At 47.7% G+C, this 243,793-nt stretch overlaps 7 protein-coding genes and 2 long non-coding RNA genes across 44 annotated transcripts; 6 read left to right on the top strand and 3 right to left on the bottom strand.

Annotated features, from left to right (window-relative positions):
• The first annotated feature begins 395 nt into the window (after positions 1 to 395).
• On the top strand, positions 396 to 34,868 carry PPARA (peroxisome proliferator activated receptor alpha). 3 transcript variants are annotated; one of them, XM_051772557.1, is made up of 8 exons: positions 396 to 861; positions 3,116 to 3,238; positions 18,104 to 18,348; positions 19,997 to 20,157; positions 21,497 to 21,635; positions 23,752 to 23,954; positions 26,762 to 27,209; positions 27,387 to 34,868. In XM_051772557.1, exons 3-8 carry the CDS (start codon positions 18,141 to 18,143, stop codon positions 27,632 to 27,634), a joined length of 1,407 nt encoding a protein of 468 aa, XP_051628517.1. In that variant the 5' UTR covers positions 396 to 861; positions 3,116 to 3,238; positions 18,104 to 18,140; the 3' UTR covers positions 27,635 to 34,868. The 3 variants fall into 3 exon arrangements, with proteins under 3 accessions (XP_051628517.1, XP_051628515.1, XP_051628514.1); XM_051772555.1 differs by having other exon boundaries at positions 3,112 to 3,238; XM_051772554.1 differs by lacking the exons at positions 396 to 861; positions 3,116 to 3,238 and adding an exon at positions 15,246 to 15,467.
• A 743-nt stretch (positions 34,869 to 35,611) lies between these two features.
• On the bottom strand, positions 35,612 to 50,568 carry CDPF1 (cysteine rich DPF motif domain containing 1). 5 transcript variants are annotated; one of them, XM_051772584.1, is made up of 6 exons: positions 50,310 to 50,394; positions 48,044 to 48,307; positions 47,274 to 47,368; positions 43,043 to 43,165; positions 40,722 to 40,833; positions 35,612 to 36,482 (listed from the first exon to the last, which is right to left on the bottom strand). In XM_051772584.1, the coding sequence occupies exons 4-6, from the start codon at positions 43,153 to 43,155 to the stop codon at positions 36,333 to 36,335; spliced, it is 375 nt and encodes a 124-aa protein (XP_051628544.1). In that variant the 5' UTR covers positions 43,156 to 43,165; positions 47,274 to 47,368; positions 48,044 to 48,307; positions 50,310 to 50,394; the 3' UTR covers positions 35,612 to 36,332. The 5 variants fall into 5 exon arrangements, with proteins under 5 accessions (XP_051628544.1, XP_051628542.1, XP_051628540.1 ...); XM_051772582.1 differs by lacking the exons at positions 48,044 to 48,307; positions 50,310 to 50,394 and adding an exon at positions 50,492 to 50,568; XM_051772580.1 differs by lacking the exon at positions 48,044 to 48,307 and having other exon boundaries at positions 50,310 to 50,438.
• Positions 36,492 to 48,802, top strand: LOC127463300 (uncharacterized). Its single transcript, XR_007900768.1, has 7 exons — positions 36,492 to 36,847; positions 37,654 to 37,716; positions 41,144 to 41,238; positions 44,290 to 44,425; positions 44,955 to 45,006; positions 48,373 to 48,454; positions 48,758 to 48,802. It is a non-coding gene; the product is annotated as an uncharacterized LOC127463300 (long non-coding RNA).
• Positions 50,569 to 51,670: 1,102 nt separating the features above from the next.
• PKDREJ (polycystin family receptor for egg jelly) lies at positions 51,671 to 57,823 on the bottom strand. The gene is given in 6 exon segments (XM_051772611.1): positions 51,671 to 51,789; positions 51,792 to 51,880; positions 51,882 to 52,392; positions 52,993 to 53,575; positions 55,700 to 55,806; positions 56,752 to 57,823. Coding segments are annotated over 6 exon segments (2,481 nt in total).
• TTC38 (tetratricopeptide repeat domain 38) lies at positions 57,819 to 87,094 on the top strand. 11 transcript variants are annotated; one of them, XM_051772565.1, is made up of 17 exons: positions 58,914 to 59,014; positions 59,537 to 59,655; positions 60,708 to 60,875; positions 61,029 to 61,106; positions 61,582 to 61,663; positions 61,982 to 62,153; positions 63,134 to 63,307; positions 65,185 to 65,260; positions 66,140 to 66,259; positions 68,622 to 68,681; positions 69,697 to 69,735; positions 70,495 to 70,576; positions 71,491 to 71,656; positions 73,173 to 73,332; positions 73,618 to 73,691; positions 74,487 to 74,600; positions 75,710 to 76,386. In XM_051772565.1, exons 6-16 carry the CDS (start codon positions 61,984 to 61,986, stop codon positions 74,578 to 74,580), a joined length of 1,215 nt encoding a protein of 404 aa, XP_051628525.1. In that variant the 5' UTR covers positions 58,914 to 59,014; positions 59,537 to 59,655; positions 60,708 to 60,875; positions 61,029 to 61,106; positions 61,582 to 61,663; positions 61,982 to 61,983; the 3' UTR covers positions 74,581 to 74,600; positions 75,710 to 76,386. The 11 variants fall into 11 exon arrangements, 9 of the variants coding, with proteins under 9 accessions (XP_051628518.1, XP_051628519.1, XP_051628520.1 ...); XR_007900753.1 differs by lacking the exons at positions 58,914 to 59,014; positions 59,537 to 59,655; positions 60,708 to 60,875; positions 75,710 to 76,386 and adding exons at positions 57,819 to 58,165; positions 83,782 to 84,028; positions 86,983 to 87,094; XR_007900754.1 differs by lacking the exons at positions 58,914 to 59,014; positions 59,537 to 59,655; positions 60,708 to 60,875; positions 75,710 to 76,386 and adding exons at positions 57,819 to 58,165; positions 83,782 to 84,028; positions 86,704 to 86,900.
• On the bottom strand, positions 77,121 to 98,047 carry LOC127463287 (zinc finger CCCH-type antiviral protein 1-like). 4 transcript variants are annotated; one of them, XM_051772547.1, is made up of 15 exons: positions 97,597 to 98,046; positions 95,045 to 95,177; positions 91,719 to 91,971; positions 91,506 to 91,622; positions 91,098 to 91,160; positions 90,475 to 90,543; positions 89,117 to 89,218; positions 88,703 to 88,826; positions 87,350 to 87,515; positions 85,455 to 85,575; positions 84,810 to 84,906; positions 84,302 to 84,380; positions 81,699 to 81,829; positions 79,653 to 79,804; positions 77,121 to 79,046 (listed from the first exon to the last, which is right to left on the bottom strand). In XM_051772547.1, exons 1-15 carry the CDS (start codon positions 97,875 to 97,877, stop codon positions 78,763 to 78,765), a joined length of 2,172 nt encoding a protein of 723 aa, XP_051628507.1. In that variant the 5' UTR covers positions 97,878 to 98,046; the 3' UTR covers positions 77,121 to 78,762. The 4 variants fall into 4 exon arrangements, with proteins under 4 accessions (XP_051628507.1, XP_051628509.1, XP_051628510.1 ...); XM_051772549.1 differs by having other exon boundaries at positions 91,719 to 91,884; XM_051772550.1 differs by lacking the exon at positions 91,506 to 91,622 and having other exon boundaries at positions 97,597 to 98,047.
• Positions 89,207 to 103,094, top strand: LOC127463298 (uncharacterized). Of its 4 annotated transcripts, XR_007900765.1 has the most exons (7): positions 89,207 to 89,801; positions 90,824 to 90,985; positions 94,642 to 94,770; positions 94,953 to 96,809; positions 97,085 to 97,203; positions 99,845 to 101,040; positions 102,565 to 103,094. It is a non-coding gene; the product is annotated as an uncharacterized LOC127463298 (long non-coding RNA). The 4 variants fall into 4 exon arrangements; XR_007900763.1 differs by lacking the exon at positions 102,565 to 103,094 and having other exon boundaries at positions 96,717 to 96,809; positions 99,845 to 102,333; XR_007900762.1 differs by lacking the exon at positions 102,565 to 103,094 and having other exon boundaries at positions 99,845 to 102,333.
• A 656-nt stretch (positions 103,095 to 103,750) lies between these two features.
• LOC127463293 (translation initiation factor IF-2-like) lies at positions 103,751 to 211,410 on the top strand. Of its 14 annotated transcripts, XR_007900755.1 has the most exons (25): positions 103,773 to 104,623; positions 107,225 to 107,326; positions 120,203 to 120,599; positions 120,704 to 120,805; positions 121,263 to 121,658; positions 136,265 to 136,366; positions 136,824 to 137,220; positions 137,325 to 137,426; positions 137,884 to 138,279; positions 152,776 to 152,877; positions 153,335 to 153,731; positions 153,836 to 153,937; positions 154,395 to 154,790; positions 154,895 to 154,996; positions 173,314 to 173,612; positions 173,717 to 173,818; positions 174,276 to 174,671; positions 189,198 to 189,299; positions 189,757 to 190,153; positions 190,258 to 190,359; positions 190,817 to 191,212; positions 209,104 to 209,197; positions 209,655 to 210,051; positions 210,156 to 210,257; positions 211,087 to 211,410. XR_007900755.1 is itself a non-coding variant. In XM_051772574.1 (4 exons), the coding sequence occupies exons 1-3, from the start codon at positions 103,844 to 103,846 to the stop codon at positions 122,880 to 122,882; spliced, it is 1,071 nt and encodes a 356-aa protein (XP_051628534.1). In that variant the 5' UTR covers positions 103,758 to 103,843; the 3' UTR covers positions 122,883 to 122,889; positions 148,787 to 150,022. The 14 variants fall into 14 exon arrangements, 8 of the variants coding, with proteins under 8 accessions (XP_051628536.1, XP_051628534.1, XP_051628537.1 ...); XR_007900756.1 differs by lacking the exons at positions 120,203 to 120,599; positions 120,704 to 120,805; XR_007900758.1 differs by lacking the exons at positions 103,773 to 104,623; positions 107,225 to 107,326; positions 120,203 to 120,599; ... (16 more) ...; positions 190,258 to 190,359; positions 190,817 to 191,212 and adding exons at positions 207,687 to 207,830; positions 208,343 to 208,381; positions 208,926 to 208,999 and having other exon boundaries at positions 209,753 to 210,051.
• Positions 123,911 to 223,797, top strand: LOC127463292 (uncharacterized). The gene is made up of 14 exons (XM_051772568.1): positions 123,911 to 125,257; positions 125,727 to 127,206; positions 143,923 to 144,226; positions 144,741 to 144,852; positions 145,174 to 145,303; positions 162,253 to 162,367; positions 180,517 to 180,648; positions 181,163 to 181,274; positions 181,596 to 181,725; positions 198,676 to 198,790; positions 215,795 to 215,926; positions 216,441 to 216,552; positions 220,261 to 220,390; positions 222,863 to 223,797. Exons 3-14 carry the CDS (start codon positions 144,163 to 144,165, stop codon positions 222,866 to 222,868), a joined length of 1,290 nt encoding a protein of 429 aa, XP_051628528.1. The 5' UTR covers positions 123,911 to 125,257; positions 125,727 to 127,206; positions 143,923 to 144,162; the 3' UTR covers positions 222,869 to 223,797.
• Positions 223,798 to 243,793: the final 19,996 nt, after the last annotated feature.

Here is a 243,793-nt window from a genome sequence, read left to right as displayed (position 1 = left end):
TGTGAGGACAGTGAGGGGAGTGAGGAGTCTGACGGGAGGGTTTGAGGGGAGTGAGGACTGTGAGGGGTCTGAGGGGAGGGTGTGAGGCATCTGAGGACTGTGAGGGGTCTGAGGACTGTGGGGCCCGTGAGGAGTGCGAGAGGTCTAAGGACTGTGACGGCTGTGAAGGGAGTGAGGACTGAAATGGGTGCGAGGGGTCTGAGGACTGTGTGAGGACTGAAATGGGTGCGAGGGGTCTGAGGACTGTGTGAGGACTGAAATGGGTGCGAGGGGTCTGAGGACTGAGCGGGGTGCGAGGGGAGCGGAGCCGCCCCCGCCCCGCCAATGGCGCGCGGCCGCGGCGGGAGGTGTGTGCCGACCTCACTTCCGGGACCTGTCACCGGCCGCTCCCGCCCTGTTCCCGGTCCCGGTCCCGACCCCGATCCCGCCTCGCCGGCAGCCGGGGACGCGGCGGTGCCCGCCCGGCCCGGCGCAGCGCAGCCCGCAGGGGCAGCGATGCACGGTACTGCCCTAAGGGCGGCCCCCGCCCCGCCGTGCCCGAGTCCCGCGGGGCTCCGGGGAGGAGGCGGGAGCGCCCGCCCGGGGCTGGTGACGGCCCCGCCTCGCTAACGCGGCGGCGGCTTTGCTAATGACCTGTCCTCTCTTCTCCTCCCCTCCCTCGCTATTCGCTGCTCCTTATCTCCCTCGCCCCGCGGTGCGAAGCCCTCGGCGGAGCGGCGGAGGCAGCGGGCGGAGGTAGCCGGCCCAGGGAGATGCTGTAGCGGCTCCGCTGCGCGCTCGGCTCGGCGCCGGCCGCCGGCTGCGGGGACCGGGCCCAGGGCTGCGGGACGGGCAGAGCCGGCCCAGCGCGGGCGGGCGGAGGTAAAGAGCCAGCCTGGGAACCCCGGGGGAGCGGGGAACGGGGGGGGGGTGATGTCCCGTCACACAGGGTGCTGCTTGGCAACTGTCATGTGTCCTAAATGGGGCACATCTGGATTGTCCTTAACCTGGAATGAACTCGGGCACTGGGCAGAAAGTACGAGCCTGGAGGTTCCCGCTGTTGGCTTGGCTGGGCCAGGCGGGTTGTGCTGTTCCCGGTCGGCCGCTCGGAGGGAAGCCCTCTGTCCTAGGAGTGGGGGCTCTCTGGTTTGGTGAGTTCTTGTTGTCCCTCTGGGGCTGGTCACTTGCTCTTCAGAAGGCATTCCAGAAGTACTGATGGAAAAGAGCGCGAAGACGTATTGCCTTGTATTTATATTAAGATTGGCACAGTCTCAGTAACACGGGTAGCTGTTCCTAAGCTCGCTGAGGGAAGTAGTATGAGTACAGGATTCATCAGACACGATTATCTGGAATGATAATGTCTGGCACTTTGGTGGCATTGGATGTCTTAGTAGTACTGCACTAATAGGGGTGTCACATAAGTTTTGTTGTGAAGGAAAGTGGTGGTCAAACTGCACTTGTGTTACAGAACATGCACAGATTTTCTCATTGGCATCCTGCACCGATCACTTTTAGATATTTACTTTGCAGGCAGCAAAGCCGATCAGCTTTAAGAACTGTTTCCTTTATGAATTCTGAATCCCTGACTGAGCACTGAGGTTACCTGGTCTCATGCTGGAACCAAGGGCAGTTGTGGTTCATGTGATGTGGTCACACGTCTGCTCAAAGCTAAACCAGTGTCATAACCTTTGTTAGCTGGTGTGAGCTGCCAAGGGACCATCAACTCCTAGTTAATTTAGTGGCAGATTTGGGGATTTTGAGTAACATGATGTGGTGTTTTGGAAGGATGAGGGTGTGCAGACCTTATCAGAGGTTTGTGGAACTGTGCAGGCAGCATGCGCCCTCCCTTTTCCCATGTTTGGAAGGAACTCTTAGTGTGGTCCAAAAAAAATTCTTATCAATCTTTTGCTACTTTATATTGACTGTCATCCTCTGCAGTCAGGTGCACAGGGAGTTCTGGCTACCTACTGCAAACCTGCACATCCCAAACACCTGGTGGTTTTGTCACTTGCTTTTCAGTGGTTCTTTAAGGTCTTTATTTCCTGTTCATCCTGTAGTCTTCATAAATGCTATAATGAATTTTAAACCATGGGAGAGAGGGTTACATTTCAGTTGTGATTTCGTCCAGTTATACTTTTAATATTTCACATGTGGAGTGTTATAAAAATACTAGGGGAAATTATGTCCTACAGGAGAGTAGGATATATGGCCTAAGGTATTTATCTTGTTCTAGAATATGGATTATAATGCTCACTGTTGTCCCAAGATGGACGAGGAGGGCAAAGGAATTTTTCTTAGTATTTTTTCTTTTTAGAACAGCTTGTACTTCAAAATTGCAAACAGCACTATTTTTCTCTTTAGTTTATTATAACTTTCCTACTGAGATTTGAGTTCTGTTTTTCTTGCATATTTTTGCAAGGGGAAAAAAGGGGACACCATACTTGTTTTGGAAGATAAATGAATTAATATTTACTATATGTTCAAGCATACTTTCCTAAAGAATTTTGGAATTTTAACTTCCTTTTAATCTGACTGCTCTTTCAAAATCTCCCCAAATCTTTAATTTTTTGCATTTTAGAGGTATGTATAGTTTTTGTTGTTGTTGTTTTTAATGGACCTTGTAAAGTATATAAAAGCAAAATCTGTACCTTTGGGGGTGTAAATGGTACTTAAAAGGCCCATTGCAAAGACATCTTATGCCCCTTGGAAACCATAACAGTTTCTCCATTGAAAGGCTTGGACGTTTGTGGGAATGCTCCTTATGAGTAAAAGTATTTTGCTTTAGAACAGATAATTAAAATAGCACAGAGCTTTCACTATAATATTCTTAGTTGAGTGGTTTTGAATTTTTCTAGTATGAAGAAAAAAAGATCAGAATGATATTGGGATATACTAGTCATATTCCCTAGTTAGCTAGATGTCAGTGTGGTCCTGCTGTAAAACTGGTGATGTATTAAAAGCCTCAATCATTTAAAATGTAATTTTAGCCCAAGTGAAATGACAGCGTTTTTTTTCCTGCAGAAGCATTAAGGAATATTTTTTGAAAAGCCTTAAATTACATCATCTCAATATAAAATCAGAATAGTAAGCTTTGGGAAATTTTGTTGACTCTTTATTTTTATTTTTTTTAAGAAAGGATGTCAGCAGCTTTTTATTGATGAAGAACCACTTGTTATCACCAATGTGCACATGAAATGGAAAGGGAACAGATTCTGGAAAACAACTTCTGTTACAGCCTTGCAAGATACTACCTGAAGTGGTGAGTACATATGTGGGCTGGAGTCTGTCCTGGCATTGTTCTTGAACAGCTAGGGAAGAACAAACATTTGGGGGAGAATCGCTGTCAGGAGTGATTAATGTATAGTCAACTGACAAGGAAGGAAATCTGAGCAAGCAGTGCCAATAAATAATTGATAAACAGAAAGCAGTAGCACAATCAGGAGAGCAGAGGAAATAAAACTTCCTTATGTTCTGATATCTACTATGGTCTTAGGCAATAGTTATTAGAATTCTGAATTCTTAATATTTTAGAAGTAGAGTGATCAGGATTTCACTGTCAAATTAAATATTGAACAACTTGTTATGAAGCAGAATGCTGTTTTTTTCACTGAATTAAAAAGTACTTATCTGGTAGGGTTAGGCTCTAAATCATCAAAATAAAACTAAAATCTCTGAAAGAGTGTGATATTTGGCATGTCTTAAAAACATTGAATTGATATGAGAAGATTGTTGTGTGACCAGATTGCATGTGGCATTGAGATGTTGCCAAGTCTGACTCCACTTCCTCATACCAGTTCTCATAGTTTCTGCTTATGAAACAGTATTTATTTATAAGTGCATTGCATGTGTCTTTAAATATCTAGGAAGTGTAATTTCTGTGTCCAGTGAAGGGCTTCTCGTGCACAGATTAATACAAATTATAAAATACAACTCATTGGCATTCCAATGCTGACTGAAGCTTGAGTTGTTACGTGAGTAGTTTGTGTGGGTCTTTGCTGTGTCTTACAATCCACATGGGGTTGAATTTTTTTTTTACTTTGGAGATTGAAAGCTGCAAATTACCAAAGAGGCAGAGTTTGTTCTCTGGTATGATATTCCTCTAAATTTATTAGTTTAAGTTCAATTTGTCTTGTGCCTGTGGAAACACTAGGAGTGGCCAGCATTTGGCAGATTACCCATTCCTTTCTAGAAATGCTGATATACTATCATGGCTTTTAAAAAATATATAAACTGAGAAATTACTCACTTAATCTTTCCAAATAGTAAAATAAACTTGTTCAAAAATGTGTCTGCCTTGAGGAACTCAGAGGAGTGAGCAGCTACTGAAGTTGTTTCCAGGCAGATGAAATACATGTGAAAGCAAGTTAGTCCAATATTTTCATATTTCATTTTTTGGTATCTCATTCGTTTGCTTTCAGTTTGTTGGTAAGTACATAGAAAGGAAACCAGAAATGCTGTTTGGTGTGCAAATGAAGTGCAGGTTGAGTAACACCTTACTCATCTGTGAGTGTATAATATCCTGGAGCTGAGAGAATGTATCATTATGGATAGCTTAGAGTTTGATGTATTTTACATTAAAAAATGGTACCATAATAACTCACTGTTATTTATATTTAACAAAAAAAAATGATCGTAAAAATTGATCATTTGAAACTATTTCACAGCCTGTGATTAAGGTTTGGAGGCAGGATTACTGTTTTGTTGTATATATCCATGCAGCCAGCACTGTTAGGCTGAGTGAATACTGTTATTTGCATACAGAATGGCTTGTATTGCCATTCTTTTTTTTTGTTACACAAATAAGTGCTACATGCCTGTTCTGTTGTAAATAATTATTTACTGGAAATGATTGATATAACAAATCACAGAACAAACCACTGAATGTGAATGTTCAGAAGGTAAGAAGAACTTCTGTCTGTTTGCAACACCTATTTGGAAGTGAAGACTTGAATTAGTGATGATATGTCCTAACCTGCTGTTAGTGTTACTGCTTCAGCAAGAATGGTATGAAGTACCTGACACTGGAGTCGTGGGGCAGGGTGCCATTAAACAAAAGAACTCCCCCCATCTTTATGCAGCATGTGTGAGGGGGAAGGTGGGCCTCGTGTCAGCAGACTTCTTTGGAGACTCCTGCATTCATCAGCAGGCAGTGCCTGGTGGCTTTCTGGCCTAGGGCTGGGGAATGCTCCAGCACAGATGTCCATTAATGCACTCACTCTGATGTTAAAATAAAAATAATTGCAGCCCAGAGGTCATAGTGACTATTGTTGCCTCGTTGGCAATTTTCAGGGGAAGATTACAATATGTGTGTGTGTATATATATATATATATATATATATATATATATATATATATATATATATATATATATATATATATAGTGAAATTTATTTATTCTTACCCCCCTCAGGATAAAAGACTGCTGTGTGCAATTAAGCAGGCCAGACTGATCAAATCAGGCAGCAGCCTTGGTACCTTGTAAGTAAGAGACAAGCAGCACAGGATACTGCCTTTGAAAAAAGCAGCAGCTGTACCTGTTGTGTTCTGTGCTGCCACACAGACATAACTGCACATAAACATGCCCATGTTTTCAAAACACTGTCAAATGTTCAACTTAAATGTACATTTTGGGCACCTGATTCTCAGCATACTGAGCTGCCATAATTCCAGCTGAATTTGCAAGGAGTTGCATTTTCTCAAGATTATAAATCCTGTAATAAATCCTGTGGAAATGTAGAAGTGATTAGCCTTTAAGAATACAAATTGTTCAGTTTGCAGCTTTCATTCATTCGATTTCTCTTTTACATGGCAGGGGTGTGTGTGTATGAATGAGCACATAAATGCAAAAAGGACAGAAAATAGGATGTCTTCTCTCTGTTGTTCCTGATAGCCCTGCAGATATAGACTACAGCAAGAAATGTGGTTACAGAGCGTGATAGATCTGGTCTAGGCCCCTTCTTTCCATCTACCACCCGTGTGTTTCTGTCCCCCCTTTTGCAGCCCCTCGGGGGGTCTGTCCAGCCATCTCTGGCTGGTTTTCCCGTGTTACTCAGCGAACGGGATGGTTTCACCGAGGCCGTGTCTGCCCGGGGAATAACCCGTGCCAGGGCCTGTTCTCGGGGGCTGGACACAGCCGTGCTCCTCCCCAGGCTGCCCCTGGCTCCCGGGCACAGCGCTGTGCTCCTGGCCTGGGCTTTTCCTGGGAGCGGGCCAGGCCGGTGTGCCCAGGGTGGTGTCCCGGGGGACGCTGACACTCGGCTTGGCCCCGCTCTGGGCTCCCGTACTAGTGCAGGGTGGCCAAGGGCGGGAGCCAGCGCAGGCACGGGGGTGGCGTGGCTGGGAAGGGAGGAGCGAGAGGGAAGGTGCGGGGACCTGTGGAAGGGATGTCCTTGTGATTTGAGGGAGCTCTTATGTTACTTAAGCTTGTCTAAGTACCCTTTAGGTAACATTATTTTGCAATCAGTGACTCAGTTTGGCTCTGCAGAGAAATGCTGTGTCCCCATAACTGCTCTTTCAAAGTCTGGTTCAAGCCGGCTGAAATGCCTTAGAAAGTGAAGTAAAACTGGAATATGAAAGTACATATATTGCTTTTTAAACAGGCTTTCTTATCCTGGCTGTTTCCCTGGATTCATGTTTTAGTTCCACCTTTCTGCAATTCAGATGCTTCCTCAGTTAAAAGGAGTGGGGTGGCAATGCTGGTATTGCCGTTAAACTGGTGACCAGACACCCTTCTTGTCATGGGAAGGATGAGCCGGGAAAATAATGGCAGGAAAATAATTGTTTATGTTTTAACACTTTTGGATCTCGCAGGAGTGTGGGGCTTGTGATCTCCATGCTGTAGTGAGTGACCTGATTTAGAGCTGTGAAGTCATGTGTCCCAAGAATATCCTCTATCTGTCGTGTCAGGAGCTTGCAAGTACAAGTACTTGATGTCCATTTGCCAAAAAATGTAGATTAATTGCATTCATGCCAGTTGCCAAGGCTCTTGTCAGCAATGCTAATTCATTGTAAACTTTGTTTTTGTGTGATACATTTGTTGCAAAGAAAAACTTTTTAAGGTAGGGATGTCTAGGTTATCAGACTAAAACTGAAGGCCTTTGTCATAACAAAAAAAATCCAGAACAAAACCCAAACAAACAAACAAAACAAAAAGTGAAAGAATTTTGTTTCTCATTCCACTTTGGGTACTCTGAGTTGTGACATGGCATTAAATTGAAGTTAGATTATTTTTAGCAGGTTTTATTTGTGTATTTATTTAAGTGTAATAACTGAGCAACAAGAGCCTGTAAAATACTTCGAAGGAATGAGTGAAATAGTAGCACAATGAAGAATAAGTAACCTACACAACTCCAGGTGCTGTTTGTAGAAGGCACTAGATTTTTTTGTGCTAGTAGAAGAGTGTGAAAGCTAGCCCATTGGAATGACTCAGTTTGCAAAAGTACACTTGCAAGCAGAAGGGGCCTAAATCTGTTATACCTTGTCTGAGGATCATTCTTTTTGATAGGATATAAATTCTTCTGTTAAGCTGAATTAAGTTTATCAAATCAGTCATGTTACTATGTCTGGGCAAGGGAATGGAGTTTATCAGTGAAATAAAGCCACTGAAAATACACAGTGGTGATGTTCTCTGCTAAGAAGGCGAATTCAGGCTTCTTGAATCTCTTCCAGAAACAGATGTAAATTGCTCTGTAGCTTTTCAAACAGTGAATAATCCCGGTCTGTTGTGGTGGGTGATGAATCATGCAGGGGGCTGCAGATGGTGCAGCTGTGCAGGCGCTGCAGGAGCTGGGGTGGGAGACTGCAGGGCCCCAGGGGGTGATAGGAGGTGATTTGGGGTTGGCTGATATGGCTGATGAAAGAGTATTGGAAGGAGCGTGCCAGGGCAAAGCCCAAACTGTAACCTGAGATTTGGGATGGGGAGACGGAAAGGGGGCACTCTTGAGGCAGAAAGATATTTTTCGTTGTTATTGGTCTTTGAAAAGAAAGTTGCAGCATGAAACACCAAAGTAACTGGACTTTGTCCCGAGCCAAAACAAGAAGGAGCCCGAGCTTAGATGTAGGAATTGAAGCTGTAAACAAAAAGAGAAAACTAAGAGACTTCGTGTCCCTTTTAAAGGAATACTGGTCGTAAGTAGGAGAGCTGTTGCAGGGACGGGTACAGATGCAAAGCTGTGGGCTTTTTTATTTCAGTTTTTCTAAGCATGACCTGTGTAACGAGATCAGGGTCGCAAAGTTTGGGAGTTTGTGAGGTGGAGAAGTTGTATCTGAATAGGCAGACTAACAATGGGGAGTTGCAAGGCCTAAGTTATCATTAAAAGGCAGGTAAGACTCAACTGAAGCTTTTCACAATCTTAACTCAATATGTGAAACACACCAAATCATCTTTCAGCCTTTTGCATTAAGTAATTTTAACTTATCTTTTTCTTTTCTTCCCCTCTCCTTTTAGATTTAGAAGTATTGTTCCAGAACAATAGCTCTTTATTCAGGAAGAATGTTACCATTAAGATGTCTGTAAGAACTAGTATTTTTGCTCACGGGTCAGGAATTTTCAGCCAAAGTGAATATTTCACCACTGTTTCAAGGACAGCCAATTATCTTTTTCTTAATAAAGTATGTGATTAGGAGTCCAAGTGAGTTCCAAGTCTTGGAAATTGTAGAATAATCCAATACTGACATAACTTCAGGCACCTGTTGAGCACTTATGTGTTCTACAAAACCTAGTAAATATAAAACAAATACTGAAAATGAACTGGAAAAAAATGTGGGGGAAGAAGGCAAAAATCCAGATCTGTCTTGGAAGAGAGTTATGCTCCAAAAGTGCTAAAGCGAAAGCTGTTTTCAGGGTTGTTTTCTCATGTCTTTTGGACTAGTTACCTGTCAGGTATATGCAGAATGGTCTGCTGTCCTCTCCCTCTACAGAGTAATTCTGAACCTGCAAGCCTTGGCAAATCAGAGAAAGCAATAATGGCTGCAAAGGCATTAAAGTCCTCTAATTGTTATGGAAGTTGGTAGCCTGGGAGAAGAAAGGAAAACCCGTTATTGAGCCTCCTGAGGAAATGAGGCAATAGGAGTTCAAGAGTTCCCTGTTCTGTTTGGCCTGTCCTGTGCCAACCAGCCCAGGAGACAAGGAGCCCCCAGCAGCACGGGCTGCCCCAGCTCCAGCAGCTTGTGGGGAGGGGGCACCGTGAGCACAGCCCTGGGAGGGGAGCAGGGAGGCATCCCAGCACAGCAGGAGTGCCAGTGCTGTGGAAATGTGGTGTCTCTGGGAGCAAAGAATGGAAATTAAAGCTTTTTTATCCTTCTCCCCAAAGTTTTAATTTAACTTAAGGTTTTGTTTGCTTGTCTTTTTATCCTTTCCCCAGTGTTTTAATGCTGGCAGTAGTAAACACCCATGAATGCTGCTTTTTGAATTTGGGTACTGTCTCGATGCTCTCCAGCTTTTATCATGCTGTTTAAACAATTGCAAAAACTTCACTGCTGCTCAGTAAACTCAGAACTACTTGGCACCTGTCTGATATGTGACCTTGAATTAGGTTGTATTTAGCTAAAGTATTTATTTCACAGGATCAGTCCTTTGCTCTTCTGTCAAATAAGCAAGGTTGAAATCATACCAAAATATTAAATATACTCAGAGAACAAAAGATTAGGTGATTATTTCTTATCCTTCATTTTACTGTAATTTTCAGCTGAAGACAGGTATTTTTATTTATAACACAGCAAGGATTCTAAGTTCTAAAGAGTATGTTGCTGCCAATAAGGTATTATCAGCAATATATACCAATTGCTGTCACACATAAAGGTCTGCAGATATAAAACAAGAGGGATTCTTATCTCCTAGTTTATAAGAACCTCATTTTAAGTTATCCATACATTTACATGAACCCTAAAGATTGATGAAATAGTATTAAGTGTCAGAAAGTGCATTAAAGGCCTTGTTTGACTCTTAAGTTAGTGACAATTGTTTTTATATCTTTTCATAAATATAGTATGTCTGAAATTTCATATTTGTTACAAAGAGTTACTAGACAGCTGTGCTTGTAAAAATTATGATGTCTTTCTTGATAGAACAGTCATGTAAATGTTCTTGTGTTGGTTTATTTGGTTTTATTTTATTTTAATCAAGCATGTGAGCAAGTAAAACTTCTGAGTGAGAGGTTTATGTAACAGCACAGTCAATATGTTTAATGGAAAATGGCCAAAAATTTTGCCTGGCACTACCTCTGTATGTATTAGATTATAATTTTAATTGACAATTTTAGTTGCACAGATGTCTTTAATTTGTTATCCTATGAAGTTTATTTTTACCATATGTAGTAAAATGTTCTCTGCAGGAGACTTAGCAAGGGGTTTACATTTTATTTACTTCAAAAATTGATTATATTGGAGATAATCATTTAGTTACCACACTGAAATACAATTTTTGTTTACCTTTTACCCTCAAATGTCTTTATCCTTCAACAAATGAGGTCTCTGTAGAATATCAGGGGTATAGTTAGAAGGTTGTTGAGCAGGCACTTTTCATAATCTGAGATGCTGTAATCACATGTGTAAGGAAACAATTGCAACATTCCAATTCAGTCTTAAGGATCTGGTTCCCAGTGAGCAGCATGTTGGGACAAACGCGTGGGCTGTTTGTAAACCCTGGACGTGTCACAATCAGCTTTGACTTCACCACTCAAACTTACTTTTGTGTATTATTTTTAGAAAAAAAATTATAATGGTTTAGGGCATCTAATCTGTGCAGACAGTTTATAAGACACTTTTTGTGGGGTGTTTGGTTTGTTCCTTTTTCTTAATTCTCTTAGTTCTGGCCATAACATGCAACCAGATTTAGCCTCAATCTGAGCACTGATCTCTGAAGCTGAGGTGTCCCTGACTGTTAATCAATTCAAAATCTTGGTTAATGTAATTAGCTTGTCAGACATTTGTACAGTATTGCAAAACTTAGAAAAAAGAGGTGACTTTCAAATGAATGGGTGAGGAGTTCTCAGGCACACCAAACAAATGGGTAAGGATTTTTTGGGATACATGGGGAAAGTGAAAGAGCTTTGAGTTCATCAGCAGGGTAATAAAAATATAGCAAATACTCAGATGACACATTTGTGTGAACGTGACCTTGGGTCTTGGATCAAATAGCAAATACATGTATGTCATGTTTGTCTGAATGTGACCTTGCCTTGGTTCAAATATCAACCATGAATCAAATCCCAGCTTTCGATGTACGTGTAGGGAGAACAGCCCTACATGATCTTGGCTTCTCAGCAGTTGTGGTCCCCACGTGTGCATGTTCAGCATCTGTGTGCTGAGCAGTGTGCTGTGAGCCTCACAGCCCACAAGGGCTTGTCACAAAGGATTTAGAGTCCGGAGAAGTTTGGAGCACAAACTGCTGTGGCTGATATGATTAACACATATAACCATTCGAATCCTCCTCAAGTATGGAATGATTTGAGTGGAATGTAACTGTGACCTGAGGTACTGACATGGAAATGCAAAACCTGGAGATTCTTTGGAGAGGGGAAAAGAAAAGGGAGAGTGTGTTGCAGGTGTAAAAGTTTATAGAACAGTGAAGGGTGTTCTTTAGAAACTCTGGTGGGCTTTGAGAGGTACTGGTGGAACTGAACTTGAAAGACAGCCCATGACAGAGAACACGGACTACTCAAAAACGTACTGGTTACTACAGTGTTGCCACGGCTTAGTTTCTTGCGGAAAAGAAATGATCGTTGCTTTTTTTGGAATCTCTTGTTAGTAAAATACTTTCTTCAGTGGTCATGCCTCAAAAATATTGGATGTTATGAACTCCAATATGAATATTTGCATTAAGTGCATTAACAACTAATGTAATGAATTGAAAAATCTTCCTTCATACTGTTGTCCAGGCTGATTTTTTTCTAAAGCCATGTTAAAAATAGTATCTTTATTCTATAGATTTATAGATTAAGCTTCTAGTCAATTCTGACCCATGTGTCAGAGCTCATTATTGACTATAAAAATGGAAACAGAGGCACACAATTACAAATTGCCACTTTTTCAGGACTTCTATGCATCTGGATTTTAAAAGTTGAAGCAAGATGAAAGACTTTAACAGAAAGTTTTCCACTTAAGTCTTTTACAATGTTTGCTTGGTTTTTGAATCCTCTAAAGATTAGACTGAGTTATAATGTAGTTAAAGAAATACAAAAGCCCAGAAACTCAAAAAATGCAAAGCAACCAACCAACAACAAAAAAAAAAGTGCAACAAAGACTGCTCCAAAAACACTTCTTGAAGAAAATAGTAAAGTGAAGGAGAACATTATAGGTTGCCAATAACCCTAATATAGTATTATACAGTTTGTTAACTAATATTACTGTTAACTTATACTGAAGTCCTGACTAGACAACTCTTTAAAGAATTCAGCAGACACAGATTTAAAAGAGATTTGAAAGCTTTCCTTTGACATATAACTCCTTCTGACTTTAGTTTCAGTTCAGCATTCACTAGAAAGAGAGGTCAAGTCTTCCTATTCCCAGTTGCAGAAACCTCCAAAACATTTACTCTTGGGATGAAAACTCACATTTAGAGGAGGGGAAAAAAACCCAAACTAACCAAAAAATCTCCAGGTCCTCCTGGTGTTCTGTGCAGACTTGAACCTATTTGAGCTTGAGTTCAAGCAACAACTCCATCTCCACTCTTTACAGAAGTGAGGTAGGAAGAAGATGTTTCTGTTATCAAAAGGAGCTCGCTGCAGATCTGAGCGATGCCGTGTGATACAGCTGGTGGCCGTTTGTGTGGAAGAGAGCAAGCATGGCTGCAGAGAGGTGCAGATTTGAGGTGATAGACCTGTAAGTCTTGTCTTTGGAGCCTGGAGGCAAAGATTGCACAACCTTTCTGTCCCATTGCTGATGAAGCCTAATCTGACTCCTGTTGTTAAGGGGGGTGGCAGGGGCTAATTTAAGTACAGGCTTCAGATCTCAGTGTGCCAGTAACCCAGAGCTGTGGTCTGCCTTTACATCTGAAGTTGAGCTGTCTGCTAGAGTGACTGGAGTTACTAGTCTAATGCTGTGGATGAAATGTGATGAAATCTATTTCTGGTCTAATGAGAAAGTGTAAATGTAAAGAGTTCTGAGCTGGGTTCCTAGTTACCAGGTTCTTGAGGGCCTTGTTGAATTTAAAATTCTCTCTTAGAAAGCCATTTGCTGCTAGGATGTTGTTTTATTCTTTACAAGCAGCTGAAGACTTTCTTTGAGCTAGATTCTAGTCTAAGCTTGAGTTTCCAGCATTGGAACTATTATTTTACTTCCGTTGTTTATTGGAGCATGTTGTTTCAACTCAGAGTAAATGCCCATATCTTCCATTTACTGGGTTTCTGTGGGAGCATGATGAGTATCTGGGGGATGTGCCCATACCAGCCTGCATGATCCTGACCTCCATGCCCCTGTCAAAAGATGATAATACCACTTGTCTAATAAAGATGCTGCCTGATCTGCAAAGCAGTTTTCACCTCTCCCCGGGGCCTGAAGAGGCACTGGCTTCTTTCCTGCAGGCAGTGCAGGTGCCAGGGTTACAGACCCATCAGGCAGTGCAGGTGCCAGGGTTACAGACCCATCACTGCATCATGCAGGGGAGGCTCAGCCTGCACTGGCTTCTTTCCTGCAGGCAGTGCAAGTGCCAGGGTTACAGACCCATCAGGCAGTGCAGGTGCCAGGGTTACAGACCCATCAGGCAGTGCAAGTGCCAGGGTTACAGACCCATCAGGCAGTGCAGATGCAGGGTTACAGACCCATCAGGCAGTGCAGTGTTTGTTGGCCATGCAGCACGTGTATCCCTCTCCCCAGCTGCTTATTTCTGCTCCCTGCATTGAGCCAGCACTAATAGTTGTAAGGCTCTGCAGTGAACTGGATCAGGGAAGGGACCTCATTGAAAAGTACCACATCTTTAGTATGTAATCATGGCCTGGAAGATTAGTCACGGCTCTGGAAATTCCATTGAGCTCCACTCAACCCAAACATGTTAAGTGAGCTGTCTGACACTAGGTGAGCTGAATTACCTCTCTTATTTCTGTTTGCTGAAAATTAATTTCCGCCTTGTCATTTTTTGCTCCCTTAGTAACTGCATCTGTGCGAAAGTGAGAGGATATGATATTTGAAATAAATAGTTTAATTATCTCCTGCATGGTTTTGTTGCTGTCCTGGTATTAGTTACATCTTAAACAGTAATCCTGGCAAAACAAACAATTTTTAGAACTATTTAGTGTATAACGAATGTGTTAAATAAGTAAAAGAAAGTATTGGAGGAAATTGTGTATGTGTAATCACGGGTTGGGAATGCAGCTGAATAGTTAAAGCAGAAAGGTTGCATTTAAAAGGGGGATGAGCGGTCCTGTTCAGAGACACTGATCTGTAATACACACCAGGCAATGTCTTTTAAAATCCAAGGGGACAGAAAATCCTGGGACCAAAGAAATGCAGCTTCCTGTCTCTGTAAGTTTTCCTTGGGTTTGCTTAAGTGATATAAAACCAAAAAAGAAATATTCCCATCTTGTTTTTAGCACTTTGTCATGGCTTTGCCCCAGTTGGCAACCGAGCCCCACGGAGCCTCTTACTCCCTGCCCTGCCGTGGGACTGGGGAGAGAGTCGGAATCATGGTTGATGGAACTTTTCCTCACGTAGCTTTTAAGATCTTACCTTTACAGTTCTACTATCAATTTTCAAAATTAGGGTATGTGAATTCTGGTTTCTTTTAAAGGCAGGGGTACTTGTAAGTTGCATATGCTGTCTTGGAGCAAAGACAAAGTTTTCCAGTGTGAGTTCTTTCAGGAGAGGGGTGTGGAACTGGCAGTTTTGATGAAGGGGTTGCTTAGGAAAATTTTTCATCACAAGCATAGTAAATTCTCTTTGTCTTAGGTTCTTAATATTTTGTAAAATATAAAATATTACTAGTATGTAAGGTTACAGAGTGTGGAAACTGAATCAATTGTCATGTGATAGAGAAGAAAAATGTGCATCCTTTCCCAGATAGAAGTCTGAGCGTCACATTTTAGGTGCCAAATTTTTTATTTTCAGTTGTTTTTTATGTGTTGTATCAGGATATTGGAAATATCCTGCAGCTTACATATTCAGGGCTCTTCCTGTTCGCCTAATTTTCTGGAAGTATCTACTGCAATCACTAGTTTTACATGTGCTGTTTTCAGCCCCAGCATTCTCCAAGTGACCTGGAGGTAATGATTGTTTCAACTTTAACCTTGCTATTTGCACGCAAGCCCTTTACACGATCAATTTGTGTATGCAATAAGTTCAGACTTTGGCACTGCTCCCCAGAGACCTTTGCATCTCAGAGACCTGCTTCCTTGCAGGGATTACCCCTGCTGGGGCAAGTATTAAATGTGGAAGGGCCGGGGATTCAGTGTCCCTCCATCCCTTTCCAAAACTGAGGCAAAGAGCCGATAGCTGCACAATTAGGTGCTCTGCTGGGATAATCTGTGAGTTCTGTGAGACCTGTGCCAGGTTTATAGGTAAGTTACTCAGTGGATATTTGCAGTGTGGTGGTGGGAAAGGCTTCCTTTGAAAATTGGCATATTTCAGAGATAACGGGTTGTGAGAGAGCACCAGTAAAGCCTGTTTAACCTTAAAACCATAATTACATGAAATTGTGTCCTTATTTTTCTATGTTCTATTCTCTTGTTTTCAGTTTACTTTGTGCATGTTTTATGTAGGGGTAGGAAAGGGGTTATGGAGACTAAAGTATTATATGGGAAACTAAGTAAATCCTCTGGGAATATGTTTGTGACACAGAATTTTTGTAAAGACTTAATAGACACAAGTGTCTGAGTGGAATCATCATGCTGCAGCTACCACATCTACTGTTGTAATACGTACAGGTTTTTGTAAAGCAGAACACTGTCTGGGAATATTACTTATATGAGCTTCATACTCACTACCCCTTTTATTTTAGAAGCTTTATTTTCATACAAGCAAGGATCAATGCCTATTATGTGAAACCTGCCAAGGAAAGCATATGCATGTGGAAACATGCCCAAAACACAGAGAAGCCAGAAGGCAGTTTACTGCATGAATACTAGACATATTATTTAAAGTTTTTCTGTGCTTTTAAAAAAAATCAGTTATGACTTTTTCAGTAATGAAAATATGAGTGTATTTTGACAGTCTTCAGAAATGGGTATGCTTGCTAAGGTACCAGTTAATCATTGACAAGAGCTGTAATGATTAAGCAGCTGTAATTTACTTGTAGTGTTTGAAAGTACAAAAGGGTATGTAATAGTTAAAACAAGAAGCACCCAATTTATGTTTCACTAGCTGTTAGGTTGTTTTTATGTAAATTTAGCTCAAAAGGCTGGTGAATTTTTCATACTGGTTGTACATGTGGAAAAGGATGGTGCACTTTGGGCGATACCAGGCAGCTGTTGCCATGTTCAGAGTTCTGCTCCCACACCTTTCCTTTCCTTTCCTTCCTTTTTTGTTGATGCCTCCTTAGGGAGACAAATGTGGTAGTCTCGTGTGGATTGCTGGAGAACAGTTGTTCTCAGCTATCATCACAAAACCAAGGTACATCGAGGTTTCTTTGCGCTTTTCCCTGGTCACAAAATTGCTCCATCTCAGGGATGGCAATGTAACTTTGTTTTCACAGGGCCATACAGGTGATTTCTCATTTCTCAGATTGAGTGTGTTCTGCCTATGTCAGGGACTTTGATAGATAACCAAGAGCAAACAGCACAGCTAGTTCCGGGTGTGACTGGGCTTGCTCATGCTGCCTCAACAGAGAAATGGTACAAAGATGTTTGAGATTGAAAGTATTGCCAGAGAATAACTGGTGATGTTAACCAGGAGTGTTTGCAGTTGGTTCCTTTTCTTTCTCTCTTTCTTTGTCAAAGTAACGTTTTGTAAGGACTCTTCATCTGCCAAACGTCTCTGTATCTTGAGTCTTGGTGAGATTGCAGGCGTTGTTCTGAATGCATGCAGAAGGCTTAGCCATAAAATCTTTGTCAGATTATCTGCAGTAATCTGTGCCACTTGCCTTGGGGATGTGATCATACATTCCTGAAGAATCCAACCTGGCCTCAGACACTTCCAGGGATGGAGCAGCCACAGCTTCTCTGGGCAACCTGTGCCAGGGCCTCACCACTCTCACAGCCAGGAATTCCTCCCCAGTATCCCATCTAACCCTGCCCTCTGGCAGTGGGAAGCCATTCCCTGTGTCCTGTCCCTCCATCCCTTGTCCCAAATCCCTCTCCAGCTCTCCTGGAGCCCCTTTAGGCCCTGCCAGGGGCTCTCAGCTCTCCCTGGATCCTTCTCTTCTCCAGGGGAACCCCCCCAGCTCTCCCAGCCTGGCTCTAGAGCAGAGGGGCTCCAGCCCTGGCAGCATCTCTGGGGCCTTCTCTGGGCTCACTCCAGCAGCTCCACATCCTTGTGCTGTTGTTCCCAGGGCTGGAGGCAGCTCTGCAGGGGGGTCTCAGCTGGGGGCAGAGGGGCAGGATCCCCCCTCCCTCTGCCCAAACCGTGGGATCAGCCCAGGGCACGGGGGGTGCTGAGGCGTGTGAAGCTTCTCACTGGCAGCACAGCTGGGACAGAAACACACCTGTTGTCTGTAACTGATGTTGGGAATCACAGATAAATTCCCTTCATTGGTCTCCTAGATATTCTTATTTGCTGCACTGTGTGATACAGAATAATTTTCCTTTTCTAGTTAAAACTACCCTGTTTCCAAAAAGTTGGGCAAATAGATTAGTACTAAGGTCTTTGTAGTATGAGATGGCAAGTTAGTGACAGCATCTCATTTTTTCTCCTACTCAAGAAGAGTGAGTGGAATATTGATGTTTGTTATAAAATTTTGGTGGGAAGTGCATAGTGCCTTCTTACACAGTTTGTAACTTTTCTCAGCAATGGAGAGGAAACAACAATCTACAGATTGATCTTGTCATAACTTTCATTCATATTGAAGTCTTTTGGGGAATTTCCCCCCTCCCCCTGTGTTGTTGATGATTCATATTGCATAAAGCTTCCAGAGCAACAGAATGTTGTATAATATTCCACTGTTGGATTAGAATTCCTGTATCCAGTGTGCTGCAACTGGTTCAAGTGTTTAGAAAAAAATTAATATTCTGATTTTTTTTTAAAATTATTCTTTCACCAGTGTAAAGAAGTTTAAGTGACTGCTCTGCTTGATCAAAATGGTGGACACTGAAAACCAGCTCTATCCCCTTACTCCCTTGGAGGAGGAGGATATAGACAGCCCTTTGTCTGGAGAGTTCCTACAAGATATGGAGAACATTCAAGACCTCTCCCAGTCTCTAGGTGATGATAGTTCTGGTGCTTTAAGCTTAACAGAGTTCCAGTCACTGGGAAATGGTCCAGGATCTGATGGCTCAGTCATAACAGGTAAGAGAATTTTGGTTTATCACAAACCTTTCTTTTATAAATATAGTCATAGAAATTAAAAACTTATTTAAATTGGTTTTTATGGTGAAGAGACACTAGAAATATATAAACTGATTCTAACACGGTCTTTCAATATTTAAGTTTAAGTTAGTTTGTTAGAAAAATGTCACTGAAAAATGACTGTAGCATGAAGTTTCTGATGTAAATTACCATTATTATCAACACCTTTTTCAAGATAATTTTTAAAAATCATTATTAGTAGCCAGTTGCAGTCTCAGTGCTCGTACATTACATAGTCCAGAGTCAAAAACCTTTGTGAGAGGCTTTACTGGAGAGATCAGCATGGGAATCACTGCAGGGTGTGGGACACTGGTGATGTCAGTGAGGTGTTCCTGTTAAACCTGGGGGGTTGCAAACCTTTTAGCTGTAGAGCCATTTGAAGTAGTTTACAATTAAACTTCTGGTTGGTTGACATTAGGGTTTGGTTTTAGGGGTTTTTAGCTTTCAGTCGATTCCCAGCCTGTGATCCCTGTTCCACCTTACAAAACCTGCAGTAACAGAGCTGTGTGAGTTTGGAAGGGAGCAGGGGGAGCTGCCTCTTGGCACTATTGGCCAAAGGGATGTTTGTAAACTACGATTTGGTTCCCTTTTGGTTGCAGACATTCTCATTAGAGGGGTGCCTTGTACAGGAGGAGTTATGATGTGCTTTATGTATGTCTGTATGTGTTTATAACATAGTCCTTCAGACAGGTTTTGCAATTATTTGTAAGTTTGTACAGGCCCTACAATGATTTAGATCACCTTCTAGTGTCACCTTCTCATTTGAGTATCCAGTGTTCATTGCAAAATGTTCTATTTTTGTGATTAAAGAAGATGCAAAATGTAAACTTCCAAGGCTCAAATTCCATAAGGCAAGGAAAAAGAAACCACACTTTAAAAAAATTCTGGGGCTTAGGCTGTTCTTGATGACTCTGATGCCTGTGGGCTTGGCAGCACTGGCAATGCCGACTCTCAGTTCTATGCCAAGGTTTTTTCCAACATAATACTTGCTGACCTACATTCATGAGTGTTTCTTAATCTGTCTGTTAAAATAACACACCCATTAATTTGCTGAAGTCTTGTGGTGCAAGTTGCAAGATGGAAGATAGAAGAAATCCTGGCCTCAGAAAATATTTTCCTTACACAAGGTGGAAATATTAATTGAAAAAATTAAAGTTGGAACTTGTTAGTTTTGTAACATCTTCATCTACTAGTAACACATCTGGAGAGTTTATTTCATTGTACAATTCAGAAATGCTTTTCCCATTATAAGCAAAACATAAAATATCTGAGTGTGATGTGTATTTACTGAGTCCATTATCGCCCCTCTAGTTCTTGTTTCCAGAGTCACTTCAGCAAAGCTTTTTGTTTGTTGACATTGTATGTCCCATCAAAATTAGCAAGGTACACCCTGTGTTTTGTGTGTGTTTGCACTGGTAATATGAGTTATTTTTCAAAGACTTATGGTTAAATTATTAGTTCATTTAATGACTGTTAACTCAAGATTATTTTTTAGAAAAAGCTCATTTTTTGTGTGGTTTTAATTTAATTTAGAAATTGTATCAACCTGGATAGTATAGTATTTATGAAGTGTTCCTTTTTCTTTTAGACACCCTTTCACCAGCATCCAGTCCTTCATCCATTAATTTTGCCACAGCTCCAGGTAGCATAGATGAATCATCCAGTGGAGCATTAAACATTGAATGTAGAATTTGTGGGGATAAAGCCTCAGGCTACCATTATGGAGTACATGCTTGTGAAGGCTGTAAGGTACAGTCATCATTTTCTTTTTAAGAACCTAAATCACATTGCTTTATTTACAGGGTAATATGAGCATAAACATTTGGCACAGAAATGTTTGATTGTGACAGTTCTAGCCATTACAATTATTTAAATATAAACATATCTGTGGTCTTTTTTCCGAAGTAAATTGTTCAGACACCGTAACTCAACAGCAGACCTTTGTCAAGTAGGAGCGATTTGCAATGATCATTTTAACACTGCTTTTCTGGATATAGTTAGTTAAGCACTAAAACAACTTGAAACACCAAACTGTGACCAAAAATGAAAGCCTTCCTGCTCCACTGGTGTTTGGTTTGTGTTGGCAGTATGGCTGCAAGGAGCATGCCAGTCTGCTATGGCTCCATTGTAACAGTGACAAGTCCCGAATTTCTCATCTCCGCCACATTGTGCCTGAATCACTTGGCATTGTGCCTCTTGTAGTTTTGGGGCCAGGGCACGTCTCTGGGGCAAATTACTCTCATCATTAATGTATCATTTTTGGGATAATATGGCCCATGAATCATTAGATTCTTTTCTTTTTCATCTGATGTTTTAGTTTTCGATTTTTTTCTGCATTACAATACGAGAGGAGAGAAGTAGTCTCTGTGTACAGTTTTCTTTCATGCACCATGTCAGAATATGATCATGTGAATATAAATGGTAGGGAATAATGCAGAATATCTGCTCAAGGTGGGGGAGCAGTCCCCAGCCAGGTGTGTCCCCAGCCTAAATGCCGTGTTGTTGTCATGTGACACACAAGGTTGGGTTGGCTGTGGGTTTGCTGACCCCGTGGTTTCAGAGTTTGTAGCCAGCACTGAGACGTCGTGGTGAGAGCTGTTGGGGTAGAGGCTGTGCTGCAACACTCAGCTGTGTGTCCTTGGCACTTCTGTGCCCTGTGCTGTGTCCTCATACCCCTCACATGCGCTGGGTGAAGAAAACCTGGTGATTCTCTGTGTGTATGTGACTACCACCGTGGAAGATGAAGGGTATTTCTGGCAGAGGACACTGAGAGAACACGAACAAAAGCAAAATGTGACTGTTTTGCTTCATCCCTAAGTGCAAATCTGCTCAGGTACTCTGGGTTCTTGGTTCTTTCCCCCAGGAGAGAGGGCTGAGAGCTGCTCCCTCCTTTCGTGTTCTCCACTCTGAACCTGCCCTTGGACCGCCACTGCACCGCGTGATTTGTGCTTCTAGACAGGTTACACCTTGGGAATTGTTCTGCGAGTCACATCAATAAACAATGAAAGAAAAAAAATTACCTGTATGATTGAAGCTTAATAGTCAGCATTCTTTAACATTACATATTGTTTTTTTAAACTTTTTATAGGGCTTTTTTAGAAGAACAATTCGTTTAAAACTCGTCTATGATAAATGTGATCGCAACTGCAAAATTCAGAAAAAAAACCGTAATAAGTGCCAGTACTGTCGTTTTCAAAAGTGCCTTTCAGTTGGAATGTCACATAATGGTAGGTAAGAGTGCCCTTAATTTGTTTGTTCCCACCCAGAGCCTGCTGCTGGAAGCAGGCACTTGGATAATGTTTTTACTCATACGCGTGGATTGAACCTCAGATTTTTTACGGGACAGATTGCGGCAGGGGACACCAGTTTCCCTGGTGGGTTCATGTGGTTGGTACAGAGCTGCCAAATGTGCCACTACGAGCTTTACACAGTTGTGCTGGATGTCAGTTTGTCCATATGAATGTTCATTTATTTGCTTTCTTCACCCAGAACTTTGGCACCAGTACTCCAATTGAAACAAATTTCAGTACTGGAAGAATTCTGATCAAGGGCTTTGTAGAGGAGTAGGAGGAGAACAACTAGCTCATTGTGAGAGGGAATGACGTAGGATAGAAATCTGTAGGAAAGCAGACTTCATTATTTTTCAGGTTACAGTGCAAAAGCTCTTGGGCAGATGGTTCAGAAAGTGGGGAGGGGGTGGGAGGGTGAAGGTCTGTGCTGGCTGTGGCACAAGAATCCAGTAGGTTGTTTGATAAATAGAATGGTAAAAATTCAGAGCATTTAGATACCCAGTTTAAAAGTTATATTGTTGTTTGTGTTAGTGATTCAAGATAAGGGTGGTAAGCCTGTGGCTTACAGGCCAGTTTCAACCCACGAGGCAGGACGCAGCTTGTTGAGCAACATGGGTGAAGAGGGAGAGGCTAAGCCATGAGAAAGCACATTTTGTTGGCCCGATGACTGTAGTTTGCTTTTCCTACATAGGTCAGGTATTGCCAGGGCTGAACTTGGGGGCAGGTGCAATTTGGAAATGAGTGAAAATGCTGGGCTAGGTGAGAAGCTGTGGGTTAGGAGACAAACTTCCTAAGGAAACTATGCAGTCCGGATAGCTGGGGTGGGAACATGGCTGGGGAAGCTGCTTATGACATTGTAGTCAGGAGTCCCAGCAGGAGGCATCAGGAGAGTTGACTTTCTGGTTCTGCTCCCTTGTGGTGAGTCCTGACTGAGGCTGAGGTCCATTGGGAGGTGGTTGATAGTCTCTGCAAGACTGGTGATAACCATCCTGAAGCAGCAGACTCGGGGAGAGCGTGCCAGCCAGGGGAGTGACATCTCAGGGGCAGGAGCTGAGCAGGGAGCAGTGCCAGTTGGCAGGCATTGACATCCATTTGAAGCTGTTTCACTCTACTAAGACACTGGCAATATTTCTCAAGACAAAAGCTAGAACTAAATTTACAGCCACGACCTTAAAACTGTACGTTTGGGTTTAGAGCAGGTGTTCTTCCACTCTTCATTAGATTGCTGTGATGACCCACCCCTAAGGGGAAGGAAGCACCTAAGCCAGATTCCAAACAGGCCTTCCATGTTGGACTTCCACTGAAGTCCACAGCTGTATGTCAGATCATGTCTAGAGTCACCTCCTTCATGAGAAGATGCCCTAGGCACGTGTAAGGCCTAGTGCTGCCCGTGCCCTGAATGGCTCAGTCCAAGCAGCGAGGTCCCAGCCTGGGTGCTGAAATGCAGAACGAGTCACTGGCTGTATGAGCCATCTCAAACCCTTGCACGCCTCCCAAGGGTAAGGCCCTTTCTAAAGTGGAGCTGGTTTGGTTTGAAACTGAAACCCAAGGTGGACATACCTGGTTTATAGCTAAATGGCAAGAGCACTTGCCCAAGAACCAGGAGATGTCCGTACCCAGGCGTGTTCAGAGCCAGCAGCAGGTCTGGGCCGGGCTCTGCTGCAGCTCTCCAGCTGGTGTGTGTGCTCCCTGCCAGCTCCTGCCAGGAGTTCACTCAGCTGGTTACAATTCCCAGCGTGGACTTTGAGTTTCACGCTGGGAGCTGTAGAACACAATAAGGAGAAAACAAAATAAGAGTACCTAGGTCATGTAGGAGGGAAAAGGCATGTGTTCTACCTCACTGCAGATACCAGTTTGTGTGCTGAAACATCTCATTTCCTAATACACTAACCTACTGTATTAGTCACCACTAACTGTGTTGGAAAGGAGGAGATTTCTTCACCTCCACCTCAGTTTTTCTAGACAGGAAGTCTCACTACTCTAATCAGCAATGGTAAAAGCCTTTAATTTCTTTATAACTGAAGTTTGTTTTACATTTGTATCTTCCCATCAGCAATACGTTTTGGAAGAATGCCAAGGTCTGAGAAGGCCAAGCTGAAAGCAGAAATTCTAACAGGTGAAAATTACGTAGAAGATTCAGAAATGGCAGATCTTAAATCACTTGCCAAAAGAATTCATGATGCTTACCTGAAAAACTTCAATATGAACAAGGTTAAAGCCAGAATCATCCTTGCAGGGAAAACCAATAACAATCCGGTAAGTACTTTTTCTGTTACTTTAGGATAAAGCTGGCAAGTACAAAAGGTGATCATAATAATTTGTTAAACTCTTTAGCAAATCTTTTTGAAAATAAATATCATGCTCCTACAGGCATGAAATATTCAAAAAGAATATCTGTACTAATATGGTTGTTTTTAACCCCTAAAAGAATAGTAAGAAGCTTTAGGAAAGTCAGAGATTGAGTTGTAAGTGGAAACTCATAATATTAAATTGTAACAGACACACAAGGGAATGAAAATTAATTCTTAATCAAAAAATAAAGTGACATCTGAATGTCAATAGCTCTTGATAGGGGAGAAATGGCTCAAAATTAATTTCCTATTATGACAGTGGGAAAAAAAATTATAATGTTTTTCTGTCACAAATGCCAGAATAAATACTATTATCTTGTAGGCTGTACAGGAGCTCTGCATGACTTTTATTGTAATCAGAACAATATTAATAGCTGAAGGGGAAAGAAGATGAGTTTATGATTTTTTTGTTTCCAGTGCTGGCCATTTCCTCCCCCAGCCCTCCTGCTCTTTACTGTACGGTTACTTTGAGAGGCAGGAGTGAGGCTGTGAAGACACATATGCTGTAGAAGTTATTTTTCTTTCAGGATAATATAGGCAAGGTCTGCCTAATGCTGTCCACCTGCTTTTTGTTTTGTAGCAGAGGAAAGTGTATAATCGTTGTAAGGACTGGCTTGTTTCACTTTTTGCATATTTATTTAAGTTCGGTTGTGGGTTTTGTTACTTATATGTAGAAGATAAGTATCTTATTTTACCAACAACTTCAGTTTCAGTAAAAACTTGCAGGGAAGAGGTTTTTGTATGCCATAATGAAAACCATGTAAGTGTGGGGATGAGTGTTACAAAAATTGCAAGCAAGCTGTCTTCTACATTATGGAATTTGGCATATTGCAGTCTAGTCTAGCCAAGCTTACAGCTTTCTGCATTAAAAGAGAGACACATGAATTATCTCAGGCTTTTTCATTGGATTAAAGAGATGTATAAAATTAAGCACAGGCTTAAACATTTTAGGGGGTAGAAGCTGCCATAAGGCTACAGCAAATACCACCTTTAACACCTCAGTGAGTGGGTTTCTGCAGAAAGTCCCTTTCCTGCTTGTCCCCAGCTGTCAGAACCATAAGGCACAAGGTGTGTCACACATGCAGGGCTGGGTCCCAGAGCACTGCAGCCCAGTCCTTGTGTTTGCATGTGTGTGGTCACAGCCACACGCCGGAGCAGCCCGTGGTGCCTCACGTGTCAGGGGAATGTACACGGAACAATTAGGGAGAAATCAGACCTAGTGTTAAGCTTCCAAATTTTTCAATGTGCAGGGAAAAGGAGAAGGTTTTTAACCTATTTCATCATCTCTTGAGAAAACGAACGTTTTAATTTTCTTTCGAATTTTTAGCAGAAAAACAAATTTTGAAAGAAGGGGTTTGTTGCTTGTAATTAGCAACCCACCTGTTTTGAAGCTGTACATTAACAGCTGATTTCAGTGAATCCTAATTTATGGCACAGCTGCAATTAATTTCAGAATGAACAAGCGTTTCTCGTGATACTAAGGTGTAATTTTTTTAAATTTAGCTCCTAAGTCCTTGGCCATACCTTTTTTCTGCATAGTGAAATGATGATAAATTCCAAAAACTGTGTGTAAGGTAGTGTACATCTTTGAAAGGATTTAGAGATGTGCTGGGTTTCTTGCTTTGTCACTTTGCACTCATATCCACCTGCCCAGAGAAAGTTCTGCTCTGTGCTAGTGAGAGATGGAATATGTAGTTGGGTTAAGCATTTCAAAAGTGGACAACCATAGGAAACTCACCTGTTTGACAGTTTGCTGAGTGAAATAAATAAATCCCATGAGTTTCTAACAGACCACCAAGTGCTTCTCGTGGTGTTTAATCTGAGATGAGCAGAACAGCAAAGGAAAGGTGCTTGGTGTGTATGGAACTAGATTTCTGTTCAAGGTCAGTTGCCATGACTCTACTAGGCTGGGAAGCTTTGAGGTTTGTTGTTTTTCTTTAGTGGATTGCCCTTTGTTTGGATTATTGCTCTGCAGATCTGTATCAAAATATTTTTGAGTTCTGCTTATTCTGAAGAAAGGCTGAATGCTGCTTTTGATAGGATGTTTTGAGAGAGTGGCTTGTCAGTTTGTAATGCACATACCTCTCTAAACAAAGGGGGCTATGGAAAAGACCAAATTTTGTGTTGTCTGACATTCTGGTGGGATTCTGTGTTTAGAGATGATGCAGCACCAGCTGCAGTTAGAAAGGTGGGACAGCTGGGACATGGTTTCTGAAAATCTGCTGGCGAAACACAGGAGTAATGCAGGGTTCCCATTCCGGTCCTCTATTGAAATGACTGTCTGTATTCCCCCTAGGATACCTCAGGAGAGCATCACGATGTGCATCAGGTGTAGTTAGTTTAGGAATCGATAGGAGTGTAGACAGAGCAGCCTGGGCTTCTGGAGAAGGTAATACAAGTCTTTTGTGAACCTTCTGGGACTTGCTCTGAGATGGGTATATGCATACTAAGCCCAGGACTGCTGGATCTTCACTATAACTGTTAGATCAAACTAAATTAAAGACAGGCCATACACTTTGCAGTGTTGTTTGCAGAGCAGACTTGTTAGGTATTGCAGTTTGTAGTTCTGTCATGCAGTGTTTCTCTTGATGCAGAAATAGGAAAGATTAGCACGTAAATCAAAGTTCATCAAAATTCCTACTCTTTAGGAAGCCAATGATTAATAGCCTTTATTTAATAACTACATTAGTGTTTTTTTTTTTTGCTCTGTAGCCATTTGTTATCCATGATATGGATACCTTATGTATGGCAGAGAAGACCCTGGTGGCAAAATTGGTAGCCAATGGGATTCAGAACAAGGAAGCAGAAGTTCGAATCTTCCACTGCTGCCAGTGCACTTCTGTAGAGACCGTCACCGAACTCACTGAGTTTGCCAAATCCATCCCTGGCTTCTCCAGCCTGGACTTGAACGATCAAGTGACGCTATTAAAATACGGGGTTTATGAGGCCATATTTGCCATGTTGGCCTCTGTGATGAACAAGGACGGGATGCTGGTGGCCTATGGGAATGGTTTTATAACCCGGGAGTTCCTGAAAAGCCTGAGAAAGCCATTCTGTGATATAATGGAGCCAAAATTTGATTTTGCAATGAAATTCAATGCACTGGATTTGGATGACAGCGATATATCCCTTTTTGTTGCTGCCATCATTTGCTGTGGAGGTAAGCATTACATATTTGTTCTCTAAGGCAGTACATCTTACAGTTTCCCTCACATGAATAATTAATTTTAATGGAAAAGCTTCTACCCTTCTTGAAGATTCACTTCTACCTCTAACTGTACTTTCATGAGTCATTATAAAATTATGACATGTATTCTTTTACTTGTTTTGAGAACAGATCGTCCCGGTCTCGTAAATGTAGGACACATTGAAAAAATGCAGGAGAGCATTGTGCACGTACTGAAACTTCACTTGCAGACCAACCATCCTGATGACACCTTCCTCTTCCCAAAACTTCTCCAGAAAATGGCTGACCTCCGACAGCTTGTCACAGAGCACGCTCAGCTCGTTCAGATAATCAAGAAGACTGAATCTGATGCACATTTACACCCTTTACTACAGGAAATCTACAGGGATATGTATTAAGGATTTTTAGTATTTTTTTCACAATATTTAAAGACACAGAAATACAGATGGGAGCAAAACTACTTGCACAGTCACGTGCTGTTCACTCAGCCCAGAGCAGGAAAAATCTAAGACTGGGGAACTGGAGTGTTACACTTCTTTTGGTTTGGGATCTTTTGCCTTCTTTTGAAAGAGTTCTGCAAAAAAGTTCTGGTCAGAGTGCTCAATGAAGTGTCTTACAATGGTTCTTTTATTTGGAAATTTGAAGATTGGTAAGGAATACATATTTGTGTAATAAATCAGAATATTAAGTAACAGAAATGAACAAAATTTTATTTCCTCTTGGCTTAGTCATTTTAGAATTAATATAACAAATTCAGCCATCTCCCTCCAGGTGTATGCACAATCAGAAAGACGATGCACTTTTGCCTAATGGTAATTACTGAAACCAGCTAACAGTTTTTCCTAGTCTAGGTGTACCAAATGGCTGGATATTACTGTCCATACACTTCTTAAAGATTGGAAAGACCTTTGATCCACTGCTGCTTTAATTCCATTAGATGATGCACAGCTTCACATAGTGTTACCTTGGCATACCTTAGGACTAGCATGTTTAAAAGATGGTTCTTTTATGAAATGAAACAAAATCCAAATAGTTATCTAAAATACTGCAGAGCTGCTCCAACGGGTGTTTCTTTGAAGAGTAAACGTGATAAAGTGATGGAACTCTTTTTTTCGGAAGTGTTTTAAGGAAATGTGGAAATGTCCCTGAGGTGAAATGTATCATATACCCTGTATATTTTGGAGAACTTGTTACAGCTCAAGATGCAGTTTTGAATTAGAAATACTCTTTTGAATTAGCAAGAGTTTTGGAGAGATTGAAAAATCTGATCCTAGCCCAGAAAAAAAAGAATTTTACCCTCACAGCATTCTGCTGCAGTGATTCCTGCTGACTGTGAAGGAATGATTAGACAGAAAAAGCACCTTCTCATACATACATACAAGTGTATTATAGTTGTTTGGACCTGTTTGCTTTTCTGATGAATACACTGCTTCATTTTTTCCAATTATCCACCTGGATATATTACTTTCTATTCCTTCTTAGGCCTTGTTGATAGAAGTATTCGCTCCGTTGTTTTGTCCTCGGGGATAAGGTGACAATATTACCAAGAACAGTGTCTGTAGGTGTCGGACTGTGTAATAATAGGAAAGACAGCACAGTTGAGAGTAAGTCTATCGTGTTCCTAAGATAAACTCTGATTTTTACAATTGCACCTTACTCCTGATACAAAATAAGCCATAAGGAAATGTCCTCGTTTCTTTAAGGGCTCTTTCCTCAGACAGTACTGCCCAGAAGTGACAGCTGCGTGCAAGGCACTGCTATTTCTGTTCCTTTTTGTTTCTTTAATATGGTAACTGCACATTATTATTTCCTAATTTTACTTTCTGTTTCATAGCACCAAGGTCTCAGGAGTCAACCTGAGCATTTTCACTACAGCTGAGCTTTCAGTGGCACAGGAGGACGCTTTGTATTTGTTTAATTGTACACATTTGGAGACACCAGAGTCTTCCCTGCAAGAACTGAGTGAGACTGATGAAGTGAGAACATCCCAGTGTGATCCTTATCTCAGTGGCAATGCTTGTTTCTGTCCAGGCCTATGGACACTGGATAAATTACAGGTTTAAAGGCAACTTGGGGTTTATCTGGGAGAGGGTCATGAGCAGAGGCTTTAGTGTCAGGTATATTTAGTGTAAAATACTGAAGCATAGGCCTCAAATTCTGTGACCATCTAGGGCAGGATAGGAAGAGTAAATGCATGTGCACAAAACTTCCTCCCCTTGGCTGTTGCCAACCAGCAGCAGGAAGAACAGGCCCCAGACACTCCATCGAGAGGCCGTTGGCCTTGCCAGGAACCCGTGGATGGGAAAAGGGCTGCCTTTTGTGTCTCAGAGCAGCAGGCAGAGTGCCCTCAGACACACAGACAGGATTTCAGCTAAGCTGCTGCTTCATCCTCCCAGTCAGCCTCGTGGCACTGAGGAGCTATGGGCTCTAGGCCTACAGCATCCTGCGTGGAAAGAATTGATACACAATATTGCTACTGCAAAAAATTGTCAAAATATCAGCCCTTCTGGGCTGGCATACTGAAACTCTAGCAGCCAGCTGTTAAGTTTATCTTCTAAAAAAAAAAAGGGTAACTTGAGTTTTTTTTCCCACAAAGCTTTGATTTTTGCAAAGGGCAGATTTCAAAGTTGTGTTCCATAGTCTGGGTGTACTGAAGGTCCTCAGGAAAACCAGACGCAGTCAGTGTGGCCAACAACTATTCTTTCTGCTCTTGTTCTCAAAGGTGGCTAAAACACTTTAGTGAAACACTTGAAAAATGTGGAAAATTTAATCATTTAAATATTTAATAATAATAAAACCTAATAATTTAAGAATACTTAAATTCTCAGCAAAGCTATAAAGAATTGAAAACAGAATAACTCAGTTCAAGACTTAACATTTAGCTATCTTAGCAGCTGCTTGTTACAGGGTCCTATTATCAGCATTAGAAAAGCACATAATTTTTTTGTTATTTGAAAACCAGCAAGCAATGTTTGACTAGTTCCTTGGACACTGAAGTTTTATTTCTGTTTTAAATTAAATTGCAGACCTTTTTTGAGGAAAAAAAAAGAGAAAGAACACATCTCTGAATTACAGAAATATGAACGAGATGTTAACACAGCCTAAAATTCTGGGTGGGTTCTACTGCCCACACTGCTGCCCTGTGCACATTCCCACAGTCACTTTAAAGAGTGACACAGGGCACACGATTCCCTTCCTGAGCATTAAGGGGCAAAAGAAGTTCTTCATTTCTACATAACGCTTTTAAAGAATTGCATTTGCTCCTTCAGGAGGTGTCTGCAGCAGGCTTTGGCCAAGCAGATTTTAACATTACTCAATTTGTGTCCTTTTTTCTAAAGTTCGGAATCTGAACTAGTCTGAGATCTATTTCTGATCTATTACTTCAGCATTTGCCCTGTGTACAGATCATCTAGTATTTTAAAATACCCCTTCTATGGAGGGAAATAAAGTAATCAGATTTTAGGATTTAAAATGTATTAAAGAATTACTGTCTTGTAAGGTACAGTTTGGATCAGATTCTTACCAACATAACTTGTTTTACTGTCATAGCACAGAAGAGCTCGGGTTAGCAACCAGGCACCACAAACAGCTTAAGCCAAGAGACAGCAGATGGATAGAGAAATATCCTGGGAGACAATGGTATGACATAAGTTTTCAGCAAACCTACAGTTTATTAATTTTTGAGGGTTGTTTGGGGGGTTATTTATTTATTTATTGGGGTGCCCTATGTACTTTGACAGAGGGGAAGGAAAAAAAGGAAGGTTTTGTGCCAAGTATTAGGGAAATCTGATGTTTGTTCTTCTCTCCTTCTGAAATATTTTCTTTAAAGGTACTTTTTAAAAAATCAGTTACTTTGTACCATTTTAAACTTCAAATCCCACTTTTGTTTTAAGCACAAATTGGCACATCGTAGGAAAGTTTCCACTTACAGAAACTGCATCTTTTGTAGCATTTAAAGAAACCACATTTCGCATTTAATTGCCATTTCCATGTGCCTTTGAGCTTTGGTTCAGAGCTGAAGTGTTGCCAGAGAGCAGAGTTTTGCATTGTTTCTGTCCTGCACAGATTTCGGAAATCCCAGCGGCTGCACTAAGCCCGTTCTCATGAGAGAGCTGGCACAGGGCTGCACATCAAAGAGCTTATAATAAGCATCTAAACATTTGTTTGTTTATTCAAACTGCTGAAACTTGGGGAGATTTATTCATCACGAGAGCTGGGGCACATATGATTGAATTTGGATTTCCTCTTCCTTTCTGCTGGGGAGCCTGGACAGACTCGGGCACCACCTCAGGCAGAGCCCCTGAGGAGGATCCTGCCGTGGCTGCAGAGGAACAGTTCCAGCTCTGTTCCTCCTGAAAGGCTCCCCGGGACTGAGCTGAAAATCTGCAACTGCACTTCACAAATGCATTTGCAGCTGCTGTGATACTGTTCAAGCACAAGGTCTTACAAGTAATGGTCCTTCCCAGAAACCCCTCGTCCCTTAGGAAGTGTTGGATCCGGTGGAGTGTGGTATCTGGTGCTAGCTTATATCTCAAGTGCTTTCCTGATAATCGGTTGCATATAATTTTTGTATCTGGGTTTATTCAGCTTTATTACCCTTGTTTTACCAGAGATTTAAATTATATGTGGGTTTGATCTCAGATTATTGACATTGTTATGTGTTGTGGGATTTTTTTAATTTAATGTAATACCATTTCGTCATGTTTCAGTTTGTAAAATACAAGAATATAATTGCAAGGTATAAACTTTGACTAAATTAATTATGGAGGTGCTTAAAGAAAAATTTGTAAATTATTTAATTTAAATATTTGTTACATACTTTATCTTGTGAACCCTTTTGTACAGTGAGGAAACTTTTACTTCTATGGGCTAAGGATGAAGAGGCTGAAGTCAAATTGCTATTTATTCCTGTCTGGTCTTTATTGCTGTATCGTTTGTGAAGAAACATCACAAATTCTGCAAGTTACCAGTGTTTGGTGTTGACAGTTGTAACAAAAATTTAAAATATATTTTCACATAGAACATAGACTTCCTTTTATTTGATTTTAATAAAAGCAAGTCTAGTTGAGGAGGAGCTGTAATCCCAAAATCAAGGTTTTTAACTTGAGTTCACCAATACAAAAGTTAGTTTGTAGAACTGAATTAATCTTTGCTTTGCAGCCTGGTGGCTCGTTTTCCTTTGAAGTCTGAAAAGAGCTAAAAAAAAGCTGCACTCAGTTGGTGTGCCAGTGCTGGTGTTTTCTGAGGAACTGACTCGTGGCTCACTGGCAGTGACAGCGTGTGCTCAGGATTATTCCCTGCCCCCTGCCCTGACGGCGAGCTGCAGCTTTGGTAGATGCATTTTCAAACCTGTGATTTGGCAGTGCAAAACACAATGCTGAAATGCCACTATTGGCTTTCCTTATAGGAGTGTTCCTGTAGGATTTTAAATAGAACTGAATTCGGAGTCTGCTCGTGGGGATTCTGTGTCTTGTGATGCAGGTGTGCTAGTCTGTGCCTACAGCATGCTGCTGAGGAAATGAGATACAGGGACAAAGGTACCTTTCAAAGGTATCTACCTTTTATCTTGCTGTAATCCCAACACAGCAGTTACCACAAGCACAATCTGTTACAAGTGCTCTAGCAATCGTTTGTACTTCCTGCCTTTTATTTGTAACAGAAAATTTGATTTCCTCAAATTGCTGCAACTTGACATTCACCTGATCAGTGTCACCATAGAGGTGTGTTGTCTCCTGAGGCATTTGTGTCCCGTCTGTCAAAGCTCTACTGGATTCCCAGTGCTCACCTCCCTCAGTCTGGCTGGCAGCAGGAACACCGTGTGAGAGGTACTGATGGAGCCACTGCTTTACACTGGGACACAGACCCGCTGTAACAGCCCACCTGAAGGAGGGTGTCTCCTCCTTTCTTTTCTCCAGTGCACTTACAGAGGTTTTTTAATCTATTTTCTGCTTCTGAAACTGGGGTGGTTTTTTTTCCTTGAGCTCCTTCACCAATTGTGTCAGTCAATCTTGTCAGATTCCATTGCGAGGGTGTTTCAATACAGAATTCCTATTGCAAGGACCTCAGTTCCAGATGAGCTGCCTCTGCCAGGGGATAGGCAGCATGCATGAAAGAGACTACTCTGATTACAGGCTGGACCTTAAGTAAGGACTGCAAGATCAAGCAAAAGGCACTTGAAGTTGTTTTTCAGTATTTTGGTATATTTCTCAGGTTGGATATGCAGGTACCATAATCCCTATCATGGTAAGGACACCAGCCTTATGCTCAGTGCAGGGAGTTTCATGGCATTCTTTACACTTGAAAGAAAAAGGATTGGCAGGGTGGAGAATCCTGACCCATGGACATACTGGCAGCACACGAGCAGCGTGTTGCCGCCGTGTTGCCGCCGTGTTGCTGTCATGTTGCTGTCTGTCGTGTTGCCGCCGTGTTGCCGCCGTGTTGCTGCTGTGTTGCTGCTGTGTTGCTGCTGTGTTGCTGCTGTGTTGCTGCTGTGTTGCTGCTGTGTTGCTGCTGTGTTGCTGCTGTGTTGCTGTCGTGTTGCTGTTGTGTTGCTGTCGTGCCACCTGGAGTGCGGTGTCCTCAGCCCGCCTGGGATGTGCTGCAGAGCTGGGCAGGGCTCCACACCCCGGGGTGACTCACCCACACACCACACAGTGCTGTCCCCACACAGCACGTCCCCACGGGACACAGTGCCTTGGCCCCCAGGAGAGGAGCACCATCCGTGGCTTCGGTTGCCTCTGTGGTGATAACCAATCTAATCAGCGTTCCAGCAGGATGTGTTTGCACAAGAACTCCCCCTCTGCAGCTGGACAAAGTCTGGCTTAGGAGCTTCTGGGGTGAGCTGCATCCTGTGTGGCTCCTGCTGTTTCCTACTTGCTCAGAATCTTCTTTAGGAATGCAACACCACAGCTTAATTATGTCATGATGTTAAGGCCCCCTCGCACATCTTAACTGGTCTGTTAGCTGGTATGACACAGAAAAAGCACAGTGTTGTAATGCTGCCAAACCCTAATCACTAAGCTAATGAGTGTTTTATTAAATCAAAATAGTAATATTAAAGAGGAAAAAAAACCACCAACCAGCTCACTGTTTCCAGTCACCTGTTTTTAGAGGTTTGGATACATTTAATTGCAGTAAACACAGAACTTAGAAAGAGCAGACATTTCTTGCATGGAGTAGTCAAAGCTAATTCTCATGGAATGCTTGTTTCCCAGCAAAAACCACTAATTCAAGCCAAGTTCCCAAGTTTCTCTCTGTCAGAACAATGCAAATGACACTTCCAAGGACAAATGAAAGCTCTGGTCTCACAGGGATTTTTAGGAAAGAAAATGTATCTTGCACTTGTGAATGTAAAAGTTACATTTAGCTAAATACAATGACACTTCTCAAACCTTACCAGCCTACTGATCTAGGATAAAAACTTGAACTAAACATTTTTTTTCTTTTTTACATTCTGATTTTTTTTGTCTTCTTTAAAAATAAGAGGTTGAATTCACAGTGTTTGTATAGAGCCTGGTAGGAACCTATGTGCTTTAAAAAAAGTAATCCTTTCAGACTGAATGTAAACAACCTTAATTTGAAATACGGTTTTGCCTTAATGGTTGTAAGAAAAATAAAGTATTTTTAAAAGTGAATTTAATGTTCTGTGCTAATCTTTTATTTCCAGGAAAGGAACCCACTGCAGAAAGGTATCTGAAATGTTGACTTCTAACATGGATCTTTTTTTCCCACAATTAGAGACATATATATTTTTTATGTCTTAAAGCACTTGGAGCTTAAAAAGGCTCCATTTTTAAAAGGAGCAAATAGGTCCATTATTGCTCCTCTAGTCACTGCAAGAAATTCCAGTCCTTAACAGAGGACACCAAAATACTAAGTCCACAAAAAAGAAAGGACACTCAAATGTCCTAAAAACTAAAAATAACATTGAAATAATGATGACTTCTTTTAACAGAGACATGTTCATTCTACTAAAATGATCAGGTTTAGATGTTGTCCTATGACAAATTATATGCATGGATGAGTTGAAAAAAAAAGAGATGCTAACCAATGCAGTAACAGGTTCTGAACCAATGACCAACAAAAACTTGAGTAAAAAAGGTGATTTTGTGATTAGGGAGCTTTCTAAATATATCCTTAGGGTGTGTGACTGGTTTTACGTAAAAGCCACCTAAATCATCTTTTAAGACAGTCAAAACAGATAACTGAGAAGCTAACTTTTGAGCTAAAGAAACTGCTGTTTCTGTAACATCTTTTTACTCTTTTTTTTAACTGAAACTGTTTCTGACATCCCTATTTTAGGTGCAGTTTAATTGCCCAGTTCAGAAAGAATTGAGTTTATTAATGGAACTCTTCTATGTCCAGATTAACTGATGTGAAAGTGAAAAGGAAGCCACCTTTATTGTAAAGCATAAACTTGATGTGTTCAGGGTCCTCCCCAGTTGCTGTCCTGACATGGACCTGAAGGTTGAGTGACTGCAAGTGCAAAGGACTTGTAAGTATTTTTATTGGTATTTTATTATAGGAGCACAACCTTCAGGAGTCTCAATGCTACGATAGTATCGAGATTATCATATTGAAAAATTCAGGTATTTCTATGAGTATCAGTGACATTTTCTCGTAAGAGTTTTATTTTAGACTTAAAGCTCTAAATTCCCTGCCTACTGTAATCTTACCAGCACAGCACTGCCAGATAACGACTGGTGTATAGTGACTTTCTTGGATGTATCCTGAATTGAGCCAGTTAAATGTGTCTCAGATTCTCATAACACTGTAGGAGTGTCAAGAACAACAAAAAGCATCGAAGTAGCAAATGTGTAGAATTGGACCTGGTTCCTCTGCTGTTTGGTTTTTCACTCCAAGCACTTTCCATGGTGACAGCAGGCTCGTCTGCCTTCCCTCCTGGCTCCTCCACCCTGGGAGCCGTTCCGCTGGCCCGCGGCTGCTGCGCGGTGACGCCGGGACCCAGGGTAAGGAAATGTGGGACTCTCTTCAGTAGTAGTGAGCTGATGAAGGTCACTTCTTTAAAAGGAGCAATATGATAGTCTCTGAACAGAGAGGAGAAACCCCAGCCAAAGAACTGTCACTCTTGGTCCTTCAGGATTTATGTTTTGTATGTGTTTTTTTGGAGGATTTCTGCTGGGGCTTCCTTTTATCCATGTCTTCTTGTATTTCCAAAGGAAAGGCCTTTATGTTTTCCTTCACACAGGGGAGACAGAACCTTTTGGAGTAGAACAGACTACATTCCTGTAAAAAAAAAAACCCACCATTATTAGCAGGATACACAAAATGGAAATGCTTAAGTTCTAGTCTCGTTAAACTACATTTATATTTAGAATTCTTCTAAAATTAATTCTTCTTCTAGGCTGGAATATTTCAGCAATTTTTCTTAATAATTCTAAGATCTGGTTAGAGCTAACTGGGTGAAAAATAAAACCTAGGTCTGAAATAAGCACTAACCAAATCAACTGTCCCACTGCTCCCATTAAAGTGACCTTTACCAGTTCCCTGCTGCAGGGAACAGCAACACATCTCCTTCGGCTGCCTTGTCCTTCCAGCATCATCCATGTGTTTCCTGGCCTGAGGACTGAATTCCAGATAGGATTTCTTGGGTAAGCTGGTGCTGCTGTTGCTGATAGATTACTCTTGGAGAGTTAGGCATGAATAAAGATGCAATGGATTCCATTATATTTTGGTTTTACCAAAACAGCAAAGTTTTCCTCTAAAGCTAAATCTTGGCTTATGAAGATTTCTCCCTTCTGGGAGGGTCTTCCAAATTCCTGCACTGGTATGTGAGACTTGCAGTCTCAGCACTCTCTTCCTCACCACTCTCCACAAAAATGGCCTGGAGGCCAACACAAGTACCAAGTAGATATGCAGGGGGCTGTGGGCTCTCACAGACCTTAGCTGCCACTTCTCCATAACTCCCTAAAACCTACACTTCCTTCTATTAATCCGTGCACCTGTACTGTCCTAGGAGAACACTACAAAGTATCACTATTATATCAATGTCACAGAGGTGTCCAATACCCAGAATAGCTACATGAATTCCACTCAGCTGAGACAATTCAAATGAGATTTCACCCATTACCCACCTTTACCCTCAGTGAATGTACTCACTGGTTAAAACCTCTTCTCTGAACTCTTGATGGCAAAGTATAAAAGCTGCTGTGCCCATAGAAGGTATTTTCACTGTCCCTGGAATGACACTGCGACCAGACAGGCTCTGTTCACAGCTGGTTTGGTTGTCAGCAAGTGCTACAGACCCAGTATTTATTTTTCACCCAGGAGCTGTCACCAGATGTTAGTTACTGAATGGGGAGAAGCAAAACCTATGGAATATTTTAATCTATGTGCAGCATAGAGTTTGAACAACTAGAAGAGAAGCTTATTAATGTATTATTCCTTTGCCCTGCAGCGAGACTGACGTCCATGGTTCTCCTGACATGCTGATCACCAAATTCCAAATAGGATTTCATGGGTAAGCTGGAGCTGGTGTTGCTGATGGATTATTCTTGGGGATTTAAGCATGAATAAAGACATCATTTTAGATAGATCAGGACATCTTTTGGGGAGAAATGGATTCCCTGGGTCTTACCTAAATAGCAAAGTTTTTCCCTTGCCATGGTCATTTGTAGCTGGCTTTCTTCTGGGAGCTTGGCTTGGCTATTCCTGTGTTTTTGTCCTTGCTTTTGTTTCCTATGTCACTATCTGGACTTTAGCAGCAGATTCAGCTGGTAATTATATCAAAATCACAATCAGCCTGCTTCCACGTGACTTGGAAGCTTGAGGAACAACTTCTTTCATCTGTTGTCCTTTTCTGCACTGATGCAAGGCCCCTTCATATGCAGGAACTAGTGTGAGGCCTTCGTCTCTGAAAAGCCCTGAAACTGGATTTCAGTTGCACAACCTCCAGAGCCTATTGGTTTTTGTCTTTTGGTATCCTTAATACGTTAAGCTGCCAGTTGAAAAGGGAGATTAGGTTTGAGTTGGTCCTGCTATTGTTGTCTGTGCTGCAGCCCCCCCACCCCTGGGTAAGCTCAAGGCTCCCAGTGGTGGCCCCTGGGCCATGGCAGAGAGGGGAGAGGCTGTTCCCCCATCCTGCAGGTGGGATCTCCAAAATTAAGATTTCCTCACAGGAAACACAGGGGCTCAGCTTGCATTCTTTTGGCTGAAATGAATTGCTAGCTGGTGCTGATTTTGGCCGATGGGACTTAGGCACATTGTGACTATGAACCATTGCACACCTGAGTGCTGGGTCCATGTACCCTTAGTCCTCCTCTCTGTCCTAACTCTTCTTTTAATGCCCTATAAATTAAACTTACTACGTAAAGTCAAGCCCTTCTTTTATACCATTATCCTGGTGCAGTTCTGTGTTTAATTGGATGATTCTTTAATATATTTTCCTCTTTCCATGACCAAGGCAGGAGGGAGACATGGAAATTTCAAACTTAATAGTCCAATTCAGGCGAAACTGAGGTGCCAGAGCATGCTGCCGGAGTTTATTTCTGTTTTGACATGAATCATGTCTGAAAGTAATGTATACAGGGATGGTATCTTTACCACACTACGTAAAGGAATGGTTCTGCCTGTCCGTGCCCAGGACTGACCCTGCATGACTGGAAGCTGAGTGGAAAGTAGCTGTAGTATTACATTTATCACTTAATACCTACACTCATGACCAAGGTCAGTGGTTAGTCACCTTCTGCTGAGGTGAGCAATAAGGGATGAAACTTGCTCCCCTTCCTCCTTTCTTCCCTCAAAACCACCTCTTTTCCTACCTTTAGAAAGCATTGCAATAAAACAGAAATAACTGTTTTAAATTACTAACATGGTCAGATTATATAATTTTTTTCTCCCCTTTTCTGAAAGGGAAATAGGAAGAAGGGTACTCAACCTGCCCAAGGACTTTCAGAAGCCTTTTTATTCTCTTCCTTTTTGTGGGGTTTTGACGGGTTTTAAGACATTACAGATAGTCATTAGAATTATTCCCAGTTGGACCAGAACTAATAGCACTTACCAATGCACTGTGTAAAAGACTGGTTGGTTGAGCAGGGTGATACATGCTGCAAGATGACTGGAGTAAATTAACTGAGTGAAACTTCAGAGGATATCTGAAGATGTGAGTTTATGAGCACTATATAGAACAGTTGCTAAGTCGTGACTTTTATTGGCACAGCAACTGTAAGGAAATACACCTCTGCTAACATGGGCTGTCTCATGAAAAGCCTAAAGTCTGATCTGTATCTAGGCCTCCTTAGGTGCAAAAGCTAGAATATGAATCCAATCCCTTTGCCAAATCTAAGGTCAGAAAAGTCTTAATTTTGTCACATGTTAGCCTAGCACTGTTTTGAATTTCCATAAAATTGAAAGCAACCTGTCACTAAAACCTTTCCAACTGGTCCAGCTTCTTTGCCAAAGAGGTCCAAGAAAGCATGATTTTCTTCAGCTTCAATTCTTATGTTGTAACGTTGTAGAAACAGTCAGCCCAGGGCTGAGTTGATCTACTTGGGTCAAGCATAAGCAGGAACCAAAACCAATCCACAGAGACATTATCCTAACTTTGTCTCTCTCTATTGGCTTGGATAAGTTTTTACTTCTCTGGACTTTTAATTTTCCCTACATGAAAGAGGAATAGAATGTGTTTACTTACTTTGTGGTGTGGGTGTTTCAAGCACTAATTATCATTTCTGCAGATCTCTTTCAATGTTACCTAAGCAGTATTGCTAAATACATTTTGAAACCATAGTCATATGTGTGATTCACTATCTGGCCTGGCCAGTTGGGTAAGAAATTTATTCTCAATTATTTACAATCAAGGTTTTACATGCAGTGATACCATCAAGGGAATCTTGAAAACTCAGATAACAAGCAGTAAATGATTGACATATTTCCACAATAGGCAAAATAAGAAGGACTGTTAAAAAGATTGGAAGAGGCTTCCATTTGGCTCACTGCAAGTGTCTTCTATGCATTGCCATGGCCTGGGTTAACTGAAACCAAGACAAGAAAAAGACCCACCTACATTCACAAAAGCACACTGTGTGCAAAGATCCTGAGAGGCTGAAATGCTGTATTTCTGACAGACTGAACTGCCACACTTGGAAATATCTGTTGAATCCTTCATAAATTCAAGACACTTCATTTGGGAATGAAAATAGCTAAATGTGCTCAGGTTTGTCCAAAATGTGTCTGTGTTGCCTCTGCTGTTAAAAAGGAAGGCTAAACGTGACATTTTAAGGTTGCCTACCAGCTGCTACTCTAATTCAGTTCTTCTTCAGAGAGCGAGCACGGCACGGCACGGGCAGAATCCACAAGAACATACAATTATGTACAATTAACACACGTGCACTGGTAGGACAAGGGGGAATGGCTTGCCTTAAAAATAGGCTGTTTGGGTTTTTGCTGATTGATCTTTCTCTAACAGGTCACTGGGACTGAAACAAAAAGAAAAGATTGAAGCAACTTGTTTTGCTTGTTACTTACTGTACCGACACACACTGATCTGCCACACAAACTGCAGTGAGAGCCAAGGATGAGGAATTTGTCCTTGTCAGGGGTGAAAGGATCCTTCATGACATAGGCTTCTTCCAAAAGCCTGTAAAAGAACAATTTCAAGCTTTTGAGGGTAGATTTCACAGTAGGGGACAGTTAAGAGGGGGAAATTGTGGAGGCTAAAAAGTTATCAGCCCTTTGTACTTGATTTGCTCAGCATGCTGTTGTACATGAGGCAGTGGAGCAGCTCTGCAGCTCCTTTTCTCTTCAATGCTGCAGCTGCCTTCAGTCCTGTACTGCACTTTCTGTCTTCCAAAATTAGGGCAATTGGTGAGCCTCTCCATGTCGCCTTACTAAGTTTTTCTGAATGCTCTACCTTAAAGTAATTGTTTCTCTTCCATTTTTTATGGCAGGCACTCCTCTGCACGGCCAGCTTCAGTACTTTGTCAGGTTACCATTTCAGCTGCACAGCTTTCAATGAGAGGTTCTCTTCCCGAGCTGCAGGCACGTGAGTATGAAATACAAAGGTTTTACTGCTCTGAGGTATGGCACTGCTGTAAAGCTAAGGTTCCCACCTCTTGAAAGCAGGAGCTACTGCCAGAGAGCCTTGCAATCACCTGCAGTGTGCTTACTTTATGTCACAGACTGTACTGGTTGCTCCAGGGTATTAAGGGAGTGCATTTATTAATGATTTGGCAACCTGCTTGGGAAACACTATGGCCTTACTCTTCCTGGGAGCTCCAGGCAAAATATTACAGAAGTCAGTTGGGTGTCTGTCTGCACAGGGCACCCAGCAAGGCTGGCTTACTCTTGGGCTTAAGTCAAACTTGGATTCTGGTAGTGATATGGATAAAAGGTATCCTGTTAACTCATACTACCTTCTCCTGCCTATGCACACACACACACAGGTATGTGTGTGCCCATGAGCGTGTTCCTCTCTCCTTTTCCTGCCCACTCAAACAAAAAATGGTATGGCCAGAGCCTTCCACTGCTGGGAAAGATCAGGCATCTTAACACGGCAGATCACTTTGTCAGCAAGTCTCCTGGGACACAAAGACTGGATTACGTGTGCAAAGCTCCCCTTGCAAGGTTCACAGCCCTAACGTAGCCCTCATCATGCAGAGCCCTGGCCACTGCACAAGCCCTCCCATCCAGCACAGGTTTCCTGCAGCACTGCTTTTGGGATGTGTGAGTAAGCCAGGAAGCCAGCCAAGAGAGATGGGGTGTGAAGCTGTTTCTTATAAGCCTGTAGAGAAGTGATATGCTTCAGCATTATTCATTTGCTTTTGGCATCTGAGCAACCCAAATAAAGCTGAGATGTTAATGCTGAGCTTGGATAACCTAAAGTTAAGATTCACATTCGGCTTCAACTCAGACTCTTTAGGAATGGACCTGATCAAAGGTGAGCCATTGCTCTGCTGAGTAGAGGAGGGAAAAACCAGTAGCACTGTGGGATCTGAGATTATAAAAATACAGCTGCCCAAGGAAAACAGCCCAAGCAGGTCATCAACAACTGTTTCCATTCTGTAATACACTGAGTGGTTTTATTGGGGTGAAATGCTGAGTACACACCTGACTTCCAGTCCCAGTTAGCTCCTGACCATGTTTACCTGACAGGTTCATTTACCAAGATGGCCTCCACCAAGCTACTCATGCATTTAAAGCAAAGTGCTTTATTTTATGGGGACTTTAATGTCTGCAGACCAAGTTATAACTGCATAGTTTCTAGTTAAGCTAACCCTACTTAGCAGAGGTGGAAAAGGCTTCAGTCCCTTAAAATTTAAATATGTACTATATATCCACACATTTTAATGCCATACGATATGACAAGGGATTGTCTAAGTCATGCAAAAAAGCACTGCTGTTAGAACTCCAGGTTGTGTCAAATGGCTCTTAAAAAGTGTTTTTAGCATATATATTTCATTCATGCTGTGTGTATGTATTGCCCAGCTGAGGGAGGCTACTGTGACGAAAGGGCTATTCCCAGAAGTACTAGGCTGGCAGTCAACAGTATTATAGCAAGAAAGTACTGGTGTAGGTGGATAGCAGAGTGGTCAGTGGGGCCAGGAAATAGGTGAAATACAAATCTTTGCATGGTATTGAAGCAGGACAGGAAGGCTGATTTTTGCCTTTGCTATTAACGCTGACAATTTTTAACATTCCTTCCCTTTGGAAAAAGATCATCCCTTTAAGTCTCATGTTCAGGGGCAATATGGCACGTTGTTGGGCTCATGCAGTGCACACTGTTGCACAGTACAAGGACTCTAATGCTGGCAGCAGCAATGAGGTCTGTGACCCCAGAGTGCACTTACACGACAGAGCGTGAGTTCGGCGGCCTCGGCCCGTAGTACGTGTAGGGAGCTGTTAACCCACAGAGCTGGCACTCGAACTCTCCTGTAGGCTGAGCTTCTTTAGGAGCATCCATCTTTAGCTACCTACAACAAACACAAAAAATCTTTTAGCTGGCAGCATGCCTGTAAGGAGATTAAAATGACCTGAGACATCTGGCTATGCAAATTAAAATCCAGTTAAAAACTGATTATTGCAAACCTCGATTAGTAAGTCTTTTCTCCCAAATCAAGCTGGTTTCCCACATCCCAGTTAAATTTTCAAATTTGCTAGACAGGTCTATAAATTGCAGCCTGGGAGCGTAAATATAAGGTTCACCTATTAACTTGGAACTTGATCCATGAAAGAATTTAGGTGGCAAAGCACAAGGCTTTGATCTGGAATGAGATCTATACTCCCTAAGTGCTTCTCAGCACACGACTCCCTGTCTGCTGCTGTGCAGAATCCCAATCCAGCTCTGCAATGCCTGTCTCCTCCCTCCAACTGCAGACTGGGAGCCATGAAAGGGTTTGGAACCACGCTCAAGAGGCAGGTACCAGAAAGGTGGGAGTTGCAATGATTTACTATGTGTTTTTCTTTGCTTCTGGTTTACCTTCAAATAGAGTTTTGGAAGCTTACCCCTGGCTCCCTGTTCTTGTCTGGCTTCCCATGGAAATGAAGCACCTAGACAGTGTTGGCCCACTCAAGCCACACAGGACAGAGGAGCAGGTACTTTTCAAAAGGTTTAGGTCCTCTAATTTTTATGCAAATAGGCAGAAGGGGAAGACTCTGCTTTATCCTCATGAAGGATGCCCCTATATTTCTGCAGAGCAGAGATTGTGCACACAGGAAAGCTATAGTCCCTCCTTCTGGCAGACTGCAGGCCCGCCCTGCAGAGGCGATCAGTCCCCAGGTAGAAAACACAGCAAGTCGTGCTTCATCAGCTTTGGTGCTTACAAATTACTTGTTTAAAATTGTGGCCATTGATTTACATCTGGGAGCTTACCCTTCACAAATAGCACTAATATCAGTTGAGAGTCACACCCTGAGCTTTTCCAAAAGCGGGGTGTGACGAGTAGGCTTTTAGGATTGATTTTGCTATGTATACACAATCCTATCAAGCACAGCTAACCATGTGCCTGCCCAAAAATTGCACCAATCCATGAATGAAGTGTGGTTGCTTGTTTGCAAACCAGGTATCATCCCTCACCTGCACCACTTTCTTGTACAGACGCACTCACTTTGCCATCATCAAGAAGACTACAGCTTTTAGCTAAAAGCCCTCACACTTTGCATGGCATACTGTGTTCTGCTGCCAACTCATCAGCTTTTCTAAGTGAAGTGGAGCTGCCTTCAAGCTGAAGAAGGTAAGCACTAGGAACTCAGATTTGGGCAGTATCTCAGCAGGCAGGTCGTGTGTGCTCACAGCTGAGCACATACACAGCCTGCCAAAGGACAGCAGCTCATTCCCACTACCCCTTCCCTGCAGAGCTGATTCAATCCACTAAGGCCATGTCTCTGTGCTTTAGCTCAGCTCAGGGGTTTTCTTTAGGAACAAATTGCCTGACTGTCCCTCCTTACCACACTGGCTTTGCATCGCTGAGCACACAAACCAGACAGTTTCAGACAAAATAAAACCAAAGATGTGCTCCAGAAGCACACCTAACACACACCAACCCGAATGCCCAGCTGGTGGCCATGCAGTCTACAGACTGGAACCAGAGGTGAAACTGAAACATCCCAAAACACAGAGAGTGGGCAGCTGGTATACAACATCCAACACCTCGGTCCATGGTTTCAATCTCACTACATCACACTAGTTACTAACACAGTAACAAATAAAAAAATATTTTTTTTTCTTCTTTTAATGTCTTTTTTTCCCTCCTCTTTCTTTAGGGAACTAAATTGGCTTGCAGAGGAATCCAACAGCTGCCAACAGTAGCACAAGGTAAGAGGCAAAATTGCACCACCAGCAGAAAGGCAGGGCTCAGCTGAGGGACCTGTACATCCCCCCTTTAGTGACAGTAAGCTGCTATTTCTGCCCACCCAGCAGGGTGAAACTGAATCCTTGGAGACATATGCTGCTAAGGTGAATTAGGGGCAAGGTGAAGCAGAGTTGTGACTACTTGTCATCTAATGTTCCAGACGAGCAGGGAGACCCTCAGAGGTGACAGAGGCTTCACAACAGACACCCAGTTCAGAAAGTCCTAGCCTTTTAAACCCTGAAATTTCATTTTGGAAATCATCTCCCTTGCCCCATCATTCCTTTACCACCAGCCTTTCCACTGCCATTCCTGGCATTTCAGTAGTGCAGAGAGTTCTTCAAAGGTAACACAAATGGGGCTGGACACTGGTTTGGTAAGTAAATCTGCCTTGTGAATACCTTAGGAAACGACATTTTTTCACAAGTGATATGACCCTTGGATATCATGTATTTTCCCCACCTCATGGGATGCATGAGGGAATTTTTTAAAGTGCTTGCAGATTTTTCATTTAGTTATAAGGCATGCATATGCTACCTGTTTCTCTCTGTATATTAAATTTAGATTCTTCAAACTATATACAAACTCACCTTAGAAGCCTGCATTTTGGGATTACCAGGTAAGTCCCCCTGACATACCTAACTCTACCTTTTCTGTAGGCAGTCAGTAGCAATACCAAGACACCCACCCATCTGAATTAGATTCAGATCAACACTTGTATGCAATTTTTTTGTAATCAGTCTTTTTTAAAAAGGGGAAATCATGAACCCCATAGAAGTAGAGTATGGAAAGTCACTTGAATCAAATAGAGTAGAATATAATGGTGATCTTTTCTTTAAAATAATGCAAAATGCTAAGAACCACCACCACAACAACAACCAAAAAGTATTTATGGCAGTGAGGATCACAGACTTCGGAATGAATGTGTCCTGATCCCAAGTCAAAATAACAGCCCTGGGTTCAGAGCTGAAGTGCGTTAGATATAGAAACACCTGCTCTCTTATAGACCATTGGCATGTAGAACAGAATCTGTTCAATGACTAGCACTGGGAAGGAATGATATCTATGTACAAACAGATTTTTGGCTATGCCAGTTGAAAAGCATATGATCCTGCCTGCAAGGCACAGATGAATTTATGATGCTTTCCAGTTTGTTCCCAGCTTACAAGTCACTGGTATCAGCTGTACCAAGTTTTATTTCACTGGGAACATCATTTGTCCTGAGAGCTTGTCTACACATGAGCACTTGGGAAAGTTAAGGTCACTAAAGGTATGAGGTTAATGAGCATACAGATTTCAGAGCGAATGCTCCCACTCAGAAGTTAAGTTTGATGTACAACAAAGTGAAGCCATTCTTCTGAAGAAAGATATCTAATGGCAAGTGTATTAAGCTTTCAGTTTCTGCATGTGCTTCACCCCTTTAGTCTAACCCACCCAGCAGACAAGTCCCAAGATGCACTCTTTCACAAAGGGTCACTTCCAAAAAGCTCATTTGCTTTATCTTAAAGAACCGTGTCTTTATGTCATAAACCCATAGTCGAGACAGGCGTTGGCTTATCACAACAGCAGTTCCTTGGTCTGGCCCTACACACCATCTTAGCAAGGTGCCTGATGTGACAACTGTCATGAGGGGTCTGTGTCCCCTCCAGGCACATGAAGCATGAATGGTTTCCCTCTAGCAAACCAGAGCAGGATAAAGGATCTCTTGAGGAGAAAGTCTAGGGCACTAATCCCTTCATAACGAGGACAGGCAAATTCGTGACCACAAGTGATCCAAATCATCACCAGTGCCACCACTGGCTTCCTCTCTCTTCCTTGGAAATTCCTGAAGCAGCCCCATGTCCTAGTAATGTGTCAAAAGTCTTACTGGCTGACACGTGCTGAACAGGTCTTTTACATTATCTTGTTTAGAACTGAATTCTGCCCAATTTTTTCCACTTTGACTGGAAGCCACAAGGTACTTGAACACATCCTTGCTTTAAGCACATGCCCAGCTCTTCCGGAGAGCACAGTTACCCACACGTGCTGGGTTATGGAGCAGTCATTGAACCAGCACGCAGAAACCTGCCAAGTCAAGCCCAGAATGCTGCAGGACGCCTGTGAAGTTGGCCCACATGTCATGGCCAAGGGTGAAGCACACAGATTTCAGTGCCATAGCAAGGAAATGACTGCAGTGAAAGAAAGGCATGGGTTAGATAGTGCTCTGTTTCTCCATGCTGTCTGCAACTGATACCTGATATGGATGTGGGGAAATGGCTCTCAGTGCAGTTCTCTTGAGACTCCTGAAGACTTCAGAGCAGTTCTGCTTGGAGCACTCTGCTAAGAGGCCTGGAAGGCATGCCAGAAATAATAAATCACCATTAAATTGTCAGAGCCAGTGGCAAAGTAGTGGCACAGATAAGTAATCTGATTTTCTTTGCTTCAAACCTCATCAGCACAAGTCTTTACAATGCATAGGTTAAGCCCCTCTCAGGGGGAGGAGACTCATGTATTTCTGAGTCACTGATAAACTAGAGAAACTACACAAGAAACAAAGTGCCTGTAAACAGAACCAGACTTTAATTTGAGAGGGTGCCAGATAAAACCAACATTGACACACCTTTAATCCTCTCCAATCAAATCCCTGTTTCTTTTACCTGCCAAGATTTTCCTGCAGTATCCACTGTTGATGACAATGACCTATTAAAATAATCACAGCTTGATTTTCTGCAGAAAGGAGTGCTCTCTAGCAGAAGGGCAGGAGCCACTGAGTTCATAGCCTGGTACATGCCAGCATTTGGTGTGATGGAAATTTAAATACATCAGGAATGCACTTGCCGTCTTCAGAAAAACGATCTGTTGCCTAATTGCTCAGGTAGCAGATGAAACAGCAGAACATTCTTACTTGCCAGTTAATCCCCAGGGGAACAACTCTCTCCCTCCAGTTCCCTCATGCTACTGCCCCAAAGGCATGTTCAGGTCACCTGTTGGCTGCCTCCCTGCTTTTCCTTTGAGGTGACTTACCTTGGTTTCAGTGTAAATTAGCCCAGGAATGTAATTGCACCAAGCGTAACCATTTGGAATTTTATCCTTATTCCCTCTCCCAGAGATCGAATTTAACCTTGACTTGTTGCAGCACCTTTTCCCTTTGGGCCGGGGGGTTGTGCTGGTATTGCTGTGCTGTCTCAGCTCAGAAGGAACAGGCTGATCCCTGCAGGCTTCCCTCTAGCTACAGGTCACAGAGCAGGCCCCGAGCCTTGCTGTTCAACAGTAGCCTCTGTGGCTTCCCTGTGGCAGCAGGACAAACATTCTAGGTGGTTGCAGATGTGAAAGGGAGCATGTTTCTTCAACAGGTGTAGGGAATGACTGAACAGGGTGTGCCAGAAGAAAGAGAGGAGTAACACAGACAAGCAGCTCTACAGGCTACAGCTCTAGGTAAGGCTTAAGAATACTGTTTGTTACAGATCTGAGTGTGTGCTGCCTTTCTGCACGTGGCCCGGAGTGTGGTTGGTGAGTAACAACATCACTAATGTTAGGAAAGTTATGACAAAACAAATGACCAGTGGGGAAGAAGGTGTAGTGTAAAGTTACTATGGCCTGCAGTGAAAAGGAGATTTTAAAGGAGGCAGTGGTTCAGGTGTTAGATAGGCAGTAAAATGCTGGTGAAAATGCTTTCATCAGGCATTGAGAAAAGGAATATAATGAAACATCTGCTGATCCTTTCTTGCTTTATCCTAGCCTGGAGCAAAGAACAAAGAAGCCAAACCATTGCAACCACAAAGGTAACTAATTCCTTTCTTAATCCAAATCTCAGGTGTGTGCTTATCTATTGGGAGTTTGGGGGCTCTTTACAGCTTTTTTTTTTAATATATATATTGATTTTTGTGCCAGCAAAAACAGTTTTAGCAAACAGACCGTTGCAAAGGCAATGCACAGGCTAGAGAGCTTGGCATCTCAACAAGCCTGTGGAGCACGTCTCCATTCCAAGTTATTTTAACAGCAGAATCCAAGTATTTTCATACAAGTATCATCAAACTAAAACCTTTGGTCTAAACAACACCAGATTGCTACATCTGTGTGGAATAAAACTTTTAGGGGATCCTTCATCAGGTTCTTGATGTAACCTTGTCATATCTGTAGAGACGACAGACTCAGGCAAGTCACAAAGTAAGAGAACGTATCACGTAATGCTCTCGTTATAACAGCTACTTTGCCTGTCATTTATGTGAGAAATTAAGGCAGGAGGGAAACATTTTTGGCATGGGATCCGGAAGCATCTTAAATTTTGTTTATATAAAACATACATTTCAATTGCAAGGATATAGTTATATATCCTTAGTAACTGCTAGTACACAGATTCAACTCTGGCTCATAGGTGCCTAGAGTTGGAAGACAGCTTAAGAAATTATTTGGTCCATCACACCCAAGGCACAACTGGCTTTGTTCTGAAGGCATTTTGCAGTGTTTATAGAGACTCCTACCAACCCATGTGTCTTAGAGAGCAAATCTGGATGAAGTGTGAAAGGAAGCCAAATGATTAACCTCTCTAAGCAGAGAGACCACTTCTAGCATCACTGAAATATGGAGGTATTTATTTGGGTTCTTAGAGCAGATTTAGAGGGAGGTGGTGGTACCTCATCTCTTATACATCTTGCAAACTTCCTACTCCCCCTCACTTTTCAAAGTGAGATTGTTTCCATGGCTCTGTGGTCCTGTAAACCCAAAGCTGTGACCCCTACACCACTTCATTCAAGTGCAGCCTCATACTGGAATTGTCCACATATGGCAGGAAACAAGGGTTTCCTCTAAGTTCCCCAGACTCCTTAAAGCTCCTTCTTTGTGGATCTCCAAGAGCTGTGTCCTCAAACAGCTCTGAGCTTCTCTGCAATCCTCTCACCAGCCCCTTTGAGGCTCTATCCTGTAGCTCAAACCTCAACTTGCGAAGCTCCTCAGAAAAAGCACTCTGTGGCCACTACGCCCAATTAAACAAGCAATATACTTTATATCAAACCCCTCACCAAGAAAAAAAGAAATCATATTCCAGCTTGGCCTCCGGCCCTGGAATCCCGAGTGTGTGTCCCGTTAAGCAGTGCCCTGGTCAGCAGGTGGTTCGCCCCCTCCCGGTTCCCGGCTCTCCCTCCAGCCGCCAGTTTCTCACCCCTGATTCCCCCCACCCAGTTCCCGGTTCCCTCCCTGGCTCCCCTCCCTCCGCAGTTTCCTTTCCCCCCAGCTCCCGTTCTCCGGTTCCCCCCTCGGCTCCCGGTTCCCAGTTTCTCCCTGGCTCCCTTACCGGTTCCCGTTTCCGGTTCCCGCAGCTCCCACTTCCCCCGCCGTTCCCGGTGTTCCCCCGGCTCCGGTTCCCCCCCCGGTTCCCCTCCCCCCGTTCCCAGTTCCTCCCTGGCTCCCTCCCGGTTCCCGTTCCCGGTTCCCGTTCCCGATTCCCCCCGGCACGTCCCGGCGCGCGGCGCCCACCAAGTCCGTTCCGGGTTCGCGCGCGGCCGCCGCGCCTCCGGCCTCGGGCGGGCGGCAGAGGGCGCTGGGGGGAACCGTGCGGGGCGGAACTGTGTGCGGGGGGGAGCTGTGTGCGGGGGGGAACTGGACTGTGTGCGGGGCGGAACTGTGTGCGGGGGGGAGCTGTGTGCAGGGGGGAACTGTGTGCGGGGCTGAACTGTGTGCGGGGGGGAACTGTGTGCGGGGCTGAACTGTGTGCGGGGGGGAACTGTGTGCGGGGCGGAACTGTGTGCGGGGGGGAGCTGTGTGCGGGGGGGAACGGGACTGTGTGCGGGGGGACTGTGTGCGGGAGGGGGGAACTTTGTGGGGGGAGAACTGTGTGCGGGGGGGAACTGAGTGGGGGGAGAACTGTGTGCGGGGGGGGGAGGAACTGTGTGGGGGGAGAACTGTGTGCGAGGGGGGGAACTGTGTGCGGGGGGGGGACTGTGTGCGGGGGGGGGGAGAACTGTGTGCGGGGGGGGGAGAACTGTGTGCGGGGGGGGGAACTGTGTGGGGGGGGAGGAACTGTGTGCGGGGGGGGAGAACTGTGTGCGGGGGGGGGAGAACTGTGTGCGGGGGGGGGAACTGTGTGTGGGGGGGGAGGAACTGTGTGCGGGGGGGGAACTGTGTGCGGGGGGGGAACTGTGTGCGGGGGGGGAACTGTGTGGGGGGAGAACTGTGTGCGGGGGAGAACTGGGGGGGGGGAGAACTGTGTGCGGGGGGGGAGGAACTGTGTGCGGGGGGGAACTGTGTGCGGGGGAGAACTGTGTGGGGGGAGAACTGTGTGCGGGGGGGGACTGTGTGTGGGGAGGGAGGAACTGTGTGCGGGGGGGGGAACTGTGTGCGGGGGAGAACTGTGTGCGGGGGGGGGACTGTGTGCGGGGGAGAACTGTGTACGGGGGGGGGGAATTGTGTGGGTGGGAGAACTGTGTGCGGGGGGGGGGACTGTGTGCGGGGGGGACTGTGAGCGGGAGGGGACGGGACTGTGTCCGGGGGGGGGGGGGAGGTGGCAGAAGGCGCTGTGCGCCCGTTCCTCGGCCCGGGTTTCCCGTGGGAACACGCCGGCACTGTCAGGTCCCGGGATACTTGCTCGGCCTAAGGGCAGAGTCCTGCTTAGTAAGAAAATGGGGGCGAGGAAAGTTTTCTGAAAGAAACGTCTACTTAGAGCCTGGCTGTAGTCAAAGCCGTTGTTAATAGCACTGATATAATGACAGGATGACTGATGAAAACTTGCATGAAAAGAAATGCCTTTATTTTAATTTGTGCCCTTTTCAGCATGTTTCCAGAGGCTTCTGCTGCCTGGTCCCTCTGACTTCAGTGGGTTTAATGTGCACCTGTCTTCTCACCAGCTCTCTTAGTTCCTTCAGCTGTGTTTATCTCCACGTGCTTTTCCTGGGTAACCCAGGTGATGTCTTCACAATATCTTGGGCGCGTTGTACTCAGAGCCGAGAAAAGCACCGATTTCAGAATTGAATGGAGTAACACGTTCTGAAGGAAGGAGGCTCCAGATGCAATAAGCCACTCCCGTGAAGTCTGGTAGCCATAGGACAGGCCGTACAACACAATGAGAAACGAGGACAGGGTAGTTATAGCTACAACCAGTGCCCATGAGACAGGCACACACCACCACCAAAGAACAGGCTCTGTGGCCGGGGTCTTACGAAGTTCCCTGATGGTACTGCTTAATGATTTCCTTCGCTTCAGAAAGATGCTCCCATCTGCATAACTACTGGACGACTTTGACCTCCTCCGGGAGGATGTAGCCCCTGGAGGGGATTTCACATCAGTCATCTGCTCCTCTGTTTCGATGACATTTGCAACTTTTTCAGGTAGTACGCAATTATTCCAGAACTCAGGCTTGGCCTCTGGGTACATCTTAGTCACTACAGGAGTAGGTTCCTTCTGGGAATACTTAAATAAGGCTATTATTAGCATTTCCACAGGGATTGTAAGCAAAGCACATTCAATTCCTACTGCTATTGATCTCAAATACCTCAGGTATATTGGAGATTCTTCAATCTTATCAGTGTTAAAGAACATAATGTTAACAAGCAAGTTGAATAATATTACTGCTAAACACGTAGACAACCTTTGGAATCTGGTGAAAGCACCAGTGACAGTGGGAGCAAAAATTGAGAACCACAGATGGTAGTCTATCATCCTCTTGTTAAAGTTAATAAGAAAATAGTCAATTTTGGGTAGGGGTGTTCTGGGGTCTGTGACAGAAAATTTCCACTCTTGTGGGGGATCGTCCTTGGCACAAGAAAGCCATTTTCTGCACATAAAGGACCAGGCCTTCCTGGTGGACGTGTTCTCAATTTCAGCTCTGCTTAAGAACCAGCTTGGAGATGAGCCATCGTTATTAAGCCTGACCCTGAAGGAATGAATGTCTCCCAAGGCTTTCTTAGTGGTTATCAGAAAGCAATCAGTGCTTCCTCGCTGGAAAGCTGGAGAAGGGTGGTGCCATAAACAACGGAATTTACTCTTGCCATCCTCGCCGATGAGCTGCAGAGCGACAGCTGCTTTGGTTCCAGCGTTACAGCGACTGCCTGTGTACAAAGTGACCAAATAGCTCCCTTCATCAGAGGGGCTGTTGTCTGGCAGGACCATAATGTATTTGATCTCTTTCTCAGCTCTGTCTTTTAGTATGGCCCAGATGCACAAAAGAAAGTAGACAGCAAAAATAGAGGCCACTGTTATGAGGGTCAGTGGGTTTCTAGGTATGTGTGCTATCAGGTTTCTTCCTAGATCTACTGTGTTGGGAAGAACTACTACTTTGGCTGCCAGGAACTTGATGTTGGTTGCAGTTTGGGCTGACACGCTCCTGAGCTTCTGCACCGTGTCGCAGGCACAGTGTACCTTCTGCCAGTCAGTCTTGGAGCCAACCTTGCATGTGTCTCTGCTCCACGGACTTCCAACCCCGTCCAGAAACAGGCACCGGTCATTAAAGACGTATATGCCCACCAGTCTCCGGTTCGGGTACCTTACAACATAGCGTGTCTCCAAGACAATGGAGATGTTCTGCCTGTCTGTGCCATTTGCCTGAGCTATGGCTGTCAGCAGTGACTTTGGGAGACAGACAATATAGGGACCCTTAATGCTACACTCAGCACTGGCTGTCTCATTTCCACTGGCAACTGTTGACATGTTGTGAGAAGCAATAAACAAGGCTGTGGGCTGAGCTTGAGTGACATTGGTACCTGTAAATATTTTCACCTTGAAAGTAGCTTTTAGTTTTGTCGTGATCTGGAAGTATATGCTCGTGGTATTCCTGCTGACCTCAAAACGAAATCCTCCAGTTGTGTAAGATTCTGTTGTGTCGGGTCCCATTATTAATGGAAAAGTTGTAGATCCATTACCTTTCCTGGCAAGAAAAACGTCTGCTCTTTCAGGCACGATCCCAACTAGATCCCCATTAGCCTTAGTCTCTGCCATTTTAAACCCCAAGACCATTGTTCTGATTTCTGCTGTGTAACCTAACCAAGGGAAGGGGGTCTTATCAAACTCAAAAATGGCAGTGGAAAACACAGTATCCTGAGCAAATCCTGAAACATTTCCTTTTTTCAGTGTTGGATAAAAGCAATTCCTGCAGGTGTCACTGGTAGGGAAAGCATTTGCAGTGTTCCAGGCTTCATCTTTCTTCAGAGTGATATTCCAGTCTTTCGTTTCCATTAAAGTTTCTATTTCTCCAGGGACTTTGCCCCGGAAAGCTACCTCTGTTACACCTTCCATGATGGAAAAGACTTGTTCGATTCCATCTGCACTGACATTCTTGAGATCCGTAAGATCAGATCTCAGGATGTTGGACAAGCATCTTAGTATTCCACTGGTTTGAATTTCTGCTTCCTCAGACCAATGGATCTGATTTCTCTGTGTCTTCAGAATTCCTGTTACTTCTCTCAGTTTTGCAATGGCGAGGCCTTGTGACCTAATGTTCACTTTATCAACTTCCTCTGTGACTGCAGCAAGAACAGCCACTACTTGATTGACTCCCATAATGCTCTTAACCGAAATATTCAGGGCTGTTTTAATCAGGGTTTCCCGAAGCTTAACCTGAGGGAGCTGGGGAGTTGGTATGGTTTTAACATAGTTTAAGATCGAGGCTGCCAGGTAAGCCAAATAACCAGCTCTAAGATTATCCCCAGCCTTCGGACCAGCTGTGCTTAAACTGCTTGCTGAGGCCAGCAGTTCATGAAACACAGCGGGGAGTAATTGAGGGTTTGCTGGGTTCCGGATGGAGGTATGCAAAGTCACTTGGGTAAACGCCCCAAGGGAATCACGGACTTGAACATAAATTGTCAAGGTGTTCCTGTGAGAGGGCGCTCCAGGGGGGAGAAAAGATAGAGGACTTTTAGGCTCAGATCCAAAGTACAGAATTGTGCCAAATGTGTTTTCCACCACAGAAGTTACTTTGGTAGTTTCGGGTACGTTGGAAGCTACTATCACTTTATATGTCAGAGGTAAATTGCTGCCAGAAAATCCCTTGCATTTAACCACAAATTTTGTCAGAAAGGCTATACCCCGACGTGGGTTCAAGTTACACCTGCCGGCCCGAGGAGGAGTATTTACCCTAAATTTTCTACTGTAGACTGAGGTCCTACCATCCCAGGTACTTACTCGTAAGTGAAGTGTGTAGGATGGAGATGTAGCCCTTGTGAAAGTCAGAGCATGTATAGACATGTAAGCCCCAGACCTCCCCGTTGATGTTTTGGAAGACCAGTCAAAGCTAATTTCTCTACCACTGCCAGACAAAAGGGACCAGTAGTAGACTGGCTTGTTGATTGGTTTACAGTTTAAGCATTTACCAGACAAGGCAAATCTCTCCGTTGGAATTAAAGTGCTACCACAGTTTTCAATGCATGCCACATTCAGATGGAGTGGGGGGCCAGCCTCCACCTCTACCACTTGATCAGCATGGCTTATCCTTCTGCCCTTTTGAATCACTAGGCGAAAGTAGTATATGCTTCTTCCTGGGAGGGATTCTGGTGCCATTCTTTGAATGGGACCTGAGGGTGTTAACCAGCGCAAATCCTTCTGGGATGGATGGCATTTGTTTTCTGGCCTGAATTTCATGGTATTATAGTCTCTCAAATCTCTAGTGCAGTACCAAGTAAATGAGATTGATCCTTCCTGTGAATCAGGATCAGAGGATGCAGAGCCATCAAGAGTCCAGCTTTCAGAAAAACCCACCATGCGGAATTCACCTCCTGAAATATTTGCCATTAGATTAGCTCTCTCGATCTGAACATAAATTCTGTCTTGCCCCCTGAGGATTTCTCTGGTGGTCATTGGCATTACTTCAACAGTGAAATAAAACAGATACAACCCATAATCTAAAGTATTACTGGGAATAGTTAAATGTATCATTTCTATGCCAAAAAAGGCAGAACTGTTCATTGGTTTTGACCAGTCCGGTGCAGTTTTTGTGTCCTTAACAGGATAGATGCGCCAAAAGGGCTTCACAGATATAGCGGTCTGGCATTCTACGAGCAATCTGACAAAGAGGTAAAAAGATTCTCCCCTTTTCCGGTACAGGATAATTGCTCTGCGATCAGTTCTCTGAATCCACACCAAGGCTATCTTACACTTTTTTTCCTGGCAAACCACTGGTGCTTCTATGGTTTTTTCAGTATAGTTGTTGACTCTGACTCTTAGAAGAGCCGGTGTAGGTGCACTGCCAGTACAGTTCACCTTTGCCACAAACCCCGTGTAATTCTCTGCGTCAAAGGGTAAAGCAGAGCGACGGACAAAACGTGTGGCGTTTTTTACATGATCGCTGTATGTGTATGTGCTGTTCTGGACAATGTGGTCTTTTTGTGTTCCAGGGACCTGCAGATGGAAGGTCCACTCACACTGCAGCATCGGATGTTGGGTGGGGATAAACCACACTAAATAAGTAAAGTTCTGCAGAAAAGAAGGGTGGCTACTGAAAACATGTACTTCAAGGTCTCTTTCTGCCAGAGACCTAAACAAAGCCCTCTTCTGATTCATATAAAGGTACATATTGAACTTGTACCACTGGAAGGCCACAAACTCTATGGTGAGTAAGTAGGAGAGCTCTTTGTGTTGGTAGAAGACAGTGTGTGTATTAGGGCTATCTGTGGAAACAGGGCTGTTGTTTTCTTTAGATGTGTAAAATGTTCCCTGGCTGTACCTGAAAATGTAAGTTCTGCTGTTGGTCTTCCCTGGGTGAAGGTTGATGTGGGTGTGAGTTTCTCTGCCTGCAGTTAGGATCAAAGTACCATTGAGTAGGTGCAGTTCTCCTGACAGTTCCTCAAACCTCCTTCCATCAACATGAAAGTAAACACTGGCCACCACTATCTCGCTCTTGTTCTGAGGTGCAGATATGGCACAGAAGTTGCTCGGTGTCATAAAGGAACTGTAGGAGCGGAGCCAACCTCCTATAGCCTGTGTGTCCACCAGTCTGTAGGCAAGTATGCTCATGGTCAGGGGCTGAAGCCTCCAGGACAAGCTAAGGGGCTGCTGAGAAACACTAAGGAGCTTGGAGCCAATGCTGAGGACATGCAGCAAGTCAGGCTCCACCTTGAGAGAGAGGCTGAGGCTTATCTGAGGCATCTGCTCGACAGTGACCGAAGCAACGTGGATCCCGTGGTTTCCGTAGCGCACAGTCAAGCGGTAGCTGTGGTAGGTGGCACAGGTCTGTTGCAGCTCAGCTGTTGGGTAGATAGCAGGTGGCGGTGTGTCTTGGTACTCGCTGCTGGGAAGGAGAAAGGTGGAGGGGCTGCCTCCCCCGCTGCTGAAGCGGTACTGCCAGTGGGCACTCTTGAGGCGTGCACACCAGCCCACCTCCACCGGCTGCCACACGCGGATCAGACGTGTCTGCGGCCAAAGCACGAACAGCCGCACGTCCTGCACGGAGATCTCGATGCTCACGTTGTGGTGAAGGCACTCGGGTGCAGCGCAGGAAGCAGACCAGCATTGCACCGTAAGGAGGCTGGAGGCCCCGGGCGGAGGAGCGTGTCCTGCCTGCAGCACCACCTGCCCTGACCAGCTCGAGGTGTTCCTCACACAGGCCGAGTCCAGGTACCAGAAGCAGCGAGGTGGGGGTGGCGGCTGCCCCTCTGTCCACTCTACCTCCGGCCTTGCTCCCGGGGCGGGCCCGTAACGCAGGGTCACGGTGCTGTTCCACAGGCACGAGACCCTGTGCTCATTGTCCTGCCGCTGGGAGACTCGGCCGTGAGGGCCCGGGCAGCTGACCCGCAGTGGGGATGGCTGGAGACGGGGACGGGACGCCCCCGAGCCCCGGGGGCAGCAGGCGAGCAGCTGCAGGAGCAACAGGAGGTGCGCGGCCATCGCGGTGAGAAGGGACGGGGCGCGGGGAGCGCGGCCTCACGGGCGCTGCCCAACAGCCGGACCGGGGGCCCGAGAGGACCGGAGCGTCCTCCGGGGCGCAGCCGGTGAGAACGGTATATAAGGTCGGACACCGCGGGCCGGAGGAGGGTCCGGAGCAATGAACGAGGACTTTGGGCCAGTGATGGCCACGAGCTCCCTCAGCGTCGGCGCGAGGGCTCCGCGCGCGCCAACCGTCCACGTTCGGCGGCCGCGCGAGGCCCCGCCCCCGCCGGGCCCGGCCCGGCCCAGCGCGAGGGACCGCGGGGCTGCGCGGAGACCATGGCGGCGCTGAGGGACTGCGAGGTGAGGGGCTGCGGGCTGAGGGGCTGTGGGCTGAGGGCAGCGCCGAGGAAATTGGGGACTGCGGGGTGAGGGCAGCCCTGGGGAACTGAGGGGCTGTGGGGTGAGGGCAGCGCTGGGGAAATGAGGGACTGCGGGGTGAGGGCAGCGCTGAGGAAATGAGGGACTGCGGGGCTTTGGGGTGAGGGCAGCGCTGGGGAAATGAGGGACTGCGGGGTGAGGGCAGCGCTGGGGAAATGAGGGACTGCGGGGCTTTGGGGTGAGGGCAGCGCTGGGGAAATGAGGGGCTGTGGGGCGAGGGCAGCGCTGGGGGACTGAGGGGCTGTGGGCTGAGGGCAGCGCCGAGGAAATTGGGGACTGCGGGGTGAGGGCAGCGCTGAGGGGCTGTGGGCTGAGGGCAGCGCTGGGGAAATGAGGGACTGCGGGGTGAGGGCGGCGCTGGGGGACTGCGGGGCTGTGGGGTGAGGGCAGCGCTGAGGGGCAGCGCTGCGGACACTGAGCCGTCCCGCCCACCGTCCCTTCCGCCGGGTGCAGCCGCGTCTGAACATCTCTGGGTGGTGTTTACGGGCAGGGGTCCCGCGGCACCCTCCTGCTCTTTCCGTGGGCAGCAGAAGTGGGTCAGGCCTTCGCTTAACTTTAAACCAGCCTCAAGTCCAAGGGTCCGATGTCGACCTACAGGTGCTGGTTACTGATTAGTCGTTTGCGCGCTTTCTTCCGGATGAACTGTTATTGTTGTGTTTTGGTTAATTAGGCAGGGGCGGGTGAAGTAAGAAGTCTTGACTATTGCATGAGACTGTGATGGGTGCGTGATCGCCAGAGCCCTGGGGATCTGCCCTGCAAGGAATACAAGAGGTACCAATGCAAAGAGCGCAATTCTCAGAGCCAGCTGTGATTCTAGCAGGGAAAAACATACGAATAAATGGTCACTAAATCTCGTGACAGAAATCTAATCTTAGAGTGGGGAAAGGGCAAGGCTTTGGTCTTGCCAAGAAGCAGTGAGAAGAGCCAAGGCCACGGCTCTCTCATCCAAGAGGCATCATCAAGAAGGGTCTCTTCTGGAGTTAGAGAGGAGGGATGTGGGAGATCAGTGTGACAGAAGTCAAAGGCAGGCTCTGTGGGAAGGAGAGCTGGTAATTGCTTTATAGATTCTTGAGGCTGATTTTTACCTACTCACACTCCCCTCAGGATTTCTTCAGTCAGTTTGATACCTGAGTGCAGACAAGCCCCAGGACATGAGTGTCCCAAGTAGTCTGGGCAGGACCCGTTGTGTACGACTCAGAGGACAGGGTGTGTTGGCTCCTCTCTAGTCGCAATAGCTGGTTCTCGGTTGACAGTGACAGATTAGGTTTGTAGCACATCTTTTATGTCTCTTAGGAGCCAGCAGCTGCTGTGAGGTGGTTCTTCATTGCAGCCCATTGTCCTGGTGTGCTAACAGGGAGAGGAATGGCATCCCTTGAGACGCAGCCTTGCTGCCATCGTCCTGTTGCTAGAGTGTGAGTCTTCCCTGGAGGAGCGAGATGTGCAGGGTGTAACCGTAGCAGGACAGAGGCTCTCTAGAGCGGCTGGAAATAGCATGTACCTCAGCTAGATCAGCAGTGTCCTTAGGGATGGATGCAGGCCCATTTTGCAATAACCCTTGCTCTGCTGGTTTGTTCTGATGCTCACAGACATTTCCATTCCTGTGAATCAGCATTAACAAATCTTTTCGGAACAGGACACCATTTTCTGTTGGGCAGGGATCTCAAGCTGTTGTGTAAAATGGGCGGTGGCACACAGCCTGCTCCAAATGGAGCTTGTTTTTGATGACTGGTGCTGAGGGTGGCTCCTGGCCTAGTTTGCAGGGCACCATGGAAGGTAGCCTGTAAGTAGCAAGCCTAACCTTGCTACCTGCTCGACTTTTTGCTTTACTCCTTTTCTGGATATAGTGTGAATTGTAAAGAAAATTTGTAATTTTATATTCAGGTCTACTCTTTCAGGCTTGTAATTCGAAGCCTCATGTGCTCCAGCTGCTGGAATGTGAGCCTTTAATCCAATCACAGTGGGAAAGCTTTAGGATATATTAACAAAGAAGTCATCTTTGCTAGGTTACTAGCAATTTTTGACAGTTGGGTCATTATAGCCAGGAAATACATTAAAGTGTAAAATGAGACCAGCTGAATTCTTGCAGCATCAGGAAGAACTAAGTCCCCATTAGGAGAAGTCTGAATTGGCTTGCCCCAGGTCTGTTTTTATGATGTGTGTCTATCCTCTACGTTCTGTGTACTGGAGTAAAAGTAAAGCCAGAAGATGCTGTGCCTCAGTCATGTTAGCTTATTAGAAACTGTGGCAGCCCAATTCTGTTTAGTTTTTTAGCTCTATCTGTTGCCCGTGTTCTTACTTCTGTAAGGCTTGCATAGAAATCTGTGGTCCAAATTTTCTGCTGGTTAACTCGCGTGATTTGGTGGATCTACTCTGCCAGGCTGTTTGGGCTGCAAGTTACTTAAGGTATTGATTTCCATTATAAAAGAACAGAGTTTTATTTTACCATGTCTCTACTTCTCACGAGGTGTGCCTGCAGCAGAGGGACTAGTCAACAGCTGTAATGAAGTCAGAATGGCTCAGAATGTGTAACCCACCAAGATCTTCTATTACACTTCATAATTGTTTGCTTCCTTAGTCTCACTACTAGCTCCAACTAATTGAGTCTTGGGATGTAACTGCAACGGAACAAAAGGTTTGTGTCTGCTCACACTGTCCTTCCAACTTTTCTCTTTAAAACAGCATAGTTGATGAAAACATCAAAACACCCATCGCTTTGAACATCTGTCAGTGTAGTCTGGAACATGAGGGTGTAAAATGAGCAGGTTTGTGTTTGTTTGTTGTGCAGGCCTGGCGGGATGCTGGACTTGTCCTGTCCACGACGAGCAATGAAGCCTGTAAGCTCTTCGATGCTGTGCTCACACAGGTATGACCGACAGGTGTGAGAAAATGTGATGTGCAGGGACTTGAGCATGAAACAGCCTTTGCTGTAGCTGACATTTAAATTTCTTATCAGCTGGGAGAGCCTCAAAGTCAGGCCACCACAGGAGTCCAGCTTTTAGGTGGCAGCAGGAAACCCTCGTAGCAGAGGGCTGTGCCAGATGCTGTGGTGAAAGCCTCAGCCAACGTGCTCATGCCACTTGACACTGCTAAATCATCCAGTTGACATAAAAGCACACAGAAATCCAGGGTCATTGGTCCTGCTGGTGGCCGAACTGTCTTAAAACCCTCCAGTTTTTCTGTTTTCCTACTGCACTAAACCTATCTGAATGCAACGTTTGTCTTTTAGTCATTTGCCTTGCTTATTTTTGAATTTTAAATGTCTGGGAGGAAGAAAAGAAGCCCAGTGTCATAGAAGATTTCTCAACCCTCAGATCTCTCTTGGTCTGTCTCTCTTACAGTATGCAACCTGGACCAATAATGAGAGCCTTGGAGGTATTGAGGGATGCCTCTCCAAGTTAAAAGCAGCGGATCCAAATTTTAGTGAGTATAACCTTTAATTCTGAGCATGAGAAGTGCTAGGTAATACCTGGTGTCCTGGTAGTTAACTGACTTTGTGCAAGGGCAAGGTGATGGCTTGTAGAATTCTGTAATGTGAAGCTTCCTCAGAATCTAGAGCAGGCAGGATGGTTTTATGAGGGGTTTTTTTTCATGAAAAGCCTCTAAGAACTTTAGGCTTGGGAGACTTTCTGGATTTCTGACCCCAAGTCAGTCTTGCTTAAAATTCTCAGGTCCTCTTGTGTAATGTGGAGCTGAAGGTGATGCTGTAGAGCTCAGCTTCTACTGTGCTGTTTTCTGTAGCAATGGGCCATGTCATTGCTAATGGTTTGGAGCTGGTTGGCACTGGAAGCTCCGTGCGACTCGACAAAGAGCTGGACCGTGCCATGAGAACGATGGTGGCACTTTCCGAGTCCCAGCCACTGACTGAGCGGGAGAAGCTTCACGTGTCAGCGCTGGACATGTTTGCCAGGGGGTGAGTCCACTGTCACCCTGTGCAAGGGACTGAAGGGTTTTTGGTACCACAGGCAGAAGTGGTGGTTGGAAGTGGGAGGTGTGTGACACTGGCTGACATCTAGCAAAGGATCGGAGTGAGATGTCACAGGTGGTTCCTGCTTTTCTCTCAGCTCTAGGTGCCCTGTCGAGTTAGTGAGCAACACTACACTGCAGGAGTAAAGTGCTCTATTGCCACCATTTCCTAGCAGTAAGCACTCCATGTTTTAAACCTGTCATAGATCCATCAGTGGAGTATGTGGTGTAGAACTAGGAATAAAAGTATTTGGCTACAATAGGGTCCAGACTCAGGTGCACAGGAGCAAAGTTACAAACAGACTTTTCTTCTCTCTGTTGTCTTCCTATGTCAAAACCTATTTCCTCTGTAAAACAGGGAGATACCAGAGTAGCACAAGTGCTGTAGAAGCTCACGGTTTCATTCCATATGATAAATCTGTGTGCACTGCAGAAAGTATGGGCTGATTCACTTCCATTCATTGTTTGCCAAACAAACGGATGAGCATGGATTTATCTCACATACTTCTCAGCAGAGGTAAAGAGGAAGCTCTTGAAGCCCTGTCACTATGGGTTTGATTCCCACTAGAAGAGAGGGAAGCTGTCTTTGCACATATGAAGTTAGATTAATTATGGCAGATGTCTGTAAGAACTGTTCAGCCCTGTAGGAAAATCTTCAGGTTTATGGTTTAAGCTTCTTTCATTTTCCTTGTGTGTTACAGTGACTTGGTGTAACCCAAGGACATTTCTTTCAAAAGATTCCTCAGAAGGTGTGAAGCAAAGATAATGCCATTATTACTTTAAAAAAGACTAAAAATTCCTTCAAGGAAGAAACAAGTCATTTGGTGTTGAATTTTCTATTTTTCAGCATAGTGCGAGCTCAGAATCAACAGTAGCAGCAGGTGTGTGTGCCTTCTTTCGGCAATGGAAATAATTTTTTATTTCTAGCCAGCTTCCAGAAGCTTGTGATCTGTGGGAACAGATTCTGCAGAGACACCCAACTGACCTGCTAGCCCTCAAATTTTCCCACGACACTTATTTCTACCTGGGATATCAGGTACAGATGCGAGATTCTGTTGCCCGGGTTTATCCTTTCTGGACACCTGATGTTCCACTGAGCAGGTGGGTCGTGCTTAATTTTGAAAATTGCGCTTCACCTGGTGTGCACATACTTTGTGGTTTTTAATTCAGACACACCTAAGTAACAGGATCTGTTGGAATCAGACATGTAGACAAAAACCAAGGGCTTAGAAGTGAATCAAGCTCGACCGCAGACAGAACGTGTCTCCAGTGTCCCTCTTGACACTGTTGTTGAGGGATTTTTCTAAAGGGAGCTTGTGTCTCACTGCTGTCAAATACAGCACGTGGCATGGAACTCACAGGATAAAACTGCGTCCTCGCCCAGGGCAGTGGCAAAACTTCTCAGGCTTCGTGGATCCACTTTTTTACCTGGGGCTCACATTGTGAGTCATAGAGCACATCAGTGGAAAGAAGAAAGGAGTTGTAAATTAGAATACCAAAGTGTGGTTCTGAAACAAAATTTGGAAATATACAATACCAGCTGTTACAGCCAAGACTGACAGGAAGGCCAGTTTTAAAAATTTCTGTAGTTCAGTCCTGAAAGTTTCAGTTTCCAAAAGTTAGTTCAGGATAATCTGAATCTGTTGGTAAGTGAAAAGTTAATAAAAGCTAATTTGGCATAATTTTTTAAATTATCTTTTTAAGACCAGTTTTATTATTTGAAAGATTTTAATGTTATGTAAAAGTTAGTGTTACATTGTAAGTTAAGACATACATTTAACATTTAGAGACAGCTGAATAGATGATCCACATGCTTTCTGAATATTTTTGCATGTTGCTGTATACGAGTGTGCTTTCCCTCCATATCCAGCACAAGCTGGGCTCCTTATTTCTCCCAGGAACAGTGCAGAGAGTACAGACTGGATGCTGATGTAGCAGTGAGGTGCCCTTATGGCTCAGGATCTAGTGTCAGGAGTATCATTTTTCCAGCTGTGTTACCTCAACTCAGAGAAATCTAAAACTTAGTTCTTTTCAACTACAATGTACTGGTTTCATTTAAGAATTTTCTAGACATGATGCTACAAAAGTTTAGGCTGTTGTCCACTTAATTGTAAAGCAACAGAGAACAATCATATGCCAAGCATTTCTAAAGTAAAAAAACCTGGCAACTACACCTTGCCCTGAAACTTACAGGCATAGAGAGTTGAATTACAAGTGAATTGATGAATTGAACGTTGATGAAAAAAAAATCAGTATTTATCTTGATGCATGATCAGGTGCAACATCCCCCACACTTTTTAGTAATCCCTCCAATACCCCAACACATATTTTGAGAAGCAGAAACTTACCTTGTGGTGTTTTGCCATCCAGAAATCTGCATGTAGAGTAGCAGTTCAATATTTCTTAAAATGACTGTATCAGGCATATGTGTAAGACCATATAACATCCCTGATTTTCCTTTACATTGGGCCTTTATGGCTTAATGGGGATGATTTATAACCAGTTTTAAAGGGCCACTTCACATAAAAGTACTCTCCTGTACTTCTATTATTTTATTATATATATTTTTTACGTATGGTTTTGTGGGCCCTGGAAAAAGTGGAGAAGGTTGCCTTTGAGATGCTCAGATAACTTTGGTGACAACACTGTCTCGCTTCCAGCTTTCTAAATCAGCATCTTGCAGCTGTTATGGAGATGAGCAGCTTGTTCTGTGCAGCTCTTGGTTCCATCTCATCCAAAAATGAAAATGTCTGTTCTGATGTGCATCTTGTTACTGTTTCCCATGTTGGTGTCTCTGGGCCACTCATTTCCTCTGAGAACTAACTTAGCAGTTCTGTATCCTGCAAGCTTGAACTCTCATTGTAACTTTGCACTGTAAGGACTGTTTTGAGACAAATGCTATTTCTAGTATGTCTTTTCAGTCCTGGATTAAATCTAGTTATAAATGCATGATGTGCTGTTTTCCCCCCTTTTGTTAGTTATGTGAAAGGCTACTACTCTTTTGGACTCGTGGAAACAAACTTTTTTGACCGTGCTGAGGAGGTTGCCCGTGAGGTAAACTGCCTGCTCTTGGTGCTAAAAGGTTTCAGAATTCTCAAACATGGTCCCTCTCGCTGGGTGGTGGTTTGTGCCAATGCCATGAACTGACTCTCTCTGTCGTCCCAGTTGTTAGTTGAAGTAGCAAGGAGATAAAGCTCAACATGGAAATGCTCACAGAGCTTCATGAGACTTGCTGGTAACTGTTCTCACGTTTCTGCCACACCATGGCAGTTGCAGCTGGACTGTATTTCCCTCAGTTGCTTATGAGCATGCCATGTCAGATGGGGTCAGAACACCCCTATGAAATCCATCTATCAGCCCATCTGCCATTTCCCCTGTGTAAGACTGACTGTTTGCTCCTGTTAAAGAATGCTGGATTGCCTCAATGTAGTCTGCTCTTGACAATCCATCCTGTTTGGGCTCCCCTTCCCTTTTTTGTCCCAGGTACTTGTTCCTGAATTATTGAACAATTAACTGTACAATGGTCCTGAGCATCAGTATTAGCCAGCCTGTTTCCTTTTATGAAGATAGTAATTATACTTGACTTTCTCCAGTCCACGGGATTAGCTCTGTCCTACAGGAGTCTCAGATACAATTAATCCCTAATGGGTGTTTTTGACAAACTTCCATCTAATTGCTGGAAGTCACAACTAACACTTAACATTTACTAGGTTTATGACTAACCTTGCAAAATGCCTAGAGCCTAGTGGGAGTTGTTGGAGCAAGGAGGAGGAATTGGCTGAATACTCAGACTTCCAGGCTGTGGTTAGTTGGAGTGGTACAGGGGTGTACTTCACATGCAGAAAGTAAAAAGTAGTCTCTTGTTTGTAGATCAGCAGTGATAAATGTTCATGTTTGTAAGGTTGATCATGTTTTCCTGTTTTTCGTTCATAGGCTTTGGCTATAAATCAGACAGATGCATGGTCTGTCCATACTATAGCTCATGTAAATGAAATGAAAGCAGATGTGAAGAAAGGCTTAGAATTTATGAAGGAAACAGAAACCAACTGGAAGGTAAACATTCTTGTGGCATCTCTAAAAAAGCTCCTTCTAGATCTTCTTTAACTCCTGTAGCCAAGTTCTTGAGTCCTCTGCATGCAATTCCTTCCTATCTGCAAACGTGTTACAAGCAATGCAGAGTTTGCATATTAGAAGAAATCCTCACTTGAGGTGTTGTTATTATCCATGCAGCTTTTTAAGCAAGGGGCAGGAAAAAATGGCATGTTATGAGGAACACATACTGTGGACCACTGTAAGTCATCATTAGTATGGCTGCTGAGATTACAAAAATGGCAAATGTGTCAGTAGGCCAGGATTCTTACCGAGACTGTCTGTCCTCTGCCTTCCTTTAGCTAGGAATAGCCTAAAAAGTACTGCTTTTCAGTAAGTGTGGGGTTTGTATGTGCACATGTTGTTTCTTTTTCCTGGTGGACCTGTGCAGGTATTTTACGTCTCATAGAGGCATGGCCATGGCCAGGTGAAACATCAGATGTGAAACTTGTGATTTATGTGTGTGATTCATGGTGTGGTTATAAAAGTAAAGTGATCACTGATACTTTCACAAGCTTCTTGCTTAGACTGAGATGAGCACCGAGAGTCACTTGAGGGACCTGGCTAAATCTCCTCATGAGACCTGGGATGAGGTGGGAAATGACACAGGCAAATGTTTCAGAAGATTCCTAAAATGCTTGTTTACTTTTGGATGGGGAAGTGTTTTTAGAGATCAACTGTAAAGAGAAATGATGCTTTTGTCTCTTTTCTAGTGTACTAATTACTTTCTTGTGTACCTGTTACCTTATATATCCAACATGTTCGATCCCATCTTTCAGAGTATTGAGGAGGTTAATTAGTCTGTCATACAGTCCTTTGCTGCAAATGAAGCTTAAGTTTTGTGTTGGACAGCATGTGTTTTCCCAGTGATTAAGTTTGTTATATTCAGAGCAGAAGGCTGTGAGGTTTGAAATTGTTAGAACTCACGAGAGTCTATCTTAGAGTCACCTGAACTGACCGTTCCACCTCACCCAAAGAACAGGGCTGGATAATGAGACTAGAAAGACTTGGGTATTTTTAAGTTAAGCATTGGAAGTGCAGGCAGAAAACCCTTGCTTGAAGTTCACATCTGTCATTTCCCAGGAAGCATTTTGTCCTTTAATATGTTAGTTTTAATGAAACAGTGATGCAGGGGATTGACAGTTCGGATGATACCTTAAAAACCCCAAGGACTTTTGGATTGATTTTTGAAGTCTTGCTGCTTCAAACAGTTGCACATCTCTGTGACTTATACTCTTTATCCAAGTAAAATCAAGTGCAAGATCAGTAAGTAGAACTGGCTAATGTACCTTCATGCCTGACCCAGTGCAATTAAGATTTGTAAGAGCTGGCACTGTCATGTCATAATGTGCATCATTGCTTCTCTTGTACAACCTCTCTCATCTTAAGCATCACGGACACCGAACATTATAAATGCATGAAAATAAGCAGGTCTGTCTAAGTACTTTATTAAAGTTGCTTATATTTGGCCTGGTAATTTGAAATGTTTATTTATTTTCTTATAATGACCAGGATCAGCTGTCCATACTGCCACAGTGTTTGTGCTTCTTCTGCTGCTTTTAATTCATCATTCTATTTCCCAGTAAAGGTTTTGTACAGGTTTTCTTTACAGTGTACTTTACTTTGTTTGTTTCTTCAGCCTCCCCTGCAAAAAAAAAATAAATCCCAACAGATGCCATGGTTTTTTAAGTTATATTTCAGTACAAAATCAAATTATCTTACCAGAGGAGACCTCTCTACCAGTGCTGTGTATTATAAAATGGCAATTGTTTTTCTCCTGAGCTGTTGTGGTAAGATCCCAAAGCCTGCTTGTATTGATTTATTTCAGTTACCTACAAGACCACTTCTTATTAGCAGTTTAATCTTATTCAGAACTCAAAATTAGGAGCAGTAAAAAGGTTTTGCTTTATTTAGTCAGGTAACCCCATGTTTAAGAAGTGAATCCTCTGTGTCTAGGAATGAATGGCCCTCATAAGGCCTACATATCCTCCTCTCTCCACTGTCTGTCCAGGTTACTTCAGACAAGATGCCTAAATTTTAGATGAGACAAATCTTACTCTTGTTATAAAGAAAAAAAACGTGCTGTGGAAGGGTGAATTCTGAGGCATCTGAGTGAAAATGATGTGGGGGAAGCCTTGGGTTTGAGTTGTCTCCCTGAATAGCTGCAAGGACAAATGTACCCTGGCCAGTCGATTGTCTCTTTTGTCTCTCAGTAAATACTCAGTTTTGCTGAAGAAGGAAACAAAAATCTGACTACATAAATTTAAAACGGAAGTTATTTTGTAAATAATTTCTTTCTTTTTTCTTTTTTTTTTTTTTTTTGCAGAACAGTGATATGCTTGCTTGCCACAATTACTGGCACTGGGCTTTATACTTCATTGAAAAGGTATGAGATATTTTCATACAGGTGTTTTATGGTCCAGATAGATCATCTAATGCTGTTTAAAAGGCAGACCTAACATATCCAGGGGGGTTCAACTACTTAAAAGAGTTGTTTTTATAAAACAGCACATTGCCACACTAACTAAAGTTAGTCCTTTATTACAAATATTTTGAAAAGTGTTAATTGCATTGGTCAAAATTCCAGGATCTTTGTTAGAATGTTGAAATATTATTGTGAAATTACTGCACATTTGAAGATCAAATAGTCTCACTAATTACATTTAGAACAGTTATTTGATAGAAAGATGAACTTGGATCTCTAAGTTTCAGACAAAAAATAACAAAAGTCTTACCAAATTGGATACTAATTATCTGGCCCAAAATTTTGCTGACTATAAAAATGAGGCAGTAAGCTCTAAATTGGGTTGCCAATGTTATTAATGTTACTAATTCTTATTATTTAAACCCTTCAAAAATGGTTGCAATTTTACCCAACCTGTCAGGTTGCAATGCAGAATTTCCTTGAATTTAATGCTTAGCACTTGTGGGGTTCAGCTCCATAGGGAGACAAAAGGGGCATGTTTGAGAAGGCAGCATACCTTCCACAGAGGACAAAGTAACTGGCTTGTGTTGAGTGGTAGTAGCATAGAAGGAACATAATTCTCAGGAGTAGTTTGTTTATTTTGCCACCTTCTATCTACACAAGTTCTTTGGAGGCGGCTTAAATTTGTTTTTCCTCCCACCTCTTTGCATACACTGTGGGATGCACTAATTTTTGCAAAAATCCCTGAAAGGAACATTAGAACGAGAAACAATACCTGTTTTTTTCTCCTTCATGAATAACTTGTAGCAGTATTGGAACGTATTTTTAAACAAACCCTCAACATACTGATCATTTTGCCCTGTAAATGGAGGTTTTACTTAGACTCCATTCCTGTTTTCAGTACCTCAAGGTTTCTTTGACTTGGTTTGTTTTGATCATGTCACGTTAACCATGCAGTTCTCGTTTGCTTTTCCAGGGTGAATATGAAGCTGCTTTGACAATTTATGACAATCATGTGAGTAGGGGCCTTTTTCTTTACTGAGAACGTGCTTAAGGTCACGATTCATGCTTTCTTTCTTCTCTGTGAGATTGAAACCTATCACAGTGTGTGATACATGTACATATATTGTTTACATCTGTCATTACAGCTTTTTAGGGAAACAGTTTCTCAACAGTTTTGGGTGAAATGCCCCAAGGACTCGTGTGTTTGAGTGTTTGAGTACATAGTTTGAGTGTTTGAAAGAGCTACAGTGGTACTGGTTTCCATTCTGTCCATGTTTCTTATTCGTGCTTTTTAAAAGGGTGTAAAATAATTTTCTTATAAAGTCAAATAAAAAAAACCTGGTTTTGCATGTTAGGTACTAAGTCCACTGCCTGGATTTCAAAACAGTCTCTGTAAATAAGCAGTATCAAATTAGATAACACATTTTTGTGTGGATTGTGAAAATACTACAAGCATTAAGAAAGCTGCTGGGTGGATTTGTATCAGCTAACCTTGACAAAGTGAAGTAATATTTGTGGCACAGTTTTGGAAAAAATAAAATACCTTGGTGACTCTCCATATTTACTGAGAAAAACATGTAAAGCAATAAGAATGTTTAACATTGCAAATTCCTGTATTCAGGAAAAATGCAATTAGGACTATTACAAAACAGGTAATTATGAATTAATAGAAGGATAAAATTAGACTTGTACTGTGTAAAAAAGTTTGATAACATGAGTAAGTTTGCAGTAGCACATCAGTTGGCCAGCTCATGAGCCCCTGTGATTGCAGATTGCTCCGCGGTGCCTGGCGAGTGGAAGCATGCTGGATGTGGTCGATAACTGTTCCATGCTGTACCGACTCCATCTGGAAGGTGGGATATCCCCTGGCCATTCTTTTTTATAACCGTAAGGCAGTTTTCTTTCTCTCTTTCCCCTCCTCCTGCCTTGCATGTTGAGGAAGTATTTAAATGTAATTACAAAACAAGCTTCATGAGTGTTTCAGAAGAAAATTCTGCTCTTGAGAAAAGCATCAATGTAAAGTTCCTAATAATGTCCATAAGCTTTGTTCTTCCCAAGAGCTTCCATTTCCCATGCCAGTATGGTATTGCAGTCAGCTCAAGTTAGCATAGGTCACATAAGTCTTCTTTGAGAAATTCACTTCTATTGTCCCTGGAGATCTGAGGCTGAGCAATCAAGTGCATAAGCCTCTAAAAAGCTGTAGCGCTTCCCTGAAGTAAATTTCCAGTTAGATCCTTGCCTTTCTTTTTTTATTCCAATTGAAATAGCTAGTGTGTGCATACTAGCTTTTGGCTTTGTGTACTCTCCTAGCTCAGTGGCATTTCCCCTTAACTTTTTAAGCTAGTGTTTATACATTAGAGTTCAGGGTGGGGGCCACGATGGGCAGACATCATTTTCACACTGTTCTGCTAAAACACTAAGATGCATTGTTTTTTTTATTAAATCCATCTTAACACACTGTCTTTTGGTTGCTACAGATGGCTCATGGTGAGCATCACTTCCAAGAAGACATTATGAGCACTCTCATAATAAAGTCAGAAGCTCACATAATGCAATCTAAAATATTGGCTTTAAGCTCCTGACAGTCAATAAACTCTCCTCCTAAACACAGCTGCAGCTGAGCATTGCTGCACACATTTTGCCACATCAGGGTGTGTTTCCTTGAGTTCTGTAGGAATGCTTTTTATACTTAGTGACTGAAAGTGCATTGCAAAGTCATGCTTCTGCGTGTGGCATTTTTATTGAGACAAGTATTTTTTGCTCTTAGGTGTAAAGCTTGGAGACAGGTGGAAGGATGTTCTCGCACTCACGAAGAAGCACACCAAAGATCACATTCTTCTGTTCAATGATGTGCACTTCTTGATGTCTTCACTTGGAGCCAAGGACCACAAAACTACCCAGGAGCTTTTAACAACTCTTCAGGAACTTGCCAAGTAAGCAAAGGAGTTATAGTGTTGGATTCCATAAACAGTTTGCCCTCTGAGCTGGAGGGTGGTGATGTCTCTGGCTTGCTGAAGCACTACAACGTGCTCTCCCCTGCTTTAGCACGTCACTGGGACACATCTGGTTTAAGCAGGCCAACCTCCAGTTAGGAGATCCGTATCATTATTGATTTTTGGAGTCAATGTCTACAGGGGTTTCTCAGCTTGTTAAGCAGAAATCTTTCATGTTTGAGGTCGTGGACACCAACTGAACAGTTGTTTATTTCCTTTCAGTGGGATCACACATACAAGGAATAAAGTATATTATTAGTGAGGTCACTACAGTATAAGTCAGTGGTATGTGGTGGTTCTTTTGTGCTCTGGTTTAAAAGGTTCTTCATAGCAGAACATTAGCTGGTAGTGATATTCTAATGGCTACTGTTTGATGTGAAGTACATCTGCAGGAAATTAAATTTCAAGTACTACTAAAGTAATAATTACAATATTTTGATTTCAAATTAAACTATTTGAAAAAATTGAGTATTTAATACTCAATTTAAAAAAATTGAGTATTACATCTAAACAATGGGGGTATTTCATTCCCTTATGTATTAAATGACTGTAAATTGCCATGATTTTTTAAGGGGTTGATTTACAGATGCTTTAAATGCAATTTCTTTCCCCCTCCACCCTTTTTTTCCCTTTTGTTTCAGCATCTATTCCTCCCTCTCTAAAAAGAAGGAAGGAGATCCTGAAATTGGCACTATTTGTTCCTGACTATATGTAGTTTTTAAGAACATTGTAATTTTTAAGAATACTTACAAAAACAAATAACCGTCAAAGCAAGGCTAAATGTGTCTGATTTGACTAAAGTAGGAAATGGCAAATATCTTTTATATAAGTTTATATGTCAGTATATATAAAGTGTAGAAAACTGCACATTAGGGAAGCTTTAATGAACATAGATGTTCATATATGCTACTTATCCTTTCCCCCAGTGCTTCCTTTTGCCTACATGTTCAGCCTTTTGTAATAATACAGATGTATGTTTTTAGCTGTTATAAAGCTTAATTTCATTATTTGAGAAAACAGGCAGTGAGATGAAGGGGTTATATTAATGACTGGATTAATTTACATCTCTCACAAATTTAGAATATATAAATGATACCCTAGATGCATTTTGTCTGTGTTAAAAAAGCAGTCATGTTCTGGTGAGGTCAGCAGAAGAGAAACTGCAGTTTTCTTATTTTTTAGGCAAAACTGCTTATTGCAAAAATAGGAGGGGCTGGGCTTGTGCCTTTTGTGGGTATATTCAGGAGAATGAAAACTGATTGATGGATGAGTAACAAGAAGGTGGAAGTAACATAACCACACCAAAGGGTATGATCTAAGTCAAGGACCTGAAACATCAGGCTTTGTACAGTTAAAAAAGAAAAAAAACCTGTCTGCAGGCAGTGACAGACTGGCACTGAAATACCACATATTTATGCTTTGATTTAAGGAAGTTACCCACTCTTTCATTCTACAGAGCACCTTGTGAAGACCACCAGCTTTCCCTGGCTCCTAGTTTGGGGTTGCCACTGTGCCAGGCTTTTGTGGAGTTTGAAAATGGAAATTGTGACAAAGCTGTAGACCTGCTGTACCCAATCCGTTATCAACTAATCCAACTGGGAGGCAGTAATGCCCAGGTAAAGGAGACAAGAAAAGACTGTTTCATATGATTTAATCCCCTTTCAGGAGCCTCCATTAGGCACTTACCTAATCAACAACATTTCATTCTTAGAAAGTGAAAGCTGAACTGTGCTTGTGACTGAATCCAGTTTGCAAACACTTACTAGCAGGGTTAGCTATTTAATTTAATGTTGATATGTTTCCTCTCTGTGGATTTAATAATTTGGTAAACAAGACATTGTAACTGGCAATACATTATAAATTACTTATTACTTTGTATTTTGCTGACTCTTTTTTTTCAGAGAGATGTTTTCAGCCAGTTATTGATTCATGCTGCTTTAAATTCTAAATCACAGGCCAAACGAAACCTTGCAAGGTGAGTGTTTTCCCTGAAAAATATTTGTGGAAGTAGTGTTACTAAAAGTAAAAAGTAATGAGTATACCCAAATCGATAAATTTAAAGCTAGAATTATATGCAGCCATTTATGTGAAATGTAGAAGCATATAACCAGGATAAAAAGTACAATAGCTTCCAATTCCAAAAGTACACTCTTGCAACCTGGATTAATAATCTGTATTTGGTCAAGGGTAGTTGATTTTCAAATGGTTCTGTCTTAACCTGTTCATGAGTGTAGATTATGGACTGCTAAACTTGTGTGAACTGCTGCAACTGCAGTCTGTCCTGCTGCTGCCATCTGCACTGGGACAGACGAGGTGTGCTCTGGCACGTCCAGCTGTGCTCTGCTCCGTGCAGATCACAGGAGCCCTGCTTGGTAGAATGGTCCGTGTGGTTTATCCCCCACACTGAGTTCTGCTGACACACAGTGCATGGCTCTGCCTGGGCACTCGGGAATGGATCCTTGGGACAGTAGGAAGCCTTGCCTGTTCCCCTCCTCAGGTCTCTCTGAAGCATTGCAATTGGGTACAATAGCAAAATGATGCTTCTGTGCCCTCTGAGCTCTGGGTGCTCGTTTTCAGTCTGTCAGTGCTGAAAACAACACTGTTCTGTCTAAAAGGGATTCCTGCCCAGGTCCAGTGTATCCAGTAAGGAAAATCTGTGCCTCAAGTACAGGTCTTTATGGACTGATGTCCTCTTACAAGGACACTGCTGGTGATCTTACAGGAAAACTGATGCTGTGCTCATGAATGTCCTGTTTCTCTCCTTTCTCAGGTGCCTCCTGAGAGAACGTGATGTGGTGAGACCCAATTCACCAATGACAGAGCGACTTATCAGGAAGGCAGCAGCTATCCATTCCATGGCATAAGGCTTTCCTCCATGCTTCAGGTGAGAGAGCAATGTGCTTACCACAAAGTCTGGGTGCAGGGAGGGCAGGGGTGCTGTGCTGGAATTCAGGGAGGTTCCCAGGGATCAGAGATGTGACAAAACAATTTTCTTAAAAAAAGGACGCAGCTGTTGCGTTTCAGGAGGTTGTATCTTAGATGATTCCACAAAGAAAGAAGAAAACCTGCTGATAATGCACAGCTTTCTGAAGCATCCCAAGGGCACTGCTTCTCTGGTATATTTTCCTGAACATTCCCTCTGACCCTGATTGTATACAGTCAGTAACAGTGCCTGGATTTCAGTCATTCTCTGGCCCAGTTTGTTACTTGGCTCATGTGTTAAGTAACTAATAACTGCTCAGGTAATTCAAAGGGAGCTCTTAAACAAAGCTGAGAGGAAAGTGTGGAGTCAGAGCCAATACAGGCTTGAAATGAATTCCATATTAAGCTTCTAGTCTATTCAGGAATGAGTCACAGACTTGGGCATTACAGATCTGTCTACATTCAGGATCTCTTTCCAGGTGCACATTTTTAAACTCCCTCTCATAAAATGTTAGGATTTTCCTCTCAATATAGCATGGCAGAGCTTTCTAAAATTATTATGTAGATGAAAACAGACAAGAGGGATAATAGTGACTATTCTAACGTGGGTACTCCCTTAGCACTTTAAAATCTTTGAGAAAAAAAGGAGAAGCCTGGACTTCAGCTAAAACAGTACCATCTCTGCAGGGTACTTTGGACTGGGGTCTTTGTGCTTATCTGAGCTTTTGGAAAGTCAGGCCTCACTATCATCTCATTACAAGTCCCTGCACGTTAGCCAGGTTGTGTTTAAACACAGTGTGAAAGCGCACACTCTCTCTGAGCAGGTGAAGACTGAAAGGGAGCTTCTGCCATGGAAAGAGAGCAAAGCTCTGTCCCAGCACATGTGATCTGATAAGCTCTGGTGCTGCAAGTGAGGCACAATATGAGCCTCTGTCAAGTTCTGGTGCTTCTGGATTCCTGCAGTGTACCAAGTTAACAGATTGCCTTGTAATAGTATTCCAGAAATCTGGGATGATGGGAAAGATGGTATTTCGAACCAAAACTGAACCAACGCCTCTTCTTCCCGAATAGAAATGCCACACTCTTCAACTGCCCAAGCTCTGGCTTTGCTACCACATCTGCAAACTCTCCTGGCCACAGATGCCTTCCCTTCCGTCCTGCCCAGCTCAGGCTCTTCCCCATGGTCCACAGAAGCCTCTTCCTACACTGTTTCCTTTTGACCTAAAAAAGCACTTCGATAGCTGGCCCTGCGCTGCCCCTGGAGTTTCTGCATAGAGGAACAAGAAGTGGAAGTGCCTTGCTGCCATCCTGCTCCCAGCCCTCCTCTGGGGCAGAAATCGCTTATTTTCAAAGCAATAGTAATTTGTGAAACCAGGTGAGCGGTTGCATTCTTTTGTGTAGTCTTGTGACATATGACTACACCGTTCTTCAGCTTCATCACTGCTTTGTCTGTCCAGCCATGGCTGAGGGTGACTCACTCTGGACTAAAATTACACTGGATTTTTACTCTTATTTTTAATCAGTGCATTTCAAGCAATGACTTTAGACAGGACCTTTTTACTCAATGAATATAACAAATCTGATTAGGGAACAAAGGCCTGAGGAATCTCTGGCTGTGTTTGCAGGGTGTAGGTTATGTGATCCATTGCTACACAAGTTTAAGAATGACAGTTGAAGTACTTTTGATATAACATAATTGAGAATTTTGTCTGCTTTACATCAATAAACTCAAAGATGGATTTAATTGAGCAAGCAAGTATATGACTTCTTTACATATGTGAAGTTTTAAATGTGTTATTCAGCTTAATTTCATAAACCTGTAACAGTGTGCATCCACTTCGCTTCCATCCCTGGGACTAGAAGCACCCCCTGGCAGCAGGGCAGTTTTGACAATGTGAACAGCACTGCAATTCCTGTTTCTTCCTTTGTCCTTCCTCTACATGTTGTGATTTGGACTGATTTTAAGCTGTCAGCATCTCACTGGCACCCTCCATCTAGTGGGCCTGCCTTGTAGCTTACAGGAGTGTGGGGAGCGCTGTGTCTGGGAGGTGCCTCATTCACATTCCTTTAAAGTCAATCATCTAGATATTAAAAAAGCACACCCTTAGAATGAGTCAGTATCTCGCTACTTCAAGATATTAAACCCAGTAATTTTGATACTACTTCACTTAATTATTTCCCCTTGTTTTAGGACTTCAACAACTGCTCAGAGCAGCTGTTCAATTACATGAAATCCAAGCAAATTACCCCACCACATTAATATTAAACGTATCTTAGTTAGGAAGTTAATTTCCAGAAATATTCTCCCTGAATCAAGACTATTCTCTCCTTTGTACTTAGCTAAGCACCTGCACTATAATGCCAACCCACATCTGTGCAGTTCTGGTTTAGACATGTGGAAGGAAAACACAGAGCACAGGCAGCAGCTGGTTCTCTGCCGTGTTTACGTATAGAGACAAACGGCACACTAACAAGCAAAAACTGACTGAAAACACATTTTATTTGCAAATACAGCAAAGTCAGTGATTCAGGAACTCTACAGGCAAACGAGAGAGATCTTAAAAAGTGGCAAAATCTTCCCCTTATAATGCTTTACTGACACATGTTTTCATTTAGTTTTAAGACAGTCATTTTAATAAGATTTCCTGGGTTTATCTTTTCCCATCCTCTTGGGAACTTGCAATCTCTGAGTGGTTGACAGATTTATATCACAGATGCAAAAAACTGGAAGGCTATTGGTGTTACTGTAAAGCTTATCTGAAAGTAAAAATTACTGCTCCTCTGTCCTCACCAACAGTTTCCCTCTTAACAGCTAGACTGCCTGAATAAGACATCTTTGTACAGAGGGTCTTCAGTTCCATCAGCTTACAGAGTCCTTATTAAAATCCAGTGGAAACTCTGCACAAGTTTCTGGTGGGGTGTTTTGGGAACAATAAAAAGCAGGTAACTGCAAAAAAGGGCTCAGACACCATAGTTAGGGTTGTACATCGTGGAGAAAGCGAGTTTCTCCAAAGCAGAGTCAGGGAAGCAGTATGTGGGATCACCCACAGCTACCTCAAAACACAAAGGAACCTCACTTGTCAGCGCGTTGCCCAGTGCAACGTGGGCAACAAAACGTGAACAGTGTCTTAGGACAGCAGTTCAACCACTGGCCTTGAGAGAACATAACCGGTCTCTTCCAGTTGTGTCCTACATCTGGAAAAACGAAAATTAACGCAGACAAATAGGACAGAAAATCTCGATGCTTCTTAAGAAGTTTCTCCTGTCCTATCACATTCGCAGAGCAAATGTTCGCACTGAGAAACTACGTGGCCACATCCACTGCAAAGCCTGGCTTGTTGGGACACAGCCTTTGTACCCTTACAGCTATTAGCTGCAGCCAAACCCTCAGTTTCAGTGTCTGCTTACTCACAGGTTGTGGCTTTCACAGCTTCAGTTCAGCTCTCTTTTTGTAGAGGTCAAAACAAGTTACTGCAGATCTCCACAAAGAATTTGATCCAACAACTTTCTGATCCATCTGCCATTGTACAGATGAAAATTTTCCGCTCAGGAATGAACGACGTGGATTAATATCCTAAATATAGGCTTTTTCTTTTTTTACCATTTGAACTCGAAACTCGTATCAGCATTAACAAGCAGTATTTTGAAAACAGACTCTTCATTCTTACCCACACTGAGCTGTTTACAGTAATGACAGATTAGAGGATCAAGAACAGATGAATTCTGCACTGAAAAGAATCTCTATAAAAACCTGAAAGCTTCCTTAAAAACTACTCTACTGTTAATTTTTCTTCTAACAGTTTACAAAGAGAAATCCTCTCTGTTTTGAAGACAATGCACTTATAATTATTTGCCCACAGAAGTCATAACATTCAATTTCCCATCCCACAATTCTGATTTTCCTGCTACAGTTATCCAAATGTCTATGCTTCATTTAAAAGAGGAAGAAGAGAAGAGAAGGCAGTTAGTCTCAAGTGTAACATCTGTTTTGCCAGCCCTCCTCAATGCAAAATTTGTTTGGATTAACATTCCAAAGAACTGTATTAAGAAGAAAGAAGTCACCAAGTATGAGAACACCTGCAGTACGGAAAACAAGATGAGGGATATAAACTGCCTCGATCCCTCTAAGATATAACACATTTTTTTTCATCCTCTTTATACTCTATTATGTACTCTGGGTAAATCTGGTGTTTTTCAAAGACAACAAAAACAGAAGGATTTAACTCATCATCCACACAGCTGTCATAAAACCAAAGGCCGTCCGCAGACTTCCTTGGAGGGCGAACATAGGCTGCATTCCCTTTAATGTAGTCTCCAACCAAAACACGAGCCACGAACATCATGTGTCCTTTCTCCGCAGCCGGGCAATATGCATGGGAATAGGAAGCATCTCTAGCAAAGTAACTTCCTGGAAAACAAGATGAAAACGTAGTTGTAAGGAGCATCTACACAGAGACAGCAAAAACTGAGCATCCCCTTGGTTTTCAGGAGGTATCTGACCTAACTTTCAGGACTCCTCTGACTCAGGTTACATTATATCACCAAAATTTTTGCAAGAAAAAAGATTTCACCATATAATTTCCATTCAGAATTCGCTATTTCAGGAGTAATTTTTTTAAAAGCAATAAATATAAGCTCACTACAGGTATTGTGTGTTACAATGAGAGGGACAGACAAGAAAACATGAGGACCCTCCATGATCACACTGAGGGAATGCACACCCTTCTTGCTCCCTGCCATAAAGACTAATTTCTCTTGCAAGTTCAAATTATTACCTCAAGCATTAGAAGATCCCATCTACAGCAAACCCCTACATCAATTGTCTGGACAGCTTGTGAGAAGATTTGCCCCCACACAAAGCAAATCCCAGCCCTCTTCAGAAGAAGGAAGATCATAATACCTATTCTTACCTTTTTTTTCCACCTTCTATAGTTAAAGGCTTCAGGACTTTGATTGTTCCACTATCAGGGGACTCTGGGTAGACATCTAACACACCAAGTCACTTCCTACATACCCATTCCATAGTTACTTCCATTTTTTCCACAAATCCTCCAGTCAAAGTTCCGAGTGCAGATGGATTCCATGAAGGAGATGTTGGTTCCATGGAACAGGAGCTTTTCCTGCACTTCCTTTCCTCCATTTTCCCTTTTCATCTTCTCCTTTTGCCTGACAAAAATGCAGAGGAGAATGTGAGCCATGGAAGAAAAGGGAGAAAGAGGTTTTAAAAAAAAATCAAAAAAAGTAAACCTCAAACAACTCTGTAATGTGCTTGTAAATGTCAGCTGGATGAGATTTCCAGCCTGCCTTCTCCTCTCAGCTCGGAAGATGAGACAGACCAGAAGCATGCTGAACAAGTACCAGATAAGTACTGTACTGATACCACTGCTCAGCAATTCTAGATAATTCTGACTTTACTCTGAATTTAAGTGAGCATTGACACAAGTCTCCACTGTACCACCCTTTTGCTCCTCTGTAGGGTCCTACTGATGCTGCTTTAAGGTCTCCTGTTCCTCCCCACCCTGACTCTCAGTGCAGTGGAGGCAGCACTAACCATGGAGCCTCCGTGCTTCTGCGGTGGCTGAAAGCTACAGGCAGCTTGTTCTTCGTGCCAACACCCTGAGCTCCTGCCCCTGGGGGAGATCAGTGCCGCTGAGGAGACGGGGCCAGGAGAGAAACCGAGCCTGCTTTCACCACTGCAGACCTCACTGATTTAGGCCAGAGTCAAACTAAGCTATGAACAGGGTCAAAAGAGAAATCACAACAAAAGGCTCAACTAGTACTTCCCATCTGCCTCCAGACATCCACTATTCCACTGCCTCCAGACATCCCTCGGGTTTTCAGAAGCTGTTGAAGTGGACAAGACAGTAATATTCTTCAGAAAATGATCAGCTACAAAGTAAGCAGGGCTGGGGGGAGGGGAGAATCCTTCCAACATGTAAATTACAAAGTGAAAAGTTAAAAGCAATGGACTGAAATTTGTTCATTGAGAACTTACTGTGAGGGTGGGGAGGTCCTGGCACAGGTTGCCCAGAGAAGTTGTAGCTGCCTCATCCCTGGAAGTGTCCAGAGCCAGGCTGGGCAGGGCTTGGAGCAACCTGGGCTAGTGGGAGGTGTCCCTGCCTTGGCAGGGGGTGGCACTGGATTAGCTTTAAGGTCCCTCCCAGCTCAAACTACTCTATGATCCTATGGACTTGGCAATGTTAAATTCTGCCTGCTTAGTTTAATTATCTCATTGGAGTAGGATAAAAAGTATGCACTGTTACATGTTTTGAAGTCTCCTGTGGCTTGCTAGATGAAAAGGTTTTATGCAATCATTAGCAGATAACTTCCTGGCTTCTGTCACTTTGCAGGGGAAAGCACTTATTTGAGCAGTATTTTTACTCCATTACAATTCCATACAGTCCTTGAATACTTACTCTTGTTTTAAACTAGACAACTGTGCAATGCAACAGCTTAATCTTCTACCCAATTAACTTGAATCTGGTTGAGCCCCAGCTCAAATCTGTTGGTATCTAGCTTGGCATCTACCTAGGGCTCAGTATCACTGATGCAGATGTTGAAAACCAGAAAGGAGCCCTAGAACTCAGAGATCATGAAATTCAAACGCAAGGATTCTTTCTCAGTGAGTACTGACTTCAGTCAGCAAAAGTACCTTAAATAAATCTGACTGGAACAAAAAGACCCAGGCAGCCCTTAGCTTTTTTAGCATTTCATATACTCTAAACAGACAGGGCATGTGTGCAGCAGGCAGTTACTGCTCAATCCCTATTCTGCATCCCAGTGGGTATGCTCATCCCAGATTTGTGTCACACATATCTTTCTCTCCATGCTCCTCTCCCCTTCTTCCAAGGAACCATGCAAAAAGAACTTCCCCACAGGAGCATGACATTCTACGAAAGGCCTCCGACACTAATTTCACTCCTGAAACTGCTCCTGAGTAGGAAATAAGCAGTCATGTTAAAGCACAGGTGATAACCTCCTTTCTTTCCTAGAAAGCAGATACAGGACACCCTGTTCTTGGAGACCCCCTCCCCATAAGGGTAAGGAAACAAATACTAACCACTGAAACACCTTCCAGAGGGATGGATTCTGAATCCTCTGTATTTTAAGGATGCTATAGGTTTTCATAGTCTGATGGAACAGCTGCTTTATTGTGTTGTATTCAGAGGTCACACTACTGATCACCACTGCCTATAAAATACAAACCAAGCATAAGAAGACATGAGGCTTCAGTTAGCTTGTAACATGTGGAAGCCTAATTACAGCAGGTACACTTCCAGATGGGTCCCCAAACTATGCTTATAAGGGTAATGTAATGCTTTATATAGTGACTATGTGAATAATTAAATAATAAGTAAGTCAGTATGTCACTCCTGCTTTGCAAGAACACCTCACTTCTCTTCAGAAAGGATGCTGAAAGCATCGGTTACAGGTTTATCATCTCCAAGAGCTGACACTTGCAACCTTAAATCTCAGTGAAACAGAAATCACAAAAAAGAAAACTTGACTCATTATTCCAGATAGTGTCAGTTTTATATCTAAAGCTGATTAAGAACAAAAGATGTTAGATAACAGTATCATTTGTAACCAGACATTTATGGGAGCTTCAGCTGGGAAACAAAAAGCACACACACCCTCCTGGCATTGTAGCACCTTAACTTTTCAAAGTTAGAATTTGGAAAGCTGCACTTAAATATAGACCTAAGAAAAGAAGCTACAATTCTAAACAAATGTGACACTAAATACCTGCTTAAGCAAATACATCTCCTTTCCTGAAGGTAACTAAGTCTATTAATCTATTTTCTTTTATTTATCTATTTATCCCTACTTTTCATGTTTAAAAATCTGTTAAGAAATGCACATTTTTTCCCAAGGAAAAGTTAATGCAAAATATAATTAAAACATTATTTGAGCTCTTCTGCTTGCTTATGTCATACATAAATTTTCCATTTTTTCTCCAAAGTAACCCATGTCTTTAATCTTCTGGAATTAATGATGAGGCAGCCACAGCTTCTCTGGACAACCTGTGCCAGGGCCTCACCACCCTCACAGGGAAGGATTTCTTCCTAATATCCCATCTAGTCTTATTCTCTGTCAGTGTGAAGCCAATCACCCTTGTCCTGTCACTCCAGGCCCTTGTAAATAGTCTCTCCATCTTTCTTGAGGGCACCTTCAGGCACTGGAGAGCCACAATTAGGTCACCCTGAAGCTTCTCCAGCTGAACAATTCCAACTCTCTCAGCCTTTCCTCCCAGCAGAGCTGCTCCATCCCTCTGTTCATCTTAGTGTCCTCCTCTGGACTTGCTCCAGCAGCTCCATGTCCTTCTGCTGTTGCTATGCTGCATCTTCCAGATGGTGTGACTCTGGGGGTGTCCCTTGCAGGGCCAGGAGTTGGAATGATGATCCTGATGGGTCCCTTCCAACCCAGTATATTCTGTGATTCTGTGATCTTTTCCTGAGGAACTGTAACCTTCTTAGGTAAAACAGAGGCTCAGCCATGTGGCACAAGGCCTAATCCTGTAAGAAGGGTACTGCTATTATTTTATAATATGTTGGCCTCCACAAAACAAAGCCTGTTCTCCTTTCCATGAAAACTTTGTGGGGTTGTCCTCATTTCCCCAAGGATGCTTCCGCTGCTAATAAAGGGTCATAGCTGGTGCAGGCTGATACTTCATAACTACACAACTTTTTCAGAGTTTTTCACCTGCAGGCCTGAAAAGGAAAATCCTGCTGAGTGTGAGAATTTGCTGTCCCGTTATCAAGGAGAGGAGCTCCCGAGGTAGAGCAAGAATCACTGCCCTGACAATGATTTCCATTAGTGTGTGACTGTACAAGCACAGTACTCTGTGATATCACACTGTGAGCTCTGCTTCCCTTGGAGTTTGGAGGGAGCAGAGTTAGTATTAGTGACAGTGACCTGACCAGAACAAGTCTAATACAAAAAAGCCTTTTTTCTAGCGTCCTGTAGTACTTCCACAAACTGTGCTGCTTTTCCAGAATGACTGCTGGAGGTAGTAAGCTAAAAAACACCCACACATTTTGGCCCTGGTAAACTAAAAAGGAACGTACACTTTGGGCTGACAGTGGGTGGGTTTGTTTTGTTGAAGAGATCACTCCAAATGTTCTCTTATTTTATTGCCATAGCTCTTTATTTCTGCCATTCCTGGAGGCCAAGGTCTGTGCTCAGATCTGTGATGTATGCGACAGTGCTGGAGGATATAGAGATTTCCTTTCCTAGGTTTCCAATCCAAACTTCATTTACCAACTGCCACGACAGGATTACTGGACAGCCTGTTAACGGTTTGCAGGGTCTGGTCTCAGTCCAGCTTCTAGTGAAGAAATACACGCTTCATAAAAGCCCTTTGCTTAACTGGTCCACTAAGTAACCAAGGTAAGGCAGTTTTTAATTTTAACAGTGAATCTTTTTGTCTCGAACTTGGCAAGTTTTGGGTTTGCATGTAGATAAATGGCTAAAATGCAGGTGAAGTTCAAGGGAATTTGGCACCTTTTTCAGGAGTTCTTGGGAGATCACCAAGATCTTTAGCACACCTCACAAGAAATCAGTCCTGTCCCTTTTCAGCATCTACACAGTTAGAATTGATTCAGTTAAGCTTTGAATCCTGCCTTTCCATCAGAATTACAAGTATGGAAAGAAAAAAGATACCTTGTATCCCAAGTCAGGCAGTGCAGATTGATCCCAGTGGCTAGGACAGGCTTGATTTGGAATAGAAGAATCCCTCTGGCTGTGTGCAAACAGACAGAAAATTAAGTAATTAGTAAGTCTAGTACTGCTCTGAACATTCAAATTTGCAGCATGCCCTTTGGCTAATTCCCGCATTTAAAAATTAACAAGATAAACCACGAAGAAACTGGGAAATGGCCTCAGACTGTGAGCTGGGCTTTGCATGATGCCACTCCACTGTCACAGGCCTCTTGCACTTGCTTTTCTAAGTAACAACTGTGGACGCAGTACCCGCAGTAACAAGTACCCCAGATGCCAGGTGATGCACCAAGCCAACAGTTTGTGATACAGCCTCTGTTCAGTGCCAGGGATGTGCTTCCTCCCTCAGCAGCTGTGTTCTTTGCACAACTACTGCCAGCACTGGCTGCCATTTTGCCCTATAATCACTTCTGAAATATGAAAAAACAACAACATAAAGAGCATCATTTACCCTTTCTTTATCTTCTGCACATCTTCAGAAGACACAAATTTTGGTCTCCTGCAGACCTCTCTTCGAGTTTTAAAAGCAATGTTTGTCTGGGTCATTTCTTGAGGAGAAAAAGAACAGGAAAAAAAATCATGAATAAATCTACAGGATAGGGTCATTAATTAAGGACAGGCATTCTTTAATAGAAAGTGCATATTCATTACCAATTCTACCTGCTGAAGAACAGTTGCATAAAGCCTATGTAAGCTTGTCCTTCCTGTAACTGTGATTGAACCTGTGCCTATCTTGCTTGCTCCCTCAAGCCCCTCATGCTCTTTAAATGTTACTCCAGCAGCACAAAGATGGCTTGATTTGTATTTTTTACCATCCACAGAGTTAATTCACTTTACTTAAGGTTTACTATGACTTTATGTGAAGACTATGAATCTTTTTATTTCTGGTCATATGTGAGTCTGGAGAGTGTCAAGGAATAAGGGGGAAGAAGGTTATTTTTGTAAGGAATTTTCTCTGGACGGTCACTACCTCACTTCCCCTTCCAATAAGTGAAATGGTAGTGTCAGGAAAGGAAGTCATAGCTTCTAAAAGCTGGGAGAGTTTGCAAGTTAAGTCTTCGTACAGCACTGCATAGTTGTATGTGAGAATGAGTACCTTTAAAATTGAGGTTGTAATGATGCTGACCAGCCTGGAAAGATATGGTGGCATCTGGATCTGCTTGATACAAATTCTCAAGAACAGCAGAAGATGGCGAGTCCACACTGTCCCCTTCTCCCTTTGTGGGAAGAGGAGAAAAAAAGAGAGAGAAGGAAGAGTATCACAGTCAGGATTAAACCCTGGATAACTAGGTTGGGTAGAGGGAAAGAAGAGGCAAAGAATAGGATGAAGAGGAATCTACTCAGAACTCTGGTGGCCTGAAGCATGCATGATTAAGGAACATTCATAACATAGACACAAATACATAAGTAGTAATGACAGACAGGAGTGTATCCTCTAAGAAGCTGTGTTGGTTTGGGCTGGGGTAGAGTTACATTTCTTCCCAGTAGCTGTAGGGGCCGTGCTTTGGGTTTGTGCTGGATAAGTGCTGGTAACACAGGGATCTTTTAGTTCTTGCTGAGCAGGGCCTGCACAGAGCCAAGGCCTTTTCTGCTCCCCACCCGCCCCACCAGCGAGGGGCTGGGGGGCACAAGGACTTGGGAGGGGACAGGACAGGACAGCTGATCCCAGCTGGCCACAGGGACATCCCAGACCACGTGGGGTCATGCTCAGCACATAGAGCTGGGGGAGAAGGAGGAAGGGGGGGTGTTGGAGTGATGGTGTTCATCTTCCCAAGTCACCGTGACCCTGGTGGAGCCCAGCTTTCCTGGGATGGCTGAGCACCTGCCTGCCATGGGAAGGGGGGGATGAATCCCTTGTTTGTCTTTGCTTGTGTGCATGGCTTTTGCTTTATCTCTTAATCTTTATCTCATCCCACCAGTTTTCTCACTTTTACCCTTCTGATTCCCTTGCCAGTCCCGTGGCAGGGGAGGGAGCGAGCGGCTGTGAGGGGCTCAGCTGCCATCAGGGTGTGACAGCTGCACTCGGCTCCTCACCAAACTAGTGTTCATTATTTGGTTCAGGCCCCAAAGGAAGTAATGGCCTAGGCCATGACAAGGCCATGAACTTTTCCAGTTCCAGCCTGTTCTCTGAAAACCCACAAAGGCACAGGGTGACATGGTGAGCATTGATGCATATGAGCTTGGAAATGAGCACTGACCATGTGATTAACACATGAATAGCAGGTGGTTGTTCCAAGACTAATTTGTCAAGGAATAAAGAAAGTTGCAGGTTTAAGGAGTCTCACGCTTCTCTTTTACTTCACATGTAATTTAACTCTGAGCCAACCGCTTTATTCCACAAATAGGACAGCCTGAGTGAACTGGTTTTGAGCTCTCCTTGCTAAGGAGTGGGCTGCACAGCAGTGATCTCTCCTGGAGCTGGGACACCTCTCAAGCTTACTCCTTGAGGCTGAGGCCCTTTACCAACTGCACTATATCCAAGATCTTTCCCTGCATACTTTTCCAAGTCCCTGGATCACCTTTGTGTTCTACCATTTGGACAGCTACACTGTAAAGCATATGAGGAAAACTCATTTGCCTTGGGGGAAGGTGAGATTGCTTATTTCTTTTCCTGCATTTTTCAGATAGGTTAGTTTCTCATCAGAGGACCTGGCCATCCAAGGAAAAAGACTGCATCTTATCTGAGAGAGCGAAGCAACCCTTGCATGTCCAAGGAAGCAGGGCAATGATTCGAAGAGAGGCAAGTATTTCCCATCTATCTTAAGGACTGTGTATACATGTTCGATCTGTGTAGAAGCCGTGGATAACTCCAAAAGGCAGTTCCCTTCCCTCCAGCCTGTCAGCATTTTATCACATCTGTTATGAACATCTGTAGCTTTGCTGCCTTACCTGACACAAGGATTCACTTAATCCTGCTGAGTAAAGGGGAGTGGGGGGAGAGGCTCCACATATTCCTGTAGAAGTGACTCAAAGCACAGGATATGAACTCACCTGCTCTCCATATTCAATCCACTGGCCTTCGTTATTCTTCCAGTACCAAATCCACTGTGTGGTCAGTACGAATGTGGGTTTTGTGACTGATGATGGTGTAGAGAGGCGTCGAACCGGAGAAGAAGAGCAGGTCATTGTCTGGAAGTTAATGTTCCTGCCTGCTATGCTGTAAGGACAAATTCAGGGTTTTTACAGTTAACAGTAGATCTTTTATCCTCTAATCCTCTGTTTAGGCTTGTGCAATTTTCTTTAATATAATGTGACTGAACCTAATTAGGCCTGAATAAGAGTATTTTCCACAACACATGACAGCTCTGAAAAGCATATCCAAGCTTCATAAGCAAACTATGGCCTGTGAGACATGGAATGCCATCTCAGTCACTGGCCATATGTGGCACTGCCAGCTTTACAGACAGCACAGGACTACAAGTACAGCATGGCAAAAGGTACTCTGCAATAAGGAAAGTTTCCAGTTTGTCTCAGTGCAAAACCAGAATTTTGTAGGTACACCCAGCTTATCAACTTGGTTCTTTTCCTGTGGTTACAAAGGATGCAGTCACAACCATCACAGCTGTGAGGTCTGCAAACTGTATTTGTCACTGGAGCTCTGGGCTCTTACTCCTGCGAGGCTTGAAAAGTTAACTTCCAGGCAGGAAGACTTTGAAAGCAGCCTCCTCTTGTGAATCTTGCTTTTGATCTGCACCATCCAACAAGATGCAAAGTCATCTGTTGCCTTAAGAGGCATGGGCCAAAATTACTATACATTTTTCGAAGCCAGACCTGGGGTCCCCTGTGAATCCAGGTGGCACAGTGGGGCTTTTCAGAAAGGACTTAAAATAGAAAGAAAAACAGGAAAAAAAAAGAGATATGCTGCTTACACAAGGGCCATCTCATAAAATGTCTCTAGGCACACAACAGATATTGCTATTATTATTGTTGTTGTTGTTGTTATTTTTATGACGCATACTAGCTGTAGTAGGAAAAGAACAGCCATAGAGAAGGACCAGCTCTGATATGTTGTTACAACTTCATTATTGTAAATAAATTATGATTCATTATCTGAAATGCTGATATTCTAAACACTGTATTCCACTCGCTTTTTACCCTACACAGAGCTTTAAATGTGAGATACAGTTTTGTTCTTTTTAGAAGACATAAATGGGGTGATATTGCCATGCAATCACTTTTACTTTGCTTTTTAAAAGGAAAAATTCTCATTTGTACATCCTCCCAGATTCTGAGAGGCTCAGTAGCCAGAAGTTATTGAAGTCAGACATCTTTGGAAGAAAATGGGAGGTTTTCCACAGGGGTTCAATCACAGTACTCCAAGCAAGGAGTCCAGCATCACTATACCTGCTGGTTTTTGGGTCACAATAGGCCTTTTCAATTTCCTCCATCATGGAAAGGTCTTTCCAGGTGATCCCATCATATATCTCCCATTTATATGGCAAATGGTAATGAACAGATTTGCATTTATCTGTAATAAGATCAGACATAGTTGAATTCTGTAATCATAACACAGAGAGCAAAACAACAAAACCCAAAAAGGAACCAGCAGATTTTACACCTTGAGGCTTTCTCCCTGGGCTTTGGTATGAGCAATGAAGACAGAGTGCTGAAAACAGGAGGGGGGTGTGTCTGTCCAGTGAGTGAGAAGGCACAATTGCCACTGACACTCCATATGCCACCACTAGCCCGAGCCACTGAGCAGGGACTGTCTCTGCAGTCACTGTCTCTAGTGACTACATTACTTTTTATAAAGCTTACCCTTATGTTTGCAGTACTTCCAGACATAAAACACACAGATCTCATCACAGTTAACTTCTTTGTTGTCCTTTGAAGCTTCAGCAGAGGAATTGTCCTTTTTATCTATGGGAAAGAACACATCAGTCCTTATTTGCTTCAAGAGAAAGACCCTGCTTGGTACTTCATCCCGGAAATAACAAAGATTTGACTGCAGTAGCCAAGTTAAGCACTTTGAGGATCTGACTATCCCCCATACAGCCCACCACACGAGTCAGGGCTTTGTGACTGACCAATAAACCCTGACACTGGAAGAAGTCTCAGTGGAGAAGTGCAAGGGCAGTGTCAGGAAGAGTAACACAGGCTGTGGCTGACCATGGTTCTTGCAAAGCAGCCAACTTTGTCTCCACACCACGGGAAGCAGAGGGTGGATAAATGGCTGTGTCAGCTCAGCGGATCAATGCAGGGTAGAAATGTTTTTCCCTGAGTTGGCCAGACCAGCATGGGGGGAGTTCAGGCCAACACAGAGGTACTAAACCTGAAGAACTAACAGAAGAATTCTCAAGACAGCAACAGGCTTCAGCTGGCTTCAACCCTTCCCAAGGACTGGGGACACCCAGCTTTGTGACAATGAGCGTATTATACAGACCTGTAATGGGAGAGCCATTAGCATTGTGATTGAACTGTGCATTGCAACTGCTACATTTTGGTAAGTAAACATTTATATTTGGGGTTTTGTTTCCAGTGGAAACTCTACTACATCAGAAATGTCTCTGTACTGGACTTGGCTAGGATAAGATGTAATTTTCTTCATAGCAGCTCATATGATGCTGTGTTTTAGATTTTTGACCCAAACAATGCTGCTAACACCCTGATAAGCCCTAGCTTTTGCTGAACAGTGATATACAGCATCAAGGCCGCCTCTTTTTTTCACCCTGCCCCCAAAGTGAATAGACTTGGGGGTGCACAGTAGGTTGGGAGGGGACACAACTGGGCAGGGAACCCAAACTCACCAAATATTGCATACCATATAGCATAATGGTCAGCAATAAAGGGAAAAGAGGGAGTTTTATGAGGGTTAGCTATCTTTTGCTCAGGAACTGGCTAGGCATGTGTGGGAGGTGGTGTGTGACTGCTTTTGCATCACTGCTTTTGCTTTGTTTTCTTCTTCTGCTTATCCATTGGGGTTCTTCTCTCTCTCCCATCTCGACCCTTAAGCTTTCTTGTTTTAATTCTTTCTTTTCTCTTCCCCATCCCACTGGGGGTCGAGGGGAAGTGAGTGAGTGGCTCTGTGGTGCTCACTGAGGCTCGTCCACAACACCTGTGTAACACCAACTGTCTTCACGTAAGCTCAAGAGTGGAGGGTTAGAAACAATCCGTACCTTCATCTTTACCTCCAGCTCCTGTTGGCAACTGCTGTTGTCTCTGACCAGGCAGGGTGCTACCAGGACCTGCATGAGAAGACTGAATGAACAGCACTGCTGGGCCACAAGCTCAGCGAGCTGGCAATATCCCAATCTGTGTGGAGAATTATGTCCATCACACATAATTTGATATTAAACATTACACCATCCATATGTGGAATATCTAAAAGAACCTGTTCAGAGACTACTGGACTCTGGCAGGCTTTAAAGCCAAGGCCCAGGACAGGAGACATACAAGTTGCTATTCACTCACTGGAAGGTATATAAACATAACTGCTCTACTGACAAAGCTATATTTACTCCCTAGGTACAGAAGGCAAGGAAAGATATCTGTCTCCTTCCCAGGAAGGAAGAATTGTGTCCAGGACAGTACAGACATCAGTCCCAGGCTACTCCTCGTGGTGGTGCTTGGGCAGAAATGCCAGCGCTGCTCCGCTGTCCAGCACTGCGGCTCTCAGCGTACCGTAAGGTAAGCACAGAAGCTGCATTCTGACTACCCCTGGGAGATGTGGGGCTGGGTGAAATCTAATCCCAGTGAGAACCACTGATCTCGTGACTAGACAGTTAGAAACAATCCGTACCTTCATCTTTACCTCCTGTTGGCAACTGCTGTTGTCTCTGACCAGGCAGGGTGCTACCAGGACCTGCATGAGAAGACTGAATGAACAGCACTGCTGGGCCACAAGCTCAGCGAGCTGGCAATATCCCAATCTGTGTGGAGAATTATGTCCATCACACATATAATTGTGCTCCACTGCTGATACAACAGATGAGTAATAACAGCTGCAAACCCTAGCCAGCCACTCAATACCTATTTTCTATGCAGTATTTTAGGCAATAATAGTGCAGTTCTCCCACATGATTCAGCCACGACTTACTTAATTCTGGAAAGTAGATAATGGCAGAGAGGAAAAAAATATGTACACGTTGCAAGAGGGGAAATACAAAAGCTGATTCCACACGGAAGCAGTTGGTATCTAGATATTTACCTTCTGGAGATGGCACATGCAGTGTGGAGTCCACAGTTTGCAAAGGTACTTTAGGTTCTTTATTCCTTGTAACTACTGCTTGTTTCAAATAATTTCCCCTTGGTTTGTAGTTGTGTACTGAAAGCACCAAAAGGATGATGGGGTTTATCTGAGATGTTTATACCTCTATCAAATTCAAAATCCTATTTAAGCCCAGTGTTTCTTACAACTTACCATTTCCCTTCTTCAGTTCCTTGTTGAATTCCATGTGCTTGTGATCATATATAATCTGGAGGTTCGAAGCTATTTTCCCATCAATGCCTCCAGTTTCCAACACTCTCAATGCATGGTCATCCAAGAGGTTATGGGACCTCATGCATGGCAAAAATCTACAATCCCCCTGGAGAAAGTGTCGACAAACATGAAGCTTGTTGCAGTTGTTTTGCTGCATGCAGACACCACCTTTTTTGTTGTAAAATTGGCAGGTCTAGAAGTGGGGAAGATACAAGATGAAACGGAAAAGCACATTTGAATTTTTATTTGTTCTAAGGCATGCAGCTTTAAGAGCAGAAAAATGGTGACTAAAAGGCATGTGGTCATTGTGACTTCTTCAATCTAGACAGATTTCTTGCACAGAGGTAGCAGGTGTTTTAAGCCAATTCATGCATTTTTGGGTTTGAAGTTGTGCAGTTTTTGTTTCAAGAAAAACCAATCCAACAAGCATGGAAGTGCCAAAAAAGGATGCAAGACAATTGCATAAAACTGAATTTGCACTTTCTATTTCTAAAGTTTATTCTGCATTTGGGCTTCCAAAAATGGTGAGAAGAATGCTTTGAGATTAGAGTGCATATGGAAAAAGCAAAACACTTCTTTATTCCTCTATTCACCAACGAAGAGATAAGCAGTGAATCAGACCCAGGCAACAAATCACACACCAAAAACTCCTTCATATTGTCCACCAAGCACCACAGCAACACTTTTGCTCCTGCAGTACAGAGGAGCAGCCTTAAGAAGAAAGCTTCTTTGAGGAGGACACACAGCTGTCTGGCAGACACATCACACTGGGACCCTCACAGGTCCCCTCCCAACCCCTCTTCCCACCAGCAGACAGTTTTAATGCTGCATTGAAGCTGAATATATATAGATTTATATATCAGCTGGGGAATTATAGATTGCTGGGATGGCAGTGCTTAGAAACTGGAAAATCAGGCCTGTTTTAGCTGCAAAACAACTATTCACTGGATTCATAGTGTCTGTCACACAGCCTGAACTTGGATTTAAGAATTACTGAAAAAAGCATAAAACTTATGTCAAACACTGGTTTCAGGGGCCAGAGCACAGGAATTGCTTTGGTGCTCAAGAGAATAGGGAAAAAAAGCAACTAAAATAGAAAATCAGGTAATAACTGATTATTTTGTATGGTGTCCATTACACAAATTACCAGTTTAGGGTAGCAGAGATTGCAGCCACTTAAATTTCAAACTGAAGCTCACAGAGTTTTCAGAACACTGAATCTGGCTGAGAACAATTCTACAGAGCATCTGGAGGAAGGTACATTAAAAGATGTTAGTATGCAGGATGAAATTTTTACCCAGGAACAGCAGAATAAACCACCAAACCAGAAGCAAGTGCTGCCTCAGTGAAGTAAATGTCCTGGTTTTGGCTGGGATAGAGTTAATTTTCTCTGTAGTAGCTGGCACAGTGCGGTGGTTTGGATTCAGGATGAGAAGAATGTTGATAACAGAGTTGTTTTAGTTAGTGCTGAGCAGGGCTCACTGCAGTCAAGGACTTCTCAGTGTCTCATGCTCTGTAAGTGAGCAGGGGCACAAAGAGCTGGGAGAAGGCATGGCCAGGAAAGCTGACCAAACTGGCCAAAGGGATATTCCACACCGTAGAACATCCTGACCAGTATAAAAACGAGAGGGAGTTGGCTGGGAGCCACTGATTGCTGCTCAGGGACAGGCTGGGCATCACTCAGCACGTTGTGAGCAATTGTATTGTGAATTACTTGTTTTTCTTGGGCTTTATTCATCTCTCTCTCCTTCTCATTACAGCTATTATTAGTATGTTTTATTTTATTTCAATTATTATAGTATTCTTATCTCAATCCACAAGTTTACTTGTTTTCCAATTCTCCTCCCCATCCCACCAGGGTGGGGGAGTGAGCAAGTGGCTGCATGGTACTTAGTTGCCATCAGGGTTTAAAAACATGACAATAGGGAATCCACTATTTAGCTACATCGAGAAAGCAGCTGTCCCTTGCCTTTGCCAAGAAACAAATAAAAACCAAAACAACAAGAAAACCAAAAAAACCCCAAACCTACCAAAAAAAAAAAAAAAGAGAGACAGAGGGAAGGTGAGGGAAAGTGTGAAAACCCCTGACATTATGGTGCTGTTGTGTTTTTTTCCTTACCCTGCACCCCAGTTCAGGTCACAGAATACCAAAGTGTCCCCTTGCTTGAGAGCTCTGTACATGCCATGTCCTCACACACACAACCAGTCAGCATTTCTAAGCAGGAAACAGCCAAGTTGGCTTTTCGATCCCTCTTCCCAGCTCTCAGGTTTATGAAGGGCCTGCATCAATCACAGTTTTCTCTTGGTTTTGGTGTTTTACGGCATGATAGCAGTTAAGGTGCTCAATTAGAGGTAATTAATGGGTGGTGAGGGCTGAACAGATCCACAGTAGAGCGTAAGGGTAATACCAACCAATGATGGTTGCTACTATATGTTCATTACTGGGAACAATCCCCCTTGCTTATCGCCACCATGCTCCTTGAATCTGCCAGCACAACATACTTTAAAATGCTACACACAAAAAAAATCTGTTTTGTCAAAGTCCTGCCCTGTCACAGCAGGGACTAAAGAAACAATAGAACTGTTATGTCAACAGATCTGTGGAGATTATAACCTGCAAAAGACAAGGGTAACAGGCTGTACTTACCTTGAAGACAGTATTGCCCTTATACACACACACAGACCCGGAATGGAATGTTCAGCCGAATTTAACAAACTTGGTGACTGGCATACAAACTGGACAAAGTAACTCCATAGAAAATTACTGTATGAAAACTCAGTGCACTTTAGAAGAGGCAGATTTTACACAAAAATGACTGCAGTCATTTGGTCCTTTTCTCATAGATTTTTCTCACTCCCTTAGACCTTCATGCACCAAAATGTGCAGGCCTAGGAAGACTGGAAAAGGAAATGGGACCTTGCTTCCTAGTCTCTATCATTTCTTGGAGAAGAAGCAACAAACTGGGATTTTGGTCATTATACCTCTTATCCTGTAAGCATTACAATTATTGTGGTCTTTCAATTGTATCTTGTAAACCTCTAATGAAGCTGCTGACATTTTTATTTGCTTGTTTTGAGTAACTTTATGGCCTTTATATTGTTTCTTCTGATGCTTTCATTCATAGCCATCCCCATTCCTACTTCATTCAGAATAATCCTGTTACATTTTAACAGGTTGACACTGAGATCAGAACTCCACATTCTCTGTTACCCTCTCCCATTCCTGGTGAACAAAAAGCTTCTTTTAAGACATCAGTACAACTCACATCAGGGAGGAAGAAAGCGTCATTTTGGAGAAGCAGGATTCGCAGCTCATCCTCACTGAGGCCAGACAAATCATGTTTTTTTAGAACTTTTTTGTTCTCAGCACTGGTGATGTCATGAGAGTACTTACAGGAGCTGGAAGAAAACAGACAGACATATCAATGTTTACTCCATGAGTCAGGCTGATTTAAAGAAGAACCTCAGAAAACGTGCAACTTTGGAAAAGCCATGAGAGAAAGGGGACTTGGCAAAAGTCTCTATAAACATTCAGGTGGTCTCTGCAACTAGCCAGAGAACAGACCAGACAGCATAACTCCTCTGTGAAATGCAGGAGCGTTATCATCCCCATTTTAAACACCGATGTGGCCACAACACTTTAAAAAAACTTAGCAGCAAAAATTTGAAGCCAAGTCTGTCTATCCCACACATTCTTCACCTCCAGTAAAATACAAGTCATTGTCACATGATCTGAACAGCTGGAGGGAAAGTTAATTTTAGAGCAATACACCAACAACACCGGAGGTTGCAACACCCTTGATTCTGTGAATGTAAAAGGTTGTTGTCCCTGGGATGGCATGTAAGGAAAGATGCAAGAGTCTAAGAGAGCAAAACAAAGAGATAATGAAGCTGAAAACAACACAATTTGTTATCTTTGCTGGCTGGAAAGTTTGATTTTTAAAAACAAAACAAACAAGCAAAAAAAACCCAAAAACAACAAACCAAAATGAAACAAGAAAATACAGCTTCTTCATTTCCTGCTCTCTAATGGGTGATTTGATGCAGCCTTAAGACTAGACATACTCATCCAGTAAAAGTATCTGTTAATCTGACTCCAGAGTCAAGTCTATGATCTTTCAGCCTCTAGTTAACTCTTGAAACTCACCTTGTGAAAGGTTTTTTACCTCAGGCTATGTCTGATCCAATCCTTCTGTACAGACACTTGAATAGATCTTTCTCCCCTGACCCCTGCTACCTGTTGGACGCATTGCTTTGTAAGCAAATAAACAAGGTTGCAAAGTCTGAAGGGCAGAAGTGTGCCATCTTTGATGCTGAGAAACAGTCTTCTAGGGCTATTAGGTGCTGTAGGCACTCAATAAATAGCTGTGAAGGTAGGTAAGCCACAGAGTACTTGAGGCGTGAGCCATCACCAGTGTTCCTCCACACTTGACTTCAGATTTCCCCGACAGTCACACAGTGAGTCCATATTTCTAAGTCAAAGGTTAAAACACTCCACAAATACAATGATAACTAAACAACTGAGTTCAATAACACATTCAGGAAAGAAAAACAAAACAGTGAAAAGCTACTTGCGAGACAGTTAAAAACAAGGTTAACTGGACTAAAATTGTGATTCCACTAAATACAAGACCACAGTAACTTGTACAGACGTTTTTCTTTCCAGGGATTCTAAAACAAAAGGGATGCAACGTCTGGAAGCAAGGCTAGATTTTACCTTATCAGTTGGAAAATTGTCTCTTTCTTGATCTATGTGGTCCACCTAGCAGTGTTTCTGTCCTCTCATTTTAATCAACCTCCCTCCCATGAAAGGCATACTCTTTGCTTTATTAATTTTTAACACATACTAAGGTGATTTTAAATACTTAGTGCTATTGAGAGGACAGAGTGGTTTATCATTACTAAGGGAATCACCTCATTGCACATTTTAATTCACAGAGTCATCCAGCATGAGTGCCTACACGCACCTGAAGGCATTTCTAACAGTGAATCCCAGGGAAGCTCATCGTTCTGTCAGTAATGCAACAAACAGTAAGAAAATCATATTATCCTTGTGGTTTGCTAGTACACTCTGAGAGACACAGCCTTTCTCCTCCAAGCTCTTCAGATCCGAGCACACATCTGTTTTATTGGAGGAAGGATCCGGTGGGGTACCAGCAGGTTAGTAACAAGACCTGGGGCTTGAGAGCTTAAACTGCAAATTCTTCCATCAGAGCTCACTGTTGGCACTGATTGTCACGGGAAGGCTTCTGGGTTGTTTTCTTCTGTATTTACTTTCGTTTTCCTTTATCTTAATGTTTTTAAAGTAGGTACCACCTTTGCCTGCCCTGCCCTTCCCCGGGAGTCCTCCGTATTCTGGAAGCCGGGATTGATGTACATGGGCGATCAAGCAGGGCCTCTCACAGAAAAGTCTGTAAGCGAAGCGGTGAGTTACAGCAAAACTCAACGTGTGTAACTCTCTGGAGTGAAACCAGAGGGCATGCTAGCACTTTGCTTTTTACTTTGGAGAGAAATATGTGTAAACTATTTCATCGAGATGCCCGGGGGCTGAGGGAGGGGTGCGGAGGCGAGTGGATTTAAAACAAAACAAAACAAAGCAATCGCAATACTGACAAAGAAAACCAGGCTTTAGAAAACTGCCACCTACCGCGGGCACTTCGGGCTTTTACCGACTCCGCGAGGGTAGGACGCGAGTCCTTCCGGAGCCAGGATCTCCCGCCCCGCGGCTGTGCCCGAGGGGGACCGCTGCCTCTGTCCCCGGGGTTTGGGGGGCGTCCCCTCCCTCCCCTTCCCCTCCCCTCGGCCTCCCCGCGCTCACCTGGGCCGCATGTGGCACCTGCCCATGAGGTTTAGCTTGCAGAGGTGCAGCCGCTCGCAGCCGCCGCACTCCCTGCGGGCACAGACCCGCACGTCGGACACGGCCAGCACCTCGGCGCCGCCGCGCAGCACCAGGAAGCGCCGGGGGCCCGCGGCCGCCAGCGTCTGGGCCAGCTGCGGGGCCGACAGCCCGGCGTGCTGCTGCAGCTCCGGCAGCCCCAGCCGCCCGCCCTGCGCGCACAGCGCCCTGGTGAGGAAGCAGCACACGGCCGGGTCGCTCATCCTGCCCTCCGCGGGACGGCAGCGCCCTGGGACCGGCAGCGGGAGCGGAGCGGGAGCGCCGGCGGACTGGCAGCGGGCGGGACCGAAGGCGGGAGCGGGGCTCCGCCGCCCGGCCGCGCTCGGGAGGAATCGAAAACGAAAGCAGAGGGCAGGAGGCAGGAAACCGCCCAGCCTGGAGGCTTCCTTGGCTGCAAATCACCCGGGAAACAGATATGCAAGAGGTGATTGAAAGGGGGGGTGGGGATTTCGTTTAATTATAGAAAGTGGTTTGAGTAGGAAGGCACCTTAAAGCTCATCTCGTTTCACCCCTGCCATGGTCCACTAGACCAGGTTGCTCCAAGTCCCGTCCAACCTGGCCTTGGACACTTCAGGGATGGGGCAGCCACATTTCCTCATCTACTTGCTGACTTCTGCTCTCTCTGCATAAACCTAACATGAATCTAGTACAGATCATTAAGCATATAATGTAGGAAAAAAAACATAACATACCAAATTAATTGTAGTATTTATGTAGCAATGCCGTTACTTTTCTTTGTTCCCGACTAACAGTCAACTGCTGATCAGTGCTGGTTGCAGCAGTGTGTGTCCTGGCAGGGCTGTGAAGCTCTGCTGGTTTTGGCTGGGGTGGGGTTAATTTTCTTCACAGTGGCTGGTGTGGAGCTGTGTTTTGGATTTGTGCTCAACACAAGGCTGATAATAGAGATGGTTTTGTTGTTTCTGAGCAGGGCTTACACAGAGCCAAGGCCTTTTCAGCTCCTTATATTACCATGCTGGCAAGGAAGTTGGGGGTGCATGGGAAGCTGGGAGGAGGCACAGTTGAGACAGGTGACCCCAAATGACCCAAGGGGATATTTCATACCATGCAACATCATGCTCAGTATATGAAGCTGGGGGTAGGGGGGAGAAGAAGGAAAGGGGTGACGTTTGGATTGATGGCATTTGTCTTCCCAGGTCATGGCATGATGGGGCCCTCCTCTCCTGGAAATGGCTAAACACCTGCCTGCCCATGGGAAACAGTGAATTATTTCCTTATTTTGCTTTGCTTGTGTGCATGGCTTTTGCTTTTGCTTTCCCTACTAAACTGCCTTTATCTCAACCCATGAGTTTTCCAGGTTTTACCCTTCTGATTCTCTCCCCAGTCCTTCTGGTGGGGAGTGAGCGAGTGTGGGCTTGGCTGCTGGCTGGGTTAAACCATGACAGAAGCAGAAATGCCATGTTCCTGTTAGTGTTGAAGTAGGGCTGGGGCTGGGAAAAAGCACAGCAAATACTGAATCAAAAAGATGGGGAGAAAGTTGAGGACTAAATCCATTTGAGATGAGCTTTCATACTGCAACTCGTTGGCAATGCAAGTTTCAGGAACAGTAACTATCAACTGCTCCCTCTGGATCGGGAAGTTTACCTTGAAAATAAAGTGAATGCCAGCCTGTGTTGCCTGTTGCTGATGCCTGATTTGAAAGGCATGTGAAACTACACAGTCACAGTCACTGCTCAGGTCATAGAGAGAAAACCACCTCTAGGAACAAGGCCAAGGTGGGACTGTCTGTGGTTTTGCTCTTTCTTTGTTGCTGAATGTTATATAGCGATCTTTTCATTGTGCACATTTCCCCATATCTGCCCCCTTGCTATGATACTTGAACAAACGAAATTATTTTTGGAAAACGATAGAAAAAGGAGAGGTAGAAGGAGAAGTTTGCCACGTTTGTCAGGTCTAGCTTTAGAAAAGTAAGTTGATAGTTCTGGACTGGTTTATGCTCTGGGTGTGGATACATCCATTCTTGGGTTGTCAACAGATTGTTAAGGATGATAAAACTGAGATCCATACTCAAGCTAGTTTCAGAACTGACTGATAAGGTAGAAAATGATTCAAACACTGAGTCAGCAATGTATTGCCAACTTCAAGCAGTAGATAATGAGAGAGGCAAGCTGTACAATAATTTGCTTATATTTATTTGTCTTTTGTTTTTCAGCCAGTTCCAATGAAAACATGCATTTCTGCATTAATCCACTTAGAAATCTGAACTACTGGTCGGAGGAGCTTTGCTGGATACTTGGAACAGTATCATCAGCACAGAGCAGGAAAGTAAAGCAGAAGGAAGCTGCAAATGCAGTTGTGGCAAGCATGTTCTATTCTCCACTTAAATACATTCAAGAAGGGTTTTGGTTCAGGCCTGAGTGAAAACAAAGAAACATTGGTGGATTTATCCTGTTTGTTGGTATGTTTTGCAAATATAAATGCTCCAATACTTGACTTCCTTACCTGCTTCAAACAGAACCAGTTTATGTGAAACAACACAACTGGGTGAGGCAAAAGACATCACTGCATGGGACAGGAGTCCCAAATCGGTGTCATTTTCATAGGGCAGTGAGTGATTCCAGCCTTGAATATCAAGGCTTTGTTTAAGTTAGACACCAGTGGAAGAGTAGCTGGATTGCTGTAACCTTTTGCTACTGTTTAAAATACACTCCCTGTACATTTTTCTCTCTGATGTCCTCTACTTGCAGCTGCAATATCTCCTTGTTTGCCCTGCCTCTGCTATTCAGCTGACTCCGTAGTAAGTGAAATCAGCTTTCAGAGACTTGAAACTGAAGTTTTGATTCGTATGAGCAAAGTGTGCATGGAAATAGGTGTGTTTGAGCACCAGAAGAAACAGCAGAACAAAGGTTAAAAGAATGGCCTGTGTTGATAATCAAAAACACAGCAGTAAAGGCAGTAAAATCGAGAAACACTTTCTGTCAAACCAGGCAAATCTGCACACTGGAGCACAGACAACTTGTCAGCAGAAGAGCCTACCATCTGACAGCTGGACATGGCAGGAAGATACAGCACATCGCAAATGCCATTTATTTCCTATTGGTCCCACTGGAAGCAAACCATAAAATAAGGAAGCACAGAAAATGGGCAAATAAGTTCCATAAGGTGCATGGAGGTAGAAGTAACTAGACTGTGAAGCACAAGGATGCCACCACAGTCAGTGCTGGGTCCCACTGGCTTTCGTACCTGATAGTGGGCAGAAAAGACCCCTCCAAGGTGGCTTGCCACTGGCAGTGAAAAGTAACACAAGAGATACCAAAAGGGTGGGATGGTTGGTGCCCATCTTCCCTTATGCTGCTTGCAATATGGGTCCTGGAAAAACCTGTGGAGCACACACACGCCTCAGGAGCTGTGAGTATAAGGTTTTGACAGCATGAACCAAGTTGAATATTGAGTTGCTTGACCGCATTCTGGGATGAAGAGCCCTGCTCCACTGGCTCACGTGATCTCTTGGGGTGCTCTCAGACCCTCTGTGGGCTCTGGGGCTCTGCAGGGCTCGGATTGGGAGGGTGGGGTGGGAGCTGGAAAGTCCCAGAGCTGGAGCCAAGATGAAGATCCTGCAGTGAGAACCTGGAGCAGCTTCCCGTGGCGGCGCTGGCAAGATGCAGAGCTACTGCTGAGAGAGCAGAGCTGGCAGTGCAATAAAGCTTGTGGGTCTTGAGCTGAAATCACTGAGGGGCTGGGGTAGGGATGGTGGCTGGGATAGGGATGGTGGTCTTTGGATAGGGACTGTAGGGCCTGAGCAAGCAGAATTGCTGATTTTTAATGCACAGCCTCAGAAATGGGAGGGTTTGGAGGTGCAGTGGTGCCTGCAGCTCCTTTGTGCCAAGGCACCAGCAAGCCTTGGTCCTACCCCTGATTTCCCAGGCCATGGCAGGGAAGGAATGTTTTGAGGTAAAAATGAGGGCCTGGATTGTGAACAAGTAAGAACAGCCATGAAGGTAGAACTTTGGGGGGAATGTGCAACGAAAAAGGAGTATTTTGGAGGGAATCTTGAGGGGCAAAATGAACCTTCTGGCAACAGGGAACAATCAGAGCCCATGAGGGTTTGTCAACTGGCTTCCTGTGGCGGTAAGAGAAGGGCTGTCGTGGGGGGAGCAGTTTGTCCCTGGAGAGCACAGTGCTGGGACACGGGTGAGACACAGCAAGCAGCTTTTTTCCTGCGTTGGATCAGCAGGAGGTGGAGGTCAGAGGTGGGGCGGTGGGTGCCTCCCTGCTCCGGGGTGTGTGGTGCGAGCCTGCAGACAGAAAAAGGGGCTAAGGCCGTTGGCGCAAGTTGTGTTGGCAGAAGGCAAAAAGTGGCAATGGTGTCTCCCGTGGTGCATTTCATCTGAGGACTGAGGTGGGTTTCAGGTGCAAAGGCAAAATGGGGGGGTGAGTTTAGATAGTTTAGCCAAGATTTAGCCAGTGTCCGAGGGTGGGATTGGAACCGTAGATGAAAAGGAAAAGGCGTTCCGGGCGAGCGCCTTCACCACTCGGCCACGGGGGGGGGGGGGGGGAGGCGTGACCTCCTCCCACCGCCCTTAAGAAGGCGGGGCCGCCATCTTGGGGAACGGCGGTGCTGGGGCGGCTCCGGCAGCGCTTCTGCATCTCAGCAGCAGGGAGACGAGAACCGGGAAACGGCACCGCGGAGAGGGGAAAGGGGTAGAGGGGAACCGGCACCGGGAAGAGGGGAAAGGGGGAGAGGGGAATGGGGTAGAGAGGAACCGGCGAGACGGGGACCGGCGCAGCCCCGCTGAGCCCGGTCGAGAGGGAAGAGCGCAGAGCAGGGAGGGAGGGGCAGAAACGCCGCGGGCGCTCGGTCCCGGCAGGCAGCGCTCAGGCCCGGCGGTCGATTCCCTCGGCACCCCGACTCCTCATGGCCTCTCTCGGCAGCGCTCGGCAGGAGCTGCCAGGTTGGCACTGGGCTCCGAACGGGAGGCACCTGCAACCGCTGCTTCTGAGAAATGCCGAAGTGTGGGAGGCTGGATGAACCTCGCTGCTGGAACCGGCCAGGAGCTTCCCTGGGATTTTAGCTAATAAACACGGGGACTATTATTTCCACATGGAAGAGACTGGGCATATATTATTAGATAGAAGAAAATGACTTGGAAGAGGTTTTCTCCTGGGCGAATCAGCCGCTCGGCAGGAATTGCACTTGGGAAATCACTTGGTGTTCCCCGAGAGCGTCCCGAGAACCAGGAACGAGCCGGCCCCGCCATTCCAACCGGCCGCCTCCCCATTGGCTGCCCTGACCGCGCACCGCTCACCCATTGGTCACGGCAAAGCTCTCATCGCCTCCCCATTGGCTGCCATGACTGAGCACCGCTCGCCCATTGGTCACAGCAAGGCTCGCACCGCCTCCCTTTCGGCAGTACCGAAGCCCCACTAGCTGCTGTCTCTGTCAATCCCGCAAGGTCCCCAAAGGGTGCCCTGCGTAAAACCTGATAGAAAATGAGAAATAAAATAATTAGTAAGATGAAAAATGAAATAGAAGAGGAAAACAAAACGAATAGAAAAAACAAAAATAAAAGAAAAAATAGCAGAAAAATAATTATACTAAAAATATAAAAAAATAGAAACCAAAACCGGAAAAAACCCCATAAAATAAAAAATAAAAAGTAAAAAGAAATATGAATTAAAAAAAAACTACCTAAAACCCATACAATAAATAAAAAAGGGAAAAAATAACAAATAGAAATTTTAAAAGATTATAAATAATTAAAAACAAAAAAGAAATAAAAATTAAAAAGGATTAAAAAAATAAAGAAAAAAAAGAGAATGAACCAGAAAAAAAAATACAAAGCAAAATTATTATAAAATAAAAAATAGACGAAGAAACGCAACTAAAACTGAACGAGGCTGTTCCTGGGGCCGTGTTCCGCCTCTCCCGGCGGGAGCGAAATTGCTACCACAACCGCCGCGCGGGTCGTACTGCGCCTGCGCGCTGACTCGCGCCTGACACCCACTGTCTGAATGAAGATTGCACCAAGAAAAAGAACGCATGCGCAGTTGCTCGAATGAAGCCGGTCATGCTCCATTGAGGCGGTGGGGGGGGGGGTAGTCAAGTTGGCCGCGCCGACGCATGCGCAGTCGTTAGCAAAACGCCGGCGATCACGTGGTAATTAAGGGCGGCCGAGCGAGGGGAAGCGGCGACGCATGCGCAGTGCCTCTAATGCCGCTGCAGCGCTCTCTGCTCAAGTTAAGGGCCGGCTCCGGCGGCACGGCGGGACTTTCGGTCTCCCGTCTCTCCCAGGGTGTGTGTGGGGGGAATAACATGAAGATTTTTGAGGCGAAAGCGCAGAAATTAGTGAGGGGCATTCTCCGGGTAAATAGGGGCACCGGAAGTGAGAGCGACCGGACTGTTTTGGACGGCTCACCACCAAGGATGGCGCCCTCCCTGACCGCAAGTGCTGCGGGACGTACAGAAAAAAAGATGGCGGCGCCCTACAGAAAGTCATCCAAGGCCGTACAAAAAGATGGCGGCCCAGATCCGGAAGTCCGCCCCGGGGCCACACACAAGATGGCGCCGCCAGGACCGGAACTTAGCCCAGGCCACACTAAAGACGGCGGCGAGAGGCCCCCTCGCCTCAGAGAGGCGTTTATCCTGTTGCCTGACCTCCGCCCCGACCCGGACCCCCGCCCCGTGCCCGCAGCGCCGTCTCGCCGCGCCGCTTCCCGCTGTGGGGACGGGGCGGGGCGCTCGGCGGCGCCGGGCGCGGGCGGCAGGTTCGCGGGCGGCGGCAGGCACCGGTGCGGGCAGCCCCCTCTCGGCGCCGCTGCGCAGGCGCGGGACCCCAGGCAGTCGCCGCCCGCCCGCCCCGCTCCGCTCCGGTCCCGGTCAGTCCCGCCGTGCCCCGGAGATGCTGTTGGGGCTGCGCCGCCGCCTCCCCCCCCCGGAAGCGACCCACGGCGGCAGATCCGACGTCGGGCTCTGCAGGAGATCGTCGCCGGGGTAAGCGGGGGCCCGGCGGGGGGGCGGTGCGGCAGCTCTTCTGCCTCTGCCGCGGCCAGCGGGGCCTGCAGGCAGGCCAAGCGACAGGCAGGTTTCTCCCCTCTGCGGAGACACTCGCACCTGCGTGCCGCCGCCAGGAGAAGGGGCGGCGAGAGCGGCAGGCGGCAGGGCCGGGCTCGGATGTGCCCTGGCATCGCACCCCCCCCGCGGGGAGGGTCTGTGCCGCCTCAGGGACAGACGAAGCGGATCTTGCAGAACCCCTTTGTTCGCTCGTTGAGCTCGCAAGAGACACGAGGGGCATGAAATCCCAGGGCAGCTGCGCCTGCCGGAGGGGTTGCAGGGAGAAGCAGCTGGGGAGGGGGGTTGCTCTCAGCCCCTTTGCCACCTTCCCCTCGGTTCCCTGGGACTCCAGGGAATCCCAGCTCCCCTTGGCTTCTCCGGGGGCCTCGCGGCAGGGTTTCGAAGTGTGGCCCTGAGATTTTCTGGCCTTGGAACTGATGGCTGTTTTGGGGCACGTCTCACTGGGCAGTCTGTCTTTTAACGCTTGCCGGGGCAGGAGAATTGCGGCGCAAGAAAGCAAAGGAAGCCCAGAGCCTGGAGTAGGCAGGCCCGGGCCTCTGGCGAGCCCAGGCCTTGCTGCTCGGTGCCGATTGTGCCCGGGGCTTGTTCCTCACCGTTCGGTTCCCAATGAGAGGGGAGCAAGAGGCAGAACAGCTGCTGCTGCTGCTGGGGCTGCTGCTGCCGCTGCTGCTGGGGCTGAACTGTCTGCGGTGCCCGGGGTCCGGGCAGGACTTGGCCCCGATGCCTGCATTGCTCTGCAGCGGCCAGGGAGGGGTCCCAAAAGTCATCCCCCGCCTGCTGTGCTGCACAGCAGGGGCTGGCTGGGCCGGTTCCCGGCCGGGGGAGCCCGGGGGAGGCCGTGCTGGGGCTGAGGGGCTGCTGCTCTCTGGGCCTCTCGGGGTTTGCCTTGGAATCCCAAAGCCTGGGCCTGCACGGGGGGGAGGAGGCAAAGGTGACTGTAAATTGGTCTGTTGTGGAGTGTTTTGGGGCCGAGTTAATGCTCTTGGCTTGTTGTGTGTCAGTTCCCAGCCTCGGTCAGGGCTTCCCGGGGAGCGTTGCTGCCGCCGCCGCCGCCGCCGGGAGAGAGAAGTCCTTTGGGAAGCCGGGATAAAAACAGCAACTCTGTGAATTGCTCAGCTTTTCCTAGGGAAGGGCAGGTTTTAGGGAAGAAAGGCCCGTCCTCGCGAAAGGCGCCGCGGGTCTCGCAAGGGGGGGGCGCGGCTGCAGTGCCGTTCCCGGCCGTGTCCGCCAGGAGGCGACCGCGAGGCAGCGCCCGGCGGTCGGGGCGGGCCGGGAAGCGGAGAGCGGGAGTGTTTTGGCACTGCCGGGCTTCTCCGAGCTTAAATCCGGAGCCGGAGCTTTTTGTGGGACTGCACAGCGCAGCTGCCTGTGGGAATGACCCGACTCTTGCTCGGTGTACTCCTAACGACAGTGTCTTTTACTCCGTGTTCCCAGGCTGCCTCTTTCCCTTCGGTCGCCGTGGACACTCTGCCGGACGCCTCTGACAGGACTAACCCCGTGGCTTTTACGTCCAGCGTGCTGTGCTGTGTGCCTGCAGGTAAGAAAAGCTGGGAGTGCAGTCCCTCTGCTTTGATTGCTGTGTCTCTTTGGGAATTGTTTCGGAGGGGAATCCCAGAGCGATTTGGTTTGAAGGGGACCTTCAAAGGCCACCCTGTCTTCCGTGAGCAGGGGCACCTTCCACTCTCATCCCCAGTTGGATGCTGCAAGTCCCATCCAGCCTGGCCTGGAACGCTTGCAGGGATCCAGGGGCAGCCTCGGCTTCCCTGTGCAGTGTGCTCTGATAGCTCACCACTGGCATCGTGAAAAATGTTGTCAGCACGTTTTGTGCAATGATGGGAAGCGGGACCCGGGTGAAAATTGTGTTCTCTGAGGTTCAGAGGGAAATAATTCTCCTTTGAAGTCAAATGGATTGGGTTTTACACGAGTCTCGTCTGCCTTCTGTTTGAATTACTTTCTCTTCTCGGCAGTTATTTTAAATTAAACTTTTATTTTGTGTCTCCCCCCTCAGCATCCTGTACGAGACAAAGCTACCTTTCTTTCCTCGTGGGAACGGACCGGCCGGGCTTTGGCAATCTGGCCCCTCGAAAGACTAAGTGACCTCTTCCAACAGGGAAAGACTGAAGCAAGGGGTGCCAGGAAGAACTGGAGTCTCTGGAGAATAAAAGCTGGAAGCGTGCCCCTGAAAATCCCCAGCCCTGGGTGGTCAGTGGTCTGACTTGCACGGACCGGTGGCCTTGGCCAGGAGCGGTCCTGCCGGCCTGTAATTTGAATTTCCTGCCCAGGCTGTAATTTTAATTTCCCTTGGATGCTTGGCAAAGCCCCTCTGGGTGAGCCCCAGTGCCTGGCAGGAGCAGAGCGGGCTTCCAGGGAGGTATTCACCTGGTCAGCGTCAGGAACCATCCTACCTGAGGCCTCGGTGAGTGCTTTTTGGACGACTGGACGGTGAAGCTGTCTGTGGGAATGACCTGGCTATGGCTCAGTGTAGTCCTAATTAAGGTGTCTTTTACTCCGTGTTCCCAGGCTCCCTCTTTCCCTTCGGTCGCCGTGGGTGTGCCGGACGCCTCTGGCAGGACTGACCCTGTGGCTTTTATGTCCAACGTGCTGTGCTGTGTGTGCCTGCAGGTAAGAAAAGCTGGGAGTGCAGTCCCTCTGCTTTGGTTGCTGTGTCTCTTTGGGAGTGATTTTGGAGGGGAATCCCAGAGCGATTTGGTTTGAAGGGGACCTTCAAAGGCCAGCCTGTCTTCCGTGGGCAGGGACACCTCCCACTGTCCCCGGTTGCTGCGAGTCCCGTCCAGCCTGGCCTGGAACACTTGCAGGGATGGGGCAGGCTCAGCTTCCCTGTGCAGTGTGCTCTAATAGCTCTCCACTGGCATCGTGAAAAATGTTGTCAGCGTGTTTTGTTGGACGACGGTAAGCAGGACCTGGGTGAAAAGGACATTCTCTGAGGTGCTGGGAGAAGGAGGACTCGTGCGGGCACCTCCAGAGACAGCGGGAACGGGAGCGTGCTGCGGAGGAGGGAAATTCCAGGGGGTGGGTGCCGAGAAATTTGTCCTTCCCTCGCCCTGTGCTCTGCACTTAGCAGTGGGTCAAGTGCAGAAGTTTCCTGGGGACCCTGGGAAATGATGCCGGGTCTGCCAAGAAAAGTGGGGCCAAAGGAGCAGGACCTGGGTCTGCCAGCGTGGGAGAAACAAGGGACGGGTCATCCTCTGCCTCCAGGAGGGAGGGCAGCAGGAAAGGCCACGGACTAAAGCACTGAAGTGCCGTTCCCCAGGGAGCCCCTGCCCAGACCTGAACTTGCTTCTGCACTTGCTGTCCCTTTCCCAGTGGAGCCGAAGCGTCGGGTGCGGCTGCCGGGGGGATGGAGCTGCCAAGGACAAGCTGGGAGGGTGTTTGCGAGGGAAGGGGGTAGAAGGAGCTCTTGATGTGCTTTGTTTACTTCTTCATCCCACAGAATTGCCACGAGAGGAAATACTTCAGAGGGGCTTCCCTCCAGATAAGGCCTGAAGATGCCAGGAGGTTTCAGCCGGGAGGAAAGGAGCTGTGGAAGAAAAGCAGCCTAAAAACAGCCAGTGGGGATCATCAGGTTTTCCAGCCAAGAAGAACAAGGAGAGAGATGAGGGAATCGGGTTCCAATTCCTAATGCTTTGGTGGGTGCAGGAATGATTTCTGTGTGTTTTCCAGTCCCTTTGGATTCCTGGGATGATTTTAAAATGATGGCTTTAGCAATCAACTAAATCGCAGATGTTGTTTTTGAGAGGAAATGATGCCAAAGAAATGCAGAGTTTTGGGGATGATTTGGGTCAGTTTTGGGGGTCAGTTTGGGGTCGTTGTTTGGGGTGATTTGGGTCAGCTTTTGGGATGATTGGGGTCAGTTTTGGGTCAGCTTTTGGGATGATTGGGGTCAGGTTTTGGGGTCAGTTTTGGGTCAGCTTTTGGGGTGATTTGGGTCGGTTTTGGGTCAATTTTTGGGGAGCACTGGGTGTTACTGGGGGTTGTTGAGGAGCACTGGGTGTTACTGGGGTGTACTGGGGAGCACTGGGTGTTACTGAGGGTTGTTGGGGAGCACTGGGAGAGAAAATGAAAAATAAAGAGAATAAAAAATAAACGAAGTAAAGAAGGAAATATAAAAAAGAAAATTTAAAAAAAAAGGCAAAAAAACTAAAAAGGAAATAAAATGAAAATGAAATAAAAGAGAGAAAAAAAAAAAAAGAAACCCCTTCTTGGGCCCCCCGTTTCCTCTCCTCCCCCCCCCGAACCGTAAATTGCGGGGTCATCACCCCTAAAATGTGAGAAGGGGACCCCGAAATGTGGGTGAGGGAACCCCAGGGAGCCGGAAAAGTGGAGGGGGAGCCGCAGTAAGAAAGCGAAGCCGGGCGGTCGGGCGGCGGGGTGGGGGGGTGGGGGGGGCGCATGCGCAGTCGTTGGCAAGACGCCGGCGATCACGTGGTAAGTAAGGGCAGGCAGGAGAGGGACCGGCGACGCATGCGCAGTGGCTCTCGTGCCGGTGCAGCACTCCCTGCTCGAGTTAAGGGCCGGTTCCGGCGGCAGGGCGGGACTCGCGGCCTCCCGTCTGTCCCGGGGTGTGCGGGGGGGGAATAACGTGAATTTCTCCTGATTTTAATTCTCTTGGGCTCTTGTCCTGATTTTAATTTTTTGAAGGCTCTTGTCCTGATTTTAATTTTTTGAAGGCTCTAGTCCTGATTTTAATTTTTTGAAGGCTCTTGTCCTGATTTTAATTTTTTTAAGGCTCTTCTCCTAAATTTAATTTTTTTAAGGCTCTTCTCCTGATTTTAATTCTCTTGGTTCAAACCATTTCCTAATAAGTCAGTTTTAATGAAGTGTTAAAAGGAGAACTTAAATAAGGGTAATTTCTGATGGAGAATAATGGGAAGAAGTGGTTTAAGTTCCCTAAACATGTTTTATATCAGTCCATGGTTATTTAATTGAACATTGTTTGGAATTTTTCTTTTTGCATTCGTTCCTGGTGTGCTTTTCTCTATCTAAGGGATGTTTGGAGGTCTTTTTGATTGCTTGAAGGTTTTTAATGTCAGTGCTGGATTGGGGTGGACAGTCATTGTAACATGATTTAGAGTTGGATGCATTTTATTCTGTGTGCCCTCTTTGATGTCTCGTGTTCAGCGAGTGACTGGTCAGAGTTTGGCCCAAGCCTTTGTTTTTCAGGTGAAAAACCCGAAGGGGGAATTGTAGTTGCAGCTTTGCCCTTGAGCTGCAGCTGGAGCCTGGCCAAAGAACAAGGCAAAGCTCCCTGGGGAAGGAAGGGGGAGCCAGAGAAGAAAAGCAGCTGCAGCCAGAAAGGTGGGTTTGGGCGGGAGAAGAGGGGCTGTGACCCAGCAAGGGGCTCTGGAGGGCTCTGGGGTCCCTGTAATGGCTCTGGGGTCTCTATAGGGGCTCTGGGGTCTCTATAGGGGCTCTGGAGGGCTCTGGGGTCCCTATAATGGCTCTGGGGTCTCTGTAGGGACTCTGGGGTTTCTATCGTGGCTCTGGGGTCCCTATAATGGCTCTGGGGTCTCTGTAGGGGCTCTGGGGTCCCTCTCCTGGCTCGGGGTCCCTCTCCTGGCTCGGGGTCCCTCTCCCTGCCGGCACAGGAGCTGCTGCCGCCCCAGCAAGAGGCAGAGGAGTCGCTGCCCAGAAGCAAGAACTCACTGAGAGCTGAACTGGGGCCGTGTGGGCAGGGCCAGAGGGGAGCAAAGGAAGGGATTTGTTGCTAAGAAAAGAAATAAAGTTTGGGTCATTTGTTGGGGAGATTTGTGTCAGTTTCTGATCATTTTTGGGGGCGATTTGGCTGACTTGGGTCATTTTTTGGGGAGATTTGGGTGAGTCTTGGTATCAGTGTTTTGGGGTTTTGGGGTCAGTTTCTGGTCATATCTGGGGCTGATTTTGTATCATTTTGGGTCAGTTTTGGGGGGGGGGGTTTGCATTTTTAGGTCAGGTTTTGGGCCAATTTGGAGTTAGTTTTTGAGGTGATTTGGGCCAGTTTTGGGTCAGTTCTGGATCAATTTTTGGAGTGAATTGGATCAGTTTTTGTGTCTTTTTTGGGGAGATTTGAATCAGTTTCTGGTCATTTTTTGGGGAGATTTGGGTGAGTTCTGGGTCATTTTTGGGGAGATTTGAATCAGTTTCTGGTAGTTTTTTGGGGAGACTTGGGTGAGTTCTGGGTCTCTCCTGATTTTAATTTTTACAGGCTCCCCTCCTGATTTTAATTTTTTCAGGCTCCCCTCCTGATTTTAATTTTTTCAGGCTCCCCTCCTGATTTTAATTTTTTCAGGCTCCCCTCCTGATTTTAATTTTTTCAGGCTCCCCTCCTGATTTTAATTTTTTCAGGATCCCCTCCTGTTTTTAATTTTTTTAAGCTCCTCTCCTGATTTTTATTGTATTAGTCCCCTGTCCTGATTTTAATTTTTTCAGGCTCTTTTCCTGTTTTTAATATTTTTAGGCTCCTCTTCTGATTGTAATTCTTTTAGGCTCGTCTCCTGATTTTTAGATTTTTAGTCTCCTCTCCTGATTTTTATTCTCCCACCCGCCCTTCCCCGGCCCCAGCAGCGCTGTCAGTTGTTGTCACTGAGGAGTCAAACTATGCTTTAAATAATGAGACCCTGGCCTGATGGCCCAGTGTCAAGGCAAAAGGTGGAATGCTCTCTGAGTGTTGAGATGTAACAAGGGCTAATCCTTTTTGCAGTGGGATGGAGCCTGGAAAGTGCACAGAGCTGAGCCCAGGGATTGAAAGGGACCAAGCAAGGGAGGTGAAGAAAGAAGGAAGAAGGGAAGTGAGGCAGCAGGCAAGCAGCACCAAGTTGCTGTGTAAGCAGGTGAGTTGTGTTGAGGTTCCTCAGGCAGGCACTGAGGACTTGGAGGGCTCCAGACAGAGCAGACCTGGGAAGGCCCTCGGTGAAGCTCCTCAGAAACCTGAAGCCCCTGGGCCTTTTGGGGAGCCTGAGCTATTGCAGCCCTGGGGATGGCTTTGGTTTCCTTCTCTCCTCAGAGTAAAACTCTGTGGGGGAGTCTGTGATCTCCCTGATTTTTGTGTCATAACTGAAACTTGGAAGGAAGTTGACCTTGTGTAGTTTCCCAACTGACTTGGCCGGGTTGAACCAGCAGTGCCAGATTGTTGTAGTGTGCAGGGTGTTGTTTGTGTCTGAGCAGTTTGGGGTTGATTTGCCAAGGGAGGCCGTGGAATGTTATGGTGTTTTTGTCCCAATATTTGGAGGCAGTGCCCTGGATGAGTTGATTTCTGCCTCACTCCCTGATATCTGAGTTAGGAGATGTACCAAGAACTGGGAGTTTTTGCAGTGGGATGTTCCCTAGAAAGTGCATGGAGCTGAGCCAAGGAACTTAAAGGGACTAAGCAAGCAAAGTCAAGAAAGAATGAAGAGGGGAACTGAGGCAGCAGCCAAGCAGCATCAGGCTCCTCTACAACCAGGTGAGTTGTCTTGAAGTTGATAAGGTGGTCACTGAGAACTTTGGGGGCTGCAGGCACAGGTGACCACCAGAGACCCCCGATGGAGCCCCTCAGAGACCTTATAAGGGTTTGTGTAGATGGGAACAGGTGTTGGGAGTGTCCTGAATGTGCAACAGGAATGCAGGGAAGGAAAATGAGCCCTCCTGTAATGCTGACCCCTCCCATCAGCTGCAGTGGAGACCCCTCCGTGTGCCCTTTGGGAGCGGATTGCCAGGACCCCCGTGGGGCTGGGATCATGGCAGGGTGTTGTAAGCAAGGAATGCCTGGCTTCTAAAAGTCACCAGCTGAGTCTTAGAGGCTCCTTTGAAGAGCTGAGTTCAGGCAGGCAAATTGCCCCCCAGGAGGGACTCTGTGCCTGCTCTCCCGTGGCTCCAAGGGATCTCTGGCCCTTCACGCCGGCACCGAGATTTTCTCGGGAAGGGCCTCAGATCCCCGGACCAGTCTGGGACACAGGCAAGATCCCCCTGCAGTTTAGGACCAAATTGGCCCCCTGGAGGGACAGTGCTGTTGGTGCCCCCCGGGTTGGGGCACCCCGAGGACTCCAGCGCGCACCGAAAGGATTATTCGGGGAGATCCTCGGGGTGCCCGGCCCTGGGGAGCTCAAAGCAAGGTCCCTGCCATGGATTCAGGCATTGCTGAGAGTATCCCAGGGGTCCCTGTCCCTGCTAGACAGGGAGCTCTCTAATGGGCTGTAATTGGGTTCTAAAAGCGGTGCTCCAAGTGCCAAACAAGTGTGGGATTGGGATTAAGAAATGAGCAGTGAGGGTGCAATTGGCTGTTTTCTCTGGAATGTGACTGTGAGAGCTGCAGGAGTGCCAGGTGTGTGTTCCAGTCCCCAGCATTTGGTTTGCACATGTCCTGCTCAGACACAGGTCCAACTTGCTCAGTCCTTAACCCAATAGAGGGAGAATTAAGGACTGGCACTGTTAAGGTGATTGGTGTGACCGGGGTCAAACTGGGAAAACACTGGGGAATTCCTGAGTCTCTCTATTTGCCAAACTCACCCAAACCTGTGCTAGGAAGAGATGGACTGGAGTCTCTGATCTCCTGGGCAGTTGTCCTGCATGACCTGGGAGCCTCTGGGATTAGACTGGCCTGGGCAGACAGGGAGCAGTTTGTCCTGTGGAGCTGGGCTGGGTTTGTTGAGGATGCCTTGGGAGGCAGGGCTGGGGAGGCTCCTCTGTTGGCTGTAGTGGTGGAAGGTTGTAGCAGCAGGGCTGGAGCCTTCGCCCTCCTGCTCCCCCCGTGAGCCCCGACGGGCCCGTGCCCTTGGCAATGGAGGGCCCCCCATTGCTGAGTCAGCGGTTCCGGGGGCCAGGAGGGATGGGATCAGGATGCCGAGCTCCGCCCAGGGCCAGGGCTGCCAGTGTTCAACCATGGAGGGAACTGAAAGCACAGGGAGATGGAGGCCAAGCTGCAGCACAGGGATGGGTGAGAAAAGACCCTGGTCCTCAGGTGGAGCTTTGAATTCCCTGGAAAAATGGATCCTGTCAGATGGATCAGGCCCTTGTGGGTGCTGGAGCAGAGGCCTCTGTCATTTATGGTCACCCTGAAAGGTTGCAAGGACAGCAAGTTCTGACTGCAGGATGAGGTGGCAAACAAAGTGAAGTGGTCCAGAGAAAAGCTGAGGCTAAAATTGGCCCTGTGCCAGAGCAGCCTCGTGCAGTGCTTGTTGCTGTCCCTGAGTGTCCCATTGCAGTGGATATTTCCAAGGGTGCCTTGTGCTGGGGAGCACTGGGGCAGTTCCCTTTCCCTGGGCAGGGCAGGCAGGGCACGTTTCCCCCCTCGAGGGTGGCTCCACAGTCCCCCCCGTGCCCTGGGAGCGTGGCAGAACACCTGGACCCACTGTCCTTGTCAGAGAGGGCACAAGGGATGGTTGGATGGGGGAGGGAATGGCTCAGGGAGTACAAGCACCATTACAATGAGTAGGGCAACACCTGGAAAGGAAGAAGGGGAGTTAATCCAGACAAAATCCAAGCACCTGCCCAACCTGTGATATTTTTAGGAACTCAGTGGTGCTGTGGTCCCCAGGAAGTATTGCCCAGGACTAGGCAGGAGACTTCAGGCTCTGTCACCCCCAGAGCAAGTGTCCAGGGGCAGGCAGTGGGGAGGCAGCTCTGCTGTTGAGGATGGGGTTATTTTCTCTGCTTTATTTTGTCTCCAGAGATGTTCTTCCCGTTAATCCAAACTGACTCCATCTCCTAACTCTCTGAAGAGGTTTTCTGCTTTTTGTGGGAGGGTAAGGTTTGGGTTCTAACTATAGAAGAGCCAACAAAATAAAGGCTTCGTGGCAAACAAATGGTGTCTCCCAAACTCTTTGTACTTCAAATAGATGCCTTTATTCTTAGTTTTTTCTTATTGGTATTCTCAAGGTACTTGATACCCTGTCTACAGTTATTTATTTTGGCTTCTCTTTTTTATTTGTTACAGAGTTGATGTGACTGACTTCTTTTTGAAATGCAGCAGTGCTCTCAAGGATATTTCCCCCCCACTCCTGGGCTTGTGCAGGGCTGTTGAGTCCGTGTGTGCCACTGTTCTTGTCCCAGGGGGACCGAGTGACATTTGGAACCAAACCTGGGGACTTGAACTCTAGGAATGTTTCTGTGTCTTTGAATTTTAAATTGCACATGAAGCAGAAATATGTTTGTGTTTTCCAGGTTATATTGTCATGAAAATAGAAATGCATCATTGGATCTTACTCCTCTGAGGGCAAACCACCAGACTGATCATTTCTTAGTCCATCAGACCCAGTGCCAGGAACTCAGAGGGGTGTTTGTGTGCAAATGTGCTGAGTGGTGGTGGCCCCCGTGAGACTGTGACCAGCTGGAAATGTGTGTGTGTGTGTGTGCAGAGCTGGGCTGGATCCCTTGGGATTTGGCTCCCAGATCCCCCCCAGCCTTCAGGAAAACCAGAGGCCACCGAACCCTGAGGGAAGGGAGTCCCATTTGCAGAAGGGTTTGTAGATTGGGGAAAAGCTCTCCAGAACAAAGCCTGTGTTCCAAACCCCTTCAGGCCAAAGTCAAGGAGCACAAACCCTGGAGTCATCAAGTTATGAAGTTTGGTTCAAACCATTTCCTAATAAGTCAGTTTTAATGAAGTGTTAAAAGGAGAACTTAAATAAGGGTAATTTCTGATGGAGAATAATGGGAAGAAGTGGTTTAAGTTAACTAAACATGTTTTATATCAGTCCATGGTTATTTAATTGAGCATTGTTTGGAATTTTTCTTTTTGCATTCGTTCCTGGTGTGCTTTTCTCTATCTAAGGGATGTTTGGAGGCCTTTTTGATTGCTTGAAGGTTTTTAATGTCAGTGCTGGATTGGGGTGGACAGTCATTGTAACATGATTTAGAGTTGGATGCATTTTATTCTGTGTGCCCTGTTTGATGTCTCGTGTTCAGCGAGTGACTGGTCAGAGTTTGGCCCAAGCCTTTGTTTTTCAGGTGAAAAACCCGAAGGGGGAATTGTAGTTGCAGCTTTGCCCTTGAGCTGCAGCTGGAGCCTGGCCAAAGAACAAGGCAAAGCTCCCTGGGGAAGGAAGGGGGAGCCAGAGAAGAAAAGCAGCTGCAGCCAGAAAGGTGGGTTTGGACGGGAGAAGAGGGGCTGTGACCCAGCAAGGGGCTCTGGAGGGCTCTGGGGTCCCTGTAATGGCTCTGGGGTCTCTATAGGGGCTCTGGAGGGCTCTGGGGTCCCTATAATGGCTCTGGGGTCTCTGTAGGGACTCTGGGGTTTCTATCGTGGCTCTGGGGTCCCTGTAATGGCTCTGGGGTCCCTGTAATGGCTCTGGGGTCCCTCTCCTGGTTCTGGGGTCCCTCTCCTGGTTCTGGGGTCCCTCTCCTGGCTCGGGGTCCCTCTCCTGGCTCGGGGTCCCTCTCCTGGCTCGGGGTCCCTCTCCTGGCTCGGGGTCCCTCTCCCTGCCGGCACAGGAGCTGCTGCCGCCCCAGCAAGAGGCAGAGGAGTCGCTGCCCAGAAGCAAGAACTCACTGAGAGCTGAACTGGGGCCGTGTGGGCAGGGCCAGAGGGGAGCAAAGGAAGGGATTTGTTGCTAAGAAAAGAAATAAAGTTTGGGTCATTTGTTGGGGAGATTTGTGTCAGTTTCTGATCATTTTTGGGGGTTATTTTTAGTGAGTTTCTGGTCATTTTTGGGGGAGATTTGGGTCAGTTTCTGGTCATTTTTCGGGATGATTTGGGTGAGTTTTGGGTTTATTTTTGTGGTAATTTTGGGTCAGTTTCTGGTCATTTTTTGGGGTGATTGGGCTGACTTTTGGGTCATTTTTTTGGGGAGATTTGGGTGAGTCTTGGTATCAGTGTTTTGGGATTTTGGGGTCAGTTTCTGGTCATATTTGGGGCTGATTTTGTATCATTTTGGGTCAGTTTTGGGGGGGGGGGGTTTGCATTTTTAGGTCAGGTTTTGGGCCAATTTGGAGTTAGTTTTTGAGGTGATTTGGGCCAGTTTTGTGTCAGTTCTGGATCAATTTTTGGAGTGAATTGGATCAGTTTTTGTGTCACTTTTTGGGGAGATTTGGGTGAGTTCTGGGTCATTTTTGGGGAGATTTGAATCAGTTTCTGGTAGTTTTTTGGGGAGACTTGGGTGAGTTCTGGGTCTCTCCTGATTGTAATTCCTTCAGGCTCCTCTCCTGATTTTAATTTTTTTAGGCTCTTCTCCTCATTTTAATTTTTTAGACTCCTCTCCTGATTTTAATTTTTTTAGTCCCCTATCCTGATTTTAATTTTTTTAGTCCCCTCTCCTGATTGTTATTGTATTAGTCCCCTGTCCTGATTTTAATTTTTTCAGGCTCCTCTTCTGATTTTAATTTTTTTAGGCTCCTCTCCTGATTTTTATTGTATTAGTCCCGTGTCCTGATTTTAATTTTTTCAGGCTCCTCTCCTGTTTTTAATTTTTTTAGGCTCTTCTCCTGATTGTAATTTTTTTAGGCTCTTCTCTTGATTTTAATTCTCTTAGGTTCTTCTCCTGATTTTAATTCTCTTGGGCTCTCCTCCTGATTTTTATATTTTTAGACTCTTCTCCTGATTTTCATTTTTTTTAGGCTCTTCCCCTGATTTTCATTTTTTTTTTAGGCTCTTCTCCTGATTTTAATTCTCTTAGGAGAAGAGCCTAGAGAATTAAAACCAGGAGAAGAGCCTAATTACACAAGTAAATTTTCAAACCACCAGCAATCACAAGCCAATTATCCGATTTCCCAAAAGAACTACACGAACAAATACGGTTATAAAACAACAAAAAAAATGCCATAAGTAAAAAATCGCATAGCAACAGTGCCCCCTGGTGACAGAGAAAAGGAATTGCACATAAATTTGAGATGAAATACTGCCACCTGCTGACGGAAAACAGGAACTGCATTGAAAAAATTTTGAACAGCGCATGCGCAGTCGTTGGCAAAACGCCGGCGATCACGTGGTAAGTAAGGGCAGGCAGGAGAGGGACCGGCGACGCATGCGCAGTGGCTCTCGTGCCGGTGCAGCGCTCCCTGCTCGAGTTAAGGGCCGGTTCCGGCGGCAGGGCGGGACTCGCGGTCTCCCGTCTGTCCCGGGGTGTGCGGGAGGGGAATAACGTGAAGATTTCTTGGGGTGAAAGCGCAGAAATTAGCGAGGAGGGACGCTAATTTGGGTAAACTCGGTCACCGGAAGTAGTGAGCGACCGGAAGTCCTCCAAGGCCCCGGCCCGGAAGTCCGCCAAACCCATAGCAAAGATGGCGCCACCAGGACCGGAACGACCACACTAAAGATGGCGGCCCCTGCCCGGAAGTTTGCCAAGCCCACAGTAAAGATGGCGCCGCCAGGACCGGAACGACCACACTAAAGATGGCGGCGAGAGGCTTCCGCCGCGACCCGGACCCCCACCCCGCGCCCGCAGCGCCGTCTCGCCGCGCTGCTTCCCGCTGCGGGGACAGGGCGGGCGCGGGCGGCAGGTTCGTGGGCGGCGGCAGGCACCGGCGCCGGCAGCCCCCGTCTCGGGGCCGCGGCGCGCGAGGACCGCATGGCGCGCACGTCGCGCCGCCCTCTCGCCCCGCTCTCTCGCCCCGCTCCGCTCCCGCCCCTGCCCCCGCTTCTGCCCCCGCTTCTGCCCCGCTCGCTCCCGCCGTGCCCTGGAGATGCTATCGGGGCTGCGCCGCCGCCTTCCCCCCCCGGAAGCGACCCACGGCGGCAGATTCGACGGAGATCGACCCCGGGGTAAGCTGGGCGCGTCCAAAGGCGCCGCGGGTCTCGCCAAGGAGGGGAGGGGGGGGGGGAGGCGCGCGGCTGCAGTGCCGCTCCCGGCCGTGTCCGCCAGGCGGCGACTGTGAGGCAGGGCCCGGCGCTCGGCGGCGCTCTTGCAAGCGACGCCCCTGGCAAAGCGGCGCTGCTTGGGCACTGCCGGCCTTCCCCCGGAGTGCCCGGGCTGGCCCAGCACCTGGCCGAACCTCTTAGGGAAGAGGCAAGGAACAACTGCGCTTCTTCTGCCCTTTCTTTAGCCCGGGACTGGAACACAGACAAAATCAAGGGGCTCTTGGACCTGTGCAGGCTCCGAGCAGTTTTCAGCCTTCCTTAGCAGAGCATTCTCACCCTCCGAAAAGCTGAAAGGCTTTAACAGCTGGAGACGCGCCTGCAGCTGTGCAGATTAATGTAGTTTCTTTTAGGAAATGAAGGGGAAGTTTTCCTGTTGGGAGCCTAAATACCGAGTCTACTCTGCTTTTTCAATCAGGTGACGAAGCTTATGGAAGAAAAGAACAAAGGCCTCGAGGTGAGTACATTCTACCGACTTCTGCTTTTCTGGCATCGGTTTGGGAAAATCACGTGAAATTCTAAAAAGCTTCTCTCCGTGTTTTCTAGTTGTTTTTTCAGCCTTGCTCTAAGTTTCATGTAGAAAAGGGCATAGAATTATTAGAACAGACAAACTAGACTTCCTCGGGAGAGATGGAAGAAAAGTCTGCTGATTCCAGTTCTGCTTTTCTTGTCTTCCCTTCGACTGTCGTTTTCTCTCCCCTGCTGTTCAAATAGGCTGCAGTTAATTGCTCTGCTGAAGAGTTTGCTGTCCTAAGTGTCTGTCAAATTGATGCCTTCAACTCAAGACAGCACCTGCTCCTTAGTTACAAAAAGTTCCTCACAGGAAATTTTCAGGCGTGCCCATAAATCTCCTCGCTGTTTGTTTGGGAGAACAGGCTTTTCTCGTCTGTAACAGAACAGTCGTGTCATCTGCTCTGGAATGCTGGTGGCAATCTAGTCAGAAGAGGACCCCGTGCTTCACTAATTTTCCCTTTTTGTTGTTGGGGGTGACTTCTTCCCAGGCATGTTATTCTTGACCCCCCGGGGCAAACGGAGGTGTCAGCGTCAGGAGCCATCCTAACTGAGGCCCTGGGAGGTCAGTGCTTTTTGTGTGACTGGACGGTGAAGCTGTCTGTGGGAATGACCTGGCTATGGCTCAGTGTAGTCCTAATTAAGGTGTCTTTTACTCCGTGTTCCCAGGCTGCCTCTTTCCCTTCGGTCGCCGTGGGTGTGCCGGACGCCTCTGGCAGGACTAACCCTGTGGCTTTTATGTCCAGCGTGCTGTGCTGTGTGTGCCTGCAGGTAAGAAAAGCTGGGAGTGCAGTCCCTCTGCTTTGGTTGCTGTGTCTCTTTGGGAGTGATTTTGGAGGGGAATGCCAGAGCGATTTGGTTTGAAGGGGACCTTCAAAGGCCAGCCTGTCTTCCGTGGGCAGGGACACCTTCCACTGTCCCCGGTTGCTGCGAGTCCCGTCCAGCCTGGCCTGGAACACTTGCAGGGATGGGGCAGGCTCAGCTTCCCTGTGCAGTGTGCTCTGATATCTCTCCACTGGCATCCTGAAAAATTTTGTCAGCACGTTTTGTGTGACAATGGTAAGCGGGACCTGGGTGAAAATTGGGGTTCTCTGAGGTGCAGAGGGAAAGAATTCTCCTTTGAAGTCCAATGTAATTCAGTTTTGCACGAGTCTTGTCTGACTTATGTTTGAATTGCTTTCTATTCTAGGCAGTTCTTTTAAATTAAACTTTTGTGTCTCCCCCCCCAGTATCTTGTACAAGACAAAGCTACCTTTCCTCGTGGGAACGGACTGGCCGGGCTTTGGCAATCTGGCCCCTCGAAAGACTAAGTGACCTCTTCCAACAGGGGAAGACTTTCTGGCAAGCGGTGCCAGGAAGAACTGGAGTTTCTGGAGAATAAAAGCTGGAAGCGTGCCCCTGAAAATCCCCAGCCCTGGGTGGTCAGTGGTCTGACTTGCACGGACCGGTGGCCTTGGCCAGGAGCGGTCCTGCGGGAAGCGCCTTTGCCCAGGCTGTAATTTTAATTTCCCTTGGATGCTTGGCAAAGCCCCTCTGGGTGAGCCCCAGTGCCTGGCAGGAGCAGAGCGGGCTTCCAGGGAGGTATTCACCTGGTCAGCGTCAGGAACCATCCTACCTGAGGCCTCGGTGAGTGCTTTTTGGACGACTGGACGGTGAAGCTGTCTGTGGGAATGACCTGGCTATGGCTCAGTGTAGTCCTAATTAAGGTGTCTTTTACTCCGTGTTCCCAGGCTGCCTCTTTCCCTTCGGTCGCCGTGGGTGTGCCGGACGCCTCTGGCAGGACTAACCCTGTGGCTTTTATGTCCAGCGTGCTGTGCTGTGTGTGCCTGCAGGTAAGAAAAGCTGGGAGTGCAGTCCCTCTGCTTTGGTTGCTGTGTCTCTTTGGGAGTGATTTTGGAGGGGAATGCCAGAGCGATTTGGTTTGAAGGGGACCTTCAAAGGCCAGCCTGTCTTCCGTGGGCAGGGACACCTTCCACTGTCCCCGGTTGCTGCGAGTCCCGTCCAGCCTGGCCTGGAACACTTGCAGGGATGGGGCAGGCTCAGCTTCCCTGTGCAGTGTGCTCTGATATCTCTCCACTGGCATCCTGAAAAATTTTGTCAGCACGTTTTGTGTGACAATGGTAAGCGGGACCTGGGTGAAAATTGGGGTTCTCTGAGGTGCAGAGGGAAAGAATTCTCCTTTGAAGTCCAATGTAATTCAGTTTTGCACGAGTCTTGTCTGACTTATGTTTGAATTGCTTTCTATTCTAGGCAGTTCTTTTAAATTAAACTTTTGTGTCTCCCCCCCAGTATCTTGTACAAGACAAAGCTACCTTTCCTCGTGGGAACGGACTGGCCGGGCTTTGGCAATCTGGCCCCTCGAAAGACTAAGTGACCTCTTCCAACAGGGGAAGACTTTCTGGCAAGCGGTGCCAGGAAGAACTGGAGTTTCTGGAGAATAAAAGCTGGAAGCGTGCCCCTGAAAATCCCCAGCCCTGGGTGGTCAGTGGTCTGACTTGCACGGACCGGTGGCCTTGGCCAGGAGCGGTCCTGGGGAAGCGCCTTTGCCCAGGCTGTAATTTTAATTTCCCTTGGATGCTTGGCAAAGCCCCTCTGGGTGAGCCCCAGTGCCTGGCAGGAGCAGAGCGGGCTTCCAGGGAGGTATTCACCTGGTCAGCGTCAGGAACCATCCTACCTGAGGCCTCGGTGAGTGCTTTTTGGACGACTGGACGGTGAAGCTGTCTGTGGGAATGACCTGGCTATGGCTCAGTGTAGTCCTAATTAAGGTGTCTTTTACTCCGTGTTCCCAGGCTGCCTCTTTCCCTTCGGTCGCCGTGGGTGTGCCGGACGCCTCTGGCAGGACTAACCCTGTGGCTTTTATGTCCAGCGTGCTGTGCTGTGTGTGCCTGCAGGTAAGAAAAGCTGGGAGTGCAGTCCCTCTGCTTTGGTTGCTGTGTCTCTTTGGGAGTGATTTTGGAGGGGAATGCCAGAGCGATTTGGTTTGAAGGGGACCTTCAAAGGCCAGCCTGTCTTCCGTGGGCAGGGACACCTTCCACTGTCCCCGGTTGCTGCGAGTCCCGTCCAGCCTGGCCTGGAACACTTGCAGGGATGGGGCAGGCTCAGCTTCCCTGTGCAGTGTGCTCTGATAGCTCTCCACTGGCATCGTGAAAAATGTTGTCAGCGTGTTTTGTTGGACGACGGTAAGCAGGACCTGGGTGAAAAGGACATTCTCTGAGGTGCTGGGAGAAGGAGGACTCGTGCGGGCACCTCCAGAGACAGCGGGAACGGGAGCGTGCTGCGGAGGAGGGAAATTCCAGGGGGTGGGTGCCGAGAAATTTGTCCTTCCCTCGCCCTGTGCTCTGCACTTAGCAGTGGGTCAAGTGCAGAAGTTTCCTGGGGACCCTGGGAAATGATGCCGGGTCTGCCAAGAAAAGTGGGGCCAAAGGAGCAGGACCTGGGTCTGCCAGCGTGGGAGAAACAAGGGACGGGTCATCCTCTGCCTCCAGGAGGGAGGGCAGCAGGAAAGGCCACGGACTAAAGCACTGAAGTGCCGTTCCCCAGGGAGCCCCTGCCCAGACCTGAACTTGCTTCTGCACTTGCTGTCCCTTTCCCAGCGGAGCCGAAGCGTCGGGTGCCGCTGCCGGGGGGATGGAGCTGCCAAGGACAAGCTGGGAGGGTGTTTGCGAGGGAAGGGGGTAGAAGGAGCTCTTGATGTGCTTTGTTTACTTCTTCATCCCACAGAATTGCCACGAGAGGAAATACTTCAGAGGGGCTTCCCTCCAGATAAGGCCTGAAGATGCCAGGAGGTTTCAGCCGGGAGGAAAGGAGCTGTGGAAGAAAAGCAGCCTAAAAACAGCCAGTGGGGATCATCAGGTTTTCCAGCCAAGAAGAACAAGGAGAGAGATGAGGGAATCGGGTTCCAATTCCTAATGCTTTGGTGAGTGCAGGAATGATTTCTGTGTGTTTTCCAGTCCCTTTGGATTCCTGAGATGATTTTAAAATGATGGCTTTAGCAATCAACTAAATCGCAGATGTTGTTTTTGAGAGGAAATGATGCCAAAGAAATGCAGAGTTTTGGGTCAGTTTTGGGGATGATTTGGGTCAGTTTTTGGGGTCAGTTTGGGGTCATTGTTTGGGGTGATTTGGGTCAGCTTTTGGGATGATTGGGGTCAGTTTTGGGTCAGCTTTTGGGATGATTGGGGTCAGTTTTGGGTCAGCTTTTGGGATGATTGGGGTCAGGTTTTGGGGTCAGTTTTGGGTCAGCTTTTGGGGTGATTTGGGTCGGTTTTGGGTCAATTTTTGGGGAGCACTGGGTGTTACTGGGTGTTGTTGAGGAGCACTGGGTGTTACTGGGGTGTACTGGGGAGCACTGGGTGTTACTGAGGGTTGTTGGGGAGCACTGGGTGTTACTGGGGAGCACTGGGAGAGAAAATGAAAAATAAAGAGAATAAAAAATAAACGAAGTAAAGAAGGAAATATAAAAAAGAAAATTTAAAAAAAAAGGCAAAAAAACTAAAAAGGAAATAAAATGAAAATGAAATAAAAGAGAGAAAAAAAAAAAAGAAACCCCTTCTTGGGCCCCCCGTTTCCTCTCCTCCCCCCCCCCGAACCGTAAATTGCGGGGTCATCACCCCTAAAATGTGAGAAGGGGACCCCGAAATGTGGGTGAGGGAACCCCAGGGAGCCGGAAAAGTGGAGGGGGAGCCGCAGTAAGAAAGCGAAGCCGGGCGGTCGGGCGGCGGGGTGGGGGGGTGGGGTGGGGGGGGCGCATGCGCAGTCGTTGGCAAGACGCCGGCGATCACGTGGTAAGTAAGGGCAGGCAGGAGAGGGACCGGCGACGCATGCGCAGTGGCTCTCGTGCCGGTGCAGCACTCCCTGCTCGAGTTAAGGGCCGGTTCCGGCGGCAGGGCGGGACTCGCGGTCTCCCGTCTGTCCCGGGGTGTGTGTGGGGGGAATAACGTGAATTTCTCCTGATTTTAATTCTCTTGGGCTCTTGTCCTGATTTTAATTTTTTTAAGGCTCTTGTCCTGATTTTAATTTTTTGAAGGCTCTTGTCCTGATTTTAATTTTTTGAAGGCTCTTGTCCTGATTTTAATTCTCTTGGTTCAAACCATTTCCTAATAAGTCAGTTTTAATGAAGTGTTTTCCAGTCCCTTTGGATTCCTGAGATGATTTTAAAATGATGGCTTTAGCAATCAACTAAATCGCAGATGTTGTTTTTGAGAGGAAATGATGCCAAAGAAATGCAGAGAGAGAGCATGGAATCATCCTGGGATCCTGGAGTGGTTTGGGTTGGAAAGGATCTCAGGGATCATCTCCTTCCACCCCCTGCCACAGGCAGGGACACCTTCTAATAGACCTCCAGCCTGGCCTTGGCCACTTGCAGGGATGGGGCAGCCACAACTTCTCTGTGCCAGGCCACCTCCCCACCCTCCCAGGGAAGAATGTCTCCCTTCTGTGCAATCTTTCCCTTTCTTCTCTGCAGGAAGTGGGCTGGGACAAGGGAATTGGCTCCCACGAGGCCGAGGATCAGAGCGGGCTGTGCACAGGGGACAACTTCCACTTCCGAACGGGGAAGGGCCCCTTCGTGCCCACCCCTGGCAAACTGGGACAGAGTAACATCTGCCTGCAGCTGGCTGGAGTTCCCGTTGGCTCTGGGCTTTCAGCCCGCCGGGGCTGCGGCGGGAGCCGCGCGGAGGGAACGGGGGGCGGGGCCGCGCCGAGGGCCGGGGCCGGGCTGAGCGGGCGGGGCGGGGCCGCAGGGCCAGGCGGGCTGGGATTGGGCGGAGGCGCTCGAGTGCTGATTGGGCAGCGCTGCCGGCCCGCGGTATAAAGGGCCGGCGGGGCAGGTGGGGGCGGTTGTGTGTGGGGGCTGAGGGTGTGGCCCCGCTGCTGCCCGGGCTGCGGAGGGGAGAGCGCCTTGGCCGCTGGGTTTGTGCACCGGGGCAGCCGGGGGCGTTTAGGGGCGCCTTGTGCTGGGCGGCGGGGCCCGGGTAAGCCCCTTACCTGCCGGGTGCCCCCGGGGGGAGCCGTGGCATGGCTGTGGGTCCTGTGCTCTCTGGGTGTCTGAGGGTTTGCTTTGGGATCCCAAACCCTTTCCCCGTGCAGGGTTATGAGGCAAAGACTGCTTTAACTTGGTTTTTTGGTGCTGCGTTAATGCTTTTTGCTCGTTCTGTGTCCATTTGCAGCCTCGCTCGTGGTTTCCCCTGGTGTGGAGGCGAGTTGTGCTTCCTGCTGGGAGAGAGAACGGCCTTGGGAAGCTGCTCCATGAGCCACAGCTGTGCCGAGCCCGGCAGTCTGTCCAGGTAAGAGCAGGGCTTCTACTGCCCGTGAGGAGCTGGGTTTGCTGTTGGAAGATAGAATGTGCCTATGCCTTTAAATGCAAGGACAGGCAGAAGCCGGGAGGGACCCTGAGCAGGTTTGGTGGCACGACAGCAGTTTGAAAAGACCTTGACTGTGGGAGAAATGTCCAGGAAAACGATTCCTTTATTGCAGGGAGGCAGTTTGTGAGGACAGGGGGGTTGCTGTGCTCTCTAGCAAAACTACTGACCTTGGGATGTCTAGGGTGGGAAGATGTTGGCCACGTGTGGGCTGGTGCAAAAGTGTGTGGGTGCCTGTGTGTGACAGCCGTGGGTGTGCAGGAAGGGGGGTTCTGGTGCCATTGGAGCTGCCAGGGAGCCAAAAGGGGCACGGTTGTCTGAAAAAGGCAAAAAGTCTCAGTCTCTGTTGACACGTGTACCAAAGGAGATGCAAATTTTCCCTTTCTCGTTGCAGACTTCGCAAAGCTCCCCAGGAAAGGAAGCTTTATATTCCTCCCCAGCTTTATGCTAAAGGTTTCCTTCCTCCTGTCTCAGCACCCTTTCTGCTGTTGGGAGAGCACGAGGTGGATGGAGAGGATCCCCAGGCATCTGCAGGCACAAGGGACTCATACAACTGCGATTTTCCTCCAGCCCTCGTGAAAGGGACTTCCAGGATACTCTTGGGAATGTACCAGCTCTCCTGCTGGAGCTTTTCTATGGAATATTTGAACACAAAGGGTAAAACTAAAGTCAGGTCTGTTCTGGAGTATGTTACACTTGTGCAAAACTCCGTTCTTCTGTTTATTTTCTGTTCTGGAAAGAACAGTCTGGGGTTCCTGGGCACTTCCTATTGAGTGATTCCATGAAAATAATTTTGTACTGAAAGGGGAAAGGAGCTGTCTGTGGGAGGTCAGGTGTCCATGATAAAAGCTTTATGCTTTTCAGTCAGATAAGCCTTAAAATATCTCACAGTGTATAGGAATGCCTGGCTTCTAAAAGTCACCAGCTGAGTCTTAGAGGCTCCTTTGAAGAGCTGTTTTCAGGCAGGCAAATTGCCCCCCAGGAGGGACTCTGTGCCTGCTCTCCCGTGGCTCCAAGGGATCTCTGGCCCTTCACGCCGGCACCGAGATTTTCTCGGGAAGGGCCTCAGATCCCCGGACCAGTCTGGGACACAGGCAAGATCCCCCTGCATTTTGGGACCAAATTGGCCCCCTGGAGGGACAGTGCTGTTGGTGCCCCCCGGGTTGGGGCACCCCGAGGACTCCAGCGCGCACCGAAAGGATTATTCGGGGAGATCCTCGGGGTGCCCGGCCCTGGGGAGCTCAAAGCAAGGTCCCTGCCATGGATTCAGGCATTGCTGAGAGTATCCCAGGGGTCCCTGTCCCTGCTAGACAGGGAGCTCTCTAATGGGCTGTAATTGGGTTCTAAAAGCGGTGCTCCAAGTGCCAAAGAAGTGTGGGATTGGGATTAAGAAATGAGCAGTGAGGGTGCAATTGGCTGTTTTCTCTGGAATGTGACTGTGAGAGCTGCAGGAGTGCCAGGTGTGTGTTCCAGTCCCCAGCATTTGGTTTGCACGTGTCCTGGTCAGACACAAGTACAATTTCCTCAGTCCTGAACACAGCAGAATGAGAATTATGGACTGGCAGTGTTAAGGTGATTGGTGTGACAGGGGTCAAACTGGGAAAACATTGGGGAATTCCTCAGTTGGTCTGTTTGCCAAACTCACCCAAACCTCTGCTAGGAAGTGATGGGCTGGAAAAGTTGAGGCAGAAATGGAATTGAAAACTGGGGCTCTTGACACTGTAATTGCTGAAACTAAATGTGTCCAAGCAGCAGCTCTTGTTGTGCAGGGAATAACTCCTGTCAGCAGCAAGGCCCTGACTGAAGTGGCAGCTGCAGTTGTTCCTGTGGTGTGGGCCAGTGGAGCTGCAGGAGAGTGGAAGAGGGCAGAACCTGTAGGTATTACCCCTGATGTGGGATCTCTATGGGTAAGGCCAACCCAGTATCCTTTAAAATCAGAATGCCAGACTGGATTGGTTGCAGGAACAGCTAAATTGGCTCCTCCTGGTTTGCTTGTAGGACGTGAATGCAAGAACCTGCCAAGAAAACCAGTGGACAAGATGATTGATTAGTGCAGGACCTGAGAGAAGCACCTTGAATGACAACCTGGAGGAGTTTCCAGTATTGGATTTAAAAGATGGCCTTTGCATCTCCTTGAGCAAGGAAAGCCAAGAAAGCTTTGCTTTTGCAGGAGAAAATGGGGCAAGCAGGCAGGAAGAAGAGAAGCCCCGTGACTCCTCCCTGAGCCCCAGACAGCCCATGAACTGCCTTGCTGGGAATGGTGGGACGGGCTGGACTCTGCATTGCTCCCTCGGGATGTGTGGTAAGACTGTTATGGCGACTTTTTGAATAGATGGTGCAAGGGCAACCTTTAAGCAGCTGAAGCATTCCCTGAGGAGAGCTCTGGGTCTGCCAGATGTGTCAGAACTGTTGGAAGCATCTTTGGTGGGGAGGGCAAACAAAGGCCAAGGTGTGCAGTGACCCCCCTGAGAAGGGACTTTCAGTTAATGGCATCCCTGATGGTGAACTTTGTGGGCTGTTCCCCCTGTAGGGCAGGTGATAGTCCCAGCTCCAGTTATGGGAAAAATGGTTAAAAGGGAGCCCCAAAAGCTGGAAGTCCTCCTGGAGGCTCCTGGCAAAGAGAGTTTGCTGCGTTCCCCCTGACAGAAGGACAGTGATAGCTTTTGAGTGCTGGTAGATCCTTTTAATAGATAGCCTTGAGTGTGTCCTTGTTGCACCAGTAGGACTTATCAAAGTCCCCATATTCCAGGAGATAGACACATTAAAGTTTAAAATATTCTTCCTAATCCTTTGTTGGCTTGAGGCTCTCCCCTCAGGAACTGCAGGAACTCCTGGTGCCGCCTGGGCCGATGGATTGGACGCCCCAGCCCCTCCGTTCCTGCCCAGCCACTGGGGCCGTGTCCAGTGGTGGCACTGCCAGCCCTGCAGGTGAAGTGGGAAGGGCCTTTGCAGGTCTTGTGGGTCACATTTATAGCAGGTAAAGTTGCAGAAAAAGGACCTGGGGTCTGTTATTCTTGAGTTCAGAAAGCTCCTTTTGATTGGTGAGCAGGACAAAGTGGATCCTTAAGAGTTCCCATCCGTGTTTGTGTCTCAGCCTGTGTTAGGATTCAGGGCTGTAGCTGTTGTTGTCACTGAGGAGTCAAACTGTGCTTTAAATAATGAGACCCTGGCCTGATGGCCCAGTGTTAAGAAAAAAGGGGGAATGCTCTCTGAGTGTTGAGATGTAACAAGGGCTAATCCTTTTTGCAGTGGGATGGAGCCTGGAAAGTGCACAGAGCTGAGCCCAGGGATTGAAAGGGACCAAGCAAGGGAGGTGAAGAAAGAAGGAAGAAGGGAAGTGAGGCAGCAGGCAAGCAGCACCAAGTTGCTGTGTAAGCAGGTGAGTTGTGGTGAGGTTCCTCAGGCAGGCACTGAGGACTTGGAGGGCTCCAGACAGAGCAGACCTGGGAAGGCCCTCGGTGAAGCCCCTTGGAAACCTTCTAAGGGTAGTTGTGTATGGTGATAAGTGTTGGGAAATGTCCTGAATGTGGAACAGGAATGCAGGGAAGGAAAATGAGCCCTCCTGTAATGCTGACCCCTCCCATCAGCTGCAGTGGAGACACCTCCGTGTGCCCTTTGGGAGCGGATTGCCAGGACCCCCGTGGGGCTGGGATCATGGCAGGGTGTTGTAAGCAAGGAATGCCTGGCTTCTAAAAGTCACCAGCTGAGTCTTAGAGGCTCCTTTGAAGAGCTGTTTTCAGGCAGGCAAATTGCCCCCCAGGAGGGACTCTGTGCCTGCTCTCCCGTGGCTCCAAGGGATCTCTGGCCCTTCACGCCGGCACCGAGATTTTCTCGGGAAGGGCCTCAGATCTCCGGACCAGTCTGGGACACAGGCAAGATCCCCCTGCAGTTTAGGACCAAATTGGCCCCCTGGAGGGACAGTGCTGTTGGTGCCCCCCGGGTTGGGGCACCCCGAGGACTCCAGCGCGCACCGAAAGGATTATTCGGGGAGATCCTCGGGGTGCCCGGCCCTGGGGAGCTCAAAGCAAGGTCCCTGCCATGGATTCAGGCATTGCTGAGAGTATCCCAGGGGTCCCTGTCCCTGCTAGACAGGGAGCTCTCTAATGGGCTGTAATTGGGTTCTAAAAGCGGTGCTCCAAGTGCCAAACAAGTGTGGGATTGGGATTAAGAAATGAGCAGTGAGGGTGCAATTGGCTGTTTTCTCTGGAATGTGACTGTGAGAGCTGCAGGAGTGCCAGGTGTGTGTTCCAGTCCCCAGCATTTGGTTTGCACATGTCCTGCTCAGACACAGGTCCAACTTGCTCAGTCCTTAACCCAAGAGAGGGAGAATTATGGACTGGCAGTGTTAAGGTGATTGGTGTGACAGGGGTCAAACTGGGAAAACATTGGGGAATTCCTCAGTTGGTCTGTTTGCCAAACTAACCCAAACCTGTGCTAGGAAGAGATGGACTGGGGTCTCTGATCTCCTGGGCAGTTGTTTTGCATGACCCTGGGAGCCTCTGGGATTAGACTGGCCTGGGCAGACAGGGAGCAGTTTGTCCTGTGGAGCTGGGCTGGGTTTGTTGAGGATGCCTTGGGAGGCAGGGCTGGAGAGGCTCCTCTGTTGGCTGTAGTGGTGGAAGGTTGTAGCAGCAGGGCTGGAGCCTTCGCCCTCCTGCTCCCCCCGTGAGCCCCGACGGGCCCGTGCCCTTGGCAATGGAGGGCCCCCCATTGCTGAGTCAGCGGTTCCGGGGGCCAGGAGGGATGGGATCAGGATGCCGAGCTCCGCCCAGGGCCAGGGCTGCCAGTGTTCAACCATGGAGGGAACTGAAAGCACAGTGAGATGGAGGCCAAGCTGCAGCACAGGGATGGGTGAGAAAAGACCCTAGTCCTCAGGTGGAGCTTTGAATTCCCTGGAAAAATGGATCCTGTCAGATGGATCAGGCCCTTGTGGGTGCTGGAGCAGAGGCCTCTCTCATTTTTGGTCACCCTGAAAGGTTGCAAGGACAGCAAGTTCTGACTGCAGGATGAGGTGGCAAACAAAGTGAAGTGGTCCAGAGAAAAGCTGAGGCTAAAATTGGCCCTGTGCCAGAGCAGCCTCGTGCAGTGCTTGTTGCTGTCCCTGAGTGTCCCATTGCAGTGGATATTTCCAAGGGTGCCTTGTGCTGGGGAGCACTGGGGCAGTTCCCTTTCCCTGGGCAGGGCAGGCAGGGCACGTTTCCCCCCTCGAGGGTGGCTCCACAGTCCCCCCCCTGTGCCCTGGGAGCGTGGCAGAACACCTGGACCCACTGTCCTTGCCAGAGAGGGCACAAGGGATGGTTGGATGGGGGAGGGAATGGCTCAGGGAGTACAAGCACCATTACAATGAGTAGGGCAACACCTGGAAAGGAAGAAGGGGAGTTAATCCAGACAAAATCCAAGCACCTGCCCAACCTGTGATATTTTTAGGAACTCAGTGGTGCTGTGGTCCCCAGGAAGTATTGCCCAGGACTAGGCAGGAGACTTCAGGCTCTGTCACCCCCAGAGCAAGTGTCCAGGGGCAGGCAGTGGGGAGGCAGCTCTGTTGTTGAGGATGGGGTTATTTTCTCTGCTTTATTTTGTCTCCAGAGATGTTCTTCCCGTTAATCCAAACTGACTCCATCTCCTAACTCTCTGAAGAGGTTTTCTGCTTTTTGTGGGAGGGTAAGGTTTGGGTTCTAACTATAGAAGAGCCAACAAAATAAAGGCTTTGTGGCAAACAAATGGTGTCTCCCAAACTCTTTGTACTTCAAATAGATGCCTTTATTCTTAGTTTTTTCTTATTGGTATTCTCAAGGTACTTGATACCCTGTCTACAGTTATTTATTTTGGCTTCTCTTTTTTATTTGTTACAGAGTTGATGTGACTGACTTCTTTTTGAAATGCAGCAGTGCTCTCAAGGATATTTCCCCCCCACTCCTGGGCTTGTGCAGGGCTGTTGAGTCCGTGTGTGCCACTGTTCTTGTCCCAGGGGGACCGAGTGACATTTGGAACCAAACCTGGGGACTTGAACTCTAGGAATGTTTCTGTGTCTTTGAATTTTAAATTGCACATGAAGCAGAAATATGTTTGTGTTTTCCAGGTTATATTGTCATGAAAATAGAAATGCATCATTGGATCTTACTCCTCTGAGGGCAAACCACCAGACTGATCATTTCTTAGTCCATCAGACCCAGTGCCAGGAACTCAGAGGGGTGTTTGTGTGCAAATGTGCTGAGTGGTGGTGGCCCCCGTGAGACTGTGACCAGCTGGAAATGTGTGTGTGTGTGTGTGCAGAGCTGGGCTGGATCCCTTGGGATTTGGCTCCCAGATCCCCCCCAGCCTTCAGGAAAACCAGAGGCCACCGAACCCTGAGGGAAGGGAGTCCCATTTGCAGAAGGGTTTGTAGATTGGGGAAAAGCTCTCCAGAACAAAGCCTGTGTTCCAAACCCCTTCAGGCCAAAGTCAAGGAGCACAAACCCTGGAGTCATCAAGTTATGAAGTTTGGTTCAAACCATTTCCTAATAAGTCAGTTTTAATGAAGTGTTAAAAGGAGAACTTAAATAAGGGTAATTTCTGATGGAGAATAATGGGAAGAAGTGGTTTAAGTTAACTAAACATGTTTTATATCAGTCCATGGTTATTTAATTGAGCATTGTTTGGAATTTTTCTTTTTGCATTCGTTCCTGGTGTGCTTTTCTCTATCTAAGGGATGTTTGGAGGCCTTTTTGATTGCTTGAAGGTTTTTAATGTCAGTGCTGGATTGGGGTGGACAGTCATTGTAACATGATTTAGAGTTGGATGCATTTTATTCTGTGTGCCCTGTTTGATGTCTCGTGTTCAGCGAGTGACTGGTCAGAGTTTGGCCCAAGCCTTTGTTTTTCAGGTGAAAAACCCGAAGGGGGAATTGTAGTTGCAGCTTTGCCCTTGAGCTGCAGCTGGAGCCTGGCCAAAGAACAAGGCAAAGCTCCCTGGGGAAGGAAGGGGGAGCCAGAGAAGAAAAGCAGCTGCAGCCAGAAAGGTGGGTTTGGACGGGAGAAGAGGGGCTGTGACCCAGCAAGGGGCTCTGGAGGGCTCTGGGGTCCCTGTAATGGCTCTGGGGTCCCTGTAATGGCTCTGGGGTCTCTATAGGGGCTCTGGGGTCTCTATAGGGGCTCTGGAGGGCTCTGGGGTCCCTATAATGGCTCTGGGGTCTCTGTAGGGACTCTGGGGTTTCTATCGTGGCTCTGGGGTCCCTGTAATGGCTCTGGGGTCCCTGTAATGGCTCTGGGGTCCCTCTCCTGGTTCTGGGGTCCCTCTCCTGGTTCTGGGGTCCCTCTCCTGGCTCGGGGTCCCTCTCCTGGCTCGGGGTCCCTCTCCTGGCTCGGGGTCCCTCTCCCTGCCGGCACAGGAGCTGCTGCCGCCCCAGCAAGAGGCAGAGGAGTCGCTGCCCAGAAGCAAGAACTCACTGAGAGCTGAACTGGGGCCGTGTGGGCAGGGCCAGAGGGGAGCAAAGGAAGGGATTTGTTGCTAAGAAAAGAAATAAAGTTTGGGTCATTTGTTGGGGAGATTTGTGTCAGTTTCTGATCATTTTTGGGGGTTATTTTTAGTGAGTTTCTGGTCATTTTTGGGGGAGATTTGGGTCAGTTTCTGGTCATTTTTCGGGATGATTTGGGTGAGTTTTGGGTTTATTTTTGTGGTAATTTTGGGTCAGTTTCTGGTCATTTTTTGGGGTGATTGGGCTGACTTTTGGGTCATTTTTTTGGGGAGATTTGGGTGAGTCTTGGTATCAGTGTTTTGGGATTTTGGGGTCAGTTTCTGGTCATATTTGGGGCTGATTTTGTATCATTTTGGGTCAGTTTTGGGGGGGGTTTTTTGCATTTTTAGGTCAGGTTTTGGGCCAATTTGGAGTTAGTTTTTGAGGTGATTTGGGCCAGTTTTGTGTCAGTTCTGGATCAATTTTTGGAGTGAATTGGATCAGTTTTTGTGTCACTTTTTGGGGAGATTTGGGTGAGTTCTGGGTCATTTTTGGGGAGATTTGAATCAGTTTCTGGTAGTTTTTTGGGGAGACTTGGGTGAGTTCTGGGTCTCTCCTGATTGTAATTCCTTCAGGCTCCTCTCCTGATTTTAATTTTTTTAGGCTCTTCTCCTCATTTTAATTTTTTAGACTCCTCTCCTGATTTTAATTTTTTTAGTCCCCTATCCTGATTTTAATTTTTTTAGTCCCCTCTCCTGATTGTTATTGTATTAGTCCCCTGTCCTGATTTTAATTTTTTCAGGCTCCTCTTCTGATTTTAATTTTTTTAGGCTCCTCTCCTGATTTTTATTGTATTAGTCCCGTGTCCTGATTTTAATTTTTTCAGGCTCCTCTCCTGTTTTTAATTTTTTTAGGCTCTTCTCCTGATTGTAATTTTTTTAGGCTCTTCTCCTGATTGTAATTTTTTTAGGCTCTTCTCTTGATTTTAATTCTCTTAGGTTCTTCTCCTGATTTTAATTCTCTTGGGCTCTCCTCCTGATTTTTATATTTTTAGACTCTTCTCCTGATTTTCATTTTTTTTAGGCTCTTCCCCTGATTTTCATTTTTTTTTTAGGCTCTTCTCCTGATTTTAATTCTCTTAGGAGAAGAGCCTAGAGAATTAAAACCAGGAGAAGAGCCTAATTACACAAGTAAATTTTCAAACCACCAGCAATCACAAGCCAATTATCCGATTTCCCAAAAGAACTACACGAACAAATACGGTTATAAAACAACAAAAAAAATGCCATAAGTAAAAAATCGCATAGCAACAGTGCCCCCTGGTGACAGAGAAAAGGAATTGCACATAAATTTGAGATGAAATACTGCCACCTGCTGACGGAAAACAGGAACTGCATTGAAAAAATTTTGAACAGCGCATGCGCAGTCGTTGGCAAAACGCCGGCGATCACGTGGTAAGTAAGGGCAGGCAGGAGAGGGACCGGCGACGCATGCGCAGTGGCTCTCGTGCCGGTGCAGCGCTCCCTGCTCGAGTTAAGGGCCGGTTCCGGCGGCAGGGCGGGACTCGCGGTCTCCCGTCTGTCCCGGGGTGTGCGGGAGGGGAATAACGTGAAGATTTCTTGGGGTGAAAGCGCAGAAATTAGCGAGGAGGGACGCTAATTTGGGTAAACTCGGTCACCGGAAGTAGTGAGCGACCGGAAGTCCTCCAAGGCCCCGGCCCGGAAGTCCGCCAAGCCCATAGCAAAGATGGCGCCACCAGGACCGGAACGACCACACTAAAGATGGCGGCCCCTGCCCGGAAGTTTGCCAAGCCCACAGTAAAGATGGCGCCGCCAGGACCGGAACGACCACACTAAAGATGGCGGCGAGAGGCTTCCGCCGCGACCCGGACCCCCACCCCGCGCCCGCAGCGCCGTCTCGCCGCGCTGCTTCCCGCTGCGGGGACAGGGCGGGCGCGGGCGGCAGGTTCGTGGGCGGCGGCAGGCACCGGCGCCGGCAGCCCCCGTCTCGGGGCCGCGGCGCGCGAGGACCGCATGGCGCGCACGTCGCGCCGCCCTCTCGCCCCGCTCTCTCGCCCCGCTCCGCTCCCGCCCCTGCCCCCGCTTCTGCCCCCGCTTCTGCCCCGCTCGCTCCCGCCGTGCCCTGGAGATGCTATCGGGGCTGCGCCGCCGCCTTCCCCCCCCGGAAGCGACCCACGGCGGCAGATTCGACGGAGATCGACCCCGGGGTAAGCTGGGCGCGTCCAAAGGCGCCGCGGGTCTCGCCAAGGAGGGGAGGGGGGGGGGGGAGGCGCGCGGCTGCAGTACCGCTCCCGGCCGTGTCCGCCAGGCGGCGACTGTGAGGCAGGGCCCGGCGCTCGGCGGCGCTCTTGCAAGCGACGCCCCTGGCAAAGCGGCGCTGCTTGGGCACTGCCGGCCTTCCCCCGGAGTGCCCGGGCTGGCCCAGCACCTGGCCGAACCTCTTAGGGAAGAGGCAAGGAACAACTGCGCTTCTTCTGCCCTTTCTTTAGCCCGGGACTGGAACACAGACAAAATCAAGGGGCTCTTGGACCTGTGCAGGCTCCGAGCAGTTTTCAGCCTTCCTTAGCAGAGCATTCTCACCCTCCGAAAAGCTGAAAGGCTTTAACAGCTGGAGACGCGCCTGCAGCTGTGCAGATTAATGTAGTTTCTTTTAGGAAATGAAGGGGAAGTTTTCCTGTTGGGAGCCTAAATACCGAGTCTACTCTGCTTTTTCAATCAGGTGACGAAGCTTATGGAAGAAAAGAACAAAGGCCTCGAGGTGAGTACATTCTACCGAGTTCTGCTTTTCTGGCATCGGTTTGGGAAAATCACGTGAAATTCTAAAAAGCTTCTCTCCGTGTTTTCTAGTTGTTTTTTCAGCCTTGCTCTAAGTTTCATGTAGAAAAGGGCATAGAATTATTAGAACAGACAAACTAGACTTCCTCGGGAGAGATGGAAGAAAAGTCTGCTGATTCCAGTTCTGCTTTTCTTGTCTTCCCTTCGACTGTCGTTTTCTCTCCCCTGCTGTTCAAATAGGCTGCAGTTAATTGCTCTGCTGAAGAGTTTGCTGTCCTAAGTGTCTGTCAAATTGATGCCTTCAACTCAAGACAGCACCTGCTCCTTAGTTACAAAAAGTTCCTCACAGGAAATTTTCAGGCGTGCCCATAAATCTCCTCGCTGTTTGTTTGGGAGAACAGGCTTTTCTCGTCTGTAACAGAACAGTCGTGTCATCTGCTCTGGAATGCTGGTGGCAATCTAGTCAGAAGAGGACCCCGTGCTTCACTAATTTTCCCTTTTTGTTGTTGGGGGTGACTTCTTCCCAGGCATGTTATTCTTGACCCCCCGGGGCAAACGGAGGTGTCAGCGTCAGGAGCCATCCTAACTGAGGCCCTGGGAGGTCAGTGCTTTTTGTGTGACTGGACGGTGAAGCTGTCTGTGGGAATGACCTGGCTATGGCTCAGTGTAGTCCTAATTAAGGTGTCTTTTACTCCGTGTTCCCAGGCTGCCTCTTTCCCTTCGGTCGCCGTGGGTGTGCCGGACGCCTCTGGCAGGACTAACCCTGTGGCTTTTATGTCCAGCGTGCTGTGCTGTGTGTGCCTGCAGGTAAGAAAAGCTGGGAGTGCAGTCCCTCTGCTTTGGTTGCTGTGTCTCTTTGGGAGTGATTTTGGAGGGGAATGCCAGAGCGATTTGGTTTGAAGGGGACCTTCAAAGGCCAGCCTGTCTTCCGTGGGCAGGGACACCTTCCACTGTCCCCGGTTGCTGCGAGTCCCGTCCAGCCTGGCCTGGAACACTTGCAGGGATGGGGCAGGCTCAGCTTCCCTGTGCAGTGTGCTCTGATATCTCTCCACTGGCATCCTGAAAAATTTTGTCAGCACGTTTTGTGTGACAATGGTAAGCGGGACCTGGGTGAAAATTGGGGTTCTCTGAGGTGCAGAGGGAAAGAATTCTCCTTTGAAGTCCAATGTAATTCAGTTTTGCACGAGTCTTGTCTGACTTATGTTTGAATTGCTTTCTATTCTAGGCAGTTCTTTTAGATTAAACTTTTGTGTCTCCCCCCCAGTATCTTGTACAAGACAAAGCTACCTTTCCTCGTGGGAACGGACTGGCCGGGCTTTGGCAATCTGGCCCCTCGAAAGACTAAGTGACCTCTTCCAACAGGGGAAGACTTTCTGGCAAGCGGTGCCAGGAAGAACTGGAGTTTCTGGAGAATAAAAGCTGGAAGCGTGCCCCTGAAAATCCCCAGCCCTGGGTGGTCAGTGGTCTGACTTGCACGGACCGGTGGCCTTGGCCAGGAGCGGTCCTGCGGGAAGCGCCTTTGCCCAGGCTGTAATTTTAATTTCCCTTGGATGCTTGGCAAAGCCCCTCTGGGTGAGCCCCAGTGCCTGGCAGGAGCAGAGCGGGCTTCCAGGGAGGTATTCACCTGGTCAGCGTCAGGAACCATCCTACCTGAGGCCTCGGTGAGTGCTTTTTGGACGACTGGACGGTGAAGCTGTCTGTGGGAATGACCTGGCTATGGCTCAGTGTAGTCCTAATTAAGGTGTCTTTTACTCCGTGTTCCCAGGCTGCCTCTTTCCCTTCGGTCGCCGTGGGTGTGCCGGACGCCTCTGGCAGGACTAACCCTGTGGCTTTTATGTCCAGCGTGCTGTGCTGTGTGTGCCTGCAGGTAAGAAAAGCTGGGAGTGCAGTCCCTCTGCTTTGGTTGCTGTGTCTCTTTGGGAGTGATTTTGGAGGGGAATGCCAGAGCGATTTGGTTTGAAGGGGACCTTCAAAGGCCAGCCTGTCTTGCGTGGGCAGGGACACCTTCCACTGTCCCCGGTTGCTGCGAGTCCCGTCCAGCCTGGCCTGGAACACTTGCAGGGATGGGGCAGGCTCAGCTTCCCTGTGCAGTGTGCTCTGATATCTCTCCACTGGCATCCTGAAAAATTTTGTCAGCACGTTTTGTGTGACAATGGTAAGCGGGACCTGGGTGAAAATTGGGGTTCTCTGGGGTGCAGAGGGAAAGAATTCTCCTTTGAAGTCCAATGTAATTCAGTTTTGCACGAGTCTTGTCTGACTTATGTTTGAATTGCTTTCTATTCTAGGCAGTTCTTTTAAATTAAACTTTTGTGTCTCCCCCCCAGTATCTTGTACAAGACAAAGCTACCTTTCCTCGTGGGAACGGACTGGCCGGGCTTTGGCAATCTGGCCCCTCGAAAGACTAAGTGACCTCTTCCAACAGGGGAAGACTTTCTGGCAAGCGGTGCCAGGAAGAACTGGAGTTTCTGGAGAATAAAAGCTGGAAGCGTGCCCCTGAAAATCCCCAGCCCTGGGTGGTCAGTGGTCTGACTTGCACGGACTGGTGGCCTTGGCCAGGAGCGGTCCTGGGGAAGCGCCTTTGCCCAGGCTGTAATTTTAATTTCCCTTGGATGCTTGGCAAAGCCCCTCTGGGTGAGCCCCAGTGCCTGGCAGGAGCAGAGCGGGCTTCCAGGGAGGTATTCACCTGGTCAGCGTCAGGAACCATCCTACCTGAGGCCTCGGTGAGTGCTTTTTGGACGACTGGACGGTGAAGCTGTCTGTGGGAATGACCTGGCTATGGCTCAGTGTAGTCCTAATTAAGGTGTCTTTTACTCCGTGTTCCCAGGCTGCCTCTTTCCCTTCGGTCGCCGTGGGTGTGCCGGACGCCTCTGGCAGGACTAACCCTGTGGCTTTTATGTCCAGCGTGCTGTGCTGTGTGTGCCTGCAGGTAAGAAAAGCTGGGAGTGCAGTCCCTCTGCTTTGGTTGCTGTGTCTCTTTGGGAGTGATTTTGGAGGGGAATGCCAGAGCGATTTGGTTTGAAGGGGACCTTCAAAGGCCAGCCTGTCTTGCGTGGGCAGGGACACCTTCCACTGTCCCCGGTTGCTGCGAGTCCCGTCCAGCCTGGCCTGGAACACTTGCAGGGATGGGGCAGGCTCAGCTTCCCTGTGCAGTGTGCTCTGATAGCTCTCCACTGGCATCGTGAAAAATGTTGTCAGCGTGTTTTGTTGGACGACGGTAAGCAGGACCTGGGTGAAAAGGACATTCTCTGAGGTGCTGGGAGAAGGAGGACTCGTGCGGGCACCTCCAGAGACAGCGGGAACGGGAGCGTGCTGCGGAGGAGGGAAATTCCAGGGGGTGGGTGCCGAGAAATTTGTCCTTCCCTCGCCCTGTGCTCTGCACTTAGCAGTGGGTCAAGTGCAGAAGTTTCCTGGGGACCCTGGGAAATGATGCCGGGTCTGCCAAGAAAAGTGGGGCCAAAGGAGCAGGACCTGGGTCTGCCAGCGTGGGAGAAACAAGGGACGGGTCATCCTCTGCCTCCAGGAGGGAGGGCAGCAGGAAAGGCCACGGACTAAAGCACTGAAGTGCCGTTCCCCAGGGAGCCCCTGCCCAGACCTGAACTTGCTTCTGCACTTGCTGTCCCTTTCCCAGCGGAGCCGAAGCGTCGGGTGCGGCTGCCGGGGGGATGGAGCTGCCAAGGACAAGCTGGGAGGGTGTTTGCGAGGGAAGGGGGTAGAAGGAGCTCTTGATGTGCTTTGTTTACTTCTTCATCCCACAGAATTGCCACGAGAGGAAATACTTCAGAGGGGCTTCCCTCCAGATAAGGCCTGAAGATGCCAGGAGGTTTCAGCCGGGAGGAAAGGAGCTGTGGAAGAAAAGCAGCCTAAAAACAGCCAGTGGGGATCATCAGGTTTTCCAGCCAAGAAGAACAAGGAGAGAGATGAGGGAATCGGGTTCCAATTCCTAATGCTTTGGTGGGTGCAGGAATGATTTCTGTGTGTTTTCCAGTCCCTTTGGATTCCTGAGATGATTTTAAAATGATGGCTTTAGCAATCAACTAAATCGCAGATGTTGTTTTTGAGAGGAAATGATGCCAAAGAAATGCAGAGTTTTGGGTCAGTTTTGGGGATGATTTGGGTCAGTTTTTGGGGTCAGTTTGGGGTCATTGTTTGGGGTGATTTGGGTCAGCTTTTGGGATGATTGGGGTCAGTTTTGGGTCAGCTTTTGGGATGATTGGGGTCAGTTTTGGGTCAGCTTTTGGGATGATTGGGGTCAGGTTTTGGGGTCAGTTTTGGGTCAGCTTTTGGGGTGATTTGGGTCGGTTTTGGGTCAATTTTTGGGGAGCACTGGGTGTTACTGGGTGTTGTTGAGGAGCACTGGGTGTTACTGGGGTGTACTGGGGAGCACTGGGTGTTACTGAGGGTTGTTGGGGAGCACTGGGTGTTACTGGGGAGCACTGGGAGAGAAAATGAAAAATAAAGAGAATAAAAAATAAACGAAGTAAAGAAGGAAATATAAAAAAGAAAATTTAAAAAAAAAGGCAAAAAAACTAAAAAGGAAATAAAATGAAAATGAAATAAAAGAGAGAAAAAAAAAAAAGAAACCCCTTCTTGGGCCCCCCGTTTCCTCTCCTCCCCCCCCCCGAACCGTAAATTGCGGGGTCATCACCCCTAAAATGTGAGAAGGGGACCCCGAAATGTGGGTGAGGGAACCCCAGGGAGCCGGAAAAGTGGAGGGGGAGCCGCAGTAAGAAAGCGAAGCCGGGCGGTCGGGCGGCGGGGTGGGGGGGTGGGGTGGGGGGGGCGCATGCGCAGTCGTTGGCAAGACGCCGGCGATCACGTGGTAAGTAAGGGCAGGCAGGAGAGGGACCGGCGACGCATGCGCAGTGGCTCTCGTGCCGGTGCAGCGCGCCCTGCTCGAGTTAAGGGCCGGTTCCGGCGGCAGGGCGGGACTCGCGGTCTCCCGTCTGTCCCGGGGTGTGTGTGGGGGGAATAACGTGAATTTCTCCTGATTTTAATTCTCTTGGGCTCTTGTCCTGATTTTAATTTTTTTAAGGCTCTTGTCCTGATTTTAATTTTTTGAAGGCTCTTGTCCTGATTTTAATTCTCTTGGTTCAAACCATTTCCTAATAAGTCAGTTTTAATGAAGTGTTTTCCAGTCCCTTTGGATTCCTGAGATGATTTTAAAATGATGGCTTTAGCAATCAACTAAATCGCAGATGTTGTTTTTGAGAGGAAATGATGCCAAAGAAATGCAGAGAGAGAGCATGGAATCATCCTGGGATCCTGGAGTGGTTTGGGTTGGAAAGGATCTCAGGGATCATCTCCTTCCACCCCCTGCCACAGGCAGGGACACCTTCTAATAGACCTCCAGCCTGGCCTTGGCCACTTGCAGGGATGGGGCAGCCACAACTTCTCTGTGCCAGGCCACCTCCCCACCCTCCCAGGGAAGAATGTCTCCCTTCTGTGCAATCTTTCCCTTTCTTCTCTGCAGGAAGTGGGCTGGGACAAGGGAATTGGCTCCCACGAGGCCGAGGATCAGAGCGGGCTGTGCACAGGGGACAACTTCCACTTCCGAACGGGGAAGGGCCCCTTCGTGCCCACCCCTGGCAAACTGGGACAGAGTAACATCTGCCTGCAGCTGGCTGGAGTTCCCGTTGGCTCTGGGCTTTCAGCCCGCCGGGGCTGCGGCGGGAGCCGCGCGGAGGGAACGGGGGGCGGGGCCGCGCCGAGGGCCGGGGCCGGGCTGAGCGGGCGGGGCGGGGCCGCAGGGCCAGGCGGGCTGGGATTGGGCGGAGGCGCTCGAGTGCTGATTGGGCAGCGCTGCCGGCCCGCGGTATAAAGGGCCGGCGGGGCAGGTGGGGGCGGTTGTGTGTGGGGGCTGAGGGTGTGGCCCCGCTGCTGCCCGGGCTGCGGAGGGGAGAGCGCCTTGGCCGCTGGGTTTGTGCACCGGGGCAGCCGGGGGCGTTTAGGGGCGCCTTGTGCTGGGCGGCGGGGCCCGGGTAAGCCCCTTACCTGCCGGGTGCCCCCGGGGGGAGCCGTGGCATGGCTGTGGGTCCTGTGCTCTCTGGGTGTCTGAGGGTTTGCTTTGGGATCCCAAACCCTTTCCCCGTGCAGGGTTATGAGGCAAAGACTGCTTTAACTTGGTTTTTTGGTGCTGCGTTAATGCTTTTTGCTCGTTCTGTGTCCATTTGCAGCCTCGCTCGTGGTTTCCCCTGGTGTGGAGGCGAGTTGTGCTTCCTGCTGGGAGAGAGAACGGCCTTGGGAAGCTGCTCCATGAGCCACAGCTGTGCCGAGCCCGGCAGTCTGTCCAGGTAAGAGCAGGGCTTCTACTGCCCGTGAGGAGCTGGGTTTGCTGTTGGAAGATAGAATGTGCCTATGCCTTTAAATGCAAGGACAGGCAGAAGCCGGGAGGGACCCTGAGCAGGTTTGGTGGCACGACAGCAGTTTGAAAAGACATTGACTGTGGGAGAAATGTCCAGGAAAACGATTCCTTTTTTGCAGGGAGGCAGTTTGTGAGGACAGGGGGGTTGCTGTGCTCTCTAGCAAAACTACTGACCTTGGGATGTCTAGGGTGGGAAGATGTTGGCCACGTGTGGGCTGGTGCAAAAGTGTGTGGGTGCCTGTGTGTGACAGCCGTGGGTGTGCAGGAAGGGGGGTTCTGGTGCCATTGGAGCTGCCAGGGAGCCAAAAGGGGCACGGTTGTCTGAAAAAGGCAAAAAGTCTCAGTCTCTGTTGACACGTGTACCAAAGGAGATGCAAATTTTCCCTTTCTCGTTGCAGACTTCGCAAAGCTCCCCAGGAAAGGAAGCTTTATATTCCTCCCCAGCTTTATGCTAAAGGTTTCCTTCCTCCTGTCTCAGCACCCTTTCTGCTGTTGGGAGAGCACGAGGTGGATGGAGAGGATCCCCAGGCATCTGCAGGCACAAGGGACTCATACAACTGCGATTTTCCTCCAGCCCTCGTGAAAGGGACTTCCAGGATACTCTTGGGAATGTACCAGCTCTCCTGCTGGAGCTTTTCTATGGAATATTTGAACACAAAGGGTAAAACTAAAGTCAGGTCTGTTCTGGAGTATGTTACACTTGTGCAAAACTCCGTTCTTCTGTTTATTTTCTGTTCTGGAAAGCACAGTCTGGGGTTCCTGGGCACTTCCTATTGAGTGATTCCATGAAAATAATTTTGTACTGAAAGGGGAAAGGAGCTGTCTGTGGGAGGTCAGGTGTCCATGATAAAAGCTTTATGCTTTTCAGTCAGATAAGCCTTAAAATATCTCACAGTGTATAGGAATGCCTGGCTTCTAAAAGTCACCAGCTGAGTCTTAGAGGCTCCTTTGAAGAGCTGTTTTCAGGCAGGCAAATTGCCCCCCAGGAGGGACTCTGTGCCTGCTCTCCCGTGGCTCCAAGGGATCTCTGGCCCTTCACGCCGGCACCGAGATTTTCTCGGGAAGGGCCTCAGATCCCCGGACCAGTCTGGGACACAGGCAAGATCCCCCTGCATTTTGGGACCAAATTGGCCCCCTGGAGGGACAGTGCTGTTGGTGCCCCCCGGGTTGGGGCACCCCGAGGACTCCAGCGCGCACCGAAAGGATTATTCGGGGAGATCCTCGGGGTGCCCGGCCCTGGGGAGCTCAAAGCAAGGTCCCTGCCATGGATTCAGGCATTGCTGAGAGTATCCCAGGGGTCCCTGTCCCTGCTAGACAGGGAGCTCTCTAATGGGCTGTAATTGGGTTCTAAAAGTGGTGCTCCAAGTGCCAAACAAGTGTGGGATTGGGATTAAGAAATGAGCAGTGAGGGTGCAATTGGCTGTTTTCTCTGGAATGTGACTGTGAGAGCTGCAGGAGTGCCAGGTGTGTGTTCCAGTCCCCAGCATTTGGTTTGCACGTGTCCTGGTCAGACACAAGTACAATTTCCTCAGTCCTGAACACAGCAGAATGAGAATTATGGACTGGCAGTGTTAAGGTGATTGGTGTGACAGGGGTCAAACTGGGAAAACATTGGGGAATTCCTCAGTTTGTGTTTTTGCCAAACTCACCCAAACCTCTGCTAGGAAGTGATGGGCTGGAAAAGTTGAGGCAGAAATGGAATTGAAAACTGGGGCTCTTGACACTGTAATTGCTGAAACTAAATGTGTCCAAGCAGCAGCTCTTGTTGTGCAGGGAATAACTCCTGTCAGCAGCAAGGCCCTGACTGAAGTGGCAGCTGCAGTTGTTCCTGTGGTGTGGGCCAGTGGAACTGCAGGAGAGTGGAAGAGGGCAGAACCTGTAGGTATTACCCCTGATGTGGGATCTCTATGGGTAAGGCCAACCCAGTATCCTTTAAAATCAGAATGCCAGACTGGATTGGTTGCAGGAACAGCTAAATTGGCTCCTCCTGGTTTGCTTGTAGGACGTGAATGCAAGAACCTGCCAAGAAAACCAGTGGACAAGATGATTGATTAGTGCAGGACCCGAGAGAAGCACCTTGAATGACAACCTGGAGGAGTTTCCAGTATTGGATTTAAAAGATGGCCTTTGCATCTCCTTGAGCAAGGAAAGCCAAGAAAGCTTTGCTTTTGCAGGAGAAAATGGGGCAAGCAGGCAGGAAGAAGAGAAGCCCCGTGACTCCTCCCTGAGCCCCAGACAGCCCATGAACTGCCTTGCTGGGAATGGTGGGACGGGCTGGACTCTGCATTGCTCCCTCGGGATGTGTGGTAAGACTGTTATGGCGACTTTTTGAATAGATGGTGCAAGGGCAACCTTTAAGCAGCTGAAGCATTCCCTGAGGAGAGCTCTGGGTCTGCCAGATGTGTCAGAACTGTTGGAAGCATCTTTGGTGGGGAGGGCAAACAAAGGCCAAGGTGTGCAGTGACCCCCCTGAGAAGGGACTTTCAGTTAATGGCATCCCTGATGGTGAACTTTGTGGGCTGTTCCCCCTGTAGGGCAGGTGATAGTCCCAGCTCCAGTTATGGGAAAAATGGTTAAAAGGGAGCCCCAAAAGCTGGAAGTCCTCCTGGAGGCTCCTGGCAAAGAGAGTTTGCTGCGTTCCCCCTGACAGAAGGACAGTGATAGCTTTTGAGTGCTGGTAGATCCTTTTAATAGATAGCCTTGAGTGTGTCCTTGTTGCACCAGTAGGACTTATCAAAGTCCCCATATTCCAGGAGATAGACACATTAAAGTTTAAAATATTCTTCCTAATCCTTTGTTGGCTTGAGGCTCTCCCCTCAGGAACTGCAGGAACTCCTGGTGCCGCCTGGGCCGATGGATTGGACGCCCCAGCCCCTCTGTTCCTGCCCAGCCACTGGGGCCGTGTCCAGTGGTGGCACTGCCAGCCCTGCAGGTGAAGTGGGAAGGGCCTTTGCAGGTCTTGTGGGTCACATTTATAGCAGGTAAAGTTGCAGAAAAAGGACCTGGGGTCTGTTATTCTTGAGTTCAGAAAGCTCCTTTTGATTGGTGAGCAGGACAAAGTGGATCCTTAAGAGTTCCCATCCGTGTTTGTGTCTCAGCCTGTGTTAGGATTCAGGGCTGTAGCTGTTGTTGTCACTGAGGAGTCAAACTGTGCTTTAAATAATGAGACCCTGGCCTGATGGCCCAGTGTTAAGAAAAAAGGGGGAATGCTCTCTGAGTGTTGAGATGTAACAAGGGCTAATCCTTTTTGCAGTGGGATGGAGCCTGGAAAGTGCACAGAGCTGAGCCCAGGGATTGAAAGGGACCAAGCAAGGGAGGTGAAGAAAGAAGGAAGAAGGGAAGTGAGGCAGCAGGCAAGCAGCACCAAGTTGCTGTGTAAGCAGGTGAGTTGTGGTGAGGTTCCTCAGGCAGGCACTGAGGACTTGGAGGGCTCCAGACAGAGCAGACCTGGGAAGGCCCTCGGTGAAGCCCCTTGGAAACCTTCTAAGGGTAGTTGTGTATGGTGATAAGTGTTGGGAAATGTCCTGAATGTGGAACAGGAATGCAGGGAAGGAAAATGAGCCCTCCTGTAATGCTGACCCCTCCCATCAGCTGCAGTGGAGACACCTCCGTGTGCCCTTTGGGAGCGGATTGCCAGGACCCCCGTGGGGCTGGGATCATGGCAGGGTGTTGTAAGCAAGGAATGCCTGGCTTCTAAAAGTCACCAGCTGAGTCTTAGAGGCTCCTTTGAAGAGCTGTTTTCAGGCAGGCAAATTGCCCCCCAGGAGGGACTCTGTGCCTGCTCTCCCGTGGCTCCAAGGGATCTCTGGCCCTTCACGCCGGCACCGAGATTTTCTCGGGAAGGGCCTCAGATCTCCGGACCAGTCTGGGACACAGGCAAGATCCCCCTGCAGTTTAGGACCAAATTGGCCCCCTGGAGGGACAGTGCTGTTGGTGCCCCCCGGGTTGGGGCACCCCGAGGACTCCAGCGCGCACCGAAAGGATTATTCGGGGAGATCCTCGGGGTGCCTGGCCCTGGGGAGCTCAAAGCAAGGTCCCTGCCATGGATTCAGGCATTGCTGAGAGTATCCCAGGGGTCCCTGTCCCTGCTAGACAGGGAGCTCTCTAATGGGCTGTAATTGGGTTCTAAAAGCGGTGCTCCAAGTGCCAAACAAGTGTGGGATTGGGATTAAGAAATGAGCAGTGAGGGTGCAATTGGCTGTTTTCTCTGGAATGTGACTGTGAGAGCTGCAGGAGTGCCAGGTGTGTGTTCCAGTCCCCAGCATTTGGTTTGCACATGTCCTGCTCAGACACAGGTCCAACTTGCTCAGTCCTTAACCCAAGAGAGGGAGAATTATGGACTGGCAGTGTTAAGGTGATTGGTGTGACAGGGGTCAAACTGGGAAAACATTGGGGAATTCCTCAGTTGGTCTGTTTGCCAAACTAACCCAAACCTGTGCTAGGAAGAGATGGACTGGGGTCTCTGATCTCCTGGGCAGTTGTTTTGCATGACCCTGGGAGCCTCTGGGATTAGACTGGCCTGGGCAGACAGGGAGCAGTTTGTCCTGTGGAGCTGGGCTGGGTTTGTTGAGGATGCCTTGGGAGGCAGGGCTGGAGAGGCTCCTCTGTTGGCTGTAGTGGTGGAAGGTTGTAGCAGCAGGGCTGGAGCCTTCGCCCTCCTGCTCCCCCCGTGAGCCCCGACGGGCCCGTGCCCTTGGCAATGGAGGGCCCCCCATTGCTGAGTCAGCGGTTCCGGGGGCCAGGAGGGATGGGATCAGGATGCCGAGCTCCGCCCAGGGCCAGGGCTGCCAGTGTTCAACCATGGAGGGAACTGAAAGCACAGTGAGATGGAGGCCAAGCTGCAGCACAGGGATGGGTGAGAAAAGACCCTAGTCCTCAGGTGGAGCTTTGAATTCCCTGGAAAAATGGATCCTGTCAGATGGATCAGGCCCTTGTGGGTGCTGGAGCAGAGGCCTCTCTCATTTTTGGTCACCCTGAAAGGTTGCAAGGACAGCAAGTTCTGACTGCAGGATGAGGTGGCAAACAAAGTGAAGTGGTCCAGAGAAAAGCTGAGGCTAAAATTGGCCCTGTGCCAGAGCAGCCTCGTGCAGTGCTTGTTGCTGTCCCTGAGTGTCCCATTGCAGTGGATATTTCCAAGGGTGCCTTGTGCTGGGGAGCACTGGGGCAGTTCCCTTTCCCTGGGCAGGGCAGGCAGGGCACGTTTCCCCCCTCGAGGGTGGCTCCACAGTCCCCCCCCTGTGCCCTGGGAGCGTGGCAGAACACCTGGACCCACTGTCCTTGCCAGAGAGGGCACAAGGGATGGTTGGATGGGGGAGGGAATGGCTCAGGGAGTACAAGCACCATTACAATGAGTAGGGCAACACCTGGAAAGGAAGAAGGGGAGTTAATCCAGACAAAATCCAAGCACCTGCCCAACCTGTGATATTTTTAGGAACTCAGTGGTGCTGTGGTCCCCAGGAAGTATTGCCCAGGACTAGGCAGGAGACTTCAGGCTCTGTCACCCCCAGAGCAAGTGTCCAGGGGCAGGCAGTGGGGAGGCAGCTCTGTTGTTGAGGATGGGGTTATTTTCTCTGCTTTATTTTGTCTCCAGAGATGTTCTTCCCGTTAATCCAAACTGACTCCATCTCCTAACTCTCTGAAGAGGTTTTCTGCTTTTTGTGGGAGGGTAAGGTTTGGGTTCTAACTATAGAAGAGCCAACAAAATAAAGGCTTTGTGGCAAACAAATGGTGTCTCCCAAACTCTTTGTACTTCAAATAGATGCCTTTATTCTTAGTTTTTTCTTATTGGTATTCTCAAGGTACTTGATACCCTGTCTACAGTTATTTATTTTGGCTTCTCTTTTTTATTTGTTACAGAGTTGATGTGACTGACTTCTTTTTGAAATGCAGCAGTGCTCTCAAGGATATTTCCCCCCCACTCCTGGGCTTGTGCAGGGCTGTTGAGTCCGTGTGTGCCACTGTTCTTGTCCCAGGGGGACCGAGTGACATTTGGAACCAAACCTGGGGACTTGAACTCTAGGAATGTTTCTGTGTCTTTGAATTTTAAATTGCACATGAAGCAGAAATATGTTTGTGTTTTCCAGGTTATATTGTCATGAAAATAGAAATGCATCATTGGATCTTACTCCTCTGAGGGCAAACCACCAGACTGATCATTTCTTAGTCCATCAGACCCAGTGCCAGGAACTCAGAGGGGTGTTTGTGTGCAAATGTGCTGAGTGGTGGTGGCCCCCGTGAGACTGTGACCAGCTGGAAATGTGTGTGTGTGTGTGTGCAGAGCTGGGCTGGATCCCTTGGGATTTGGCTCCCAGATCCCCCCCAGCCTTCAGGAAAACCAGAGGCCACCGAACCCTGAGGGAAGGGAGTCCCATTTGCAGAAGGGTTTGTAGATTGGGGAAAAGCTCTCCAGAACAAAGCCTGTGTTCCAAACCCCTTCAGGCCAAAGTCAAGGAGCACAAACCCTGGAGTCATCAAGTTATGAAGTTTGGTTCAAACCATTTCCTAATAAGTCAGTTTTAATGAAGTGTTAAAAGGAGAACTTAAATAAGGGTAATTTCTGATGGAGAATAATGGGAAGAAGTGGTTTAAGTTAACTAAACATGTTTTATATCAGTCCATGGTTATTTAATTGAGCATTGTTTGGAATTTTTCTTTTTGCATTCGTTCCTGGTGTGCTTTTCTCTATCTAAGGGATGTTTGGAGGCCTTTTTGATTGCTTGAAGGTTTTTAATGTCAGTGCTGGATTGGGGTGGACAGTCATTGTAACATGATTTAGAGTTGGATGCATTTTATTCTGTGTGCCCTCTTTGATGTCTCGTGTTCAGCGAGTGACTGGTCAGAGTTTGGCCCAAGCCTTTGTTTTTCAGGTGAAAAACCCGAAGGGGGAATTGTAGTTGCAGCTTTGCCCTTGAGCTGCAGCTGGAGCCTGGCCAAAGAACAAGGCAAAGCTCCCTGGGGAAGGAAGGGGGAGCCAGAGAAGAAAAGCAGCTGCAGCCAGAAAGGTGGGTTTGGACGGGAGAAGAGGGGCTGTGACCCAGCAAGGGGCTCTGGAGGGCTCTGGGGTCCCTGTAATGGCTCTGGGGTCCCTGTAATGGCTCTGGGGTCTCTATAGGGGCTCTGGGGTCTCTATAGGGGCTCTGGAGGGCTCTGGGGTCCCTATAATGGCTCTGGGGTCTCTGTAGGGACTCTGGGGTTTCTATCGTGGCTCTGGGGTCCCTATAATGGCTCTGGGGTCCCTGTAATGGCTCTGGGGTCCCTCTCCTGGTTCTGGGGTCCCTCTCCTGGTTCTGGGGTCCCTCTCCTGGCTCGGGGTCCCTCTCCTGGCTCGGGGTCCCTCTCCTGGCTCGGGGTCCCTCTCCCTGCCGGCACAGGAGCTGCTGCCGCCCCAGCAAGAGGCAGAGGAGTCGCTGCCCAGAAGCAAGAACTCACTGAGAGCTGAACTGGGGCCGTGTGGGCAGGGCCAGAGGGGAGCAAAGGAAGGGATTTGTTGCTAAGAAAAGAAATAAAGTTTGGGTCATTTGTTGGGGAGATTTGTGTCAGTTTCTGATCATTTTTGGGGGTTATTTTTAGTGAGTTTCTGGTCATTTTTGGGGGAGATTTGGGTCAGTTTCTGGTCATTTTTCGGGATGATTTGGGTGAGTTTTGGGTTTATTTTTGTGGTAATTTTGGGTCAGTTTCTGGTCATTTTTTGGGGTGATTGGGCTGACTTTTGGGTCATTTTTTTGGGGAGATTTGGGTGAGTCTTGGTATCAGTGTTTTGGGATTTTGGGGTCAGTTTCTGGTCATATTTGGGGCTGATTTTGTATCATTTTGGGTCAGTTTTGGGGGGGGTTTTTTGCATTTTTAGGTCAGGTTTTGGGCCAATTTGGAGTTAGTTTTTGAGGTGATTTGGGCCAGTTTTGTGTCAGTTCTGGATCAATTTTTGGAGTGAATTGGATCAGTTTTTGTGTCACTTTTTGGGGAGATTTGGGTGAGTTCTGGGTCATTTTTGGGGAGATTTGAATCAGTTTCTGGTAGTTTTTTGGGGAGACTTGGGTGAGTTCTGGGTCTCTCCTGATTGTAATTCCTTCAGGCTCCTCTCCTGATTTTAATTTTTTTAGTCCCCTATCCTGATTTTAATTTTTTTAGTCCCCTCTCCTGATTGTTATTGTATTAGTCCCCTGTCCTGATTTTAATTTTTTCAGGCTCCTCTTCTGATTTTAATTTTTTTAGGCTCCTCTCCTGATTTTTATTGTATTAGTCCCGTGTCCTGATTTTAATTTTTTCAGGCTCCTCTCCTGTTTTTAATTTTTTTAGGCTCTTCTCCTGATTGTAATTTTTTTAGGCTCTTCTCTTGATTTTAATTCTCTTAGGTTCTTCTCCTGATTTTAATTCTCTTGGGCTCTCCTCCTGATTTTTATATTTTTAGACTCTTCTCCTGATTTTCATTTTTTTTAGGCTCTTCCCCTGATTTTCATTTTTTTTTTAGGCTCTTCTCCTGATTTTAATTCTCTTAGGAGAAGAGCCTAGAGAATTAAAACCAGGAGAAGAGCCTAATTACACAAGTAAATTTTCAAACCACCAGCAATCACAAGCCAATTATCCGATTTCCCAAAAGAACTACACGAACAAATACGGTTATAAAACAACAAAAAAAATGCCATAAGTAAAAAATCGCATAGCAACAGTGCCCCCTGGTGACAGAGAAAAGGAATTGCACATAAATTTGAGATGAAATACTGCCACCTGCTGACGGAAAACAGGAACTGCATTGAAAAAATTTTGAACAGCGCATGCGCAGTCGTTGGCAAAACGCCGGCGATCACGTGGTAAGTAAGGGCAGGCAGGAGAGGGACCGGCGACGCATGCGCAGTGGCTCTCGTGCCGGTGCAGCGCTCCCTGCTCGAGTTAAGGGCCGGTTCCGGCGGCAGGGCGGGACTCGCGGTCTCCCGTCTGTCCCGGGGTGTGCGGGAGGGGAATAACGTGAAGATTTCTTGGGGTGAAAGCGCAGAAATTAGCGAGGAGGGACGCTAATTTGGGTAAACTCGGTCACCGGAAGTAGTGAGCGACCGGAAGTCCTCCAAGGCCCCGGCCCGGAAGTCCGCCAAGCCCATAGCAAAGATGGCGCCACCAGGACCGGAACGACCACACTAAAGATGGCGGCCCCTGCCCGGAAGTTTGCCAAGCCCACAGTAAAGATGGCGCCGCCAGGACCGGAACGACCACACTAAAGATGGCGGCGAGAGGCTTCCGCCGCGACCCGGACCCCCACCCCGCGCCCGCAGCGCCGTCTCGCCGCGCTGCTTCCCGCTGCGGGGACAGGGCGGGCGCGGGCGGCAGGTTCGTGGGCGGCGGCAGGCACCGGCGCCGGCAGCCCCCGTCTCGGGGCCGCGGCGCGCGAGGACCGCATGGCGCGCACGTCGCGCCGCCCTCTCGCCCCGCTCTCTCGCCCCGCTCCGCTCCCGCCCCTGCCCCCGCTTCTGCCCCCGCTTCTGCCCCGCTCGCTCCCGCCGTGCCCTGGAGATGCTATCGGGGCTGCGCCGCCGCCTTCCCCCCCCGGAAGCGACCCACGGCGGCAGATTCGACGGAGATCGACCCCGGGGTAAGCTGGGCGCGTCCAAAGGCGCCGCGGGTCTCGCCAAGGAGGGGAGGGGGGGGGGGGGGAGGCGCGCGGCTGCAGTGCCGTTCCCGGCCGTGTCCGCCAGGCGGCGACTGTGAGGCAGGGCCCGGCGCTCGGCGGCGCTCTTGCAAGCGACGCCCCTGGCAAAGCGGCGCTGCTTGGGCACTGCCGGCCTTCCCCCGGAGTGCCCGGGCTGGCCCAGCACCTGGCCGAACCTCTTAGGGAAGAGGCAAGGAACAACTGCGCTTCTTCTGCCCTTTCTTTAGCCCGGGACTGGAACACAGACAAAATCAAGGGGCTCTTGGACCTGTGCAGGCTCCGAGCAGTTTTCAGCCTTCCTTAGCAGAGCATTCTCACCCTCCGAAAAGCTGAAAGGCTTTAACAGCTGGAGACGCGCCTGCAGCTGTGCAGATTAATGTAGTTTCTTTTAGGAAATGAAGGGGAAGTTTTCCTGTTGGGAGCCTAAATACCGAGTCTACTCTGCTTTTTCAATCAGGTGACGAAGCTTAGGGAAGAAAAGAACAAAGGCCTCGAGGTGAGTACATTCTACCGAGTTCTGCTTTTCTGGCATCGGTTTGGGAAAATCACGTGAAATTCTAAAAAGCTTCTCTCCGTGTTTTCTAGTTGTTTTTTCAGCCTTGCTCTAAGTTTCATGTAGAAAAGGGCATAGAATTATTAGAACAGACAAACTAGACTTCCTCGGGAGAGATGGAAGAAAAGTCTGCTGATTCCAGTTCTGCTTTTCTTGTCTTCCCTTCGACTGTCGTTTTCTCTCCCCTGCTGTTCAAATAGGCTGCAGTTAATTGCTCTGCTGAAGAGTTTGCTGTCCTAAGTGTCTGTCAAATTGATGCCTTCAACTCAAGACAGCACCTGCTCCTTAGTTACAAAAAGTTCCTCACAGGAAATTTTCAGGCGTGCCCATAAATCTCCTCGCTGTTTGTTTGGGAGAACAGGCTTTTCTCGTCTGTAACAGAACAGTCGTGTCATCTGCTCTGGAATGCTGGTGGCAATCTAGTCAGAAGAGGACCCCGTGCTTCACTAATTTTCCCTTTTTGTTGTTGGGGGTGACTTCTTCCCAGGCATGTTATTCTTGACCCCCCGGGGCAAACGGAGGTGTCAGCGTCAGGAGCCATCCTAACTGAGGCCCTGGGAGGTCAGTGCTTTTTGTGTGACTGGACGGTGAAGCTGTCTGTGGGAATGACCTGGCTATGGCTCAGTGTAGTCCTAATTAAGGTGTCTTTTACTCCGTGTTCCCAGGCTGCCTCTTTCCCTTCGGTCGCCGTGGGTGTGCCGGACGCCTCTGGCAGGACTAACCCTGTGGCTTTTATGTCCAGCGTGCTGTGCTGTGTGTGCCTGCAGGTAAGAAAAGCTGGGAGTGCAGTCCCTCTGCTTTGGTTGCTGTGTCTCTTTGGGAGTGATTTTGGAGGGGAATGCCAGAGCGATTTGGTTTGAAGGGGACCTTCAAAGGCCAGCCTGTCTTCCGTGGGCAGGGACACCTTCCACTGTCCCCGGTTGCTGCGAGTCCCGTCCAGCCTGGCCTGGAACACTTGCAGGGATGGGGCAGGCTCAGCTTCCCTGTGCAGTGTGCTCTGATATCTCTCCACTGGCATCCTGAAAAATTTTGTCAGCACGTTTTGTGTGACAATGGTAAGCGGGACCTGGGTGAAAATTGGGGTTCTCTGAGGTGCAGAGGGAAAGAATTCTCCTTTGAAGTCCAATGTAATTCAGTTTTGCACGAGTCTTGTCTGACTTATGTTTGAATTGCTTTCTATTCTAGGCAGTTCTTTTAAATTAAACTTTTGTGTCTCCCCCCCAGTATCTTGTACAAGACAAAGCTACCTTTCCTCGTGGGAACGGACTGGCCGGGCTTTGGCAATCTGGCCCCTCGAAAGACTAAGTGACCTCTTCCAACAGGGGAAGACTTTCTGGCAAGCGGTGCCAGGAAGAACTGGAGTTTCTGGAGAATAAAAGCTGGAAGCGTGCCCCTGAAAATCCCCAGCCCTGGGTGGTCAGTGGTCTGACTTGCACGGACCGGTGGCCTTGGCCAGGAGCGGTCCTGCGGGAAGCGCCTTTGCCCAGGCTGTAATTTTAATTTCCCTTGGATGCTTGGCAAAGCCCCTCTGGGTGAGCCCCAGTGCCTGGCAGGAGCAGAGCGGGCTTCCAGGGAGGTATTCACCTGGTCAGCGTCAGGAACCATCCTACCTGAGGCCTCGGTGAGTGCTTTTTGGACGACTGGACGGTGAAGCTGTCTGTGGGAATGACCTGGCTATGGCTCAGTGTAGTCCTAATTAAGGTGTCTTTTACTCCGTGTTCCCAGGCTGCCTCTTTCCCTTCGGTCGCCGTGGGTGTGCCGGACGCCTCTGGCAGGACTAACCCTGTGGCTTTTATGTCCAGCGTGCTGTGCTGTGTGTGCCTGCAGGTAAGAAAAGCTGGGAGTGCAGTCCCTCTGCTTTGGTTGCTGTGTCTCTTTGGGAGTGATTTTGGAGGGGAATGCCAGAGCGATTTGGTTTGAAGGGGACCTTCAAAGGCCAGCCTGTCTTGCGTGGGCAGGGACACCTTCCACTGTCCCCGGTTGCTGCGAGTCCCGTCCAGCCTGGCCTGGAACACTTGCAGGGATGGGGCAGGCTCAGCTTCCCTGTGCAGTGTGCTCTGATATCTCTCCACTGGCATCCTGAAAAATTTTGTCAGCACGTTTTGTGTGACAATGGTAAGCGGGACCTGGGTGAAAATTGGGGTTCTCTGAGGTGCAGAGGGAAAGAATTCTCCTTTGAAGTCCAATGTAATTCAGTTTTGCACGAGTCTTGTCTGACTTATGTTTGAATTGCTTTCTATTCTAGGCAGTTCTTTTAAATTAAACTTTTGTGTCTCCCCCCCAGTATCTTGTACAAGACAAAGCTACCTTTCCTCGTGGGAACGGACTGGCCGGGCTTTGGCAATCTGGCCCCTCGAAAGACTAAGTGACCTCTTCCAACAGGGGAAGACTTTCTGGCAAGCGGTGCCAGGAAGAACTGGAGTTTCTGGAGAATAAAAGCTGGAAGCGTGCCCCTGAAAATCCCCAGCCCTGGGTGGTCAGTGGTCTGACTTGCACGGACCGGTGGCCTTGGCCAGGAGCGGTCCTGGGGAAGCGCCTTTGCCCAGGCTGTAATTTTAATTTCCCTTGGATGCTTGGCAAAGCCCCTCTGGGTGAGCCCCAGTGCCTGGCAGGAGCAGAGCGGGCTTCCAGGGAGGTATTCACCTGGTCAGCGTCAGGAACCATCCTACCTGAGGCCTCGGTGAGTGCTTTTTGGACGACTGGACGGTGAAGCTGTCTGTGGGAATGACCTGGCTATGGCTCAGTGTAGTCCTAATTAAGGTGTCTTTTACTCCGTGTTCCCAGGCTGCCTCTTTCCCTTCGGTCGCCGTGGGTGTGCCGGACGCCTCTGGCAGGACTAACCCTGTGGCTTTTATGTCCAGCGTGCTGTGCTGTGTGTGCCTGCAGGTAAGAAAAGCTGGGAGTGCAGTCCCTCTGCTTTGGTTGCTGTGTCTCTTTGGGAGTGATTTTGGAGGGGAATGCCAGAGCGATTTGGTTTGAAGGGGACCTTCAAAGGCCAGCCTGTCTTGCGTGGGCAGGGACACCTTCCACTGTCCCCGGTTGCTGCGAGTCCCGTCCAGCCTGGCCTGGAACACTTGCAGGGATGGGGCAGGCTCAGCTTCCCTGTGCAGTGTGCTCTGATAGCTCTCCACTGGCATCGTGAAAAATGTTGTCAGCGTGTTTTGTTGGACGACGGTAAGCAGGACCTGGGTGAAAAGGACATTCTCTGAGGTGCTGGGAGAAGGAGGACTCGTGCGGGCACCTCCAGAGACAGCGGGAACGGGAGCGTGCTGCGGAGGAGGGAAATTCCAGGGGGTGGGTGCCGAGAAATTTGTCCTTCCCTCGCCCTGTGCTCTGCACTTAGCAGTGGGTCAAGTGCAGAAGTTTCCTGGGGACCCTGGGAAATGATGCCGGGTCTGCCAAGAAAAGTGGGGCCAAAGGAGCAGGACCTGGGTCTGCCAGCGTGGGAGAAACAAGGGACGGGTCATCCTCTGCCTCCAGGAGGGAGGGCAGCAGGAAAGGCCACGGACTAAAGCACTGAAGTGCCGTTCCCCAGGGAGCCCCTGCCCAGACCTGAACTTGCTTCTGCACTTGCTGTCCCTTTCCCAGCGGAGCCGAAGCGTCGGGTGCCGCTGCCGGGGGGATGGAGCTGCCAAGGACAAGCTGGGAGGGTGTTTGCGAGGGAAGGGGGTAGAAGGAGCTCTTGATGTGCTTTTTTTACTTCTTCATCCCACAGAATTGCCACGAGAGGAAATACTTCAGAGGGGCTTCCCTCCAGATAAGGCCTGAAGATGCCAGGAGGTTTCAGCCGGGAGGAAAGGAGCTGTGGAAGAAAAGCAGCCTAAAAACAGCCAGTGGGGATCATCAGGTTTTCCAGCCAAGAAGAACAAGGAGAGAGATGAGGGAATCGGGTTCCAATTCCTAATGCTTTGGTGGGTGCAGGAATGATTTCTGTGTGTTTTCCAGTCCCTTTGGATTCCTGGGATGATTTTAAAATGATGGCTTTAGCAATCAACTAAATCGCAGATGTTGTTTTTGAGAGGAAATGATGCCAAAGAAATGCAGAGTTTTGGGTCAGTTTTGGGGATGATTTGGGTCAGTTTTTGGGGTCAGTTTGGGGTCATTGTTTGGGGTGATTTGGGTCAGCTTTTGGGATGATTGGGGTCAGTTTTGGGTCAGCTTTTGGGATGATTGGGGTCAGGTTTTGGGGTCAGTTTTGGGTCAGCTTTTGGGGTGATTTGGGTCGGTTTTGGGTCAATTTTTGGGGAGCACTGGGTGTTACTGGGGGTTGTTGAGGAGCACTGGGTGTTACTGGGGTGTACTGGGGAGCACTGGGTGTTACTGAGGGTTGTTGGGGAGCACTGGGTGTTACTGGGGAGCACTGGGAGAGAAAATGAAAAATAAAGAGAATAAAAAATAAACGAAGTAAAGAAGGAAATATAAAAAAGAAAATTTAAAAAAAAAGGCAAAAAAACTAAAAAGGAAATAAAATGAAAATGAAATAAGAGAGAAAAAAAAAAAAAAGAAACCCCTTCTTGGGCACCCCGTTTCCTCTCCTCCCCCCCCCCCCCCCGAACCGTAAATTGCGGGGTCATCACCCCTAAAATGTGAGAAGGGGACCCCGAAATGTGGGTGAGGGAACCCCAGGGAGCCGGAAAAGTGGAGGGGGAGCCGCAGTAAGAAAGCGAAGCCGGGCGGTCGGGCGGCGGGGTGGGGGGGTGGGGTGGGGGGGGCGCATGCGCAGTCGTTGGCAAGACGCCGGCGATCACGTGGTAAGTAAGGGCAGGCAGGAGAGGGACCGGCGACGCATGCGCAGTGGCTCTCGTGCCGGTGCAGCGCGCCCTGCTCGAGTTAAGGGCCGGTTCCGGCGGCAGGGCGGGACTCGCGGCCTCCCGTCTGTCCCGGGGTGTGCGGGGGGGGAATAACGTGAATTTCTCCTGATTTTAATTCTCTTGGGCTCTTGTCCTCATTTTAATTTTTTTAAGGCTCTTGTCCTGATTTTAATTCTCTTGGTTCAAACCATTTCCTAATAAGTCAGTTTTAATGAAGTGTTTTCCAGTCCCTTTGGATTCCTGAGATGATTTTAAAATGATGGCTTTAGCAATCAACTAAATCGCAGATGTTGTTTTTGAGAGGAAATGATGCCAAAGAAATGCAGAGAGAGAGCATGGAATCATCCTGGGATCCTGGAGTGGTTTGGGTTGGAAAGGATCTCAGGGATCATCTCCTTCCACCCCCTGCCACAGGCAGGGACACCTTCTAATAGACCTCCAGCCTGGCCTTGGCCACTTGCAGGGATGGGGCAGCCACAACTTCTCTGTGCCAGGCCACCTCCCCACCCTCCCAGGGAAGAATGTCTCCCTTCTGTGCAATCTTTCCCTTTCTTCTCTGCAGGAAGTGGGCTGGGACAAGGGAATTGGCTCCCACGAGGCCGAGGATCAGAGCGGGCTGTGCACAGGGGACAACTTCCACTTCCGAACGGGGAAGGGCCCCTTCGTGCCCACCCCTGGCAAACTGGGACAGAGTAACATCTGCCTGCAGCTGGCTGGAGTTCCCGTTGGCTCTGGGCTTTCAGCCCGCCGGGGCTGCGGCGGGAGCCGCGCGGAGGGAACGGGGGCCGGGGCCGCGCCGAGGGCCGGGGCCGGGCTGAGCGGGCGGGGCGGGGCCGCAGGGCCAGGCGGGCTGGGATTGGGCGGAGGCGCTCGAGTGCTGATTGGGCAGCGCTGCCAGCCCGCGGTATAAAGGGCCGGCGGGGCAGGTGGGGGCGGTTGTGTGTGGGGGCTGAGGGTGTGGCCCCGCTGCTGCCCGGGCTGCGGAGGGGAGAGCGCCTTGGCCGCTGGGTTTGTGCACCGGGGCAGCCGGGGGCGTTTAGGGGCGCCTTGTGCTGGGCGGCGGGGCCCGGGTAAGCCCCTTACCTGCCGGGTGCCCCCGGGGGGAGCCGTGGCATGGCTGTGGGTCCTGTGCTCTCTGGGTGTCTGAGGGTTTGCTTTGGGATCCCAAACCCTTTCCCCGTGCAGGGTTATGAGGCAAAGACTGCTTTAACTTGGTTTTTTGGTGCTGCGTTAATGCTTTTTGCTCGTTCTGTGTCCATTTGCAGCCTCGCTCGTGGTTTCCCCTGGTGTGGAGGCGAGTTGTGCTTCCTGCTGGGAGAGAGAACGGCCTTGGGAAGCTGCTCCATGAGCCACAGCTGTGCCGAGCCCGGCAGTCTGTCCAGGTAAGAGCAGGGCTTCTACTGCCCGTGAGGAGCTGGGTTTGCTGTTGGAAGATAGAATGTGCCTATGCCTTTAAATGCAAGGACAGGCAGAAGCCGGGAGGGACCCTGAGCAGGTTTGGTGGCACGACAGCAGTTTGAAAAGACCTTGACTGTGGGAGAAATGTCCAGGAAAACGATTCCTTTTTTGCAGGGAGGCAGTTTGCGAGGACAGGGGGGTTGCTGTGCTCTCTAGCAAAACTACTGACCTTGGGATGTCTAGGGTGGGGAGATGTTGGCCACGTGTGGGCTGGAGCAAAGGTGTGTGGGTGCCTGTGTGTGACAGCCGTGGGTGTGCAGGAAGGGGGGTTCTGGTGCCATTGGAGCTGCCAGGGAGCCAAAAGGGGCACGGTTGTCTGAAAAAGGCAAAAAGTCTCAGTCTCTGTTGACACGTGTACCAAAGGAGATGCAAATTTTCCCTTTCTCGTTGCAGACTTCGCAAAGCTCCCCAGGAAAGGAAGCTTTATATTCCTCCCCAGCTTTATGCTAAAGGTTTCCTTCCTCCTGTCTCAGCACCCTTTCTGCTGTTGGGAGAGCACGAGGTGGATGGAGAGGATCCCCAGGCATCTGCAGGCACAAGGGACTCATACAACTGCGATTTTCCTCCAGCCCTCGTGAAAGGGACTTCCAGGATACTCTTGGGAATGTACCAGCTCTCCTGCTGGAGCTTTTCTATGGAATATTTGAACACAAAGGGTAAAACTAAAGTCAGGTCTGTTCTGGAGTATGTTACACTTGTGCAAAACTCCGTTCTTCTGTTTATTTTCTGTTCTGGAAAGAACAGTCTGGGGTTCCTGGGCACTTCCTATTGAGTGATTCCATGAAAATAATTTTGTACTGAAAGGGGAAAGGAGCTGTCTGTGGGAGGTCAGGTGTCCATGATAAAAGCTTTATGCTTTTCAGTCAGATAAGCCTTAAAATATCTCACAGTGTATAGGAATGCCTGGCTTCTAAAAGTCACCAGCTGAGTCTTAGAGGCTCCTTTGAAGAGCTGTTTTCAGGCAGGCAAATTGCCCCCCAGGAGGGACTCTGTGCCTGCTCTCCCGTGGCTCCAAGGGATCTCTGGCCCTTCACGCCGGCACCGAGATTTTCTCGGGAAGGGCCTCAGATCCCCGGACCAGTCTGGGACACAGGCAAGATCCCCCTGCATTTTGGGACCAAATTGGCCCCTGGAGGGACAGTGCTGTTGGTGCCCCCCGGGTTGGGGCACCCCGAGGACTCCAGCGCGCACCGAAAGGATTATTCGGGGAGATCCTCGGGGTGCCCGGCCCTGGGGAGCTCAAAGCAAGGTCCCTGCCATGGATTCAGGCATTGCTGAGAGTATCCCAGGGGTCCCTGTCCCTGCTAGACAGGGAGCTCTCTAATGGGCTGTAATTGGGTTCTAAAAGTGGTGCTCCAAGTGCCAAACAAGTGTGGGATTGGGATTAAGAAATGAGCAGTGAGGGTGCAATTGGCTGTTTTCTCTGGAATGTGACTGTGAGAGCTGCAGGAGTGCCAGGTGTGTGTTCCAGTCCCCAGCATTTGGTTTGCACATGTCCTGCTCAGACACAAGTACAATTTCCTCAGTCCTGAACACAGCAGAATGAGAATTATGGACTGGCAGTGTTAAGGTGATTGGTGTGACAGGGGTCAAACTGGGAAAACATTGGGGAATTCCTCAGTTTGTGCTTTTGCCAAACTCACCCAAACCTCTGCTAGGAAGTGATGGGCTGGAAAAGTTGAGGCAGAAATGGAATTGAAAACTGGGGCTCTTGACACTGTAATTGCTGAAACTAAATGTGTCCAAGCAGCAGCTCTTGTTGTGCAGGGAATAACTCCTGTCAGCAGCAAGGCCCTGACTGAAGTGGCAGCTGCAGTTGTTCCTGTGGTGTGGGCCAGTGGAGCTGCAGGAGAGTGGAAGAGGGCAGAACCTGTAGGTATTACCCCTGATGTGGGATCTCTATGGGTAAGGCCAACCCAGTATCCTTTAAAATCAGAATGCCAGACTGGATTGGTTGCAGGAACAGCTAAATTGGCTCCTCCTGGTTTGCTTGTAGGACGTGAATGCAAGAACCTGCCAAGAAAACCAGTGGACAAGATGATTGATTAGTGCAGGACCTGAGAGAAGCACCTTGAATGACAACCTGGAGGAGTTTCCAGTATTGGATTTAAAAGATGGCCTTTGCATCTCCTTGAGCAAGGAAAGCCAAGAAAGCTTTGCTTTTGCAGGAGAAAATGGGGCAAGCAGGCAGGAAGAAGAGAAGCCCCGTGACTCCTCCCTGAGCCCCAGACAGCCCATGAACTGCCTTGCTGGGAATGGTGGGACGGGCTGGACTCTGCATTGCTCCCTCGGGATGTGTGGTAAGACTGTTATGGCGACTTTTTGAATAGATGGTGCAAGGGCAGCCTTTAAGCAGCTGAAGCATTCCCTGAGGAGAGCTCTGGGTCTGCCAGATGTGTCAGAACTGTTGGAAGCATCTTTGGTGGGGAGGGCAAACAAAGGCCAAGGTGTGCAGTGACCCCCCTGAGAAGGGACTTTCAGTTAATGGCATCCCTGATGGTGAACTTTGTGGGCTGTTCCCCCTGTAGGGCAGGTGATAGTCCCAGCTCCAGTTATGGGAAAAATGGTTAAAAGGGAGCCCCAAAAGCTGGAAGTCCTCCTGGAGGCTCCTGGCAAAGAGAGTTTGCTGCGTTCCCCCTGACAGAAGGACAGTGATAGCTTTTGAGTGCTGGTAGATCCTTTTAATAGATAGCCTTGAGTGTGTCCTTGTTGCACCAGTAGGACTTATCAAAGTCCCCATATTCCAGGAGATAGACACATTGAAGTTTAAAATATTCTTCCTAATCCTTTGTTGGCTTGAGGCTCTCCCCTCAGGAACTGCAGGAACTCCTGGTGCCGCCTGGGCCGATGGATTGGACGCCCCAGCCCCTCCGTTCCTGCCCAGCCACTGGGGCCGTGTCCAGTGGTGGCACTGCCAGCCCTGCAGGTGAAGTGGGAAGGGCCTTTGCAGGTCTGGTGGGTCACATTTATAGCAGGTAAAGTTGCAGTAAAAGGACCTGGGGTCTGTTATTCTTGAGTTCAGAAAGCTCCTTTTGATTGGTGAGCAGGACAAAGTGGATCCTTAAGAGTTCCCATCCGTGTTTGTGTCTCAGCCTGTGTTAGGATTCAGGGCTGTAGCTGTTGTTGTCACTGAGGAGTCAAACTGTGCTTTAAATAATGAGACCCTGGCCTGATGGCCCAGTGTCAAGGCAAAAGGTGGAATGCTCTCTGAGTGTTGAGATGTAACAAGGGCTAATCCTTTTTGCAGTGGGATGGAGCCTGGAAAGTGCACAGAGCTGAGCCCAGGGATTGAAAGGGACCAAGCAAGGGAGGTGAAGAAAGAAGGAAGAAGGGAAGTGAGGCAGCAGGCAAGCAGCACCAAGTTGCTGTGTAAGCAGGTGAGTTGTGTTGAGGTTCCTCAGGCAGGCACTGAGGACTTGGAGGGCTCCAGACAGAGCAGACCTGGGAAGGCCCTCGGTGAAGCCCCTCAGAAACCTGAAGCCCCTGGGCCTTTTGGGGAGCCTGAGCTATTGCAGCCCTGGGGATGGCTTTGGTTTCCTTCTCTCCTCAGAGTAAAACTCTGTGGGGGAGTCTGTGATCTCCCTGACTTTTGTGTCATAACTGAAACTTGGAAGGAAGTTGACCTTGTGTAGTTTCCCAACTGACTTGGCCGGGTTGAACCAGCAGTGCCAGATTGTTGTAGTGTGCAGGGTGTTGTTTGTGTCTGAGCAGTTTGGGGTTGATTTGCCAAGGGGAGCCATGGAATGTTATGGTGTTTTTGTCCCAATATTTGGAGGCAGTGCCCTGGATGAGTTGATTTCTGCCTCACTCCCTGATATCTGAGTTAGGAGATGTACCAAGAACTGGTAGTTTTTGCAGTGGGATGTTCCCTAGAAAGTGCATGGAGCTGAGCCAAGGAACTTAAAGGGACTGAGCAAGCAAAGTCAAGAAAGAATGAAGAAGGGAACTGAGGCAGCAGCCAAGCAGCACCAAGCTCCTCTACAACCAGGTGAGTTGTCTTGAAGTTGATAAGGTGGTCACTGAGAACTTTGGGGTCTGCAGGCACAGGTGACCACCAGAGACCCCCAATGGAGCCCCTCAGAGAACTTATAAGGGTTTGTGTAGATGGGAACAGGTGTTGGGAGTGTCCTGAATGTGGAACAGGAATGCAGGGAAGGAAAATGAACCCTCCTGTCATGCTGACCCCTCCCATCAGCTGCAGTGGAGACCCCTCCGTGTGCCCTTTGGGAGCGGATTGCCAGGACCCCCGTGGGGCTGGGATCATGGCAGGGTGTTGTAAGCAAGGAATGCCTGGCTTCTAAAAGTCACCAGCTGAGTCTTAGAGGCTCCTTTGAAGAGCTGTTTTCAGGCAGGCAAATTGCCCCCCAGGAGGGACTCTGTGCCTGCTCTCCCGTGGCTCCAAGGGATCTCTGGCCCTTCACGCCGGCACCGAGATTTTCTCGGGAAGGGCCTCAGATCTCCGGACCAGTCTGGGACACAGGCAAGATCCCCCTGCATTTTGGGACCAAATTGGCCCCTGGAGGGACAGTGCTGTTGGTGCCCCCCGGGTTGGGGCACCCCGAGGACTCCAGCGCGCACCGAAAGGATTATTCGGGGAGATCCTCGGGGTGCCCGGCCCTGGGGAGCTCAAAGCAAGGTCCCTGCCATGGATTCAGGCATTGCTGAGAGTATCCCAGGGGTCCCTGTCCCTGCTAGACAGGGAGCTCTCTAATGGGCTGTAATTGGGTTCTAAAAGCGGTGCTCCAAGTGCCAAACAAGTGTGGGATTGGGATTAAGAAATGAGCAGTGAGGGTGCAATTGGCTGTTTTCTCTGGAATGTGACTGTGAGAGCTGCAGGAGTGCCAGGTGTGTGTTCCAGTCCCCAGCATTTGGTTTGCACATGTCCTGCTCAGACGCAAGTACAATTTCCTCAGTCCTGAACACAGCAGAATGAGAATTATGGACTGGCAGTGTTAAGGTGATTGGTGTGACAGGGGTCAAACTGGGAAAACATTGGGGAATTCCTCAGTTTGTGTTTTTGCCAAACTCACCCAAACCTCTGCTAGGAAGTGATGGGCTGGAAAAGTTGAGGCAGAAATGGAATTGAAAACTGGGGCTCTTGACACTGTAATTGCTGAAACTAAATGTGTCCAAGCAGCAGCTCTTGTTGTGCAGGGAATAACTCCTGTCAGCAGCAAGGCCCTGACTGAAGTGGCAGCTGCAGTTGTTCCTGTGGTGTGGGCCAGTGGAGCTGCAGGAGAGTGGAAGAGGGCAGAACCTGTAGGTATTACCCCTGATGTGGGATCTCTATGGGTAAGGCCAACCCAGTATCCTTTAAAATCAGAATGCCAGACTGGATTGGTTGCAGGAACAGCTAAATTGGCTCCTCCTGGTTTGCTTGTAGGACGTGAATGCAAGAACCTGCCAAGAAAACCAGTGGACAAGATGATTGATTAGTGCAGGACCTGAGAGAAGCACCTTGAATGACAACCTGGAGGAGTTTCCAGTATTGGATTTAAAAGATGGCCTTTGCATCTCCTTGAGCAAGGAAAGCCAAGAAAGCTTTGCTTTTGCAGGAGAAAATGGGGCAAGCAGGCAGGAAGAAGAGAAGCCCCGTGACTCCTCCCTGAGCCCCAGACAGCCCATGAACTGCCTTGCTGGGAATGGTGGGACGGGCTGGACTCTGCATTGCTCCCTCGGGATGTGTGGTAAGACTGTTATGGCGACTTTTTGAATAGATGGTGCAAGGGCAGCCTTTAAGCAGCTGAAGCATTCCCTGAGGAGAGCTCTGGGTCTGCCAGATGTGTCAGAACTGTTGGAAGCATCTTTGGTGGGGAGGGCAAACAAAGGCCAAGGTGTGCAGTGACCCCCCTGAGAAGGGACTTTCAGTTAATGGCATCCCTGATGGTGAACTTTGTGGGCTGTTCCCCCTGTAGGGCAGGTGATAGTCCCAGCTCCAGTTATGGGAAAAATGGTTAAAAGGGAGCCCCAAAAGCTGGAAGTCCTCCTGGAGGCTCCTGGCAAAGAGAGTTTGCTGCGTTCCCCCTGACAGAAGGACAGTGATAGCTTTTGAGTGCTGGTAGATCCTTTTAATAGATAGCCTTGAGTGTGTCCTTGTTGCACCAGTAGGACTTATCAAAGTCCCCATATTCCAGGAGATAGACACATTGAAGTTTAAAATATTCTTCCTAATCCTTTGTTGGCTTGAGGCTCTCCCCTCAGGAACTGCAGGAACTCCTGGTGCCGCCTGGGCCGATGGATTGGACGCCCCAGCCCCTCCGTTCCTGCCCAGCCACTGGGGCCGTGTCCAGTGGTGGCACTGCCAGCCCTGCAGGTGAAGTGGGAAGGGCCTTTGCAGGTCTGGTGGGTCACATTTATAGCAGGTAAAGTTGCAGTAAAAGGACCTGGGGTCTGTTATTCTTGAGTTCAGAAAGCTCCTTTTGATTGGTGAGCAGGACAAAGTGGATCCTTAAGAGTTCCCATCCGTGTTTGTGTCTCAGCCTGTGTTAGGATTCAGGGCTGTAGCTGTTGTTGTCACTGAGGAGTCAAACTGTGCTTTAAATAATGAGACCCTGGCCTGATGGCCCAGTGTCAAGGCAAAAGGTGGAATGCTCTCTGAGTGTTGAGATGTAACAAGGGCTAATCCTTTTTGCAGTGGGATGGAGCCTGGAAAGTGCACAGAGCTGAGCCCAGGGATTGAAAGGGACCAAGCAAGGGAGGTGAAGAAAGAAGGAAGAAGGGAAGTGAGGCAGCAGGCAAGCAGCACCAAGTTGCTGTGTAAGCAGGTGAGTTGTGTTGAGGTTCCTCAGGCAGGCACTGAGGACTTGGAGGGCTCCAGACAGAGCAGACCTGGGAAGGCCCTCGGTGAAGCCCCTTGGAAACCTTCTAAGGGTAGTTGTGTATGGTGATAAGTGTTGGGAAATGTCCTGAATGTGGAACAGGAATGCAGGGAAGGAAAATGAGCCCTCCTGTAATGCTGACCCCTCCCATCAGCTGCAGTGGAGACCCCTCCGTGTGCCCTTTGGGAGCGGATTGCCAGGACCCCCGTGGGGCTGGGATCATGGCAGGGTGTTGTAAGCAAGGAATGCCTGGCTTCTAAAAGTCACCAGCTGAGTCTTAGAGGCTCCTTTGAAGAGCTGTTTTCAGGCAGGCAAATTGCCCCCCAGGAGGGACTCTGTGCCTGCTCTCCCGTGGCTCCAAGGGATCTCTGGCCCTTCACGCCGGCACCGAGATTTTCTCGGGAAGGGCCTCAGATCTCCGGACCAGTCTGGGACACAGGCAAGATCCCCCTGCAGTTTAGGACCAAATTGGCCCCCTGGAGGGACAGTGCTGTTGGTGCCCCCCGGGTTGGGGCACCCCGAGGACTCCAGCGCGCACCGAAAGGATTATTCGGGGAGATCCTCGGGGTGCCCGGCCCTGGGGAGCTCAAAGCAAGGTCCCTGCCATGGATTCAGGCATTGCTGAGAGTATCCCAGGGGTCCCTGTCCCTGCTAGACAGGGAGCTCTCTAATGGGCTGTAATTGGGTTCTAAAAGCGGTGCTCCAAGTGCCAAACAAGTGTGGGATTGGGATTAAGAAATGAGCAGTGAGGGTGCAATTGGCTGTTTTCTCTGGAATGTGACTGTGAGAGCTGCAGGAGTGCCAGGTGTGTGTTCCAGTCCCCAGCATTTGGTTTGCACATGTCCTGCTCAGACACAGGTCCAACTTGCTCAGTCCTTAACCCAAGAGAGGGAGAATTATGGACTGGCAGTGTTAAGGTGATTGGTGTGACAGGGGTCAAACTGGGAAAACATTGGGGAATTCCTCAGTTGGTCTGTTTGCCAAACTAACCCAAACCTGTGCTAGGAAGAGATGGACTGGGGTCTCTGATCTCCTGGGCAGTTGTTTTGCATGACCCTGGGAGCCTCTGGGATTAGACTGGCCTGGGCAGACAGGGAGCAGTTTGTCCTGTGGAGCTGGGCTGGGTTTGTTGAGGATGCCTTGGGAGGCAGGGCTGGAGAGGCTCCTCTGTTGGCTGTAGTGGTGGAAGGTTGTAGCAGCAGGGCTGGAGCCTTCGCCCTCCTGCTCCCCCCGTGAGCCCCGACGGGCCCGTGCCCTTGGCAATGGAGGGCCCTCCATTGCTGAGTCAGCGGTTCCGGGGGCCAGGAGGGATGGGATCAGGATGCCGAGCTCCGCCCAGGGCCAGGGCTGCCAGTGTTCAACCATGGAGGGAACTGAAAGCACAGTGAGATGGAGGCCAAGCTGCAGCACAGGGATGGGTGAGAAAAGACCCTAGTCCTCAGGTGGAGCTTTGAATTCCCTGGAAAAATGGATCCTGTCAGATGGATCAGGCCCTTGTGGGTGCTGGAGCAGAGGCCTCTGTCATTTATGGTCACCCTGAAAGGTTGCAAGGACAGCAAGTTCTGACTGCAGGATGAGGTGGCAAACAAAGTGAAGTGGTCCAGAGAAAAGCTGAGGCTAAAATTGGTCCTGTGCCAGAGCAGCCTCGTGCAGTGCTTGTTGCTGTCCCTGAGTGTCCCATTGCAGTGGATATTTCCAAGGGTGCCTTGTGCTGGGGAGCACTGGGGCAGTTCCCTTTCCCTGGGCAGGGCAGGCAGGGCACGTTTCCCCCCTCGAGGGTGGCTCCACAGTCCCCCCCTGTGCCCTGGGAGCGTGGCAGAACACCTGGACCCACTGTCCTTGTCAGAGAGGGCACAAGGGATGGTTGGATGGGGGAGGGAATGGCTCAGGGAGTACAAGCACCATTACAATGAGTAGGGCAGCACCTGGAAAGGAAGAAGGGGAGTTAATCCAGACAAAATCCAAGCACCTGCCCAAGCTGTGATATTTTTAGGAACTCAGTGGTGCTGTGGTCCCCAGGAAGTATTGCCCAGGACTAGGCAGGAGACTTCAGGCTCTGTCACCCCCAGAGCAAGTGTCCAGGGGCAGGCAGTGGGGAGGCAGCTCTGTTGTTGAGGATGGGGTTATTTTCTCTGCTTTTTTTTGTCTCCAGAGATGTTCTTCCCGTTAATCCAAACTGACTCCATCTCCTAACTCTCTGAAGAGGTTTTCTGCTTTTTGTGGGAGGGTAAGGTTTGGGTTCTAACTATAGAAGAGCCAACAAAATAAAGGCTTTGTGGCAAACAAATGGTGTCTCCCAAACTCTTTGTACTTCAAATAGATGCCTTTATTCTTAGTTTTTTCTTATTGGTATTCTCAAGGTACTTAATACCCTGTCTACAGTTATTTATTTTGGCTTCTCTTTTTTATTTGTTACAGAGTTGATGTGACTGACTTCTTTTTGAAATGCAGCAGTGCTCTCAAGGATATTTCCCCCCCACTCCTGGGCTTGTGCAGGGCTGTTGAGTCCGTGTGTGCCACTGTTCTTGTCCCAGGGGGACCGAGTGACATTTGGAACCAAACCTGGGGACTTGAACTCTAGGAATGTTTCTGTGTCTTTGAATTTTAAATTGCACATGAAGCAGAAATATGTTTGTGTTTTCCAGGTTATATTGTCATGAAAATAGAAATGCATCATTGGATCTTACTCCTCTGAGGGCAAACCACCAGACTGATCATTTCTTAGTCCATCAGACCCAGTGCCAGGAACTCAGAGGGCTGTTTGTGTGCAAATGTGCTGAGTGGTGGTGGCCCCCGTGAGACTGTGACCAGCTGGAAATGTGTGTGTGTGTGTGTGCAGAGCTGGGCTGGATCCCTTGGGATTTGGCTCCCAGATCCCCCCCAGCCTTCAGGAAAACCAGAGGCCACCGAACCCTGAGGGAAGGGAGTCCCATTTGCAGAAGGGTTTGTAGATTGGGGAAAAGCTCTCCAGAACAAAGCCTGTGTTCCAAACCCCTTCAGGCCAAAGTCAAGGAGCACAAACCCTGGAGTCATCAAGTTATGAAGTTTGGTTCAAACCATTTCCTAATAAGTCAGTTTTAATGAAGTGTTAAAAGGAGAACTTAAATAAGGGTAATTTCTGATGGAGAATAATGGGAAGAAGTGGTTTAAGTTAACTAAACATGTTTTATATCAGTCCATGGTTATTTAATTGAGCATTGTTTGGAATTTTTCTTTTTGCATTCGTTCCTGGTGTGCTTTTCTCTATCTAAGGGATGTTTGGAGGTCTTTTTGATTGCTTGAAGGTTTTTAATGTCAGTGCTGGATTGGGGTGGACAGTCATTGTAACATGATTTAGAGTTGGATGCATTTTATTCTGTGTGCCCTCTTTGATGTCTCGTGTTCAGCGAGTGACTGGTCAGAGTTTGGCCCAAGCCTTTGTTTTTCAGGTGAAAAACCCGAAGGGGGAATTGTAGTTGCAGCTTTGCCCTTGAGCTGCAGCTGGAGCCTGGCCAAAGAACAAGGCAAAGCTCCCTGGGGAAGGAAGGGGGAGCCAGAGAAGAAAAGCAGCTGCAGCCAGAAAGGTGGGTTTGGGCGGGAGAAGAGGGGCTGTGACCCAGCAAGGGGCTCTGGAGGGCTCTGGGGTCCCTGTAATGGCTCTGGGGTCTCTATAGGGGCTCTGGGGTCTCTATAGGGGCTCTGGGGTCTCTATAGGGGCTCTGGAGGGCTCTGGGGTCCCTATAATGGCTCTGGGGTCTCTGTAGGGACTCTGGGGTTTCTATCGTGGCTCTGGGGTCCCTATAATGGCTCTGGGGTCTCTGTAGGGGCTCTGGGGTCCCTCTCCTGGCTCGGGGTCCCTCTCCTGGCTCGGGGTCCCTCTCCTGGCTCGGGGTCCCTCTCCCTGCCGGCACAGGAGCTGCTGCCGCCCCAGCAAGAGGCAGAGGAGTCGCTGCCCAGAAGCAAGAACTCACTGAGAGCTGAACTGGGGCCGTGTGGGCAGGGCCAGAGGGGAGCAAAGGAAGGGATTTGTTGCTAAGAAAAGAAATAAAGTTTGGGTCATTTGTTGGGGAGATTTGTGTCAGTTTCTGATCATTTTTGGGGGTTATTTTTAGTGAGTTTCTGGTCATTTTTGGGGGAGATTTGGGTCAGTTTCTGGTCATTTTTCGGGATGATTTGGGTGAGTTTTGGGTTTATTTTTGTGGTAATTTTGGGTCAGTTTCTGGTCATTTTTTGGGGTGATTGGGCTGACTTTTGGGTCATTTTTTTGGGGAGATTTGGGTGAGTCTTGGTATCAGTGTTTTGGGATTTTGGGGTCAGTTTCTGGTCATATCTGGGGCTGATTTTGTATCATTTTGGGTCAGTTTTGGGGGGGGGGTTTTGCATTTTTAGGTCAGGTTTTGGGCCAATTTGGAGTTAGTTTTTGAGGTGATTTGGGCCAGTTTTGTGTCAGTTCTGGATCAATTTTTGGAGTGAATTGGATCAGTTTTTGTGTCACTTTTTGGGGAGATTTGGGTGAGTTCTGGGTCATTTTTGGGGAGATTTGAATCAGTTTCTGGTAGTTTTTTGGGGAGACTTGGGTGAGTTCTGGGTCTCTCCTGATTGTAATTCCTTCAGGCTCCTCTCCTGATTTTAATTTTTTTAGGCTCTTCTCCTCATTTTAATTTTTTAGACTCCTCTCCTGATTTTAATTTTTTTAGTCCCCTATCCTGATTTTAATTTTTTTAGTCCCCTCTCCTGATTGTTATTGTATTAGTCCCCTGTCCTGATTTTAATTTTTTCAGGCTCCTCTTCTGATTTTAATTTTTTTAGGCTCCTCTCCTGATTTTTATTGTATTAGTCCCGTGTCCTGATTTTAATTTTTTCAGGCTCCTCTCCTGTTTTTAATTTTTTTAGGCTCTTCTCCTGATTGTAATTTTTTTAGGCTCTTCTCCTGATTGTAATTTTTTTAGGCTCTTCTCTTGATTTTAATTCTCTTAGGTTCTTCTCCTGATTTTAATTCTCTTGGGCTCTCCTCCTGATTTTTATATTTTTAGACTCTTCTCCTGATTTTCATTTTTTTTAGGCTCTTCCCCTGATTTTCATTTTTTTTTTAGGCTCTTCTCCTGATTTTAATTCTCTTAGGAGAAGAGCCTAGAGAATTAAAACCAGGAGAAGAGCCTAATTACACAAGTAAATTTTCAAACCACCAGCAATCACAAGCCAATTATCCGATTTCCCAAAAGAACTACACGAACAAATACGGTTATAAAACAACAAAAAAAATGCCATAAGTAAAAAATCGCATAGCAACAGTGCCCCCTGGTGACAGAGAAAAGGAATTGCACATAAATTTGAGATGAAATACTGCCACCTGCTGACGGAAAACAGGAACTGCATTGAAAAAATTTTGAACAGCGCATGCGCAGTCGTTGGCAAAACGCCGGCGATCACGTGGTAAGTAAGGGCAGGCAGGAGAGGGACCGGCGACGCATGCGCAGTGGCTCTCGTGCCGGTGCAGCGCTCCCTGCTCGAGTTAAGGGCCGGTTCCGGCGGCAGGGCGGGACTCGCGGTCTCCCGTCTGTCCCGGGGTGTGCGGGAGGGGAATAACGTGAAGATTTCTTGGGGTGAAAGCGCAGAAATTAGCGAGGAGGGACGCTAATTTGGGTAAACTCGGTCACCGGAAGTAGTGAGCGACCGGAAGTCCTCCAAGGCCCCGGCCCGGAAGTCCGCCAAGCCCATAGCAAAGATGGCGCCACCAGGACCGGAACGACCACACTAAAGATGGCGGCCCCTGCCCGGAAGTTTGCCAAGCCCACAGTAAAGATGGCGCCGCCAGGACCGGAACGACCACACTAAAGATGGCGGCGAGAGGCTTCCGCCGCGACCCGGACCCCCACCCCGCGCCCGCAGCGCCGTCTCGCCGCGCTGCTTCCCGCTGCGGGGACAGGGCGGGCGCGGGCGGCAGGTTCGTGGGCGGCGGCAGGCACCGGCGCCGGCAGCCCCCGTCTCGGGGCCGCGGCGCGCGAGGACCGCATGGCGCGCACGTCGCGCCGCCCTCTCGCCCCGCTCTCTCGCCCCGCTCCGCTCCCGCCCCTGCCCCCGCTTCTGCCCCCGCTTCTGCCCCGCTCGCTCCCGCCGTGCCCTGGAGATGCTATCGGGGCTGCGCCGCCGCCTTCCCCCCCCGGAAGCGACCCACGGCGGCAGATTCGACGGAGATCGACCCCGGGGTAAGCTGGGCGCGTCCAAAGGCGCCGCGGGTCTCGCCAAGGAGGGGAGGGGGGGGGGGGGAGGCGCGCGGCTGCAGTACCGCTCCCGGCCGTGTCCGCCAGGCGGCGACTGTGAGGCAGGGCCCGGCGCTCGGCGGCGCTCTTGCAAGCGACGCCCCTGGCAAAGCGGCGCTGCTTGGGCACTGCCGGCCTTCCCCCGGAGTGCCCGGGCTGGCCCAGCACCTGGCCGAACCTCTTAGGGAAGAGGCAAGGAACAACTGCGCTTCTTCTGCCCTTTCTTTAGCCCGGGACTGGAACACAGACAAAATCAAGGGGCTCTTGGACCTGTGCAGGCTCCGAGCAGTTTTCAGCCTTCCTTAGCAGAGCATTCTCACCCTCCGAAAAGCTGAAAGGCTTTAACAGCTGGAGACGCGCCTGCAGCTGTGCAGATTAATGTAGTTTCTTTTAGGAAATGAAGGGGAAGTTTTCCTGTTGGGAGCCTAAATACCGAGTCTACTCTGCTTTTTCAATCAGGTGACGAAGCTTATGGAAGAAAAGAACAAAGGCCTCGAGGTGAGTACATTCTACCGAGTTCTGCTTTTCTGGCATCGGTTTGGGAAAATCACGTGAAATTCTAAAAAGCTTCTCTCCGTGTTTTCTAGTTGTTTTTTCAGCCTTGCTCTAAGTTTCATGTAGAAAAGGGCATAGAATTATTAGAACAGACAAACTAGACTTCCTCGGGAGAGATGGAAGAAAAGTCTGCTGATTCCAGTTCTGCTTTTCTTGTCTTCCCTTCGACTGTCGTTTTCTCTCCCCTGCTGTTCAAATAGGCTGCAGTTAATTGCTCTGCTGAAGAGTTTGCTGTCCTAAGTGTCTGTCAAATTGATGCCTTCAACTCAAGACAGCACCTGCTCCTTAGTTACAAAAAGTTCCTCACAGGAAATTTTCAGGCGTGCCCATAAATCTCCTCGCTGTTTGTTTGGGAGAACAGGCTTTTCTCGTCTGTAACAGAACAGTCGTGTCATCTGCTCTGGAATGCTGGTGGCAATCTAGTCAGAAGAGGACCCCGTGCTTCACTAATTTTCCCTTTTTGTTGTTGGGGGTGACTTCTTCCCAGGCATGTTATTCTTGACCCCCCGGGGCAAACGGAGGTGTCAGCGTCAGGAGCCATCCTAACTGAGGCCCTGGGAGGTCAGTGCTTTTTGTGTGACTGGACGGTGAAGCTGTCTGTGGGAATGACCTGGCTATGGCTCAGTGTAGTCCTAATTAAGGTGTCTTTTACTCCGTGTTCCCAGGCTGCCTCTTTCCCTTCGGTCGCCGTGGGTGTGCCGGACGCCTCTGGCAGGACTAACCCTGTGGCTTTTATGTCCAGCGTGCTGTGCTGTGTGTGCCTGCAGGTAAGAAAAGCTGGGAGTGCAGTCCCTCTGCTTTGGTTGCTGTGTCTCTTTGGGAGTGATTTTGGAGGGGAATGCCAGAGCGATTTGGTTTGAAGGGGACCTTCAAAGGCCAGCCTGTCTTGCGTGGGCAGGGACACCTTCCACTGTCCCCGGTTGCTGCGAGTCCCGTCCAGCCTGGCCTGGAACACTTGCAGGGATGGGGCAGGCTCAGCTTCCCTGTGCAGTGTGCTCTGATATCTCTCCACTGGCATCCTGAAAAATTTTGTCAGCACGTTTTGTGTGACAATGGTAAGCGGGACCTGGGTGAAAATTGGGGTTCTCTGAGGTGCAGAGGGAAAGAATTCTCCTTTGAAGTCCAATGTAATTCAGTTTTGCACGAGTCTTGTCTGACTTATGTTTGAATTGCTTTCTATTCTAGGCAGTTCTTTTAGATTAAACTTTTGTGTCTCCCCCCCAGTATCTTGTACAAGACAAAGCTACCTTTCCTCGTGGGAACGGACTGGCCGGGCTTTGGCAATCTGGCCCCTCGAAAGACTAAGTGACCTCTTCCAACAGGGGAAGACTTTCTGGCAAGCGGTGCCAGGAAGAACTGGAGTTTCTGGAGAATAAAAGCTGGAAGCGTGCCCCTGAAAATCCCCAGCCCTGGGTGGTCAGTGGTCTGACTTGCACGGACCGGTGGCCTTGGCCAGGAGCGGTCCTGCGGGAAGCGCCTTTGCCCAGGCTGTAATTTTAATTTCCCTTGGATGCTTGGCAAAGCCCCTCTGGGTGAGCCCCAGTGCCTGGCAGGAGCAGAGCGGGCTTCCAGGGAGGTATTCACCTGGTCAGCGTCAGGAACCATCCTACCTGAGGCCTCGGTGAGTGCTTTTTGGACGACTGGACGGTGAAGCTGTCTGTGGGAATGACCTGGCTATGGCTCAGTGTAGTCCTAATTAAGGTGTCTTTTACTCCGTGTTCCCAGGCTGCCTCTTTCCCTTCGGTCGCCGTGGGTGTGCCGGACGCCTCTGGCAGGACTAACCCTGTGGCTTTTATGTCCAGCGTGCTGTGCTGTGTGTGCCTGCAGGTAAGAAAAGCTGGGAGTGCAGTCCCTCTGCTTTGGTTGCTGTGTCTCTTTGGGAGTGATTTTGGAGGGGAATGCCAGAGCGATTTGGTTTGAAGGGGACCTTCAAAGGCCAGCCTGTCTTGCGTGGGCAGGGACACCTTCCACTGTCCCCGGTTGCTGCGAGTCCCGTCCAGCCTGGCCTGGAACACTTGCAGGGATGGGGCAGGCTCAGCTTCCCTGTGCAGTGTGCTCTGATATCTCTCCACTGGCATCCTGAAAAATTTTGTCAGCACGTTTTGTGTGACAATGGTAAGCGGGACCTGGGTGAAAATTGGGGTTCTCTGGGGTGCAGAGGGAAAGAATTCTCCTTTGAAGTCCAATGTAATTCAGTTTTGCACGAGTCTTGTCTGACTTATGTTTGAATTGCTTTCTATTCTAGGCAGTTCTTTTAAATTAAACTTTTGTGTCTCCCCCCCAGTATCTTGTACAAGACAAAGCTACCTTTCCTCGTGGGAACGGACTGGCCGGGCTTTGGCAATCTGGCCCCTCGAAAGACTAAGTGACCTCTTCCAACAGGGGAAGACTTTCTGGCAAGCGGTGCCAGGAAGAACTGGAGTTTCTGGAGAATAAAAGCTGGAAGCGTGCCCCTGAAAATCCCCAGCCCTGGGTGGTCAGTGGTCTGACTTGCACGGACCGGTGGCCTTGGCCAGGAGCGGTCCTGGGGAAGCGCCTTTGCCCAGGCTGTAATTTTAATTTCCCTTGGATGCTTGGCAAAGCCCCTCTGGGTGAGCCCCAGTGCCTGGCAGGAGCAGAGCGGGCTTCCAGGGAGGTATTCACCTGGTCAGCGTCAGGAACCATCCTACCTGAGGCCTCGGTGAGTGCTTTTTGGACGACTGGACGGTGAAGCTGTCTGTGGGAATGACCTGGCTATGGCTCAGTGTAGTCCTAATTAAGGTGTCTTTTACTCCGTGTTCCCAGGCTGCCTCTTTCCCTTCGGTCGCCGTGGGTGTGCCGGACGCCTCTGGCAGGACTAACCCTGTGGCTTTTATGTCCAGCGTGCTGTGCTGTGTGTGCCTGCAGGTAAGAAAAGCTGGGAGTGCAGTCCCTCTGCTTTGGTTGCTGTGTCTCTTTGGGAGTGATTTTGGAGGGGAATGCCAGAGCGATTTGGTTTGAAGGGGACCTTCAAAGGCCAGCCTGTCTTGCGTGGGCAGGGACACCTTCCACTGTCCCCGGTTGCTGCGAGTCCCGTCCAGCCTGGCCTGGAACACTTGCAGGGATGGGGCAGGCTCAGCTTCCCTGTGCAGTGTGCTCTGATAGCTCTCCACTGGCATCGTGAAAAATGTTGTCAGCGTGTTTTGTTGGACGACGGTAAGCAGGACCTGGGTGAAAAGGACATTCTCTGAGGTGCTGGGAGAAGGAGGACTCGTGCGGGCACCTCCAGAGACAGCGGGAACGGGAGCGTGCTGCGGAGGAGGGAAATTCCAGGGGGTGGGTGCCGAGAAATTTGTCCTTCCCTCGCCCTGTGCTCTGCACTTAGCAGTGGGTCAAGTGCAGAAGTTTCCTGGGGACCCTGGGAAATGATGCCGGGTCTGCCAAGAAAAGTGGGGCCAAAGGAGCAGGACCTGGGTCTGCCAGCGTGGGAGAAACAAGGGACGGGTCATCCTCTGCCTCCAGGAGGGAGGGCAGCAGGAAAGGCCACGGACTAAAGCACTGAAGTGCCGTTCCCCAGGGAGCCCCTGCCCAGACCTGAACTTGCTTCTGCACTTGCTGTCCCTTTCCCAGCGGAGCCGAAGCGTCGGGTGCGGCTGCCGGGGGGATGGAGCTGCCAAGGACAAGCTGGGAGGGTGTTTGCGAGGGAAGGGGGTAGAAGGAGCTCTTGATGTGCTTTGTTTACTTCTTCATCCCACAGAATTGCCACGAGAGGAAATACTTCAGAGGGGCTTCCCTCCAGATAAGGCCTGAAGATGCCAGGAGGTTTCAGCCGGGAGGAAAGGAGCTGTGGAAGAAAAGCAGCCTAAAAACAGCCAGTGGGGATCATCAGGTTTTCCAGCCAAGAAGAACAAGGAGAGAGATGAGGGAATCGGGTTCCAATTCCTAATGCTTTGGTGGGTGCAGGAATGATTTCTGTGTGTTTTCCAGTCCCTTTGGATTCCTGAGATGATTTTAAAATGATGGCTTTAGCAATCAACTAAATCGCAGATGTTGTTTTTGAGAGGAAATGATGCCAAAGAAATGCAGAGTTTTGGGTCAGTTTTGGGGATGATTTGGGTCAGTTTTTGGGGTCAGTTTGGGGTCATTGTTTGGGGTGATTTGGGTCAGCTTTTGGGATGATTGGGGTCAGTTTTGGGTCAGCTTTTGGGATGATTGGGGTCAGTTTTGGGTCAGCTTTTGGGATGATTGGGGTCAGGTTTTGGGGTCAGTTTTGGGTCAGCTTTTGGGGTGATTTGGGTCGGTTTTGGGTCAATTTTTGGGGAGCACTGGGTGTTACTGGGTGTTGTTGAGGAGCACTGGGTGTTACTGGGGTGTACTGGGGAGCACTGGGTGTTACTGAGGGTTGTTGGGGAGCACTGGGTGTTACTGGGGAGCACTGGGAGAGAAAATGAAAAATAAAGAGAATAAAAAATAAACGAAGTAAAGAAGGAAATATAAAAAAGAAAATTTAAAAAAAAAGGCAAAAAAACTAAAAAGGAAATAAAATGAAAATGAAATAAAAGAGAGAAAAAAAAAAAAGAAACCCCTTCTTGGGCACCCCGTTTCCTCTCCTCCCCCCCCCCGAACCGTAAATTGCGGGGTCATCACCCCTAAAATGTGAGAAGGGGACCCCGAAATGTGGGTGAGGGAACCCCAGGGAGCCGGAAAAGTGGAGGGGGAGCCGCAGTAAGAAAGCGAAGCCGGGCGGTCGGGCGGCGGGGTGGGGGGGTGGGGTGGGGGGGGGCGCATGCGCAGTCGTTGGCAAGACGCCGGCGATCACGTGGTAAGTAAGGGCAGGCAGGAGAGGGACCGGCGACGCATGCGCAGTGGCTCTCGTGCCGGTGCAGCGCGCCCTGCTCGAGTTAAGGGCCGGTTCCGGCGGCAGGGCGGGACTCGCGGTCTCCCGTCTGTCCCGGGGTGTGTGTGGGGGGAATAACGTGAATTTCTCCTGATTTTAATTCTCTTGGGCTCTTGTCCTGATTTTAATTTTTTTAAGGCTCTTGTCCTGATTTTAATTTTTTGAAGGCTCTTGTCCTGATTTTAATTTTTTGAAGGCTCTTGTCCTGATTTTAATTCTCTTGGTTCAAACCATTTCCTAATAAGTCAGTTTTAATGAAGTGTTTTCCAGTCCCTTTGGATTCCTGAGATGATTTTAAAATGATGGCTTTAGCAATCAACTAAATCGCAGATGTTGTTTTTGAGAGGAAATGATGCCAAAGAAATGCAGAGAGAGAGCATGGAATCATCCTGGGATCCTGGAGTGGTTTGGGTTGGAAAGGATCTCAGGGATCATCTCCTTCCACCCCCTGCCACAGGCAGGGACACCTTCTAATAGACCTCCAGCCTGGCCTTGGCCACTTGCAGGGATGGGGCAGCCACAACTTCTCTGTGCCAGGCCACCTCCCCACCCTCCCAGGGAAGAATGTCTCCCTTCTGTGCAATCTTTCCCTTTCTTCTCTGCAGGAAGTGGGCTGGGACAAGGGAATTGGCTCCCACGAGGCCGAGGATCAGAGCGGGCTGTGCACAGGGGACAACTTCCACTTCCGAACGGGGAAGGGCCCCTTCGTGCCCACCCCTGGCAAACTGGGACAGAGTAACATCTGCCTGCAGCTGGCTGGAGTTCCCGTTGGCTCTGGGCTTTCAGCCCGCCGGGGCTGCGGCGGGAGCCGCGCGGAGGGAACGGGGGGCGGGGCCGCGCCGAGGGCCGGGGCCGGGCTGAGCGGGCGGGGCGGGGCCGCAGGGCCAGGCGGGCTGGGATTGGGCGGAGGCGCTCGAGTGCTGATTGGGCAGCGCTGCCGGCCCGCGGTATAAAGGGCCGGCGGGGCAGGTGGGGGCGGTTGTGTGTGGGGGCTGAGGGTGTGGCCCCGCTGCTGCCCGGGCTGCGGAGGGGAGAGCGCCTTGGCCGCTGGGTTTGTGCACCGGGGCAGCCGGGGGCGTTTAGGGGCGCCTTGTGCTGGGCGGCGGGGCCCGGGTAAGCCCCTTACCTGCCGGGTGCCCCCGGGGGGAGCCGTGGCATGGCTGTGGGTCCTGTGCTCTCTGGGTGTCTGAGGGTTTGCTTTGGGATCCCAAACCCTTTCCCCGTGCAGGGTTATGAGGCAAAGACTGCTTTAACTTGGTTTTTTGGTGCTGCGTTAATGCTTTTTGCTCGTTCTGTGTCCATTTGCAGCCTCGCTCGTGGTTTCCCCTGGTGTGGAGGCGAGTTGTGCTTCCTGCTGGGAGAGAGAACGGCCTTGGGAAGCTGCTCCATGAGCCACAGCTGTGCCGAGCCCGGCAGTCTGTCCAGGTAAGAGCAGGGCTTCTACTGCCCGTGAGGAGCTGGGTTTGCTGTTGGAAGATAGAATGTGCCTATGCCTTTAAATGCAAGGACAGGCAGAAGCCGGGAGGGACCCTGAGCAGGTTTGGTGGCACGACAGCAGTTTGAAAAGACATTGACTGTGGGAGAAATGTCCAGGAAAACGATTCCTTTTTTGCAGGGAGGCAGTTTGTGAGGACAGGGGGGTTGCTGTGCTCTCTAGCAAAACTACTGACCTTGGGATGTCTAGGGTGGGAAGATGTTGGCCACGTGTGGGCTGGTGCAAAAGTGTGTGGGTGCCTGTGTGTGACAGCCGTGGGTGTGCAGGAAGGGGGGTTCTGGTGCCATTGGAGCTGCCAGGGAGCCAAAAGGGGCACGGTTGTCTGAAAAAGGCAAAAAGTCTCAGTCTCTGTTGACACGTGTACCAAAGGAGATGCAAATTTTCCCTTTCTCGTTGCAGACTTCGCAAAGCTCCCCAGGAAAGGAAGCTTTATATTCCTCCCCAGCTTTATGCTAAAGGTTTCCTTCCTCCTGTCTCAGCACCCTTTCTGCTGTTGGGAGAGCACGAGGTGGATGGAGAGGATCCCCAGGCATCTGCAGGCACAAGGGACTCATACAACTGCGATTTTCCTCCAGCCCTCGTGAAAGGGACTTCCAGGATACTCTTGGGAATGTACCAGCTCTCCTGCTGGAGCTTTTCTATGGAATATTTGAACACAAAGGGTAAAACTAAAGTCAGGTCTGTTCTGGAGTATGTTACACTTGTGCAAAACTCCGTTCTTCTGTTTATTTTCTGTTCTGGAAAGCACAGTCTGGGGTTCCTGGGCACTTCCTATTGAGTGATTCCATGAAAATAATTTTGTACTGAAAGGGGAAAGGAGCTGTCTGTGGGAGGTCAGGTGTCCATGATAAAAGCTTTATGCTTTTCAGTCAGATAAGCCTTAAAATATCTCACAGTGTATAGGAATGCCTGGCTTCTAAAAGTCACCAGCTGAGTCTTAGAGGCTCCTTTGAAGAGCTGTTTTCAGGCAGGCAAATTGCCCCCCAGGAGGGACTCTGTGCCTGCTCTCCCGTGGCTCCAAGGGATCTCTGGCCCTTCACGCCGGCACCGAGATTTTCTCGGGAAGGGCCTCAGATCCCCGGACCAGTCTGGGACACAGGCAAGATCCCCCTGCATTTTGGGACCAAATTGGCCCCCTGGAGGGACAGTGCTGTTGGTGCCCCCCGGGTTGGGGCACCCCGAGGACTCCAGCGCGCACCGAAAGGATTATTCGGGGAGATCCTCGGGGTGCCCGGCCCTGGGGAGCTCAAAGCAAGGTCCCTGCCATGGATTCAGGCATTGCTGAGAGTATCCCAGGGGTCCCTGTCCCTGCTAGACAGGGAGCTCTCTAATGGGCTGTAATTGGGTTCTAAAAGCGGTGCTCCAAGTGCCAAACAAGTGTGGGATTGGGATTAAGAAATGAGCAGTGAGGGTGCAATTGGCTGTTTTCTCTGGAATGTGACTGTGAGAGCTGCAGGAGTGCCAGGTGTGTGTTCCAGTCCCCAGCATTTGGTTTGCACGTGTCCTGGTCAGACACAAGTACAATTTCCTCAGTCCTGAACACAGCAGAATGAGAATTATGGACTGGCAGTGTTAAGGTGATTGGTGTGACAGGGGTCAAACTGGGAAAACATTGGGGAATTCCTCAGTTTGTGTTTTTGCCAAACTCACCCAAACCTCTGCTAGGAAGTGATGGGCTGGAAAAGTTGAGGCAGAAATGGAATTGAAAACTGGGGCTCTTGACACTGTAATTGCTGAAACTAAATGTGTCCAAGCAGCAGCTCTTGTTGTGCAGGGAATAACTCCTGTCAGCAGCAAGGCCCTGACTGAAGTGGCAGCTGCAGTTGTTCCTGTGGTGTGGGCCAGTGGAACTGCAGGAGAGTGGAAGAGGGCAGAACCTGTAGGTATTACCCCTGATGTGGGATCTCTATGGGTAAGGCCAACCCAGTATCCTTTAAAATCAGAATGCCAGACTGGATTGGTTGCAGGAACAGCTAAATTGGCTCCTCCTGGTTTGCTTGTAGGACGTGAATGCAAGAACCTGCCAAGAAAACCAGTGGACAAGATGATTGATTAGTGCAGGACCCGAGAGAAGCACCTTGAATGACAACCTGGAGGAGTTTCCAGTATTGGATTTAAAAGATGGCCTTTGCATCTCCTTGAGCAAGGAAAGCCAAGAAAGCTTTGCTTTTGCAGGAGAAAATGGGGCAAGCAGGCAGGAAGAAGAGAAGCCCCGTGACTCCTCCCTGAGCCCCAGACAGCCCATGAACTGCCTTGCTGGGAATGGTGGGACGGGCTGGACTCTGCATTGCTCCCTCGGGATGTGTGGTAAGACTGTTATGGCGACTTTTTGAATAGATGGTGCAAGGGCAACCTTTAAGCAGCTGAAGCATTCCCTGAGGAGAGCTCTGGGTCTGCCAGATGTGTCAGAACTGTTGGAAGCATCTTTGGTGGGGAGGGCAAACAAAGGCCAAGGTGTGCAGTGACCCCCCTGAGAAGGGACTTTCAGTTAATGGCATCCCTGATGGTGAACTTTGTGGGCTGTTCCCCCTGTAGGGCAGGTGATAGTCCCAGCTCCAGTTATGGGAAAAATGGTTAAAAGGGAGCCCCAAAAGCTGGAAGTCCTCCTGGAGGCTCCTGGCAAAGAGAGTTTGCTGCGTTCCCCCTGACAGAAGGACAGTGATAGCTTTTGAGTGCTGGTAGATCCTTTTAATAGATAGCCTTGAGTGTGTCCTTGTTGCACCAGTAGGACTTATCAAAGTCCCCATATTCCAGGAGATAGACACATTAAAGTTTAAAATATTCTTCCTAATCCTTTGTTGGCTTGAGGCTCTCCCCTCAGGAACTGCAGGAACTCCTGGTGCCGCCTGGGCCGATGGATTGGACGCCCCAGCCCCTCTGTTCCTGCCCAGCCACTGGGGCCGTGTCCAGTGGTGGCACTGCCAGCCCTGCAGGTGAAGTGGGAAGGGCCTTTGCAGGTCTTGTGGGTCACATTTATAGCAGGTAAAGTTGCAGAAAAAGGACCTGGGGTCTGTTATTCTTGAGTTCAGAAAGCTCCTTTTGATTGGTGAGCAGGACAAAGTGGATCCTTAAGAGTTCCCATCCGTGTTTGTGTCTCAGCCTGTGTTAGGATTCAGGGCTGTAGCTGTTGTTGTCACTGAGGAGTCAAACTGTGCTTTAAATAATGAGACCCTGGCCTGATGGCCCAGTGTTAAGAAAAAAGGGGGAATGCTCTCTGAGTGTTGAGATGTAACAAGGGCTAATCCTTTTTGCAGTGGGATGGAGCCTGGAAAGTGCACAGAGCTGAGCCCAGGGATTGAAAGGGACCAAGCAAGGGAGGTGAAGAAAGAAGGAAGAAGGGAAGTGAGGCAGCAGGCAAGCAGCACCAAGTTGCTGTGTAAGCAGGTGAGTTGTGGTGAGGTTCCTCAGGCAGGCACTGAGGACTTGGAGGGCTCCAGACAGAGCAGACCTGGGAAGGCCCTCGGTGAAGCCCCTTGGAAACCTTCTAAGGGTAGTTGTGTATGGTGATAAGTGTTGGGAAATGTCCTGAATGTGGAACAGGAATGCAGGGAAGGAAAATGAGCCCTCCTGTAATGCTGACCCCTCCCATCAGCTGCAGTGGAGACACCTCCGTGTGCCCTTTGGGAGCGGATTGCCAGGACCCCCGTGGGGCTGGGATCATGGCAGGGTGTTGTAAGCAAGGAATGCCTGGCTTCTAAAAGTCACCAGCTGAGTCTTAGAGGCTCCTTTGAAGAGCTGTTTTCAGGCAGGCAAATTGCCCCCCAGGAGGGACTCTGTGCCTGCTCTCCCGTGGCTCCAAGGGATCTCTGGCCCTTCACGCCGGCACCGAGATTTTCTCGGGAAGGGCCTCAGATCTCCGGACCAGTCTGGGACACAGGCAAGATCCCCCTGCAGTTTAGGACCAAATTGGCCCCCTGGAGGGACAGTGCTGTTGGTGCCCCCCGGGTTGGGGCACCCCGAGGACTCCAGCGCGCACCGAAAGGATTATTCGGGGAGATCCTCGGGGTGCCCGGCCCTGGGGAGCTCAAAGCAAGGTCCCTGCCATGGATTCAGGCATTGCTGAGAGTATCCCAGGGGTCCCTGTCCCTGCTAGACAGGGAGCTCTCTAATGGGCTGTAATTGGGTTCTAAAAGCGGTGCTCCAAGTGCCAAACAAGTGTGGGATTGGGATTAAGAAATGAGCAGTGAGGGTGCAATTGGCTGTTTTCTCTGGAATGTGACTGTGAGAGCTGCAGGAGTGCCAGGTGTGTGTTCCAGTCCCCAGCATTTGGTTTGCACATGTCCTGCTCAGACACAGGTCCAACTTGCTCAGTCCTTAACCCAAGAGAGGGAGAATTATGGACTGGCAGTGTTAAGGTGATTGGTGTGACAGGGGTCAAACTGGGAAAACATTGGGGAATTCCTCAGTTGGTCTGTTTGCCAAACTAACCCAAACCTGTGCTAGGAAGAGATGGACTGGGGTCTCTGATCTCCTGGGCAGTTGTTTTGCATGACCCTGGGAGCCTCTGGGATTAGACTGGCCTGGGCAGACAGGGAGCAGTTTGTCCTGTGGAGCTGGGCTGGGTTTGTTGAGGATGCCTTGGGAGGCAGGGCTGGAGAGGCTCCTCTGTTGGCTGTAGTGGTGGAAGGTTGTAGCAGCAGGGCTGGAGCCTTCGCCCTCCTGCTCCCCCCGTGAGCCCCGACGGGCCCGTGCCCTTGGCAATGGAGGGCCCCCCATTGCTGAGTCAGCGGTTCCGGGGGCCAGGAGGGATGGGATCAGGATGCCGAGCTCCGCCCAGGGCCAGGGCTGCCAGTGTTCAACCATGGAGGGAACTGAAAGCACAGTGAGATGGAGGCCAAGCTGCAGCACAGGGATGGGTGAGAAAAGACCCTAGTCCTCAGGTGGAGCTTTGAATTCCCTGGAAAAATGGATCCTGTCAGATGGATCAGGCCCTTGTGGGTGCTGGAGCAGAGGCCTCTCTCATTTTTGGTCACCCTGAAAGGTTGCAAGGACAGCAAGTTCTGACTGCAGGATGAGGTGGCAAACAAAGTGAAGTGGTCCAGAGAAAAGCTGAGGCTAAAATTGGCCCTGTGCCAGAGCAGCCTCGTGCAGTGCTTGTTGCTGTCCCTGAGTGTCCCATTGCAGTGGATATTTCCAAGGGTGCCTTGTGCTGGGGAGCACTGGGGCAGTTCCCTTTCCCTGGGCAGGGCAGGCAGGGCACGTTTCCCCCCTCGAGGGTGGCTCCACAGTCCCCCCCCCTGTGCCCTGGGAGCGTGGCAGAACACCTGGACCCACTGTCCTTGCCAGAGAGGGCACAAGGGATGGTTGGATGGGGGAGGGAATGGCTCAGGGAGTACAAGCACCATTACAATGAGTAGGGCAACACCTGGAAAGGAAGAAGGGGAGTTAATCCAGACAAAATCCAAGCACCTGCCCAACCTGTGATATTTTTAGGAACTCAGTGGTGCTGTGGTCCCCAGGAAGTATTGCCCAGGACTAGGCAGGAGACTTCAGGCTCTGTCACCCCCAGAGCAAGTGTCCAGGGGCAGGCAGTGGGGAGGCAGCTCTGTTGTTGAGGATGGGGTTATTTTCTCTGCTTTATTTTGTCTCCAGAGATGTTCTTCCCGTTAATCCAAACTGACTCCATCTCCTAACTCTCTGAAGAGGTTTTCTGCTTTTTGTGGGAGGGTAAGGTTTGGGTTCTAACTATAGAAGAGCCAACAAAATAAAGGCTTTGTGGCAAACAAATGGTGTCTCCCAAACTCTTTGTACTTCAAATAGATGCCTTTATTCTTAGTTTTTTCTTATTGGTATTCTCAAGGTACTTGATACCCTGTCTACAGTTATTTATTTTGGCTTCTCTTTTTTATTTGTTACAGAGTTGATGTGACTGACTTCTTTTTGAAATGCAGCAGTGCTCTCAAGGATATTTCCCCCCCACTCCTGGGCTTGTGCAGGGCTGTTGAGTCCGTGTGTGCCACTGTTCTTGTCCCAGGGGGACCGAGTGACATTTGGAACCAAACCTGGGGACTTGAACTCTAGGAATGTTTCTGTGTCTTTGAATTTTAAATTGCACATGAAGCAGAAATATGTTTGTGTTTTCCAGGTTATATTGTCATGAAAATAGAAATGCATCATTGGATCTTACTCCTCTGAGGGCAAACCACCAGACTGATCATTTCTTAGTCCATCAGACCCAGTGCCAGGAACTCAGAGGGGTGTTTGTGTGCAAATGTGCTGAGTGGTGGTGGCCCCCGTGAGACTGTGACCAGCTGGAAATGTGTGTGTGTGTGTGTGCAGAGCTGGGCTGGATCCCTTGGGATTTGGCTCCCAGATCCCCCCCAGCCTTCAGGAAAACCAGAGGCCACCGAACCCTGAGGGAAGGGAGTCCCATTTGCAGAAGGGTTTGTAGATTGGGGAAAAGCTCTCCAGAACAAAGCCTGTGTTCCAAACCCCTTCAGGCCAAAGTCAAGGAGCACAAACCCTGGAGTCATCAAGTTATGAAGTTTGGTTCAAACCATTTCCTAATAAGTCAGTTTTAATGAAGTGTTAAAAGGAGAACTTAAATAAGGGTAATTTCTGATGGAGAATAATGGGAAGAAGTGGTTTAAGTTAACTAAACATGTTTTATATCAGTCCATGGTTATTTAATTGAGCATTGTTTGGAATTTTTCTTTTTGCATTCGTTCCTGGTGTGCTTTTCTCTATCTAAGGGATGTTTGGAGGCCTTTTTGATTGCTTGAAGGTTTTTAATGTCAGTGCTGGATTGGGGTGGACAGTCATTGTAACATGATTTAGAGTTGGATGCATTTTATTCTGTGTGCCCTGTTTGATGTCTCGTGTTCAGCGAGTGACTGGTCAGAGTTTGGCCCAAGCCTTTGTTTTTCAGGTGAAAAACCCGAAGGGGGAATTGTAGTTGCAGCTTTGCCCTTGAGCTGCAGCTGGAGCCTGGCCAAAGAACAAGGCAAAGCTCCCTGGGGAAGGAAGGGGGAGCCAGAGAAGAAAAGCAGCTGCAGCCAGAAAGGTGGGTTTGGACGGGAGAAGAGGGGCTGTGACCCAGCAAGGGGCTCTGGAGGGCTCTGGGGTCCCTGTAATGGCTCTGGGGTCCCTGTAATGGCTCTGGGGTCTCTATAGGGGCTCTGGGGTCTCTATAGGGGCTCTGGAGGGCTCTGGGGTCCCTATAATGGCTCTGGGGTCTCTGTAGGGACTCTGGGGTTTCTATCGTGGCTCTGGGGTCCCTATAATGGCTCTGGGGTCCCTGTAATGGCTCTGGGGTCCCTCTCCTGGTTCTGGGGTCCCTCTCCTGGTTCTGGGGTCCCTCTCCTGGCTCGGGGTCCCTCTCCTGGCTCGGGGTCCCTCTCCTGGCTCGGGGTCCCTCTCCCTGCCGGCACAGGAGCTGCTGCCGCCCCAGCAAGAGGCAGAGGAGTCGCTGCCCAGAAGCAAGAACTCACTGAGAGCTGAACTGGGGCCGTGTGGGCAGGGCCAGAGGGGAGCAAAGGAAGGGATTTGTTGCTAAGAAAAGAAATAAAGTTTGGGTCATTTGTTGGGGAGATTTGTGTCAGTTTCTGATCATTTTTGGGGGTTATTTTTAGTGAGTTTCTGGTCATTTTTGGGGGAGATTTGGGTCAGTTTCTGGTCATTTTTCGGGATGATTTGGGTGAGTTTTGGGTTTATTTTTGTGGTAATTTTGGGTCAGTTTCTGGTCATTTTTTGGGGTGATTGGGCTGACTTTTGGGTCATTTTTTTGGGGAGATTTGGGTGAGTCTTGGTATCAGTGTTTTGGGATTTTGGGGTCAGTTTCTGGTCATATTTGGGGCTGATTTTGTATCATTTTGGGTCAGTTTTGGGGGGGGTTTTTTGCATTTTTAGGTCAGGTTTTGGGCCAATTTGGAGTTAGTTTTTGAGGTGATTTGGGCCAGTTTTGTGTCAGTTCTGGATCAATTTTTGGAGTGAATTGGATCAGTTTTTGTGTCACTTTTTGGGGAGATTTGGGTGAGTTCTGGGTCATTTTTGGGGAGATTTGAATCAGTTTCTGGTAGTTTTTTGGGGAGACTTGGGTGAGTTCTGGGTCTCTCCTGATTGTAATTCCTTCAGGCTCCTCTCCTGATTTTAATTTTTTTAGTCCCCTATCCTGATTTTAATTTTTTTAGTCCCCTCTCCTGATTGTTATTGTATTAGTCCCCTGTCCTGATTTTAATTTTTTCAGGCTCCTCTTCTGATTTTAATTTTTTTAGGCTCCTCTCCTGATTTTTATTGTATTAGTCCCGTGTCCTGATTTTAATTTTTTCAGGCTCCTCTCCTGTTTTTAATTTTTTTAGGCTCTTCTCCTGATTGTAATTTTTTTAGGCTCTTCTCTTGATTTTAATTCTCTTAGGTTCTTCTCCTGATTTTAATTCTCTTGGGCTCTCCTCCTGATTTTTATATTTTTAGACTCTTCTCCTGATTTTCATTTTTTTTAGGCTCTTCCCCTGATTTTCATTTTTTTTTTAGGCTCTTCTCCTGATTTTAATTCTCTTAGGAGAAGAGCCTAGAGAATTAAAACCAGGAGAAGAGCCTAATTACACAAGTAAATTTTCAAACCACCAGCAATCACAAGCCAATTATCCGATTTCCCAAAAGAACTACACGAACAAATACGGTTATAAAACAAAAAAAAAATGCCATAAGTAAAAAATCGCATAGCAACAGTGCCCCCTGGTGACAGAGAAAAGGAATTGCACATAAATTTGAGATGAAATACTGCCACCTGCTGACGGAAAACAGGAACTGCATTGAAAAAATTTTGAACAGCGCATGCGCAGTCGTTGGCAAAACGCCGGCGATCACGTGGTAAGTAAGGGCAGGCAGGAGAGGGACCGGCGACGCATGCGCAGTGGCTCTCGTGCCGGTGCAGCGCTCCCTGCTCGAGTTAAGGGCCGGTTCCGGCGGCAGGGCGGGACTCGCGGTCTCCCGTCTGTCCCGGGGTGTGCGGGAGGGGAATAACGTGAAGATTTCTTGGGGTGAAAGCGCAGAAATTAGCGAGGAGGGACGCTAATTTGGGTAAACTCGGTCACCGGAAGTAGTGAGCGACCGGAAGTCCTCCAAGGCCCCGGCCCGGAAGTCCGCCAAGCCCATAGCAAAGATGGCGCCACCAGGACCGGAACGACCACACTAAAGATGGCGGCCCCTGCCCGGAAGTTTGCCAAGCCCACAGTAAAGATGGCGCCGCCAGGACCGGAACGACCACACTAAAGATGGCGGCGAGAGGCTTCCGCCGCGACCCGGACCCCCACCCCGCGCCCGCAGCGCCGTCTCGCCGCGCTGCTTCCCGCTGCGGGGACAGGGCGGGCGCGGGCGGCAGGTTCGTGGGCGGCGGCAGGCACCGGCGCCGGCAGCCCCCGTCTCGGGGCCGCGGCGCGCGAGGACCGCATGGCGCGCACGTCGCGCCGCCCTCTCGCCCCGCTCTCTCGCCCCGCTCCGCTCCCGCCCCTGCCCCCGCTTCTGCCCCCGCTTCTGCCCCGCTCGCTCCCGCCGTGCCCTGGAGATGCTATCGGGGCTGCGCCGCCGCCTTCCCCCCCCGGAAGCGACCCACGGCGGCAGATTCGACGGAGATCGACCCCGGGGTAAGCTGGGCGCGTCCAAAGGCGCCGCGGGTCTCGCCAAGGAGGGGAGGGGGGGGGGGGGGAGGCGCGCGGCTGCAGTGCCGTTCCCGGCCGTGTCCGCCAGGCGGCGACTGTGAGGCAGGGCCCGGCGCTCGGCGGCGCTCTTGCAAGCGACGCCCCTGGCAAAGCGGCGCTGCTTGGGCACTGCCGGCCTTCCCCCGGAGTGCCCGGGCTGGCCCAGCACCTGGCCGAACCTCTTAGGGAAGAGGCAAGGAACAACTGCGCTTCTTCTGCCCTTTCTTTAGCCCGGGACTGGAACACAGACAAAATCAAGGGGCTCTTGGACCTGTGCAGGCTCCGAGCAGTTTTCAGCCTTCCTTAGCAGAGCTTTCTCACCCTCCGAAAAGCTGAAAGGCTTTAACAGCTGGAGACGCGCCTGCAGCTGTGCAGATTAATGTAGTTTCTTTTAGGAAATGAAGGGGAAGTTTTCCTGTTGGGAGCCTAAATACCGAGTCTACTCTGCTTTTTCAATCAGGTGACGAAGCTTATGGAAGAAAAGAACAAAGGCCTCGAGGTGAGTACATTCTACCGAGTTCTGCTTTTCTGGCATCGGTTTGGGAAAATCACGTGAAATTCTAAAAAGCTTCTCTCCGTGTTTTCTAGTTGTTTTTTCAGCCTTGCTCTAAGTTTCATGTAGAAAAGGGCATAGAATTATTAGAACAGACAAACTAGACTTCCTCGGGAGAGATGGAAGAAAAGTCTGCTGATTCCAGTTCTGCTTTTCTTGTCTTCCCTTCGACTGTCGTTTTCTCTCCCCTGCTGTTCAAATAGGCTGCAGTTAATTGCTCTGCTGAAGAGTTTGCTGTCCTAAGTGTCTGTCAAATTGATGCCTTCAACTCAAGACAGCACCTGCTCCTTAGTTACAAAAAGTTCCTCACAGGAAATTTTCAGGCGTGCCCATAAATCTCCTCGCTGTTTGTTTGGGAGAACAGGCTTTTCTCGTCTGTAACAGAACAGTCGTGTCATCTGCTCTGGAATGCTGGTGGCAATCTAGTCAGAAGAGGACCCCGTGCTTCACTAATTTTCCCTTTTTGTTGTTGGGGGTGACTTCTTCCCAGGCATGTTATTCTTGACCCCCCGGGGCAAACGGAGGTGTCAGCGTCAGGAGCCATCCTAACTGAGGCCCTGGGAGGTCAGTGCTTTTTGTGTGACTGGACGGTGAAGCTGTCTGTGGGAATGACCTGGCTATGGCTCAGTGTAGTCCTAATTAAGGTGTCTTTTACTCCGTGTTCCCAGGCTGCCTCTTTCCCTTCGGTCGCCGTGGGTGTGCCGGACGCCTCTGGCAGGACTAACCCTGTGGCTTTTATGTCCAGCGTGCTGTGCTGTGTGTGCCTGCAGGTAAGAAAAGCTGGGAGTGCAGTCCCTCTGCTTTGGTTGCTGTGTCTCTTTGGGAGTGATTTTGGAGGGGAATGCCAGAGCGATTTGGTTTGAAGGGGACCTTCAAAGGCCAGCCTGTCTTCCGTGGGCAGGGACACCTTCCACTGTCCCCGGTTGCTGCGAGTCCCGTCCAGCCTGGCCTGGAACACTTGCAGGGATGGGGCAGGCTCAGCTTCCCTGTGCAGTGTGCTCTGATATCTCTCCACTGGCATCCTGAAAAATTTTGTCAGCACGTTTTGTGTGACAATGGTAAGCGGGACCTGGGTGAAAATTGGGGTTCTCTGAGGTGCAGAGGGAAAGAATTCTCCTTTGAAGTCCAATGTAATTCAGTTTTGCACGAGTCTTGTCTGACTTATGTTTGAATTGCTTTCTATTCTAGGCAGTTCTTTTAAATTAAACTTTTGTGTCTCCCCCCCAGTATCTTGTACAAGACAAAGCTACCTTTCCTCGTGGGAACGGACTGGCCGGGCTTTGGCAATCTGGCCCCTCGAAAGACTAAGTGACCTCTTCCAACAGGGGAAGACTTTCTGGCAAGCGGTGCCAGGAAGAACTGGAGTTTCTGGAGAATAAAAGCTGGAAGCGTGCCCCTGAAAATCCCCAGCCCTGGGTGGTCAGTGGTCTGACTTGCACGGACCGGTGGCCTTGGCCAGGAGCGGTCCTGCGGGAAGCGCCTTTGCCCAGGCTGTAATTTTAATTTCCCTTGGATGCTTGGCAAAGCCCCTCTGGGTGAGCCCCAGTGCCTGGCAGGAGCAGAGCGGGCTTCCAGGGAGGTATTCACCTGGTCAGCGTCAGGAACCATCCTACCTGAGGCCTCGGTGAGTGCTTTTTGGACGACTGGACGGTGAAGCTGTCTGTGGGAATGACCTGGCTATGGCTCAGTGTAGTCCTAATTAAGGTGTCTTTTACTCCGTGTTCCCAGGCTGCCTCTTTCCCTTCGGTCGCCGTGGGTGTGCCGGACGCCTCTGGCAGGACTAACCCTGTGGCTTTTATGTCCAGCGTGCTGTGCTGTGTGTGCCTGCAGGTAAGAAAAGCTGGGAGTGCAGTCCCTCTGCTTTGGTTGCTGTGTCTCTTTGGGAGTGATTTTGGAGGGGAATGCCAGAGCGATTTGGTTTGAAGGGGACCTTCAAAGGCCAGCCTGTCTTGCGTGGGCAGGGACACCTTCCACTGTCCCCGGTTGCTGCGAGTCCCGTCCAGCCTGGCCTGGAACACTTGCAGGGATGGGGCAGGCTCAGCTTCCCTGTGCAGTGTGCTCTGATATCTCTCCACTGGCATCCTGAAAAATTTTGTCAGCACGTTTTGTGTGACAATGGTAAGCGGGACCTGGGTGAAAATTGGGGTTCTCTGAGGTGCAGAGGGAAAGAATTCTCCTTTGAAGTCCAATGTAATTCAGTTTTGCACGAGTCTTGTCTGACTTATGTTTGAATTGCTTTCTATTCTAGGCAGTTCTTTTAAATTAAACTTTTGTGTCTCCCCCCCAGTATCTTGTACAAGACAAAGCTACCTTTCCTCGTGGGAACGGACTGGCCGGGCTTTGGCAATCTGGCCCCTCGAAAGACTAAGTGACCTCTTCCAACAGGGGAAGACTTTCTGGCAAGCGGTGCCAGGAAGAACTGGAGTTTCTGGAGAATAAAAGCTGGAAGCGTGCCCCTGAAAATCCCCAGCCCTGGGTGGTCAGTGGTCTGACTTGCACGGACCGGTGGCCTTGGCCAGGAGCGGTCCTGGGGAAGCGCCTTTGCCCAGGCTGTAATTTTAATTTCCCTTGGATGCTTGGCAAAGCCCCTCTGGGTGAGCCCCAGTGCCTGGCAGGAGCAGAGCGGGCTTCCAGGGAGGTATTCACCTGGTCAGCGTCAGGAACCATCCTACCTGAGGCCTCGGTGAGTGCTTTTTGGACGACTGGACGGTGAAGCTGTCTGTGGGAATGACCTGGCTATGGCTCAGTGTAGTCCTAATTAAGGTGTCTTTTACTCCGTGTTCCCAGGCTGCCTCTTTCCCTTCGGTCGCCGTGGGTGTGCCGGACGCCTCTGGCAGGACTAACCCTGTGGCTTTTATGTCCAGCGTGCTGTGCTGTGTGTGCCTGCAGGTAAGAAAAGCTGGGAGTGCAGTCCCTCTGCTTTGGTTGCTGTGTCTCTTTGGGAGTGATTTTGGAGGGGAATGCCAGAGCGATTTGGTTTGAAGGGGACCTTCAAAGGCCAGCCTGTCTTCCGTGGGCAGGGACACCTTCCACTGTCCCCGGTTGCTGCGAGTCCCGTCCAGCCTGGCCTGGAACACTTGCAGGGATGGGGCAGGCTCAGCTTCCCTGTGCAGTGTGCTCTGATAGCTCTCCACTGGCATCGTGAAAAATGTTGTCAGCGTGTTTTGTTGGACGACGGTAAGCAGGACCTGGGTGAAAAGGACATTCTCTGAGGTGCTGGGAGAAGGAGGACTCGTGCGGGCACCTCCAGAGACAGCGGGAACGGGAGCGTGCTGCGGAGGAGGGAAATTCCAGGGGGTGGGTGCCGAGAAATTTGTCCTTCCCTCGCCCTGTGCTCTGCACTTAGCAGTGGGTCAAGTGCAGAAGTTTCCTGGGGACCCTGGGAAATGATGCCGGGTCTGCCAAGAAAAGTGGGGCCAAAGGAGCAGGACCTGGGTCTGCCAGCGTGGGAGAAACAAGGGACGGGTCATCCTCTGCCTCCAGGAGGGAGGGCAGCAGGAAAGGCCACGGACTAAAGCACTGAAGTGCCGTTCCCCAGGGAGCCCCTGCCCAGACCTGAACTTGCTTCTGCACTTGCTGTCCCTTTCCCAGCGGAGCCGAAGCGTCGGGTGCCGCTGCCGGGGGGATGGAGCTGCCAAGGACAAGCTGGGAGGGTGTTTGCGAGGGAAGGGGGTAGAAGGAGCTCTTGATGTGCTTTTTTTACTTCTTCATCCCACAGAATTGCCACGAGAGGAAATACTTCAGAGGGGCTTCCCTCCAGATAAGGCCTGAAGATGCCAGGAGGTTTCAGCCGGGAGGAAAGGAGCTGTGGAAGAAAAGCAGCCTAAAAACAGCCAGTGGGGATCATCAGGTTTTCCAGCCAAGAAGAACAAGGAGAGAGATGAGGGAATCGGGTTCCAATTCCTAATGCTTTGGTGGGTGCAGGAATGATTTCTGTGTGTTTTCCAGTCCCTTTGGATTCCTGGGATGATTTTAAAATGATGGCTTTAGCAATCAACTAAATCGCAGATGTTGTTTTTGAGAGGAAATGATGCCAAAGAAATGCAGAGTTTTGGGTCAGTTTTGGGGATGATTTGGGTCAGTTTTTGGGGTCAGTTTGGGGTCATTGTTTGGGGTGATTTGGGTCAGCTTTTGGGATGATTGGGGTCAGTTTTGGGTCAGCTTTTGGGATGATTGGGGTCAGGTTTTGGGGTCAGTTTTGGGTCAGCTTTTGGGGTGATTTGGGTCGGTTTTGGGTCAATTTTTGGGGAGCACTGGGTGTTACTGGGGGTTGTTGAGGAGCACTGGGTGTTACTGGGGTGTACTGGGGAGCACTGGGTGTTACTGAGGGTTGTTGGGGAGCACTGGGTGTTACTGGGGAGCACTGGGAGAGAAAATGAAAAATAAAGAGAATAAAAAATAAACGAAGTAAAGAAGGAAATATAAAAAAGAAAATTTAAAAAAAAAGGCAAAAAAACTAAAAAGGAAATAAAATGAAAATGAAATAAGAGAGAAAAAAAAAAAAAAGAAACCCCTTCTTGGGCACCCCGTTTCCTCTCCTCCCCCCCCCCCCCCCCGAACCGTAAATTGCGGGGTCATCACCCCTAAAATGTGAGAAGGGGACCCCGAAATGTGGGTGAGGGAACCCCAGGGAGCCGGAAAAGTGGAGGGGGAGCCGCAGTAAGAAAGCGAAGCCGGGCGGTCGGGCGGCGGGGTGGGGGGGTGGGGTGGGGGGGGCGCATGCGCAGTCGTTGGCAAGACGCCGGCGATCACGTGGTAAGTAAGGGCAGGCAGGAGAGGGACCGGCGACGCATGCGCAGTGGCTCTCGTGCCGGTGCAGCGCGCCCTGCTCGAGTTAAGGGCCGGTTCCGGCGGCAGGGCGGGACTCGCGGCCTCCCGTCTGTCCCGGGGTGTGCGGGGGGGGAATAACGTGAATTTCTCCTGATTTTAATTCTCTTGGGCTCTTGTCCTCATTTTAATTTTTTTAAGGCTCTTGTCCTGATTTTAATTCTCTTGGTTCAAACCATTTCCTAATAAGTCAGTTTTAATGAAGTGTTTTCCAGTCCCTTTGGATTCCTGAGATGATTTTAAAATGATGGCTTTAGCAATCAACTAAATCGCAGATGTTGTTTTTGAGAGGAAATGATGCCAAAGAAATGCAGAGAGAGAGCATGGAATCATCCTGGGATCCTGGAGTGGTTTGGGTTGGAAAGGATCTCAGGGATCATCTCCTTCCACCCCCTGCCACAGGCAGGGACACCTTCTAATAGACCTCCAGCCTGGCCTTGGCCACTTGCAGGGATGGGGCAGCCACAACTTCTCTGTGCCAGGCCACCTCCCCACCCTCCCAGGGAAGAATGTCTCCCTTCTGTGCAATCTTTCCCTTTCTTCTCTGCAGGAAGTGGGCTGGGACAAGGGAATTGGCTCCCACGAGGCCGAGGATCAGAGCGGGCTGTGCACAGGGGACAACTTCCACTTCCGAACGGGGAAGGGCCCCTTCGTGCCCACCCCTGGCAAACTGGGACAGAGTAACATCTGCCTGCAGCTGGCTGGAGTTCCCGTTGGCTCTGGGCTTTCAGCCCGCCGGGGCTGCGGCGGGAGCCGCGCGGAGGGAACGGGGGCCGGGGCCGCGCCGAGGGCCGGGGCCGGGCTGAGCGGGCGGGGCGGGGCCGCAGGGCCAGGCGGGCTGGGATTGGGCGGAGGCGCTCGAGTGCTGATTGGGCAGCGCTGCCGGCCCGCGGTATAAAGGGCCGGCGGGGCAGGTGGGGGCGGTTGTGTGTGGGGGCTGAGGGTGTGGCCCCGCTGCTGCCCGGGCTGCGGAGGGGAGAGCGCCTTGGCCGCTGGGTTTGTGCACCGGGGCAGCCGGGGGCGTTTAGGGGCGCCTTGTGCTGGGCGGCGGGGCCCGGGTAAGCCCCTTACCTGCCGGGTGCCCCCGGGGGGAGCCGTGGCATGGCTGTGGGTCCTGTGCTCTCTGGGTGTCTGAGGGTTTGCTTTGGGATCCCAAACCCTTTCCCCGTGCAGGGTTATGAGGCAAAGACTGCTTTAACTTGGTTTTTTGGTGCTGCGTTAATGCTTTTTGCTCGTTCTGTGTCCATTTGCAGCCTCGCTCGTGGTTTCCCCTGGTGTGGAGGCGAGTTGTGCTTCCTGCTGGGAGAGAGAACGGCCTTGGGAAGCTGCTCCATGAGCCACAGCTGTGCCGAGCCCGGCAGTCTGTCCAGGTAAGAGCAGGGCTTCTACTGCCCGTGAGGAGCTGGGTTTGCTGTTGGAAGATAGAATGTGCCTATGCCTTTAAATGCAAGGACAGGCAGAAGCCGGGAGGGACCCTGAGCAGGTTTGGTGGCACGACAGCAGTTTGAAAAGACCTTGACTGTGGGAGAAATGTCCAGGAAAACGATTCCTTTTTTGCAGGGAGGCAGTTTGCGAGGACAGGGGGGTTGCTGTGCTCTCTAGCAAAACTACTGACCTTGGGATGTCTAGGGTGGGGAGATGTTGGCCACGTGTGGGCTGGAGCAAAGGTGTGTGGGTGCCTGTGTGTGACAGCCGTGGGTGTGCAGGAAGGGGGGTTCTGGTGCCATTGGAGCTGCCAGGGAGCCAAAAGGGGCACGGTTGTCTGAAAAAGGCAAAAAGTCTCAGTCTCTGTTGACACGTGTACCAAAGGAGATGCAAATTTTCCCTTTCTCGTTGCAGACTTCGCAAAGCTCCCCAGGAAAGGAAGCTTTATATTCCTCCCCAGCTTTATGCTAAAGGTTTCCTTCCTCCTGTCTCAGCACCCTTTCTGCTGTTGGGAGAGCACGAGGTGGATGGAGAGGATCCCCAGGCATCTGCAGGCACAAGGGACTCATACAACTGCGATTTTCCTCCAGCCCTCGTGAAAGGGACTTCCAGGATACTCTTGGGAATGTACCAGCTCTCCTGCTGGAGCTTTTCTATGGAATATTTGAACACAAAGGGTAAAACTAAAGTCAGGTCTGTTCTGGAGTATGTTACACTTGTGCAAAACTCCGTTCTTCTGTTTATTTTCTGTTCTGGAAAGAACAGTCTGGGGTTCCTGGGCACTTCCTATTGAGTGATTCCATGAAAATAATTTTGTACTGAAAGGGGAAAGGAGCTGTCTGTGGGAGGTCAGGTGTCCATGATAAAAGCTTTATGCTTTTCAGTCAGATAAGCCTTAAAATATCTCACAGTGTATAGGAATGCCTGGCTTCTAAAAGTCACCAGCTGAGTCTTAGAGGCTCCTTTGAAGAGCTGTTTTCAGGCAGGCAAATTGCCCCCCAGGAGGGACTCTGTGCCTGCTCTCCCGTGGCTCCAAGGGATCTCTGGCCCTTCACGCCGGCACCGAGATTTTCTCGGGAAGGGCCTCAGATCCCCGGACCAGTCTGGGACACAGGCAAGATCCCCCTGCATTTTGGGACCAAATTGGCCCCTGGAGGGACAGTGCTGTTGGTGCCCCCCGGGTTGGGGCACCCCGAGGACTCCAGCGCGCACCGAAAGGATTATTCGGGGAGATCCTCGGGGTGCCCGGCCCTGGGGAGCTCAAAGCAAGGTCCCTGCCATGGATTCAGGCATTGCTGAGAGTATCCCAGGGGTCCCTGTCCCTGCTAGACAGGGAGCTCTCTAATGGGCTGTAATTGGGTTCTAAAAGTGGTGCTCCAAGTGCCAAACAAGTGTGGGATTGGGATTAAGAAATGAGCAGTGAGGGTGCAATTGGCTGTTTTCTCTGGAATGTGACTGTGAGAGCTGCAGGAGTGCCAGGTGTGTGTTCCAGTCCCCAGCATTTGGTTTGCACATGTCCTGCTCAGACACAAGTACAATTTCCTCAGTCCTGAACACAGCAGAATGAGAATTATGGACTGGCAGTGTTAAGGTGATTGGTGTGACAGGGGTCAAACTGGGAAAACATTGGGGAATTCCTCAGTTTGTGCTTTTGCCAAACTCACCCAAACCTCTGCTAGGAAGTGATGGGCTGGAAAAGTTGAGGCAGAAATGGAATTGAAAACTGGGGCTCTTGACACTGTAATTGCTGAAACTAAATGTGTCCAAGCAGCAGCTCTTGTTGTGCAGGGAATAACTCCTGTCAGCAGCAAGGCCCTGACTGAAGTGGCAGCTGCAGTTGTTCCTGTGGTGTGGGCCAGTGGAGCTGCAGGAGAGTGGAAGAGGGCAGAACCTGTAGGTATTACCCCTGATGTGGGATCTCTATGGGTAAGGCCAACCCAGTATCCTTTAAAATCAGAATGCCAGACTGGATTGGTTGCAGGAACAGCTAAATTGGCTCCTCCTGGTTTGCTTGTAGGACGTGAATGCAAGAACCTGCCAAGAAAACCAGTGGACAAGATGATTGATTAGTGCAGGACCTGAGAGAAGCACCTTGAATGACAACCTGGAGGAGTTTCCAGTATTGGATTTAAAAGATGGCCTTTGCATCTCCTTGAGCAAGGAAAGCCAAGAAAGCTTTGCTTTTGCAGGAGAAAATGGGGCAAGCAGGCAGGAAGAAGAGAAGCCCCGTGACTCCTCCCTGAGCCCCAGACAGCCCATGAACTGCCTTGCTGGGAATGGTGGGACGGGCTGGACTCTGCATTGCTCCCTCGGGATGTGTGGTAAGACTGTTATGGCGACTTTTTGAATAGATGGTGCAAGGGCAGCCTTTAAGCAGCTGAAGCATTCCCTGAGGAGAGCTCTGGGTCTGCCAGATGTGTCAGAACTGTTGGAAGCATCTTTGGTGGGGAGGGCAAACAAAGGCCAAGGTGTGCAGTGACCCCCCTGAGAAGGGACTTTCAGTTAATGGCATCCCTGATGGTGAACTTTGTGGGCTGTTCCCCCTGTAGGGCAGGTGATAGTCCCAGCTCCAGTTATGGGAAAAATGGTTAAAAGGGAGCCCCAAAAGCTGGAAGTCCTCCTGGAGGCTCCTGGCAAAGAGAGTTTGCTGCGTTCCCCCTGACAGAAGGACAGTGATAGCTTTTGAGTGCTGGTAGATCCTTTTAATAGATAGCCTTGAGTGTGTCCTTGTTGCACCAGTAGGACTTATCAAAGTCCCCATATTCCAGGAGATAGACACATTGAAGTTTAAAATATTCTTCCTAATCCTTTGTTGGCTTGAGGCTCTCCCCTCAGGAACTGCAGGAACTCCTGGTGCCGCCTGGGCCGATGGATTGGACGCCCCAGCCCCTCCGTTCCTGCCCAGCCACTGGGGCCGTGTCCAGTGGTGGCACTGCCAGCCCTGCAGGTGAAGTGGGAAGGGCCTTTGCAGGTCTGGTGGGTCACATTTATAGCAGGTAAAGTTGCAGTAAAAGGACCTGGGGTCTGTTATTCTTGAGTTCAGAAAGCTCCTTTTGATTGGTGAGCAGGACAAAGTGGATCCTTAAGAGTTCCCATCCGTGTTTGTGTCTCAGCCTGTGTTAGGATTCAGGGCTGTAGCTGTTGTTGTCACTGAGGAGTCAAACTGTGCTTTAAATAATGAGACCCTGGCCTGATGGCCCAGTGTCAAGGCAAAAGGTGGAATGCTCTCTGAGTGTTGAGATGTAACAAGGGCTAATCCTTTTTGCAGTGGGATGGAGCCTGGAAAGTGCACAGAGCTGAGCCCAGGGATTGAAAGGGACCAAGCAAGGGAGGTGAAGAAAGAAGGAAGAAGGGAAGTGAGGCAGCAGGCAAGCAGCACCAAGTTGCTGTGTAAGCAGGTGAGTTGTGTTGAGGTTCCTCAGGCAGGCACTGAGGACTTGGAGGGCTCCAGACAGAGCAGACCTGGGAAGGCCCTCGGTGAAGCCCCTCAGAAACCTGAAGCCCCTGGGCCTTTTGGGGAGCCTGAGCTATTGCAGCCCTGGGGATGGCTTTGGTTTCCTTCTCTCCTCAGAGTAAAACTCTGTGGGGGAGTCTGTGATCTCCCTGACTTTTGTGTCATAACTGAAACTTGGAAGGAAGTTGACCTTGTGTAGTTTCCCAACTGACTTGGCCGGGTTGAACCAGCAGTGCCAGATTGTTGTAGTGTGCAGGGTGTTGTTTGTGTCTGAGCAGTTTGGGGTTGATTTGCCAAGGGGAGCCATGGAATGTTATGGTGTTTTTGTCCCAATATTTGGAGGCAGTGCCCTGGATGAGTTGATTTCTGCCTCACTCCCTGATATCTGAGTTAGGAGATGTACCAAGAACTGGTAGTTTTTGCAGTGGGATGTTCCCTAGAAAGTGCATGGAGCTGAGCCAAGGAACTTAAAGGGACTGAGCAAGCAAAGTCAAGAAAGAATGAAGAAGGGAACTGAGGCAGCAGCCAAGCAGCACCAAGCTCCTCTACAACCAGGTGAGTTGTCTTGAAGTTGATAAGGTGGTCACTGAGAACTTTGGGGTCTGCAGGCACAGGTGACCACCAGAGACCCCCAATGGAGCCCCTCAGAGAACTTATAAGGGTTTGTGTAGATGGGAACAGGTGTTGGGAGTGTCCTGAATGTGGAACAGGAATGCAGGGAAGGAAAATGAACCCTCCTGTCATGCTGACCCCTCCCATCAGCTGCAGTGGAGACCCCTCCGTGTGCCCTTTGGGAGCGGATTGCCAGGACCCCCGTGGGGCTGGGATCATGGCAGGGTGTTGTAAGCAAGGAATGCCTGGCTTCTAAAAGTCACCAGCTGAGTCTTAGAGGCTCCTTTGAAGAGCTGTTTTCAGGCAGGCAAATTGCCCCCCAGGAGGGACTCTGTGCCTGCTCTCCCGTGGCTCCAAGGGATCTCTGGCCCTTCACGCCGGCACCGAGATTTTCTCGGGAAGGGCCTCAGATCTCCGGACCAGTCTGGGACACAGGCAAGATCCCCCTGCATTTTGGGACCAAATTGGCCCCTGGAGGGACAGTGCTGTTGGTGCCCCCCGGGTTGGGGCACCCCGAGGACTCCAGCGCGCACCGAAAGGATTATTCGGGGAGATCCTCGGGGTGCCCGGCCCTGGGGAGCTCAAAGCAAGGTCCCTGCCATGGATTCAGGCATTGCTGAGAGTATCCCAGGGGTCCCTGTCCCTGCTAGACAGGGAGCTCTCTAATGGGCTGTAATTGGGTTCTAAAAGTGGTGCTCCAAGTGCCAAACAAGTGTGGGATTGGGATTAAGAAATGAGCAGTGAGGGTGCAATTGGCTGTTTTCTCTGGAATGTGACTGTGAGAGCTGCAGGAGTGCCAGGTGTGTGTTCCAGTCCCCAGCATTTGGTTTGCACATGTCCTGCTCAGACGCAAGTACAATTTCCTCAGTCCTGAACACAGCAGAATGAGAATTATGGACTGGCAGTGTTAAGGTGATTGGTGTGACAGGGGTCAAACTGGGAAAACATTGGGGAATTCCTCAGTTTGTGTTTTTGCCAAACTCACCCAAACCTCTGCTAGGAAGTGATGGGCTGGAAAAGTTGAGGCAGAAATGGAATTGAAAACTGGGGCTCTTGACACTGTAATTGCTGAAACTAAATGTGTCCAAGCAGCAGCTCTTGTTGTGCAGGGAATAACTCCTGTCAGCAGCAAGGCCCTGACTGAAGTGGCAGCTGCAGTTGTTCCTGTGGTGTGGGCCAGTGGAGCTGCAGGAGAGTGGAAGAGGGCAGAACCTGTAGGTATTACCCCTGATGTGGGATCTCTATGGGTAAGGCCAACCCAGTATCCTTTAAAATCAGAATGCCAGACTGGATTGGTTGCAGGAACAGCTAAATTGGCTCCTCCTGGTTTGCTTGTAGGACGTGAATGCAAGAACCTGCCAAGAAAACCAGTGGACAAGATGATTGATTAGTGCAGGACCTGAGAGAAGCACCTTGAATGACAACCTGGAGGAGTTTCCAGTATTGGATTTAAAAGATGGCCTTTGCATCTCCTTGAGCAAGGAAAGCCAAGAAAGCTTTGCTTTTGCAGGAGAAAATGGGGCAAGCAGGCAGGAAGAAGAGAAGCCCCGTGACTCCTCCCTGAGCCCCAGACAGCCCATGAACTGCCTTGCTGGGAATGGTGGGACGGGCTGGACTCTGCATTGCTCCCTCGGGATGTGTGGTAAGACTGTTATGGCGACTTTTTGAATAGATGGTGCAAGGGCAGCCTTTAAGCAGCTGAAGCATTCCCTGAGGAGAGCTCTGGGTCTGCCAGATGTGTCAGAACTGTTGGAAGCATCTTTGGTGGGGAGGGCAAACAAAGGCCAAGGTGTGCAGTGACCCCCCTGAGAAGGGACTTTCAGTTAATGGCATCCCTGATGGTGAACTTTGTGGGCTGTTCCCCCTGTAGGGCAGGTGATAGTCCCAGCTCCAGTTATGGGAAAAATGGTTAAAAGGGAGCCCCAAAAGCTGGAAGTCCTCCTGGAGGCTCCTGGCAAAGAGAGTTTGCTGCGTTCCCCCTGACAGAAGGACAGTGATAGCTTTTGAGTGCTGGTAGATCCTTTTAATAGATAGCCTTGAGTGTGTCCTTGTTGCACCAGTAGGACTTATCAAAGTCCCCATATTCCAGGAGATAGACACATTGAAGTTTAAAATATTCTTCCTAATCCTTTGTTGGCTTGAGGCTCTCCCCTCAGGAACTGCAGGAACTCCTGGTGCCGCCTGGGCCGATGGATTGGACGCCCCAGCCCCTCCGTTCCTGCCCAGCCACTGGGGCCGTGTCCAGTGGTGGCACTGCCAGCCCTGCAGGTGAAGTGGGAAGGGCCTTTGCAGGTCTGGTGGGTCACATTTATAGCAGGTAAAGTTGCAGTAAAAGGACCTGGGGTCTGTTATTCTTGAGTTCAGAAAGCTCCTTTTGATTGGTGAGCAGGACAAAGTGGATCCTTAAGAGTTCCCATCCGTGTTTGTGTCTCAGCCTGTGTTAGGATTCAGGGCTGTAGCTGTTGTTGTCACTGAGGAGTCAAACTGTGCTTTAAATAATGAGACCCTGGCCTGATGGCCCAGTGTTAAGAAAAAAGGTGGAATGCTCTCTGAGTGTTGAGATGTAACAAGGGCTAATCCTTTTTGCAGTGGGATGGAGCCTGGAAAGTGCACAGAGCTGAGCCCAGGGATTGAAAGGGACCAAGCAAGGGAGGTGAAGAAAGAAGGAAGAAGGGAAGTGAGGCAGCAGGCAAGCAGCACCAAGTTGCTGTGTAAGCAGGTGAGTTGTGTTGAGGTTCCTCAGGCAGGCACTGAGGACTTGGAGGGCTCCAGACAGAGCAGACCTGGGAAGGCCCTCGGTGAAGCCCCTTGGAAACCTTCTAAGGGTAGTTGTGTATGGTGATAAGTGTTGGGAAATGTCCTGAATGTGGAACAGGAATGCAGGGAAGGAAAATGAGCCCTCCTGTAATGCTGACCCCTCCCATCAGCTGCAGTGGAGACCCCTCCGTGTGCCCTTTGGGAGCGGATTGCCAGGACCCCCGTGGGGCTGGGATCATGGCAGGGTGTTGTAAGCAAGGAATGCCTGGCTTCTAAAAGTCACCAGCTGAGTCTTAGAGGCTCCTTTGAAGAGCTGTTTTCAGGCAGGCAAATTGCCCCCCAGGAGGGACTCTGTGCCTGCTCTCCCGTGGCTCCAAGGGATCTCTGGCCCTTCACGCCGGCACCGAGATTTTCTCGGGAAGGGCCTCAGATCTCCGGACCAGTCTGGGACACAGGCAAGATCCCCCTGCAGTTTAGGACCAAATTGGCCCCCTGGAGGGACAGTGCTGTTGGTGCCCCCCGGGTTGGGGCACCCCGAGGACTCCAGCGCGCACCGAAAGGATTATTCGGGGAGATCCTCGGGGTGCCCGGCCCTGGGGAGCTCAAAGCAAGGTCCCTGCCATGGATTCAGGCATTGCTGAGAGTATCCCAGGGGTCCCTGTCCCTGCTAGACAGGGAGCTCTCTAATGGGCTGTAATTGGGTTCTAAAAGCGGTGCTCCAAGTGCCAAACAAGTGTGGGATTGGGATTAAGAAATGAGCAGTGAGGGTGCAATTGGCTGTTTTCTCTGGAATGTGACTGTGAGAGCTGCAGGAGTGCCAGGTGTGTGTTCCAGTCCCCAGCATTTGGTTTGCACATGTCCTGCTCAGACACAGGTCCAACTTGCTCAGTCCTTAACCCAAGAGAGGGAGAATTATGGACTGGCAGTGTTAAGGTGATTGGTGTGACAGGGGTCAAACTGGGAAAACATTGGGGAATTCCTCAGTTGGTCTGTTTGCCAAACTAACCCAAACCTGTGCTAGGAAGAGATGGACTGGGGTCTCTGATCTCCTGGGCAGTTGTTTTGCATGACCCTGGGAGCCTCTGGGATTAGACTGGCCTGGGCAGACAGGGAGCAGTTTGTCCTGTGGAGCTGGGCTGGGTTTGTTGAGGATGCCTTGGGAGGCAGGGCTGGAGAGGCTCCTCTGTTGGCTGTAGTGGTGGAAGGTTGTAGCAGCAGGGCTGGAGCCTTCGCCCTCCTGCTCCCCCCGTGAGCCCCGACGGGCCCGTGCCCTTGGCAATGGAGGGCCCTCCATTGCTGAGTCAGCGGTTCCGGGGGCCAGGAGGGATGGGATCAGGATGCCGAGCTCCGCCCAGGGCCAGGGCTGCCAGTGTTCAACCATGGAGGGAACTGAAAGCACAGTGAGATGGAGGCCAAGCTGCAGCACAGGGATGGGTGAGAAAAGACCCTAGTCCTCAGGTGGAGCTTTGAATTCCCTGGAAAAATGGATCCTGTCAGATGGATCAGGCCCTTGTGGGTGCTGGAGCAGAGGCCTCTGTCATTTATGGTCACCCTGAAAGGTTGCAAGGACAGCAAGTTCTGACTGCAGGATGAGGTGGCAAACAAAGTGAAGTGGTCCAGAGAAAAGCTGAGGCTAAAATTGGTCCTGTGCCAGAGCAGCCTCGTGCAGTGCTTGTTGCTGTCCCTGAGTGTCCCATTGCAGTGGATATTTCCAAGGGTGCCTTGTGCTGGGGAGCACTGGGGCAGTTCCCTTTCCCTGGGCAGGGCAGGCAGGGCACGTTTCCCCCCTCGAGGGTGGCTCCACAGTCCCCCCCTGTGCCCTGGGAGCGTGGCAGAACACCTGGACCCACTGTCCTTGTCAGAGAGGGCACAAGGGATGGTTGGATGGGGGAGGGAATGGCTCAGGGAGTACAAGCACCATTACAATGAGTAGGGCAGCACCTGGAAAGGAAGAAGGGGAGTTAATCCAGACAAAATCCAAGCACCTGCCCAAGCTGTGATATTTTTAGGAACTCAGTGGTGCTGTGGTCCCCAGGAAGTATTGCCCAGGACTAGGCAGGAGACTTCAGGCTCTGTCACCCCCAGAGCAAGTGTCCAGGGGCAGGCAGTGGGGAGGCAGCTCTGTTGTTGAGGATGGGGTTATTTTCTCTGCTTTTTTTTGTCTCCAGAGATGTTCTTCCCGTTAATCCAAACTGACTCCATCTCCTAACTCTCTGAAGAGGTTTTCTGCTTTTTGTGGGAGGGTAAGGTTTGGGTTCTAACTATAGAAGAGCCAACAAAATAAAGGCTTTGTGGCAAACAAATGGTGTCTCCCAAACTCTTTGTACTTCAAATAGATGCCTTTATTCTTAGTTTTTTCTTATTGGTATTCTCAAGGTACTTAATACCCTGTCTACAGTTATTTATTTTGGCTTCTCTTTTTTATTTGTTACAGAGTTGATGTGACTGACTTCTTTTTGAAATGCAGCAGTGCTCTCAAGGATATTTCCCCCCCACTCCTGGGCTTGTGCAGGGCTGTTGAGTCCGTGTGTGCCACTGTTCTTGTCCCAGGGGGACCGAGTGACATTTGGAACCAAACCTGGGGACTTGAACTCTAGGAATGTTTCTGTGTCTTTGAATTTTAAATTGCACATGAAGCAGAAATATGTTTGTGTTTTCCAGGTTATATTGTCATGAAAATAGAAATGCATCATTGGATCTTACTCCTCTGAGGGCAAACCACCAGACTGATCATTTCTTAGTCCATCAGACCCAGTGCCAGGAACTCAGAGGGCTGTTTGTGTGCAAATGTGCTGAGTGGTGGTGGCCCCCGTGAGACTGTGACCAGCTGGAAATGTGTGTGTGTGTGTGTGCAGAGCTGGGCTGGATCCCTTGGGATTTGGCTCCCAGATCCCCCCCAGCCTTCAGGAAAACCAGAGGCCACCGAACCCTGAGGGAAGGGAGTCCCATTTGCAGAAGGGTTTGTAGATTGGGGAAAAGCTCTCCAGAACAAAGCCTGTGTTCCAAACCCCTTCAGGCCAAAGTCAAGGAGCACAAACCCTGGAGTCATCAAGTTATGAAGTTTGGTTCAAACCATTTCCTAATAAGTCAGTTTTAATGAAGTGTTAAAAGGAGAACTTAAATAAGGGTAATTTCTGATGGAGAATAATGGGAAGAAGTGGTTTAAGTTCCCTAAACATGTTTTATATCAGTCCATGGTTATTTAATTGAGCATTGTTTGGAATTTTTCTTTTTGCATTCGTTCCTGGTGTGCTTTTCTCTATCTAAGGGATGTTTGGAGGTCTTTTTGATTGCTTGAAGGTTTTTAATGTCAGTGCTGGATTGGGGTGGACAGTCATTGTAACATGATTTAGAGTTGGATGCATTTTATTCTGTGTGCCCTCTTTGATGTCTCGTGTTCAGCGAGTGACTGGTCAGAGTTTGGCCCAAGCCTTTGTTTTTCAGGTGAAAAACCCGAAGGGGGAATTGTAGTTGCAGCTTTGCCCTTGAGCTGCAGCTGGAGCCTGGCCAAAGAACAAGGCAAAGCTCCCTGGGGAAGGAAGGGGGAGCCAGAGAAGAAAAGCAGCTGCAGCCAGAAAGGTGGGTTTGGGCGGGAGAAGAGGGGCTGTGACCCAGCAAGGGGCTCTGGAGGGCTCTGGGGTCCCTGTAATGGCTCTGGGGTCTCTATAGGGGCTCTGGGGTCTCTATAGGGGCTCTGGGGTCTCTATAGGGGCTCTGGAGGGCTCTGGGGTCCCTATAATGGCTCTGGGGTCTCTGTAGGGACTCTGGGGTTTCTATCGTGGCTCTGGGGTCCCTATAATGGCTCTGGGGTCTCTGTAGGGGCTCTGGGGTCCCTCTCCTGGCTCGGGGTCCCTCTCCTGGCTCGGGGTCCCTCTCCTGGCTCGGGGTCCCTCTCCCTGCCGGCACAGGAGCTGCTGCCGCCCCAGCAAGAGGCAGAGGAGTCGCTGCCCAGAAGCAAGAACTCACTGAGAGCTGAACTGGGGCCGTGTGGGCAGGGCCAGAGGGGAGCAAAGGAAGGGATTTGTTGCTAAGAAAAGAAATAAAGTTTGGGTCATTTGTTGGGGAGATTTGTGTCAGTTTCTGATCATTTTTGGGGGTTATTTTTAGTGAGTTTCTGGTCATTTTTGGGGGAGATTTGGGTCAGTTTCTGGTCATTTTTCGGGATGATTTGGGTGAGTTTTGGGTTTATTTTTGTGGTAATTTTGGGTCAGTTTCTGGTCATTTTTTGGGGTGATTGGGCTGACTTTTGGGTCATTTTTTTGGGGAGATTTGGGTGAGTCTTGGTGTCAGTGTTTTGGGGTTTTGGGGTCAGTTTCTGGTCATATCTGGGGCTGATTTTGTATCATTTTGGGTCAGTTTTGGGGGGGGGGTTTTGCATTTTTAGGTCAGGTTTTGGGCCAATTTGGAGTTAGTTTTTGAGGTGATTTGGGCCAGTTTTGTGTCAGTTCTGGATCAATTTTTGGAGTGAATTGGATCAGTTTTTGTGTCACTTTTTGGGGAGATTTGGGTGAGTTCTGGGTCATTTTTGGGGAGATTTGAATCAGTTTCTGGTAGTTTTTTGGGGAGACTTGGGTGAGTTCTGGGTCTCTCCTGATTGTAATTCCTTCAGGCTCCTCTCCTGATTTTAATTTTTTTAGGCTCTTCTCCTCATTTTAATTTTTTAGGCTCCTCTCCTGATTTTAATTTTTTTAGTCCCCTATCCTGATTTTAATTTTTTTAGTCCCCTCTCCTGATTTTAATTTTTTTAGTCCCCTCTCCTGATTTTAATTTTTTTAGGCTCCTCTCCTGATTTTTATTGTATTAGTCCCGTGTCCTGATTTTAATTTTTTCAGGCTCCTCTCCTGTTTTTAATTTTTTTAGGCTCTTCTCCTGATTGTAATTTTTTTAGGCTCTTCTCTTGATTTTAATTCTCTTAGGTTCTTCTCCTGATTTTAATTCTCTTGGGCTCTCCTCCTGATTTTTATATTTTTAGACTCTTCTCCTGATTTTCATTTTTTTTAGGCTCTTCCCCTGATTTTCATTTTTTTTTTAGGCTCTTCTCCTGATTTTAATTCTCTTAGGAGAAGAGCCTAGAGAATTAAAACCAGGAGAAGAGCCTAATTACACAAGTAAATTTTCAAACCACCAGCAATCACAAGCCAATTATCCGATTTCCCAAAAGAACTACACGAACAAATACGGTTATAAAACAAAAAAAAAATGCCATAAGTAAAAAATCGCATAGCAACAGTGCCCCCTGGTGACAGAGAAAAAGAATTGCACATATATTTGAGATGAAATACTGCCACCTGCTGACGGAAAACAGGAACTGCATTGAAAAAATTTTGAACAGCGCATGCGCAGTCGTTGGCAAAACGCCGGCGATCACGTGGTAAGTAAGGGCAGGCAGGAGAGGGACCGGCGACGCATGCGCAGTGGCTCTCGTGCCGGTGCAGCGCTCCCTGCTCGAGTTAAGGGCCGGTTCCGGCGGCAGGGCGGGACTCGCGGCCTCCCGTCTGTCCCGGGGTGTGCGGGGGGGGAATAACGTGAAGATTTCTTGGGGTGAAAGCGCAGAAATTAGCGAGGAGGGACGCTAATTTGGGTAAACTCGGTCACCGGAAGTAGTGAGCGACCGGAAGTCCTCCAAGGCCCCGGCCCGGAAGTCCGCCAAGCCCATAGCAAAGATGGCGCCACCAGGACCGGAACGACCACACTAAAGATGGCGGCCCCGGCCCGGAAGTTCGCCAAGCCCACAGTAAAGATGGCGCCGCCAGGACCGGAACGACCACACTAAAGATGGCGGCCCCGGCCCGGAAGTTCGCCAAGCCCACAGTAAAGATGGCGCCGCCAGGACCGGAACAACCACACTAAAGATGGCGGCGAGAGGCTTCCGCCGCGACCCGGACCCCCACCCCGCGCCCGCAGCGCCGTCTCGCCGCGCTGCTTCCCGCTGCGGGGACAGGGCGGGGCGCTCGGCGGCGCCGGGCGCGGGCAGCAGGTTCGTGGGCGGCGGCAGGCACCGGCGCCGGCAGCCCCCGTCTCGGGGCCGCGGTGCGCGAGGACCGCATGGCGCGCACGTCGCGCCGCCCTCTCGCCCCGCTCCGCTCCCGCTCCCGCCCCCGCCCCTGCCCCCGCTTCTGCCCCGCTCGCTCCCGCCGTGCCCTGGAGATGCTATCGGGGCTGCGCCGCCGCCTTCCCCCCCCGGAAGCGACCCACGGCGGCAGATTCGACGGAGATCGACCCCGGGGTAAGCTGGGCGCGTCCAAAGGCGCCGCGGGTCTCGCCAAGGAGGGGAGGGGGGGGGGGGAGGCGCGCGGCTGCAGTACCGCTCCCGGCCGTGTCCGCCAGGCGGCGACTGTGAGGCAGGGCCCGGCGCTCGGCGGCGCTCTTGCAAGCGACGCCCCTGGCAAAGCGGCGCTGCTTGGGCACTGCCGGCCTTCCCCCGGAGTGCCCGGGCTGGCCCAGCACCTGGCCGAACCTCTTAGGGAAGAGGCAAGGAACAACTGCGCTTCTTCTGCCCTTTCTTTAGCCCGGGACTGGAACACAGACAAAATCAAGGGGCTCTTGGACCTGTGCAGGCTCCGAGCAGTTTTCAGCCTTCCTTAGCAGGGCATTCTCACCCTCCGAAAAGCTGAAAGGCTTTAACAGCTGGACACGCGCCTGCAGCTGTGCAGATTAATGTAGTTTCTTTTAGGAAATGAAGGGGAAGTTTTCCTGTTGGGAGCCTAAATACCGAGTCTACTCTGCTTTTTCAATCAGGTGACGAAGCTTAGGGAAGAAAAGACCAAAGGCCTCGAGGTGAGTACATTCTACCGAGTTCTGCTTTTCTGGCATCGGTTTGGGAAAATCACGTGAAATTCTAAAAAGCTTCTCTCCGTGTTTTCTAGTTGTTTTTTCAGCCTTGCTCTAAGTTTCATGTAGAAAAGGGCATAGAATTATTAGAACAGACAAACTAGACTTCCTCGGGAGAGATGGAAGAAAAGTCTGCTGATTCCAGTTCTGCTTTTCTTGTCTTCCCTTCGACTGTCGTTTTCTCTCCCCTGCTGTTCAAATAGGCTGCAGTTAATTGCTCTGCTGAAGAGTTTGCTGTCCTAAGTGTCTGTCAAATTGATGCCTTCAACTCAAGACAGCACCTGCTCCTTAGTTACAAAAAGTTCCTCACAGGAAATGTTCAGGCGTGCCCATAAATCTCCTCGCTGTTTGTTCGGGAGAACAGGCTTTTCTCGTCTGTAACAGAACAGTCGTGTCATCTGCTCTGGAATGCTGGTGGCAATCTAGTCAGAAGAGGACCCCGTGCTTCACTAATTTTCCCTTTTTGTTGTTGGGGGTGACTTCTTCCCAGGCATGTTATTCTTGACCCCCCGGGGCAAACGGAGGTGTCAGCGTCAGGAGCCATCCTAACTGAGGCCCTGGGAGGTCAGTGCTTTTTGTGGGACTGGACGGTGAAGCTGTCTGTGGGAATGACCTGGCTATGGCTCAGGGTAGTCCTAATTAAGGTGTCTTTTACTCCGTGTTCCCAGGCTGCCTCTTTCCCTTCGGTCGCCGTGGGACGCCTCTGGCAGGACTAACCCTGTGGCTTTTATGTCCAACGTGCTGTGCTGTGTGTGCCTGCAGGTAAGAAAAGCTGGGAGTGCAGTCCCTCTGCTTTGGTTGCTGTGTCTCTTTGGGAGTGATTTTGGAGGGGAATCCCAGAGCGATTTGGTTTGAAGGGGACCTTCAAAGGCCAGCCTGTCTTCCGTGGGCAGGGACACCTTCCACTGTCCCCGGTTGCTGCGAGTCCCGTCCAGCCTGGCCTGGAACACTTGCAGGGATGGGGCAGGCTCAGCTTCCCTGTGCAGTGTGCTCTGATATCTCTCCACTGGCATCCTGAAAAATTTTGTCAGCACGTTTTGTGTGACAATGGTAAGCGGGACCTGGGTGAAAATTGGGGTTCTCTGAGGTGCAGAGGGAAAGAATTCTCCTTTGAAGTCCAATGTAATTCAGTTTTGCACGAGTCTTGTCTGACTTATGTTTGAATTGCTTTCTATTCTAGGCAGTTCTTTTAAATTAAACTTTTGTGTCTCCCCCCCAGTATCTTGTACAAGACAAAGCTACCTTTCCTCGTGGGAACGGACTGGCCGGGCTTTGGCAATCTGGCCCCTCGAAAGACTAAGTGACCTCTTCCAACAGGGGAAGACTTTCTGGCAAGCGGTGCCAGGAAGAACTGGAGTTTCTGGAGAATAAAAGCTGGAAGCGTGCCCCTGAAAATCCCCAGCCCTGGGTGGTCAGTGGTCTGACTTGCACGGACCGGTGGCCTTGGCCAGGAGCGGTCCTGCGGGAAGCGCCTTTGCCCAGGCTGTAATTTTAATTTCCCTTGGATGCTTGGCAAAGCCCCTCTGGGTGAGCCCCAGTGCCTGGCAGGAGCAGAGCGGGCTTCCAGGGAGGTATTCACCTGGTCAGCGTCAGGAACCATCCTACCTGAGGCCTCGGTGAGTGCTTTTTGGACGACTGGACGGTGAAGCTGTCTGTGGGAATGACCTGGCTATGGCTCAGGGTAGTCCTAATTAAGGTGTCTTTTACTCCGTGTTCCCAGGCTCCCTCTTTCCCTTCGGTCGCCGTGGGTGTGCCGGACGCCTCTGGCAGGACTAACCCTGTGGCTTTTATGTCCAACGTGCTGTGCTGTGTGTGCCTGCAGGTAAGAAAAGCTGGGAGTGCAGTCCCTCTGCTTTGGTTGCTGTGTCTCTTTGGGAGTGATTTTGGAGGGGAATCCCAGAGCGATTTGGTTTGAAGGGGACCTTCAAAGGCCAGCCTGTCTTCCGTGGGCAGGGACACCTTCCACTGTCCCCGGTTGCTGCGAGTCCCGTCCAGCCTGGCCTGGAACACTTGCAGGGATGGGGCAGGCTCAGCTTCCCTGTGCAGTGTGCTCTAATAGCTCTCCACTGGCATCGTGAAAAATGTTGTCAGCGTGTTTTGTTGGACGACGGTAAGCAGGACCTGGGTGAAAAGGACATTCTCTGAGGTGCTGGGAGAAGGAGGACTCGTGCGGGCACCTCCAGAGACAGCGGGAACGGGAGCGTGCTGCAGAGGAGGGAAATTCCAGGGGGTGGGTGCCGAGAAATTTGTCCTTCCCTCGCCCTGTGCTCTGCACTTAGCAGTGGGTCAAGTGCAGAAGTTTCCTGGGGACCCTGGGAAATGATGCCGGGTCTGCCAAGAAAAGTGGGGCCAAAGGAGCAGGACCTGGGTCTGCCAGCGTGGGAGAAACAAGGGACGGGTCATCCTCTGCCTCCAGGAGGGAGGGCAGCAGGAAAGGCCACGGACTAAAGCACTGAAGTGCCGTTCCCCAGGGAGCCCCTGCCCAGACCTGAACTTGCTTCTGCACTTGCTGTCCCTTTCCCAGCGGAGCCGAAGCGTCGGGTGCCGCTGCCGGGGGGATGGAGCTGCCAAGGACAAGCTGGGAGGGTGTTTGCGAGGGAAGGGGGTAGAAGGAGCTCTTGATGTGCTTTTTTTACTTCTTCATCCCACAGAATTGCCACGAGAGGAAATACTTCAGAGGGGCTTCCCTCCAGATAAGGCCTGAAGATGCCAGGAGGTTTCAGCCGGGAGGAAAGGAGCTGTGGAAGAAAAGCAGCCTAAAAACAGCCAGTGGGGATCATCAGGTTTTCCAGCCAAGAAGAACAAGGAGAGAGATGAGGGAATCGGGTTCCAATTCCTAATGCTTTGGTGGGTGCAGGAATGATTTCTGTGTGTTTTCCAGTCCCTTTGGATTCCTGGGATGATTTTAAAATGATGGCTTTAGCAATCAACTAAATCGCAGATGTTGTTTTTGAGAGGAAATGATGCCAAAGAAATGCAGAGTTTTGGGTCAGTTTTGGGGATGATTTGGGTCAGTTTTTGGGGTCAGTTTGGGGTCATTGTTTGGGGTGATTTGGGTCAGCTTTTGGGATGATTGGGGTCAGTTTTGGGTCAGCTTTTGGGATGATTGGGGTCAGGTTTTGGGGTCAGTTTTGGGTCAGCTTTTGGGGTGATTTGGGTCGGTTTTGGGTCAATTTTTGGGGAGCACTGGGTGTTACTGGGGGTTGTTGAGGAGCACTGGGTGTTACTGGGGTGTACTGGGGAGCACTGGGTGTTACTGAGGGTTGTTGGGGAGCACTGGGTGTTACTGGGGAGCACTGGGAGAGAAAATGAAAAATAAAGAGAATAAAAAATAAACGAAGTAAAGAAGGAAATATAAAAAAGAAAATTTAAAAAAAAAGGCAAAAAAACTAAAAAGGAAATAAAATGAAAATGAAATAAGAGAGAAAAAAAAAAAAAAGAAACCCCTTCTTGGGCACCCCGTTTCCTCTCCTCCCCCCCCCCCCCCGAACCGTAAATTGCGGGGTCATCACCCCTAAAATGTGAGAAGGGGACCCCGAAATGTGGGTGAGGGAACCCCAGGGAGCCGGAAAAGTGGAGGGGGAGCCGCAGTAAGAAAGCGAAGCCGGGCGGTCGGGCGGCGGGGTGGGGGGGGCGCATGCGCAGTCGTTGGCAAGACGCCGGCGATCACGTGGTAAGTAAGGGCAGGCAGGAGAGGGACCGGCGACGCATGCGCAGTGGCTCTCGTGCCGGTGCAGCGCGCCCTGCTCGAGTTAAGGGCCGGTTCCGGCGGCAGGGCGGGACTCGCGGCCTCCCGTCTGTCCCGGGGTGTGCGGGGGGGGAATAACGTGAATTTCTCCTGATTTTAATTCTCTTGGGCTCTTGTCCTCATTTTAATTTTTTTAAGGCTCTTGTCCTGATTTTAATTCTCTTGGTTCAAACCATTTCCTAATAAGTCAGTTTTAATGAAGTGTTTTCCAGTCCCTTTGGATTCCTGAGATGATTTTAAAATGATGGCTTTAGCAATCAACTAAATCGCAGATGTTGTTTTTGAGAGGAAATGATGCCAAAGAAATGCAGAGAGAGAGCATGGAATCATCCTGGGATCCTGGAGTGGTTTGGGTTGGAAAGGATCTCAGGGATCATCTCCTTCCACCCCCTGCCACAGGCAGGGACACCTTCTAATAGACCTCCAGCCTGGCCTTGGCCACTTGCAGGGATGGGGCAGCCACAACTTCTCTGTGCCAGGCCACCTCCCCACCCTCCCAGGGAAGAATGTCTCCCTTCTGTGCAATCTTTCCCTTTCTTCTCTGCAGGAAGTGGGCTGGGACAAGGGAATTGGCTCCCACGAGGCCGAGGATCAGAGCGGGCTGTGCACAGGGGACAACTTCCACTTCCGAACGGGGAAGGGCCCCTTCGTGCCCACCCCTGGCAAACTGGGACAGAGTAACATCTGCCTGCAGCTGGCTGGAGTTCCCGTTGGCTCTGGGCTTTCAGCCCGCCGGGGCTGCGGCGGGAGCCGCGCGGAGGGAACGGGGGCCGGGGCCGCGCCGAGGGCCGGGGCCGGGCTGAGCGGGCGGGGCGGGGCCGCAGGGCCAGGCGGGCTGGGATTGGGCGGAGGCGCTCGAGTGCTGATTGGGCAGCGCTGCCGGCCCGCGGTATAAAGGGCCGGCGGGGCAGGTGGGGGCGGTTGTGTGTGGGGGCTGAGGGTGTGGCCCCGCTGCTGCCCGGGCTGCGGAGGGGAGAGCGCCTTGGCCGCTGGGTTTGTGCACCGGGGCAGCCGGGGGCGTTTAGGGGCGCCTTGTGCTGGGCGGCGGGGCCCGGGTAAGCCCCTTACCTGCCGGGTGCCCCCGGGGGGAGCCGTGGCATGGCTGTGGGTCCTGTGCTCTCTGGGTGTCTGAGGGTTTGCTTTGGGATCCCAAACCCTTTCCCCGTGCAGGGTTATGAGGCAAAGACTGCTTTAACTTGGTTTTTTGGTGCTGCGTTAATGCTTTTTGCTCGTTCTGTGTCCATTTGCAGCCTCGCTCGTGGTTTCCCCTGGTGTGGAGGCGAGTTGTGCTTCCTGCTGGGAGAGAGAACGGCCTTGGGAAGCTGCTCCATGAGCCACAGCTGTGCCGAGCCCGGCAGTCTGTCCAGGTAAGAGCAGGGCTTCTACTGCCCGTGAGGAGCTGGGTTTGCTGTTGGAAGATAGAATGTGCCTATGCCTTTAAATGCAAGGACAGGCAGAAGCCGGGAGGGACCCTGAGCAGGTTTGGTGGCACGACAGCAGTTTGAAAAGACATTGACTGTGGGAGAAATGTCCAGGAAAACGATTCCTTTTTTGCAGGGAGGCAGTTTGCGAGGACAGGGGGGTTGCTGTGCTCTCTAGCAAAACTACTGACCTTGGGATGTCTAGGGTGGGGAGATGTTGGCCACGTGTGGGCTGGAGCAAAGGTGTGTGGGTGCCTGTGTGTGACAGCCGTGGGTGTGCAGGAAGGGGGGTTCTGGTGCCATTGGAGCTGCCAGGGAGCCAAAAGGGGCACGGTTGTCTGAAAAAGGCAAAAAGTCTCAGTCTCTGTTGACACGTGTACCAAAGGAGATGCAAATTTTCCCTTTCTCGTTGCAGACTTCGCAAGACTCCCCAGGAAAGGAAGCTTTATATTCCTCCCCAGCTTTATGCTAAAGGTTTCCTTCCTCCTGTCTCAGCACCCTTTCTGCTGTTGGGAGAGCACGAGGTGGATGGAGAGGATCCCCAGGCATCTGCAGGCACAAGGGACTCATACAACTGCGATTTTCCTCCAGCCCTCGTGAAAGGGACTTCCAGGATACTCTTGGGAATGTACCAGCTCTCCTGCTGGAGCTTTTCTATGGAATATTTGAACACAAAGGGTAAAACTAAAGTCAGGTCTGTTCTGGAGTATGTTACACTTGTGCAAAACTCCGTTCTTCTGTTTATTTTCTGTTCTGGAAAGAACAGTCTGGGGTTCCTGGGCACTTCCTATTGAGTGATTCCATGAAAATAATTTTGTACTGAAAGGGGAAAGGAGCTGTCTGTGGGAGGTCAGGTGTCCATGATAAAAGCTTTATGCTTTTCAGTCAGATAAGCCTTAAAATATCTCACAGTGTATAGGAATGCCTGGCTTCTAAAAGTCACCAGCTGAGTCTTAGAGGCTCCTTTGAAGAGCTGTTTTCAGGCAGGCAAATTGCCCCCCAGGAGGGACTCTGTGCCTGCTCTCCCGTGGCTCCAAGGGATCTCTGGCCCTTCACGCCGGCACCGAGATTTTCTCGGGAAGGGCCTCAGATCCCCGGACCAGTCTGGGACACAGGCAAGATCCCCCTGCATTTTGGGACCAAATTGGCCCCTGGAGGGACAGTGCTGTTGGTGCCCCCCGGGTTGGGGCACCCCGAGGACTCCAGCGCGCACCGAAAGGATTATTCGGGGAGATCCTCGGGGTGCCCGGCCCTGGGGAGCTCAAAGCAAGGTCCCTGCCATGGATTCAGGCATTGCTGAGAGTATCCCAGGGGTCCCTGTCCCTGCTAGACAGGGAGCTCTCTAATGGGCTGTAATTGGGTTCTAAAAGTGGTGCTCCAAGTGCCAAACAAGTGTGGGATTGGGATTAAGAAATGAGCAGTGAGGGTGCAATTGGCTGTTTTCTCTGGAATGTGACTGTGAGAGCTGCAGGAGTGCCAGGTGTGTGTTCCAGTCCCCAGCATTTGGTTTGCACATGTCCTGCTCAGACACAAGTACAATTTCCTCAGTCCTGAACACAGCAGAATGAGAATTATGGACTGGCAGTGTTAAGGTGATTGGTGTGACAGGGGTCAAACTGGGAAAACATTGGGGAATTCCTCAGTTTGTGCTTTTGCCAAACTCACCCAAACCTCTGCTAGGAAGTGATGGGCTGGAAAAGTTGAGGCAGAAATGGAATTGAAAACTGGGGCTCTTGACACTGTAATTGCTGAAACTAAATGTGTCCAAGCAGCAGCTCTTGTTGTGCAGGGAATAACTCCTGTCAGCAGCAAGGCCCTGACTGAAGTGGCAGCTGCAGTTGTTCCTGTGGTGTGGGCCAGTGGAGCTGCAGGAGAGTGGAAGAGGGCAGAACCTGTAGGTATTACCCCTGATGTGGGATCTCTATGGGTAAGGCCAACCCAGTATCCTTTAAAATCAGAATGCCAGACTGGATTGGTTGCAGGAACAGCTAAATTGGCTCCTCCTGGTTTGCTTGTAGGACGTGAATGCAAGAACCTGCCAAGAAAACCAGTGGACAAGATGATTGATTAGTGCAGGACCTGAGAGAAGCACCTTGAATGACAACCTGGAGGAGTTTCCAGTATTGGATTTAAAAGATGGCCTTTGCATCTCCTTGAGCAAGGAAAGCCAAGAAAGCTTTGCTTTTGCAGGAGAAAATGGGGCAAGCAGGCAGGAAGAAGAGAAGCCCCGTGACTCCTCCCTGAGCCCCAGACAGCCCATGAACTGCCTTGCTGGGAATGGTGGGACGGGCTGGACTCTGCATTGCTCCCTCGGGATGTGTGGTAAGACTGTTATGGCGACTTTTTGAATAGATGGTGCAAGGGCAGCCTTTAAGCAGCTGAAGCATTCCCTGAGGAGAGCTCTGGGTCTGCCAGATGTGTCAGAACTGTTGGAAGCATCTTTGGTGGGGAGGGCAAACAAAGGCCAAGGTGTGCAGTGACCCCCCTGAGAAGGGACTTTCAGTTAATGGCATCCCTGATGGTGAACTTTGTGGGCTGTTCCCCCTGTAGGGCAGGTGATAGTCCCAGCTCCAGTTATGGGAAAAATGGTTAAAAGGGAGCCCCAAAAGCTGGAAGTCCTCCTGGAGGCTCCTGGCAAAGAGAGTTTGCTGCGTTCCCCCTGACAGAAGGACAGTGATAGCTTTTGAGTGCTGGTAGATCCTTTTAATAGATAGCCTTGAGTGTGTCCTTGTTGCACCAGTAGGACTTATCAAAGTCCCCATATTCCAGGAGATAGACACATTGAAGTTTAAAATATTCTTCCTAATCCTTTGTTGGCTTGAGGCTCTCCCCTCAGGAACTGCAGGAACTCCTGGTGCCGCCTGGGCCGATGGATTGGACGCCCCAGCCCCTCCGTTCCTGCCCAGCCACTGGGGCCGTGTCCAGTGGTGGCACTGCCAGCCCTGCAGGTGAAGTGGGAAGGGCCTTTGCAGGTCTGGTGGGTCACATTTATAGCAGGTAAAGTTGCAGTAAAAGGACCTGGGGTCTGTTATTCTTGAGTTCAGAAAGCTCCTTTTGATTGGTGAGCATGACAAAGTGGATCCTTAAGAGTTCCCATCCGTGTTTGTGTCTCAGCCTGTGTTAGGATTCAGGGCTGTAGCTGTTGTTGTCACTGAGGAGTCAAACTGTGCTTTAAATAATGAGACCCTGGCCTGATGGCCCAGTGTCAAGGCAAAAGGTGGAATGCTCTCTGAGTGTTGAGATGTAACAAGGGCTAATCCTTTTTGCAGTGGGATGGAGCCTGGAAAGTGCACAGAGCTGAGCCCAGGGATTGAAAGGGACCAAGCAAGGGAGGTGAAGAAAGAAGGAAGAAGGGAAGTGAGGCAGCAGGCAAGCAGCACCAAGTTGCTGTGTAAGCAGGTGAGTTGTGTTGAGGTTCCTCAGGCAGGCACTGAGGACTTGGAGGGCTCCAGACAGAGCAGACCTGGGAAGGCCCTCGGTGAAGCCCCTCAGAAACCTGAAGCCCCTGGGCCTTTTGGGGAGCCTGAGCTATTGCAGCCCTGGGGATGGCTTTGGTTTCCTTCTCTCCTCAGAGTAAAACTCTGTGGGGGAGTCTGTGATCTCCCTGACTTTTGTGTCATAACTGAAACTTGGAAGGAAGTTGACCTTGTGTAGTTTCCCAACTGACTTGGCCGGGTTGAACCAGCAGTGCCAGATTGTTGTAGTGTGCAGGGTGTTGTTTGTGTCTGAGCAGTTTGGGGTTGATTTGCCAAGGGGAGCCATGGAATGTTATGGTGTTTTTGTCCCAATATTTGGAGGCAGTGCCCTGGATGAGTTGATTTCTGCCTCACTCCCTGATATCTGAGTTAGGAGATGTACCAAGAACTGGTAGTTTTTGCAGTGGGATGTTCCCTAGAAAGTGCATGGAGCTGAGCCAAGGAACTTAAAGGGACTGAGCAAGCAAAGTCAAGAAAGAATGAAGAAGGGAACTGAGGCAGCAGCCAAGCAGCACCAAGCTCCTCTACAACCAGGTGAGTTGTCTTGAAGTTGATAAGGTGGTCACTGAGAACTTTGGGGTCTGCAGGCACAGGTGACCACCAGAGACCCCCAATGGAGCCCCTCAGAGAACTTATAAGGGTTTGTGTAGATGGGAACAGGTGTTGGGAGTGTCCTGAATGTGGAACAGGAATGCAGGGAAGGAAAATGAACCCTCCTGTCATGCTGACCCCTCCCATCAGCTGCAGTGGAGACCCCTCCGTGTGCCCTTTGGGAGCGGATTGCCAGGACCCCCGTGGGGCTGGGATCATGGCAGGGTGTTGTAAGCAAGGAATGCCTGGCTTCTAAAAGTCACCAGCTGAGTCTTAGAGGCTCCTTTGAAGAGCTGTTTTCAGGCAGGCAAATTGCCCCCCAGGAGGGACTCTGTGCCTGCTCTCCCGTGGCTCCAAGGGATCTCTGGCCCTTCACGCCGGCACCGAGATTTTCTCGGGAAGGGCCTCAGATCTCCGGACCAGTCTGGGACACAGGCAAGATCCCCCTGCATTTTGGGACCAAATTGGCCCCTGGAGGGACAGTGCTGTTGGTGCCCCCCGGGTTGGGGCACCCCGAGGACTCCAGCGCGCACCGAAAGGATTATTCGGGGAGATCCTCGGGGTGCCCGGCCCTGGGGAGCTCAAAGCAAGGTCCCTGCCATGGATTCAGGCATTGCTGAGAGTATCCCAGGGGTCCCTGTCCCTGCTAGACAGGGAGCTCTCTAATGGGCTGTAATTGGGTTCTAAAAGTGGTGCTCCAAGTGCCAAACAAGTGTGGGATTGGGATTAAGAAATGAGCAGTGAGGGTGCAATTGGCTGTTTTCTCTGGAATGTGACTGTGAGAGCTGCAGGAGTGCCAGGTGTGTGTTCCAGTCCCCAGCATTTGGTTTGCACATGTCCTGCTCAGACGCAAGTACAATTTCCTCAGTCCTGAACACAGCAGAATGAGAATTATGGACTGGCAGTGTTAAGGTGATTGGTGTGACAGGGGTCAAACTGGGAAAACATTGGGGAATTCCTCAGTTTGTGTTTTTGCCAAACTCACCCAAACCTCTGCTAGGAAGTGATGGGCTGGAAAAGTTGAGGCAGAAATGGAATTGAAAACTGGGGCTCTTGACACTGTAATTGCTGAAACTAAATGTGTCCAAGCAGCAGCTCTTGTTGTGCAGGGAATAACTCCTGTCAGCAGCAAGGCCCTGACTGAAGTGGCAGCTGCAGTTGTTCCTGTGGTGTGGGCCAGTGGAGCTGCAGGAGAGTGGAAGAGGGCAGAACCTGTAGGTATTACCCCTGATGTGGGATCTCTATGGGTAAGGCCAACCCAGTATCCTTTAAAATCAGAATGCCAGACTGGATTGGTTGCAGGAACAGCTAAATTGGCTCCTCCTGGTTTGCTTGTAGGACGTGAATGCAAGAACCTGCCAAGAAAACCAGTGGACAAGATGATTGATTAGTGCAGGACCTGAGAGAAGCACCTTGAATGACAACCTGGAGGAGTTTCCAGTATTGGATTTAAAAGATGGCCTTTGCATCTCCTTGAGCAAGGAAAGCCAAGAAAGCTTTGCTTTTGCAGGAGAAAATGGGGCAAGCAGGCAGGAAGAAGAGAAGCCCCGTGACTCCTCCCTGAGCCCCAGACAGCCCATGAACTGCCTTGCTGGGAATGGTGGGACGGGCTGGACTCTGCATTGCTCCCTCGGGATGTGTGGTAAGACTGTTATGGCGACTTTTTGAATAGATGGTGCAAGGGCAGCCTTTAAGCAGCTGAAGCATTCCCTGAGGAGAGCTCTGGGTCTGCCAGATGTGTCAGAACTGTTGGAAGCATCTTTGGTGGGGAGGGCAAACAAAGGCCAAGGTGTGCAGTGACCCCCCTGAGAAGGGACTTTCAGTTAATGGCATCCCTGATGGTGAACTTTGTGGGCTGTTCCCCCTGTAGGGCAGGTGATAGTCCCAGCTCCAGTTATGGGAAAAATGGTTAAAAGGGAGCCCCAAAAGCTGGAAGTCCTCCTGGAGGCTCCTGGCAAAGAGAGTTTGCTGCGTTCCCCCTGACAGAAGGACAGTGATAGCTTTTGAGTGCTGGTAGATCCTTTTAATAGATAGCCTTGAGTGTGTCCTTGTTGCACCAGTAGGACTTATCAAAGTCCCCATATTCCAGGAGATAGACACATTGAAGTTTAAAATATTCTTCCTAATCCTTTGTTGGCTTGAGGCTCTCCCCTCAGGAACTGCAGGAACTCCTGGTGCCGCCTGGGCCGATGGATTGGACGCCCCAGCCCCTCCGTTCCTGCCCAGCCACTGGGGCCGTGTCCAGTGGTGGCACTGCCAGCCCTGCAGGTGAAGTGGGAAGGGCCTTTGCAGGTCTGGTGGGTCACATTTATAGCAGGTAAAGTTGCAGTAAAAGGACCTGGGGTCTGTTATTCTTGAGTTCAGAAAGCTCCTTTTGATTGGTGAGCAGGACAAAGTGGATCCTTAAGAGTTCCCATCCGTGTTTGTGTCTCAGCCTGTGTTAGGATTCAGGGCTGTAGCTGTTGTTGTCACTGAGGAGTCAAACTGTGCTTTAAATAATGAGACCCTGGCCTGATGGCCCAGTGTCAAGGCAAAAGGTGGAATGCTCTCTGAGTGTTGAGATGTAACAAGGGCTAATCCTTTTTGCAGTGGGATGGAGCCTGGAAAGTGCACAGAGCTGAGCCCAGGGATTGAAAGGGACCAAGCAAGGGAGGTGAAGAAAGAAGGAAGAAGGGAAGTGAGGCAGCAGGCAAGCAGCACCAAGTTGCTGTGTAAGCAGGTGAGTTGTGTTGAGGTTCCTCAGGCAGGCACTGAGGACTTGGAGGGCTCCAGACAGAGCAGACCTGGGAAGGCCCTCGGTGAAGCCCCTTGGAAACCTTCTAAGGGTAGTTGTGTATGGTGATAAGTGTTGGGAAATGTCCTGAATGTGGAACAGGAATGCAGGGAAGGAAAATGAGCCCTCCTGTAATGCTGACCCCTCCCATCAGCTGCAGTGGAGACCCCTCCGTGTGCCCTTTGGGAGCGGATTGCCAGGACCCCCGTGGGGCTGGGATCATGGCAGGGTGTTGTAAGCAAGGAATGCCTGGCTTCTAAAAGTCACCAGCTGAGTCTTAGAGGCTCCTTTGAAGAGCTGTTTTCAGGCAGGCAAATTGCCCCCCAGGAGGGACTCTGTGCCTGCTCTCCCGTGGCTCCAAGGGATCTCTGGCCCTTCACGCCGGCACCGAGATTTTCTCGGGAAGGGCCTCAGATCTCCGGACCAGTCTGGGACACAGGCAAGATCCCCCTGCAGTTTAGGACCAAATTGGCCCCCTGGAGGGACAGTGCTGTTGGTGCCCCCCGGGTTGGGGCACCCCGAGGACTCCAGCGCGCACCGAAAGGATTATTCGGGGAGATCCTCGGGGTGCCCGGCCCTGGGGAGCTCAAAGCAAGGTCCCTGCCATGGATTCAGGCATTGCTGAGAGTATCCCAGGGGTCCCTGTCCCTGCTAGACAGGGAGCTCTCTAATGGGCTGTAATTGGGTTCTAAAAGCGGTGCTCCAAGTGCCAAACAAGTGTGGGATTGGGATTAAGAAATGAGCAGTGAGGGTGCAATTGGCTGTTTTCTCTGGAATGTGACTGTGAGAGCTGCAGGAGTGCCAGGTGTGTGTTCCAGTCCCCAGCATTTGGTTTGCACATGTCCTGCTCAGACACAGGTCCAACTTGCTCAGTCCTTAACCCAAGAGAGGGAGAATTATGGACTGGCAGTGTTAAGGTGATTGGTGTGACAGGGGTCAAACTGGGAAAACATTGGGGAATTCCTCAGTTGGTCTGTTTGCCAAACTAACCCAAACCTGTGCTAGGAAGAGATGGACTGGGGTCTCTGATCTCCTGGGCAGTTGTTTTGCATGACCCTGGGAGCCTCTGGGATTAGACTGGCCTGGGCAGACAGGGAGCAGTTTGTCCTGTGGAGCTGGGCTGGGTTTGTTGAGGATGCCTTGGGAGGCAGGGCTGGAGAGGCTCCTCTGTTGGCTGTAGTGGTGGAAGGTTGTAGCAGCAGGGCTGGAGCCTTCGCCCTCCTGCTCCCCCCGTGAGCCCCGACGGGCCCGTGCCCTTGGCAATGGAGGGCCCTCCATTGCTGAGTCAGCGGTTCCGGGGGCCAGGAGGGATGGGATCAGGATGCCGAGCTCCGCCCAGGGCCAGGGCTGCCAGTGTTCAACCATGGAGGGAACTGAAAGCACAGTGAGATGGAGGCCAAGCTGCAGCACAGGGATGGGTGAGAAAAGACCCTAGTCCTCAGGTGGAGCTTTGAATTCCCTGGAAAAATGGATCCTGTCAGATGGATCAGGCCCTTGTGGGTGCTGGAGCAGAGGCCTCTGTCATTTATGGTCACCCTGAAAGGTTGCAAGGACAGCAAGTTCTGACTGCAGGATGAGGTGGCAAACAAAGTGAAGTGGTCCAGAGAAAAGCTGAGGCTAAAATTGGTCCTGTGCCAGAGCAGCCTCGTGCAGTGCTTGTTGCTGTCCCTGAGTGTCCCATTGCAGTGGATATTTCCAAGGGTGCCTTGTGCTGGGGAGCACTGGGGCAGTTCCCTTTCCCTGGGCAGGGCAGGCAGGGCACGTTTCCCCCCTCGAGGGTGGCTCCACAGTCCCCCCCTGTGCCCTGGGAGCGTGGCAGAACACCTGGACCCACTGTCCTTGTCAGAGAGGGCACAAGGGATGGTTGGATGGGGGAGGGAATGGCTCAGGGAGTACAAGCACCATTACAATGAGTAGGGCAGCACCTGGAAAGGAAGAAGGGGAGTTAATCCAGACAAAATCCAAGCACCTGCCCAAGCTGTGATATTTTTAGGAACTCAGTGGTGCTGTGGTCCCCAGGAAGTATTGCCCAGGACTAGGCAGGAGACTTCAGGCTCTGTCACCCCCAGAGCAAGTGTCCAGGGGCAGGCAGTGGGGAGGCAGCTCTGTTGTTGAGGATGGGGTTATTTTCTCTGCTTTTTTTTGTCTCCAGAGATGTTCTTCCCGTTAATCCAAACTGACTCCATCTCCTAACTCTCTGAAGAGGTTTTCTGCTTTTTGTGGGAGGGTAAGGTTTGGGTTCTAACTATAGAAGAGCCAACAAAATAAAGGCTTTGTGGCAAACAAATGGTGTCTCCCAAACTCTTTGTACTTCAAATAGATGCCTTTATTCTTAGTTTTTTCTTATTGGTATTCTCAAGGTACTTAATACCCTGTCTACAGTTATTTATTTTGGCTTCTCTTTTTTATTTGTTACAGAGTTGATGTGACTGACTTCTTTTTGAAATGCAGCAGTGCTCTCAAGGATATTTCCCCCCCACTCCTGGGCTTGTGCAGGGCTGTTGAGTCCGTGTGTGCCACTGTTCTTGTCCCAGGGGGACCGAGTGACATTTGGAACCAAACCTGGGGACTTGAACTCTAGGAATGTTTCTGTGTCTTTGAATTTTAAATTGCACATGAAGCAGAAATATGTTTGTGTTTTCCAGGTTATATTGTCATGAAAATAGAAATGCATCATTGGATCTTACTCCTCTGAGGGCAAACCACCAGACTGATCATTTCTTAGTCCATCAGACCCAGTGCCAGGAACTCAGAGGGCTGTTTGTGTGCAAATGTGCTGAGTGGTGGTGGCCCCCGTGAGACTGTGACCAGCTGGAAATGTGTGTGTGTGTGTGTGCAGAGCTGGGCTGGATCCCTTGGGATTTGGCTCCCAGATCCCCCCCAGCCTTCAGGAAAACCAGAGGCCACCGAACCCTGAGGGAAGGGAGTCCCATTTGCAGAAGGGTTTGTAGATTGGGGAAAAGCTCTCCAGAACAAAGCCTGTGTTCCAAACCCCTTCAGGCCAAAGTCAAGGAGCACAAACCCTGGAGTCATCAAGTTATGAAGTTTGGTTCAAACCATTTCCTAATAAGTCAGTTTTAATGAAGTGTTAAAAGGAGAACTTAAATAAGGGTAATTTCTGATGGAGAATAATGGGAAGAAGTGGTTTAAGTTCCCTAAACATGTTTTATATCAGTCCATGGTTATTTAATTGAGCATTGTTTGGAATTTTTCTTTTTGCATTCGTTCCTGGTGTGCTTTTCTCTATCTAAGGGATGTTTGGAGGTCTTTTTGATTGCTTGAAGGTTTTTAATGTCAGTGCTGGATTGGGGTGGACAGTCATTGTAACATGATTTAGAGTTGGATGCATTTTATTCTGTGTGCCCTCTTTGATGTCTCGTGTTCAGCGAGTGACTGGTCAGAGTTTGGCCCAAGCCTTTGTTTTTCAGGTGAAAAACCCGAAGGGGGAATTGTAGTTGCAGCTTTGCCCTTGAGCTGCAGCTGGAGCCTGGCCAAAGAACAAGGCAAAGCTCCCTGGGGAAGGAAGGGGGAGCCAGAGAAGAAAAGCAGCTGCAGCCAGAAAGGTGGGTTTGGGCGGGAGAAGAGGGGCTGTGACCCAGCAAGGGGCTCTGGAGGGCTCTGGGGTCCCTGTAATGGCTCTGGGGTCTCTATAGGGGCTCTGGAGGGCTCTGGGGTCCCTATAATGGCTCTGGGGTCTCTGTAGGGACTCTGGGGTTTCTATCGTGGCTCTGGGGTCCCTATAATGGCTCTGGGGTCTCTGTAGGGGCTCTGGGGTCCCTCTCCTGGCTCGGGGTCCCTCTCCTGGCTCGGGGTCCCTCTCCCTGCCGGCACAGGAGCTGCTGCCGCCCCAGCAAGAGGCAGAGGAGTCGCTGCCCAGAAGCAAGAACTCACTGAGAGCTGAACTGGGGCCGTGTGGGCAGGGCCAGAGGGGAGCAAAGGAAGGGATTTGTTGCTAAGAAAAGAAATAAAGTTTGGGTCATTTGTTGGGGAGATTTGTGTCAGTTTCTGATCATTTTTGGGGGTTATTTTTTGTGAGTTTCTGGTCATTTTTGGGGGAGATTTGGGTCAGTTTCTGGTCATTTTTTGGGGAGATTTGGGAAACGGATCATTTTTTAGGGGAGATTTGGGTCAGTTTTGGGTCATTTATTGGGGTTTTTTTTGCTAAGTTTCTGGTCATTCTTTGGGGAGATTTGGGTGAGTTCTGGGTCATTTTGGGGGGTGATTTGGGTCAGTTTCTGGTAATTTTATGGGGTGATTTGGCTGACTTGTGGGTGATTTTTTGGGGAGATTTGGGTGAGTTCTGGGTCATTTTATGGGGTGATTTGGCTGACTTTCTGGTCGCTTTTTGGGGTGATTTGGGTGAGTTTTGGGTCTATTTTTGCGGTAATTTTGGGTCAATTTCTGGTCATTTTTTGGGGTGATTGGGCTGACTTTTGTGTTATTTTTTGGGGAGATTTGGGTGAGTCTTGGTATCAGTGTTTTGGGGTTTTGGGGTCAGTTTCTGGTCATATTTGGGGCTGATTTTGTATCATTTTGGGTCAGTTTTGGGGGGGGTTTTTTGCATTTTTAGGTCAGGTTTTGGGCCAATTTGGAGTTAGTTTTTGAGGTGAATTGGGCCAGTTTTGTGTCAGTTCTGGATCAATTTTAGGGGTGAATTGGATCAATTTTTGTGTCTTTTTTGGGGAGATTTGAATCAGTTTCTGGTCATTTTTTAGGGAGATTTGGGTGAGCTCTGGGTCATTTTTGGTGAGATTTAAATCAGTTTCTGGTAGTTTTCTGGGGAGACTTGGGTGAGTTCTGGGTCTCTCCTGATAGTAATTTTTTCAGGCTCCTCTCCTGATTTTAAATTTCTCAGGCTTCTCTCCTGATTTTTATTGTATTAGTCCTCTGTCCTGATTTTACTGTTTTCAGGCTCCTCTCCTCATTTTAATTTTTTCAGGCTCCTCTCCTCATTTTAATTTTTTCAGGCTCCTCTCCTCATTTTAATTTTTTTAGGCTGCTCCCCTGATTTTTATTGTATTAGTCTCCTGTCCTGATTTTAATTTTTTCAGGCTCCTCTCCTGATTTTAAGGTTTTTAGTCTCCTCTCCTGATTTTTATTTTCTTAGGCTCCTCTCCTGATTTTAGATTTTTTAGGTTCCTCTCCTGATATTAATTTTTTAAGGCTCCTCTCCTGATTTTTAGATTTTTAGTCTCCTCTCCTGATTTTTATTCTCTTAGGCTCCTCTCCTGCTTGTAATTTTTTTAGGCTCCTCTGCTGGTTTTAATTTTTTTAGGCTCCTCTGCTGGTTTTAATTTTTTTAGGCTCCTCTCATGATTCTAGTTTTTGTAGGCTCCTGTCCTGATTTTAATTTTTGTAGGCTCCTCTCCTGATTTTAAATTTTTTAGGCTCCTCTCCTGATTTTTGTTTTTTTTAGGCTCCTCTCCTGATTTTTAGATTTTTAGGCTCGTCTCCTGATTTTAAGATTTTTATACTCCTCTCCTGATTTTAATTTTTTTAGGCTCCTCTCCTGATTTTAATTTTTTTAGGCTGCTCTCCTTATTTTTATTCTCTTAGGCTCTTCTCCTGATTTTAAGATTATTAGGCTCATTTCCTGATTTAAAATTTTTAAGGCTCCTCTCCTGATTTTAATTTCTTTAGGCTCCTCGCCTGATTTTTAGGATTTTAGGCTCGTCTCCTGATTTTAAGATTTTTAGGCTCCTCTCCTGATTTTCAGATTTTTAGGCTCCTCTCCTGATTTTAGTTTTTTCAGGCTCCTCTCCTGATTATAATTTTTTAAGGCTCCTCTCCGGATTTTAATTTTTTTAGACTCTTCTCCTGATTTTAAGATTTTTAGGCTACTCTCCTGGTTTTAATTTTTTTAGACTCCTCTCCTGATTTTAATTTGTTTAGTGTCCTCTCCTGATTTTAATTTTTTTGAGCTCCTCGTCTGATTTTGATTATTTTAGGCTCCTCTCCTGATTTTAATTTTTTTAGGCTGCTCTCTTGATTTTAATTCTCTTAGGCTCTTCTCCTGATTTTAATATTTTTAGGCTCCTTTCCTGATTTAAAATTTTTTTGGGCTCCTGTCCTGATTTTAATTTTTTTAGGCTCCTCTGCTGGTTTTAATTTTTTTTGGCTTCTCTCCTGATTTTTAGATTTTTAGGCTCCTCTCCTGATTTCAATTTTTTTAGGCTCCTCTCCTGATTTTTGTTTTTTTAGGCTCCTCTCCTGATATTAATTTTTTTAGGCTCCTCTCATGATTCTAGTTTTCGTAGGCTCCTGTCCTGATTTTAATTTTTGTAGGCTCCTGTCCTGATTTTAATTTTTCTAGGCTCTTCTCCTGATTTAAATTTTTTTAGGCTCCTCTCCTAATTTTAATTTTTTTAGGCTGCTCTCCTTTTTTTTATTCTCTTACGCTGTTCTCCTGATTTTAAGATTTTTAGGCTCATTTCCTGATTTAAAATTTTTTTGGCTCCTCTCCTGATTTTAAATTTTTTAAGCTCCGCTCCTGATTTTTAGGACTTTAGGCTCCTCTCCTGATTTTCAGATTTTTAGGCTCCTCTCCTGATTTTAGTTTTTTCAGGCTCCTCTCCTGATTATAATTTTTTAAGGCTCCTCTCCTGATTTTAATTTTTTTAGGCTCCTCTCCTGATTTTAATTTTTTTACGCTCCTCTCCTGATTTTTAAATTTTCAGTCTCCTCTCCAGATTTTGATTCTCTTAGGCTCCTCTGCTGATTTTAATTTTTTTAGGCTCCTCTCCTGATTTTTAGATATTTGGCTTCTCTCCTGATTTTAATTTTTTTAGGCTCCTCTCCTGATATTAATTTTTTTAGGCTCCTCTCCTGATTTTTAGATTTTTAGTCTCCTCTCCTGATTTTTATTCTCTTAGGCTCCCCTCCTGATTTTAATTTTTTTAGGCTCCTCTCCAGATTTTTAGATTTTTAGTCTCCTCTCCTGATTTTTATTCTTTTAGGCTTCCCTCCTGATTTTAATTTTTTTAGGCTCCTCTCCTGATTTTAATTTTTTTAGGCTCCTCTCCTGATTTTTATTTTTTTGGGCTCCTCGTCTGATTTAAATTGTTTTAGGCTCCTCTGCTGGTTTTAATTTTTTTAGACTCCTCTCCTGATTTTATATTTTTTTTGGCTGCTCTCTTGATTTTTATTCTCTTAGGCTCTTCTCCTGATTTTAATATTTTTAGGCTCATTTCCTGATTTAAAATTTTTTTGGGCTCCTGTCCTGATTTTTATTTTTTTAGGCTCCTCTACTGGTTTTAATTTTTTTTGGCTCCTCTCCTGATTTTTAGATTTTTAGGCTCCACTCCTGATTTCAATTTTTTTAGGCTCCTCTCCTGATTTTTCTTTTTTTAGGCTCCTCTCCTGATTTTTGTTTTTTTAGTTTCCTCTCCTGATATTAATTTTTTTAGGCTCCTCTCCTGATTTTTGTTTTTTTTTAGGCTCCTCTCCTGATTTTTAGATTTTTAGGCTCGTCTCCTGATTTTAAGATTTTTATACTCCTCTCCTTATTTTAATTTTTTTAGGCTCCTCTCCTGATTTTAATTTTTTGAGGCTCCTCTCCTTTTTTTTAATTTTTTTAGGCTCCTCTCCTTATTTTTATTCTCTTAGGCTCTTCTCCTGATTTTAAGATTTTTAGGCTCATTTCTTGATTTAAAATTTATTAGGCTCCTCTCCTGATTTTTGTTTTTTTTAGGCTCCTCTCCTGATTTTTAGGATTTTAGACTCTTCTCCTGATTTTAACATTTTTAGGCTCCTCTCCTGATTTAATTTTTTCAGGCTCCTCTCCTGATTATAATTTTTTAAGTCTCCTCTCCTGATTTTTAGACTTTTAGACTCTTCTCCTGATTTTATTTTATTAAGCCCCTCTCCTGATTTTTAGATTTTTAGGCTCCTCTCCTGATTTTAATTTTTTTAGGCACCTTTCCTGATTTAAAATTTTTTTGGGCTCCTCTCCTGGTTTTAATTTTTTTAGGTTCCTCTCCTGATTTTAATTTTTTTAGGCTTCTCTCCTGATTTTAATTTATTTGGGCTCCTCTCCTGATTTTAATTTTCTTAGGCTCCTCTCCTGATTTTAATTTTTTTAGGCACCTTTCCTGATTTAAAATTTTTTTGGGCTCCTCTCCTGGTTTTAATTTTTTTAGACTCCTCTCCTGATTTTAATTTTTTTAGTCTCCTCTCCAGATTTTAATTTTTTTAGTCTCCTCTCCTGATTTTAATTTTTTTAGGCTCCTCTCCTGATTTTTAGTATTTTAGGCTCGTCTCCAGATTTTAAGATTTTTATACTCCTTTCCTGATTTTAATTTTTTTAGGCTCCTCTCCTGATTTTAGTTTTTATAGTTTCCTCTCCTGATTTTAATTTTTTTAGGCTCCTCTCATGATTCTAGTTTTTGTAGGCTCCTGTCCTGATTTTAATTTTTGTAGGCTCCTCTCTTGATTTTAATTTTTTTGGCCTCCTCGTCTGATTTTAATTTTTTTAGGCTCCTCTCCTGGTTTTAATTTTTTTAGTCTCCTCTCCTGATTTTAATTTTTTTTGGCTGCTCTCTTGATTTTTATTCTCTTAGGCTCTTCTCCTGATTTTAATATTTTTAGGCTCCTTTCCTGATTTAAAATTTTTTTGGGCTCCTGTCCTGATTTTTATTTTTTTAGGCTCCTCTGCTGGTTTTAATTTTTTTTGGCTCCTCTCCTGATTTTTAGATTTTTAGGCTCCTCTCCTGATTTTTCTTTTTTTAGGCTCCTCTCCTGATTTTTCTTTTTTTAGGCTCCTCTCCTGATTTTTCTTTTTTTAGGCTCCTCTCCTGATTTTTCTTTTTTTAGGCTCCTCTCCTGATTTTAGTTTTTTTAGTTTCCTCTCCTGATATTAATTTTTTTAGGCTCCTCTCATGATTCTAGTTTTTTTAGGCTCCTCTCCTGATTTTAATTTTTTTAGGCTCCTCTTCTGATTTTAATTTTTTTAGGCTCCTCTCCTGATTTTAATTTTTTTAGGCTCCTCTCCTGATTTTAATTTTTTTAGGCTCCTCTCCTGATTTTAATTTTTTTAGGCTCTTCTCCTGATTTTAATTTTTTTAGGTTCCTCTCCTGATTTTAATTTTTTTAGGCTGCTCTCCTGATTCTTATTCTCTTATGCTCTTCTCCTGATTTTAATTTTTTTAGGCTCCTCTCCTGATTTTTAGGATTTTAGGCTCGTCTCCTTATTTTAAGATTTTTAGGCTCCTCTCCTGGTTTTCACATTTTTACGCTCCTCTCCTGGTTTTCAGATTTTTAGGCTCCTCTCCTGATTTTAATTTTTTTAGGCTCCTCTCCTGATTTTTGTTTTTTTTAGGCTCCTCTCCTGATTTTTGTTTTTTTTAGGCTCCTCTCCTGATTTTCAGATTTTTAGGCTCCTCTCATGATTTTAGTTTTTCAGGCTCCTCTCCTGCTTTTTATATTTTTAGGCTCCTCTCCTGATTTTAATTTTTTTAGGCTGCTCTCCTTTTTTTTTATTCTCTTAGGCTCTTCTCCTGATTCTAAGATTTTTAGTCTCATTTCCTGATTTAAAATTTTTTGGGCTCGTCTCCTGATTTTAATTTTTTAAGGCTTCTCTCCTGATTAAAATTTTTTAAGGCTCCTCTCCTGATTTTAATTTTTTTAGACTTATCTCCTTATTTTAATTTTTTTAGGCTCCTCTCCTGATTTTTGGTTTTTTTTAGGCTCCTCTCCTGATTTTTAGATTTTTTGGCTCCTCTCCTGATTTTAATTTTTTTAGGCTCCTCTCCTGATTTTAATTTTTTTAGGCTCCTCTCCTGATTTCAATTTTTTTAGGCTGCTCTCCTTATTTTTATTCTCTTAGGCTCTTCTCCTCATTTTAAGATTTTTAGGCTCCTCTCCTGATTTAATTTTTTCAGGCTCCTCTCCTGATTATAATTTTTTAAGTCTCCTCTCCTGATTTTTAGACTTTTAGACTCTTCTCCTGATTTTATTTTATTAAGCTCCTCTCCTGATTTTTAGATTTTTAGGCTCCTCTCCTGATTTTAATTTTTTTAGGCACCTTTCCTGATTTAAAATTTTTTTGGGCTCCTCTCCTGGTTTTAATTTTTTTAGGTTCCTCTCCTGATTTTAATTTTTTTAGGCTTCTCTCCTGATTTTAATTTTATTTGGGCTCCTCTCCTGATTTTAATTTTCTTAGGCTCCTCTCCTGATATTAATTTTTTTAGGCTCCTCTCCTGATTTTAATTTTTTTAGACTCCTCTCCTGATTTTAATTTGTTTAGTCTCCTCTCCAGATTTTAATTTTTTTAGTCTCCTCTCCTGATTTTAATTTTTTTAGGCTCCTCTCCTGATTTTTAGTATTTTAGGCTCGTCTCCAGATTTTAAGATTTTTATACTCCTTTCCTGATTTTAATTTTTTTAGGCTCCTCTCATGATTCTAGTTTTTTTAGGCTCCTCTCCTGATTTTAATTTTTTTAGGCTCCTCTCCTGATTTCAATTTTTTTAGGCTCCTCTCCTGATTTTAATTTTTTTAGGCTCCTCTCCTGATTTTAATTTTTTTAGGCTCCTCTCCTGATTTTAATTTTTTTAGGCTCCTCTCCTGATTTTAATTTTTTTAGGCTCTTCTCCTGATTTTAATTTTTTTAGGTTCCTCTCCTGATTTTAATTTTTTTAGGCTGCTCTCCTGATTCTTATTCTCTTATGCTCTTCTCCTGATTTTAATTTTTTTAGGCTCCTCTCCTGATTTTTAGGATTTTAGGCTCGTCTCCTGATTTTAAGATTTTTAGGCTCCTCTCCTGGTTTTCACATTTTTACGCTCCTCTCCTGGTTTTTAGATTTTTAGGCTCCTCTCCTGATTTTAATTTTTTTAGGTTCCTCTCCAGATTTTTGTTTTTTTTAGGCTCCTCTCCTGATTTTCAGATTTTTAGGCTCCTCTCATGATTTTTGGATTTTTATGCTCTTCTCCTGATTTTAAGATTTTTAGGTTCCTCTCCTGATTTTAATTTTTTTAGGCTGCTCTCTTGATTTTTATTCTCTTAGGCTCCTCTCCTGATTTTAATGTTTTTAGGCTCCTATCCTGATTTAAAATTTATTTGGGCTTCTGTCCTGATTTTTATTTTTTTAGGCTCCTCTGCTGGTTTTAATTTTTTTTGGCTCCTCTCCTGATTTTTAGATTTTTAGGCTCCTCTCCTGATTTTAATTTTTTTAGGCTCCTCTCCTGATTTTTATATTTTTAGGCTCCTCTCCTGATTTTTCTTTTTTTAGGCTCCTCTCCTGATTTTAGTTTCTTTAGTTTCCTCTCCTGATATTAATTTTTTTAGGCTCCTCTCATGATTCTAGTTTTTGTAGGCTCCTCTCCTGATTTTATTTTTTTAGGCTCCTCTCCTGATTTTAATTTTTTTAGACTCCTCTCCTGATATTAATTTTTTTAGGCTTTTCTCCTGTTTTTAATTTTTTTAGGCTCCTCTCCTGATTTTTGTTTTTTTATGCTCCTCTCCTGATTTTCGTTTTTTTAGTTTCCTCTCCTGATATTAATTTTTTTAGGCTCCTCTCATGATTCTAGTTTTTGTAGGCTCCTGTCCTGATTTTAATTTTTGTAGGCTCCTGTCCTGATTTTAATTTTTGTAGGCTCCTCTCCTGATTTTAATTTTTTTAGGCTTTTCGCCTGTTTTTAATTTTTTTAGGCTCCTCTCCTGATTTTAATTTTTTTAGGCTCTTCTCCTGATTTTTGTTTTTTTTAGGCTCCTCTCCTGATTTTTAGATTTTTAGGCTCCTCTCCTGATTTTTAGATTTTTATGCTCTTCTCCTGATTTTAATTTTTTTATGCTCCTCTCCTGATTTTATTTTTTTTACACTCCTCTCCTGATTTTAATTTGTTTAGTGTCCTCTTCTGATTTTAATTTTTTTTAGGCTGCTCTCTTGATTTTTATTCTCTTAGGATCTTCTCCTGATTTTAATTTTTTTAGGCTCCTCTCCTGATTTTAATTTTTTTTAGGCTGCTCTTCTTATTTTTATTCTCTTAGGCTCTTCTCCTGATTTTAAGATTTTTAGGCTCATTTCCTGATTTAAAATTTTTTTGGCTCCTCTCCTGATTTTAATTTTTTTAGACTCCTCTCCTGATTTTTAGGATTTTATGCTCGTCTCCTGATTTTTAGATTTTTAGGCTCCTCTCCTGATTTTCAGATTTTTAGGCTCCTCTCCTGATTTTCAGATTTTTAGGCTCCTCTCCTGATTTTCAGATTTTTCAGGCTCCTCTCCTGATTATAATTTTTTAAGGCTCCTCTCCTGATTGCAATTTTTTTAGACTCTTCTCCTGATTTTTAATTTTTTTAGGCTCCTCTCCTGATTTTGGTTTTTTTTAGGCTCCTCTCCTGATTTTTAGATTTTTAGGCTCCTCTCCTGATTTTTAGATTTTTAGGCTCCTCTCCTGATTTTAATTTTTTTATGCTCCTCTCCTGATTTTAATTTTTTTAGGCTCCTCTCCTGATTTTATTTTATTAGCCCCCTCTCCTGATTTTAAGATTTTTAGGCTCCTCTCCTGATTTTCAGGTTTTTATACTCCTCTCCTGATTTTAGTTTTTCAGGCTCCTCTCCTGATTTTAATTTTTTTAGGCTCCTCTCCTGATTTTAATTTTTTTAGGCTCCTCTCCTTTTTTTTTATTCTCTTAGGCTCTTCTCCTGATTTTAAGATTTTTAGGCTCATTTCCTGATTTAAAATTTTTTTGGCTCCTCTCCTGATTTTAATTTTTTAAGGCTCCTCTCCTGATTAAAATTTTTTAAGGCTCCTCTCCTGATTTTAATTTTTTTAGACTTATCTCCTTATTTTAATTTTTTTAGGCTCCTCTCCTGATTTTTGGTTTTTTTTAGGCTCCTCTCCTGATTTTTAGATTTTTTGGCTCCTCTCCTGATTTTAATTTTTTTAGACTCCTCTCCTGATTTTTGTTTTTTTTAGGCTCCTCTCCTGATTTTAAGATTTTTATACTCCTCTCCTGATTTTAATTTTTTAGGTTCCTCTCCTGATTTCAAGATTTTTAGGCTCCTCTCCTGATTTCCGATTTTTAGGCTCCTCTCCTGATTTTAGTTTTTTCAGGCTCCTCTCCTGATTATAATTTTTTTACTCTCCTCTCCTGATTTAGATTTTTAGACCCTTCTCCTGATTTTATTTTATTAGGCCCCTCTCCTGATTTTTAGATTTTTAGGCTCCTCTCCTGATTTTAATTTTTTTAGGCACCTTTCCTGATTTAAAATTTTTTTAGGCTCCTCTCCTGATTTTATTTTTTTAGGCTCCTCTCCAGATTTTTGTTCTCTTAGGCTCCTTTCCTGATTTTAATTGTTTTAGGCTCCTCTCCTGATTTTAATTGTTTTAGGCTCCTCTCCTGATTTTAATTGTTTTAGGCTCCTCTCCTGATTTTAATTTTTTTAGGCTGCTCTCCTGATTTTAATTTGTTTCGTCTCCTCTCCTGATTTGAATTTTTTTTGGCAGCTCTCTTGATTTTTATTCTCTTAGGCTCTTCTCCTGATTTTAATATTTTTAGGCTCCTTTCCTGATTTAAAATTTTTTTGAGCTCCTGTCCTGATTTTAATTTTTTTTAGGCTCCTCTCCTGATTTTGATTTTTTTAGGCTCCTCTCCTGATTTTATTTTATTAGGCCCCTCTCCTGATTTTTAGATTTTTAGGCTCCTCTCCTGATTTTTAGGTTTTTATGCTCTTCTCCTGATTTTAGGATTTTTAGGCTCCTCTCCTGGTTTAATTTTTTTTAGACTCCTCTCCTGATTTTAATTTGTTTAGTGTCCTCTCCTGATTTTAATTTTTTAAGGCTGCTCTCTTGATTTTTATTCTCTTGGGCTCTTCTCCTGATTTTAATATTTTTAGGCTCCTCTGCTGATTTTAAGATTTTTAGGCTCCTCTCCTGATTTTAATTTTTTTAGGTTCCTCTCCTGATATTAATTTTTTTAGGCTCCTCTCCTGATTTTTGTTTTTTTGAGGTTCCTCTCCTGATTTTAATTTTTTTAGGTTCCTCTCCTGATTTTAATTTTTTTAGGCTCCTCTCCTGATTTTTAGATTTTTAGTCTCCTCTCCTGATTTTTATTCTCTTAGGCTCCTCTCCTGCTTTTAATTTTTTTAGGCTCCTCTGCTGGTTTTAATTTTTTTAGGCTCCTCTCCTGATTTTAATTTTTTTAGGCTCCTTTCATGATTCTAGTTTTTGTACGCTCCTGTTCTTATTTTACTTTTTTTAGGCTCCTCTCCTGATTTTAATTTTTTTAGGCTCCTCTCCTGATTTTAATTTTTTTAGGCTCCTCTCCTGATTTTAATTTTTTTAGGCTGCTCTCCTTTATTTTATTCTCTTAAGCTCTTCTCCTGATTTTAAGATTTTTAGGCTCATTTCCTGATTTAAAATTTTTTTGGCTCCTCTCCTGATTTTAATTTTTTTAGGCTCCTCTCCTGATTTTTAGGATTTTAGGCTCGTCTCCTGATTTTAAGATTTTTAGGCTCCTCTCCTGATTTTCAGATTTTTAGACTCCTCTCCTGATTTTAGTTTTTTCAGGCTCCTCTCCTGATTTTAATTTTTTAAGGCTCCTCTCCTGATTTTAATTTTCTTAGGCTCCTCTCCTGATTTTAATTTTCTTAGGCTCCTCTCCTGATTTTAAGATTTTTATACTCCTCTCCTGATTTTAATTTTTTTGTGCTCCTCTCCTGGTTTTAATTTTTTTAGACTCCTCTCCTGATTTTAATTTGTTTAGTCTCCTCTCCTGATTTGAATTTTTTTTGGCAGCTCTCTTGATTCTTATTCTCTTAGGCTCCTCTCCTGATTTTAATATTTTTAGGCTCCTTTCCTGATTTCAATTTTTTTAGGCTGCTCTCTTGATTTTTATTCTCTTAGGCTCTTCTCCTGATTTTAAGATTTTTAGGCTCTTTTCCTGATTTTAATTTTTTTTGGCTCCTCCCCTGATTTTTAGATTTTTAGGCTCCTCTCCTGATTTCAATTTTTTTAGGCTCCTCTCCTGATTTTAATTTTTTTAGGTTCCTCTCCTGATATTAATTTTTTTAGGCTCCTCTCCTGATTTTTGTTTTTTTTGGCTCCTCTCCTGATTTTAATTTTTTTAGGCTCCTTTCCTGATTTTTAGATTTTTATACTCCTCTCCTGATTTTAATTTTTTTAGGCTCATCTCCTGATTTTGATTTTTTTAGGCTCCTCTCCTGATTTTATTTTATTAGGCCCCTCTCCTGATTTTTAGATTTTTAGGCTCCTCTCCTGATTTTTAGGTTTTTATGCTCTTCTCCTGATTTTAAGATTTTTAGGCTCCTCTCCTGGTTTAATTTTTTTTAGACTCCTCTCCTGATTTTAATTTGTTTAGTGTCCTCTCCTGATTTTAATTTTTTTAGGCTGCTCTCTTGATTTTTATTCTCTTGGGCTCTTCTCCTGATTTTAATATTTTTAGGCTCCTCTGCTGATTTTAATTTTTTTAGGCTCCTCTCCTGATTTCAATTTTTTTAGCCTCCTCCCCTGATTTTTGTTTTTTTAGGCTCCTCTCCTGATTTTTAAAATTTTTAGTCTCCTCTCCTGATTTTTATTCTCTTAGGCTCCTCTCCTGCTTTTAATTTTTTTAGGCTCCTCTGCTGGTTTTAGTTTTTTTAGGCTCCTCTCCTGGTTTTAATTTTTTTAGGCTGCTCTCCTTATTTTTATTCTCTTAGGCTCTTCTCCTGATTTTAAGATTTTTAGGCTCATTTCCTTATTTAAAATTTTTTTGGCTCCTCTCCTGATTTTAATTTTTTTAGGCTCCTCTCCTGATGTTTTTTTTTTAGGCTCCTTTCCTGATTTTTAGATTTTTATGCTCCTTCTCCTGGTTTTAAGATTTTTGTACTCCTCTCCTGGTTTCAATTTTTTTAGACTCCTCTTCTGATTTTAATTTGTTTAGTGTCCTCTCCTGATTTTAATTTTTTTAGGCTGCTCTCTTGATTTTTATTCTCTTAGGCTCTTCTCCTGATTTTAATATTTTTAGTCTTTTCTCCTGATTTTAATTTTTTTAGGCTCCTCTCCTGATTTTAATTTTTTTAGGCTGCTCTCTTGATTTTTATTCTCTTAGGCTCTTCTCCTGATTTTAATATTTTTAGGCTCTTTTCCTGATTTTAATTTTTTTTGGCTCCTCTCCTGATTTTTAGATTTTTAGGCTCCTCTCCTGATTTCAATTTTTTTCGGCTCCTCTCCTGATTTTTGTTTTTTTTAGGCTCCTCTCCTGATTTTAATTTTTTTAGGTTCCTCTCCTGATATTAATTTTTTTAGGCTCCTCTCCTGATTTTTGTTTTTTTTTAGGCTCCTCTCCTATTTTTAGATTTTTAGGCTCGTCTCCTGATTTTAAGATTTTTATACTCCTCTCCTTATTTTAATTTTTTTAGGCTCCTCTCCTGATTTTAATTTTTTTAGGCTCCTCTCCTTTTTTTTAATTTTTTTAGGCTCCTCTCCTTATTTTTATTCTCTTAGGCTCTTCTCCTGATTTTAAGATTTTTAGGCTCATTTCTTGATTTAAAATTTATTAGGCTCCTCTCCTGATTTTTGTTTTTTTTAGGCTCCTCTCCTGATTTTTAGGATTTTAGACTCTTCTCCTGATTTTAATATTTTTATGCTCCTCTCCTGATTTAATTTTTTCAGGCTCCTCTCCTGATTATAATTTTTTAAGTCTCCTCTCCTGATTTTTAGACTTTTAGACTCTTCTCCTGATTTTATTTTATTAAGCCCCTCTCCTGATTTTTAGATTTTTAGGCTCCTCTCCTGATTTTAGTCTTTATAGTTTCCTCTCCTGATTTTAATTTTTTTAGGCTTCTCTCATGATTCTAGTTTTTGTAGGCTCCTGTCCTGATTTTAATTTTTGTAGGCTCCTCTCCTGGTTTTAATTTTTTTAGTCTCCTCTCCTGATTTTATTTTTTTCTGCTGCTCTCTTGATTTTTATTCTCTTAGGCTCTTCTCCTGATTTTAATATTTTTAGGCTCCTTTCCTGATTTAAAATTTTTTTGGGCTCCTGTCCCGATTTTTATTTTTTTAGGCTCCTCTGCTGGTTTTAATTTTTTTAGTCTCCTCTCCTGATTTTAATTTTTTTTGGCTGCTCTCTTGATTTTTATTCTCTTAGGCTCTTCTCCTGATTTTAATATTTTTAGGCTCCTTTCCTGATTTAAAATTTTTTTGGGCTCCTGTCCCGATTTTTATTTTTTTAGGCTCCTCTGCTGGTTTTAATTTTTTTTGGCTCCTCTCCTGATTTTTAGATTTTTAGGCTCCTCTCCTGATTTCAATTTTTTTAGGCTCCTCTCCTGATTTTTCTTTTTTTAGGCTCCTCTCCTGATTTTAGTTTTTTTAGTTTCCTCTCCTGATATTAATTTTTTTAGGCTCCTCTCATGATTCTAGTTTTTTTAGGCTCCTCTCCTGATTTTAATTTTTTTAGGCTCCTCTCCTGATTTTTAGGATTTTATGCTCGTCTCCTGATTTTTAGATTTTTAGGCTCTTCTCCTGATTTTCAGATTTTTAGGCTCCTCTCCTGATTTTCAGATTTTTCAGACTCCTCTCCTGATTATAATTTTTTAAGGCTCCTCTCCTGATTGCAATTTTTTCAGACTCTTCTCCTGATTTTTAATTTTTTTAGGCTCCTCTCCTGATTTTGGTTTTTTTTAGGCTCCTCTCCTGATTTTTAGATTTTTAGGCTCCTCTCCTGATTTTAAGATTTTTAGGCTCCTCTCCTGATTTTTAGATTTTTAGGCTCCTCTCCTGATTTTAATTTTTTTAGGCTCCTCTCCTGATTTTATTTTATTAGCCCCCTCTCCTGATTTTAAGATTTTTAGGCTCCTCTCCTGATTTTCAGATTTTTATACTCCTCTCCTGATTTTAGTTTTTCAGGCTCCTCTCCTGCTTTTAATATTTTTAGGCTCCTCTCCTGATTTTAATTTTTTTAGGCTGCTCTCCTTTTTTTTTATTCTCTTAGGCTCTTCTTCTGATTTTAAGATTTTTAGTCTCATTTCCTGATTTAAAATTTTTTTGGCTCCTCTCCTGATTTTAATTTTTTCAGGCTCCTCTCCTGATTATAATTTTCTAAGGCTCCTCTCCTGATTTTAAGATTTTTAGGCTCCTCTCCTGATTTTCAGATTTTTATACTCCTCTCCTGATCTTAGTTTTTCAGGCTCCTCTCCTGCTTTTAATATTTTTAGGCTCCTCTCCTGATTTTAATTTTTTTAGGCTGCTCTCCTTTTTTTTTATTCTCTTAGGCTCTTCTCCTGATTTTAAGATTTTTAGTCTCATTTCCTGATTTAAAATTTTTTGGGCTCGTCTCCTGATTTTAATTTTTTAAGGCTCCTCTCCTGATTTTAATTTTTTTAGACTTATCTCCTTATTTTAATTTTTTTAGGCTCCTCTCCTGATTTTTGGTTTTTTTTAGGCTCCTCTCCTGATTTTTAGATTTTTTGGCTCCTCTCCTGATTTTAATTTTTTTAGACTCCTCTCCTGATTTTTGTTTTTTTTAGGCTCCTCTCCTGATTTTAATTTTTTAGGTTCCTCTCCTGATTTCAAGATTTTTAGGCTCCTCTCCTGATTTCCGATTTTTAGGCTCCTCTCCTGATTTTAGTTTTTTCAGGCTCCTCTCCTGATTATAATTTTTTTACTCTCCTCTCCTGATTTAGATTTTTAGACCCTTCTCCTGATTTTATTTTATTAGGCCCCTCTCCTGATTTTTAGGTTTTTAGGCTCCTCTCCTGATTTTAATTTTTTTAGGCACCTTTCCTGATTTAAAATTTTTTTGGGCTCCTCTCCTGGTTTTAATTTTTTTAGGCTCCTCTCCTGATTTTAATTTTTTTTGGGCTCCTCTTCTGATTTTAATTTTTTTAGGCACCTTTCCTGATTTTAAAATTTTCAGTCTCCTCTCCAGATTTTTATTCTCTTAGGCTCCTTTCCTGATTTTAATTGTTTTAGGCTCCTCTCCTGATTTTAATTTTTTTAGGCCCCTCTCCTGATTTTAATTGTTTTAGGCTCCTCTCCTGATTTTAATTGTTTTAGGCTCCTCTCCTGATTTTAATTTTTTTGTGCTCCTCTCCTGGTTTTAATTTTTTTAGACTCCTCTCCTGATTTTAATTTGTTTAGTCTCCTCTCCTGATTTGAATTTTTTTTGGCAGCTCTCTTGATTTTTATTCTCTTAGGCTCTTCTCCTGATTTTAATGTTTTTAGGCTCCTTTCCTGATTTAAAATTTTTTTGAGCTCCTGTCCTGATTTTAATTTTTTTTAGACTCCTCTCCTGATTTTAATTTTTTTAGGCTGCTCTCTTGATTTTTATTCTCTTAGGCTCTTCTCCTGATTTTAATATTTTTAGGCTCTTTTCCTGATTTTAATTTTTTTTGGCTCCTCTCCTGATTTTTAGATTTTTAGGCTCCTCTCCTGATTTCAATTTTTTTAGGCTCCTCTCCTGATTTTAATTTTTTTAGGTTCCTCTCCTGATATTAATTTTTTTAGGCTCCTCTCCTGATTTTTGTTTTTTTTAGGCTCCTCTCCTGATTTTTGTTTTTTTTAGGCTCCTCTCCTGATTTTAATTCTTTTAGGTTCCTCTCCTGATATTAATTTTTTTAGGTTCCTCTCCTGATATTAATTTTTTTAGGCTCCTCTCCTGATTTTTAGATTTTTAGTCTCCTCTCCTGATTTTTATTCTCTTAGGCTCCTCTCCTGCTTTTAATTTTTTTAGGCTCCTCTGCTGGTTTTAATTTTTTTAGGCTGCTCTCCTGATATTAATTTTTTTAGACTCCTCTCATGATTCTAGTTTTTGTAGGCTCCTGTCCTGATTTTACTTTTTTTAGGCTCCTCTCCTGATTTTAATTTTTTTAGGCTCTTCTCCTGATTTTAATTTTCTTAGGCTCCTCTCCTGATTTTAATTTTTTTAGACTCCTCTCCTGATTTTAATTTATTTGGGCTGCTCTCCTGATTTTAATTTTCTTAGGCTCGTCTCCTGATTTTAAGATTTTTATACTCCTCTCCTGATTTTAATTTTTTTAGGCTCCTCTCCTGATTTTAATTTTTTTAGGCTGCTCTCCTTATTTTTATTCTCTTAGGCTCTTCTCCTGATTTTAAGATTTTTAGGCTCATTTCCTGATTTAAAATTTTTTTGGCTCCTCTCCTGATTTTAATTTTTTTAGGCTTTTCTCCTGATTTTTAGGATTTTAGGCTCGTCTCCTGATTTTAAGATTTTTAGGCTCCTCTCCTAATTTTCAGATTTTTAGACTCCTTTCCTGATTTTAGTTTTTTCAGGCTCCTCTCCTGATTTTAATTTTTTAAGGCTCCTCTCCTGATTTTAATTTTCTTAGGCTCCTCTCCTGATTTTAATTTTCTTAGGCTCCTCTCCTGATTTTAATTTTTTTAGGCTCCTCTCCTGATTTTAATTTTTTTAGGCTCCTCTCCTGATTTTAAGATTTTTAGGCTCCTCTCCTGATTTTAATTTTTTTAGGCTCCTCTCCTGATTTTAATTTTTTTAGGCTCCTCTCCTGATTTTAATTTTTTTAGGCTGCTCTCCTTATTTTTATTCTCTTAGGCTCTTCTCCTGATTTTAAGATTTTTAGGCTCATTTCCTGATTTAAAATTTTTTTGGCTCCTCTCCTGATTTTAATTTTTTTAGGCTTTTCTCCTGATTTTTAGGATTTTAGGCTCGTCTCCTGATTTTAAGATTTTTAGGCTCCTCTCCTAATTTTCAGATTTTTAGACTCCTTTCCTGATTTTAGTTTTTTCAGGCTCCTCTCCTGATTTTAATTTTTTAAGGCTCCTCTCCTGATTTTAATTTTCCTAGGCTCCTCTCCTGATTTTAATTTTCTTAGGCTCCTCTCCTGATTTTAATTTTTTTAGGCTCCTCTCCTGATTTTAAGATTTTTAGGCTCCTCTCCTGATTTTAATTTTTTTAGGCTCCTCTCCTGATTTTAATTTTTTTAGGCTCCTTTCCTGATTTTTAGATTTTTATACTCCTCTCCTGATTTTAATTTTTTTAGGCTCCTCTCCTGATTTTGATTTTTTTAGGCTCCTCTCCTGATTTTATTTTATTAGGCCCCTCTCCTGATTTTTAGATTTTTAGGCTCCTCTCCTGATTTTTAGGTTTTTATGCTCTTCTCCTGATTTTAAGATTTTTAGGCTCCTCTCCTGGTTTAATTTTTTTTAGACTCCTCTCCTGATTTTAATTTGTTTAGTGTCCTCTCCTGATTTTAATTTTTTTAGGCTGCTCTCTTGATTTTTATTCTCTTGGGCTCTTCTCCTGATTTTAAGATTTTTAGGCTCCTCTGCTGATTTTAATTTTTTTAGGCTCCTCTCCTGATTTCAATTTTTTTAGCCTCCTCCCCTGATTTTTGTTTTTTTAGGCTCCTCTCCTGATTTTAGTTTTTTAGGTTCCCCTCCTGATATTACTTTTTTTAGGCTCCTCTCCTGATTTTTAGATTTTTAGTCTCCTCTCCTGATTTTTATTCTCTTAGGCTCCTCTCCTGCTTTTAATTTTTTTAGGCTCTTCTGCTGGTTTTAATTTTTTTAGGCTCCTCTCCTGGTTTTTATTTTTTTAGGCTGCTCTCCTTATTTTTATTCTCTTAGGCTCTTCTCCTGATTTTAAGATTTTTAGGCTCATTTCCTTATTTAAAATTTATTTGGCTCCTCTCCTGATTTTAATTTTTTTAGGCTCCTCTCCTGATTTTTTTTTTTTTAGGCTCCTTTCCTGATTTTTAGATTTTTATGCTCCTTCTCCTGGTTTTAAGATTTTTGTACTCCTCTCCTGGTTTCAATTTTTTTAGACTCCTCTTCTGATTTTAATTTGTTTAGTGTCCTCTCCTGATTTTAATTTTTTTAGGCTGCTCTCTTGATTTTTATTCTCTTAGGCTCTTCTCCTGATTTTAATATTTTTAGTCTCTTCTCCTGATTTTAATTTTTTTAGGCTCCTCTCCTGATTTTAATTTTTTTAGGCTGCTCTCTTGATTTTTATTCTCTTAGGCTCTTCTCCTGATTTTAATATTTTTAGGCTCTTTTCCTGATTTTAATTTTTTTTGGCTCCTCTCCTGATTTTTAGATTTTTAGACTCCTCTCCTGATTTCAATTTTTTTAGGCTCCTCTCCTGATTTTTGTTTTTTTTAGGCTCCCCTCCTGATTTTAATTTTTTTAGGCTCCTCTCCTGATTTTTAGATTTTTAGTCTCCTCTCCTGATTTTTATTCTCTTAGGCTCCTCTCCTGCTTTTAATTTTTTTTATGCTCCTCTGCTGGTTTTAATTTTTTTAAGCTCCTCTCCTGATATTAATTTTTTTAGGCTCCTCTCATGATTCTAGTTTTTGTAGGCTCCTGTCCTGATTTTAATTTTTGTAGGCTCCTGTCCTGATTTTAATTTTTGTAGGCTCTTCTCCTGATTTTAATTTTCTTAGGCTCCTCTCCTGATTTTAATTCTTTTAGACTCCTCTCCTGATTTTAATTTATTTGGGCTGCTCTCCTGATTTTAATTTTCTTAGGCTCGTCTCCTGATTTTAAGATTTTTATACTCCTCTCCTGATTTTAAGATTTTTATACTCCTCTCCTGATTTTAATTTTTTTAGGCTCCTCTCCTCATTTTAATTTTTTTAGGCTCCTCTCCTGATTTTTGTTTTTTTTAGGCTTCTCTCCTGATTTTTAGATTTTTAGGCTTGTCTCCTGATTTTAAGATTTTTATACTCCTCTCCTGATTTTCAGATTTTTAGGCTCCTCTCCTGATTTTAGTTTTTTCAGGCTCCTCTCCTGATTTTAATTTTTTTAGGCTCCTCTCCTGATTTTAATTTTTTTAGGCTCCTCTCCTGATTTTAATTTTTTTAGGTTCCTCTCCTGATTTTAATTTTTTTAGGCTCCTTTCCTGATTTTTAGATTTTTATACTCCTCTCCTGATTTTAATTTTTTTAGGCTCCTCTCCTGATTTTCATTTTTTTAGGCTCCTCTCCTGATTTTATTTTATTAGGCCCCTCTCCTGATTTTTAGGTTTTTATGCTCTTCTCCTGATTTTAAGATTTTTAGGCTCCTCTCCTGGTTTAATTTTTTTTAGACTCCTCTCCTGATTTTAATTTGTTTAGTGTCCTCTCCTGATTTTAATTTTTTTAGGCTGCTCTCTTGATTTTTATTCTCTTAGGCTCTTCTCCTGATTTTAATATTTTTAGGCTCCTCTGCTGGTTTTAATTTTTTTAGGCTCCTCTCCTGATTTTTAGATTTTTAGACTCCTCTCCTGTTTGTAATTTTTTTAGGCTCCTCTCCTGATTTTGGTTTTTTTTAGGCTCCTCTCCTGATTTTGGTTTTTTTTAGGCTCCTCTCCTGATTTTGGTTTTTTTTAGGCTCCTCTCCTGATTTTGGTTTTTTTTAGGCTCCTCTCCTGATTTTGGTTTTTTTTAGGCTCCTCTC

This window comes from Manacus candei, unplaced genomic scaffold, assembly GCF_025592945.1.
Source record: "Manacus candei isolate 608988 ecotype Guabito, Panama unplaced genomic scaffold, ASM2559294v1 h1tg000153l, whole genome shotgun sequence".
Taxonomy (NCBI): Eukaryota; Metazoa; Chordata; class Aves; order Passeriformes; family Pipridae; genus Manacus; species Manacus candei.
This window is presented reverse-complemented; position numbering and strand designations above follow the sequence as displayed.

Coding starts and splice junctions, on each gene's coding strand:
- PPARA (XM_051772557.1), top strand. CDS start 18,141: ATGGTGGACACTGAAAACCAGCTCTATCCCCTTACTCCCTTGGAGGAG. Junction 20,158..21,496: donor ATGCTTGTGAAGGCTGTAAG/GTACAGTCATCA, acceptor AACTTTTTATAG/GGCTTTTTTAGAAGAACAAT. Junction 21,636..23,751: donor AGTTGGAATGTCACATAATG/GTAGGTAAGAGT, acceptor TCTTCCCATCAG/CAATACGTTTTGGAAGAATG.
- CDPF1 (XM_051772582.1), bottom strand. CDS start 43,155: ATGGATGCTCCTAAAGAAGCTCAGCCTACAGGAGAGTTCGAGTGCCAG. Junction 40,834..43,042: donor CCGAACTCACGCTCTGTCGT/GTAAGTGCACTC, acceptor GTTCTTTTACAG/GCTTTTGGAAGAAGCCTATG. Junction 36,483..40,721: donor GATCAGTGTGTGTCGGTACA/GTAAGTAACAAG, acceptor TTTTTTTTACAG/GAATGTAGTCTGTTCTACTC.
- TTC38 (XM_051772558.1), top strand. CDS start 58,142: ATGGCGGCGCTGAGGGACTGCGAG. Junction 66,260..68,621: donor AAACAGAAACCAACTGGAAG/GTAAACATTCTT, acceptor TTTTTTTTGCAG/AACAGTGATATGCTTGCTTG. Junction 69,736..70,494: donor TGACAATTTATGACAATCAT/GTGAGTAGGGGC, acceptor CTGTGATTGCAG/ATTGCTCCGCGGTGCCTGGC.
- LOC127463287 (XM_051772547.1), bottom strand. CDS start 97,877: ATGAGCGACCCGGCCGTGTGCTGCTTCCTCACCAGGGCGCTGTGCGCG. Junction 95,178..97,596: donor AGGTGCCACATGCGGCCCAG/GTGAGCGCGGGG, acceptor GTTTTCTTCCAG/CTCCTGTAAGTACTCTCATG. Junction 88,827..89,116: donor GAAGTACTGCAAACATAAGG/GTAAGCTTTATA, acceptor ATCTTATTACAG/ATAAATGCAAATCTGTTCAT.
- LOC127463293 (XM_051772574.1), top strand. CDS start 103,844: ATGCCGCTGCAGCGCTCTCTGCTCAAGTTAAGGGCCGGCTCCGGCGGC. Junction 104,624..121,762: donor TGCAGGAGATCGTCGCCGGG/GTAAGCGGGGGC, acceptor CCGTGTTCCCAG/GCTGCCTCTTTCCCTTCGGT. Junction 121,865..122,693: donor TGTGCTGTGTGTGCCTGCAG/GTAAGAAAAGCT, acceptor TTCATCCCACAG/AATTGCCACGAGAGGAAATA.
- LOC127463292 (XM_051772568.1), top strand. CDS start 144,163: ATGAACTGCCTTGCTGGGAATGGTGGGACGGGCTGGACTCTGCATTGC. Junction 145,304..162,252: donor CCAAGTTGCTGTGTAAGCAG/GTGAGTTGTGGT, acceptor GATGTTCCCTAG/AAAGTGCATGGAGCTGAGCC. Junction 180,649..181,162: donor TTGCTCCCTCGGGATGTGTG/GTAAGACTGTTA, acceptor CTCTCCCCTCAG/GAACTGCAGGAACTCCTGGT.